At 50.9% G+C, this 243793-nt stretch overlaps 4 protein-coding genes and 3 long non-coding RNA genes across 15 annotated transcripts; 3 read left to right on the forward strand and 4 right to left on the reverse strand.

Moving 5' to 3' along the window:
* Nucleotides 1–31904: 31904 nt before the first annotated feature.
* LOC132243505 (pre-rRNA-processing protein TSR1 homolog) lies at nucleotides 31905–32967 on the reverse strand. Its single transcript, XM_059713298.1, has 3 exons — nucleotides 32793–32967; nucleotides 32343–32417; nucleotides 31905–32214 (listed from the first exon to the last, which is right to left on the reverse strand). The coding sequence occupies exons 1-3, from the start codon at nucleotides 32929–32931 to the stop codon at nucleotides 32036–32038; spliced, it is 393 nt and encodes a 130-aa protein (XP_059569281.1). The 5' UTR covers nucleotides 32932–32967; the 3' UTR covers nucleotides 31905–32035.
* A 15002-nt stretch (nucleotides 32968–47969) lies between these two features.
* On the reverse strand, nucleotides 47970–51892 carry LOC132243506 (uncharacterized). 2 transcript variants are annotated; one of them, XR_009455095.1, is made up of 3 exons: nucleotides 51169–51892; nucleotides 50619–50772; nucleotides 47970–49900 (listed from the first exon to the last, which is right to left on the reverse strand). It is a non-coding gene; the product is annotated as an uncharacterized LOC132243506 (long non-coding RNA). The 2 variants fall into 2 exon arrangements; XR_009455094.1 differs by having other exon boundaries at nucleotides 50619–50898.
* A 91-nt stretch (nucleotides 51893–51983) lies between these two features.
* On the forward strand, nucleotides 51984–83670 carry LOC102576062 (sushi domain-containing protein 2). Of its 3 annotated transcripts, XM_059713304.1 has the most exons (17): nucleotides 51984–52686; nucleotides 52799–52858; nucleotides 55513–55631; nucleotides 56587–56791; nucleotides 58451–58602; nucleotides 59000–59167; nucleotides 59399–59573; nucleotides 61793–61994; nucleotides 64455–64540; nucleotides 65253–65521; nucleotides 66185–66328; nucleotides 67907–68062; nucleotides 69155–69403; nucleotides 71260–71532; nucleotides 72075–72257; nucleotides 80466–80562; nucleotides 83583–83670. In XM_059713304.1, the coding sequence occupies exons 3-17, from the start codon at nucleotides 55565–55567 to the stop codon at nucleotides 83659–83661; spliced, it is 2505 nt and encodes an 834-aa protein (XP_059569287.1). In that variant the 5' UTR covers nucleotides 51984–52686; nucleotides 52799–52858; nucleotides 55513–55564; the 3' UTR covers nucleotides 83662–83670. The 3 variants fall into 3 exon arrangements, with proteins under 3 accessions (XP_059569287.1, XP_059569285.1, XP_059569286.1); XM_059713302.1 differs by having other exon boundaries at nucleotides 51984–52858; XM_059713303.1 differs by lacking the exons at nucleotides 51984–52686; nucleotides 52799–52858 and adding an exon at nucleotides 53769–53866.
* Nucleotides 76011–84949, reverse strand: LOC102574269 (uncharacterized). 5 transcript variants are annotated; one of them, XR_009455091.1, is made up of 7 exons: nucleotides 82999–83589; nucleotides 81424–81567; nucleotides 81140–81302; nucleotides 80637–80774; nucleotides 80416–80539; nucleotides 80154–80328; nucleotides 76011–78507 (listed from the first exon to the last, which is right to left on the reverse strand). It is a non-coding gene; the product is annotated as an uncharacterized LOC102574269 (long non-coding RNA). The 5 variants fall into 5 exon arrangements; XR_009455092.1 differs by lacking the exons at nucleotides 81424–81567; nucleotides 82999–83589 and adding an exon at nucleotides 84506–84949 and having other exon boundaries at nucleotides 76116–78507; XR_009455090.1 differs by lacking the exon at nucleotides 81424–81567 and having other exon boundaries at nucleotides 76116–78507.
* Nucleotides 84142–128721, forward strand: KREMEN1 (kringle containing transmembrane protein 1). The gene is made up of 9 exons (XM_059713305.1): nucleotides 84142–84272; nucleotides 97000–97162; nucleotides 99915–100006; nucleotides 112222–112346; nucleotides 112839–112992; nucleotides 116190–116522; nucleotides 117584–117742; nucleotides 118829–118913; nucleotides 120822–128721. The coding sequence occupies exons 1-9, from the start codon at nucleotides 84176–84178 to the stop codon at nucleotides 120982–120984; spliced, it is 1371 nt and encodes a 456-aa protein (XP_059569288.1). The 5' UTR covers nucleotides 84142–84175; the 3' UTR covers nucleotides 120985–128721.
* A 148-nt stretch (nucleotides 128722–128869) lies between these two features.
* Nucleotides 128870–133575, forward strand: LOC109283483 (uncharacterized). Its single transcript, XR_002090649.2, has 2 exons — nucleotides 128870–131960; nucleotides 132985–133575. It is a non-coding gene; the product is annotated as an uncharacterized LOC109283483 (long non-coding RNA).
* Nucleotides 133297–239746, reverse strand: ZNRF3 (zinc and ring finger 3). 2 transcript variants are annotated; one of them, XM_059713300.1, is made up of 9 exons: nucleotides 239535–239746; nucleotides 175362–175487; nucleotides 144905–144979; nucleotides 143958–144089; nucleotides 142810–142920; nucleotides 141081–141248; nucleotides 139226–139328; nucleotides 136717–138462; nucleotides 133297–136082 (listed from the first exon to the last, which is right to left on the reverse strand). In XM_059713300.1, exons 2-9 carry the CDS (start codon nucleotides 175485–175487, stop codon nucleotides 136039–136041), a joined length of 2505 nt encoding a protein of 834 aa, XP_059569283.1. In that variant the 5' UTR covers nucleotides 239535–239746; the 3' UTR covers nucleotides 133297–136038. The 2 variants fall into 2 exon arrangements, with proteins under 2 accessions (XP_059569283.1, XP_059569284.1); XM_059713301.1 differs by lacking the exons at nucleotides 175362–175487; nucleotides 239535–239746 and adding an exon at nucleotides 146962–147305.
* Nucleotides 239747–243793: the final 4047 nt, after the last annotated feature.

Raw genomic sequence — 243793 nt, forward strand, 5'->3', positions numbered from 1 at the left:
AGAGCGGTAGACATAGAGAGATTGACATATATGAAGCTGGAGACATACACAGCTGGAAATATAGAGATCTAGAAATCTATTGAGCTAGAGATGTTTAGAGCTGGTGTTATACAGAGCTGGAGGGATGCAGACCTGCACATACATGGAGCTGGAAATATAGAGACTTACATCTATTTAGAGCTGGACATATCTGGGGCTGGGGAGATATCTAGATGGACATAGCAGGATATGGAGATATAGCGAGGTAGACCTATTTACAGCTAGAGATAGAGCGAGCTGGAGACCTACAGAGATGGAGATATATGGAGCTGGATATACGTGGAGATGGAGATATACAGAGGGAGACAAATCTGGAGCAGGAGATATATGGAGATGCAGATATACAGAGCTGTGGATAGACAGACGGAGCTGGAGGTTGCAGAGAGGAAAGTGCTCAGCGCCTCAGCCAGGCACAGGGAGGGAGACTACAAAGTCTGTGGCATGTGCGGCCCCAGTACCCTGCCAGCCCACGTGCAGCTCATTGTTTTGGGAGGGTGCTGCCAGCAGGAGAGGCGAGAGCTGGCAAGACTGGATGTGTTAGCGCTAGAGCAGGGCACGTGGTGATGTGCATCCAGGCACAAGCTCAGCGTCCGCTCAGCGTGTCAAAGCAGAAACACGTACTCACCTGTCGCCCCTGGGGCCTTGGCTACTTCCAAGGGACGGCTGCAGGCCCCGCACACCCGTCCGACTGCCCAGAGTGACCCTTGCACACATGACACGACACGACACGTCCCGGGGGCCCTTCTGCCTCAAGTCCCACTCCTGTCACGCTGCGGCCCCTCGCTGAGACGCTGGCTCCAAGGACGGGGGCACGAGGAGGAGCCTGCCAGTAAGGGCACACCCTCCTTAGACACTTTCACGCGAGTGAAAACGCACGCACTGCTTACCGCACCGCACTGGAGGAAATGACGCCCGTGGGCCAGCCCAGCACATTCCCATGAAGAGTGTTGAAAGAAATCCCCACGCAAAATGACCAGTTTCCCACACAAAAGCCATCACGTGCCGTCAAGAAAGGTTTCCAAATGCCCACGCCATTTCCCTCACACACCAGAACTGCATAGGCCGACATTTCCCCAATCCCCACACTCTTTTCCACAGGTCCCACAACACGCCAGTCGCATACAAAAGTTCCTAAATCCCCCTACAATAGATATACAGATATACGGAGCGGTAGATATATAGAGATGTAGACATATGTATCTGGAGTCATATAAAGCTCAACATATGTAGAGATGTAGATATATGAAGCTGCAGCTATACAGGGCTGAAGATATACTGAGCTGCATATAGATATATAGAGGTCTATATATATGAAGCTGGATCTATCCAGAGCTAGAGATCTTCAGAGCTCCAGATATTGACACCTGGAGATTTTCAGGAAGGTAGATATATAGACATGTAGATCTAGGAAGCTGGAGATGTGCAGAGCTGGACATATATAGACAGGTAGATACAGAAAGCTGGAGCTATTCAGACCTGGAGATCTTGATAGCTGGAGATATTTAGACCTTATGATATGCAGAGCTGGAGATATTCAGAGAGGTAGATATAGAAATATGTCGAGGTATGAATCTGGAAATATGTAGAGCTGTAGAAATAGAGAGATGTAGATATATGAAGCTGGAGATATTCAGAGCTGGACATATATAGAGATGTAGGCCTATGAATCAGGAGATACCTAGATCTGGACATCTATAGAGATGTCGACATACAAAGCTGGAGTTATTCAAAGCTGGATATATTCAGCAAGGTACAGATATAGAGATGGAGATCTATGAAGCTGGAGATATGAAGAAGTGGAAATATTTAGACATGTAGATAGAGAAAGCTGGAGATATTGAGCGCTGCAGTTATTCAGAGCTGGACGTATACAGAGTTGGAGACATTCCGAGGTGAAGATATTAATAGCTGGAGATATTCACAGGTGGAACTATTGACAGATGGAAATATTTAGACCTGGAGATATTCAGAGCTGGAGATATTCAGAGAGGTAGATACATAGAGATGTAGATATATGAAGATAGATATATACAGAGCTGAAGATATAGTGACCTGGGCACATATATACAGGTAGATATATGAAGCTGGAGCTCTTCAAAGATGGAGATATGCAGAGAGCTAGATACATAGAGATGTAGATATATGAAGCGGTAGATAAACACAGCTGAAGATATACCGAGCTGGATATAGATAGACAATATATATGTATATACAAACACAATACATACACACACACACACACACACACACTATATACACACACACAATATATATATATATACACACACACACTCTCTATACACTATCTATGTATATATCTATATATCTATCTATATAAAGACACTCTCTCTATATATATACACACACAAACACTCTCTATATATGTACACACACACTATAGACACACACACACTATATATACACACACATATCTAGAAACAAGATAGATAGATAGATAGATAGATAGATAGATATACACACACTATACATACACACAGACACACATACACCGAGAGATTTATGTACCTGGAGATATTCAGAGCTGGACATACTGACAGCTGGAGATATGCAGAGCTGGAGATATTCAGAGAGGTAGATATAGAAATATGTAGAGGTATGAATCTGGAGATATGTAGAGCTGTAGAAATAGAGAGATGTAGATATATGAAGCTGGAGATATTCAGAGCTGGACATATATAGAGATGTAGGCCTATGAATCAGGAGATACCTAGATCTGGACATCTATAGAGATGTCGAATACGAAGCTGGAGTTATTCAAAGCTGCAGATATTCAGCAAGGTACAGATATAGAGATGGAGATCTATGAAGCTGGAGATATGAAGAGGTGGAAATATATAGACAGGTAGACATAGAAAGCTGGAGATATTGAGCGCTGCAGTTATTCAGAGCTGGAGCTATACAGAATTGGAGATATTCCGAGGTGAAGATATTAATAGCTGGAGATATTCAGAGGTGGAAATATTGATAGATGGAGATATTCAGAGCTGGAGATATTCAGAGCTGGAGATATTCAGAGAGGTAGATACAGAGAGATGTAGATATATGAAGATAGATATATACAGAGCTGAAGATATAGTGACCTGGGCACATATATACAGGTAGATATATGAAGCTGGAGCTCTTCAAAGATGGAGATATGCAGAGAGGTAGATACATAGAGATGTAGATATATGAAGCGGTAGATAAACACAGCTGAAGATATACCGAGCTGGATATATATATACAATATATATGTAGATACAAACACAATACACACACACACACACACACACACTATATACACACACACAATATATATATATACACACACTCTCTATACACTATCTATCTATCTATCTATCTATCTATCTATCTATCTATCTAAAGACACTCTCTATACATACACACACACAAAAACACTCTCTCTCTATATATATGTACACACACACACTAAACACACACACACTATATATATATATACACATATCTACACACTATATATATATATATATATATATATATATATACACACACACACACACACACACTATACATACACACAGACACACAGATAGACAGATGTAGCTGGAGATATTCAGAGCTGGAAATACTGACAGCTGGAGAGATTCGGAGCTCGAGATATTGAGGGAGGTAGATATATAGGAATGTAGATATAGGAACCTGCAGTTATACAGAACTTCAGATATTTAGACCTGGAGATAGTAAGAGATACAGAGATTCAGAGCTGCAGATATATGGAGATGCAGCTATATGAAACTGGAGATAGTCACAGCTGGAGATATTCAGAGCTGGATATATGGAGAGCTGGAGATAGGTAGACATAGAGATATTCACAGGGGTAGACATATAGAGATGCAGAGAGATGAAGCTGGAGATCTTGATCTCTGGAGAGATGCAGAGCTCAAGATATTGAGAGCTGGAGATACTGAGAGCTGGAAGGATTTAGAAGAGAAGATAATCAGAGCTGGACATGTTCAGAGAAGTAGATCTATAGAGATGTCGATATTTCAAGCTGGAGATATGCAGAGCTGTAAATATACAGAGCTGGATATATATATATATATACAGGTGGATATATGAAGCTGGAGATATTCAGAGATGTAAATATAGAGAGAGGTAGCTATATGAAACTGGAGATAGTCACAGCTGGAGATATTCAGTGCTGGAGGTACACAGAGCGGTAGACATATAGAGATTGACATAGATGAAGCTGGAGACATACACAGCTGGAAATATAGAGATCTAGAAACATATTGAGCTAGAGATGTTTAGAGCTGGTGTTATACAGAGCTGGAGGTATGAAGACCATATATCTTGACTTCAAAAAAGCCTTTGATCTGGTTTCCCACGAACACCTCTTAGAGAAGCTGGCCAATTGTCGCCTTGGGTCCTCCACGATCCATTGGCTGGAAAATTGGCTCCGGGGTCAGACCCAGAGGGTAGTCATTGATGGAAGTCACTCATCGTGGTGTCCTGTGACCAGTGGGGTCCCCCAGGGCTCTGTCCTTGGACCCATACTGTTCAACATCTTCATTAATGATGTGGACACTGGAGTCAGAAGCGGACTGGCCAAGTTCGCCGATGACACCAAACTTTGGGGCAAAGCATCCACACCAGAAGACAGGTTGATGATCCAGGCTGACCTGGACAGGCTCAGCAAGTGGGCGGGCGAGAATCTGATGTTGTTCAACGCCGATAAATGCAAGGTTCTCCACCTCGGGAAGAAAAACCCGCAGCATCCTTATAGGCTCGGCAGTGCTATGTTGGCTAGCACTATGGAAGAAAGAGACTTGGGGGTCATCATTGACCTCAAGATGAACATGAGCCTGCAATGCGATGCTGCGGCTAGTAAAGCGACCAAAACGCTGGCTTGCATCCATAGATGCTTCTCAAGCAAATCCTGCAACATCATTCTCCCCCTGTACTCGGCCCTAGTGAGGCCGCAGCTGGAGTGCTGCGTCCAGTTTTGGGCTCCACAATTCAAAAAGGATGTGGAGAAGCTTGAGAGAATCCAGAGGAGAGCCACGCGCATGATCAGAGCTCAGGGCAGCAGACCCTACGACGACAGGCTGAGCGCCCTGGGGCTCTTTAGCCTGGAAAAGCGCAGGCTCAGGGGTGATCTGGTGGCCGCCTACAAGTCTATCAGGGGTGACCACCAGTATCTGGGGGAATGTTTGTTCCCCAGAGTGCCCCAAGGGATGACGACTAGGTCGAACGGTCATAAACTACTACAAGACCGTTTCAGGCTGGACATAAGGAAGAATTTCTTTACTGTCCGAGCCCCCAAGGTCTGGAACAGCCTGCCACCGGAGGTGGTTCAAGCACCCACATTGAACGCCTTCAAGATGAAACTGGATGCTCATCTTGCTGGGATCCTATGACCCCAGCCGACTTCCTGCCCTTCCTTTGGGCAGGGGGCTGGACTCGATGATCTTCCGGGGTCCCTTCCAGCCCGAATGTCTATGAAATCTATGACACTCACCCCCCACAACCGCCACGAGCCCGCCCACGTGCCCGCACAGCCCCGCTCGCCGGCCCCGGTGCAGACGACGCCCCCCCCCCCCCCGCGACCCCCGCCGTGGCACGAGACCGGGCTGGGCCTGGCGCCTCGGCGGGCGGGCGGGCGGGGGGGAGGGAGCGGCGACACGGCGCAGGCGCGGGGCGAGCGGCGGGGGAGCGGCCGGGCGGCGGCACCGCGCACAAAGCCGCTCGCGGCACCGCTGCCTCCCTCCGCCGTGTCCGGGCCGGCAACAGCTGCAGTGCGCGGCGTGCCCACAGGAGAGCAGCACTGAGCCGTGCTCAGGAGCCGCCCGCCCCTCCCCGCTGCAGTGCCCGGCCTCAGCCACCGCGGGGCAGCACCGAGCGCGCTCTCCCGTTCTCCGCCTTCAAGCCCCGGCTGCGGCGCCGGGGGAAGCGCAGCACGGCGGCCCCGACAGCAGCGTGTCCTTGTTCACGCCCCCGCCCCCCGCCCCAGTACTGTCCAGGGCCGCACACCGTACCTAGGGGATGTGTTGAAATCCAGCCATTAATATCTAGCAATATGCAGACGTACTGCTGTGTGAACACCTCCATCCATTTCCCTGTTGGGGAGATGGACGGCCACAGACAGACACTAGTAGGATGGCTACGTTGGTTATGGGGTGTATTCTGCACGCACACGCACACATCCCTGTCACAGCCCCGGGCGGGAGGCGTGCTTGCCCCTCGCCGCGCTCACGCTGCGGCCCCCGGCTCCCACCCTGCTCGGGGCACGCGCCGGCCGCAGAGACAAGCGGCCGAACGTCGCCGCCGGGGATCGGAGCTGGACCAATCGGCACACAAAGGAGTGCCGACACCCCCATCCCCGTGAGCCAATCCGAATCCGAGCAAGAAGGGCGAGCTCCTGGACCCGCCTCCTCAGACAGAGGCCAATCAGAGCGAAGCGGGGCGGAGCGGCACGGACCCTACCCCCAAAAGCAGCCAATCGCCGCTCTCCTGACAGGAACCAATGGGAACACGAGCCTCCGATCCCGGCCCCTCTGCGCTCCCCGGCCCTGAAGCCATGTCCGTGACTCGCGTGTCCGTCCCGAGCGGCGCGGCGCGGCGCGGCGCGACGCCGCCTGCCCCGGCCGCCGGCCCTGCCCGAGTGACCCCCGAGCCAGCGAGCGAAACTTGTGTTCTTCTTCTCTGTCTGCCTTGACCTCCCGCCTGCCCGAGCTGGAGGCGCGGCGCCCCGAGCCGCTGTCCCTCTCTCTGCCCTCCTCTCTCCTCTGGAAACCTCGTGTTGAATCGTAGGGCACTAGCACAGGGCAGGGTTTTCTTTTCTCTGCCTTTAAAGCCCGGCTGCTCCGCGCAGGGAGGGCGGCACGGAGCCGGCCTCGTTCCGCGGCTCGCCGCACCGCTTTCCACACAAGTATCACCATGTCGCCACAGGCACTTGCAGGAGAAGTTGGGGGACAAAAGCAACAATCAAGTTGCCCACAGAAATCTCTTTTCCCCCCAAAAGTTCCCAACTGGCCTCCGATAATCAGCACAACTGTCCTCCCAAAACACTCACCACAGTCCCACACAGCATCACACTGTTTTCCAAGTGAGAAGACATTGGTTCTGGGGATTCTTTTCTGGGTCGAGACCGTGTTTATTGAAATGTGTGAGTTTGCATTCTTCCAGCTCTCTCCACGCCAGCACGGGAGTCTCCCCGCGCCCTCCCCGCTGCTCCCCGCCGGTCCCCGCGCCCTGCGCAGGCCTGTGCCAGGGACTCGGGCAGGGAACACAGTGCCTGCCCCCAAGAAGGAGGGCAGTAACCCCGCGTGCCTGGTCCCACGTGACGGAAAGAACAGCCCAGCCCGCCCCCCCCCCGCCAAGAAGGCGGGGGGGGGGGGGGTCTCCCCTCCGCAATGCCCGGTGCGGCCACAGGAGGGCGGCTCTGAGCCGGGTTTGCCTTCATACGCAGGAGGAGACCACTCCCTGCTCAGAGCCGCCCTCCTGTGGCCGCGCCGGGCATTGCGGCGGGGAGACCCGGGCGGGCACCCCAGCCGGCTCGGCGCCGCCCGCCTGGGGCTGGAGCGGGGCTTGGAGCCCGGAGAAAGCGACCCGGAACGAAGCCGGCCCCGTGCCGCCCTCCCTGCGCGGACCGGGTGGGGTTGAAAGGCCGAGAACATCACATGGAGGTGACAGGGAGGCTGCCCAGGCGGCAGGCGGAGAGAAAAGGGGCCCCGGGACAATCAAACAGCTTCACGCTGCAACCCCCACCGCAGACCAGAGCCCGACAGGCCCCGCGCCCTGGGAACGCGGCGTCCCGCACCACCCGCACGTCGCCAGAACATGCCGCCGCAGCTCTCCGGCCCCGCCCGGGTGTGCGGGGCTGCACCGGGACGTGGGCTCCGGGCGCAGCGGGTCCGGAACAGGAGACACAACGAGCCGACCGGGGCCGCTGAGGATCCGAGTTGGACCAATCGGCGCACAGAAGCCTGCACACCCCACCATGGCCGGGCAGCCAATCAGAATGCGACGGGGCGGGGTTCTTTGGACCCGCCCCATTCCTGGCAAAAGCCAATGAGAACCAAGAAGGGCGGGGCGACGCTAACCCCGCCCTTGCGGCCACTCCACCCAATCGCCTCACGCCTCAGGTTGGCCAATGAAAAGGCGGGCCTCCGATCCCGGCCCGAAACGAAAGTCAGAGACTCGTGTGTCTGTCGCGGCCGCGCTCAGTGCTCTAGGGACGCCCCGAGCGAGCGAGCGAGCGAGACCTTTTTTCCTCCGCGCTCTCCGCCTTTCCCGCCCGGCTGCAACGTGCTGTCAGAGCCACAGCTGCTTGCCTCTCTCTCTCGACCCTTGTCGCCTGGCTGCAATGCCGCTCTGCAGGACGCGACGGCAGCCCCGGGCCTGGTTTTATTTGTGCGGCTGAGTTTCTGGCTGCCGTGCCCAGCGCGGAGCTCCGGACTGGGCCCGTTTTGTGACGTGCCAGGGTCCCCGGACCCCGAAGCCCCGGTAGAAACGCGCCGGCGGCCCAGCCCTTTTTCCCCCTTCTCCGCCCTCCTCTCCTGCCTGCAATGCGGAGAGCGACCCACAGGAGGGCAGCACTGAGGCATTCCTTTAATACACGGCACCACAGGAGGGCAGCACCGAGCAGCGCCGCTCCTCGTGGCTGCAGTGCGCGGAGCGCACCACAGGAGGGCAGCACTGAGGCATTCCTTTAATACACGGCACCACAGGAGGGCAGCACCGAGCAGCGCCGCACCTCGTGACTGCCGTGCGCGGAGCGCACCACAGGAGGGCAGCACTGAGGCATTCCTTTAATACAGGGCACCACAGGAGGGCAGCACCGAGCAGCGCCGCTCCTCGTGACTGAAGTGCGCAAAGCGCACTACAGGAGGGCAGCACTGAGGCATTCCTTTAATACACGGCACCACAGGAGGGCAGCACCGAGCAGCGCCGCTCCTCGTGACTGCCGTGCGCGGAGCGCACCACAGGAGGGCAGCACTGAGGCATTCCTTTAATACAGGGCACCACAGGAGGGCAGCACCGAGCAGCGCCGCTCCTCGTGGCTGCAGTGCGCGGAGCGCACCACAGGAGGGCAGCACTGAGGCATTCCTTTAATACACGGCACCACAGGAGGGCAGCACCGAGCAGCGCCGCTCCTCGTGGCTGCAGTGCGCGGAGCGCACCACAGGAGGGCAGCACTGAGGCATTCCTTTAATACACGGCACCACAGGAGGGCAGCACCGAGCAGCGCCGCTCCTCGTGGCTGCAGTGCGCGGAGCGCACCACAGGAGGGCAGCACTGAGGCATTCCTTTAATACACGGCCCCACAGGAGGGCAGCACCGAGCAGCGCCGCTCCTCGTGGCTGCAGTGTGCGGAGCGCACCACAGGAGGGCAGCACCGAGCAGCTCTGGTCCTCGTGGCTGCAGTGCGCGGAGCGCACCACAGGAGGGCAGCACTGACCCGGATATGTCTTAACACTGAGGCAGAGACCAACGCCGGGCTCAGAGCCGCCCTCCTGTGGCCGCGCCGGGCATTGCGGCGGGGAGACCCGGGCGGGCACCCCAGCCGGCTCGGCTCCGCGCCGCCCGCCTGGGGCTGGAGCGGGGCTTTGAGCCCGCAGATACGGACCCGGAGCGAAGCCGGCTCCGTGCCGCCCTCTCTCCCCGGACCGGGTGGGGTTGAAAGGCCGAGAACATCACATGGAGGTGACAGGGAGGCTGCCCAGGCGGCAGGCGGAGAGAAAAGGGGCCCCGGGACAATCAAACAGCTTCACGCTGCAACCCCCACCGCAGACCAGAGCCCGACAGGCCCCGCGCCCTGGGAACGCGGCGTCCCGCACCACCCGCACGTCGCCAGAACATGCCGCCGCAGCTCTCCGGCCCCGCCCGGGTGTGCGGGGCTGCACCGGGACGTGGGCTCCGGGCGCAGCGGGTCCGGAACAGGAGACACAACGAGCCGACCGGGGCCGCTGAGGATCCGACTTGGGCCAATCGGCGCACAGAAGCCTGCGCACCCCACCATGGCCCGGCAGCCAATCAGACTGCGACGGGGGCGGGGTGCCTTGGACCCGCCCCTTCCTGGCAAGAGCCAATGAGAGCGAGGAAGGGCGGGGCGACGCTAACCCCGCCCATGCGGCCACTCCACCCAATCGCCTCACGTCTCAAGTTGGCCAATGAAAAGGCGGGCCTCCGATCCCGGCCCGGAATGAATGTCCGTGACTCGTGTGTCTGTCCCGGCCGCGCTCACTGCTCTGGGGACGCCCCGAGCGAGCGAGCGAGGCCTTTTTTCCTCCTCTCTCTCCGCCTTTCCCGCCCGGCTGCAACGTGCTGCAAGAGCCACAGCTGCTTGCCTCTCTCTCTCGACCCTTGTCGCCTGGCTGCAATGCCGCTTTGCAGGACGCGACGGCAGCACCGGGCCTGGTTTTATTTGTGCGGCTGAGTTTCTGGCTGCCGTGCCCAGCGCGGAGCTCCGGTCTGGGCCCGTTTTGTGACGTGCCAGGGTCCCCGGACCCCGAAGCCCCGGTAGAAACGCGCCGGCGGCCCCGCCCTTTTCCGCCCTTCTCCGCCCTCCTCTCCTGCCTGCAATGCGGAGAGCGACGCACAGGAGGGCAGCACTGAGGCATTCCTTTAATACACGGCACCACAGGAGGGCAGCGCCGCTCCTCGTGGCTGCAGTGCGCGGAGCGCACCACAGGAGGGCAGCACTGAGGCATTCCTTTAATACACGGCCCCACAGGAGGGCAGCACCGAGCAGCGCCGCTCCTCGTGGCTGCAGTGCGCGGAGCGCACCACAGGAGGGCAGCACTGAGGCATTCCTTTAATACACGGCCCCACAGGAGGGCAGCACCGAGCAGCGCCGCTCCTCGTGGCTGCAGTGTGCGGAGCGCACCACAGGAGGGCAGCACCGAGCAGCTCTGGTCCTCGTGGCTGCAGTGCGCGGAGCGCACCACAGGAGGGCAGCACTGACCCGGATATGTCTTAACACTGAGGCAGAGACCAACGCCGGGCTCAGAGCCGCCCTCCTGTGGCCGCGCCGGGCATTGCGGCGGGGAGACCCGGGCGGGCACCCCAGCCGGCTCGGCTCCGCGCCGCCCGCCTGGGGCTGGAGCGGGGCTTGGAGCGCGGAGAAAGCGACCCGGAACGAAGCCGGCTCCGTGCCACCCTCCCTGCGCGGAGCAGGCGGGGTTTCAAAGCCGAGAAAATCACATGGAGGAGACAGGGAGGCTGCCCAGGCGGCAGGCGGAGAGAAAAGGGGCCCCGGGACAATCAAACAGCTTCACGCTGCAACCCCCACCGCAGACCAGAGCCCGACAGGCCCCGCGCCCTGGGAACGCGGCGTCCCGCACCACCCGCACGTCGCCAGAACATGCCGCCGCAGCTCTCCGGCCCCGCCCGGGTGTGCGGGGCTGCACCGGGACGTGGGCTCCGGGCGCAGCGGGTCCGGAACAGGAGACACAACGAGCCGACCGGGGCCGCTGAGGATCCGAGTTGGACCAATCGGCGCACAGAAGCCTGCACACCCCCACCATGGCCGGGCAGCCAATCAGAATGCGACGGGGCGGGGTGCCTTGGACCCGCCCCATTCCTGGCAAAAGCCAATGAGAGCGAGGAAGGGCGGGGCGACGCTAACCCCGCCCATGCGGCCACTCCACCCAATCGCCTCACGTCTCAAGTTGGCCAATGAAAAGGCGGGCCTCCGATCCCGGCCCGGAATGAATGTCCGTGACTCGTGTGTCTGTCCCGGCCGCGCTCACTGCTCTGGGGACGCCCCGAGCGAGCGAGCGAGCGAGCGAGCGAGGGAGGCCTTTTCTCCTCCGCGCTCTCCGCCTTTCCCGCCCGGCTGCAACGTGCTCGAAGACCCGCGGCCCGGCGGCACCGACCTGCTTGCTCCGTTTCGGCCCTTGTCGCCCGGCTGCAATGCCGCTGTGCGGCACGGCACGGCACGGCAGCACCGGGCCTGCTTTGATTTCTCCGGCTGAATTTCCTGGCTGCCGTGCCCAGTGCGAAGCTCCGGCCCGGGGCACTGGGCCCATTTTTTGACGTGCCAGGATCCCCAGCCGCGAAACCCCGAGCGGAACACGCCGCCGGGCCCGACCCTTTCCCGACTTCGCCGCCCTTCTCTCCTGGCTGCAAGGCGGCGCGCGCCACAGGAGGGCGGCACTGAGGCCATTCCTTTCCTACACGGTAGCTATCTATCGCCACAGGACAGCACCGAGCGGCGGCGGGTTCGCCGACGTGCCCACGCCCTCCCTGCGCTTCACCCTGCGCGGAGCAGCCGGCTTCAAAGGCCGAGGAAACAAAACCCTGCCGGCACATCGAGGAGGCAGGGTGGCTTCCCGGGCGGGAGGAGGAGAGAACAGGGGCCCCGGGACAGACAAACAGCTTCAAGCTCAACTCCCCAACGCGGGGGGGCGGGGGGCGCGGCGCGAGCCTCCTTCGGGCAGACAAGGGCTGATCTCGGCGCCTCAGCAAGGTGACACTGTGCTCTGACCCTGCCCTAGATACCGGCCCGGTGGTTAAGAGCTCAGCAGTGATGGCGGGAGCCTAAGCACGGGCTGGGGAAGAGCCCGCTTTCAGGAGAAGTGGAAAACCCTGCACCTGAGAGCTGACTGTCACAGCTCTTCAAGGTGCCGGAGAGCAAGCACTCAAAACAACAGGCCCCTGGGGAAAGCTCTACCCCTGCCCCCAGTGTGACGATGAAGGCATGAACTTCACTATGAGAGCAAAAGCAACAGCCAGGGAGCACAGGGGCGTGTTAACCACGCCGGCTCCGTCCTGCAATGAATGCGGACACAGCACAGATGAACAGACACAGGTTGTTAGATCTGGAGCTACGCAGAGCTGAAGTTATGTGCAGCTGGATATCTAGAGAGAAAAATACACAAATATAGACATATTAAGAGAGAGAGAGAGAGAGAGTTACAGCTGGAGATATATGCACCTCGGGATATACGAACCGGGGGATATATGCATCTATATACAGATATGGACATATTTAGAGACCTACATAATGAGAGCTGAACATATATAGAGCTGGAGATAAAAAGAGATGCAAATATATAGAGAGCTGGAGATATACAGCGATGGACATATTCAGAAATGGAGATATATAGAGACATAGATATATAGACATGTCGATAGATGAAGCTGGAGACATACAGAGCTGGGATTCTTCAGCGCTCGAGATATTCAGAGCTGGATGTATATAATAAGGTCGATATTTAGAGAGGTAGAAGCTGGAGCTATTCACAGCTGCAGATATTCAGACAGATAGCTATATAGAGATAGAGATATATGAATCTGGACATGTAGAGAGCTGGTGATATAGAGAGAAGTACATATATGAAGCTAGAGATATACAGAGCTGAAGGATATACTGAGCTGCAGATAGATATATAGATCTATACACACACACAGGTAGATATATGCAGCTAGAGCTCTTCAGAGTTGGAGGTATTCAGAGGTGCCAGTATTTAGACCTGGAGATATTCACAGCTGCAGATATCTAGACCTGGAGATACCGATAGCTAGACACATTTGACCTAGAGTCAATAATGACTCCAAGATCCCGCTCCGCCTCTGTGCTTTCAAGAGGGGAACTCCCCAGCCCGTATGTGTGCTGTGGAGTCCTTGTCCCCTGGTGCAGCACCCTGCATTTGTCTACTGTGCGGGCCGGGAGCGGTCCGAGGCCCTCGGGGGCGCGCGGCGGGCTGCGGCCAGCAGCCCTGGCACGTGGGTCGGGGAATTCGGCACGACGGACTAGAATTAGGCACGGACTCGTGGCGGTTGATTAAAGAGTATTTTACTTACACCGTAGATGGTCGCGGTGCAGGCAGGAAAAACTTTGCTTAAGTTGCAGTTACAAACGACAAGAAAACTCACCCGAACAAGACCCGTAGAAAACTTGAGCCTCTTGAAACAACTCGGCCAGAGCTCTGGATACACACACACACACACACACACGAAGTTTGTTAGGCTCCGTGGACCGAGCGCGCAGGGAAGGGGTTCGTCGAGGGATAGCGTTTCGACGACGGGGAGCGGCTAGAGGTTGATCAGGCCCCCCTTTTCCTTCTTAAGGCACACGCTGGGTTCGTTGCGCTCCACAGCGCGCTGAGAGTTCTTCACGAGATGTGAAGTCCTCCTTCTCCTCCTCCAACTTGGGCAGAAACCGCTCGAGCCTCTTATACGGCTAGCAAGCCAATCCCTAGCCGCCACGTGGGAATAATTTAGAAACAGCCACTAGTGGGACACAAATTTGCATGCGGGTGGCGGGAACTCCTTTGCCCCGGGGTTTTCTCTATGCAACTGAGAATTGCACCCTGCAAAGAAAGCTCCTGTGGCGGGAAATAATTCTGCAGTGCCGAAGCGCGCACAAAATCATACCCTTTGGGTCATGACATCTACGCCGAACCCCATCCTATTGTCATCTGCCCACTTTTGTGGTCTGTCTAAATCTAGTTGCGGCCTCTTTCTCCCGTCAAGTGTGTCCACCTCGCCCCACATCTGAGTGTCATCAGCAAACCTGGACAGCGTGCTTCCCACCCCCTCGTCCAAGTCGCTGATGAAGAAGTCAAAGAGCGTGGGCCCGAGGACCGAGGCCTGGGGGAGCCCGCTGCTCACATCTCGCCAGGCTGAGTACAACCTGGCTCTCTGGGTACGCCCCATCAGCCAATTTTTTACCCATCCAACTGTGTAGGCATCAATGCCACAGTCGCTTAATTTATCGATGAGGATGGGGTGAGAGACAGTGTCAAAGGTCTTCTTAAAGTCTAGAAAGACTACGTCCAAAGCGACACCACGATCCAAGGATTTAGTTACTTGGTCATAAAAGGCAATCAGGTTGGTCAGGCAGGACCTGCCTTTGATGAACCCATGCTGATTGCTCCTGAGCGTGATCTCCCCTGCAGGCCCCCCACTGATGTGCTCCTGGATGATTCTCTCCAAGATCTTCCTGAGCAACGAGGTGAGGCTTGCAGGCCTATACTTACTTGGGTCCTCCTTCCTCCCTTCCTTGAAAATTGGGGAAACGTTAGCCAGTTTCCAATCCCACGGCGCCCGGCCAGATGACCACGAATGCTCAGACAGCCGGGCCAAGGGCTCCGCGATGACCCCTGCCAGCTCCCTCAACACCCTTGGGTGGAGGGCATCCGGACCTGCAGATTTAAATATGTCTAGCCCTTCCAGAAGATCCCTAACTACCTCTCCGCTCACTGAAGGCCTAACAGAGCTAGCCCCGAGATTGTCCCGACCTCTGGTAGGTGGGATATCCCGGTCCCTGTTCAAGAAAACAGAGGCAAAGACATGGTTACAAATATCAGCTTTCTTGTCTGCTGTAGCCACCAGATGACCGTTTGCCTCTTGCAGTGGCCCGACATTGCCTGGTGCCCTCTTCTTGCTCCCAATGGACTTGAAAAAGGACTTGTTGTTGTCCGTAATCCTGGACGCTAGCCTGAGCTCCATCTCTACCTTCCTCATAGCCCTCCTACACTCCCGGGAAGAGGAGTACTCCTCCTTGGTGACAGCTCCTCCCTTCCACTGGTTGTACGCCCCACTTTTAGTCCTCAGGCATTGCTGAGTGCCCTTGCTGAGCCAAGGGGGTTTCTGAGCACTCTTACCCCACTTGCTTCTCTCAGGGACTGTTAACCTTTGGGCCTGGAGGATCGCCCCCCTAAAGTCACAACCATCCCTCATGGACTTCCATCTCCTCTCCCTTCTGGGCCCTCAGTGCCTCCCCGGCTTGTCTCCTAAGCTCACTGATGTTGGCACTTCTGAAGTCAAGGGCTTTAGCCTTGGTGTAAGCCCTTGACACCCAGCATTGGATAGTGAAATCCAGCAGGTGAGGATCACTATTGCCCAGGGGGTCAAGGACCTGCAATCCCCTCACCAGGTCATCCCTAATGGCCAGGACCAGGTCCAGCAAGGCGTTACCCCTAGTGAGGCTGTGCACTTCCTCGATAAGGTGAAGGTCCTCTAATACAGCCAGGAACCAACGCGAGCGGTCAGACCACCCAGCACATGGCTGGGTACTTTCGGTCACCCATGACAATAACATCCCTTGGCCTAAACTACCATATGTAGAGAGATAAATCTGAGATAAGCAGAGCTGGAGATATACAGACAGGTAGCTATATAATGCGGGACCTATTCAGAGCTGGAGCTATTCACAGGTGGAGATATATGAATCTGGAGATATATTGACAGGTAGATATACTGAGCTGCATATACATATATATATATATGTATATACACACACACACACACACACACACACACACACAGGTACATATATGAAGATGGAGCTATTCAGAGTTGGAGATATTCACAGCTGCAGATATATAGAGCGGTAGATATATAGAGATGTAGAGATATGAATCTGGAGGTATACAGAGCTCGACATATGTAGAGATGTAGATATATGAAGCTGGAGATATATTGACAGGTAGATATACTGAGCCGCATATATATACATATATATACACATTAACACACACACACACACACACACACACACACACACAGGTACATATATGAAGATGGAGCTATTCAGATGTAGAGAGCAGTAGATATATAGAGATGTAGAGATATGAATCTGGAGGTATATAGAGCTGGACATATGTAGAGATGTAGATATATGAAGCCGGAGCTATACAGAGCTGAAGATATACTGAGCTGCATATAGATATATACAGGTCTCTGTATATAAAGCTGGATCTCTTCAGAGCTGGAGATCTGCAGAGCTCCAGATATTGAGACCTGGAGATATTCAGGAAGGTAGATATACAGAGATGTAGATCGATGAAGCTGGAGATGTGCAGAGCTGGAGATATATAGACAGGTAGATACAGAAAGCTGGAGCTATTCAGAGCTGGAGATATTGATAGCTGGAGAGATTTAGACCTTGAGATATGCAGAGCTGGAGATATTCAGAGAGGTAGATATAGAAATATGTAGAGGTAAGAATCTGGAGATATGTAGAGCTCTAGAAATAGAGAGATGTAGATATAGGAAGCTGGAGATATTCAGAGCTGGAGATATATAGAGATGTAGGCATATGAATCAGGAGATACCTAGATCTGGACATATGTAGAGATGTCGACATATGAAGCTGGAGTTATTCAAAGCTGGAGATATTCAGCGAGGTACAGATATAGAGATGTAGATCTACGAAGCTGGAGATATGAAGAGGTGGAAATATATAGACAGGTAGACATAGAAAGCTGGAGATATTGAGCGCTGCAGTTATTCAGAGCTGGAGCTATACAGAGTTGGAGATATTCGGAGATGAAGATATTAATAGCTGGAGATATTCAGAGGTGGAAATATTGATAGATGGAAATATTCAGAGCTGGAGATATTCAGAGAGGTAGATACATAGAGATGTAGATATATGAAGCTAGATATATACAGAGCTGAAGATATACTGACCTGGACACATATATACAGGTAGATATATGAAGCTGGAGCTCTTCAAAGATGAAGATATGCAGAGAGGTAGATACATAGAGATGTAGATATATGAAGCTGTAGATAAACACAGCTGAAGATATACCGAGCTGGATATAGATATACAATATACATGTATATACAAACACAATACACACACACTATATACACACACACAATATATATATATATATATATATACACACACACACACTATCTATCTATCTATCTAAAGACACACTCTCTCTCTATATATACACACACACAAACACTCTCTATACATATGTACACACACACACACTATACACACACACGCACACACTATATATATATACACGTATCTACACACTATATATTTATATATATATATATATACACACATACATACACACACACACTATACATACACACAGACACACAGATAGACTTATGTAGCTGGAGATATTCAGAGCTCGAGATATTGAGAGAGGTAGATATATAGGAATGTAGATATAGGAACCTGCACTTATACAGAACTTCAGATATTTAGACCTGGAGATATTAAGAGATACAGAGATTCAGAGCTGGAGATATACGGAGAGATATATGGGGGCGGCGCGGAGGCGATTCCCCGCGCTCTCGGGGTGCGCGGCAGGCCGCTCCCGTCTCCGTTACCTGCACCTCTTCCCGCGCAGAGGGAGCCCCGGCCGCAGCGATGCCGGGCACCGAAAGCGACGGCCCTTATTTCAGAGAGAGACAGACAGTAGCAGGGTTTCTTATGGCCTGTGCTCTCCCCGCACGGCGCACGCACATGGACACGCACCGCGCTACCGGACCCCTCTCCACGCACCGCCCGCACCACGAAGGACACTGCCGCTGCCGCTCCCGCCCGCCCGCCCGCTCGCGGACGTTTCCTGTCGCACGGCGCGGAGCCCAGGGCCGCGGGCAGAGCGCTCCGGGGCGCGGCGGCCCGAGCCCGGCACAGGCCGAGGGGAGCCGTGCCTGTCCCCCTACTTAGTCAAGTGCTTGGTTGGTTCAATGGTTAAAAGATAGCCATGCCCTCCCTCCCTCCAGCCCAAGGGCCTGGGACACGTGCTGACTGTCGCTGACTTAACATTTCCCTAATACTACTTAAAGTAATACACTTAAAAATATAATTTATTTTTTCAACTAAAAAGGGATTTTAAAACTTACATGAAATAGGTTTTGTCATATTGAATGAAACAGTTTGAATGTTTGTAAAGGTTGCCCATTAGCCAGTTTCAGGAAGAAGGTAAGATTTATCTCCTTATCTAGTTCATTGTTTTTGGGACTACGTGCAAAAGGTCCTGACTTCGCTTCAAGTCTTAATTTAAATTTCATCTTTAGAAATCTTTTACAAAGAGAGCAAATATCCTGAATTCCAAGAGATCAAACCCTGGGGCCTTTTGACCAGGTTGGTAAGAAAAGGGCATTTGCAGTGATATGGAAGTTTCCCAAAGGTAATTTAAAACGCTCAACAAAGGTAAAAGAATCTGTTGAGTAAGATCCGAGCCCAAATTTGGGGGTAATGACAGATTGAGTAGGAGGAGCCCGCTGAGGGCAGCTCACTCAGTAAAAACTGTAACTTACTGTCCCAATTTGGAGGTGACTATACTTGCGGAACGACGAAGGAAAAATGGCAAGTACAGCCCGGGTCAGACCGATCACCTGAACTACCCTCTCCGTGAACACGAATCTCTTAGTTCACGCTGAAGCCGCGGAGCACCTGAAAGGGACTGAAGGCAGGGGACTTAGTCCTATCGCTGCTGAGGCCAGCCTACTGAACTGTATTGCTGAGGCGAGCCCGTTTCATTGAACCGTACTACTGAGGCCAACCCATTAAATCGTACTACTGAGGAATGAAACCATATTTTGGTATTCGGCTTCTCGGAATTCTAGGATTGTGAGCATATTATGAAAAATAATAGTATTGATTCAAATTTAACTTTTAGTTGTAGTTGTTTTTGTAACACTAATTCTTATAGTATTGTTTGGGAAGGAAGTGCATTCGGAGCATTGTTTCTGATCTATGTAATTATTGCGTTTTTAATGTTTGTGGTGTTTCTTAAAGCTAAGCAGTCTTATATACGTAGCAAAGAGTTTTAAAATAAAATTGTGTTGTATGAATTAAGTGTGTAATCATTGTGAAATCGTGCAATCAGCTAACTACTCCCCCAGCCAGTGCATCAAAACGAATCAGTAACTTGTGTGGGATTTCCTCTATTCCATAACCCACTAGAGACAGGTTTGGCTCCCCCCAAACTCAGCAGCCCCTCAGGGATGACTTAGGTAGAGATGGCTGAAAGCTTACGGCCATCACGTTAAACAGCCACGGGGGACGGTAGCTGGACTTAACTCACGAAAACCCAGAGACGCCAGGGGATCCACACACTCGGTCTCCTTCTTGCAAGGCAACAAGTGCCTCGTCCCGCTGCCGTGACCCAGCCCGCTAGAGAAAAAGCACCCACACCACGCCATCAGAAATAGCAAGACTTGTACTAAAGGCACAGAGAAGAAGGTCTGAAATACCTCAGCTGGAAACACACGAACAAGCTCACAAGTTTCCTGAGCATTTTATTTTTATTGGGACCACGTTTTTCTTTTGAGAAAAGGGGCAGTTGAACTTCAACAGATTATACCCAAGCACCGCACAGTTACTGTGCCTCATTTTTTAGTCCTTCAAATAAATCGAGACTGATTTTCCCACAGCGCATTGACAATTGTAAAGCGATGACTGGGAACCACGTTAGAGTCTTTTACCATTTGTACATCCGACAGGAAATATTTGCATTGAGCGAGTAAGAACACACATCAGATCGGCAGACAGAACGAAAAAGTTTATTCCTTCAGCCAGATCTCAGTAGGAAAGGAAAAGGACCAAATCTTCTCCGTGTAGAAGAGCACCAGCCACAAGGTAGACAGTTTTTAGACCATTTATTGTTGACTGTGCACATCTTAGGCCCACTTGCTTCCTACTGGTTTGACATGGACCATGCCAACTACCTTGAGGATCATTTGGACAGAGGACAAAATCTTTGTCCCCGTGGAGCTGGAGATTAACACTGTCAGACACCCGCAGAGCCTTAATTTACAGACGCAAACAAATTGCACCATAAACAGCCTCAGATTGGCCCTGCAAGCTACAGCCTAAGCAAGCTACAGCCAAGCCACAAACAGAACCGAGCACAAACCTGTGTTCCTACACTAACACCGAGAACCGCTCAACAACCCAACCAAGAACGCCCTACACGCTGCCTTCAGTCACACCTATTCTGATCCACCGCTTCACTGGCAAAGCCAAACCGCCTGCGAAACCCGTGACAGCTGCATATCAATACACACAACTAGCACAACGCCTCAGCCTCCTTGCACACAACCTGCAAAACCCTTGACTGCTGCATATCGATATGCCCGACTAGCACAAAGCCTCAACCTCCCTGCACACAATCGGGGCCAACCCAAGACTGAATGCACGGTGCAACTTGAAGCGTGTGGCTGCTTGCTCCTCCTGGGTGTGTGAAAGTGTAGATGCACTCAACAGCCTCCATCTGTCCTTCTCTGAGCAGACATTAAACATTCCCCTTCCTCCTGCCCACCCCGACCCACACTTCTTGTTCCCGAGCTTGCTTCTGCTGGTTCCGTTCCTTCTTCTCCAGCTGCCCTTCGGGGACCTGCAAGAGTACACAAAACAGAAGTGGGGTCAGCTAGCAATGAATTGCACACCCCTGTAAAAGACTGTAGCTCTCAGTGCCCATTGTACACTCGAGCTTGATGTCGTTTAAAACCAAGGGGGATGCGACATACTTCCTGTTAAGTAAATGACAAATACCCCCCGTCTTTACAGAAACTCTCTTACTTTTGCCTCCGGGTTGCCTGGCATGGTTTGCTGCCCCGGTTATCAGTTAACTCCTATTAGTTTGCCGTCTTCCCTGCTTCCCCTTATGGGGGCAGAAAGAAGGAGCGAAATGGGATGTAAGTCAGCACGGTGGAAGATGCGTCTGCAGAACCCAACTTCTCCCCCTCTTTTACCCTTACCTGGACCTGCGGCCGCTGTCCTCTGTCCGCGGAGATGGGGGAGGCAGACATCCGGGCCAGCCAGAAGCTGCGTGCGATGGGCCAGGGCTCTGGACAGAACTGCTAGGGCGGCACCACGAGCGGTGACCGCCAACACCGGAAACCCTGCTTACAGGGCGGCGCTCCCGGCACACAGCTGGCTGCTGGGGCATGAAGCCCAGAGAAAACCTGCAAAGACCTGAATGCCAGCTGACAGGTACCTCAGGCGGTCTTGACCAGGGGTCAAAATTGCCCCATTCCTGGAGGACATAAGGGCCACAACTTCAGCCTCGTGTCACTGAAGCCACAGAGCCCAAAGGACTAAACAAAGCCTCCTCCTCCCCCAGGGTCAGAGCGGGTGGGGGGGCGCAGCCCAGTTTACAGGGCGCGGGGAGAGGCCCTCTCAACAGTGCCAGGAGCAGCAGAACAGAGGAGCAGAGACCTGGACCCGAGTTACAGGGAGGTCACGATGCCTCGGGGTGCCAGTGCGCCGCAACCTTCCCTGTGGCCCGTGGGTATCGTCTCTGGCCAACCTCACCCACTGGAACAAGACCCAGAAAATCAAGGGGACCTGGACCCTGCTTACAGGCTGCAGGCCGGGGCCAGGGGCGCAGGAGGACGGCTGCCCAAGTGCCAGGGCACTTGCCTCCAGGGGCTCGGGTACGGGATACAGAGCCTGCCCCCAGGACGGATGGCAGGAAGTCTTCGTGTGAGCTACCAAGTGGGCAAAGGACCGTGCTGGCCACCCAAGAGGGGCCCAAGACCCGTACCCTGAGAGACAGGGAGGTCACTGGGGGGGGGGTGGCCTAATGCTCCCCGAAGCCAGAAGTCACAGAAATCTATGCCGGTGCTTAACCCCCTAGGTGAGGAGGTGGAAGAATAAGGCTATGTGGACACATCTCGCCCCTTTCCAGCACTGGGAAGAAAATAAAGTACGCTGCAGCGATTTTAACAACAAAAAGAAAATAACAAACGCTTTCATTCCCAGGCGCTCCTCTCTCTCGCTCGCCACACTCTGACAAGGAAGAGTGTTCCCAGGCCGGAAAGCAGCTCCGTGCTGCAAACTGCTTGTCCTCGAGCCTTACCCTGCAAAATCCTCCTCCGCTCCCAGGAGGCAAGACGGCTGGGACCGGCACCCTCCTTACAGGGTACGGCCCGCCTGGCCAGCCAGATCGCCCATAGGCGAGGCCTTCCTTACAGGGAGGGCCCTCAGCCTGCCGAAGGACAGAGCTGTCCCCAAAAGGCACGTGGAGACCTGGACCCTGCTTACAGGGTGGTCCACGGCTCTGCAGAACCTAGCCCTCCACCAAGAGACACGGGACTCGCACCCTCCTTACAGGGCCCGGCCCGTCTGGCCAGCCAGACTGCCCCACAAGGTTCAAAAGGGACATGCCCAGAGCCCTGCCTACAGGGCGGGCCAACAGCCAGCCAAAGGACAGAGCTGTTCCCAAAAGCACACTGAGACCGGGACCCTGCTTACAGGGTGGTCCACAGCTCTGCAGACCCTGGCCGTCCTACAGGATGCCTGGGACTCGCCCCCTCGTTACAGGGTGGCCCAGGGGTCTGGATGTGGAGTACCAGGCACAGATGCAGGATGAAGGACAGATGCCTGGACTCAGAGAACGGTGAGGAGACCACAGGTTTCAACCCAGCCACGGGAAGGTCATCAGGCTCTGGGATGCGAAGAGTTTGCTGTCACTCCACGAGACCCGGCTCCTGTCTGCAAGGCCCTCCTGCTGCACAACGCGGCAGACTGCGCCGCGTCTCTCAGCCCAGCGGAAGGCGGCTATGCCCACCCTGCTTACAGGGGCACCTCTCCGGCTGGCTGGCTATGGCAGGGGACTTGGACTCCCAATTACGGGAAGTCCAGCGCTACACATGGTCAAATTGCCTGTTGTTCTCACGTGTTAGGAGGCAGCACGCACCCCGCGTACAGGAGGCTGCACCATTGGCAGCCAGCTGGCCCGGACCCTGATTACAGGGCGGCTGCGATGCGCAAGACCACCAACCAGATCCACGGCCTTGAGAAGAGGCGGCGGTGACACACGCCTTGCTTACAGGGTTGTCCACCTTCCACCCGACTGCTGCAGAAGTGCAACGGCTTCAAGGGCTGAGACCCATTTCTGAGTTACAGAGAGCTCGCCCAAAGGCTCACACATGCAAAAAGTGGCTAATACATGACTGAGACCTGAAGGCAGGGAGATCATTCTGTCCAGAGTCCCTTCCCTTCGCACCCCGTTTTGCTGGCTTTTTGCCCGTCACGGCTTGCCTGCGGCTTCTCCTTCCGACACCTGCAAAAACAAAGAAGACAAATCTAAGCACCCAGCTCCCACAACAATTCAGGGAGACACAGCCCGGGCGTAAGGCATGGAGCGAGAGACTGGGACAGGAAGATGTAACGTCTCCCTGTTTGGTCCTTCCCTGTAACCCCCGTTGATCCATCTTCTGTTTGACAGAGAGAGAAGCAGAAATCTCTTTGTTCAGCTTCCAAACACTGGGTCAGTAGGAAATGGAAAGCCATGGGCCACGAGCCTACAGACCCAACTTGTGCCATGGCACAAGACAGCAGCACAAGGCACCTGGAATCCTACTGACAGGACGGCGCCCCCCCCACCCCAATCGCTGGCTTCTGTGGCACAAAGTCAACCGAACAACGGTTGCTCAGGTGGTGCAGTTCAAGAAAGCAAGCAGCCGCACACCTGGAGGGCAACGGGCACAAACTACAGCTTTCCTGACAGAGAAGTCAGAGCCCTCAAAGGACCCAATAAAGGTTCCAAAGCTCCGTGCTCAGCTGGGCGATGTAACGCAAGCCCAGATAACAGCAGCGAGCGGGCGAGGAAGCATCTGCTCACCTGCAGCTGGAACAGACTTGAACCCGAGTGACAGCACGCTCACAACGTCCGCTGTCCTAAAGAGCTCCCCGTCTTGGAAAGGGAAGGGGGAGAGGACATACCTCTGGTTTACGGGATCCTCGCTACTCCACCGAAAACTTATCCACACATGACCACGTCAGGAGCTAGGACACAAATCCTGCTTAGAAGGAAGTGCCAGCGATCCAGCCGTCTGAGGCCCACTGATCCCAAGGTCTACAGCTTGGTGATGGAACCAAAAAACATTTTAAAAAGTCACCACATCAAAACTCCCTTACCTTTGCTGGGCTGGCATGGTTTTCTTCCCTCCTTGTAAGTGGATTCCTGCTGGTCTGCCATTTTCTCTGCTTGAGCCTGTAATAAACAGAGACAGAGAACGCATTTAACTCGCCACCTCGGAGAATGGGTCTGTGGGCCGCAACTTGTCTCCCTCTCTTACCTGGACCTGCGGCCGCTGTCCTCTGTCCGCGGAGATGGGGGAGGCAGACATCCGGGCCAGCCAGAAGCTGCGTGCGATGGGCCAGGGCTCTGGACAGAACTGCTAGGGCGGCACCACGAGCGGTGACCGCCAACACCGGAAACCCTGCTTACAGGGCGGCGCTCCCGGCACACAGCTGGCTGCTGGGGCATGAAGCCCAGAGAAAACCTGCAAAGACCTGAATGCCAGCTGACAGGTACCTCAGGCGGTCTTGACCAGGGGTCAAAATTGCCCCATTCCTGGAGGACATAAGGGCCACAACTTCAGCCTCGTGTCACTGAAGCCACAGAGCCCAAAGGACTAAACAAAGCCTCCTCCTCCCCCAGGGTCAGAGCGGGTGGGGGGGCGCAGCCCTGTTTACAGGGCGCGGGGAGAGGCCCTCTCAACAGTGCCAGGAGCAGCAGAACAGAGGAGCAGAGACCTGGACCCGAGTTACAGGGAGGTCACGATGCCTCGGGGTGCCAGCGCGCCGCAACCTTCCCTGTGGCCCGTGGGTATCGTCTCTGGCCAACCTCACCCACTGGAACAAGACCCAGAAAATCAAGGGGACCTGGACCCTGCTTACAGGCTGCAGGCCGGGGCCAGGGGCGCAGGAGGACGGCTGCCCAAGTGCCAGGGCACTTGCCTCCAGGGGCTCGGGTACGGGATACAGAGCCTGCCCCCAGGACGGATGGCAGGAAGTCTTCGTGTGAGCTACCAAGTGGGCAAAGGACCGTGCTGGCCACCCAAGAGGGGCCCAAGACCCGTACCCTGAGAGACAGGGAGGTCACTGGGGGGGGGGGTGGCCTAATGCTCCCCGAAGCCAGAAGTCACAGAAATCTATGCCGGTGCTTAACCCCCTAGGTGAGGAGGTGGAAGAATAAGGCTATGTGGACACATCTCGCCCCTTTCCAGCACTGGGAAGAAAATAAAGTACGCTGCAGCGATTTTAACAACAAAAAGAAAATAACAAACGCTTTCATTCCCAGGCGCTCCTCTCTCTCGCTCGCCACACTCTGACAAGGAAGAGTGTTCCCAGGCCGGAAAGCAGCTCCGTGCTGCAAACTGCTTGTCCTCGAGCCTTACCCTGCAAAATCCTCCTCCGCTCCCAGGAGGCAAGACGGCTGGGACCGGCACCCTCCTTACAGGGTACGGCCCGCCTGGCCAGCCAGATCGCCCATAGGCGAGGCCTTCCTTACAGGGAGGGCCCTCAGCCTGCCGAAGGACAGAGCTGTCCCCAAAAGGCACGTGGGGACCTGGACCCTGCTTACAGGGTGGTCCACGGCTCTGCAGAACCTAGCCCTCCACCAAGAGACACGGGACTCGCACCCTCCTTACAGGGCCCGGCCCGTCTGACCAGCCAGACTGCCCCACAAGGTTCAAAAGGGACATGCCCAGAGCCCTGCTTACAGGGCGGGCCCTCAGGCTAGCCAAAGGAAAGATCTCTCACCAAAGGCACATGGATGCCCAGACCCTGCTTACAGGGTGGTCCACTGCTTTGCATAACCTAGTCCTCCACCAAGAGACGCGGGACTCACACCCTCGTTACAGGGCAGTCCAGGGGTCCGGACATGGAGTACCAGGCACTGATGCAGGACAAGGGACAGATGCCTGGACACAGGGAAAGGTGGAGGAGGCCACAGGCTTCAACCCAGCCACGGGAAGGTCATCAGGCTCCGGGGTCTAAAAAGTTTGCTGTCACCAACGAGACCCGGCTCCTGTCTGCAAGGCTGTCCTGCTGCACAATGCGGCAGGCTGCTCCGTCTCTCTCCAGCCAGCGGTAGGTGGCTACGCCCACCCTGCTTACAGGGGCACCTCTCCCAACTGGCTAGCAATAGCAATGGACTTGGACTCCCAATTACGGGATGTCCAGCGCTACACACGTTCATATCGCCTGTCCTCGCATGTTAGGAGGCAGCACTCACCCCGCTTATAGGAGGCTGCAGCATTGGCAGTCATGTTTGGCAGCTGGCCTGCACCCCGATTACAGGGCGGCTGCTCCGCACAAGACCACCAGCCAGATCCATGGATTTACAAACGAGGTAGCGGTGACACACACCTTGCTTACAGGGTTGTCCACCTTCCACCTGACTGCTACAGAAGTGTAACAGCTTCAAGGGCAGAGATCCATCTCTGAGTTACAGAGAGCTCGCCCAAAGGCTCACGCAGCCAAAATTTGGCTAAGACATGACTGAGACCTAAAGGCAGGGAGGTCACTCTGTCCAGAGTCCCTTTCCTTCTCACCCTGTTTCTCTGCCTGGCTTTTCTCCTACCTCGCCTCTTCCCCGCTGCTTCTCCTTCTGGTTCTCCCGAGGCCTGCAAGAACAGAGACCGAGACCGGCTGTAAGCGAACAGAGCCAGAGTACACATCCAGCAGCTTGAACTTCTAATACACTTACCATCCTCCGGAAACCTGCAACTTTCCCCGTAACCCATGGGCAATGCCTCTGGCCAACCTCACAGCGTAGCCTCAGATGAGCAGTAATAAAGCCAGGAAACCTGGACCCCCCCTCCCAGACCAGGGACACAGGAAATCCCACCATCCCAAGCCCCCGAGGCTCATGAATCCCCGGGGTGTACCACTCAGTGGTGGAGCCCAAGGAGCAGACACTTTCTGTGTCAAAATTCTCTTACCTGTGCCTCCTGTTAGGCTGGCCTCGTTTTCCGCCTTCCCGGTCAGCTCGCTCCGACCCATCTGCCATCTTGTCTGCTTGTCCTTCTGGGGATGACGTGCAGACCCCCAAAGGGGACCTGCTTTGCAGGATTCGGGGCTGCAGCCTCAGGTGGCCAGGCCAGTCTCCAACACTCGACTCCCGGAGAGCCAAGTCAAGCGACATCTGCCACCAATCCCTTTCAGCAAGGGATTCAGCATCCTGGGTGGCCAGCCCGGAGGCCCTCAGCACGCAGTGGTTGCAAGGGAACCACTGCAGAAATGAAAGGGGGCAGCGGGCGGGGAAACTTGGACGTGAAAGAACAGGACAGGAGAGAAGAGAAACAGCGCAGAGGGGGAGCAGGAACTTGGAGGTGAAAGGCACCAGGCACCAAGAAGGTGCCTGGCAGATCAATTTTATTTGTCCATTAAATAGCAGGCCAGCTCACACCTGCTTTTGTGTTGTCTTCTCTGCTGGTTGTCCTTGGCGGCACCCCGTGTGCTCGTGCTTCCCCATGGGATGGCCTTGAGAGGGCACAAGCCCCCTCAAGTGACCACCAGTGCTTGACCGCCCACAGAGCTAGGCAGCACCACACCGTAGCTCGGGCTTGGGGGTGTGAAAAGGCCGTCAGTGCTTGACCCGTTTGCGAGCAGGGCAGCACCACACCGCAGCTCGGCAAGATGACCCCGAGAGCAGACAGCGGCGACCTCCAGGCCTTTGCCCACTGCAGCCCCAAGTGACGCCTTAAGGAGGGGCCGCGGGCCAAGCCCAAGGGACCTGGCCCGCGGCCCCCCCCGAAAGGCCTTAAGTGAGAACTACAGGGGTTCAGACCAGACCCGCTGCCAACCCGAACGGTAACTTAAGGGAGGACAGCGGGGGCCTACGGACCTGGCCGCTGCCCCCCGCAAATGACACCATCAGGGAGGACTGCGGGGGCCCTCCGGCCCTCCCCGCTGCGGACCCCAGTGACGTCTTAAGGGAGGACCGCGGGCAGAGACAAACCGCCCCTGCCCACCGCTCCCCCAAATGATGCCTCAAGGGGGCAGCGGAGCTGGCTACGGACCTGAGCCTCCGCCCCCCGAATGACAGCCTTAAGGGAAAGCTGCGGCCGAGGCCGGGGACCTCGCCCACTGCCCCCCAAATGGCGTCTTAAGGGAAGGAACGGAAACCTGCAAGCCCAGGCGCTGCCCACCCCGCGGGTCACCGGTGCTTGACAAGGACTACGAGCCGCGCAGCACCCACGTGGCTCGGGACGTCGCTCCCCACAGCCTGACACACCCCCGGGCCTGCAGAGGGGCCGTAGGTCCCCAACTGCAGCCCCCCCCACGTCCCCCCGACGCTCCGGCACACAGGGTGCAAGGAGCTCTACGGCTGGGCCTCACCTCCCCGGGGCGCCGCCTCTTCAGGGCTCTTCTGGGGTTACCGCTCCCCCCCGCTGGCCAGCTCTACCAGCTCTTCTCCGCCCTTCTCCTCCTGCCGCGGCGGGGCAGGCGCCGCTGCCTCTTCAGGGCGCTTCCGGGGTTACCGCTCCCCCCCGCTGGCCAGCTCTGCCAGCTCTTCTCAGCCCCGCTCCCCTGCCGCGGCAGGGACCCGCCGCTCCCGCCTCTTCAGGGCGCTTCTGGGGTTACCGCTCCCCCCCGCTGGCCAGCTCTGCCAGCTCTTCTCTGCCCGCCGCCGTCGTCCGCGCGCCCGGCACGCGGCCTTTTATCGCTGCTGGAGGCCCCGCCCCCGATGGCGGACCAATAGGAAAGCTCGGGGGGGTCACTTCCCCCCTCAGCGCCACTTTGCCACCTTGTCTCTAAGGCAGGGCGCGCAAGCCTTCCTCCTGCCGTCTCCTGATTGGCGGGGAGGGAAACGCCTCCGCCAATCGGCGGGCGCCATCCGGCTCAAGCCTCCCAGCGCGCCGCCACGTGCGCCGTTCGGCGGGGACAGGCCTCGTGCCGGGCCCCTCGGGCGTGGGGGCAGGGCGACACCCGCGCGGGGCCTTGTCCCTGCAACAGGGCGGGCGGGAGGAGCAGGCGAGACGAGCCCTCGTGCGGGCGGGATGGGTCGTGTGGAGACAGCAGGGCGTGGACTAGATGACCGCGCGCGAGACCCCTGCCCTTCAGCCCACCCCGGGAATGACGCGGGAGCGGGCTGAGGAAAGGACCGGGCTGTCCCCGAGGCGCTGGGATCTAGTCACGTTCCCGCCAACCGCCCGGCCTGGCCCCGCCCCGCCCCTTCTCCTCAGCGCCGAGGGTGCGCGGGCGGGAAACGCAGCCTGAGCCCCCCCCCCCCCCCGCGGCGCCATGTTACCAGCGCCCGCTCTCCCCGCAGTGCCACACTCCTTCCTCCACACCGCCTCCCCCCGCTCCGGCCAGGGCCGGGCACACCACACCCAGCACCCGACCCTCACACATTTCCACACCCACTTCCTTCAGGAGCCCACAACGGCTCCACTTTCCACAGAAAAAAATCCGCTCAACATGACTGAGTCCCCGCCTCGCACACCCGGCCGCGAAAACACTCCCGACCAGCGCACGGTGCTGCGCGTGGAAAGAAGTCGCCACCTCACCACACGCTTTGTGTCTCACCACACCATTTTCCACATAAGTGTCGCCATATCTCCACAGACTTGCACAAGGGGCGGGGGGAGCCATAATCCAGTTTCTCACAGAAATATCATACGTCCCCCCAAAAGTTGACAAATCACCACAAACAAATCACCACAGCGGTCCTCACAAAACCCTCGCCGCAGCCCCAGTCCCCGAAGCGTCACACCATCTTCCCACTGAGGACAGACTTTTTTGTGGGGATTTTTGTTGGTTAGAAATGGGGCAAGTTGCCAGGCCCCGGGCTTTTGTCTCCCCTCTGCCAGCAAGGGGGCAGGGAACATCTCCAGCCTCCAGCCGCGCGTCGCTGAGGGGCTGCCGTCCCCGAGACTCGTGCGAGGGGCACGCCTGTCCCGGAGCCGCGCGGCCCGCGATGGAGCCGAGGGCTGCGGGGCCAGGGCCGTTGTGAGGGGAGCCGAGCTGAAAGAGGCCTGAGGGCTCTTTTGGGGGAGAGCAGGCAGGCCGCGGGGCACAAGGAGCTGAGGGTTGGGACGGGACGGGACGGGGGGCATCGACAGAAGTGGGGGGTTTGTGCGAGGAGGGCAGGACTGGAGCAGTGCGGGCTGAGGCAGGACTGAGGGGCACCACTGAAAAAATGAGGTCCCGAGGGTTGGGAGCGAGGGACACCGGTGAGACGGGGGGGGCTGTGGGCCGCGAGTGAGGGGCGCCACTGGAAAACACGGGGGCTGAAGCACAGACGGGCACTCCTGGCTTCTCCAGAGCGCAGGCTTTGAGACCAGGCGTGCGAGCGTTTGCTGCCGAGCACTGCAACGCAGACGTCTGCTGCCGGTCAAAGCTGAGCAGGGAACAAACCCCCAACCACCGTCGCAGGCGGCATCCAAACCCGCATTGGAGCCCACGCCAGCAGGGAGCTCGCGGATGACACGCTGACCATCTCGGTGCCCTGCGAGCAGCGTGGAAGGATCTTGCCTGGTGCCCCCAGCCTCACGTTAGCAGAGGTGGTTTGCGCCTGCCCGGGGCAATTCAGAGGAGAGCGAGAGCCAACCCCGACACTGAACCCCTAACTCAAAGTGGGGAGTGGGCACCGGCTGTCGGGGTAATCAGTCATTTGTCTGTCTGCCCTGCAGGAGGCGCCACAGCTGGTGCGGGAGGGGATGAAGCTGCTGACTGAGCCCACGGCCGGCCGGGGTAGGGGTGGCAGCTGTGCTCTCCCCGGCATCCCAGCAGATGCACCGGAGATGAGGGACATCTGCATCGTGCTGCGTGGAGGGAATGTGGACCTGGGCTCCCTGGCCTGGCTCATCGGAGCTTGGGGCAAAGAAGCTGCAGGAAACGAGCGGCCTGTGGAGCCACCTACCCCAGGGAGGGGACACAGGGCCCGGGCATTTCTGCGCTGTTGCTCTTTGTACCAGGGAAGCTCCAGCTACTCGTAAACCAGAGGCCACTCAGCACAAAAGGGCCTGGCTTTTGAGGAAGCAGGGGGAGCTCTTCCCTGCAGGGCGTGCACAACCTGTAATGCCGCAGCCCTGCTCTGCCCTGTCCGTCCAAAGTAGGCCAAAGCCGGGGACGGAGCCAGAGAGCTCTGGCAGCCAGGCCCGTGCACAGCCCATGCCCACAGAGCTTGGAGACCAGCCAGCTCCCCTACAATGAGAGCCTGGGCTCCGGCAGGATAGAGCCAGCTGGGGCTCCTTCCTAACATACCAAGAAAACAGGAGGACGCACAGGTGTCCTGGTGCAATCTGTGGGGTTTCCAACTTCCCAAGGAGAGAGCAAGCACAGCCTGCAAAGTCCAGAAGCTGCCACACCTGAGAACACAACAGCCACCTCCCAAAAATAAGCCAAGCACTAGGACCTCTGTAGGCTGCACCGTATATTTGCCACTGAAATAGATACAACGGAGGCTGCAGCAGCGTGGGAAGGCACTACGCTAACACACGCCTGCACCCAGGAGACTCCTCGGGAATCCTGGACGCGGGTTCCGAAGAGCTACTCCGTGTCCACCTCTGGCACGGGGGCAGGCTCCTCGTTTCTCACCCACGCCACCGGCTCTGGCACATACGGGTCATACGTCCACTTGGGAAAGACGCGTTTGTACAGGTTCATCAGCACCGTGTCCTGGGACTTCAGCTGTCCATCAAAGTGGCACTTCATGTGGCCATGGGTCCCTAGGCAAAGGGAGCAAGCAGGGCTGTGGGCAGCTCTCCCAGGTCAGGGAGGGGTTTGCTGGGCGTGAGCGGGTCCAGCCCACACCATGGAAGGAAAGCAGAGCAACCCACCTCCAAGCTTCCCTTACCTAGTGGCTCCTCGATGTGTCCCCTGCGGCCCCATTTTGTTCTCAGCTCAACGGGCTTAAACCACAGCACATCCTCTGTAGATTGAAGACAAGATGCATGCGAGACAGGCCAGGCCGCGGGTATATGCTGCCCATCTGGCTAGCTCGAGCTGTCGCCCTACAGCAGCTATGGGTACAGAGTGCACGCCAGGCTTCCCGCTGCACACTGACCATGGCTGCAGCAGGGATGGGCATGTTTGAAGTGCAAAAGCCTGCCAGCAGGCAGTGGGGGGAGACTACGGGACTGCCTGGGACATGCCAACATGAGCGGGACAGACCACCCCGACCTCTAGCCCTGCAGCACAGGGTTTCAGAGGCCCAGCTGTCTGCAATCATGAACTGGACTTCCCTGTGGAAGCTGCAGGGCTCCCGGACGCACGGACTGCCCTGCCCCACCTGTGAGAACCGTACCTCTGGTAAAGAACACGTACCGCACGACTGCCGTCTTGCTGAAAATTTTGAAGGGGTGACCGCTAAGCACCAGCCTCTTGATGATGAGCCTGTCTGGGTCCACCGCCAGCAAAGAGCCTGTGGCCAGGAGGTCGTGCATCCCTGCCCCAGGCAGAGGTGTTAGACAATCTGCACATACATGGAGCTGGAAATAGAGAGAGTTACATATATTTAGAGCTGGGGTGGAAATATATAGACAGGTAGACATATAAAGCTGGAGATATTGAGCGCTGCAGTTATTCAAAGCTGGACCTATACAGAGTCCTGGATACAGGACTCCTCTATACAGGAGTTGGAGATATTCCGAGGTGAAGATATTAATAGCTGGAGATATTCGGAGCTGGAAATATAGATAGACGGAAATATTTAGACCTGGAGATATTCAGAGCTGGAGATATTCACAGAGGTAGATACATACAGATGTAGATATAGGAAGATAGAGCTATACAGAGCTGAAGATAAACTGACCTGGACACATATATACAGGTAGATATATGAAGCTGGAGCTCTTCAAAGATGGAGATATGCAGAGAGGTAGATACATAGAGATGTAGATATGTGAAGCTGTAGATAAACACAGCTGAAGATATACCGAGCTGGATATAGATAGACAATATATATATATATATATACAAACACAATACATACACGCACACACACTATATACACACACACAATATATCTATCTATCTATCTATCTATCTATCTATCTATCTATCTATATAAAGACACACTCTCTCTCTATACATACACACACACAAACACTCTCTCTCTATATATATATGTACACACACACACTACACACACACACACACACACACACACTATATATATATTTATACAGATTATACAGACACACAGATAGATTTATGTAGCTGGAGATATTCAGAGCTGGACATACTGACAGCTGGAGAGATTCAGAGCTCGAGAGATTGAGAGAGGTAGATATATAGGAATGTAGATATAGGAACCTGCAGTTATACAGAACTTCAGATATTTGGACCTAGAGATATTAAGAGACACAGAGATTCAGAGCTGGAGATATACAGAGATGCAGCTATATGAAACTGGAGATAGTCACAGCTGGAGATGTTCAGAGCTGGATATATGGAGAGCTGGAGATAGGTAGACATGGAGATATTCACAGGGGTAGACATATAGAGATGCGGATAGATGAAGCTGGAGATATTGATATCTGGAGATATGCAGAGCTCAAGATATTGAGAGCTGGAGATATTGAGAGCTGGAAGGATTTAGAACAGGAGATATTCCGAGCTGGACATATTCAGAGACGTAGATATATAGAGATGTCGATAGTTCAAGCTGGAGATATGCAGAGCTGAAAATATACTGAGCTGCATATATATATATATATATATATATATATATATATATATATATATATATACACACAGGTCTTTATATATGAAGCTGGATCTCTTCAGAGCTGGAGATCTTCAGAGCTCCAGGTATTGACACCTGGAGATATTCAGGAAGGTAGATATAGAGAGATGTAGATCGATGAAGCTGGAGATGTGCAGAGCTGGAGATATATAGACAGGTAGATACAGAAAGCTGGAGCCATTCAGAACTGGAGATCTTGATAGCTGGAGATATTTAGACCTTGAGATATGCAGAGCTGGAGATATTCAGAGAGGTAGATATAGAAATATGTAGAGGTATGAATCTGGAGATATGTAGAGGTGTAGAAATAGAGAGATGTAGATATATGAAGCTGGAGATATTCAGAGCTGGAGATATTCAGAGCTGGAGATATATAGAGATGTAGACATATGAAGCAGGAGATACCTAGATCTGGACATATGTAGAGATGTTGACATATGAAGCTGGAGTTATTCAAAGCTGGAGATATTCAGCGAGGTACAGATATAGAGATGTAGATCTATGAAGCTGGAGATATGAAGAGGGGGAAATATATAGACAGGTAGACTTATAAAGCTGGAGATACTGAGCGCTGCAGTTATTCAGAGCTGGAGCTATACAGAGTTGGAGATATTCCGAGGTGAAGATATTAATAGCTGGAGATATTCAGAGGTGGAAATATTGATAGATGGAAATATTCAGAGCTGGAGATATTCAGAAGTGGAGACATTCAGAGAGGTAGATCCATAGAGATGCAGATATATGAAGCTAGATATCTACAGAGCTGAAGATATACTGACCTGGAGATATATATATATATATATACACACACACACACACACACACACACACACACACACACACACACACACACACAGGTAGATATATGAATCTGGAGCTCTTCAAAGATTCATAGATTCATAGATGTTAGGGTCGGAAGGGACCTTAATGGATCATCGAGTCCAACCCCCTGAATAAGCAGGAAAGAGTGCTGGGTCTAGACGACCCCAGCTAGATACTCATCTAACCTCCTCTTGAAGACCCCCAGGGTAGGGGAGAGCGCCACCTCCCTTGGGCGCCCGTTCCAGACCTTGGCCACTCGAACCGTGAAGAAGTTCTTCCTAATGTCCAGTCTAAATCTGCTCTCTGCTAGTTTGTGGCCGTTGTTTCTTGTAACCCCCGGGGACGGCTTGGTGAATAAATACTCACCAATTCCCTTCTGTGCCCCCGTGATGAACTTATAGGCAGCCACAAGTTCGCCTCTCAACCTTCTCTTGTGGAGGCTGAAAAGGTCCAGTATCTCTAGTCTCTCCTCGTAGGGCTTGGTCTGCAGGCCCTTAACCATAGGAGTGGCCCTTCTCTGGACCCTCTCCAGGTTATCCCCATCCTTCTTGAAGTGCGACGCCCAGAATTGCACGCAGTACTCCAACTGCGGTCTGAGCAGCGCCCGATAGAGGGGAAGTATCACCACCCTGGACCTGTTCGTCATGCATCTGCTGATGCACGATAAAGTGCCACGGGCTTTTCTGATGGCTTCGTCACACTGCCGACTCATGTTCATCTTGGAGTCCACTAGGACTCCAAGATCCCTTTCCACCTCTGTGCCACCCAGCAGGTCATTCCCTAGGCAGTAGGTGTGCTGGACATTTTTCCTCCCTAGGTGCAGCACTTTGCATTTCTCCTTGTTGAACTGCATCCTGTTGTTTTCTGCCCACTTGTCCAACCTATCCAGGTCTGCCTGCAGTTGTTCTCTGCCCTCCGGCGTGTCCACTTCTCCCCATAGCTTTGTGTCATCTGCAAACTTGGACAGAGTACATTTGACTCCCTCGTCCAAGTCACTGATGAAGACATTAAAGAGTATCGGTCCAAGGACCGAGCCCTGCGGGACCCCACTGCCCACACCCTTCCAGGTCGAGACCGACCCATCCACCACGACTCTCTGGGTGCGACCCTCCAGCCAATTCGCCACCCACCGGACTGTGCAGTCATCCCAGTCACAGCCTCTTAACTTGTTCACCAGTATGGGGTGGGATACCGTATCGAAGGCCTTCCTGAAGTCTAAGTATACGACATCCACCCCTCCTCCTGTGTCCAGGCGTTTCGTAACCTGGTCATAAAAAGCAACTAGATTGGTCAGGCACGATCTGCCCGCCACAAACCCGTGCTGGTTTCCCCTCAGCATAATTTGTCCTGCCGGGCTCTCACAAATGTGAGCCTTGATAATTTTTTCAAAGACTTTACCAAGGATGGAGGTGAGACTGACTGGCCTATAGTTGCCCGGGTCCTCCTTCCTCCCCTTTTTGAAAATGGGGACCACGTTAGCCCTTTTCCAGTCCTCCGGGACTTGGCCCGTGCGCCACGAGCGTTCGAATATTCCCGCCAGTGGCTCTGCAGTGACGTCGGCCAGTGCCTTCGGCACCCTCGGATGGAGCTCGTCCGGGCCTGCCGACTTAAAAGCATCCAGTTCTTCCAAGTGACTCTGCACCGTCTCAGGCTCTACGCACGGCAGTCTGGCGCCTTGCTGCTGCCTCTCCACAACCCCAGTGAGAGACTTGTCGTGCCCCTCGCTTAGGAACACTGAGGCAAAGAACTCGTTGAGGAGTTCAGCCTTGTCCCCCCTGTCTGTCACCAATTGCTTCTGCCCATTTAGCAGGGGTCCTATTCCTCCCTGGGCCTTCCTTTTACTCCCTATATATCTAAAAAACAATTCCTTGTTGTCTTTTACTTGGGTTGCCATCCTCAGCTCCATGGTATCTTTGGGCTGTCTAACTGCCTCCCTACAAGCACGAGCAGAGGAGGTATATTCGTCTTTGGTGATCTCTCCCTGTTTCCACTTTTTATGTGCTCCCCTTTTGGCCCTTAGGCTGCCCTGGATTTCTGTGGTCATCCAGGGAAGCCTCCTGGCCCCTTGCCCTCTTTTTCCTCGCTCGGGGATCGTCTTGCTTTGTGCCCGAAGGATCGTTTCCTTAAGGCACAGCCACCCTTCTTGGGCTCCCATCCCTTTAAAACTCAAAAAGATGGAGATATGCAGAGAGGTAGATACATAGAGATGCAGAAATACGAAGCTGTAGATAAGCACAGCTGAAGATATACCGAGCTGGATATATATACACAATATATATATATATACACAACCACACTACACACACACACACACACACACACACACACTCTTTCTCTCTATATATATACACACATACACACAGATAGATTTACGTAGCTGGAGAAATTCAGAGCTGGACATACTGACAGCTGGAGACATTCAGAGCTGGAGATATTCAGAGAGGTAGATACATAGACATGTAGCTATATGAAGCTAGATATATACAGAGCTGAAGATATACTGACCTGGACATATATATACAGGGAGATATATGAAGCTGGAGCTCTTCAAAGATGGAGATATGCAGAGAGGTAGATACATAGAGATGTAGATATATGAAGCTGTAGATAAACTAGGCTGAAGATATACCGAGCTGGATATATATACGCAATATATATATATATATATACACAAACACAATACACACACACACACACACACTCTATACACTATCTATCTATCTATCTATCTATCTATATAAAGTCACACTCTCTCTCTAAATACACACACACACACACACTCTATATATGTACACACACACACACTATACACACACACACACACACTATATATATATATATATATATATATATACATACACACACACACATATACACACACACTGTACATACACACAGACACACATACACACAGATAGATTTATGTAGCTGGAGATATTCAGAGCTGGACATACTGACAGCTGGAGAGATTCAGAGCTCGAGAGATTGAGAGAGGTAGATATATAGGAATGTAGATATAGGAACCTGCAGTTATACAGAACTTCAGATATTTAGACCTGGAGATATTAAGAGATACAGAGATTCAGAGCTGGAGATATATGGAGATGCAGCTATATGAAACTGGAGATAGTCACAGCTGGAGATATTCAGTGCTGGAGGTACACAGAGCGGTAGACATACAGAGATTGACATAGATGAAGCTGGAGACATACACAGCTGGAAATATAGAGATCTAGAAATATATTGAGCTAGAGATGTTTAGAGCTGGTGTTATACAGAGCTGGAGGTATGAAGACCATATATCTTGACTTCAGAAAAGCCTTTGATCTGGTTTCCCACGCTCACCTCTTAGAGAAGCTGGCCAATTGTCGCCTTGGGTCCTCCACGATCCACCGGCTGGAAAATTGGCTCCGGGGTCAGACCCAGAGGGTAGTCATTGATGGAAGTCACTCATCGTGGTGTCCTGTGACCAGTGGGGTCCCCCAGGGCTCTGTCCTTGGACCCATACTGTTCAACATCTTCATTAACGATGTGGACACTGGAGTCAGAAGCGGACTGGCCAAGTTCGCCGATGACACCAAACTTTGGGGCAAAGCATCCACGCCAGAAGAGAGGCGGGCGATCCAGGCTGACCTGGACAGGCTCAGCAAGTGGGCGGACGAGAATCTGATGGTGTTCAACGCCGATAAATGCAAGGTTCTCCACCTTGGGAAGAAAAACCTGCAGCATCCTTATAGGCTCGGCAGTGCTATGTTGGCTAGCACTACGGAAGAAAGAGACTTGGGGGTCATCATTGACCACAAGATGAACATGAGCCTGCAGTGCGATGCTGCGGCTAGTAAAGCGACCAAAACGCTGGCTTGCATCCATAGATGCTTCTCAAGCAAATCCTGCGACGTCATTCTCCCTTTGTACTCGGCCTTGGTGAGGCCGCAGCTGGAGCACTGCGTCGTTTTGGGCTCCACAAATCAAAAAGGATGTGGAGAAGCTTGAGAGAGTCCAGAGGAGAGCCACGCGCATGATCAGAGCTCAGGGAAGCAGACCCTACCATGACAGGCTGAGAGCCCTGGGGCTCTTTAGCCTGGAAAAGCGCAGGCTCAGGGGTGATCTGGTGGCCACCTACAAGTCTATCAGGGGGGACCACCAGTATCTGGGGGAACGCTCGTTCACCAGAGCGCCCCAAGGGATGACGACTAGGTCGAACGGTCATAAGCTACTACAAGACCGTTTCAGGCTGTAAGAAGGAAGAATTTCTTTACTGTCCGAGCCCCCACGGTCTGGAACAGCCTGCCACCGGTGGTGGTTCAAGCGCCTTCGCTGAACACCTTCAAGATGAAACTGGATGCTCATCTTGCTGGGGTCCTATGACCCCAGCTGACTTCCTGCCCTTCCTTTGGGCAGGGGGCTGGACTCGATGATCTTCCGAGGTCCCTTCCAGCCCGAATGTCTATGAAATCTATGACACTCACCCCCCACAACCGCCACGAGCCCGCCCACGTGCCCGCACAGCCCCGCTCGCCGGCCCCGGTGCAGACGACGCCCCTCCCCCCCATCACCCCTCCCCCCGCCCCCGGCACCCCGGAGGGGGCCCCCCCGCGCCCCCCGCCGTGGCACGAGACCGGGCTGGGCCTGGCGCCTCGGCGGGCGGAAGCGGCGACACGGCGCAGGCGCGGGGCGAGCGGCGGAGGGAGCGGCCGGGCGGCGGCACCGCGCACAAAGCCGCTCGCGGCACTGCTGCCTCCCTGCGCTGTGTCCGGGCCGGCAACAGCTGCAATGCGCGCCGTGCCCACAGGAGAGCAGCACTGAGCCGTGCTCAGGAGCCGCCCGCCCCTCCCCGCTGCAGTGCCCGGCCTCAGCCACCGCGGGGCAGCACCGAGCGCGCTCTCGTTCTCCGCCTTCCAGCCCCGGCTGCGGCGCCGGGGGAAGCGCAGCACGGCGGCCCCGACAGCAGCGTGTCCTTGTTCACGCCCCCGCCTCCCCGCCCCAGTACTGTCCAGGGCCGCACACCGTACCTAGGGGATGTGTTGAAATCCAGCCATTAATATCTAGCAATATGCAGACGTACTGCTGTGTGAACACCTCCATCCATTTCCCTGTTGGGGAGATGGACGGCCACAGACGGACACTAGTAGGATGGCTACGTTCGTTATGGGGTGTATTCTGCACGCACACGCACACATCCCTGTCACAGCCCCGGGCGGGAGGCGTGTTTGCCCCTCGCCGCGCTCGCGCTCACGCTCACGCTGCGGCCCCCGGCCCCCACCCTGCTCGGGGCACGCGCCGGCCGCAGAGACAAGCGGGCGAACGTCACCGCCGGGGATCGGAGCTGGACCAATCGGCACACAAAGGAGTGCCGACACCCCCATCCCCGTGAGCCAATCCCAATCCGAGCAAGAAGGGCGAGCTCCTGGACCCGCCTCCTCAGACAGAGGCCAATCAGAGCGAAGCGGGGCGGAGCGGCACGGACCCTACCCCCAAAAGCAGCCAATCGCCGCTCTCCTGACAGGAACCAATGGGAACACGAGCCTCCGATCCCGGCCCCGCTGCGCTCCCCGGCCCTGAAGCCATGTCCGTGACTCGCGTGTCCGTCCCGAGCGGCGCGGCGCGGCGCGACGCCGCCTGCCCCGCCCGCCGGCCCTGCCCGAGTGACCCCCGAGCCAGCGAGCGAAACTTGTGTTCTTCTTCTCTGTCTGCCTTGACCTCCCGCCTGCCCGAGCTGGAGGCGCGGCGCCCCGAGCCGCTGTCCCTCTCTCTGCCCTCCTCTCTCCTCTGGAAACCTCGTGTTGAATCGTAGGGCACTAGCACAGGGCAGGGTTTTCTTTTCTCTGCCTTTAAAGCCCGGCTGCTCCGCGCAGGGTGGCTGCCGCGCAGGGAGGGCGGCACGGAGCCGGCCTCGTTCCGCGGCTCGCCGCACCGCTTTCCACACAAGTATCACCATGTCGCCACAGGCACTTGCAGGAGAAGTTGGGAAACAAAAGCAACAATCAAGTTGCCCACAGAAATCTCTTTTCCCCCCAAAAGTTCCCAACTGGCCTCCGATAATCAGCACAACTGTCCTCCCAAAACACTCACCACAGTCCCACACAGCATCACACTGTTTTCCAAGTGAGAAGACATTGGTTCTGGGGATTCTTTTCTGGGTCGAGACCGTGTTTATTGAAATGTGTGAGTTTGCATTCTTCCAGCTCTCTCCACGCCAGCACGGGAGTCTCCCCGCGCCCTCCCCGCTGCTCCCCGCCGGTCCCCGCGCCCTGCGCAGGCCTGTGCCAGGGACTCGGGCAGGGAACACAGTGCCTGCCCCCAAGAAGGAGGGCAGTAACCCCGCGTGCCTGGTCCCACGTGACGGAAAGAACAGCCCAGCCCAGCCCCCCCACAAGAGGGGGGGGGGGATCTCCCCTCCGCAATGCCCGGCGCGGCCACAGGAGGGCGGCTCTGAGCAGGGTTTGGCCTTCACTTTCACCTGCTGCTGCAATGCCCCGACGCGACCACCGGTGGGCAGCACCGAGCCGGGTTTGCCTTCATACGCAGGAGGAGACCACTCCCTGCTCAGAGCCGCCCTCCTGTGGCCGCGCCGGGCATTGCGGCGGGGAGACCCGGGCGGGCACCCCAGCCGGCTCGGCGCCGCCCGCTTGGGGCTGGAGCGGGGCTTGGTGCGCGGAGAAAGCGACCCGGAACGAAGCCGGCTCCGTGCCGCCCTCCCTGCGCGGAGCAGGCGGGGTTTCAAGGCCGAGAAAATCACATGGAGGAGACAGGGAGGCTGCCCAGGCGGCAGGCGGAGAGAAAAGGGGCCCCGGGACAATCAAACAGCTTCACGCTGCAACCCCACCGCAGACCAGAGCCCGACAGGCCCCGCGCCCTGGGAACGCGGCGTCCCGCACCACCCGCACGTCGCCAGAACATGCCGCCGCAGCTCTCCGGCCCCGCCCGGGTGTGCGGGGCTGCACCGGGACGTGGGCTCCGGGCGCAGCGGGTCCGGAACAGGAGACACAACGAGCCGACCGGGGCCGCTGAGGATCCGAGTTGGACCAATCGGCGCACAGAAGCCTGCACACCCCCACCATGGCCGGGCAGCCAATCAGAATGCGACGGGGGCGGGGTGCCTTGGACCCGCCCCTTCCTGGCAAGAGCCAAGGAGAGCGAAGGGCGGGGCGACGCTAACCCCGCCCATGCGGCCACTCCACCCAATCGCCTCACGTCTCAAGTTGGCCAATGAAAAGGCGGGCCTGCGATCCCGGCCCGGAACGAAAGTCAGTGACTCGTGTGTCTGTCCCGGCCGCGCTCACTGCTCTGGGGACGCCCCGAGCGAGCGATCTGAGGGCGAGGCCTTTTTTCCTCCTCTCTCTTCGCCTTTCCCGGCCGGCTGCAATGTGCTGCAAGACCCACAGCTCGACCGCACCGAGCTGCTTGCATCTCTCTGGGCCCTTGTCTCCCGGCTGCAATGCCGCTGTGCAGCACGGCGCGGCGCGGCGCGGCGCGGCACGACGGCACCGGGCCTGGTTTGATTTCTCCGGCTGAATTTCCTGGCTGCCGTGCCCAGCGCGAAGGTGCGGACCGCGGCACTTGGCCCGTTTTGTGACGTGCCAGGGTCCCCGGGCCGCGAAGCCCCGGTAGAAACGCGCCGGCGGCCCCGCCCCTTTCTCTTCTCCGCCCTCCTCTCCTGCCTGCACTGCGGAGCGCGACCCACAGGAGGGCAGCACCGAGCAGCGGTGTCGTCTTCCCTGCGCGGCGCGGCTCCTCGTGCCTGCAGTGCTGGGAATCAGTATCGCCATGGAGACAGAGAGAGACACCACTGCTAATGATGGAGTGTATTACACACAAATGCACGGTATCTGCATGTCGGTACACACACACAGCCTTACTGGATACATCGCTGTACAATGTACGTTTCCCGAAGTCAGTACGCAATGAACAACACCGTCACTTCAGCTCTCTGTTCTCAATTGTATACTATTGTACACCAAAGATCCCAAACTCTCCCCTAGAATCGGTGTCCAGCGGTGCTTTCTGAACAAGAACTGGTTTTCTTTTCTTTCCTTTTTTCTCTCTCTTTAAACACGGGAAAGTTGGTGCTTTGCAAGGTGCTCTCTACAGCGGTTCCAGCGTCACCCGCCAAGCAAATGGTGCTGCTTGGGGCCCACGTGCGCCCCGTAGATCCCCTCCCATGACGCCGAGGAGACAGGGCGGCTCCCCGGGTGGCAGGCGGAGCAGAGAAAAGGGGCGCTGGGACAGACCAGAGCTTCACGCTGCAACACGCACCTCACAAGAGAGCCCCACAGGCCCCGCGCCCTGGGGACGCAGTGTCTCGCACGACCCGTCGTGGTCGCCAGACCAGCTTGCCGCGGCTCTCCGGGACCGCCCGACGGTCCGGCCCAGCAGGGACGTGGGCTCCGCTCAGCGCCGCGCCGACAGACAAACCGCTGAGCGGGGCCAGTGCGGATCGGAGTCGGACCAATGGGCACACAGAAGCCTGCACACACCCACCATTCCCGGCAGCCAATCAGAATGTGAGCAAGGAAGCCGGGCTCCTAATCCCGCCTCATCCGGCAGAGGCCAATCAGAGGGAAAAAGGGCGGAGTGGCTGTGACCCCGCCCAAGCGGCCACACCACCCAATCGCCTCACGGCTCATGGCGCCCAATAGGAACACGAGTCTCCCATCCCGCCCTGGAGCTCTCCGCAGCCCGGAATCCATGTCCGTGACTCGTGTGTCCGCAGAGCTGCGCGACCCTGCCTGCCCCGGCCCCGGCCGCGGGCCTTGCCCGAGTGACTCCCGAGCGAGCGAGGTCTTTGGTCTTGTCTCCCTGCCTGGATCTCCCGCCTGCCCGAGCTGCAGGCGCGGGGTCCGGCCCCCTCCCTGTCTCGGCTGGAAACCCCGGCTTGACTCGTAGGGAGTAGCACAGGGCAGGGGTTTCTTTTCTCTGCCTTTAAAAACCGGCTGCTCCGCGCAGGGTGACGCGCAGGGAGGGCGGCACGGAGCCGGCTTCGTTCCGGCTCTTTCTCTCCGGGATCCAAGCCCCGCTCCAGCCCCAGGCGGGCGGCGCGGAGCCGGCTTGGGTGTCCGCCCGGGTCTTCCCGCCGCAATGCCCGGCGCGGCCACAGGAGGGCGGCGCTGAGCCCGGCTTTTCCTCCGCCTTCACGGGATGCGGCAATGCGCCGATGGGACCACAGGAGGGCAGCACCGAGCTGCCGGCTTGTCTCCCCTCCGCGGCGCGGCTCGTCGTGACTGCAGTGCTCGGAGCGCACCACCGGAGGGCAGCACTGAGCCGTGTGGATGCCCACTGCACCTGACACCTATTAGTACTACTAACGACAGACGTTCGTAACCGGTTATGTGCAAAGATGCTAGCTGAACAGCACTGCTAGCACTGTCGCCCCGGGTAGAGACAGAGAGAGAACTATATTAAAGACACACACGCTATCTGCATATCGGTATACGCACACAACCGTACTGGATACATCTCTGCACAATGTAAGTTTTCCAAAGTAAGTAGGACATCGAGAACACCGACACCTGAGCTCCCTGTTCTCAATTTTATACCATTTCACACCGAGATGCCTCGACGCGACCACCGGAGGGCAGCACCGAGCAGAGGGTTCGTCTCCCCTCCGCGGCGCCGCTCCTCGCGGCTGCAGTGCTCGGAGCGCACCACGGGAGGGCAGCACGGAGCCGGGTTTTGTTCATACCCCGGCTGGACGCCCCCGACGGCACGGGCTGTCTGCCCACGGCGCGCTGGTGGCGCGGACCCGCGGGCGGACCCGGAGAGCGTCGGCAGCTGCTACGGACCCAGGGCGGGTCGTGCGGGAGACTGCGTCCCCAGGGCGCGGGACTCTGCTGCGGTTGGCGGCAGCCAGTCTGCCCCGGGTTTCTCTTGTAGACAATAGTAACCCGCTGTTGTTCACAAACGCTGCACGGAAGCCTTCACACCCTGGAGACGAGACGGGGCTCCCCGCTGCCAGACACCATTGCGGTGGGGCTGCTGCCGGGATCCTGCGGCTGCTGAAGCAGCGAGCGCAGCGGGTCCAGTGTTAGGGCCGCCAACAGCTCGGGCCTCCTTTGGGCAGACAAGGGCTTCTCTCAGCCCCTCAGCAAAGTGACACCGCGCTGTGCGCCTGCCCGAGGCACCGGCCAGGCTGGGAAAAGTTGACTAGTGATGTCGGGTACCTAAGCGCGGGCTCTGGGAGATCCCCAACTTTCAGGAGCTGTGGAAAACCCTGCACCTACGAGCCGACTGTCACAGCTCTTCGAAGTGCTTCTTGGCAGGTACTCAAAATCAGAGGCCAGTGAGGAAAGCTCTGCCCCTGCCCCCGGTGTGAAGATGAAGACGTGAGCTTCCCGGCCAGAGCACCAGCGACAGGCAGGAGAGGGCAGGCAGCAGAGCGGCAGGCGAAGCACGACTCCTCAGGGCCGCAGCGAACGGGGACACAGCGAGAGCACCCGTCCCTGCCGGGGCTGCGGCCGCGCTGGGGCCATGCCCCTCGGGGCTGTGTTTGCGGGCACGAGGACGAGAGTCATCTGCTGTCGGGCTTGGGCACAAGGTGCTCAACAGCGAGGCTGATGTGAACCAGCCAAAAGCAAGAGATGTGTAGCCTCTATGTTACATCAATCAGAAGCCTCTACTTAATCAAACACATTTTTGTTTCAATGGTTAAAAAATATTCATTCCCTCCTTCCTGTCAAATGCCCTGGAAATCCATATGTTTTCTGCAATATTTGAAATAACAAAAGTTATGTTTCAAAATATAATTTAAACATAAACATATATTAAAACCAATTATATAATGGCAGTGACAAAACGGGGTTGGCTCTCCCCAGTCTCAGCAGCCGCTCAAGGATGACCTAAGTAGAGCTAGCTGAAAGCCTGCAGACATTACATTAAACTGGCAAGCGGGGCAGGCCCACAGCTGGACTTAAGGGACTCACAAAAACCTGAAGGCAGCTGGGGATCCACACAGTCCTTCTTCTTTCAACAGTAATATCGCAGCTTCCCACTGCCAGGACCCAGCCCCTTGAGAAACAGCACCCACCCTGCCATTAGAAGTAGCAAGACTTCTACTAAAGGCATTCGGAGAAGACAGTCTGAAACAAACATTTTATTTTTATTGGGACCCTTATTTCTTTTTAGACAACAAACAGCTGAACTCCCATCAAATTACACTCCACATGCCCACAGACCAAGGACACCACCCATGTGCTCTCCACCTCCGTGCTGGTGAGTGGGCACTGCACCCTGGAGGTCATAGGCCCTGTTTTTCCCCAGGGCAAAGCACAAGCCTGAAAGCGTGTTACCTGGTTGGCAGGTGGAAGTCACTGGAGAGGGCATTTCAGCATCTGTCCTCGGAGTTGGAGCGTGTCTGCCACAACTCAACGGGATGGGCATGCACCGTGGCTCTTGGGCTCATGTGTCACCATACTAGTCACCCCCCACTTCTGCTCCCAAATGCCCATCAACATCTCCAATGCCCCGAGACTCTGGCTCACCGGCTGTGTGTGGACACAGCTGAACTTGCGAATTTCTCTGACCCGATGACTGTCATCCAAATGGCCCAGACGATTAAGAAACTCTTTGGCTAGGCTGACCACACAAAGCAGGCCATGCCTCCTCCCCTGCCCCCTGCCATGGTGCAGTCCTGAGGGGTGAGCATGAGGGGAAGGGGGCCCATCCCACACTCAGATCCTGGGCTGCAGGCTCAGCAGCAATGCCCCTGGTAGTAAATGATTTGTAAATGATGTTACTTACTATTCTGTAATTGCGTGATGCATAGCTAGGGCAAGGGCCCACCTGCCTCAAAGACTGCCAGTGCATTGGACCTCTGTAGAGCTCTGTAGCAAGGGCTGGCTGTTAGGCATGGCTCAGCTTGTCTGGGCTGGAAAGGATCTTCTAACCTGAGGGAACAGCTCTAAGGTCAGGAGTGTTGCTTGAAGCTCCCATGGATGGAAGAGAAGTGTAGATTTACTTAGCGTAAAGCTCACATAGTCTGAGAGGCAACACCAAGTGTGTTGCTGCTGCTGAGATCTTTTTTCTAATACTGGACCTTACCCACCATCCAGATCCGCAGAGGTATTGGGAACCCCAGCATTTGAGCCCCTGCTCTCAACCCCCAGCCCCCAATCCCTTCCCAGAGCTGGGGAGAACCCAGGCATCTGGGCCCAGCCTCTAAGGTCCCCAACCCACAGAGTGGTTTTTCTCAGGGCTGGATGCCAGGTTCCTCTGCGTCTACGTGGTCGAGGCACTGGTCAAACTCATGGCCCTCAGCCTGGACTACTTCTGCGAGCCCTGGAACATTGGACATTGGTGAGCCCCCCCCCCGCCCCGCTCCGGGATGCCAAACTAGTCCCAGTTTCCCTCAGGTCTCTGCCTGGGGGTGGGGATGAGGGGTCACTGCCAGGCTCACTGGGACTTCCTGGGGATGGGGCTGATGCTGCTGGACTTCATGCTGCCACTGGTCATGCTACTGGAAGACACCTGGTTCAAGGACGCTGTGGCCCTCCTGCAGCTGCCGCACATCTTCAAGGGCGTTCACGCCTTCCACACTGTGCACTTGTTACTCAGTCTCTGTTTAGCTCTGACCTCTCCCACCAGTCCCTGGCCCGTCATGCAGGCCCCTCCTCTCCTGGCTAACCTTCCTTGACCCCCTTGGCACTGATTTACACACACACACACACACCCACCCCCCCACACCACTCCTGCTAACCCTTGAACCCTGACTGCCTGGAACTTCACCCAGAGGTTAGTGTGATGTAACGCCCCCCCCGGCTAACCTGTCATGCTGACCCCTGACCTAGAATAGCCCCCTTGTTCCCTGACCTCTTGGCTGACCCTGCACATTGACTGCCCCCCCCATGCAAACTGACCCTTGACCTCCTGCCTGATCCAACCCGTAACACTAACCCCCCCCACCCCTGCTGACACCCTCACACTAACCCTCGACCTCCCAGCTGACCAAAGACCCTGTCTGCTACCCTTCCAATGCTGACCCCACAGCCTCTGGGGTCCCAGGTGGGAGTGGTCCCAGGGGTCTTTGCATCTGTGCCCCCGTCTGTGCAGGGCACTGGAAAGCCTGCAGGAGCTGACCGGCACCTTTGTGCTCGTGGGTCACTCCAGCAGCACCATCCTGTTGCTCACGTTCACCTGCCTCTGTATCCACGCAGCCTTGGAGAGGGTCCGGGGCTGCTCAGGGCAGGGGAACCAAGCCTGCGTGGTTGCTTTAACCTAGCCCCTGGTCATCCTCTCAGTGCTGCTGCATGACCTGTTTATGCACACAGAGCCCGTGTGCTTCGGGAACTTGCTGGACAGCGTCTTCGCCCTCTTCCAGCTCCTTACACTGGACAACTGGGCCTTCGTCTACCATGACAGTACCCGGCAAGGCCCGCCAAGTGTCAGATGCCATGGGTTCTCTCACTTGGCTTCGGTGTCAGAGGTCTGCGACACCACCTCAATCACCAGGTGCGTGTTGTGCTCCTGCTGCGGCAAAACCTGCAGCGTGCTCCTCTAGGCCTCTTCCAGTTGTGCAGCAGCTGGTCCCAGAAGCTCTGTTTCTGATGGGAAGGGGGCATCAGCTTGGTCTGAGGAGGGTCCTCCAGCCTCCACCGACAGCGCTGAAGCTGAATACGTGACATCCTGCCTTATGTGCAAGGCTCGCAGGCCTCTTGAATGACTGGATCAAGACGGGAGTAACTTTTGCTCCCACTGCACTTAACTATTAACCAGAGTCCTCTCGTTTGTGCCCCCCTCACCTCAGGTTGCTCCACGTTTGAATTCTCGATGATGGACTTTCCTACCACGAGAAGGAGCCGTTTGGTTTCACCAGGCAAATGGCAGCTTCTGCTCTTGGCTGGACATGATTCTTTGCAGGCTTTTAATTTTTGTTTTCTTCTTAACCTTTGCCGCTACCAAAGAGCCACAATTAAACAAAAAAGAAAACCAAAACTAAACAACAGCAACATCGCCCACTCCCAGACCCGCACATCTGCTTCTTGCCTCAGCACATCTGCCCCTAGCAAGGAAACGGCCATCTCCTGCCTTTGCCCCCTGCCCGGATCAGTTTGTTTCTGCAGCTGGACTCAGCGGTGCCGTGAACCGAGCTGGGGGGAGGACAGCGTTGCCTTCAGCCGTTTTCTGGTCTGTTAGCATTGCTAGGCAGCCACCAAGGTGATGCCAAACTGTATTCAGAAAGAATGGTTTATGAAGAACTTTGCTCCGAAACCACTTGATGCTTATTAAGAATATTAAACCATGCTGAGTAACGGGGGTGGACCGTAACTGTGTTTTAGATCCGTCTGAACACTGCACTACACAAAGCAGCAGCACTTGTAGGGTTTGGGGGCTTTGGGTGGAGGTCTTTCCATAAGGAAGGAAGGAAGGAAGATGCCACTCAAGCCAGCTGTTTTTTGGGGTTTTTTTCCCTCTGATGATGCCTGCCCACCCCCCTCAGGTTTGCTGCATCTCCCTTTGCGGCACCCCGCCTGGCACTCTGGTTACCCCCATTCTTCTGCCCTCCCCAAATACACAGCACTAATTATCTGCCCCACCAGATTCCACAGTGCCGCCATCGCCACCCCCCCTCCACCCCCCATCCTAGGCCTGGTTGGAGGGGTGGGGGACAGGGAATGAAAGAGCACGTACATGTGAGCACATCCCTTGCTCTAGCTGAAGTATGCGTCCACTTGCCTTAGTTCAAATTGTGATGGTCTGAGACTTGGCTGCTGCTGTATTACACCCCTCACCAGACACCGCGCCATCCTGTTCCTAGGAAGGAGCCAGCAGCACCTTACGTGCCCACTCGAGCTGCCAGCCAGTCCTGACAAGGCCTGGACACTTCCCATTTAGATCTGGACCTGTTGTGGCTAAATCAGAAGAGATTATTTATTTAGAGCCCCCTTGCCAATCCTGCATTCCTACCAGCCCAATCTTGGTCAAGCTTTAAGGAACCTTCTCCTTCGTTAAGTACAGCTAAAGGCCCAGCAACAGCATTATCTTGCCAGCAAACGTATGCCAGCTACACCTTGTAAAATACTCGCACGTTACCTTGGGGGGCACGCAAGAGACGCACAAGCCAACAGTAAGATTTTCTTTTTATACAACAGTATTTAAAAGTGCCTCTTAACATAACCTGTTGTACATGAAATAATGGCATCAAACTGCCACAGATCCAGCTTGCAAAGTGAAAATTGTAGCCCTAATTGTAGACCTCCTGCACTCACTTTTTTTCCCCAAAATGCAAAGCCCTGTATAACTTCACACAAGAGCGTGACAAACACTAAGCCCAAACACACGGCTAGTTACCTGGAACCAACTCAGGCAAATTCCAACTCCCACCTCGCCCGCCAACGAGGTCTCTAGGTATCTAAACACTGCATCAGTCAGGAATCCTGGATACGCTGTAGTGTATACACTATATAATGCTGTGTATACCACATTATCTCAAATATATGCTAAATAAATACTTTTTTTTTCCTAACAAAAATTTGGTCTGTTTTACTAAGTGACAAGCTGCAAGTTTCCGATCCTGTGGTGCTGCACCTTTGAAACCACCTGCAGCGCTTGCGCCTGGCTCCAACTTACTGCACGCAGGGAAACTCTGTCACGCTATTATGGTGATGCCTAAGAGGCAGGCGTGCGTCGCTGTGAAAGATCAAGGTACCGTAAGCCTCCCTTAATTGTGCAGAAGTGCTGTTCGTCTTCAGCAGGCAACGGACAAGCCGAACGGTCTGGAAAACTTCAAGAACAAAAGCCAGTTTTAGCCTTAGGCTTATTATTCCTCGTGTTTCTCTGGGCATATTTGAAAATCCATTCTTCATAAGTGTAAGGAGACAGGTAGTTCAATGAAAATAGAAAAGGATACCTTGAGAAAAGCAGTCAGAATCGTAGGAGAGTAAGTCGAGAGCTCATCTACTCCAGCCCCACCCCGTAACCCATGGGCAATGCCTCTGGCCAACCTCACAACATAGCCTCAGATGAGCAGTAATAAAGCCAGGAAACCTGGACCCCCCTCCCAGACCAGGGACACAGGAAATCCCACCATCCCAAGCCCCCGAAGCTCACGAATCCTCGGATGCACCGCTTAGTGGTGGAGCCCAAGGAACGGGCACTTTCTGTGTCCAAATTCTCTTACCTTTGCCTCCTGTTGTGCGGGCCTGGTTTTCTTCCCTCCCAGTCAGTTCACTCCTACTCGTCTGTCATCTCGTCTGCTTGAGCTTCCGGGGACAACGTGCATAGAGCCCCAAAGGGGACCAGCTTCGTGGGATTTGGGGCTGCAGCCTCAGGTGGCCAGGCCAATCTCCGAGACCTGACTTGCAGAGAGCCAAGTCAAGCAACGTCTGCCACTAATGCCTTTTCGGCAAGGGATTCAACATCCTGGGCGACCAGCTCGTACGCGCTCGGGGCACAGCGGTCAGAAGGGAACCGCTGCAGAAATGAAAGGGGGCCAGCTCTTCTCAGCCCTCCTCCGGCCGCGGCGGGGCAGGGGCAGGCGCCGCCGCCTCTTCAGGGCTCTTCCGGGGTTACCGCTCCCCCCGCTGGCCAGCTCTACCGGCTCTTCTCTGCCCTTTCAAGCTGTTCAAAGTCAGTACGCAAGGATAAATCCGTCGCCTCCAAACCGCGTTCTCAAAATGTTACTTATTTTACACCAAGGATCCCCGGCTGTCTGCTAAAATTGAAGTGATGTCTCGCAGTTCTTGCCGATCAACAACGGGTTTTTCATTTCATTTTTATATTCTCTTTAAAGAAGAGAGATTTCCGTGCACATCTTGCTAGCAACGACACAGCTGAGCAGCAGCCCGGAGGCCGCACGAGACGAGGCGCAGCACGAGGGCTTCCCCCCCCCCGCCGCCGCTCTCCTGGCCTCGCTGACCCCGCCCACACGGGCCTCGCAGCCAATCGCCGCTCTCCGCATAGCGGCCAACGGGAAGACGCGGCTCCGATGCCGGCCCTGCCGCGGGCCGCGACCCCTGTCCCGGAGCCGTGTGTCCGGCCCGAGCAGCGCGAACCCGCCCGGCCCCGGCCGCGGACACCGCTCTAGCCCCGTGCCGAGCGAGGCCTTGTTTCTCCTCTCTCTGCCTCGATCTCGCGGCTGCCGGAGCCGCGTTCTCTCTCTGTGCTCTCATCTCTTGCCCGCAGAGCCCCGTCTGAAGAGCAGGGCAGTAGCACAGGCCAGGTTTTTATTCTCTTTGGCTGTACAGCCAGGCTGCAACGCGCAGGTTGAACGCAGGCGAGCAGCGCGGAGCCGGCTTAGTTCCCTGCCCGCGTCTCCGGCCTCCAAGCGCCGCTCCAGCCCCAGCAGGCAGCGCGGAGCCGGCTCGGGTCTCCCCGCCGCAATGCCCGGCGCGGCCACAGGAGGGCGGCGCGGAGCCCGGCTTTTCTCCGCCTTCACGGGCTGCGACAATGCCTCGACGGGACCACCGGAGGGCAGCGCCGAGCAGCGGGTTCGCCTCCCCTCCGCGGCGCGGCGCGGCTCCTCGTGGCTGCAGTGCTCGGAGCGCACCACGCGAGGGCAGCACTGAGCGCGGATGCACACGACATGAGTGTGCGCTTGGGTGCAAGGCTGGTAGACGAACAGCTGTATCAGTCTCCCCAGGGACAGCGAGGATCACTGCGTCAATTAGGGTGCGTGTTACACACACACTATCTGCAGGTCGGTATGCACACACATCCTTACCGGATACATCTCTGTACAACTGCCGTTTTTCAAAGTACGCAATGAATAACACCGTCACTTCTCGATATTATACTATTTTACACCAAAGGTCCCAAGCCCTCGCCTAGCATTGAACTGATGTCCTGCAGGACTTCCTCAACAGCAACAGGTTTTCATTTTTTTTCTATTTAAAAAGGGGAAATGTGGTGGTTTGCACGGTGCTCTCTAGGGAGGTTTCAGCGTCAGCCCAGAAGCAACCGGTCCTCCTTGGGGGCCCACGTGCCCCGGCGACCACCCCCCGCCCCGTCGAGGACACGGGGTGGCCACGCAGGCGGGAGGAGCAGACAGAAGGGGCACCGCGACAGACAGTTTGAAGCTTCAGCACCCGCCTCAGAAGAGAGCCTGCCGGCCCCGCGCCCTGGGCAGCGGTCTCCCGCATCACCCGCCGAGCTCGCCGGAACAGCGCTCCGGGCCCGGCCGGGTGTGCGGGGCGGCAGCGGGACGTGGGCTCCGGGCACGGCGGACCCGGCAGCGGGCAGAGAACAGCTGAGCGGGGCCGCTGAGGGACAAGAGGGCTCCGAGCTCCTGCCCCGCGGCCACCTCCGCGCTTCCCGCCCTGCCCCGGGCCCGCCTCGGGCTCCGGTCCGTCTCCTCCGCGCCCGCCTGCTCCGGCCGGCCCTTCCCGCCGCACCTCTCGCGCCGGGGCCGGGGCCGGGGCCGGGGCCGGGGCCGGGGCCGGGGCCGCGGCCGCGGCCGCGGGGGGCGATGCCTCGGGTGCCTGGTGCCCGCGGGGCAGACGCCGCCCGAAGGGCCCCGCACAGCAGCGCGCTTCTCGCCGCCCCTCGCCCCGCCGGCCTCCCCGCGACACAGGGCGCTTCTCCCGCCCGCGCAGGCGGAACCCGCGGGCAGCCTGAGCCCCGCTCCCGCTCCCCCAGCGCGGGCTGGCCGGTGCCTCCCGCCGCGCCCCAGGGCCGGGGGCTGGTGCCGGGCGTGCCGCCGGCCCCGCTGCTGCGAGCTGAGGCGCCGCGCGTCCCCGCTCCGCGGCTCGGCCAGGGCAGGGCCGGGCAGGGCGACGCGGGCGGCCCCGGCGCTGACGGGCTCCTGCGGGGCGGGGGCGGGGAGGGTGGCCGGGACCTGCCCCCGGCCCGCGCCGCCTGCTCGCGCCCGGCACCCACAGGTTGGTTACCGCGAGCCCCGGGGGCGGCCCGGGGGCGGCGGGGGTGAGCGGCGCTCGCTGCGGCCGGGGGCGGCCACATCGGTGCTGTCGCGCGGCGTCTGGAGCCGGACCCGCCCCAGCCCCAGCCCCAGCCCCGCGCGGCTCTCTCGGGGAGGCGGCGAGCAGGCCCGGCCCGCGGGCGTCTGTCCTTGGGCGGCCGCTGGACGCGCCGGAGGCAGCAGCGGCTGCGGCCCGGCCCCGAGCAGCCCGCGGGCCCGGCGACCAGGCGCCCCGGACCGGCCGCTTCCCAACGCCCCGGCTGCGAAGAGCGAAGGGCAGAGCGCCTGGGGCGGCGGCAGCCCCGCAGCACCCCGGAGGGCCGCCCGGCCCGGGCCGCCCTTCCACCCGCTGCCTGCCGGCCCGTGCCCTGTCCCCCACACGCCTTGCAGCCCCCTCAGGCACGCAATGTTCACAGGTGCAGCACTGCTCTTTAAACTGGAGCCGGGTGCAAAACAAGGCACGGCCACGCTGGAGGCAGCTCTGAGCAGTACGCTAGAAAATAGGAAAGAAAAGTGTCTGCTCCCGTCACCTCAACCAGCCTTTGCTTCCTGCTTACTAGTGTTTCTGCCTCTGCGCAGGGGAAAAAATGTCTACCTCTGATAGCCAAGTCCTATATATTCAGACTAGGGGAAAAGATAGTGGGGTTTGTAAACACTGCACCATACGCACCTGAGATGGTTTCTCCTCTTAATGTAGGCTTCTCTGTCACGTACCTGTTGCCTGCATGCGGCACAATTCATTTTTCCCCTGAAATGCAGCATTACTTCATGTGAAAGGAGCTCTGACAACAGTAACTCCCAGACGGTCGGAGCTGCTGACGTGATCACTAACACTAACGTGTGGGACACGACTGGCTCTGGATGACTTTTAAAAAGCAAATACCATAAGCAAAGCTTGACAGGCTGCTGAGAACCATGCCCTGTCCTTCATGGGAAGGAGTCAGCCTCAGGGGACCTGGCCTTGGCTAATGAAACACTTTCTCCCTGATCCACTCCTCCAAACAAACCCATTTTAAAGTGTATAAAAGCCACTGTGCAATACTTCTTCATGGGAAGAGCTGTAGAGTTGCTGCCACAAAATGGCTGTGCATTAAAGATTAAACTATGTTCAAAGGTTGTAACTCCATTGTTTCATCCAGACTTCTTTCAGGAACCCTCCCCCCATTCCCCCACCACTCAATGGGCCAATACATGGCAAAGAAAACCCTGGTGTCAGCATCTAATCTTATCAGTGTTTGTGATGATAATCATTCTATTCCCCAATACAGTTCAAGTGCATACTTCATGCACAGCTATAAAAACAGTGTGCACTGTCACCAACCCCTCACCTGAGACCTTTGAAACAGCAAGTATTGCAGGCACAGGGACACATTTACTTGGGACAGAAATTGGTGGCTATGTAGACACAACAAGGAGAGCATCTGCTGCACTTGTCATTGCCATCCATTCCTGCTTATGCTTGCACAGGGGGCTGGGTAGGGAGGGGAGTCCTGGAAGGGAAGACCTGCTGGCTGTTTCATCTTGCTTGTCTGCAAGAAACGTATGAGCAGAGTGTAACAGCAGTATCTCAGAAGACGAGTTTTTTAGTTAGGATATTCTCCCTTCCAGGCAGAAAACAAAAATCAGAGGATCAGGAATTCCTGAGCATCTAGAACAAAGCATGAAACTCACTGGCATTTGTGCCTCTTTCTTCATTCTTTTCTACAATATTGCTCCTCAGCAGGCAGGTAAGTAATCTCGGACACCTTTTCTGTTTTTAAGCAGGGGGAGTTTCTCCTTCCTTTTACATGTTTTATGTCTGCAAACCCAGATGAACAATCATCTTTTTTTATGTGAACAGATTCCCTTAATTTAAACATGGTCATAACCCATATGTCATCTCTCTTTTTTCCCCCACTTATAACCTGAAGCAATATTATGTGCTTTGACAGAGAAATTCAAGCAGCTTATCACAGTCATAGATCCCAGAGGAGAGAGTGACTATGGGCTGTGATACATACTGCTCTTCTGACCCTTTACCATCTCCTTCCCCACATCCTGTGGAATGACCAAGGTCGTCTTCATGAGGCCAAACTGTCCTCATTGTCCTTTATGCAGGGATTCAAAGCAGCATCAAGACAGACCTCCAGGGAAAGGCTTTTTGAGAGATACAGGCTTTCTCTATGTACACAGCAGGCATTTTTGTCCCCATTCACCCCACTGTGGAGGGGCTAAGCCAATTTCTCTCCCTACTGGAAAGTTGGCACAAGACATGCTTCTTCCCATGAAAGTAGCAGGGAAAACTGGAAGCATCTGCTCTTTACCCATGGTGGCTGGAACTGATTTCCCTCCCTCCACTCCTGCCCACACTTCAGTTAAGGGTTTTTTTTTCATAACTGCATTTTAAACAGGCAAAATGAGGCAGAGCTAGATAATCAGCTTTTGAGAAATTGAGACTGGATTTGCACTGGCTTGTTAAAGGTGTCTGGCCTGAGCTATGCTAGGTGCCCACAGGGCATGGACTGAATACTGGCGGAGCAAACTAAATTAGCTGCCAATGTTCTTCGTAGGCAAGAAAGGTGCTGCCTTTCACTTGTCGCTGCTTTTTGGGATTCTTGCTGCCATGGCTTTTCCAGCGACTGATAAAACTAATGCTTGCACAACTCCATTCCTAACAAGATTTGTTTTTCAATTTTTTAATAGAAGCTCAAGATTCGTGCTCCCGCCAGTGTGGGAAGATGCTGGGCAAATGCTCTTGCCAGGTGACCTGCAAGTCCCTGGGGGATTGCTGTCCTGATTACAGGGAATTTTGTCTGCAAATCTCTCCATACTCAGGATCCCTGATGGGAGGCAAAGACTTTGAGATTTTGAATGTTACTTTCAATGCCTCCTCTGATGTGAGATGCAGGTGAGTTGTGATTTAAACTTTTTACTCCAGCATGGTAGGCACCTTTCTTAGGTCAGCAGTTATACAGGGGAACAGAATAGGATGTTTGTAGACAGCAGTACAACCTTACCTCCTGATCTCCTATTATTTCACAGGTGTGTGCTCCAAGTTCCATGCGCTCCTGTACGATAGTGATTCTTAACCACAGTGCCACAGCACCCCAGGATGTCTTGAGATCCTTTCAGGGGTGTCATGCAATGTTGGCACTGTGAGGTGTGATTCACAAGATAAACTCAAAAGATTTCAAATAGGAATCCACAGTGTTAAAAGCATTCTGACCTGCTGTGGTCTTTCTGAGTTCTTTGCAACCAAAGAATTGCTCTATTATTTTTTCTGTAGTTGACAATAAAGTGAAAGCTAAGAGCTGACATTTTCCAAAGAGTCCCTTGAGTCTATCCAGGAGTGCCTTGAGTCTAAAAAGCTTGATAACCATTACTGTAAGAGAACAACTTATTGCTAGGTTATTCCTTTCTCATACACCCGAGAACAGGCCATTCAGTACCTGAGAGCTCTTCCAGGAGTTGCACACACCACACCTTCTAGCATTCCAGTCTGTTATACAAGCACAGAGGAATTTCCCAGAACAGAAACAGAATTAGATCAACATAACTGCGGTCAAGGTGTCCTGCTGCTGGATTTGAGACAGGGTCCGCAGGCCTGCAGCGACTGATGTAGGTGATTTGCTGAACGTCATCCACCTGAGTCAATCCCCATGTGCACTGACAGTGCCTCTAGTAGAGGCTGTGGGGCCATCTCAGCAGATAGAGGTACTACAGGTGGGTACAAGTCCGTCCTCTCCTGCCCAGAAAGCTTGGCGGAGATGGTTCTAGATACACCTCCCACTTTTCCCTGCAGCGCTAGATGTGGCTCCTTCATAGCTTCAAGACCCCAATAATGTCAGCCATTCTGGAACTACATGTGGGGGTGGAAGAGACTGAGCGGCACATCTGCCAACATTTTCAGGGGGAGGAAACCAGCAGATCTGCTTGTTTAAATGCACAGATTTGTATCTATTGAACCAGACAGAGTCCAGACTGGGAGTCTGTCTACCACAACATTTTGTACATGGGGAAATGAACCCTGCATCCATCACCTATGGGAGTGCAGACATGGCTTATAGTGACAGGAACAGAGAGTAGAGCCATGGGTTACTTTTGCAGAGGAGAAATTGGAACGATGTTAAGGGAGTTCTAAGCAGTCTAGCATTTGATAAAGACTACTTTTATAATAACAGAAACATTTTGAATTTCTGTTTGTGACAGCCACTTGTAACCAATTTAGCCCCATGATCTTATCACCGTCACTCTTGTTCTCCTCCTCCCCTTTGCTGGTTTGTTACTCATTTATCATGCCTCTTGTGAGACTGCAAGCTAAAAATCTATGTATCTATGTGTTTGTGCCTTGCACAGCACAATCCACACTTCTGTCATAAATAATACAGCACAAAGTTCACATCTGTGGCCATCACTAAACAAAGTATCAAGCTAAACCTGCCAAATGGAGAAAAGAGGGAGGTAGGAATGAACCCCACAGGCCAGTTGGCACTTAAAATCCAGCTGAGGTGCTCATGACTTTCCTTCTCTCAGCAGCCACAATGAAGACCATTCTTAATATTAACAGGTTCAAGCAGGAGATTCAGATCAGTGGCTATGTTGCTCAGGATGGTCAAGCCCACTGCATCTCACCATTGCTGTATGAGACTGGCTTCATTCCCTTCGAGGTTTCCAGAGACAGTGGCCTCACATTTCCCTATTCAGGAAACTGGTTATCAGGTGTGTGTGGGTGGGGGGGAGGGTTATTTCCATGTTTGTTACAAAGGGAATTGTACAGTATCTCTTGTTTTTATACCCTTCCCAACAGACTCTTCCCTTCTGGCCACCTCTGTACTTCCCTCCAGTGACTCCGCTCTAGGTAGCCTCTGAAAAGTTGTTTTCCCCACTCCATCTGCCTCATCTATAGCAAAAAGGGCTCGATCCTTCTTTCACCTGTTGCTGGAGGGGTGTCACTCCTGTGCAGAACGCAAAGCTGGCCAAAAGACTAATTTTCCCAGGGGGTTACTGTGTTCATTGCGCAAGGTTCCTGTTTTTCCAACCCCCTGCTTACAACTATACTGTTATCTTCAGTGCTGTGTCAAGTAAATATTAACTCATCATCCATTCCCCAATGCAGTACATCACAGCAAGGTGTCAGCTGTGGAAAAATGCACACTTGTGAATGACACAAAATGGCAGTACTATGGCACACCGAACACAGGAGGAACCCTGACTGTCACCTGGATGAACCAGACGCTGCCAACCAGACACATCAATATAGAAGTCTGGGGGTACCAGGAAACAGGTAAACCAGGACTCTCTCCGAACACGTAGCTGCCTTCTTATTCAGGTGTGTACAGTGCCTGGCACGATGGAGCCTCCAAGAGCTAGCAGACTGTAGTTACAGTTGAGAACGTAAATCCTATGGCTATTTGTTATTCACCATCTAAGCACATGTGAACAGGCCTAATTACAAATGGGGAGTTGAGCGCTCCACAGAACTTTTAAAAAGGACGTTCTTTCCTTCACTCAATAGGTCAGACATACTCAGAGACCTGGATGGCTGAATGGAAATACCTTTACACTCTTGGAAGGGAAGAACCTAACAGTGGAACATTTACTTTCACACCTGTACCTGCTCAAGCAAATTACAGTAGTTGGGAGGTTGGGGCTTTGAGAATCAGTCCCAGCAGGTATTCTGATGGACAGAGGCAAGTAACTGGCAGAGAACAGGTCAACATTTGTTTTTTGCAGAAGCACAAAAATCATGGTCAAGGTGGACCTTGGTTTTGCATAAAGACCAGGGACTCGGCTGCTTTAGTTATTTACACTAAATCCAGCATATCCTGATCTTTAGCAAAAAGATGCATTTTCTGAGAATTTAAAATGTAAAAATAGTTGGGTTAAGATTAATTACCAAGTGGGTCTTGAAAAGTATAGCAGCAAGGGTCCTAGGGTGCATAATCTGCTTTAGCTGTATTTTTTTGTTTGACTACTGTTTTCCAAGTTTAGCATTGCTACATGCATGCATTTGTTTTAGCAGGAAGCAGTGGCTGGCAATGTTTGCATTCCCTGGCATTTTAGCCTATTTTCCATGCTGTTCTTCTTGTAATTGACATGATCACTGGTATTATGATCATGCCTTTAAGCAAAGCCGAATTAAAATTGTGACTGGAATTTTGCTTTCTTCTCTGGCATAATGCTGAAGAAGTCTGTTTGTAGGCTTGCATGCTCCTTAATGCCCCACTGTTGATTCAGCAATTTGTTTTCCTGTTTCTGTGTTTCATACTGCCTTGTTTTCACATCTGATCATAATCTGAAGTTTGCAAACCATTTCTTTTTGATGTTTGCACTGTACTGATGTCACATACATGCAAAATTTTATCACCTGAGTTAGTGCTTGCTTGCTAGGAATGGCGTGATCTCATCTTTCACTTGTCTTCTCTGAAAGCTTTAGCGTATTGATTTCTCTCCCAAAATTATTGCAGAAGACTTCCGATGCAGGTTGTTCTCCTGGTAAAGTGTCAAAGAGCTGAAATACTATGATGTAATTGAAGAGGCTTGCATGCAGTGTGAGGATAACGAGACTCCTACAGAAAGGGCAGCCAGTAGTTTTCCCACTCGTGGCGTGATCAGCAGTAACACAAAGATATGTTCACATCTGAAAGACATTTCTTGCTACTGCAACCTCACGTGAAAAGATCCACTCGTGTCCAAGGAGGGTGACTATACATCACCAGAGGGCATTTTTTAAAAGCCTCTGTAGCACATGTGACTGACAGGAAAGTGCTGTAGACCTTCTACAGGGAAAGAGCCAATATATATTGCCAACACCTTATTTTCATGCTACAGTGCTGTTCTGGATATGTCACCTGGGCAAGAATGAGATTTATCTGCTACAAATACAAAAGTCCCAAAAAGGAAATAGGAGGCATCAATCAGCTCAGGTCTGTGCCAGCCTTGAGAACAAACTCAAGACGAGAGATTTATACCAGTTTAATTCTGCCTTTCTATTTGGACAGCAAGATGTCAGGAGAGAATCCCCACCTGCTCCTCAAGAAGGCTGGTGATGGTGAGGTGAGCTGACTAAACAAGACAGTGCCACTAACAAAGGCAATCAGATCCTAATACCCAGATCACTGACTACAGGAGCCCTCTGCAAAACACATTAGCCAATCTAGAGAAGAACCCTGCATCTGGGAAGCCAGAGATGCTGGGCAGTGAGTAAACCAGCCATGCCCAGAAGCATGGGAAATCTCCATGGTAGAACATAAGCATACCTACTATGCCTAGATCCCCCTCAACCAGTGTCTATCCAACCTTTTCTTGAATACCTTTGGTCATGGAGAATCCACAGCTCCCCTAGCCAGTCTAGTCCACTGTCTCATTATTCTAACGGTGAAGTTTTCTCCATATATCCAATCTAACTTACTTTGCTACAACTTCAAGCCATTAGTCCACCTCCTCCTCTCTTCAGTAAGACAGAATAGACACTTTCCCTCTTCTTTATGGCAGCCCTTCAAGTATTTGAGGACTACTGTCATGATACACAGAGGCCAGAGCCTGCTACAGCCAACAAGCTAAAGGTCTGCCACAACTACAGACCAATGAACGTGTGTCCAGACACAGAACAGTTTCAAAACACCATACCAGCAGAACAACCTACCATGAGGCAATCTCCTCCCAGGAAGGGCATTTACTCACTTCAGCATTAGACTACTGCTCTTTAAAATCAGTTTAATCCAGAACTATAAACTCTATAACTCTTTATCTGCTTACTGCATGATGTTGCTACAAGTCTGAGGTAGAAAAGTGGTAGCAAAAACTGGCAGGAAATTAATGAAGCAGCCATTATAATCAAACCAAACTTTTGGCCTGTCAGGGTTTTCATAACGCCTCCCCTACTGTGGTATTTTTCTGTCTTCTTCAGCAACATTCCTGCACTCTGGAGCTCAGAGCATGCCCTGGCCTGGCACCTTGGAGAAGACTTCAGGAAGGATGCAGCTGCCTGGGCAACAGACAAGTGTGTAAAGTGGGACCTGAAAGAGGAGAGACTCCCTAACTTCCTGGAGGAGGTAGCAGATTGTCCCTGCACGCTGGCACAGGCAAGGGCCGACACTGGCAGGTTCCACGTAAGTCAGCAGCAGGGCAACGCATCTAAGTGTTTCTGCCAGGACATGTAGGAGCTTTTACAGACCAAACAGTATTTATAATTAAAATGAAATAAAAGTAAGCTGCATTTGAAATTACATACGAGTCATGGCAAGAGGTCAAAGAAGAGGCTAATTCAGGCCACATGAGTAAAAAATGACAGTTAATAAGGAGTTTTCCTGCTTTCTATGCCAAAGATGTTAATGAAAATACTCAAAAAGGTGGGCCACAAGATAGAACTGCAAGGAATTCATTAGTAAACTCCATCTATCCCAATAGCCCTATTTCTCTTTACAGCAGAGCTTACTGTCTCTCCCCCCACCTCCGTTAGCTAGTTCCTTACTCACAACAATTTTTTTAGCCCAGTCTGGTAACGACAGTCCATATAGAACATAGCTATCACATTTGGCTTGTCTAAAATCAAGGAAATAGCATTTAGTTAAATTAGTATGGTGTGACTTACCTTTGGTAAATCCATGTTGCATTATATCCCATTTTCCATTCACTTCCAGGATCTTTATTTTTTTTTCTTTCAAAATCAGATCTAAAACCTTGTGAATTATTGAGGTTACTTCACTGGGTCCATAATCACATGATCCCACCCCCTCCAAATATAAGGACTACATTTGCCATTTTTTCAATATACCACCACCACCCCTCTCAACTTGATACATTTACTGGAAACCCTTGCTAACTTTGCCCATCTTCAGGTGCACTTTCATGGAGACTGAAATAGGCTAATTGACAACAGCTATTTTGCCACATGTACTGTTTTGCCTGCAAAGGGTGGGGGTAGACTGAGCTGTCAAAGACAAGTTTAACCTGAGCAAAATATTTTTCTGTATCCTTGTTCTTAGAAACAGCTGAATTGAGGCAGACACAGATTCATAGATGTTTGGGTTGGAAGGGACCTTAGCAGATCATCAAGTCTGACCCCCTGCCCTGGGCAGAAACGAGCACTGGGGTCACACAACCTCACCCAGGTGCCTGTTTAGCCTGCTCTTAAAGACCCCCAAGGTAGGATAGAGCACCACCTCCCTAGGAAGCCCATTCCAGATTTTGGCAACCCTTACCGTAAAGAAGTTTGTCCTGATGTCCAGCCTAAATCTGCTCTCTGTCAGTTTGTGGCCATTGTTTCTAGTTACTCCAAGGGGTGCCCTGGTAAACAGAACATCGCCTACTCCTTGCTACCCACCCCAATGAATTTGTAGGCAGCCACAAGATCACCTCTCAGCCTTCTCTTGAGGAGGCTGAAGAGATCCAGGTCTCTCAGTCTCTCCTCGTAGGGTTCTGCCTGCAGGCCCCTAACCACATGGGTGGCCCTCCTCTGAACCCTCTCGAGGTCGTCCACATCCCTCTTGAAGCGCGGCGCCCAAATATAATAAAGAATGTTTAGCCTAACCAGGTAAAGATTTCCCCCCTCTGTGTACTTATAATTTCCTAGGGTTTGATAACAGGAAGGGTTGGGTAACTTTACGAATGAGTGGTGCTAGCAGAACAGTCTGTAGCAGCAACAGAGGTGGGCTGCTATGGGGTTTAAAAAAAGGAGGGTTCTTTATGATGGATGAGGAAGACCTGAAAAATACGATTAGAAACACTGTTTCAATACAGAGAACCATAAATAGGTGCCAACCTGGGTCAGCTGGAAGCTCCCCTAATTGTCTTGGCTATGTTGTGAACTCGCATCCCTAAAATCAGATGGGTATGTTATTAAGTCGAATGCAAAAAACATTTAACAGCCTGACCAAAAGTTCTTTCCCTTCCCAACTGCTCTTACACAACTTCTGAATTTAAACTATGCTTCTATTTCTTTCAGTTTTCCATGGCAGACAAAATTTTAATTTCTAATGTAAGACACAAGCCAAAGCTCTCAATACACATACCTTTTTTGTTTTTTTAAGAAAAAACAACTTATGTCTCTTCTGTAAATCTTAAAGAAGCAAAATGGACTTTTAAGCCTGTGGCTTTGTAGAGTGTTCTACTTATATGGAAAACGTGGTTGAAAATTATGGCATATTGTTTGATGCTCTAAAAACTGTTTATTTTACATAGTTGAAACTCAAGTAGGAATCTCTTCTTGTAGCCTAAATTTATCTCACAAAAAATCTGACCAAAACCCATGTTGATCTTTGTTCCAGTGAAAAACTAGCACAGGAGTCAAATAAGAAGGCAGGGTAGATATGCACCTCCACACACCAACTAAGATATATATATAGAAAGAGTGAAAGCACAAGCTTTTGTGAACCCAAGTTCACTTCATCAGATGGTGTAAAAAAAAATTTATAAAAGGCCTTTGGTAGTTAATCTGAACTACGGAGTTATGACCAGCATCCAGCGTATCTGTGTGCCATTAAACAAAATAAAATAAAGCCAAAAAAGAAAGAAAACAGAAAACACATAAAACAAGATGCTTCAGAAGTACAAACATTTTTCTCTTTCAGACGGACTACGGGTGTGACATTGAAAAGGGAAGCGAATGCACTTACCATCCTGGAGCTGTGCACTGTGTACGGGGAATTCAGGCCAGGTAGAGACCTCATTCTCTCTCAACTAGTATTTGATAGAACAGTGCTCAACTGTTTGAGACCCTAAATGTGAGTTGCCGTTAAGCTGTTACAATCATGTTGGAAAATCCTCAGGCTTCTTTCCTGAACATGCGCTGTGTACTCTTTACTGCTAGCAGCAGTTAAACACCAAGCAGGACAGCTCTTCCCTCCTTGCCATCCCAAACATGAAGTTCTGTGTGTCATTAAGTTACTTACCCAGTGCTTGCTTAAGTGCAATTTAGGTCTTATTTATGTTCCAGGCACACAGAATATTTTTTGCCTGGATCCTGAACTCTTTTGCAGCAGTAGCCTCTGTTCTCCTATTCGTTGGTAGTTCCTCTATGCTGAGAGCAAGTCATTACAGCCTTGTCTACACCAGATAATTGCACCAGTTTAAATACATTTTAAAAATATTAACTACAATTAATCTAGTATAAAACCCTAACGCAGGCACAATTTAATTATTTCAGCCTTGCCTGTATCAATTTAGCTTAATTCTGTAAGCTGCTGTTTTCATCTATTTAATTAGATCAATTTAAAATCAGTTCTTTTTAATCCAGTTCAACTTTTCAGTGCAGATGAGCTCAATAGAAACATCCCTTTCTGTCTCTTCCTGAACTAGAGAGTCCTTCTGAGCTCCAGACTCAAACATTTCTTACAGAGTGAAATGCTGAATCCTGTTTCTTCCTGCAGCCCCCAGTACGCATCTGGGCAGCAGTGCTGCTATGACTCCACGGGTACCCAAGTCCTCACAGGGGACTCCACGGGGGGCAGCACACCTGACCGAGGCCATGACTGGGGTGCTCCACCTTTCAAAAGGCCTCCCAGGATTCCTGGGCTTTCCCATTGGCTTTACGATGTCATCAGCTTCTATTACTGCTGCCTGTGGTCTGGCAACTGCCACCTGTACATGAAGCGCCGGCCCTCCAGCGACTGCAGGACTTACCGCCCCCCTCGAGCTGGTAAGGACCTCTCCGACCCTCTGTCTCAGAGAACGAGCTTCATGAGAGGGGATTTACCCATCTGGTCTCAGCAGCACTGTCAGAGTCTGGAGCCCAACGTGCCGGTCAGAACTGGCCAGCAGGGCCCCAGCACCAGCGCCCACCAACAGATTGCCACAAGGCTTCTTTGGCAATGGCAAGGGCTGCACTTCGACTCTGCTCCCAGGGATCCTGGACTCTGGGTTTCCGCGTGAGCCTTTAGGAACAAGGCAGAGTTTGCCAGACAGTTCCCAGTGCTTTTTGCCACCTGTGAGTGCCCTGAAAGAGTGCTGCCTATGGCAGGGAGGCATCCATGAATGTGGTCCTGGGCATTCCCAGGGCCTGGACAGGCTGGTTTTCCTAAAGGGTCATGAACGGCTTGTGCATAACACCGACTAATTTTTCTCTGGATGGTAGGCTGTAATGGGACTAGACTACTTCTACTTAAATAAGAAACCAAAATGGTCTGCAGCCGGGGTACTGGGTGGAGGGGCAGGGTGAAGGGCACTATACTCTTAGGAACCTGTCCTGGGCCCCAGTCTGTGCAGCCTCACAGCAATGGCTGTGCCTCATAAACCCAGAGCATATCACTATCCCTGATTTCCTGGGGTTTGTTTAACTGCTTAACTCATGTATATGATGCAGCATCTGCCTTTGGGGACCCACACTTCGTCACATTCGATGGGCTGAACTTCACATTCAAGGGCCATGGTGAATACACACTGGTGGAGTCCAATCTGACATCTCTAAGAGTACAAGGGAGGACCCAGCCTACCAGACTTCCCACCAGTAAGTTGGTGAGAGAGACAGCAGTGCTGACAAAGGCAATTCTTGGGTTAGACGGTTTGGTCTGGTTTTGAATGTGGAAGCCAGACCTCTATCTTCTCCTCGTCCTTAACCAATTCCCCCATGCCCCACTTCAACTCTTAAGTTACCAGAAAAAAAAGTCAGGATTCTTGATAAAATGATTAGGATAGTTCACACTTTTGTATGAGATTTAAAAAGTAAAGTATGCGAGTTATAGTTCTGCCCCATCTAACATCAATTCAGAATTAAGGCTATCAAAAAGTGGCATGGTCAGGGCAAAATTCTCACCCTCTAAATGGCTTGCACCAGCCTTTTGTGTGATAAGATATGATGAGCTGATTTAGCTGTCACTGGAAAGAGAGGAGATATAGTAGCAAAGGATGGCTGGATATTTGAAGCAGCAAGGAAAACAGAACATAACAGCAAGAAAGATAATAAAATAAGGCAGTGAAAGCATTTTGGACAAGCCCATCTAGCAGTAAATTACATCAATATAAGCAAATTAGGGTATTAAAAGCTAAGGTCATTAATAGCTCAGGTCATTAATTATTAATGATAATCTGTTAAGGGAATAAAGTAAGGTATAGGGCAGAAATGCTATTTTATCCTTTTATGCAGAGAATTTTTAGCTCCAGACAGCTACAGAAAAAGAACAAGGATCAGATATACCAAAAAAGCCCATTGTAAGACTTACTGCTTTAAATGAATGTGAAACATGGACCCTTAGTACAAAGGAATACGACATAAGTAAATGCCTTTAAAAATAAAGAACTGAGAAGAAATTTTGGGCCAGGAAGGAACAAATCAGGTGTGGAAAAAAGAAAGAGAGAATTGTGGGATGCCTGTGAAGAGCCAGGTAAAGTAAATACAGTGACATATAACAAGCGGGACTTAGAGTTACAATACCACGTCACAGATTGGCCCCCAAAGGAGAGATTTAGCTAGTTCCAATGGTGCTTGATCTCAAAGACAACCAAGGAGAAGATGGAAAGATTATACTGAACAAGACCTAGGATCTCTTAACATTAATAACCAGCAGCGGGGAAAATAGGCCCTTGGGAGAGCCAAGGAAAACCTTTAAGAATAGACGAGAACCTTCACAGACCTACAGAGCCCAGGAGCAGCCCATTCTGGATGGGACTGATGCTGAGGCACTGCCTGGTCCTGGTTCCTCCCCAGCCCTTTCAGCTACATAATTTCCTTAACAAATACATTGCCTTGGCTGCAGCTGTCCGAGGCTCCGCTCAAAGACTGCACACATGTAAGGGGTTGCAGTTACTCTTCTGGCTTAGCTCTATGCCTGCCATTGGAGTCTGAGATCTGGGGAAGAGGGCTGACTTTCCTGATTTTTGAATGCTTAATGGTTCAGCCTGAACATAGATTAATATTAGTAGCAGAAGGAAGGTTTTTGTGTGTTTAAATCTAAGCTTGACAGACCTCAAATCAATGTTGATTATATGTAATAATTTTTACTCATATTTTGCAACTTTGGGGACACTTAGCGTGCTCCGCACAGGACTTGGGGCACTGTTTTTATTTGATCTTGTTGTTGTTTGCAAGGAACGGTGGCACAGGTAACAGGCTTGTCTGCTGTGGCCATGCAGGAGAGTAACTCTGACGTGATCGAGGTACGCTGCTCGGAGTACTCGGCCCTGGAGGTCCTGCTGAACCAGGAGGTGCTCAACTTTTCTGAGCAAAGCTGGATGGATTTGAAAGGTCAGACTGATGGATGGGCATCTGCCCCAGCTCTGCTTTTGTTGAGGTCACCTTTTCAGTCCTACCTGACCCTTGTGCAGTGAAAGGTCGCACTGGATGTACATGCTTTTCAATCCCTGATCAGTGGTGAAGGTGGCACCTGCAACTCACTGTGGAGATGATATGAGGAGCAAGCATGGCTGGCCCGCAGCATCCCAACTAATGTGTTTTCTTGCTTAACCTGTCCCTCTGAGGATGAGGGTGCTGGGAGCTAAAAAGAAAGGCAGGGGCCAAAGCAGGGCATGGGCACCAGCCCAAACAGCTGCAAAAAGTGCTGAGGCCTGGGTCACCACGAAGGCACTCCATCCTAGCTGTACCTTACAGCTGGGACTCCTGATGGTGCCAAGTGGCTGATTCCCCTAGCCGTACCAGCCTGTAGGGCTATGGTGTTTTTTCTGTGCAGCCATGGTCACTCCCTCTGCCCCAGAGTGACACGTGTCTGGACTGGCCCCAAGCATGGCAGTAGTGCCTCAGAGAGCACAGCCCTTCCCTGAGCCTCCTGCAGTGCAGGCAGGGCACGCAGGTACCTGCTGTTCAGCAGGTGACAGCAGAGGAACCGGGACTCAGGCCCCTGCTCCCCCAGTCCTGTTAGGGGTGAGTTGTTGTGTCCCCAGAGACTCATGGAGGAACAGAGACTTGCCTCCACATGAAGGAAAATGGAGCGAGTGAGAGCTCCTTGCTCCTCCATCCACTTTTGTCCCAGAGGGCCAGGATCAGACACATCAATCAAAATATAATGGGTAGCCAACACTCGATTCCCTTCTCCCCTGCCCATGCCCCAAGATCTCCCAGCCTGCCCCATGACCACGCTCATTAATCCTCTGCAAGGAGAGGCTATGAGGCAATATGATGTATTGACGTTACTACTGCAGTGTACTCCGCAGTCAAGACCATCTGGTTACCCATTGCAGCAGGTTAACACACAATCTAGGTGCAACTGGAAGTCTACTGTGGAACTGGTAATTTTCCCTCAGGGGGAACTTTTCTGTGGCCATTATATAATGGGGTGGTTGTTGCAGAGTCATACGTGTGCCATCTCTCTCTCTGTTCCAGGCCTCTTTCTCTATGCTGCAGCTGGTCAGAACGTCACTGTGATGTTCTCCTCAGGGGCGGGGGTAGAAGTGAGAGCCAGAGGAGGTTTCTTAAGCCTGACAGTCCTGCTGCCAGAAAAATTCATGAATCAGACCCGGGGCCTCTTGGGGGTAATGAACGACAACCCAGGGGATGAGTACACCTTCAGAAATGGGACAACCATGCCGCTTGATGCCAGTCCACAGCAGCTGTTTGCATTTGGAGCCGACTGTAAGTGCGGGGTTTTCAGTCCAGTTACTCCATTCTCATTTCTCTGAATAATCACTTCAGAAAAAAATCAAAGCCAATTATTATTTGTAGAGAGTGAACAATGAGCTCTTCTCTGAAGTGCCCGTCAGGCAGAGGCGCGCGCCTCCTCCCATGCTTGGAACGGGCAGTCACACGGGCAGACCTGTAACCAGCACCACAGGGCTTCCTTCATTGCAGTTGTCCCTAGACAGGGCTCATCTCCTACCTCCTGGCATTCTGGGATGCTGAAGCGTTGGACACCCAACAAGAGACAGCAGGAAATAATGAATGGCCACAGAAACGTAACAACTCCAGGGTCAGTCACCCCCTTTCCTCAGGATGCGAGCCATGATTCCATTCAGATACATCATACTTCTGACAGGGTTTTAGCACCTACCAGGTTGTGTTAGCTGAAGACTCACAGGCTGCAAACACACCATTTGCATTAGGTAAAACAGTCAGAGGGCAGCTTCCATTCCATGGAAATGCCCAGCCAAGCATCTCTAATGCACAAAGTCATTCTGGCCTAAATGCCAACAAGAGTAAATGATGCTGGGGGTGGAGGATGTGGGAGGTCAGGGGATAGTGGCCTAAAACCTCCTCACTTTGCCACTTGTTGGGGCCTTTATCAAGCAAAGCTCAGCCACACCCCTTCCTGCTACAACAAGCTTTCCATCTCTCCAGGCATTAAGACAGGTCACCCCAAGAAACTTAGAGCAAAGAGATAGCTCCAAGGAGGTTTTGTTTTTGAATGTTTAATTCAGAGGTTTTCAACCTTTTTGGGTCAGTGTACCCCTGGGGGCCAGACACTGAGCAGGGAGGTGGGGGGAAGGGGGTGGCGCGCAGCCGAAGGCGGAGAGGTGGCAGCTGCTGCGTGCAACCTTCTCCCTGCCCCCCGCATCCAGCCAGGCAGGCAGTGCCAGGATGGTGTGTGGCAGCGCTCCACCCCACCTGCCCACGTGTACCCCATAGGGCCTTCTCTAGTACCCCTGGGGGTACACGTACCCCCAGCTGACAATCCCTGGTTTAATTTGATAAACTCTAAGTTACTTCTTATCACTGTGATGTCAACAGACATCTAATAAACTTTGCATTTATCTCTCTGGAGAATGGTAGAAATGTTATTTGGCCTATTTATAATTAGGCTGAACCAAGCACTGATCTATGGGCTATGGCAACACAAATACTAAATAACAATAAATGTTAAAAAGGGGAATAATCTTGTCAAAGAAGGAGATGAGTTAGATGCAGTCTAATATGTCTCATCATCTCTAGGTATTGGATATGAATGAATAGAAGATGGTGTTGTTCTGGACAGTCTGGGTGAGAAAGACATCTGGGGGGTGGGAGGAGGGAAGGACACATGCTTACGTGACATATCTGATTGGTGCAACTCACAGTCAGACTGTCCAACAGGTAATTACTGAGCATACAGCGCTAGGACCAAGTATTGGGTTTCTCTTTAAAACTACAGGTAAGGAAAAAAAGCCCTCTTCACTGATTTTACCACAGAACTGATTTTTTCCTAACATATATTGTGGATTAGTAGCAAGCCTGGAAAGTTTCAACTCCAAAAATGGAATTTTTACGATGACAAGAATATGCCAAAGGCCTTACAAGAAAGGGTCCCACATAACCTTAACTTCAACTACAGTGCTGGTATTTAAATAGTATAAAATTTATAAAACACTTCCATTAACAGCCTTTCCCGTGTGTATTTTACGGTGCCTCACATTGAAACTTATGCAGAGAATGATTTTGGCTATAAGAGAAAGCACATTCTTAATTGTGCTGTAGATAAATTTACACATATAACACATGCCTTTCTGTCTCCTTAGGGGCTGTTGGCAATGAAACTTCTCTCTTCACTTATGACACCCAGTTCTTACTGAACACCTTCTTCTATGGGCCAAAGCACAACTCTTCCTTCCTACCAGTGTTTGTTCCTCATGAAGACCCTACAGACCCCCTGGTGCCAGAGATGGCCAGGCTTTGCGACTCAGACCCTTTCTGCAGGTTTGATGTGTTGACAACCAGAAGCCTCGAGGTGGGAAACGCTACCAGAATCTCCCATCAGAACCACAAAGCGTTGGTGGAGAGTCTGCAGCCAGGTGAGGTAGCCCTGATCAGGGCAGCACCAGGACAGAGGACACAGCATCCATTATCACTGCAGCTCCCCGCCACCATTCAGGATGTAGGGACCCCTGAAGATCTGGAGCAGCTGCATGTGAATTCCCGAGGATGAGAGGGCGGAAGGAAAGAGTCTCACCAGGAGGAACTATCCTCTATTGCACCAAGGTGCTTTGTGCACTGTGGGACCACAGCTAGAAGTCAAATGCCTACTTTTTAGGAATCTGGCCCTCAGGGTAGAGTCCCAGATCCAGTGCTAGGTGTCTGGACACGTTGGGAGTTACTGCCTCAGAAGGGCAACCCAGAAAAAAGAGACCAAACAGAGAGCTGCTCTACAGGTCCCTCTCCATCCTAGACACTCAGGTGGCTAGGGCCAGTACGCTGCTTCACTCTGGTAGCTCTATTCGACTTAAAATCTCCTGCCCTTTTTCCAGTTATGTTTAAATCACCACACGACTCGCTGTGGGATCAGCTTGTCAGGCAGAGTCTGACAGGCATTCATAACATAGCTCTCTTCCCTTAGTGGTCTCTTGCGGCTGGCTGGATCACCCTGCCAAGGGCAGAAAGGAAGGGACAAACTACCTGATGGGCTCAACTATCCGCTTCAGCTGTGATCAAGGGTACAGCCTGGCTGGGTCAGAAGAAAGATCCTGCCAGCTGACGGGGACCTGGTCGGGGAATGCAGCCAGCTGTTTGCCAAGCACAGGTATGTTTTCTAAAGGGTCCCCAGCTGTGGGTACAAACTGTTCATGCAGGCATGGCCATCTCAGGAAAAAGCAGTGCCAAAAAACCACAGCAAGAGAAGTAGTGGTTGACAGAAGCTAGAAAACTAGAAAGCAGATGTACTGCAAAGACATAATTCAGAAGAGCTGTCAATTATCTCTATTATCAAATGTGTCTAATATTGCCAAGCATATATGCTGTGCATATGATCACCCTTGGGCCTGGTTCTTAACACAGTGGCCTGTCACAAGAACCTATGGCCCAAAGGAATTCAAGCCAAATGCTTCCTGAGTAAATGCTCTAAAATATGGTTTTAAACTCATTCTTACCACATTAATAACCATAGTGGAAAAAGCATTGTGCAATTTAAAAACTTTTACAGAAAATGGAATTAAGATTCTACCCACATTTAATCATCAGCATGGCTTAATTTTTAGTTCCTTATTTCGTTACCTTAATAATCACGTAACAGGTTTTTTTAATTAAATATACCATGTGGATGCCGACACATCAACAGAGTTCTAGGTGCTTTCCAGACACAAAGGAAGTACCTGCCTGTTTTGTTGTTACCCTGCTGCCTTATGCCCAATTTAGATTTCAAGCACAGGAAGTCATCACTCGTTTGGTCTGTAGAGTCATGCTGTATCATACTATCATAGTACTTAGGGCCGGAAGGGACCTAAACAGATCATCAGGTCTGACCCCCTGCCCTGGGCAAGAACAGGTGCTGGGATCACATCACCCCAGCCAAATATCTGTCCAGTCTCCTCTTGAAGGCCCCCAAGGTAGGAGAGAGTACCGCCTGCCTTGGGAGCCCAGTCCAAAGCCTGACAGCCCTAACTGTGAAGTAATGCCTCCTGATGTCCAGCCTGAACAGTCTCTCTAACAATTTGTGGCCGTTACTCCTAGTAACCCCCAGTGGTGCCCAGGGGAGCAGAGCTCCCCCGATTGCCGCTGGTCCCCCCTGGTGAGTTTGTAAACAGCCACCAGGTCCCCTCTCAGCCTTCTCTTGTGGAGGCTGAAAAGGTTCAGGCCCTTTAGCCTCTCTTCGCAGGGCCTGCCCCACTGCCCCTAAACCATGCGAGTGGCCTCCTCTGGACCCTCTCCATGCTAGCCACATCCCTCCTGAAGTGCGGCGCCCAGAACTGGACACAGTACTCCAACTGCAGCCTGACCAGCACCGCATAGAGGGGAAGGATCACCTCCCTGGACCTGCTTGTGATGCATCTGTAGATGCATGACAAGGTGCGGCTAGCCTTACTGACAGCTTCCTTGCATTGGAGGTTCATGTTCATCCTGGAGTCAACAATGACTCCAAGATCCCTTTCTGGCACCGTGTTGACAAGACGGGTGTTCCTCAGCCTATAGGGGTGTTGCTGGTTCCTCCTCCCTAGATGTAGCACCTTGCACTTGTCTGTGTTGAACTCCATCCTATTCTCATCTGCCCACCTCTGCAACCTGTCTAGATCTAGCTGGATTCTGTCCCTCCCCTCCAGTGTGCCCACCTCGCCCCACAGCTGTAGTAACCATGCAACATAAAAATGTGGCAGCTTTGTAGAACAAGCAGTCTGACTAGGCTTTTCTAATGTCACTTCAGCCACGCTACAAATGCTTCAGGATAGGAGCAGCAGGTGAAATCCTGTTGTAAGAATCAGCGGTGGTTCTGCCTCTTTCTCTCTCCACATACCTAGATGCAGCCTCCTCCATCCGTCTGCATGTTTTCAGAATATTCTTAGCCTTAGTCTCTCCTGCCACTTGCAACAGCTTCCCTGCTTCTCTGAATCTCACTTGCTCTCCTTTTTCAAAGCCACCTTAAAATATATTCACCCTCACTTGCTTGTGCCTCTTACAGCATAGCTACACTACTCCCAGACTGATTTGGGAGTGCTGCTATAATCACACACCCCACCTATGGTTCCTGCTCTGCCTAACCACATACTGGAAAAGCTACCAGAGCTACTGGTTGCATGGGCCCAGGCTCATGCTCTCAGGCTTTCCATCTCAGGTTTGCTTGCGGGCCTGTGCCCAGCCACCCTCTAACAGCAGCAGCATCATATTCTTTGTAAATCGGCATGTGCAGAGCATGAGTGTGCGGGTCTCCCTAGTGCAGCTGGAAGCAGTGTAGACATACCCTCAGTGTCCAAGCAGGCCCGTGTAGGCAGCCCCTCTACCCACTCATGAGTGCACTGGGTATCAGCTCATCAAAATCACCAAGTCAATGACTGCCCGGTATTCATGGTGCTTGTGCACCCCGTGTGCAGCTGTCCAGGGATTGTTTGCACATGGTCTCCACTTCTGTTCGTGAGATTCTCTTCCTGTTTTGGGCCTGAGGAGGGAATGCTTTCACTTCTCCAGCCTACACCATCTTAACATCATTTATCTTTGCCACTTGCCCCATACTATCTACGGTCCGGTGCTAAAGCGTCTCGTCCTTGTACTCAAAAAGAAGCTGAAGGGAGTCAGTCACAGCTAGGACACGTGTCAAACTTCCACAGGGTGGCGCCGTTCCAGAGCACCAGCGCCACCCAGCAAAGCATCAGGTGTAAACATGTCACTTGAAAGCCTGAGCACCTTTCTTTGCAAATATTCAGCAATTAAGTGACGGCAGCAAATTCTCGAAACCAAGTCTCCTCCCCTACCCAGAGATGTTGTGGAATCTCCATCCTTGGAGGCTTTTAAGACTCAGCTAGACAAAGCCTTGCCTGGGATAATATAATTGGGGATGGCCCTGCTTTGAGCAGGGGGTTGGACTTGATGTGACCTCCTGAGGTCCCTCCCAACCCTCATTTTCTATAATTTTATGAATTCACAAACATAAAAAGCACAAAAGTTTATCATCGACTAGTTCCTGAACAGTGAATGGACCAGTCCTCATGGTCCTAATACAGCTGTCAATACCGACAAGTCCTGCCGCACACAAACCAGAGTGGCAGCACAGGCCTCTTATGAGCAGAACGAAGTTTAACATCCATGTGGAATGCAAGTACTGGAAAGGCACGAGCACCATCTGACTACCTGGATTTCAGACTCTGCCAGAATGCTTCCTTTGCAGGATTTACCCAGCAATAGTGACGTATCTATCAGCAGACACTTGCGTCTGCAAAACTGATACCAGCAATAACACTACTGTTGCCTGTAGGGAATGAAACTGGAAAGACTGGGCTATTTTAGCTTGTTATTATGGTGGCCTGCCCTCGTCTGCCCAGACCTGCCCAGACCTGAATAAAGGGCAACTTGTGGCCAAAAGCTTGTCTAACATCTCTCAACTATACAGTTTGTTGAATAAATGATATCACCAATAAAACCTTGTTTCTGGGCCATTATAGTACCATGATAAACAGTCTGAAATATAAGCATTTCAGAAACATGAGATGTAACTAGGAATGGTGGCACATTTCTGTGTTCATAGGAGTAAAGGATCTTCCTTCAAAGCCCAGAATGGAATGAAGTCTTTACAAAGAAAAGCAAAAGCTTAAGCAAAGACTCAGCAGTGAAATGTTTTGCGAAATTGCAAAATAAGACAATTGTCTGTTCCTGCCATCAACCACATGCCTGTTGGACAAGAGCCAGTTAGTCTCAAAAAGCAAACTGGATGTTAGCATTTAAGCTAGAGAGAGGCAAAAAGCCAATGCTGGAAGATCAAAGGGAAAGCAAACTGGAAAACATTCAGAAATTAGCTCTGCTCAGTACGGTGGAACAGTGCCATTGTTTCATGGATAAGCAAATACAAAATGAATATCTTTCAGTATATATTTTTTGGGGAAAAGAAGAATAAGGTGCAGAAAGTTTTTGGTTCGTTTGCCTTTCTCTATACAGCAACAACTTTCCTACTAACCAGAGCTCTGAATTTTATTTCATTTTTTATTCAAGTCAAAAATGGTCCTTTTCCATCCTCAGGGAAGTTGAGGCTGACAGCACTGCTTACCCACAGGCAGCAGGATACTGTAGCCAAGGCAGCATAATGTACGAACTACATGCAAGCTTCCTCTCACACTTCTCCAGTGAATGCCCTCTGGTACTAATATTCCTGAGCACCCCTGCATTTTATTCCCGTCTTTACCCCGTGCAGTTCTGCTTTCACCTGTCCGTTCCAACCTGGACACCTTCTTTCTTCCTAGGGGCAGGTCTCTTCAGAGTGATTTGGGAAAATGGACCAACCTCATTCCTGCTGTTTCTAATTGTGCAATGGTTTGTGATATGCACTCCTGTTAAACCAGTTTAACGTCTGACTTAACAGATTTGAACTGCAGGGTTCAAGAACAGCTTTTGACAAACTGTATTTTCCAACAAGGGTAGTTAGTATGATCACCTGATTTTAGAGGGAGAACAGCTCCTTGTCATACCTGATGTCACTGAACTGAGTGATGAGAGCAGGTATTTCCCTCTCCTACATCAAGGAAATAGACTCCTGCCTCATGAGCATCCACTGGATCAAGCAGAGTGATTAAGGGCCTTCGTGCCATAAACATGTGAACGAAATGACTCAGGGGCCACCTCCAAACCACCAAGTGTAGGACCACCCTCTGTACCAGGTCTGGTAACAGATGAGGCATGGCCACCTCCAGTCACGTGGTCAGGAAAGCATGGCCACACCTTCCCTCCCAGATGGCTTGCAGCAGGACCCTGTCTCACCTTAGGGAGGAGTGTTGGACGAGCCAAACTGGCAAGCAAATGCTCCTCCACCACCAGAGCAGTCCTCAGTGCATTCCCACTCCCTCCTTTTTTAAGGTTGGGTGAAACAGTCTGACATGATGATCTCAAACGCGTGTCACAGGCAGACAGGACCCAGCTGTGTGTCACCCTTTATCTTCAACACAACCAGCATTTCTGTCACAATCCCTTGGACTAGCCAAAAATCAGCATCTGGATGAAAGACAGTTGGCTAGAGCTTAGGCCAAGCAAAACAGTGACGGTGGTGATGGTGGAAAGAAGGGAATGCTTTGGAAATCCTGCAACTTTCCTTTCTGCAGTCTGAGGGTTTCCACAGATCGTTTATTGTGGGATAAATGGGTAGTCACAGCAGCAGAAAGGCTTTTTTCTGTTCAGTCACCCCATTTTAAACACTGACCTGAGCACTGCGCTCTGCAAGCGTTTGACCTCCGGCTCTCTATTCCAAGTGATGAGTGCTCCGACATTAAGAAGCTTCTACTCGTTCTGGATACCTTTGATTAATACCAGCCTCCAAAAGTATGTTATCCTAGCACCCTGTTCAGTATATCTGCTCTGGATGCCTGCCAATCATCAGATCAAACCCAAGGTCTGGGTGTGGACAGATGAACAAATTGTACCAGAGTAAAAGGCTAAGGAGGGCAGTTACCAGGCATCAGCTGCTCTGCTCTTCAGTAACTGTTTCGTATGTCCATTCTATCTTGTGGCAAAGGGAAGCTAAACTAGGACAGTTCAATTCTGAATGCAACAACTGCTAAATTATGATTGATCAGCTTCCATTTACCATGGGCTAGGATGAATATGTGAATCAGTTACCACAGAGCAGCTTGTGTGTGGTAAATTCTCTTTAACTTGGTATAACTTACCTGTTCATACCTTCCATAATACAGATTCATTAAGGGGGGGGGGAGGTTGTTTTGTTTTGTTTTGTTTTGTTTTGTTAATAGCCCTCAATGTTACTGTCTCAATAATTGGAGAAATTAAAATGAAGTAATTAAGAAAAAGGTGGAAAAAACCCAGGGAGGAGGGGGGTGTGGGAAGTCACTTAAAGAAAACCACCACTGATTTTGCAAAATCCCAATTTGTATTTGAAATTTCAAACTGTTAGACTTGAACAGTGTTGCTTTCAGAATTGTTTTCTTTAATTAAAGTCCCCATGGAAACACTCTGCTAATAATTATTCTGATATGCTTCTAATTATAATCCAAGTGCAAGGCCTTACCACTGCCACAGCAGCTTCTCTTTACACAGCAGCATGCAGCAAGGGAGCAAGAAACAACTCCCGGAAAAAAAACTTAGCAAGTGGAACAAGAGCAGGCGCAAGCATATAGCCGCTCCAGGAAGTGTAACTTTGGAAGACAGTGTTGTAGAGATTTGTCTTTACCTTGTGTGCATTTGCTCCCCTCATATATACCATACACTTGTCTTTGTATGAATGCAAACTCCTTCTATTAACAGCCATAGGCTCTTGAAGCTTAATTTCCTGACCTGGATCTCTGTAAATGCAATTCTTCTTCTTCTTCTTCTTTGGAAGGTTGAGACAAAATCTCAAAAATGTTTTTAAGCTGCAGGAGAAAAAATAATCATCATCAGGTTTTCTATTTTGAAGAAAAACAATTCTCAGTAGGTAGTCTCCAGGAGAGACCCTCAAGAATGTCTGAAGCCAGGCAAGTACCTGTATTTTGATTTTAACAAGGCTTCACAATGAGTATGAGGAGACTTTGGAACAAACTACCCAGAAAAGCAGCAAATTCTCCATCCCTTTTATCAAGATGGGATTCCTCATTGGAAGATATGTTTTAAGCCAAACACAAGTTATTTCAGGAGTAACTGGATAAAAAAGCTCTTGAAAAAGCAACAGGAAACTTCAGGTGCTTGGTGGGAGACTTGTGTTAATTATTACATTGAATAAGTGCTTCAAAGCTCAGATTCATTGCTTCTCTAACGCAACCAGCAGCCAGGGAAGGGGGAAATGTGCTGCTGCTTGGCCAAGAGGCAAAAACAAGAGAGCAGAAATGGCACCGCTTGCCAAAGGATGCTGCCATGCTTTCAGTAGGCCGCAGAAAAGCACAGATTTTTGTGTTTTAAGTGGAAGTTTTCTGCTTTTTTCCCCACAGAAAACTAGGATCCCTGTTGATTACTACCCTTTGAGCACAACGATCCAGCCAGTTTTCTATCAATCTGTAGAATCCTTTCATCCAACCTGTACTTCCTTAGCTCGCTTGCAAGAATGTTGTGGGAGACCATATCAAAAGCCCTGCTAAAGTCAAATCATATCAAAAGCCTTGCTATATCATGCCTACTGCTGTCCCCACAGCCACAGAGCCAGTCATTTTGTCACAGAAGGCAATCAGGTTGGTCAGGCATGACTCGCCCTTGGTGAATCCGTGCTAACTGTTCCTGATCACTTTCTTCTGCAAGTGCTTGAGGACTGGTTCCATGATGTTTCCAGGGACTGACGTGAGACTGACTAATCTGCAGTTCCCCAGATCGTCCTTCTTCCTTTTCCCCAGATCCTCCTTCTTCCTTCTCTTCTATAGTTGCCCTTTTCCAATCATCCGGGACCTCTCCCAACCACCATGAGTTTTCAAAGAGAATGGCCAGTGGCTCTGCAATTATATCTGTCAGTTCCATGAGCACCCTCAGATGCACTGCATCCAGCCCAGTGGATTTGTACACATCCTGCTCTTCTAAATAGTCTCTAACCTGTTCTTTCACTGCTATCGGCTCTTCACCTCTTCCCCAAACTTTGCTGCCAGGTGCAATAGTCTGGGAGTTGACCTTGCCTGTGACGACTGAAGTAAAAAACGCATTGAGCACTTCAGCCTTTTACGCATCATCTGTCACTAAGTTGCCCCCCCATTCAGTAAGGGATCCACACTTCCCCAGTCTTCCTCTTGTTGCTGAGGAATTGGTCCTTTCATGTCCCTCCAGCAGCTTAGGAACGGTGATATATTTTCAGAATCTCACCTTTTCACACTTTTTAGCACAAGTTTTTGATAACTTTCTTATCATTTATAGCCGAGCAATTTTAACTTTCTTGGATAGCAGAACAAAACATGCGGCATCTATCTTGTCTTCTCTAAAATCATTAACAAGTATTTGTGAATTTAAGCTTTGAAACAAATGTTATTCCTGTGAAGCAAAAGTGAACAGGTACAGTGAGAGCAATCTGTAAGACAACCGAGATATTTAGGAAATGGGCACTCACCTTCTTGTTGAAGCTGTGAGCATTGAAGTTGTAGATCAACTCTGTAGGTTCATATCATTTACACATTATCACTACTTTTTACTGCATTGCACTGGACTTCAGCCAGCTGTTCCGACATTTAGCACAAGGGATTTTGGTGAACTCCTATAGTCTAGTGGTTTCTTTTTTCCCCTCCCTAGATACAAAGATAAGAACATTAGCAGGATATCTATAGCCTTTAGAAATCTCTCTCACCTTCAACAATATTCAGTTACAAATCTACCTGAAGGCAGAATATCACATTCTCATTTGTTTTCCTTTTCCCTTTTTCAGATAACCACCAAGCAATTCTCTTTGGCTCTATATTCGGAGTTCTAGGCTTTCTAATCTTGGCGGTTCTAATTTTCCTGTTGTACAGAAAAAGGAAGAGGTAAGAGTTATTCTAATAAATTATAAGAAGCGACCTTGAAAGGAATTAAATAGGCTGGTGCCATATTTACTTACAAGAGAAAAAGTCTGGAAAGGACTGTTTCTATGCGTGTCCCTCATGAGAAATATCAGGTCTCGTCTATCCAGTTTCTCCTGAAGGACTCTGGATTCCCGATGGAGCATTGGAAGGACGACATCAGAACCAACCAGCACCTGATCAGTGGAAAGGGCAAGGGCATTTAGTCAGAATGTGTATATATATATATATATATATATATATATATATATTTATTCCATACTTAAAAATGTATAATTTCAAAAATTCAATAATTGATGTGGTAGCTAAACCAAGCTGATAAATTGCAGTGTCACCTAAAAATGCATCACGTGGTTTCATAAGTCATCATGTATCTTTACCCATTGTCTCTCCTTGCTAGCCACAAAGAATTTCTGGATGTGGGGATGGCTGCTTATGAAAAATATTCTTTATTATTTTAAAAGCTATTAAACTCTTTGGTGTTTTCAAAGTAATTTAGACAGGATCCCACTGGCTTCCTGTCTCTGAAATCCCACATGACCTTTTCCATGATGCAAACCAGTCTTCTCTGTAGATAGGTCTCTCTTGCGTAACAGCATTCAAGGGTCCTGTCCACCCCGTGTCCCTCCTTCCCTCTCACTGGGTGGGGATGAAGACCTAGCCGCCTCAGCACTCCCAACGTTTTTGCTTAGCCAGGGAAGCTCCTGGGGTGAGACAGAAGGCATGGGATTGCAAAGTGCCATTATCGCAGGTGACTCCATGGTAGCCATCACTGAGCCCTGCGTTTAAAACAGTCTGTAAAATATTCTTCTGAGAGACACTTACTTATACTTTGTATGAAGTATCAGTGTTGGTTTAGGATACTTGTAACACGAAATACATATAGATGTGGCTCGTAAGTGCAAAAGGAGGCCAACAAAACTCATGTCCCACTCTGCAGCAGTCTGATCTGTTAACTGCATAATCTGGCTGCAGAGACACAAATACTTTACCATTTCACAAATACTTTAGAAGAATTTAGAAAGATGTCGCTGAGAGCATGCAAGGCCTATGGGACTCTGCATCTGCCTAGACCTCTGCTCTGTTGGGTTTTGATGGGGGGAGGCAGTATGTTTAGCTGAGAAGCTCTTAACTGGGAAAGATTATTCAATGATCTGCTCCATCCCCAACATCTCACAAACAACTGTCATCTATAGTATACTCCCCAGTATTTTGGTCAGAATATTTTTAAATGTGTTGAGTGCTGTGTCATACTTTATACATGAGAAAGGAAAAGAAGGCACAGTAACTCGGAAAACCCTGCCAGTGGCCAAATCTCTGATGCTGAGGCAATGAAATGAGGCAAAAAGGATCAGATCTCAATGTAAAGTAGGGCCACACAGTTACATGTACATGCCACTACTTGATATGAACATGACAAGAAGCAACTCTTTTAGACATTAATACTGCTAACCTCAAGTGTTTGAAAACCTTGAGTCATGATGTAGGAAATTATAAGGTTAAGAAAAATAATATTTGGGGGTTTTTACTTGCTTTCCTGGTTTTGAACATTTAAGGTATGTATCTGAAAGTTTTTCTCCAGAGGGTTTGCTTTTAACAAAAAAAGACCCCAAAAAACATAAGAGTTGAGAATCTTACTGAACAGAAGACCTCAGGAGCTAGGACTTAAAAAAAAATGTCAGATATCAAAAGATCTGCAATTAAATTGCAAGAGCTGGCTCTCCCACCTGCAAGGCTCTCCACACCACCCAGCCAGACTGTGCCCTGCACCCCTGCATTTCCGGGATGCTCATTATAATTCCCAAGAGCTGGCCAGGACCAGCCTTCAAATTCCAGGACTGTTCTGGCTAAAATAGGATATACAGTCACCCTAATTAAATGTATTCTCACCAAGACATTTTCACATACTGAAAGGTTTGGGGTTTTTTTCCACAAAAAAAGCTAAATATTTTTTAACAGGATCCACTGCTAAGGGCAGAAGTGGTGCCTCCTTGTGGCCACTCTAATCCCGTTCCTTGCACTCTGGTATCTCTAGGTCCCCTCTTCTGCCATGCCTGTGATGTTACTACTGTGCGGTTGCCTACGGGGAACCAGAGGGTGGTCCCGGGCACTCTGTGCTGCCCCTGCCCCTGCTCTGATCCCACCCCTCCGCCCCGTCTTCCAGGGCTTGGACAGCCTGGCCCGCTACTCACCAAGCCTCTACCCTACCTGCCAGCCCTGCAATAAGCCAGGCCTCTCTGTGGGGCATCTTCAGGGCCCTCCTTTCCCCCCCTTCAGCTATTCCCATAGCTTGCAGCCTACACAGCACATATCAAGTCAGCCACATTCAATGAACTGCAGCTGGGGTGCCTTTCTCTCCCGCAGGCTTCTCCCACTTTGGGCCCTCCTGGGCCTACTCACAGTTCCCTCCCGGGTCTTTGGTCCTGCTCCTCAGTTTCATGCACAGAAGGCTCCTTCCATTAGTGCAGTCAGGTTCTGTCTCCGCTTATCCTCAGCACTTGACAGAGCTCCCCGCTCCAGCTCTGCGGTGGTCAGATTGCCCTCCCTGCCTCAGGTGCGCAGAGCTAGGGGCACCTCAGCAGGCCCTGATCTAAGGACTGAGCTGCCAGCTGTCCATTATCTGGGGCTCTGCCGCTTCCTGCCCCTCCTGCCCAGCACTTCTCTCAGTGACAGCGCTTGGCCCACGCACGCAGCAGTCTGCAAATCTCTAAATTCGTACAGGATTCATAGTTTGCCGAAATGGGAAGGAAGTAACAGTTCCTCAATACACTTCTGAAGGATCTGCTCAGCAGGTAACACACGGCCAGGGGAAGGCCGTCTCTCCCAAGAGGAGATGTGTTTTGAAACCATCCAGAGTTGGCTGTCCTACAACTGACACAGAGCCAGCCTTTTGCATCAGCCTCGACCCCCTTAGCACAGTGCTTCCCCATGAGCTTTTGGATGCCTCTTTGTAGCCGTTTCCATCTCTCTCTTTCCGTTTGCAGAGCGAACCGGAGCCCAAATGCCCCCGAATCAGTTCCAGGCGAGAAAGAACTGATGCCCGCCAGAGGGACGAATCTGTGAGCGGCGCAGCCGGGAGTGGGAGGCCGCGAGCCGCCGCCGCCTCCACCTCCACCTCCGCCTCCGCCTGGAACAGGTGTCCCCGGCCGCGTCGGGCCTCTGCCTGCCCCGCCGCGGCCTGCCCCGCGCAGCCAGGCTGAAGCCGACTCCCGGCCCCCGATTCCTTTTTCACAGCTAGTCTTCAGCCAGTGAAAGGCTGCTAGCAATGAAATAGATGTGGGAAGAGCCCGAGGTGCACCCGAACGGCGTTTCCTGACTCGCCTGGAGCAGGGCCTGGCCCGGACCCCGAGCGCGGCCCCAGCGGGCCAGGGGCCGTCGGGCCAGGACGAGCGGGGCCGGCCCAGCCCGGCTCTCACCTGGGCGCCGCCCCTGCCTGCGCCTCCGCCTCCGGCTCCGGCTCCGGCTCCACCCCGGCCGGGTGCGGGGCCGGCGGAGCAGCGGGAGGGGCGGGGCGGGGCGGGGCGGGGCGGCCGGGGCAGGAGGCAGCGGCGGAGCGGCGGCCGCGCTGTCCGCGCCCATGGAGCCGCCGGCCCGGACCCGGACCCGGACCCGGGCGCTGGCGCTGGCGCTGTCGGGGCTGGCGGCCGCCCTGTGCCTGGAGCCCGCGCAGCCCGGTGAGTCCCCGCGCGTCCCGGCCCGTCCCGTCCCGTCCCGGCGGTGCGGTGCGGTGCGGTGCGGTGCGGGCTGTGCGCGGCCCGGGCGGCTCTCGCTGTCACTGCCGCCTCGCTGCGGGCCGGGGCCGCGCTGACAGCGGGCGGGGAGCGGGGAGCGGGGCCGCCCGGCCGCTGCCAGCAGGTGCCTGCTCCCGCCGCCCCGGCCCGGCCGAGCGGAGTGCGCGGGGACTCACCGGGCTGCGCGGGGCGCAGGCGGCCGGGCTCCCGGGCAGCCCCGCAAGCCTGGCGCTGCGCTGCGCTGCGCTGCGCTGCCCCGGGAGGAGGGCGCTGCCCCGCGCCTGCTCCTGCGTCCTGCGCGGCCGGGGACATCCCGGGCTGCAGGCGGGAGGGCCGGCTCGGCTCGCGCCACTGCTCCTCCGCGCTGCTCCGGTTGGGAAGGGGCGGCTCACCGCGCTGTCACAGCTCCGTCTCGCGGGCCCTTCAGCCCTGCAGCTCCCCGTGCTCCGGCCAGCAGCCCCGCCCCAGCGCGCCTGGTCTGCCGCCGGCGCCGCACCGAGCGCTTTCTTCCTCCTCCTCCTCCGTCTTAAGCAAGACACTGAAAGCAGTTGCGTTCAAATTCAAGTCCAGCATGCACGTGTGTCTGACACTGGGGATGGGTGAACACCTACTGCCCAAGGCCCGGGGAAGAACCTGAACCTGATAGAAATCTGGTATCCCACGGGCAGCCAAAGGACCAAGAGCTGCTCCCCTTCCCCCTGGGGACATCTACATGACACTGCTGTGCGGTTGTTACTGTGCATTTATTTAGTACTTGTACTAGCAAGTACTACATACTGCAAATGTGCAGTAACCAGAGTTACTGTGTAGTAGTGCCAGCAAACGTCTTTTAGGTGATGCTACTGCACAGTAGCCTAGTTACACTGTGCAGTAGCATGTTAGCACTGTCCGTGCTGTGACAAGCTACTGCGCAGTATTTTTCAGCTACTGCGTGGTCAGCGTCTCACGTGTTCACGTCCCACGTTCCAGATGGAACCGAATCCCAGTGCCAGATGCCCTGCAACTGCTCCTCCCCGTGGGGTGTGGGGGGGAGGTCTGTGAGATTGCTCAGGTTACTACCAAGCCTGTCCTTCTGGTCCCAGCATGTCCTGGTTTTTCTTCTTTCCTGCCATCCCTCCCCACTGCCGTACAAAATCACCACTGTGTTCTCTTTGCTTGCTTTTTCTGTCGTGCCCCTTTAACTTCTCAGGTTCTTTATTGTGCCTTTCTTCTGCTCTGCACTGTCAGTGCAGTTGGATCTAATGTCATGCCTGCAGTAGCGGATGGGGAAACTCTATATGACATTTCTAACCACCTTGATAAGGGGTGTAAAATAGTCAACCAGGAGCCTTCTGTCCAGCACACCTTTACCTCTGTACTTGTGCTGCAGGACCTGCCCACTGTGCAGTTTCCAAAGGGATTGAATTCCATGGTTTTCCACCTCAGTAAGTGAGACAGGATGTGGAAAAACTACCAGGCAAGCAAACTTCTCTTAGAAAACATCACTGAGATGACTTGGCTTTAGCTACAGCAGCTCTTTCTGCCTAAAGGGTAGCTCCCCTACTTCTTGCCACAAAGGGCCAAAAGCAAGTCCGCCTATTATGTAACCCAGAGCTTGGACATCGGTGCAGAGATGGAGAATGGCCACGCACGCAACATGGGTTTCCCTTGGGGATAAAAGTTACATGTTCACAACATGGTCTCAAATGGAAAAAGTGGAAATATCACCCGAAACACTTGTGCTCATAGCCTAGTTGCCTGTCCTAGTCCATCCCAGAAACAAGTCTAATTAAGCCCTCAGTATAACTGTTCTAGTCTTACGCTATTTTTTAAGTGGCATGCTAAACTTAACTGAGAAAATGAATTAGTGTTTATGGCAAGTAACCAGTCTGTACCAGATTCCTGCAGCATAGGAGGTCCCCACACACCTGTGGGAATGGACAGGAACACTTGCATGCCCTGGCACTCGCACTGATGTATGCAATACGCCCAGGCTTTCCTCCACCCTCTCTGCAGCATGGGAAAATGCCTACATTAACAAAATATTGGGCAACCTTTTACCCAGGACATTTTCTTGTGTGGATCAAGGATGAATGAGGCTCCAGTGCTGAGCTGGGTAAATAACTTGCGTTGGAAAAGCTTCTGGGAGCTGCTTGTAGCAACAAAAAGTCTGTTTTGCAACCACACCCAACGCGCTCCTCTACAGCCAGTGCTAAAGCCTCCAGCCAACCCAACGTGCACACGTCATTAAATGAAACTCTCACCTCCTAGCTGTTTGATTAAAAACTCATCCTTTCTTGGATAGTATATGCAAGATACATGTCACATTACACATGACATACAGCAATTCATGGTGTTTGTTCAGCTTCTGGTAAAGGTTCTTGGTCCTGTCAAATTAGAGAGCGGTACTGCTGTCTACAATCTGACACTTCTTGTATTCGGATTTGTGACTTTCAAATTAGTCGTGTCTTGTTGAAAACCTTTTTTCTGCATCATAACACAGTATGGAATGCAACATCGCCAACCAGTCGGATCACAACATGCAAATAATTTGGTATTCGATCTATAAAACTGCATCTTCAAAGAAAATCATTGAAGTGCTAAAAATATTTTTAATAATGACCACAGAAGCCATATTTGTCTCTTTGATCTTCTGAAGCTTCTTCTGGTTTCAATCAGTATCCCCACATAAAATACAGTGGAAGTCTACAATAATAAAATCCCCATTCCCATGTCCATAGGAAAACAAATAGGTTCTCCTCTCAAGAAGGTAATTTGGTGTTCTGCCTCATCAGTGCCTGGGCCCAGCCTCTTACTGCTGGGTGTCTTGGCATCAGTTAAGTGGTTTCTGTCCTTCCCTCCATGTTTTACTCTTTCATTAAAGTGTTTCTGTTGTCTAATTATATCCTTTCAATCAAATTAGAGACTGCAGCATCTGGTTAGTGCTTGTAACTGTTGCCATCTGCACCTAGATGCAGCACTTTTCAGTTAAGGAGGATTGCTCAAGTTCCAAGAGGCAGAACGAGATTTGGAAAAAGTTTACTTCGAGCATAACTTAAAAGAAATTTCTTCAGAGACATTGGGAGAGCCCCTGCTTGCTGTGATGTTCAGGCGGGGTGACACAAAGCACCTCTCTCATCTTGTTCGGCAGCAGGAAAGGTGCCTTGGCTGCCCTGGGAAAGCAACTAGGAGGCAGCGTAAACATGCAGTCCCAGGAGGCTGGCCCGAGTGTCTGGCCACCGCTTGGCAGGCCCACACCTCTTGAACATAAATTGGTTCCATGGTCTCACTTCCTGCTCTGGGAATTCTGCTATCCCCACGTTACTCCCTTCACCTATTACAAAGAAGAGTATTAATAAGAATAAATTAATAAGGCATTACATTCTCTGCTTCAGCTCTGTAAGGTGCTAATGTCATGGCTATCACATTACTATTGTAGTGAGATCTGCAGTGGAAACATCCATTTTGTTCCTCTTTCCTTTACCCCTAACATATAGGCATTGCTGCAAGATAGATAATCAAACTAGCAATTTAGGTTGGTGCAGAAAATACCTTGGAGAGTGTTTGGGGTAGAGACACTCCTTTTCCTGAAAACAATATTCTGGCACCAATCCATAGTTTCATAGCTGGTAGGGTTGGAAGGGACCTGAGCAGATCGTCAAGTCCGACCCTCTGCCACGGGCAGGAAGGAGTGCTGGGGTCAAATGTCCCCAGCTAGGTGATTATCTAGCCTCCTTTTGAAGACCCCCAAGGCCCCAAGAACACTCCTGAAATTAAAACAAATCCAAAGAAAGTTGTGCATTTTCAGTAAAATAGTTTGAATCAGCAAATTTGTCATTCTGAATTTTCTAATGAATAGACTTTTCCATAAACCCCATAGATGAGCTCCCCAGTTCTGTTAGAAAACTGTAACCCCAGGGGGCTCATCATCACTAAACAAATGCCCCCAAGAAGATGGGCCTTGCAGTATGGTCCGATGATTTCCAAACGCCCGTTGCTTTGACTGGAAGCAGAAAAATTCCATTACAGGAACCTGTCAAAGAAAGCACCCTGCTTCTTCTACCTCTTATTTGTGCATAACCTCTTCCACATATCTGTGGTGTCTCAGGTCTTTCAGGTAATTGAGACTTCCACCATTTAAAGCTCTGGTGATTAAAACAAAACCCTTGGTCTCCATCTGGAAACTCAATGAGCACCAGTGCACCTCTTCAGATATCAGTTTTAGGTGCTCAATGAGTCACAACCGACCCGCTGAGCACACTGCAGCAGGCAGATAGCTATTGGCTGCATTGCATTAAGTTTCCAACCAGTCCTAAAATGCCACTGCATGTGGAGCACAGACAGCCATCTAGTTCCAGAATAACAAAGGCCTGGATAATGGTAGTAAGGTCCCTATGTCAGAGAAGAAAGGTCACACGTGTCTAACCAGAGACAGATGGAAAAAAAAATCTGGCTACAGCTGCTATTTGATCTTCTAAAAGCAGCCCTGGATCCAATAAACCTAATTGTGAACCTGCATCACAGAGGGACATGTGTGGGAGGTAGCGACCCCCTCACCTACCCCTCTGGTTCTCCCTTTCCCCATCTACCACCATCTCTTGCCTCCACCAGCTTCTAATGCATGCTCAGGCTTCATGAGGAAGTGAAGTTAAACTGTCACATGGCACCAGTAGCATCAGATGCAATGGGAACAGAGAGCAGAGTGCTGTCTGAATACTGTATGCTGCAGCCCATGTACTCTCCTACGAATGTCATGTATACATTGAACAGGGCCCTCTGGATTTACCAGCTGAGAGTGACTGGGAACCCTCCAGTGACTCTGGCCCTACCTAATAGTGACTACAGACATCCCAATAAAATACCGCAAGTAACAAAACTTGCAGGCAGCTGACAGATCTAATACAGTCTGCACAGATGCCTCATCCTTATTTATTGATAAAAGATGTTTGAACACCCTACAGTTTTACTTCAGACCCAGGTCTGAAACCCAGCTGATGAGGATCTAGGGAACATGAGGATCCCAGAAATGTACCAAGCTGACCTGCAGCAGTCTTCCAAATAAGTTTTCTAATACACGGAGGACTGGTTGTAATATGGGTTAGCAGGATCATCCTCCCACAGCAATGGGTTTTTACACAGGGGCCACACACATCAACTTCCTTAAATATGCCCAACTCAGCTACAGCCAACAATCCCTGAGTATGCTGGGCACCTGTCCTCCTGCAGGGAAGTAAAACATTGGCAAAATGTTTCTAAACGAGCATTGCGTTTTCCAGCTGATTTCATAGTTGGTAGTTGGTCGGAAGGGACCTGAGCAGATCATCAAGTCCGACCCCCTGCCATGGCAGGAAAGAGCACTGGGGTCACATGAACCCATCCTCCTTTTAAAGACCCCCAGGGTAGGAGCCAGCACCACTTCTCTTGGAAGCTGGTTCCAGCTCCTAGCCGCCCTGACAGTGAAGTAGCGCCTCCTGATGTCTAGTCTGAATCTACCCTCTGCCAGCTTGTGACCATTATTTCTTGTCACTCCTGGTAGTGCTTGAGACAGTTTACAGGTGTAATGACTGGGCAGCTATTTCTGAATATACTAGAAGAATGAATTAGCAGAGGGGAAGAGGGAGGGATGAACAGTGCTGCACAAACTAATTAATTAAAGAGATTGGGAAATGCATTGAAAGGCCATGTTTCCAAGAAAGACCAGATCCTGAAGATGTATGCATGTGGCTGCCTTAACACATTGCATGCAAATTTCTTCACCTTCAGCTGACCATTCAGTTGCTAAATTGGAGCATGTACCTCGATCTTTGAGGGACCATGGCCTTGATTAAATGTATATATTATATATATTTCTCTCCCAAGCTACTGAGGTTTATTTGAAAAACAAAAAACAAAAACCCTTCACCCTATCACTGTGGCAACATGAAAGAGACTTTGCACATCCCTTCTTAGCAATAAAATGTGTGCACCAGTATTAAAATTGCTACATTTCATCACATTTTCAAGAGTTTGCTGGCATAAAAGTTTATTTAACATAAACAGTTCTGCCCTCGTCATCCAGTATCTTGCTCTTAATGGAAACTCAAGGAACTTGACAATGACCTAAACTGCAAATTACCCCAAAACCAGAAAAAGCAATCAAAGAGACGGGTTACATGCTATTTTGGCAAAGATACATTAGCTGGGGGAGATGATGACAGCCCTGACTTCCTCCCCTGGTAATGGGATGGCCTGCAGATACTACTGTAAGGGAGCTCAAAGCCTGAAGAGCACTAGCACAGATGAGATGAAAATATGTTAAGGCGAAAGGCAGCTACTAATACGAGTTAAAACATGTGGCACTCTTCACAATTCCAGGTTGGGCTGATGTTACCATTTGTTTAATCTGTGTGTCAGATTACATTCAGGTAGGGTTATTAGTGTAGCATTCCTCACATTTCTGAACAGTCTTTAGCTGATATATCTTCTGGTTAAAAAAAAAAAAAAGGGGGGGGGGGGACCTAAGTTGCAGCACATATCTTTCCTGGGTGTGCATATCACTCCTGACAGTCAGCTTTATTCAACTTTCTTCTCTGTTATCTTATCCAGCTTAAATTTACTCTGTTTTTGGTCTCTCTTTATTGTGCAAACATATTTCATATCCTTCCACATGTCCTCCCTACCCCGCATCCCTAAAACTACAAGAAAAAAGGGCTTGGATTTAATTGAAAAGCGACAGGAGGATTTGAAAGAAAAGGCAACATTTTGATGGCCTTCAAATCTCTGCTTCATTTGATTATGCAAACCTTTGCGGCTTGTTTGAATGATGGAAAACCAGATTTGCATTTTAGGTAAATGTACATGGTTCACCTGCTTTGTTGAAGTATTCAAGTAGCCTGAAAAAGTGCAGAGCTGATGGGATTTTGTAATGAAAAAATAGCACGTGCCAAGAGGAAGCATTTGTCACACGCTTTCTAGATATCAGTAGGAAATTGTTTTCCTTTGTAGTGGCTTTAGTTGGCACTGTGCAAACCTATCTGGGGAGACAAAACTTTTGCCCATTTCTAAAACTGTACTCCCCCCAAATCAAACCTTTTCAAAGACCCCGAATGTCCAAGTATATTTTTCATTACTTATGTCAGCCATGAAGATTAAAAGTTAAAAAGTTAAGTTTGCCAATCAAACTGCAAATGGTATATGTTTAGAGGTCTACAAACCTTGCTTTAAAACAGAACTAACCCATAAGCTTTGAAGACTTTTAGGACTCCCACACCTACACGGTTAAAAATACCTAAAGTCTGTCAGCAGATTATTGTGCTATTCTGCCCTAAGACTTTGTTTTCAAGAACACAGCGATGCTGGAACTTACAGACCAATGAGTCTCACTTCAGGAAATAGTGTTTTTGATTTACATGCTAAAGACAGAATTATAAAACACTTACTTACCTGGTTACCTGGGCTAATTACTCATTAGAGCCAAATTAGCATAAGTTTTTCCAACTATTTGAGTTGGTCTAATAAAAGATATCAGGTTTACCCAAAGAACCTTGTCTGCCTATAAAGGAAAGTTGTACTTCTCTAGTCTACTAGATTTCTTATGTCACCTTTAATTATCAGGACATCCGCTGGAATGGAAACGCAGCAGCGCACAAGCAGTCCAGCAAATTCTTGAAGCGTGTTAGGGATAACTTTTTGGCACAGGTGGAAATGCCAACTAGGGGGGCAGCGCTTCTTGACTTACTGCTGACAAACAGGGAGGCATTGATCAAGAATGTGCAGGTGGAAAGCAACTTGAGTGACAGTGACCATGAAATGATGGAGTTCAAGCTCCTAAAGGGAGGAAGCAAGGTGAGCACCAGGATAAGGACACCGGACTTCAGAAAAATCAGACGTTAGCAGGCTCAGGGAGCTGGGGGGCAGGAACCCCAGGAGGAAAGTCAGAGGCAAAAAGGAGCCCAGGAGAGCTGGCTGTACTTTAAGGAAATCTGTTTAAGGGTACAAGAGCAAGCTATACCAATGTGATGAAAGAACAAGGACGTGTAACAGGAGACCAGCCTATTTAGACATCAATCTCTTCAATGAGTTGAAACTCAAAAAGGAATCCTGTAAAAAGTAGTAACTTGGTCATGGAACTAGTGAAGAGTATAAGAGCATTACATGGACATGCAGGGAGAAAATTAGGAAGGCCAAGGCACAACTTGAGATGCAGCTGGCAAGGGATATACAAGGCAATACAAAAGGATTCTACAGGCATGTCAAAAGTAAGAGGCGGGTCAGAGAAACCATACACCTCTTATGGAACGGAGAAGGCAATCTAGTTGTGGATGATGCAGAGAAGACCAATGCCTTATGGAGGACACCAAATTGATTGGAGCTGCAGACACTCCAGAGAGTAGAGCTAGGATCCAGAATGGCCTGGACAGACTCGAAAAATGGTCTATAACTCAACCAGCACTGGTGAGGCCTCACCTGGAGAACTGGGTCTAGTTTTGGGGCCCACGCTTCAGGAAGGATGTGGACAGTTTGGATAGAGTCCAGCACACAGCAACAAAAATTACGAGGGGCCTGGGACGCTAGACTTATGAGGCAAGACTGAAAGAACTAGGGTCGTTTAGTCTGGAGAAGAGAAGACTATGGGGAGATTTGATTGCAGCCTTCAAAAAACCTGAAGGGTGATTATAGAGAAGATAGAAAAAGGCTTTGCTCTGTGACTTTAGGGGAGAGGTCTAGGAGCAATGGTCTCGAACTTCAGCAGGAGATATTTCGGTTGGAGAGGAGGAGGAACTTTCCGACTGAGGGTGGTCAAGCATTGGAACAGGCTGCCTAGAGGAACTGTGAAATCTCCATCCTTGGACGTTTGAAAGACTATGTTGGACAGACATTTGTCTGGGCTGGCTTCGTCAGGGATGAGCCTGCCTACGTGACCTTGTGGAGTCCCTTCTAGCCCTACTTTCCCATGATCCTCGTAAAGCATACGCAGGCCGGGCCGGATTCCATTTGTATTGGTAAATGGTGATTTCCCCTCGCACTCACAGACCGAGGAAAACACATTTCCAGCATTAATAAGCAAAATTTATAGAAAGGGGATGTCAGAAAAATGGTGGCTGATGGAGTCTGTGACAATAGGGAGAGCAGGAGTTTGGACTGCAACTCCCAGAAACCCCAGGGGACTGGGACGAAAGGAAGAAGCAGTGACAAACCGAACCAGGGAGCTACAGATGAGTGGAGCTGGGACTCATGGCAGCTCTGCTGCTCAGCTGGCTGTCATCCTACAGTAGTTATGTTTCTCATTAATACATAGTCTGCCCCCCACACCTAATTTTGTGCAATCCTGACATTTAAATTGATAAAAATAAAAATAAATGACTAAAATAAACAATCAATATTATACATGTCAATATTATTAAAAAATAAAAATGGAATTCTGCCAAGCCTAAGCATAAGGGATACCCTATTAGCATATTAATAAAAAGTTCCTCTTAAGAAGGTATTAGATCACTTCACTGAGTGGTTCACTGGCATTTTCTAGAAATCAGCTAAGAAATAGGAAACAACAGTTAAGAAAAAAGGATCCATTTTCAGAATGGACAGAAGTTAATAGTATGGTGCATCAAGACTCAGTTCAGGATGTTCCTGTCTGTTCACTGAAAAGAAACCAAACCCTAAGGCAGCCAAATAAAACGAAGAGAAGCTTTGAGAAGACTGAAGCGTTCGACTCAGATAACATGCAACAGTTGGAAATATGTGAGCTTTTGGTATGCCCGACTGCATTTTAATACACTGTAAGCACTAAAGAAAAGAACTGGGGTGGGTGCAGACCACTCAGTGCGAACCTTTCTGCAAGGTCCAGTGGCAATTTGAAGAGGCATAAACGTTAGCTCACATAAGGAATGGGAAAGAAAAATAATGGCTCAAGTATTGAAAGGGCATTCCTTATTATGGATGTGCTAGGTGTGGTTATTATGTATTTAAAGATGAGCTCAACGTCATGGATTTTTGAAGTATATAACTAGATGGGAAATGTTATGAGTTACTCTATTTATTCATTAGCATTTTGATTTTGGGGGTGCAATACTAATAATGACTGTACCTCGAGAACAACAGATAGAGCTAGAAGAAGAGAATTGCACTACCAGCCTCTGTTACCATTATATCGGCATGTGAGCGCTCATTCAATCCGGATGCTTTGTAATGAAATGGACGCCTTGGGTGTAAGGCCATCACCGATCCCTGCTGTTCATTAACATCTGATTGACTGAATAACGGCAAGGTAAAAACCAAGGCCAAGTGCAAGTACATTGCATGGCTGAGGCAGACAGATGAGTCGGGAGCTTTGGAGGTGGACCAGGGGTTGCCAGGAAGCAGGTAGTGGCCCCTGTGTGAAAGGATTCAGTCTGCCCCAGCACCATGCAAACACCAGCTGGACACAGACATTCTCCCAGCAGAATCTGTTTCTTAATCAGTTGGTAGAAATTTGCCAGACCTGCATTTGAACTACTGTTTAGGCAACAAAGCTGCCTGAAAGGATTCTTGAGATGATACCAGCATTTGATGGGAACCTGGCTCAGCTGCCTTCAGCTGTCCATCCCACACTCTGCTGCTTGTCCCATCTCTCTTCCATTACCCGTCTAGCTGCTAGCACGCTCCTTGATGCTTCTCCTGGCTCCAGAGAATCCTCCATGCTCACGTGTATGAGCAATCAAATGCATGAGCTTAGTCAAGAGGCAGGGACAATCTCAGGGATAGCTCTGACAGGCCCTGGGTCAGCACAGAGGTAGTTAGGGATCATCTGGAGGCGCTAGACTTTTTAAATCTGCAGGTCCAGATGCCCTCTACCCAAGGGTGTTGAGGGGAGCCCTTGGCCCAGCTGCATGAGCATTTGTAGTCATCTGGCCAGGTGCCGGGGCATTGGAAACTAGCTAATGTGGTCCCCATTTTTAAGAAAGGGAGGAAAGAGGACCCAAGTAACTATAGGCCCATAAGCCTCACCTCTGTGCTCAGGAAGATCTTGGAGAGGATCATCCAGGAGCACATCTGTGGGGGCCGGCACGGGAGATCATGCTCAGGGGCAATCAGCATGGGTTCATCAAAGGCAGGTCCTGCCAGACCAACCTGATTGCTTTTTATGACCAAGTAACTAAATCCTTGGATGACGGCGTTGCCGTGGACGTAGTCTTTCTAGACTTTAAGAAGGCCTTTGACACTGTCTCTCAGCCCATCCTCATCAATAAATTAAGTGACTTTGGCATTGATGCCTGCACAGTTGGATGGGTAAAAAGTTGGCTGATGGGGCGCATGCAGAGAGTAGTGGTGGACGGGTTGTACTCAACCTGGCGAGATGTGAGCAGTGGGCTCCCCCAGGGCTCGGTCCCTGGGCCCGCACTGTTTAACATCTTCATCAGCGACTTGGGCGAGGGGGTGGAAAGCACGCTGTCCAAGTTTGCTGACGACACTAAGATGTGAGGCGAGGTGGACACGCTTGAAGGGAGAGAGAGGCTGCAACTAGATTCAGACAGACCACAAAAGTGGGCAGACGAGAATAGGATGGGGTTCAACGTAGACAAATGCAGGGTGCTGCACCTGGGGAGAAGGAGTCCACAGCACACATACAGGCTGGGGAGTTCCCCTCTTGAAAGCACAGAGGTGGAAAGGGATCTCGGAGTCATTATTGACTCCAAGATGAACATGAGCCGCCAATACCAGACCGCAGCCAGCAAGGCCAGCCAGACCTTGTCATGCATCCCAAGGTGCATCTCAAACTGGTCCAGAGAGGTGATGCTCCCCCTCTATGTGACTTTGGTCAGGCCGCAGGTGGAGTACTGCGTCCAGTACTGGGCGCCGCACTTCAGGAGGGATGTGGGCAGTCTGGAGAGGGGTCAGAGGAGGCCACCCGCTTGGTGAGAGGGCAGCAGGACAGGCCCTACGAGGAGAGACGGAGGGACCTGAACCTGTTCAGCCTCAGCAAGAGGAGGCTGAGGGGGACCTGGTGGCTGCCTACAAGCTCATCGGGGAGATCAACTGCACATAGGCAGAGCCCTTTTCTCCCCAGCACCGCCTGGGGTGATGAGGAACAATGGTCATAAGCTGATGGAGAATAGGTTTAGGTTAGAGATCAGGAGGCAATATTTTACAGGTAGTGTGGCCAAAATCTGGAACCAGCTTCCCAGGGAAGTGGTCCTCGCCCCTACCTTGGGCAAATTCAAGAGGAGGTTGGACGATCACCTGTCTGGGGTCTTGTGACCCCAGCATCCATTCCTGCCTGTGGCAGGGGGTCAGGCGAGATAATCTGTTCAGGTCCCTCCTGACCCGAGCTACTAGGAAACTATGAAGATTCAATCAAAATTCCATAGTGTGTACTGATCAATAGGAGATCCCTAATGATTTATTTAATTTTGCCCTTAACACGTTGCAGTGTTAGCAGTAAGGGCTGACACGCACTGAAAATAAATAAATCAATCAATAAATTTGGTGGGTTTAGTCTTACTTCTTATGTCTTACTCTCCAAAACACTCTAATACAAGTTGTATAAAATATTTAATAAAAGTAACTAAGCCAGTAATACAAGAACTAATCAAGAGAAGTTTAACTCAAGACAAAAAATGTACATTTTGGACAGTGTCTTTAACAGCATGAACTGCTGGAAGAAAATGTTTAAATGAAATTAAAGTGGGATCCTGTGCAGAAAAGTGACACACTCTCTCTCTCCATTTTCTAGAATGCTATACAGCCAATGGGGCGGACTATCGGGGCACGCAGAACCAAACCTCCCTACATGCAGGGAAGCCTTGTCTCTTTTGGAATGAGACCTTCCAGCACCCTTACAATACCCTGAAATACCCCAATGGAGAAGGAGGGCTTGGGGAGCACAATTACTGCAGGTAAGAAATATCCCACTGCAAAGATGGCCTCTAAGCCTGAAGTTTCATTAGCCCTTGACCAAAAATAGTAAGCGGATGGGACACGCTGGAGGGTCCCTTGGCTGTCAGAGCTGGGGCAATCAGAAAGACATCTTTACACCAGCAACTACATCTCTTCAACCTCACTCAGGCCACAGGCAGCTTTAGAACTTGGTTCTTCTCAGTTCTTAACAAAGCCCACGTCACCAAACCAATCTACCACCTGACACAACAGATAACGACTGGTGTTCTTCCTAAAAGACATTTGAAGAAGTTAGCAGGAAAGGGACGTAGCGAGGGTACATGGAGGCAAGGAGTTTGGACATTTGCATGGTTTTCATCCTTGCCTATACCTCTGGCTCTCCCATGCCCAGGACCATTGTCCCTAGTGCTTAGGAACACTGAATAGTCACAGAATTGTTTTCAGTGAATGAGAATTGTTACTAGATTGTAGTTTGAAAATGTGCCTTTGCTTGCTTTGGCTTTGTTCCACTGCAGTCACATTCACTGTTGAATAGGGAAGTGTCTGGACAAAGAGTGGGTCATACAGGAAGGGGGTGAGATACTCCGTGGAAAGAAGGATCAGGGGAAGATGGGAACGGAGAAGGGTGGGACAGACCAGCACACAGGCAGGCACTGAAACATGCCCTCGTGACACACAGAGAGGACTGGAACACCTGGCAGGGACACCTGGAAGGGGATCTGCCTGTGGCTGTGCTGGCAGCAGCGCCTTTGAAGTTCTCTGATCTCTTGCCATTGATGTGCAGTGTATTATGGTAATGTTAGATTGTATTATGCAGTTACTCATTTTACATCACCTCAGCCCCTCTCAGGAATAAAAGAAAATACCAAGAGAGAGAGAGACAGACACTCTGTAAAACCTGGATATTCCATCCCGAAAACGTGCTGGAAGCCCATTAACACAGGCATCTCCGAGCTCACAAATCAGAGTGGCATACCGCAGGGAACCACATGGCCTCCCCCCCACAACACCTTTCCTGCAGCCCTCAGCCCAACAAGACCAGTGCGGAGGACCTTGACAGTCTCTGCGACATACACAAAGAGGGAACCTCTTGGGTGACCTCAGAACTACCTGTGAACAGCGAGAGGCCAATGAAAAAGCTGCAGTGACAGGAGAAAAGAAACACCTTGAATGATGATGCCCTCATAGGCCATACTCACTGCGCCCCTACTAACAGCTTTCCCCGGCACCTTTGCCTCAGACATGGCTGTCCTGCAACGCATAGAGCAAAGCACGCAAAACCCTCAGATACCTGATGAGAGAACAGGATGTACGTGGTCAGGTCCTATGCTAACCATTCATTTACACAAGCAGCCACTAAGACAAAGAAAAAGATTTCATTGCACAGTGGCTTCAGGAAAGTGGAAATCTCTCAAACACTCTGCAAAACCTCAGCTCAGCCATAACAGAACTGGGAGACCAGAAGGACTCATTTCTTGTTCGTCTCCATGCAGCCACTACAAGGAGCCAAGTACAAAGTTTCCAAAGCTGCTAGCCACATCTATTATTCCCATGCATTTCAAGATGCTTATGTAGGAAGTCCTATTATCACAATTTATGGAGATGCACTTAAAAGTATTTTACTTCCCTATAACAGGTACACCAGCAGTGTTTCTGTAGCTGCCAAACTGAAGAGAGTAACCATGTTCCCACAGGGTAGGCTGCTCTGCTGGCAGGTCTCCTCCATCCCCCAGAACCGCACTTGCTTTCTTCCACTATATCTTAGCCCCAACCAAATATTAACCTTTGCTTTCCCATAGTCCTGAGCCCTGCTCCTCCAGCACCTCTTCCCAGGTGTCTCCAGTCCTGACCATCAGCAGACCCTGCTCTTCCAGCCATGTGTCCTCAGCCCTGTCCTTGACCAGCAGCACTCTTTCCAGTTCCGACTCTGGACCTCCCCAACCTAGACTTACCTTTTACCTTCACACTGTTTTTGAAGAAAACCCCATGCCTAGGAATTGCATCTGAATTAGCTGCAAGTCATCTAAGCTAACATAGGCATAAGGACCACAATAGTGAGGAACTTTACTTCCCTGCCTGATACCATGTGGGGGTCAGTGGTTTGGCACTGAAAGTGAAAGGGTGTGGACCGTTCCCATTATTTGTGCCCCGGTGCTGAGGCTGGATGAGGAATTTCAGCATCAAAAGCCATGTCTGCACAGTAATTTGACCATGTCCAGCACTGGCACCCTCAGACATACCTCTCTGCTCTTCGTGACCAGCCTCCCAACCTGGATGATGTGTAGCTACCTTCATGGAGCACCAAAGGCAGCCTAAGTATTTCAGGGGCAGACAAAATGGCACTGGCACTTGCTCATTCAGCAGTGTGAATTAGTTCATTTGCAGCACTGCACGTAGCTGCAGGGCTTCCAATCTGGGAGGCAGCTCACGTGGGGCTGTGCAGCATGCTCGATGGCGCCACTGACTGGCACGGTAAGTTTCCCACGCAGACATGCCCTACCTGCAGTCCTCTTCTGATCTGCCAATCTAATTCAAGCGTTTGTCACAGGATACCACTAATGCAGTAGGGTTTACGGTGTGGTAGCCTCACTTCTGCATTCTTCTCAGTCATAAGAGCTGGTGAAACACTCAATGCAAGTTAAAGTAACAGTGGTGATGAAACTTTAGATCTAATGCAACACTTGGGAGTCTTCATGCGGCTCACAAGTACATTAATGTTTGACATCTTTTTGCATCTCCTTCCTTTGACAGGAACCCTGATGGAGATGTCAGCCCATGGTGCTACATTGCAGAGCATGAGGACGGAGTGTACTGGAAATACTGCGAGATTCCATCCTGCAGAAGTAAGCCACCACATAATAACATAGTCCTGCTTGACTCTTGAGCAGAGATTGGCAGTCATACAACAGTGGGTAGTGGTTTTCTAACAGGAACTAGGAGAAAATGAACCATCTTATTTTTAATTGTAAGCTAAGCAAGCTTTGGAGCTCTGGTTTCCAGAGCTCCATGAAAACTCACTGCACCCTCCCACTCATTCTTGGATTATGTTTTCCACATAAAGTACAGTACACAGATGCACCCAGTATTTGTCAAGTGCTGCATGTTTCTACAAATACAGAAGTATTTCTATTATTGATTAAATTTAACAAGCCAATAAGAAAGAAATACGAAACTTTTCATTCAAGTTCAAAACAAAAAGCACACATCTGTTACTGAAGACAGTTTGATCAGTTTGTGAAAGGGATTGTGACAGTCGCCTGCAAAGATAGGATAGTGGACTCAACGCTTCACTGACTAGGTTTCTGCACATAGGGGGGTCTATTGATCTGATCTGGTCTGGGCTCCCCCCTCATAATGCCTGCAGAACAGTCCAAATGTTCAGGTTTGTGCGCCAAAAGCTAGGTTCTCAAGAATCAGCTCTTCAAAACTAGCTGCCTAAGTGCTGAACATAAAACCCATCGATGCCTGTATTCATTGTTTGCAGTCAGTTTGGGTGGAAGGTCCGATCCTGTACACACTTACATTCTTGCTTTAATTCCTGCAGGCAAGTGATCTCACTGGCTTTCAGTGAGATCACTTGCACACATCACAATAAAACACCTGCAGGATCCCCCCATAGTCCTTTACTTGCACACATCAAATGTGAATTGGAGTAAAAACAGAGCGAGCACAATGTGATTCACCAGTACCTATCCTGTGTGTGTGGACCGGCAATCTGTACATGCAAGGCAGGCAGCCAAATTTAACTATTTTCCTTTACATCAAGCCACTTCTTGTCAGGTTCCTTGTTGTGGACTGGGGAGCCTAACCTCCATTAACCAGGATTAAAATGTTTGGCCTTGTTTTTTAAGCAAGGAACAAATAGTTCAGAACCACAAAGCATAGACAGTAGTGAGTTTTATTCTTCACTTCCCCAAAATACCAGGAGTTATCCCAGCTCCAAATCACCCACTGAATTGTAGTATTTCTTTCTTAATTTAGAATGGGGGAATCTGAGTTTTCTTTAAAGTTCCCAGTTGCTAGTGAATTCTCTGGATTTGGCGCCAGTAAAACAAAGTTGGAAACAAATTCTCCCCAGTCCATTTGTTCTGCACAAAGAAATCCTTTCAGTACCAGCCTCTGTCATTTTCTCCGTGGTTGGAAACAGAAGATTTAAATTTGGACACTTATTTGCACAGATAATCCCAGACTTGCATTTACAAAATGTCCTTTTGACCAGTAGCAGCTGCTTCAAGCATCGCATTGAAACCAGATACTAGAAAAAGGAATTGCAGCAATTTAGAACAAACTGTATGTTGCAAGCTCCTCCAAGTCTTAATGCAAACCTGATGGTTGGTGCAGTTCTGTAAAGCAGGGGGGTGGGAACAAACGTCTTTCTTCCCTAGTTTTTCTCTGTTCAGGAGGCCTGATGATAACCCTCAGGAATACTGTGAGCAGGCTGGGAAAGTGTGTGGTAGGGAGCTGGGTGTTGTGGTGGAGAAGTAATGTACTCCAGGAAGTCTCATTGATAGATAGCTTACTTTTTAGCGAGTTAATGGGCCTTTGTTATAAGCAGCCTTCTACATAACTGCACTGAGTGCCTGAAGACACAAACCTCTAATAGGACGACTTAGCATAGTTAAGCACAGGTGCAGTGCAGACAACAGAAAGCTGGAGTAATTGCCTGAAGGACTTATATAGGATACTGATATTTTTAGATCACTATAACGCTAATTTTGAATCTATTGTTATTGCTTTCTTGGACAATGATGCACAATATTATTTCAAATCCACGCTAGCATTAATGGTTAGCACCAAGCGTGTCACACAGAAATATATAACATGCTGTATTCACAAATATAGCATACAGAAGGAGCAATATAATGTAGATGTAAATGCTCATACCAAGTCTGTCTCCCCCTCATCCACCTCCATATGACAGTATGTCCTCTCAGAGGCTTAGACAGGCCTTTCAACACATTCAAAAGGTTTTAAAGGCAGACAAGAACACCACACATGAGCATCAATGAAGTACACGTCCTTCTCATAAAGGGAGGAACACAGACAATAACTGCATCTAAATCAATATGCGTTGGCACGGCAGTAGCTTAAATACATGTTTTTGTCCTCTTTGATGAGTGGATGAATATGAAATTCAGCCAGTCATCAAAGTTAGCTGAGTCAGGTTCACCAAATGCCATCCTGCCCAAAATGTGTGGGTTACATGAAACTTTCTAATCACAATCTCACGACACTCATGGAAACAAACAATTCTTGTTGTGTGTACATCATATATTCAAACTGACACACAATTTGGAGGTGTATTGAAAGTGATGGACACAGGTTAGTCATGTAAATCTATATGGACTGCTGGGTTAAGAAGCCTCATTTGGCCAACAAGCATTTTAAAACAGGTACAGCTAGGAACAAAACTGTAGATCACTCTGAAAATATGGGAGACTGTATTTAGGAACATAAAATTGCGGAGCCTGCATCTGTGCTGGGGGATAGACTAGATGTCCCCCAAAGCCCCTTCCGATCCTACAATTTTATGATTCTTTGAGATTAAAAAGGACTTTGTAACTGCAGTCAAGAGCTGATTGAGCATGGGCATGGCATTGGCCAGGGAGAGTGACCACAAGTCGTAGTAGCAGTATTATGGTAGCACCTACGATCCTCGGTGCTGGCTCTGAAGCCCAGTGTACCAGGTACAAATGCAGAACAAAAGGACTGTCCCTGCTCCAAACTGCAGACAGCCCGAGTACAAGATAAGAGAAAGCAGAGATATACAAACTAACAGGATGGATGCGACGAGACAATACCAACCAGCACAATGGGCCATAGTCATAGCACTCAGAAGATCCAACTGTTGTCAGGGCTTTCTGGGTGCTGAAGCTGGGCAATTTTAGTTTAAACATAAAGATGCAACATTTCAATGGTAACAGTAATTAACCACAGGCACAACCCACCTAGGAACCCCACCCCACAGATTCTCCATCATGTATACTCCTTAAATTCAGACTAGTTACATTTATAATAAGATGTGTTCTTGCTCAACCAGACAATATGAGCTTGATTCGTGTGTTACTCGGTGCATCTCTGTAGCTTGCACTACGCAGGAAGTTCCACCCGGTGACCACAGTGGTCTACTCTGGCTTTAAAATCTACAAATGAATGATGCATCTTTATCTGAATTATATCCAGTCAACAAAAATCTGCTGTCAGTGAGCTTGAACGCAAATCCAAGGATGTCAGGATTGAACTCTCATGCTGTCATCAGTCTGCTGCTGCATGATTTGCATTTGTCTGTTGCAATGTCCCAATTAATACTCATGGGGGGCGGGGAGAAGAGCATAGTTATTATTTACTATCTTCACTAACTGGCAGAAACAGAAGTCTATGCTAAAGAACTAAGGATGACCCTGTTTAACATCTGCTAGATGGATGTTGAATTTTCGGCCATCCAGTCCCTGCCTACACTCAGATACTTGCAAATGTTACCTTCCCAAAAGAAGGGTCTCAGAGTACGGCGGTTATGCTCATTAGGGTGAGAACTAAATAGCATTTCTCAAAAGAAGTGATTTCTTACAGCATGCTTGTGTCCGTTAGATCCTGAGAAAAGCCATCTGCTATTCTGGGCATTTCTATCAAAGGTCAGTTTTATACAGGGTGAACAAGGCATGTATTAAGAGCGCATGGTTATAACGTGTTTAAATAGAGACACTGTACAAAAGAGACAAATTCTGCACTCTCTCACTTTGCCACCATAGCTTTAGAAGAAATCCCAAGTTTATCACATCAAAGTCCCCAGTCTCTCATGTGACCTCACGTACCAAACGCTCTGCGATTATTACCCTGTCATAGCAATTCCATGGTAGCCAGAGGTGGGATGGTCCTATCCATCTCAGATCTGCACACATTGTGCTCAGTCCATGATGCTGAGCCCCTTAGTCCCAGTCCAGGACAGCATCTAATGCACCGAACATGAAGCAAGCAAGGCATCCAAGTGACTCCGTAGGACCAGCCATGCGCTTCCAGTTAAGCACATGACAAAGTGGCTCACTGGATCAGGGCTGGAGCGCTCAGCAGCTCGAAGGGCTGAACTCTACTTGGGACTCGCCTCCTAGTCCTAGGTTAGATTTCACCTCTCCGAGAACTGCTGCTGGTTCCAAATTCAACATACCATTTATGTTTGCCAAAGATGGGAGTGGCGGGGAGCCTCGGGGAGCACTGCAGGGGCACCCGAATTTGACCCAAATGGTGCATTTGGCTCAGAATGGGGATTTAGGAATTTGCCTAATGGCTCGTGCTGGCTCCTTTGCATAGAACAGATAAATGGATTTATTCTCTGGAGACCCTAGACTGAGGTTCCCACCATTAAATCTTACTCTACAGTAAGTTAATATGTTGTCTGAGGAAATCTCATGTCTCCTGGGCAAAGCGAGCTTGGATGGTATATAGGAAGCATTTGTTGGGCAATGTAATAATGCATTGTTTGGAAAAATGATCCGTCTCTGCGGGTATTTTGTTCTGTTCAGCTGGACTCAGCTGGGGAAGAGCTCCAACTGAAAATTACCTCCCAGATACTGATTCAGGCACTATTCTGAAGTCTCAGTCACTAGTTGCTCATTGCTGCAAGACAGTTCATGGCCCAGTTAGCACAATGCTTTGTACACTGATTTGCACATGGGAAACTTCATGCATATTTCAAAGCTTAACTGCTTTCTGAATGGCAACCAAAGCAGCATTAACGACTCAAACCAAAAACCACAAGCGCTAGATTTTTCTTCTTCCTAGCTCCACTGTTTCCTTGACCTCTCCTTTGCAGCAATACTTACTAGACACAATTGTCCTTGTGTAGAATACAACATACAGTTTGGTATATTTGCTGTTTGCCAGGAGAAACTCTAAACCTACCTGCTAGGAGATGTCTGTCCCCAGCCTTCCTTTTTCACTGGTACACACCCACGTCTGCCCTGCTCTTGTTCAGGCTCACTCCCCCTCCGTCAACAGCTAAACTTACAATAGGCCATCTTGTGCCTTGGTGTTTCAGCGGGGCTAAAGACCGTACATTCTGCTCTGCCGGAGCTATTTTCTGTCTCGTCTTCTTTATTTGCATGTCTGTCTCTCAGCATTTATGACATATAGACATTGCAGTGGCCATTTTACAACCCCATACTGACATTTTTTACCATTAAATATGATAGTGCCAGTAGATCAAGGCCTTGTGCCAGGAATGTGAGACTCCTGGCATTAAGGGGTCAAGGAGACCCATGGAGTTCATAGTTCTAAAGAAAAAGACATTGAAGTGGCTCATCCCTCTCCCACTCCAGCTTGTTCTTTTTCATCTTTGCTGTATTTACTTTCACATCAGTGGCTCTAGCTGTAAGGGAAACCCTCAAGTTAACATGACCCCAAGGCCTGGTATTCCCAAAGGATGCTCCACTATTGCACTGCTCTTCCATTACAGTGCACTGTCCAGAGGAATTGCTTACATGATGGATGCTTCATCCCAGCCCAGCGTGAGCTGTCTGAAAGAAGCTGCACTGCTCCTGCAAGCTGCTCTGTGCCTGTGCTAGCACTTTGGGGTCCACAGGGCTACAGACTGCTCGCAACATGGCATGTCACCTGCCAGAACAAGGGACCATCCTGATGTCATGGCCTGGCCTCAGGCCTGACCAGTTGGTCAGGGTACAGGAGAAAGCTGAGTGCTGCAGGAGGAGGTGGGAGTTTGACTGTTCCCATCTCCCCCATGATCCCATTGCAGCAGGGGGCTGTGCTAAGTGTACGTGTCCACAGGATCGAATGGACAACTGCCAGCTTCTGGATAGTCGACAGCATTGCTGCCAGGGCATGACTGGACGAGGAAGTTATGGGATAAGTTTCTAAAGCAGAACTTCCTCCTGTCACCCCATAGCCATTGTGTGAGTGACCCCTCACCCAGCAAGTATGAACAAAGGGATGAAGGGCAGTGGCTGAAACCAACTATGGGAAAGATCACTGATGCTGGAAGCAAAGGGGAAAAAAGAACCAGGCAATTGCTAGTGCACTGACTTCTCTCTTGACTGAAGACATGACCACCAACCATCAAGACAATACTGAGCCCCAGAGTCTTGCACTGCTTGCTGCTCCAAGACCCATGCATCGGTGAACGCAAGTGCTGTCTGCCACTGTCAGGAGCATTGCTTTTTCCTCTACTCCAAGATAATTATTCACAGTATCTTTTACCCACAGACCAGACTAACCCTCTCATTTCCTGCTCTCTTGAGCATGCAGTTGGTGTTAAGGAAGCACACTGCCTATTGTGTTTGCTAGTGCAACATTAATAATGATAGTAGACACTAGACAAAGGTTGTTGTTCAGATGAAACAAAAGCAGAAAACGCAGCAACATGATCGGCTCAGTGAATGGGAGTATGGCTTGACAGGAAGCTGGGTGACTGCAGCTGGCCACCAATCCCTCTGCCCAACTGTTTAATAGCTGAACGTGGAACAGCTGATACACATTTAATTATTATTTTTTAAAATAAACGATTCAGGTTTTGTTAAGTTTGTGGAGGATTTCACAGATTTCACAGACATTAGAGTTGGAAGGGACCTCAGACGATCATCAAGTCCAGCCCGCTGCCCCAGGGGCAGGAAGTCAGCTGGGGTCATAGGATCCCAGCAAGATAAGCATCCAGTTTCATCTTGAAGGTGTTCAATGAAGGCGCTTGAACCACCTCCGGCGGCAGGCTGTTCCAGACCTTGGGGGCTCGGACAGTAAAGAAATTCTTCCTTATGTCCAGCCTGAAACGATCTTGTAGTAGTTTGTGACCATTCGTCCTCGTCATCCCTTGGGGCACTCTGGTGAACAGACGTTCCCCCAGATACTGGTGGTCCCCCCCGATAAAGTTATAGGCAGCCACCAGATCACCCCCGAGCCTGCGCTTTTCCAGGCTAAAGAGTCCCAGGGCTCTCAGCCTGTCGTCGTAAGGTCTGTTTTCCTGACCTCTGATCATGCGCGTGGCTCTGCTCTGGACTCTGCATTTGAACGGGTATCCTGGACGTTGGCCACTCAGACAACTCTCGGGATTACACTACTATTTTGCTTCCACTTATGCCCCCAAATTCTTTACAAGTGAGCCAAGGGGCACAGGGAGAAATAAAAAGCAAAACAAGCCGCTTCAGCTGTGAGACCAGTTTGGAGGATACCATTTTACAACAGCAACAGCAGGTAGATAATGCCTCCAAAATGGCAACTCCTGCTCACCTTGGAGCTAAAAAGCATAGAGTGCATCCTCTTCTCCCACCAAAGCCTTTAAAACTGAGGTTCGGATCCTCTGACCCAGCTCAACTGCTCAACTGAGGACCAGAGGAGGCAGGAAAGCTGCTATTACATCTCTCTGATCTTAAGGGTCGCCTCAGGGCTGCTCTAAAATGATGTCTGAAGCCCAAGGAGCTTTTCCAGCAGGTGGAGATAACTGCAGAGTAAAAGTTCTCCCTTTACAGCCTAGAAGAGTGATCCAGAGATGGTGGTGCAAGCTGGAAACACAGGAGACTGATTCAGTTCCCTTCTCCTCTAGGCATCCTTTATGACTGGGAAAACTACTTAAGAATGAGGATCAGTGATACTTAGGCACCTAACTCCTAATGATTTCAATGGGAGATCACAGATGTTAGGGCTGGAAGGGGCCTTGCAAATCATCAGGTCCAGGTCCAGGCCCTGCCCAAGGGGCAGGAAGTCAGCGGGGGTCAGATCACCCCAGCAAGATAAGCATCCAAGCATTTCTTAAAGGTATCCCGAGTAGGTGCTTACACCATTCCAGACTTTGGAGACTTGGACAGTAAAGAAGTTTATCCTTATGTCCAGGCTAAAATGGTCTTCCAGCAGTTTGTGACCATTAGACCTTGTCTTCCCTTGGGGTGCCTTGGGGAACAGACCTTCTCCCAGGTGCTGATGCACACCCTGATGTACTTACAGGCTGCCACCAAGTCCCCCCTGAGCCTTCTCTTCTCCAGGCTGAGGGGTCCCATGGCTCTCAGCCTCTCTTCATAGGGCCTGTTCTCTTGGCCTCTAATCGTGCGCGTGGCTCTCCTCTGGGCTCTCTCAAGCTTCTTCACGTCCTTTCTAAAACGTGAAGCCCAGAACTGGATGCGCTACTCCAGCTGTGGCCTCACCAAGGCCGAGTAAAGTGGGAGGATGACTTTTTGGGTCTTGCTTGAGATGCATTGATAGATACAAGCCAGAATTTTATTTGCTTTGCCAGCCACAGCATCACGTTGGTGGCTCGTGTTCATTTTGTGGTCAGTCGAGACCCCCAAGTCTCTTTCAATCATGGTGCTAATGAGTGTAGCACTGCTGAGCCTGTAAGTACGACGTGGGTGTTTTCTCCTGAGGTTGAGCACCTTGCATTTCTGTGTTGGGCGTCATCAGGTTTTGATCCGCCCACCTTGCAAGTCTGTCCAGGTTGGCCTGAGTTGCCAGCCTATCCTCTAGCGTGACCACACTTCCCCGTAATTTGGTATCATCTGCGAACTTAGCCAGTCTGCTTCTGACACCTGAATCCAGATCATTTATGAATACGTTAAAGAGTACTGGTCCGAATACTGAGTCCTGCCTGGGGGACGCCACTGGTCACCATGCGTCACGTTGACTTGGTTCCAGTGACTATCACTCTCTGGGTCCAACCATGGACTCGGTTCCCCAGCCATCAGACTGTAAGGTTGTCAAGGTCATAGTTCCTTAATTATACCGTGAGGCCATCATGGGAGACCAAATCAAAGGCTTTTTTGAAATCCAGCTAAATGACCTCAACCTCTTCTCCCTTGTGCAGGTGATTTGTCACCTGGTCATGGAAGGAAATGGGGTTGGTCAGGCAACACCTACCCACAGTGAAGCCATGTTGGCAATGGCTCTCTCTCAGAACGTTGCCTTCCATTAACTTGTTGCTGATGGATTCCTTGATATTTTTTTCCAAGATCTTTCCAGGGATTGAGGTCAAACGGATTCACTGGTAGTTCCGTTCCCTGGATCTTCCTTACTTTCTTAAAGATGGGCACCACGTTGGCCCTCTTTCAATCTTCTGGAACCTCAGCCGAGCACCACGAGTTCTCAGATATCCTGGCCACCGAGCGTGCGCTGGTGTCACCCAACTCTTTGAGCACTCTTGAGCGTGTTCCGTCCGGGCCAGCTGACTTGTGGATGTCCAGCCTCTCAAGCCATTCCCTCACAAGAGCTTCGCCAATTATAGGCATATGATCGCCCTTACCCTGGTAGTTCTGCGTCCTGTCAGGCATCGTGATCTACTTGGGCTGGTGGAAAACTGCCGCATTATTGTTGAGGAGATTAGCTTTTTTCTGGGTGTCGGTTGTCAGTTGCCACATTTGGTTCAGCAGGGGTCCAGTGTTGCCCTTGTTTTTTCTCCAACTTCCCGCGTATCTGAAGAAGGACTTTTTATTGTCCTCGATTCCCGTAGTCGGTTTGAGTTCAGTTCAGGCCTTGGCTTTTAGTTCGGCACCAAACCGCATCTGCGTTTCAGTGTCTGTCCCCTCAGTTCCTACTCGGTGAAAGGGAATGCTGTTTCCTTGTCTCACAAGTGTTCGGAGGAGAAACGCTTTCAAGATGTAAGATGCCCCATCAGTCCAGTCATGACTTGAGTTCCCCATAAACACCCATACCTCCAGGGCTGGGGCAGGGAGGGTGTGTCCAAGGCAGTGCCATGATGAGCACATTTAACTGCAACACCCAGATTTAGTTTTAGGCAAGAATGGGCATCTGCACTGCATCACTGGGTTACAGCAGTCCTGGAAGTGCCCCTCTGCCAGACTGGGTTTCCCGCCAGTCCAAGGGATTCACATCCCACGCCAAGCTGTCTATTTACATTTGCTGTTTGCATCTGCCGTTAGAGATATCAAGCAAGTCTCTGAAAGAAGATTTTTGCATTTATGTGGTGCACCACATTCATTCCTCCTGAGCAGTCTGGCTTAGAAGTGATTCAGGGAAGGAGAGGTCTGGAAGACAACAGAGAAGGAGGCGCTCTGTGTTCATGAGGGGAATGCAGGGATAGCAATTAGGGTTAGCAAAGGGCTTCTTGCCAACATACTTACAACAACAAGTTGCTAGTTCTGTAGCTTAAGTAATCCTTCTTGTGGCACTCATAGCTCAGTGCAAATCATGCTGCTGCTCTGCTAATTCATGGCACCACGCACGCAGAGCAGCCATGACTGTAGGCTGAAACTGCATGTAGAGCCGCTGTTTTATCTTCAGGACTGAGGCCTGGCTGGGCTTGGTTTTCCTCAACCCCACCGACTGCAGTAGGAGCACACTGATAATCAGGCCTTCAATATTTTAAGTTGGACACTGAAAATTAGTGGGTACATCTGAGAACTGGGGCAGGACACTCCTAGGAAGGAAACAATGAAGATATGGACTCCGCTAGCACCAGAAGACACAAACAGCCTGAACTATGTGGCCTAGCACTGTGGTTTACAAGCTCTGCAAATACTGGAGGGGAAACAATTTTTCCTAATATGTCAATGTGCCTTAGGTGCTCTTGCAGTATCTGGTGCTGCAGATTTGCAGTGACGAGCACTGCATCGATTGTGTTGCTTTGGAAACGCCAGCCCTCGGTGTTCTCTACGCGGCCTTGAAACATCCCACAAAGTATCCTATATACCACCAGAAACCCCAGCGGGAGGAAGTCCTCTCCTCTGTGGGCCTCAGGCTAGACTCTGGGCAAATGCTGCTCGCCTGAAATAGGCAGGAAGAAGCAAAAGGCAAATAGGAGCACAGTGTTGGACCCGGGTCCAGCCCAGCACATGCACATGCAGTTGAACCAGCCCTTCCTGTTAAAGGACTGAGGGTGAATTTGGCGGGTGTGAGTTTGCTCTGGTGACGCATGGGTCAGGCCTGGTGCTGGCAGAGGCTGTTTAAGTTTGTCGCGTGCAAGACAGCCAGGTTCTGGCCCGAGACCCCAGACAGACCCTGCTGGGATTCCCGCCCTGGGCAGCCTGGTTCAGGAGAGCCGCGTGCCAGCACTCGGGAGCTGGCTGACGTCTGTCCACAGTCACCGCAGGTTTAGCGCGGTGCTGTATCCGTTCTCTATTTCAGAGCTTCCACTTCCGACAGTCGCCTCGTAACAAGCCGAAACCCTAAAGAGATGCAGACATCTTATTTGCCAACGGATTCTCACATGCTCTATGGGGAATATAAGTTTTTTCCCAAAAATTGGAAACATATCCACTAACCTGATATCTCTGCCGATAAGGACTGTACCGTTTCTGACAGCAAATTCAGGACTGGGAGTTCTACTCCTTCAAGGGTCCCTGAAGTGCATAATAATGGTATCGGTTTTAATTCCTTGCATCTGTTTAAATGGCAGAGAAAGATCCTGGCAGGTAACACTAAACCCACAGCACATGTGGGCTCCACCCTGGAAGGGTGATCATTTCTATCCATAGACAAGTCAGTCTAACAGACGCCGCATTGCTTAAGCCTCCCTAATTACAAAATGCACTTATTCCTCATCCAAATTTACTTTCATCTCACTCAGCCCCTTTTGATTAGTGTTGACATCAGCAATTCTAAATCATTGCATTGTCTTTCCTGGGTACTTGCATCCAAAACCATTATATAATTCTCTGCGTGAGAGTCCAAGCAAATGAACTAGTTACCTGGAGGTGAGAGATAGCAGGGCCTTACTTGACTTCAGCTTCCAATGTGCATAAGCTTACGCCAGAGAAGGCAAAAGTTAAACTGCAATAATTGAGCAAAGAGCGCACAGATTAGCTTTCATCTACCATAAAAGAAGAGCATGCACACAGATAATCACTGTGAAGCAGCTGCTGCCTGCTAAGCCCCTATATCCCCTTTTACCTTGGGTAAGTCGTTCTGCCCATCCCCTGGGTTAATAAATGGTATCACCTGATTTCCTGCCATCCTACCTCTGCTGGGCTACATTTTTCGGTGGCAGTGTTGCACATAATAGGAGACCCAGGCTAGAAGCTGTGCAGTCATCTAGTTAGTAAGGAAACAAATGAAGCGGTAAAATGTGTCCACAAGCACATGTCTTTATGAATCACTCTCTGGTTCTCTCCAGTGCCCGGAAATCTTGGCTGTTACAAGGACCATGGCAACCCACCTCCTCTGACTGGCACCAGCGAGACCTCCAATAAGCTCACCATCCAAACCTGCATCAGCTTCTGCCGGAGTCAGCAGTTCAAGGTGATTTCTCTGACCTCCACATATCAGACAGGTCTTTAAAACAGGACAGGCTGGCACGCAGGGAGACTTCTGCCGTGCTCGTGTTGTTTTCTCACGTTCTTCTCCCTGGGAGCCCAGGGTCCTGCTACCCTGCACGCCGAGAGCCCAGCCTCACTCCCCCGCTCATCCAAGATAACCAGGCCAGAAGCCCCCAGACGAGTGCACGGGCTGCCCAAAAGAAGCATGTCGGAGTTGCAAACGCGCCTGCATCTGCATTTCCCATGGGGGTGGCCGCAGGAAGCAGGGGTGGGCCATGCCGCCCGTGTCCCCCACCCCTCCTCCCAGGCCCCACAGCTCGCTCCTCTCTGCACAGCATCTTGTCCCACTTGTCCTGGGCCCCACATAATCGCACCCCTCCAAACGGTACACTCCTGCAGGCCCTACAGCCTCTGGAGAGCACCTGTTAGCCTCCAGATAGCATCCTCCCTGCCTGATGTCTCTCTGCTCTCTCAGTTCGCAGGCATGGAGTCCGGCTATGCCTGCTTCTGCGGGAGTAATCCCGACTACTGGCGCTACGGGGAGGCTGTCAGCACAGAGTGCAACAGCGTCTGCTTTGGGGACCACACGCAGCCCTGTGGCGGCGACGGCAGAGTCATCCTCTTTGACAGTGAGTACTGAAATGGGCTGGCCCTCGAACGGGTAGGGAGTCGCATGCTCAGCAAGTCAGGGGAAGAGCATCCCAAGGACTCTGAACAATACCGCGCACAAAACCATGAAGACCAACAGCGGGGATCAGCTCAGGACAGCTGGGTCCAGACCTGCTCAGGACACCGAGAACACACATGCAGAGTGAAATACGTGAACTTCACCCTAGTTTCACACCCCCATCGAGTCTAGAAGTGGGGTGGAGTAGCCCTTCTAGTTAACAGTGCTTGCCCAGGCATGGTCCAGACACTATCGGGCATTTTCCCACACCGTGATTGAAAGCAGGGTTTGCTCTGCATGGTCCTGAAGGGCACTTTCACAACTGCCCCTAATTAAATCAGTGAATGTATACTTAAATTGAAGTGATGAGCCTCACCTAGAGATGAGACCCCCCTCAGATATGCAGGTATGAGTCTGCTCCCCCTCTGCTCTTCATAAAACGAAATTTCCTAAAGGCAGCAGTCGGGAAAAAGGATCCACTCTGTGTCTCCATCTGTAAAACAGAAAACAAATAGCACACCTGCCTCATAAAAGGGATGGCAAGGAATAACTAATGTGCATTAAGGGTTCTGAACTTGTGGAGCACTATATACATTTGAGTCACTGCTAAAAGAAGTGGGGAGTCCAGCTGCAATGTGAATAGTGAGGATGCGGTAATAGTGCACTAGTTTGTAAACCTCCTTTCTCTCTCTCTCTGTCTCTAAAGTGCTTTGACATTTTAGTTTTAGCCTGAAACTTCTGGTGTTTGCGAAGAATTAGAGAGAGCCTACGATAGTCTTTGGGAGCACTCACCATCAACACCACCCCTATTACCTGCATTTTAATATCTTTGCTAGGCTTCATGCTGTCAGGGGTTAAACCTAGATAAAAATCCAACTGAGATAAAATCTAGATAAAAATGCAAAACTGAGCATGAACTGGTCATTTCCACACAACAGCTTCTGGCCCAGTTATGCACAAGTAAAGTACTTTTGAAATAATGTAAGTCAGAGGCAGAGATGACGGGTAGTCACCGACTTCAGCATCATATGAGAGGTGATGCGCGGATGTCTTTGTGGATCAGCAGTACGCTTCCCCTGGACTCCCTTCTTTGCGGAGTCGGATGCGTACAGCAGGCTACGTCACTTGACAAAAGCTACAGCAGAGATCACTAGAGCAGCCTTTACAAAGAATAAAGGAGCTGAAACATTTCAAGCATTACTTCACGCAACACATTTGTCAGCATGTTTGGAACATCTCCGCTTCATGTTTGAGGTGTCTGCAAATGATTCTGCAATAAGAAGTTATTCTTAACCATGCGACTCCAGTTCACCATGTGCCACAAAGAATTCCAGGCAGATGGCTCCCAAATCAGCTTCTCCAATTATGTCTGCATTTCACAGCAGTCTTTAATGATACCTTATGAAAAAGAACAATGTCGAACAATGGAAGGGCTTGATGAGGCACAGAATCTGCTCCAGAAGAAGGAACACCATTTTGCCCATTTCTTTAAAACATCTCCTTCCCAGCCTTGTCTCCCTGGTTGTACACACAGGGGTGTTACGGCACATGTTGTCACATGACCAAGAAGAAAATGCTAAATTTCAAGAGAAGCAGAACGGGTACAACTGACAGCAGAAGGTCTCGCACCTACCTCCTATCTGCGCTCATTGCGCTAGAGCGACAGACTCGAATCAAAGTACTTACCTGCTCTGGCTCAGCCACCAGTGTTTTTAAATGGGAATAATTGTTGCTGGTCACCTTTGCTTCTGAAGGCAAAATGAGAGAGGTCTTTTTAGGCCTTAACCCTCTTTTTGCATGAAACCGAAGCACTTAAAATTGTGATTGTTTTGAATTACTTAAGATTTTTTCATAAAGCTCTGGAAACGTCCCCAAAGAGCAGAATGCTACCTAGTCTTCTGTCTTTCAGCCCATTGCACGGGGAAGCAATCATTCTGAGCAAGTCAGGTCCCTCCTGAAAAGAAATGTTGCCTGTAATCTAGCAGAAGATGTATTCTTCACATCTGGAAAGCAAAGACCTTGTCTAGAAATGATTATTACATGGCTAATAGGATCCAGTACTGGACTGGTGAATGTGCTGTGCTATGAGGAAGATGCAGACTGGACAGACTTGGAGAAGCCTCTCTCCGCAGGTGCAAAATCCTGGGAAAGTGAAAAGACCACTTGGCTTCGTGCCGCCTGCTTTTGTCTCCGTCTGTTCAGAGTGATCTAAGCCACAGCACAGCTCCCCCACAGGATTCAGGATCTTGAATACACTGCTCTACTTTCATTTTTCTTAGCAAATTATCCTGAATTACAAGTGAAATGCTACCGAGTCATTCATCCTGCCTTAGAGCCCATCAGGAATAAAGACCTGCCTCTGTCTTCATTCCTGGGGTGGGTCCGCTGTCAGGGAGGCACAGCAGGAACTCAGTCCCTCGGGAGGCATGCTGGTTTCACATATGGAACGTTTTCTGTGGCGTCTGATCTGGCCTTAGCTCTGGCTGCAGAACAGTTTTCTTTAGAGTTTGTTACAGCCGCTGGTTTACACCGCTGAGAACAGCGATGCCAGGGTCAGCCAGTTCGGAAACTCTAGACAGTAAAAAGAACGCAAGCAAAGTTTAAAAAAATACGACGATCTATTTAGAAGGCTTTACTGACAGGGAAGTTGTGAAATACCGTAGCCATCAGCAAGAGGCATTACTTCTCACTGCAATACACATCTCTCTAACAGGGAGAGGGAGGAATTACTGAACATGAATGGGGTGGCTCGTTGTGATCAGAGCACTGCAGGCTGTGCCACAACGGGGGAAGCGAGAGCACAAAGTGCTGGGCACAGCTGCACAACAAGCCAGGGACAGTCCTAGCCCAGACTAAAACAAGACAGGTTGATGGGTTTAGTCTCCCGTGAGCGGAGCATGCATTGCACGCTGGAAAAGAGTAACACGAGGGCCCTGTTAGGAGGGGCTGACAGGAAACGTGTCCCCCGTGGTGGCACAGCATCTCCAGAGGCTCCCACTGAACTGATGCAGCTCCTGTGCCCAGTGCAGGTCTGCACAATTGGGCCGCTAACATCAGCGGAGCAGAGCTTGGGCATCGCCCAACATGGAACATGCTACAGAAGCACAGTCTGTGTACACTGATTTTTCATTTCTCCATTTTCTTCTCTCCTTTTTACAGCACTTATTGGTGCCTGTGGAGGGAACTACACTGCTCCGACATCAGTGATCTATTCCCCAGATTTCCCCGACGTGTACGGCACAGGCAGGGTCTGCTACTGGACCATACAAGTTCCAGGGGCATCTCAGATCCATTTCAGCTTCGCTCTCTTTGACATCAAGGACTCAGCAGACATGGTGGAGGTGCTGGATGGCTACACGTACCATGTGCTGGCCCGCTTTGACAGCAGGAACCAGCCTCCCCTTTCTTTCAACGTCTCTTTGGACTCTGTCATTCTGTATTTCTTCTCAGACCAGATAAATCAGGCCCAGGGATTTGCTGTCAGGTACACAGGTAAGAACCAGCTACTTGATCCCTTGCTCTCGAGACGCTTAGTCTACACAGCATACTTGTGCAGGCACAGCAAGAGCATGCATCTGAGCTCCTCCTGCAAATCCTTCGTCCCATCTGTCCGATTCCAGAGACCGAGGCCTTCCGCCTGGGCGTCTGTCCTGGTGTACAGAAATGCTTTCAACTCCTTCCGACACAGGTGACGGCTGAGGCTTAACAGTACCAAGCCCCCATCCCCTGCCCTGCTAGACAGGTTGGAAGGAAAGCAAAATTTGAAGCGTAGTGACCCCACGTAGTCCATTGGCACTTTCTGCTTCTCCTTCACCCTCCCGAGCTGTCCATTCCCCTCAGCCAGACAGCACCCTCCAGTTCTGCAACCGTGCTGGTTACATTCGAAGCCTAGCTGATGCACCTGTGCCAGCAAGACTGTGCAGACCAGGCCCCAGCTTCTGCTGCTCTGTCCCGTCCCTCCAGCATCAACATTTCTACCAGCACATCTTGCAGGTAGAGGCCTGCCCATCATCACTGACCACCAGTCACCAGCTGGCTACACATGAGTGTTACCAGCCAGCATTGCCTGGTGTGGGGTTAGCTCTTAGAAAGCTCCCAACTTCCAGTGGCAATTAGCTAGTCACCACTTCTGGTTCCACTACACCGCTTCATTTTCTTAGTAAGTAGGTAATAAAAGAGGAACATCCTGTTTCTTGGACACAGTTCATATGCCAGCAGTAGAGTCTCCGCTTCAGCATCTCACAGAGTATGGTCCCATGTCGACTCCGTAATTATATGGTTCTTTCTCTACACTCCGTCTCCGGGAGGAAACTCTTCAGTTCTTGAATAAGCCCGCTGGGAGTTCTTACGAACAATTCATTAACTTTCAGGAAGCAGCTGAGTAAGTGACAAGGCTGTGCCCGTTTCAGCCATGAGCGGCCTATAGGAATTCTTAGCGTGAGCCAGGAAAAAACTACAATTCCTGTTTAACAAAATACATATCCAAGAAGTGTACCTCCAGATAAATCAGTTCAGACCTTATCTAGATAACCTCTCTCTTATTGCATTTTCAGCGACCAAGGAGACGGTACAGCAGGACAAAGCCCCTGTCAACCTGACCCTCACCGAGGTGATAACTGAACAAGCAAATCTAAGTATCAGTGCAGTGCGGTCTTCAAAAATACTTTATGTCATCACGACCAGCCCAAGTCACGCCCCTGGCACCATGCCTGGTAATGTCCAAAGAAGAACAGCAAGCATAAGCAGCAGGCAGGGCTTACATTGCCTGGCTGGGCTTGTAGATCACAGGACCTGTAGCACATCAAACCCCCCTTGTGCGCTGCAGCCCCTGTGAGCCACAACCAGCACACCTGTTTGCATTTGGGGGACACATCTGCTGCACAAGCTGCTAACTGAGGCACACACAAACCACCAAGTGCTGTGAAGCTGGTCTCTACCTGGGTGCAGGGAGCATGAGGCAGGGGTAGCTTTTGTCCAGTTCTCTCTGCACCCTTGGTATCCATGGGTGTCGGTAGCCTCAGGGCCTCATTAACTTGCAGCAGCAAATAAAGGACCCGACATGGTTGCTCTACCAGCCCAGACGATCAGAAGATCGTGCCAGTCCGATGCTCTGCCCATCTGTGACAGGCTACAGCCTGCCCCGCAGCACATCCGCCCACCCCGCAACGGCCCCAGACCACTGCAGAGGAGAGGTCAGAAGGGGCTAGGGCTCTGCTAGGTCACGACTCCTTTGTACAAGGAGAATCTTCAGCTGCTGCTTTGTGGCATCGTTAAGTCCCCTGTGAGCTGCTGGAGTCCCAAAGGCAATTAAAGACGAGTCAGGGCTCCGCTGCACTGCCCGAGGGAAGAATAATACACCACAGACCATTCACTGGTTAGGGGCTGGAATGGGAACAGTAACAGCAGGAAAACTACTGCGCTGAGCTCTGCCCAGCTGCCTGTAAATGCAAAATTGTTGCTTGGAGTGCATTTCCCAGTGCACCAAGCACTTTATTTTTAAAGTACCTTAGAAAGTCTTTCATCCATTTCCTAGGCAGAGAATTAGGCAGCTTCATAATCTCTCAGCAGGGAAGTATTTCCTGAGATTTACTTTGGACTGCCAAAGTCTGATGTTTCAGAGCGAACAATCCAGAGGGTCCAGAGGGTATGGACTGCCTGGACTCAGAGTGCTGGGATTTTGCTGCTGTCCTAAAGCCGGGATGTCAAGTGTCAGAGGCAGAGTGCAACAGGAAACTCACCCTTAGTTATAAAAGCAAAGTGAATGAACGTGCTAGGAGCTGTGTATCTTTCTTTTCCAGAGTGGACAGTCTATGGCCTTACAGCACTGCTCATCTTGAGCGTCACTGCCATACTGGCCAAGATACTTCTGCACATCACAATGAAGTAAGTATGGCCAGAACCGCCTGCCTCTAAGTGCACCAGGGGCCCAGGCATAATGGCGAAGGCCCAGTCCTGCAATTGCTCTCATCCTTGAGGGATCCCCTTTCTTCTTTTGGCCGTGCCCCGATGTATTATGGAAGATAACCTGAGTTACATGTTGCTTTCAGTGCTCCCTCAGAGCAGCTGCCAGATAAGCACAGCACTAACTTTCCTGTCTGAAACCCCAGAATCCCTTTTGTTGTGCTTTATTTTATAGAGCTTCCCGGTGCTGGGGGTGGGAAAAGACTGGTCATCCAGACCAAAATTATACAGAACAGAAAACAAGGATTTCCACCACTTCTGGGAGGAGAACTATTTTTTTAAATTTTTAATGCACAAAGTATTAAAAGCATATCAAAGAGTAGCCCACGATGGGCATGTGTGAAACAAAATTCTGTCAGCAATGAACCAGCTGGCTTATATTCATACTCTTTCTTTTGTTGCAAAACTGGAAAGGGCTCTGAGAAGAGCCACTAAAATAATTTAAGGTTGTGAAAACTTGCGTAGCAAAAGGTTTAAGAAACTAAATCTGGGAAAGAAAAGGTTAGCAGGGGACTTGATCACTGTGTGCAGGCACCTAAAAGGGAAGAGATCTCCGATAGCAGACCATTCTTTAACAGAAAAAGTAACATGAAACCCAGTGGCTGGAAGGTGAAGATAGACAAATTCAGCCTAGCAGCAAGGTGCAGTTGTTAACAGTGAGAGTATTGAACTTTGATACAGCATAACACGGCATAAGCGGAGATCTGAGTTATTTCTAAAAAATACTTGTGGATTATAAAGCCAGAAGGGACCACTGTAGCCATCTAGTCTGATCTCTTGTACAGTACACCGTAAGACTCCTCTGAATCAATTCCCGTTTGACCCAGGGTCTCTCTCTTGTGGGGGAGGGAGAAGGATCTAATGCACAGCTTCAGATGTCCAGTGATGGAGAATCCGTGGCAAATTTTGCTGCCTTGTTTCACTGTTAAAAATGTGCACCTTTTTCTTGTTGGATTTTGTCTAGCTTCAACTTTCAACTACTGGATCTCATTATAATTTTGTCTACTAGACTGAGGCATCCTCTGTTGTCAATTTGAGATCCTCACGTGGGTCTTTATTGGCAGGAACATTTGCAAACAAAAAGGGTCTTTGTTCCATCAAAATCTCTCTGCTCCGCCCTCTACTTCCCTGCAAACTTGATATTATAATAATAATTATTATTTTGTTCATGAAGTCTCAAATGGCTGCTCTGTTTATGGTATCACAGATACAGCATCCTCACTCTAGATAGGGCATTATACATGTGCTGATTTCTAGATCAACCAGGGGTAAAAAAAATTCAGGCTAACTCTGGTTTTGTAAATCAAACCTGGCACCATTCCCCAGCACTATTCTTTCCCCACTCCTCCTTTCCATTTCCTGCACTCAAAACATAGCTTCCCCTCATTCTTCCGTGTCTCCAGACATAAAACAGAGGTGGTCTTTACTCATTTACCAGTACATCAGGCAAGTTGTAGCCACTAAATGGTGACATTTCCCCCCCACCCCGCTGAAACGTGCCGTTGGTGCAGGGAGTGCAACGTGAACAGCAATCTGATCCTGTTGACCAACAGCATTGCAGCGTGGTCAGTGGGTTGGGACTCTGAAGCCCTGCTGCGTGACCTCAGGCAGGTCACTTCTCTCTGGGCCTCTCCGTCCCTTTTTCCGTTTTGCTTATTTAGACTGTAAGCCATACAGGGGACAGGCCCCCCTCTCCCGACATAGCTGTACAGTGCCTAACACAATAGTATCCCAATCTCAGTTGGAGTCAGCAGGCACTACTGGAATATCAATAGCATCACAATCAATACCTCTTAGCACAGTTTGTACAATAAAACTGCTGTTTCCTAGGTCTCACCAAGTGCCCTCTGCAGCTGGGAGAGAAGATTCCTACCGGGCAACCCGTGCAAGCGAGATCTGGAGTATTTTTTATGAGCCGTCCACATCAATCTCCATCTTCAAGAAAAAACTTAAGTATCAGCAAGATGATTGCAACCCCCTTGTGGAAGACTAAGTGCCAGTCGCTTCACGGGGCACGACGTTCTGCAACTCAAGGGACCTGGCGCTAATTCTTTCCTCCCAGTCTGAGTCTTGTCTCCCAAGATCTGCTCCTCCATGGGCTTCGACTGGCCTTCCTTTCCTGTAGTTCTCCAATGCACACCAGACACAGCAGAGCCAGCGGCTGTAACCATTTGGAAGAATCTGGTGCTTGCCAGATCTCTCATCCTGCTTAGTACTGCCATTAAACTGGCGCACTTGAAACAGAAATGATCTCTCTAAAATGGCAATTCCCTGCACACCTGCAAAACAAGGGAAACGTGGAACCCGTGGAGATCAACGCTCTGGGTCTGCTGGCACTGCCTTAGGCCCTCTGAGACTCCAAGCTGAGCCCAGGCAGAGATGCCACTATCAGTTCAGCTCCTGCCGCAACAGGTGGTGAACTGGCTCTTGCTGTAAATATTTCTAGCTGGCAGTGGACAGAGGTGAGCGAGTCAAAGACTTTGGAAAGGTATCTGCCTGGTAGCCAGGGCTGTGCTATTTATGGCTGGCCTCTTTTCAGAAGCACAAATATAGCAAACCAATCACACCTCAAAGGTGAAGTTAAGAAGAAAACACTCGAAGGCTCAGCTGCAAGCAGTAATTTCCTGGGGTGGTGCCATTGGACCAGACTCTGCAAGAGACAGAAAGAGCTTAAAATGTGCGTGCCTGAGCGACTGCGCCCAGTGACTGCCTTTGAAAGGGGCACTGAGAGCAGCAAGGACACTGCCACAGCAGCCTTCTGCCACCCTGATGCCCCGTCCCTTCCCGATGTGACCACTGCGCTGCCTACCAAGGACTGAAAATCAAGCTGGCAATCCAGTAAACCTCAGATGGTGAAGACAGCAATCAAGAATCCTCACAGCAAACGTTGGAGATCTAATCTACCCCATTAGCAAAGGGTCAGGGCACTACAAGGGATCCATGGTAGCTGGCAAATTACTGCTGGGTATGTCATTGTTCCTTCTCTTCACCAGTAAAGACAATGATAGAAGCAAAGCAATAGCTCTGTGCCCAAGTCTGCCAGTTAGAAGCAGTCAAACATGCCATGTCTCTGAAGCACTCAGCAAGACCCATTTAATCCTTTTTTAAAGGGGAGGCAATTGCCAAAAACCTCATGCAGTCTAGAAGTAGAGTAGAGCGCGAGTAGGATTATGTTTTCTGATGTGTAATCCACAAGCGTGCGTGTGTGTGTGTGTGTAAGTGTCCTGTAACCACTGGATCGTTTGCACATCTGCACAGCCCCTGAACCCAAGTGCCTTAAGCAAACGCATACATATTGGGGCAAGAGATCTGTAACAAATGGATATCTGTTCCAGCAAGCTGGAGTGTGAGAGTAAACACGGATGCATACATATGGGTTTGACAGAGAAACCTGCGGTGCTTTAGGGGACCAAAAAGGGACGTGTGCATCAGCAGAAAAGAAAAAAGCCAAAACACAGAAACACAAACATTGTCCTCAAGGCACCTGGAAAGATGTGACATGCATATGTAATCCCCGTAGACCCCAAACTGGGATGTGAGAAAGATGAGAAAGGGCAAGATCAACCTGGAGCATAGCAGATTTGTTTAAGCACACCAGCAAAATCTGTAAACGATTATGTATGCTTTAGAAACTGTTTGTTGTTTAAAAATGGAGTCTCTGCAGTGAGAGCAGCTGAAAAAAGAAGCAATAGTTTCCATACCTCGGGACTTCAGCCTCCCCAGCATTCCTGTGCTCGTGTCTAGACAGCAGGCTCAATGTCTCTGTACAGGAGACTCCTTGATGCATCTAGCCCTCGCACCTGTTTCTATTATGACCTTATCAACACCATATTTTAAGTGCATTACATACTTCCGCAAAACTGTGGGGCCAGGCACAGAATCGTGGCAGACAATCCAGAGCCCAGCGCTAAGTCAGGCTGCCCGGGCCGCGCATTCCAGTCTGCAGAAGAAAGGGAAGTGGCAGAACAGCTGGGCTGTGTCTTCAGCGCGAGGTGGAAGTATGTAATGTGAGTAATCAAAGCAAAGCCAAGACCCACTTGTACAATAATGGGGAAGAGAAATGGAGAAGACCAGCAACAACCAACTCAGGAAATCTAACCAAACAAAGCACAATCGAGGCCAAGAAAAGTGACAGCTGCTGCTGTAGGATTTGGGGCTGAAAGTGGTTTGGGATATTATTCCTAACAATATCAAGGCCAAGAGTGCTTTCTCTTCAGTCCCTTTGATGCAGAGGATGGGATTATACCAGCACAGCTGTCTTCATACTCTGCAGTATTGGAGAGACAGCTTTGTTCCAGGAGGCTTTGGAAACATTAGCACCAGTCTCACTCTCAACATCCGACTGTTCTGAGCTATCACAAAAGGTATTCTCCAACACGGAAATCAGGGGTGGTGGTGTGGTGTGGCGACACAGAGTGGGGCTGGAGTGCCCTTCAGGAGAGTTACAAAAGGGTTGCTGCATTTGCAGCTGGAAAACCCAGGAGGCTTTTTGCATGAGCTAGCTGGTGTCTGCAAGACCACTCTGTGTGCCATTGCAAAGAGGCTCTTCTATGGGATCCAACCTCCAGGCTTGCCAGAGAAGCCCCCCTTGGAGAAGCGAGCATCCAGGCCAACACCCTCAGCGGTCGGAAATGGCCGTGGCTCCACTCAAGTCGACGGAGCGGCAGCAAGTCACGTCAGCTGAGGACACGTCCATTCTCCATGACTTCCATGCTGGCCCGCTCTGCCTTGGGGAACCGTTTCAGTCTCCGGCTTGCTCATGGAGCCGTGCTCACCACAGGGCTCCAGCGTCCAGGAGAAACAGGACTTTCTCCATGTGCGTGTTTCTGAAGTCGTGCTCACGCTGCTGACTCCTAACCCATTACCAGGGTCCAACAACAACGCAAAGTCGGGGTAAAACAGTCCCTGCTCTGTGACCGTCTCTTTACAAAACAAATCATTTAGGACACGTTTTCTAGCAACTTCAGGTCCCAGTCAAACTGCAAAGCTTCACCCGTCTGCCAGGTACTCTCAGCAGCCCAAATAAGGGCCACATGCAGCCCTTTAATTCTTTCCAACAGCCACCGACCTCAAAGCCGCCTCCACACCTTTGCTCTGGCTGCTGCCCACATCCAATTAACCACACCATGGCATAAGGCCATCCCAGAGAAGCTTCACCACCCCGTGGGCCCTGGGCTTGCCCAGGGACCATTACCCAACCACAGTGTAGCAGGCTCCAGTCAGGGTGACCCCAGGCTCTGGGCATGTTCGATGCAGGCATCTTGTCCAGTCGTAACCTGCCAGGAATCGTAGTGCTTCGTTACTCCAAACCTCCACGCTTAACCTCCTGTTCGCCAAAGTGCCCTATTACTCTCACAGGGCCGAGATGCAAACGGGCCCTGGCCCGCACAGCCGTTTCCCTACCGGGTGGAGAGCTCTCCCTGACGGCGCCTCTGCCCAGGCAGCTCTTCTCCCTGCTCACCGCGGGCACGAGCAGGAAGGGCCCTGCACTCTGGAGGGTCAGGCCGCCGTACTTACACGAAAGAGGACCTCCACAAACCAGAGCGAGCTGCAGGACAGCGAGCTCGCCCTGCACGGGATCGCGAGCAACAAGTTGCTCAAACAAAACAGTGAAGTTCAGCAAGGCCCTTCTAAATGAATCCCCGTTTTAAAGGATAAGAATAAATGCTCGTGTCAGGTATCCTGTGCCATAAAAATCCTGTGATAAAATTGACAGGGTCCCAGATGGTTCCTTAAAAAGAAGGAATAATTTCTCTTCCATCACAAGCCTCCTGCAAGAAGGGGGAAGAGGCAGGCTGCAGGAAACTGCTGTGGTGAACAGAGGGATGAAGCAAGAGGAACGGGGAGACAGACGAGTAACAAAAATGCTGGTGCTCTCAGGCTTATATATTAGTCACGGGGAAAGAAAAAAGATCAGCTGTGCTACTCCATGCTCCTCAGCAAACTTTTCTTTTTTTGAATCAGACCACGAGGAAGCTACATTTTGCTTCCCAAGAGCGTGAGAGTGAAGGGACTGGAAACAGAATGACAGACGCTTGGAAAAATGGGGAGCTTTTATGTCTGAAGTCCGAGCTCCAATGCTCTCTGGCTGCTAGCAACGCTGATAGGAGAGGCCAGCACCTCTCTCAGCACGCTTCACGCCCTGGATGTCATCAGCTGGGGCATGGAGCCAAGAAGCTGGGGACCCCTGTAATAGGAAGCCAAAAAAAGGCTTAGAAATATGCAATTTTTGCTAGTCTGACATATCTCATGCCAGCTAGAAAAGCAAAAAAAACTGTTTCAGCATCTAATTGAAAGCTGTTGGGACTGTTCATTTTGTATCTTGGAAAACAGCGATATGATCTCAGATGGGAAAGCACACTAGGACTGCAGCTTTACAGAGCACAGCCGCTCGGGAACAAGAGGTGGAGTTTTGATTCAGACCTGCCGAGTCTGTCGGCTGTGAAACGAGATGCCGCTTGGCCCTTTCTCAGTTTGTTCAAGAACCTATGGCAGACTTCCATTCGTACTCCCAGATCCCTGGTGTGGTACCGAGCGGCCCAATCCTTTGGGCAAGATTCCTGAAGGAAGCAGGGGTGTAGGTTTTAGCCGTGTTGGTGTAAGGAAGCAGGGCACTTCTGTGCCACTTGCGTCCACAACTCAGGTCCTCAGCATCCGTGCTGCCACCGCCGCGTCTCCCAGGGACCCGCACTGGGCCAGAGAGCATGACGTTGCAGCCTGAGGGTTGGGGCACTCCCCTGGGAACTAGCTCCTGCTCCAGTGAATATTCAGGATTTGAGACCAAGCTGAAGAGTTTCAAGAGGGGAGAGTGGGGCCACACCCAGCCGACCCCTCAGCCCAGAGGCGTGGACGCTCCCTGGGATGCAGTGCTGCATTAAATCCCTGTGCAAATCAGATCAGCACTGGGTGGTGGCGCACGATGGCACAGGCAGCTGCAGCAGCACCTCCTCCGCTGTGCGAGGAAGGCGTGGTGGGGCTTAGTGCTGGTCCCAAAGCACTGAACCCTCTCTGGACTGGGGATGGAGGTCAGGGCTGCCCTCCTGCCCAGAGGAAGACACCTACCTACCTACCTACCTACGGACCAGGGGGAGCAGAGCACCAACCGCACCCCTCCGCAGCAGTGCCGCTGGCTAGCCTAGGCAGCTGGCTGGCTAACTGCCACCTGTGCAGTGTGGGGAGCCTGGGGCCTGCCGTCTAATGCGGGCAGCGAGTTGCGCTCAGCAGCCCAGAGCCTCGGACTTGAGCATCGCAGCGCTGAGTCCAAGCCCGTTGTGGATCCCGACCGAGTCCACGCGCAGCCGTGTTTGCTTGGCAGACAGGCGCCAGAGGCAGTGGAACCGCTCTGCAAGAGCCGCGCGGAGCAGAAAGACTTCACTCAGCCAGTAATTACCACATAGTTTCTAGCGAGAGGTGAATACATGGGAACATCTAGTGCCTTCTTGCTTGAACCTGTTAGAAGAGTTGCTTGGAAAGGTAATTAAAGCACTGATAAAATTCAGGGGAGGGAATATTTTGGTGAAAAGCACATTAACCCTTCGGTCTCCTAGGGCCCAGTGCAGCTGTGGCAGCACGCAGCTCAGTCTGGGCAGTCTGCCTATGTGCAGGTGAGTTTTGCAGCCCTCCGAACTGCCACGCTGCCAGCGCCCGAACTGTGAGGCACCGGTGACAGCAGTGTGTACGTACCTTCAGTAAAGTCTGTTCTTGGTGGTAAATAGTGTAAAAACGCTCATGTATTTATTCATTATTAATGGTCTCTGGGTGCAGCCCTGGCAGGATTTTTGTACCTGTTTATTATTTAATAAAATTCTGTTTCTAGGGCCATATCAGTTCCAAATTAAGTTCCAAATTTCGACTGAGCAGAGCTCAATCATTCAAGTTGGTGTGGCACTACCACCAGCAGGTCTCCTATGTCCCGCACTCAGTCTGGGGCTTCAGATCCTCCCAGAGCCATGGCAGGATCCTACGGACAAGCCCAAGCCTGGAAGCCTTGGGGTTCAGATGCCTCCTATTCTCACTTGCCCCGAGCCAAAAGATTGAAGGGCAAGCGAGGGGGAAAGCCCACACACAATCCCGCATCTACCATAGACTCTGCCTGCATTACCGGTCTATGCTCATGCTTGGTGACGCAGACATGCCCCTGCATCCTTGGTAGATGGCATCTCGGCTCCTGCTAGCCACACTGATGGAAATCTTGTAGCCCCACCTCTGCCACTGTGTAGGGAAGGTTAGCTTTCCAGGGGACTTTGCATTTAGCCAGAAGTCATACAAAGCAGAGGAATGACAAAATGCATCACCTGCCTTTCTTCTCAAGCATGCAGTTGGACATTACTGTAGTGCCAGATAGGGAGAGGAAATGCGGTTCAGTAACTCCGCGCTGGCATTCACTCGGTAGTAATCACTGACTGTGCACCCCCAGCACGGGTCCGCTCCCTTACGCCTTGTTCTGGTGCAAAGCCAGGCCCAGCGGTGCTCTGGGCTCTGTCCCACCCCTTCGCTGCTCTCCGCAGAGCTTTTTTTTAATCCGGGCAGTGCCTCTGATCTCTTTCTAACCTCACGAGATCAGTTTGGCTCCTCGGAGTTCACGAAACAAGCAGCTCTCAGTTCTGGATGGGTGCCTATCGGGGTGTCCTGGGCCACTTCCCTGGCAGGGGAGGGAGCAGGACACTTTCCTGCTTATCTTTTCTGTCTTAAGTTGTAGGAATTTCATTTTTCTAAAATGCTTAGCACCATCAACATGAAATCAAGCCAGTTTCCAAAACGGGGTTAACATAGACCTTTGCCATGTTGCACCTGTTCTTGAGAGCCTCTGCTTATTTTATCTTTTGAAAATGTCTTCTGAGGTTTTCAATTTGTTTGAATGTCCTTCTGCTGCATGAAGCAACCATACAAGCACCAGATCAACTGAAAAGATCATGTGGGGCAAGAAGGGAACATGACTACAACTGGGACCCGCGCACGGTACACATGCTGAAGGGAAGGGACAAAAAACACGCATTTCTCTTATTCTTCCAGACACACTGATCCCAGACCTGGCCTCCAAAAGCAGTAGTTAAGAATGATATGATACCGAAGTGCAGTTGATCGTTTTTCTTGTTAACCACCCTCCTTACAACCTGAGGCTACTTCTTTTCCCAGAATTATGCCAGGACTTTCAGCCTGGTCACCTTCCACAGAAACATGGACATGCCTATAGTAGAGCTAGCCATCCCTCCAACGTGCAGGACACCCGGAGCGGTGGGGTCCTTCCTCTCTTCTGTGGCTTCAGCAGTAAGTCGATGTCTGACACCAAATCCCTCCCCATGCGGCCTCCTAGGAACTCCCTCTGCCATGCTGGCAATTTAGCATCTGAGAGCAGTTCAACCTGAGGGCATCCCTCCAGGTGCGACACTCCTGTCTCTCCAGTACTTGTGTAGACAAATCAAAACTAATCGTCGAGCAGGAATTTGTGTGGAATCTCACCCCCATGGCCTTTGGCCCACCCTCCCTAACATCTGCTTCAAAGGAGGCAGCAGCCCTTCAGGGCTTTAACCAGGGTTGACGCTGGAAAGTAGCATGTTCATTTAAGTACTCTAGATCACTTAAGTCAATGCATCTCGTGTTCTGGGGATAGCAATGCGGGTATTCTTCTGCTTCCAAGGCTGGTTTTCCATGTACCTTTGTCTTACTATCCCACTGTTGGGGAAAAACAGAGATTGTATTATTTAAGGAGATATTAAAATATAAGAAAGTGTGATGTGTTATCTATAGTAATATATATATATATTTAGGAAATGTTTTATTTAAAAATGATGTAATGTGCTTGTATCTTGGTCACATTTCGAAGCAGGAAGATATATTAGTTTACATTCTGGAAGGAATAAATGTTCTATACACTGTAACAAAATAAGCAGCGATGTTAATTTTTGGCAGATACTGCAAATGACCACTGATAAGAGGGTCAGGCTGACACGGCTGAACACACGCTGATGAAACAGCTGTTCCCGTCACTGCACATTCCTCTCGTGGCGCTCCTGCCAGCGCGGCTCTACAAGTTGCCCCCCCTCTCCCCCGCCTGTGATCTTGTCCCTCAGACTCAGCAAGCCCCTGACGTGTATTTACTCCCAGGACCATTAGGACACCCTGGTCTCTCTCAGGTTCATCAAAACAATTACTTCCACCACACTTACTGGCAATTATAGGCTAGTCAGTCTTACCTTGGTCCTTGGGAAGACCTTTGAGAAAATTATCAAAGAGCACATCTGCAAGGGCCCAGCATGGGAGCTATTGCTCAGGGGCAACCAACATGGGTTCATTGCGGGCAGGTCCTGCCTGACTAACCTGGTTTCTTTTTATGATCGGGTCACAAAGTCCCCGGAAGAGGGTGTCAGGGTGGATGTCATCTTCCTGGGCTTTAAGGCCTTTGACACTGTTTCCCACCACATTCTCCTAAAAAAAAACAAACTTGGTGACGGTGGCATTGATGCCTACGTAGTCAGATGGTCACACCCAGAGAGTGGTGGTGGACGGGTCATCTTCCACCTGGAGAGATGTGGGCAGTGGGGTCCCCCAGGGCTCGGTCCTGGGGCCTGCACTGTTCAACATCCTCATCAGTGATCTGGATGTGGGGGTAGAAAGCACGCGGTCCAAATTCACTGACGACACCAAGATGTGGGGCGAGGTGGGCACGCTGGAGGTGGGGGGACAGAATCCAGCTAGATCTAGACAGGTTGCAGAGGTGGGCGGATGAGAATAGGATGGAGTTCAATGCAGACAGGTGCAAGGTGCTGCATCTAGGGAGGAGGAACCAGCAACACTCCTATAGGCTGAGGAACACCCGTCTTGTCAACACGGTGCCAGAAAGGGATCTTGGAGTCATTGTTGACTCCAGGATGGACATGAACCTCCAATGCAAGGAAGCCGTCATTAAGGCTAGCTGCACCTTGTCATGCATCCACAGATGCATCTCGAGCAGGGCCAAGGAGGTGATCCTCCCCCTCTATGCGACACTGGTCAGGCCACAGCTGGAGTACTGCGTCCAGTTCTGGGCGCCGCACTTCAGGAGGGATGTGCCCAGCATCGAGAAGGTCCAGAGGGGGCCACCCCCATGGTGGGGGGCAGCAGGGCAGGCCCTACGAGGAGAGGCTACAGGACCTGAACCTGTTCAGCCTCCACAAGAGAAGGCTGAGGGGGGACCTGGTGGCCATTTACAAACTCATGAGGGGAGACCAGCGAGAACTGGGGGAGCTCTGCGGCACCACCAGGGTTACAAGGAATAATGGCCACAAATTGTTAGGAGAAGGTTCAGGCTGGACATCAGGAGATATTACTTCACAGCGAGGGCTGCCAGGCTCTGGCCTGGGCTCCCAAGGGAGGTGGTGCTCTCCCCTACCTTGGGGGAGGCTGGACAGATATTTGGCTGGGGTGATATGATCCTGGCACCCATTCCTGCCCAGGGCAGGGGGTCGGACCTGATGATCCATTTCGGTCCCTTCTGGCCCTAAGTACTAAGATCCTAGGAAGACCAACACACCATCTCACCGGTTCTCAGGGCCAGATTCTTCCTGGCTTTTCAGTGCCTGGGGGCGAAGTAAACTGCTCTCCTCCCCCTAGCGCAGTGTAATGGCCACACAACACGGCAGCCCTGGGTTTCTGAGGAGCGCAGGGCTGCTCTTGCCCGCGCGCTTGCTGCGCTAGGGGCAGCGAGGGCAGTCCTAGCACAGACAAGGCCACGCAGCGCGGGGAGAGCGCCGGCAGGGACCGCCCCGGCAGGTCACAGCCGCGTCCATCGGCCGAGGGGTTTCCGAGGGAGGAGGCGGCGCGCGGCAGATGCTGGGAGGACCAGGGCTGAACAGGGCTTTGCAGCAGAGGGACCGCAGCGGGTCGGAGCTGGCGAACGACACGTTGTTGGCACAGGGTCCCGTCCGCTTGGAGAGCTTTCAGAACAAGGCACGCCTGAGCCAAGTGAAGCGCTCGTACCAAGCGTCTGTGCAGATGGGTACACAGGCACTTGAGGAAGCTATTAAGTAATAGTCTTGGGTAACGCGTGGCCTCCAGATACTGAGTGACTGAAAGTTTTTTGCATTGGGACACAAGGTAACCGAGGGACATTAGCTGAGCTCCCCAGTTACCCAAAGAGACACTTGCACCTTGACCTGCCGCTAGGACAGTGGCTACGCCGTACCGTGGAGCCATCACTCTCCTGCGCAGGCCTGGGGCCGGGGAGACCAGGGCTGGAGGCTCCCACTCGCCTTTCCCTTGGGAGCCTCCTTCTGGTCACAGGCCCACGACCGCCCTTGAGGGCCTCGCGGGGGCCGCTGCTCCTTGCCCCACCACACTGGGGGGCTCCTCCCTCCCGGCACAGGCGTCCCAGCCCCTGCCCCAGGCGCAGACACAGGCAGCAGGAGGGGCTGCGCGTGCAGCCTCCTGCGGGATTCAGGCGGGGAGTCCCACGCCACAGCGTGCACCAACCTGCAAGCCCCGAAGCCAGGCAAGAGAGAAAGGGGCTGGGAAAAACCATCCTCCTTTACGTTTCAACTTGAGCAAAATTATGCATCTGATCTAATCCTAAGGAATGATCAAATGGTTTTGGCTGAAGCTTTCCAAACACACAGAAGGTAGGCATTTAGCACCAACAACTTCAGCTGCACACTTAACATTTAGCAACATTATAATAAGCAACTAGACAGGTCTTAACAGATTGCAGGAGAATTTTAAATAGACAGCATTAGGCCTAATCCGAGTCTTCGCCTTAACCATCACTCCTCCAACCGAGAACTAATAGTCAGAAAACACGAACCCCTCCTCCCCCACACACACACACGCTCCATCCCTTACCATCTTTTGGTTATGCTTCAGCATCTTTAATTTTTCTAAGACTGCTTTAATCTCCTGCTTTTCTATGTCTACACTGCCACAAGACCAGACAAAATACCCGTAAGGAAGATCATTCAGCTAAAGAGCTGCCGAAGCGAAGGGAAGACTCCAGGACAGGTACATTAAAGATGCATCTTAGCTATTCATTTCTGGACTCCACGGGGGGAGAGCTTTTTTTCCCAGCATATTAGTTTGCAGAGCCTTGTATGATGGTGTTGTGAGGCCAGCACCATGGAATAAGTCAGGTGATCCCTCAGATACAAACTGCAGCCAAGGAGGATAAAGAGTAATTAAGCACATTACCTTTAATCTCCCAACACGAGAGACAGAGCTTTGTACCTCTCTGTCCTACCCACCTTTGCGAAACTACCATCAAGCCCAACTTTGCCCCAAACCCCTGACAAAGCATTTTGCCTGGGTGCATCCCGTGCATTTAACTCAACTCCTAACTTCATTATTTTAGTGCCATTCCCTTCCCCAGGACCGGTAACATTGCATACCTGTTCTGCGGCGGCATCGCCGGCTGTTCCAGTCCTGGGCAGCCTCCTCCTAAGTGAGAAAGCTAACATTTGTCAAAGCAGATGCTGGATTTACGAAGGGGTATGTGTGCGCCAGAACCAAGCACCCACTATTTTATGCTGCCCCAAATGTGTTTGGTGTGCTAATTGTAAAGGTGGAAAGATGCTCCTTGCCCCAAAAAGCTGAGTGTAACGAGACAGCGATTTTCAACCTTTTTTGTCCCAGGACCCATTTATAAAGCATCCATGGCCAGTCCTGACCCAGTGCTCCTCACTCCTGACCCGCTGCTCCCGGGCCCCAGCCCCACAGTGTGTGGGGCAGGGGGGCCCTAAGCAACCCCTTGCAGGCTGGAGCTACGACAGCCTGCAAGGGACAAGCCCTGGTTGCCCACATCTTTCTCCCTTGAAGGAGAATCCATTTTTAAAGTTTGTTTGCAACCCTTTCACATATTCTTGTGAGCCACTTCTGGGTCCTGACCCACGGGTTGAGAAACAGCATGTTGATAGGGGTTACGGAAGAGCAGAGAGCAGAGGGTTGAAAAGAAAAAAAAAAATAAAAAATATATATATATATATATATTGCACATTGAGTTACGTGCATATTGGTGTGGTTCTGTTAATAGGGTTTTCCGATTGCTGGTGGTTTCTGTGAACAGCAGCTCACTCGCCGCGATTAGTTGCTGAGGATTGCAAAAAGAAGAGTTTAGTGGCAGGACCGTCACTACAAGCAGAGGGAGTGGCTGAGAAAAAGGCACACCTATACCTGGGCCCATCACCAATGCAACTTTCACCGAGACCAAACCAAATCAGCTTCCACGGGTCTTCCTTACAAGTCTGTTTGAAAACATGTCACCTGCAGGCATGCAGGATTTCCTTCAGAGGGGCAGGATGGAGTCAGCTCCTCTCTCCCCAGAAAGAAGGACAACTTTCAAATGTATATTTGATAAAACTGTATTTTTGTGGGGTTTTTGTTTGTTTGTTTGCTTGTTTTTACAGACATTTGTACACTTGGTTACAAAACTGTAAAGAACTACAACTTGTTTTTAATCATTTTTTGGTCGGCAAATATTGTAAAATCTGTGTGTGCAATTATCATGTATTTACAGGGCCTCATGTTAGTGATTTTCAATGATTATTCCAATAATGTCACACACTCTCAACATAAGACATGGCTTAAGATAAATATATTAGTAAATAAATATTCTGAGAACATATTTCCATAAATGAAATGTGCTGCTATACATTTACAGAATATATACAAGTTGTTTTCTAGCCTTTGAAACATTAAAAAATGGTAATGAAGGAGAGAGAGCCCTTTTGACCGTATTACAAATCTTTACAGCAATTTTTATACAAAACCTTTTTAAGTGCTACAAGATCATTTTAATTAAAAAACATTTTAAATAGTGCCTCATGAGCCCAACACTGGCAACAGTTCATTTAATAGAAAGGCATTTTGTTTAAAAGTAGTATCTATTGTGGCTAATTGGCCTGTGTGTCCTTTCAAGAGGCATCGGGAGCAGGGAGCAGCAGTAAATGCCAACGGAGGAGGCAAGAGCAGGATGGGAACGGAAGACCTTACCGCATGGCTCGTGGGGAAGGAGTGGCCCGACTGGCTGCGGCTTCCTTGTCACCCGGGCGAGATGGTTCCCGGGTGCCCGGGACCGTGAGTCCTAACGTGCAACTAGCCAGTTCACACCATAACCACATTTCACCACAGCTCTCCTGTGGCTAAAGGCTCCCTGCTTTACAGCGCGCACAAGCTGTGCGGCTTTGCCACACCTACAGTCCGCTTCTTTTGTTGTCGCAGGAGCTGGGTGTGAGCATATTCAAAGAGGGAAAAAAAGTGACAAACCTCCATAGCTCCGTTTCCACAAAACACATCCTCTACCACCTTCCGTCTGAGGATATTGCTCAGCCTCTGCACCTTTACACCTAGAAAATGCATTCGCCATTTCCCCCCACCCTTTTTATAGCTGGCTCCTTCTGTGCTGTACGATGCACCATTTCTCTGAACAGCTGGACTCAGGCGGTTACTCACCAAGAGCCTTGCTTAGGGTTCCTGCAAATGCTAAGGATCCTTCCTGGTGTTATTGGTCAGAACTGAAAAGCAGATCTCCTTTTCACCTTTCAGCTGCTCCTTGGTTCATTTACCTTCCCTGGGACGTTAAAGGAAGTCAGCTGGTTTCCCTGACAAGCCCAAGGCAGTCTCGCACAGGGCAGCACTTCAGTGAAAGAACACGTCACACCGAACTGTCATGGTTCAGGCCATGGAAATGTGTCCCCATCATGTTTACTTCTATTAAATCCTTCTTACCAGACCTACCTTGTGGGCATAAACTAGTACGCCCCCCCATAAATGCATCCCTGCCCTGTGTATGCACCAGACAGAAGGGTGCTAACTGTTTCAAGCACACGCAGCATGACAGGCAGTTTAAAAAACATGCTATGATGGCCTCTTACCTAGAAGCCATTGTTTCCACAGGAAACAAGAGAAACACAGACAGACGTATGTGCGTAGACTAATGGGGTATGCAATGCTTTCCATACGCAGTCAAACACGGGCAAAGCTGGCTGGGCCAGAGAAAGCTGCAAGACGGACTGAGCTAAGGAAGCAACCTCAACCGCCTCTCTTCCAGCAAAGAAAGAAAACAAATGAAGCCGGTTTACCCAGTCCTCACTGCCCCTGGCGTGTACACACACGCAGCCTGTACCAGCTGGCAAAATGCACTAGTACCCTTAGAAAGCAAAACACTGACCCCATCCAAGCTTTCCTAAACTGACCCAGGCAAGCCACAGAGACCTTATGAGCCCCCTTTTGCTGCCTGCAGCAGTATTTCTTGCTACGGAGCTGCCACCTGGGGCTGCAGGCTCCTGAAGAGCCGTCCTCAGAACACCAGGACGGCAGGCCCTGCCGAGGCAGCGGTTTGACATGTACCTGCAGCAGTGGGCAGCAAGGGGCAAGGGGGTCCTGGCCGGCAGCAGTAAAGGTCCCTCTGAGCTCTCGTCTCCTCTGTTAGGAGCGCTGAGCACACAGGCTGGGGATTTCTCCTCGCCAAGTCCTTAGAGAAGTGTGAAGCAGGGGAACCGACAACTCTATACCGTACCCCCTGGCTCGTAAGGAAACCTGCTTGCTACTGGAAGCGGCCACTAGAAGGCAGGGGCAGTGTCTCGAGTGCTCAGTCAGCGCTGGTATCCATATCCGGACCAGTCTGCTTCAAGGTGCTGGTTTGTTTGTAAGGCAGGTGTAGCCCTGAGCTCAAAGGCTAGACTCCTTCAGCAGGAGGCAGCAGCATCTACGCATGGCGTGGCTTGTTTAGCACAGCCGTGGCACCTGCTCAGCAAGAGCCGGCACGGCCATTCTAGAGGAAAGTATAAATAACACTTTTTGTCCCTAGTACAGGAATGGCAACAGCGCTCGGACAGAGCGGCTCCAGCCCATACCCCGGGCGGCTCTGTACCCCGACCCAGGCCAGAGCTGCACAAGGCTGCAGGCTGGAGAGGGGAGCGGGGAGATGTAAGGAGGGGCTCAGTCAGGCAGGGCGGGTGCACAGGGGCTTCTCCACATTACCACTTTTGTGTGTTTGTCAAAGCTAAAAAAAAAAGTCTGAAAGTCCGACAGAATCTGGTGTCTCCGTGGCAGCTCCCGTGCTCGGTCTGTGGCAGCCAGGCCGGGCCTAGTCACCCATTTGGCTCCTCTCCAGAGGGTGCGATCCAGAGCCTGAAGGGAAAGAGGAGTTATTAGACAAAAGGAACATTTTGGGGTCAGAGGCCTAGAGGGGGCCGGGGAGAGGCTTCGCAGCTCGCTGCAGGTGAACCAGATGCTTCAATGGTTCTTTCCTGTCTAGCCCTCACCACTTCCTGCGAGACCCCCCAAACAGCTCCTCCCTCGCAGGCTGGAGGGCAACCCCTTCCCCCCCCCACGCTCCGAGTCTGTCCATCCCGGGGCTTTCCGCACTCCTCTCCGACCCCTCGCAGCACTGGTCTGGTCTGGTCTGGCCTGGCAGCTGCTTTTCCTTAGCACCGGCCGTGGCCGCCAACACTGGCTGCAGCAACAGTGAAAGCCCCCAGCAAGGACCTGCTGTGCTCTCACCACTGGTGTCCAGAGCTGTCCTGAGTAGGGCTAGGCAGCACCCATGAAACAGCACTGGGGACCAGGGGTGGGATATTTGAGGGAAAAAGGCAAAGGCGCAGCATTTTTGAAGAACAGTGGCTATTGGACAGCACTAGGCCAAACTCCCGCATCCCCAGCCTGGGGTAACTTCCATGGCCGTGTGCGCCATGGCAGCCAACACGTGCTCCTGTGGGACAAAGGAGCTGAAAACTGCTGGGGAATGGCCAGGCCTGACTCTTACCTGCAGCCTTTGTGGCTGGTGCCAGGTCCTGGGGGCTCAGGGCAGGGGCAGAGAAGAGCCTCCTGGCTTCCTCCTCCCGCACGCAGCTGCTCCGCAGGAAGGATGCTGCCCGATAGCACCTCTCCCTCTCCTCCGGGACCTCTCCCAGACCCTGGTGGTGCAGACGAGCATCCATTTCAGGTGCCGCATCCCAGGAGCTGCAGCCCCCTGCTCGGGGGCCTTGGCAGTCCGGGGGCACGGCCAGCTCACAGTCTCTGTCCTCAGGAATGATTGGGATGCGCTGGCCTAGGTCGCACGCACCCTTGTAGCAGCTGGGCAAGGGGTCGTCCGGGAGTGTGTACTGCACGCTCACTGCATAGTCGTCTGTGTAGCAGCCACCACCCCCACTGCCACCACCACCACAGGTGACTTGCTTCTCTTCATAGAAGCAGCAGGGCAAGCCCTCGTATTTCACCCCGTCTGTCCTATGCAAGTGGTCTGAGTTAATACTGTACAGGCCCTGGGCGCTACCCACCTGCTGCTCCAGCCCTGGGCCACAACCCCCCCATAGCGGGGAGCCAAGGAAGAGCGCGCTGCAGTCTGCTGTCCCGCTAGTGGGCTCCAAGGCAGAGGAGTGCTGGAGCTCAAAGCAGCACGCGCAGGCCTGCTCCATCAGTGGCCCAGCTACCTCTTGGGTTTTCCAGGTCCTTTTAACATCCAAGGCAGCACCGGGAGCAGCCTCGAGGCCTCCCTCTGAGGTAGTGCCATTTGGAGCCCTGTGCTCTAGTGAGGAATCGCTGCTATAGTTCATCTCCATGCTGCAATTAGAGAGCTGGTCCCCTGAGGAAGAAGCTGGCACAGGCCGACAGTCCACACCCCCCAAACTGTGGCCAGGTGCTAGGAGCTCATCCTGATGGGGACCCTCCAGGAGAACAATTGTTCCTCGGCTCGCACCTCCCACCTCACCTGCACGGCAGGGGCTCTTGCTACGGTAAATGTAGGGGTCATAGTCGCTGCTCAGGGAGCTACGGAAGGTGGAGCAGCTCCCATAAACCCCCTGGTTGCTGACCTCCGTGCAGTCGATCATGGAATCGCTGGACGAGCAGTGGCACTGGCCAGAGCTGCTGCTGCTGCTGTCACTGCCTGGGCAGTCAGCCAGGTAGCCACTGCACACAGAGCGGTGACCATGATAGCAGCTGAAGCTGGAGGTGCTGCCGCTCTCCAAGCGGGAGGACGGCACAACATGTACCACAGGAGGGAAAAGCATGCTGTTGCCGGCCTGGAAGGCACGGGAAGGGCCCTTTGAGGCAAGGCCAGCTGCAGGCTGTCCATCTTGCTCAGGGTAGCTAAGGCCTTGGAAGTAGTAGTGCTGATACATGGTCTCATACTGGGAAAAACATGCTGCTTTGGAGAAGCTCCGTCCGTTGAACTTGGGCCTTCGGAAAGCGTGAGCTGGAGAATAAGCCCTGTGCTCCAGGCCACAGTGATGGGTGTTCAGAGCGTGGTCCAAGTGAATAGGCTGGTAACTTCGGATGTAGGCTGGGGACTGTGCTGGATACAGGCTCTGCTCGCCATGCCGGTCGACCGTCAGTACCGTGATAGGGTTCCCGTGAGGGTCCATGCTCGTCCGGGTGGGGTAGGCCGTTATCTGGTTGGTCCTGTGCACTCGGCCAGGGTAGTGAACTGGTAGAATCACTCTCTGCTGCCGGCTGCGCACAGGGTTAGCAGACTCCAGACACACTGGGCCTGGGTTCCCCTTCTTTTGCTCTGGATGGGAGGAGATAAGGAACAGAGCATGTGGGAAACGCAGTTACTCTGCTGAAGGTTTATTGCTCTGACAGGGAAAGACGGTAAGTGAAAGGTGCCAGGCTGCTCTGGAGAAGCAACCCTGCCAATACTATCACACTTGCCCGGCAGCCTTTGAAATACCTGGGTTTTATGGACAGGGGAGGAAAAGAAATGACTTCTTCCCCACACAGGCAGTGGTGCTCACTCCAAGTTCGGAGCAAACAATGATGCCTGCCCAGCTTTCGCCACCTCGCAAACAACCTCCCTAATTTCTGTTACACAGAACAGTTTTCAAGCTGGGGGGTGGGGGAGTCCATTTATGCCACACTGCAGCACACAGGAGAATCCCTTCCCATACACTCCCTGCTTGTCCTTCCGTTCCAGTCACCTGCTTTTCCCGGTGTTTATCCAGATACAAACAGTAAGTCAGGTGCCTTTTACCAGTGGTGCTTCCCTGCGCAGGCTGAGAGGTGCTGCCCTCTGCCGAACATTTGTTCAGGGCAAGGCAGCTTGTAGGAACGTGACCCAGCTCTTTTGGAACATGGGTCATTCTCAAAGAACCTCTCTGGGCACTAATGCCTGCTGGCATCCTTGACAGCGGCCCCAGGCTTGCAGGATGCAGGCTACAGGCAGGATAGAGATGTGCAGGGCAGCATGCAGGAGCACAGCTTCCCCTGTGGCTGAGTGGATAGGTCTGGGAAGAACCACGCTGGAGCACATGCATCTGCAGGGCAGCACTCACCTATGATGTTATGGCGACAGTGAGGGCAGGTGTGATGCTGCAGCAGCCAGGGGTCCACACACTTCTTGTGGAACCGGTGAGTGCATGGAATGACTCGCAGCTCCTGTTGGGGCAGAGAGTGATGTTAAGTGACCCTTCCCAAGACAGCAAACGTCCAGTCCACACCCCACCCCATCCTTTCAATATGGCAACGCAACAGGTCAGCTCTAAGCCTCTGACTGAGGTCAGACCAGAGTTAAACACCAGCCAATCAGGAGCTGCAGAAGAGCGCAGCATCTCTGCACTGTGCAGCCCTGGCACCTGCCATCAGTGTGCTCTGCCCATCTCCTCTCAAGACACACTTCCTGGTGAAGCCTAAAACTGTCCCCTCTCTGGAGGACCCCGGTTTTTCCAGCTGGGTTCATAGTGTCATAGTAGCTAGGGTCAGGAGGGACCTGAACAGATCATCTCGCCTGACTTCCTGCCACGGGCAGGAACGAATGCTGGTTCACAAGACCCCAGACAGGTGATCGTCCAACCTCCTCTTCAATTTGCCCAAGGTAGGGGCGAGGACCACTTCCCTGGGAAGCTGGTTCCAGATTTTGGCCACCCTGACTGTAAAATACTGCCCTCTGATCTCCAACCTAAACCTATTCTCCATCAGCTTATGACCATTGTTCCTCGTCACCCCAGGCGGTGCTGGGGAGAAAAGGGCTCTGCCTATTTGCTGTTGATCCCCCCGATGAGCTTGTAGGCAGCCCCCAGGCCCCCCTCAGCCTCCTCTTGCTGAGGCTGAACAGGTTCAGGTCCCTCCGTCTCTCCTCTTAGGGCCTGTCCTGCTGCCCTCTCCCCAAGCGGGTGGCCTCCTCTGACCCCTCTCCATGCTGGCCACATCCCTCCTGAAGTGCGGCGCCCGGTACTGGACGCAGTACTCCAACTGCAGCCTGACCAGTGTCGCATAGAGGGGGAGTATCACCTCTCTGGACTGGCTTGAGATGCACCTTTGGGTGCATGACAAGCCTTGCTGGCTGCGGTCTGGCATTGGCGGCTTATGTTCATCTTGGAGTCAATAATGACTCCGAGATCCCTTTCCACCTCTGTGCTTTCAAGAAGGGATCTCCCCAGCCTGTATGTGTGCTGTGGATTCCTTCTCCCAAGGTGCAACACCTTGCATTTGTCTACGTTGAACCCCAGCCTATTCTCATCTGCCCACTTCTGTAGTCTGTCTAAACCTAATTGCAGCCTCTCTCCCCCTTCAAGTGTGTCCACCTTGCCCCATGCTCTGCCTGGCCACGTGCACTTGCAGTGCTGAGTTACTGCACCTGGTATTTTGTTTTGTTGCCTGAAAATGGTCAGTCAATAATTTTTTCTATTCTCCCCAAAAAACATGTCACCTCATCACTTTACACCTGGTGTCTTCAGCTTCCAGCTGGGATTTCAGATTGTTCCCACTCTTGGAGGCCCTTGCAGTTGCTCCCCAATTCATCCCTTTCCTTACCTCTTCTAAGCGCTATAGGAAAGGCAGAAGCCAGGAGCCCTCCAGGACAGCGCTGGCATTAGCATAGTGACAGAGGCTGAGGCATCAGAGTCATTCTCTGAAACTTCTGGTTTCTTCTGCCCTTGGTCTGTACTGTACTCTTTAAAGCCACCCACCTATCAAAGGAGGGAGAAGGGGACCAGGTGTGCAGCCCCACTAAGGTGGGCAGGTGTTATCATACGCTACTTGATCCAATTCTGGAGAAGAAGATCCAGCTTTTGTCTCAATTAAATCAGCAAGGCAATCCCTACCCAGGTACCCTATCACTAGCTGCTAATGACTGCACATGTGGGCCCAGTTCTACTATTCAGCCAGGTCAGAGAAGCTATTTTCTCTTACCTCCCCATCAATGTATTTCTCCAAGCAGATGGCACAGTCAGAAGTTGAGCTGCTACTGAGCGTGTCCAGAGCCCCACAGCTTCCTTCACGGTGACCCTTGCTTTTGGATTTGAACTTCCTGGTTTCCATTTTTTCCAGTGCCTGCACTGCAAGTCTGTTCATTGAATTCTGCAACATAAAATTCAGTTTTAGGGACTGTGAGGGACTGAAGCAGCTGGAGTAGCAGAAAAACAGCACTGTCTCTACTCCTAATCACCAGCATCTCTGACCACACTGCCTCTGGTTGTCAACACCTACACACTAAGCAGAGAGACTAGTTTGTCTTTAGATGGGAGGCACTTTCAAATGGATGTGTGATGCAGGAAGCAGCATGGGTCACAAACTGACTGTTGGACTAAGCGCCTAATATACACTCAGTACAGTAAAAAAACCTCGGTTACTTTGAGGTTAATTTCTGAAACTTGGGGAAAAAAAAAGGCAAAACTGATTGAGAAGGAAAAAATGGAGCAATTATTGGAGTTGCTTTAGACTCCGCAATCATGAAAGATGCAATTGATTACAGAACATCCTGGCTAGGGTGCCTAATGAAGGCAGAAATACAGAAGAAAAAGCAGCATATAGTGAATGGTTAAAAAAAAAGAAAAGCAGCTGGCAACAACGACTATGAATGAGAAACTGATGAAGGGGTGACTGAAAAGCAAATCTATGGTCAGCAGGGTTAAAAAACTTTTAAATGCACCAGAGGAAAAAAGAAAATCTTAGCAATTTCTAGGTCAACTGCTAGACAGGAGTGGTAAAATTGTTAGCATGATTCAGAGAAGCAAAAACAAAAAATAAAATCAAGAAATATTTTTGTTCTGCGTTTGGAAAAAGGATAACAACAAAAATACTTCCTATTCTAGCAGCAGCTAAGAAGTTAGCTAGCATCTATGAAAACAAAATGATTTTAAGTTTGCAAGACAAATAACTTGCACAAAGAATTAGAGAAATGACTGACGTGCTCTGTGAACTGATACCGGTTTTCAAGAAATCTTGGAATACTGGGGAAATTCATGAAGACTAGATGGGAATTAATAAACCAATACTTAAAACCAGGACAAATAAAATGCCATCCCTAGATACCTGCAGGGAAATTACAGGTGGGCTGTCAAGGACAAAAATAAAAGTCTTATTGTGGCCCCTTTCTACTATGCAGCTCTCATGCCAGATTGCTTTGATTCACGGACTCTCTGTCCCAGGGATGACTCCTACCAGATTATTTTCTGTGCAAATGTCTCCCCCTAGGAATCAAGAGAAGTTAGTTCTTTAAAAGAAAGTTGAAACTCTTCTCCTCCCATGCAAATGGAAATCCTGACACTGTCCGTGCTAAATACCCAATCAGCCTAGAAATCACTTTGAAAACCCCTCCACACGGTTCTCTGATCTGCTGCTGCTGCTGAGTGACACCAGATGCCTCCTCCTCCACAATGATTAGCCACACTGGCACAGTTACCTCTTCTGGCCAAAGGACCAGCTGAGGGCAACACAGATCCCTTAGAGAAATCTGCAGCCTTTTCAAAGTGTCCTGTATTTCCAGAGGGAACCCTTTCAACAAAGGTTTTTATTTCATAAGATTCCCTTTTTCCCCCCCCGACAGTGCCAGGTCAGCTTTCTAAACGCAGGTAGAGCCAGCACCAGCCAGAGCTCGAGGAGCACACCGTCATCGCTCCCAGACCCAGGCACCTCTTACCTGACTACGTCGCTGCTTCAGTTTGATCTTGACAAGAAGGATAAGGCAAACAAGCGAGACCACCACAAAAAAGGCCAGGAAAATCCCCATATCAAAATACTCTGTAGGTTGCTGGGAAGTGAAGACAAAGAGTTTAGTTCCCTCTCCAGAGAGATCGCGTCCAGATCCACTGCCCCCTTTTGTCACTTCGTGGGAACCATCATCCCCATACAAGCATTGTGGGTAAGCACAGGCTCCAAGTGCAGCAGCCAAAACCCCGAGTTTGCCCTCCCAGGCACTGGATTAACATGACAAGGTATCTATCATTCTGTCTTGCTGCTCAACACAGCAGAGTCAGGGGTGCAGCCTACCTACAGGGATATGGTAAACAATGCAACATCAGCACAGCAAGGGGGAAAGCTGCATTTATTAGAGGCCCAGAGAGTGCGAAGGACGGCACGATCACCAGCCACCAGAAGCAAGGTTTACAGCAACTCTGCACTCTGGGCTGGCTCCACAAACAGCAGCTTTCACCACAGCCAGTCACAGTTCCTGCGGGGTTTTGGTTTGCTTTTATCTTTGAGAGTAAAATCACGGCACGTGACTCCTCTGCAAGCTGTCTACTGCTCATGTGAGTCATACTTCCTAACACATAGTATTTGCATAGCATACAGGATTTTAGAAATATAGGAGACTGGAAATCTTGTGGCTGATTTCTGTATTTGTCTCTGTCAAGTGTTCAAGAGATCCAAGGGGAATCTAGTCTGGATTAGAAAGAACTTGAAATCTCAAGGTATCTGTTAATCCACGCTGGGAAAGTGCAACAAAAGGGTGGACAGTGCCTGCAGGGATTAAAAGCCCATGAGAGTGCCCGAACAAACTTTAATATGTAAAGAAAGTTTTACTTAAAGGATGATCACAATCCAAAACCCAAGAAGAATCCTTGTGCTATCAACACAGGTTCAGACTACAAATCCCCTACTCCCACCAGAGCGTAGCTACTCGTTTGCAAAATCCCACAGAGGTCTACAGGACTTCTTAACTAACCACTCTCACACCAGGGCTCGTGGGAGCATCGCCACGCTGCACTCCCCAAGCCAATGCAGTTACCAGGGGCTGCACAAAGCAACAGCAACAGGACGCCCTCTCAACACCTGCTTGAAGCTCACCCGTGGGGGCCGGTGCTGAATCCTTGCTCGTGCCACTTTCTGCTTGTTAACAATGTTCATCAGTTTAACTGCATCAGCACCTTTGACATACACCACTGGCCTTTTCAGAGGGTCTTCAGAGCCCTGGTTAAGCTGGAAGAAAACAGAGCACAGGCACTCAACAGATTTGCTGCAGATTAGTTGGCTCTTTCTAGACAAGGGAGAGACAGTTACAAAAGGATGAAGACAGCAATGGTTCCAAAACCATTTGTCCTTTTCTGCAGCATCCTCTCATCACAACGTGAGAAATAATCTTTACAATTACAAGTTATGCTTAAAATATTAAGTTAATTCAATTTGCCTGTTACATGGTTAAAATTACAAACCGAGGAAATGCAAAAGTTAAATCAACTTGAACTCAACTGCACTGTGCGTTGGTGCAACATTTTAGCACAGTCATGTCTCAAACTTCTTACTTCTGAATATAAAACACTATATATTCCAAAAGCAACATTAACTTGACCACATCAAGCCGCCTATCATTTTACTTCCATAGCATTTACATCCAATTCCTGAGGCCTTCTAAACAAACTGTTCAGAGCTTTCTGGTTTACATAGCGTATAGGAAATGCATGTTTCCGAGCATGCGTCTAGCCGGTGAGGTTTAGCATGGAAACAGTTCTGTAGCCTGAACTGCAGTGACTGCCCCTGGGCACCCAACGACCCCATCTGTCCTGTGCTCCAAACACAGGTGGCTTTGGGCAGCAGGGCACCCTGGACAGAACAGCGGACTAGGACAACTCGCTTCAGGTGACTGTCTTGGGGCCTGTGCCACCCCCTTCAGATGGTACCGCCATGTATATGCCCCCCAGCCAGGTGCGTCTGCCTTCAGTCTGGCACTCAGCAGCCCTAAGTACATGGGCCAAGGCTGCATAGCATGGCACAAGCCTGGGCTCCTGCCTTCATACCTGGTCAATGGCATCTGGGTTTTCCGACACATCGAAGATGACGGCGGTGGCTCCCCGCTGCACTGCTCGCTTTGCCTGCAACAAACAGATCGTGCCCATGAACCACCTTTCAGGAGGCCGTGCTGTCCCAGCCCAAGCCTCCCCCTCCTAGCACCAACCCACCCACCCCCACCTCCAGGGGCCCAACAGGTAGCAGACGTGGTTCAACTGCCTTTTGCGTTCACCTGATGAATTCAGAGGGCTAGCGCTACAGCTGCACCTCTCCTGCAGGCAGCAGCTAACTTGCCTGCACCCTCCATGGTGCTCCCTCCAGCCCCAGCAGGTACCTTTTCACCAGGTCTCACTCAGGCAAGATTTTAAATAGTGCTTGGAGCTACAAGAACTGAACGATATGGAGAGAAGTCAGAGGCTGCTGCAGAGACCAGACAGCTGCAGAGCTTCACAGGACACTTTCTGTCCTAGGCAACTGGGTGAAGAGGAAGGAGAGGGGGTAGCGATGGCCAAGATCTCCCGACTGCAGCCGTGCGGATGGGCAGGTTGCGTGGCACCAGGAAGCCTGTGCTGCTCGGACCCTCGGAGAGGACTGTGCCACGTCCAGCCACAGGAGGTCAGCCTTGCAGCACGCCGCATCTCTGCCTGGAGCCGTTTCGTCCGCTGCATTTACATGCGGCTTGTCTCGTGGGATCACAACCCCAAACTCGAGTGACCGAGAAGCCAGGGGACGTGGGTATCTACATGAACGCCCTTGGACAGCGGCAGGGGAAGTGGATTTGCTTGGGCCCAGAGGCTGCTGCTGCTGCTTTTGCTGCAGCTTCAAGCAGAGTTTGTGTCCTCTGATGAAAAGCTGACCTGTAACTTTACACAGCAAAGCCCCCCTCGCTGAATGGCCGCAGGCACTGCTACACCCGAGTGCAGACACCCATCAAGGAACCGCCTTCCCCCCCTTCCCCCAGAAAGCAACAGCTCTCACGGGGTCCTGGCCCTCTGCAGAGACCCCTGGGTCCCGTCTTTCAAGGGAAACAGCTTGGAAAGGGTGGTACAAAGATGCTCTTTAGGGAATAACACTCGTTTTACCAGGGGAAGGTTAGTCAAAACTATGGCTGCAAGTATGACAAAACTGGTCACGATCTTTCCTCCATCCTTCCTGTATTTTCATGTTAGACTTTACAGCACGTCAGACAGCACCCGAGGGAAACCATCTCGCAAATAGGGTCTGTGGCTCAGCCTAGCAAATATTTGTCCCCTTTGAAGTCAACACACCTGGCTAATCCCTAATAGCTGCTGGGGATGAAAGGCTGATCTAATCCGGCAGCTCACGCGGTGCTCCTCTACAGCAGAGGGGGACCCCGAGAAGAGCTTGCCCAGGGCTGCCTGGAAGGTCTCTCAAAAGTGCCCTGCGCTTGCCGAACGGTCTTGGGCACTCGGGCAGTACCAGAGAGAACAGGACCGTCTCGCTCCCAGGAGTCCAGCTAAACACTGGGACTTACACTTGAGATTTGGTCACAGACAAGCCAAGAGTGGAAACTAGGATTGGAGAAGTGCCATTTCCCCTGCCTCCAGCGAGCGTACGGCATCGGTGCTGGGGCTCTGCTGGGCCCCGAAGGCAGGAGAGTCCGTGCGACTCAACGTTCGCTTGTCGCTTTCTCCCCTTCCTCCGCCCTGGCCGTGCCCGCTTCCATGCTGCGGCCACCCAGGCACAACGCTAAGAAGCCTACAGGGCAGCTGCTCCCTGCAGCCTCAGTCCCAGGCACGACAAGCCAGCCCCCATCAGTCAGAAACCTGGCAAGGGGAAGCCCCGACTCAAAAAATGCCCTGTTTTCAAACAGAAACCTTTCATTGCAGAGGAAATGACATCTCCCTCTCCCACACACATGTAGGTATGCAGCCACCCACACACGAGCATGCCAAGGCTGGAGAGGCGGTGGTGACAACCGAGGGGCAGAGGCTGGACTCGGATTCTGATCCCAAGCGTAAAACCAGCCCGAGCATGCGAATGGAGCTGTGCTGGAGCCTGGCCCCTTGCAGCCCTGCAGACACGAACACCAAAAGGCTCTGACCTAGTTCAGAGCAGCTCAGCACTGGTACGAGCAGGGGATTACGAGAGGGGCTCTCCGGCGAGCAGGTACGGAGCAGGCTTTCCGACGCAAGGCAGAGGCACGGAAGCCCCCGACAAGGGAGACGCAAGCAGTGGTGAAGCAGGCGCGTGTGGGGGCGCAGCGCCTCGCCCACACTGTGCAGGCATGCTCGCCGGCCCCGTCCAGCATTCCTCCCAGCTCCGCTCTCCACAACTTCGCTGCAGCTTGGCCTGACCTTCCAGGTTTCCCTGGCAAGAGATCAAAGAGTGGAAGCCACAAACACACCACAGAATGCAGTCTCTCCCTCTCCTCTGCCCCCCTTCTGTTCCTTTTCCTCCTCCTCCCCTCCCTCCTCAAACTCGTTTTTAAAACCACAGCACTTTGTTGAGAAGCGAGCGAGTGCGAGCAGGCTGGGGCCTGAGCACAGGCATCCTCTTCATCTTCCTTCAGCTCTCTGCCCCATCCCTCCGCAGAGGGAGCTCGGCAGGAGAGCCCTCCCCAGCTGGTCCACACCTGCACTGCAGGACAGGGCGGAGCAGGCAGCTGCCTGCCTTCCACACCACAATAATAGGGAGGATTCTCTAAAGACAGAGCGCAAAGCCTCCCTGCTTCCACACAGCCCTCGCTCCCCTCCTCAGAAAATAGCTCCTAGGTAATTAAAGTCATTAAGCCTTTGAAAGTATCCTCTCTGCCGCTTGCTCTGAGCCTTCCTGCTTACTAAAGATGCAATTTAAGTCCCACTTAAGATTATCTTAGACCATAAAAGAGACACACAGTATAAAAGAAGAAAAGATCAGTTAATGTTTAAAGAGCATTCACTGCTTAAAAAAAGGCACAGGAGCCAACCCATAAACTGGGAGGGAAGGTCCATGCAGGGAAGGCAGGAGGGCGGGAGAGTAGGCTGCAGGTATGGCTTCACCTTTGCAATGGCAAAGGCATCTTTGCAGGGGCTGCAAACACAGACACGTCACTGCATAAGAGTCTATTCTTCTTTCAAGGATGTTAGCGTTAAAAACAAGAAAAAAAAAAACAACCTCCCCGTTTCTTCTTTGAGAAGATAGGAAACAACATTATGGCTGCACTTCTCATACAAGGCATTGGGCTACCCTCATCATGCCCGAAAAAGGGCAGCCATACATCGTCCCCTGTAGTATAACAAACACCCGTGGCGCAGCAGCTGGACAAGGATCCGTCTGTTCGAATGTCCCCTATAGGAAGCGGGGCGATCCGTCACCATGCCACCACTTACTCTTTACATACAGTGCTCTAATTTCATGACTTGAGCACAGGGAAGGTTGTACACTGAGCTAAGCTAGCTCTGTGTGCAGTGACACTGGAATAATAGGTTTTGAAGTGGAAATGCTGGGCTCCAAGCTGCAAAGAGCTAAGCACCTGAAGCCCAGACTGCTCTCTACTCCCGGCTGAGGTGGCCCTGAACGAGGGATAGGAACGACTGCCGTTGTCGCTGGGGTGCGTGTCTGATCAGGAATTTAGAAATTCTTCTAAATTCTTCTGCTTCTCTCTGTAAATAATACCATATGAACAAGACACAGGGAAGCAGGTCATTTGGCCTCTTGCCTAAGTGGAACCTTCATTTCCTATTTCCTGGGATTGTAAAACACAGGGAGACTGGGTGTTTTATTTGGGCTTTTAATATTTTAAGTTAACATCCTTGCAAGATAATCCACATTCACACGCCCAGGTCATGCGTGCAGCCCAACCCTCCACAACAAGACTGTTGCCAGGAACTGTCTCGTCACTAAGAAATCACCCAAGGCTGCTGGACAGGAGCCAGTCCTTGCAGACCCCAGGAGAGGCAGAGGGAAGAAAAGAAGCCTCACTCACTACTCTCCACAACCAGAACCAAGTGCAGTACTGGTAAACTTTAGGATCTGCAAAAATGAAACCATCTTAGGTGTTCCTCTAGGCCTTGTAAAAGAGAGATGGCAGACACTGGAATCAGCAGAGAGGCCTGGCCTAACCCCTGCGCTGACTTGACTTCCTTCATCACCCTGAGCACTAACACCAGCCACCCTTGGGTCCTCTGCTCTGCCGCAGAAAAGAAAACGCAGCCTGGGTCTGCCATTACTTTCATGGGAACCACCACAAAGCTGGAAGAGCAGCCATGTGCATCCTACCCATACCTCTACCTCTTCTCATTGCAGACTCCAGTCCACATTTGGAAGCCTCTACAAGGACCAGGCTGCAACTCTGTTGTGAAAGCAGCTGTGCTTCCCTTACATAGCTAGATGAAGAGAGGACTGGCACAGTGCAGGACAGATTTCCTTGTTAGTCTCACACAGTGCATTTTCCAGCACTATCTTGGTTCAGTAGGGCACAGTCAGATTTCAGGAGTGCCAAAATCTAAGGAACACTTACACAGTTGGCCCTGTGTGCACGCGCTATACTTGTGAGACTCAGCTGACTGTAGTTGCTGGTCCTTAATTTTCTGCCTCATTGTCCTCTCACAATTATACAAGTATGTTCCCTGTGACAAAGAAGTAAAGATTGGGTCTGCTCCTTTCAAGAGCTGCTTGGTGCCACCGAACTCAGATAAGACCACTCCTCACATATTATATTCCACCTACTATTGCAGCTTGCACCATCATCTGTTGACTTCCACATGTCACAATGCAAAAAAACCCCTCTGGACACGGTCACAAACTGCTTAATGCCAATCTAATCATGAGCCCCCCCGATAGACTCCCGTCATCATCTCTACTCAGTGTCACAAGCTTTTGCTGGTCCACAAGCATGACATCATCATCACAGCTACTATGGTCTTCCTGCAGAATCGGTTTCCAAAACGTCCCATTGTCCCAGCATGCTTATTGCCCATGAATGCACATGAGCAGAAGAGGCCAAAGCAACAGATCGCCCTTCTGCTAACCACAGATGACACCAGGGTGCTTGTAAAGTATGGGCATTTGGAGCTTTTAAACGCACAGAAGGCAGGCCATGAGTGTTGCCAGCACTGTTGCATGATGGAGTGACGCGGGCACTGCAAACTGCCTGATGAGGAAGGGAAATCTGTATGTAAAAAAAAAAAAAAAAAAAAAAAAAAAATCTATCCAGACAGTTAGCAACAATGACAAATGACACCCAGACTTGCCAGAGGCTGAAGATGATTTTGCAGCAATGCATCACATGGCAGCTCCTGCCAGTGGCACATGCTACAGGCTGCATTTGTTCCAACTCTTTTTTCAGTTGCTTATTGAACACATTCAAATTCCACTTGGAATTGCTTTTAAACCATGAGCAAAATCCAGGCGGCTGCTTTGCACTGGAGCAGGATGTAAACCCTTCTGCCTTGCCTCCCAAACGCTGCTTCTTCTTTTTTTTTTTTAAGGATATTTGTTTTACTTTTCATTAATAAAAGTAAAAATTAAATAAATAAAATAGTTCAGTTTTTTAACATTAGGATCATTTAGAGTTGTCCTTTGCAAGTCTGCTATTAAATTATGGATTTTTTTTTGCCTGTGTTGAAAGGCAAAACAGACTAATGACACCAGTGGTTAAAGATGCCTTGAACAGGGTCACTTCAAGTTTAGCATGAAGTATGGATAACGACCGATCTGAGATTTAACCGAAGTGCTAAACTCCAAGCTGTCTACTCGCAAAGGAGACAGCAGGTCAGTGACAGGAGGTGGTAAATGGAGGCCATTAAAGCAGAGGAGCAAGACCGCCGTTACATCCACGCCATGCTTCCCCTTCAACGTGTTGCTGCTTAGACTATTTAAACTGCACTGTAGCGCACACACAACAGGCAGCATGACAGCCGACACGGGCTGAACCCCCTACTTCGAACTTTCCGATTGGAGCTTGAGGTCTCTCCCAATTTGCACTCGCGCGAGGCTTTACCCACCCTATGCAGTTTACTCAGTCACAGGGCAGATATGCACACACACCTTTTCTGGCTGACAGCTGCATGTGTGGCCTGTGAAACAATAAACAGGATCCTATCAACCACAAACAGCTAGCTCTAACCATGCCCTCCCTCGTTTTCTGAAATACTGCAAAACTTCCTGCCACTCCAGCCCCGTGCTTGAAAACACAGGCTCATCCCTCCTTTCCCAGGCCTGAGACGTTCTGAACAGTTCTTCCCCATCCGCTTTGGGGCTAAGGATGAAAGAAGTGAGAGACACGCTCCCCCAAGGAGCTGGTAACGAACTGGTCACTTGTACATAGCTGCTTCAAATCCAGGCCTGTTTGGCAGCCAATAGCATGCCATGTACAAGGGGTTGTTTAATGGATCTCAGCCCAGTTCCCAGTCACTGGAGATCTAATAACTTGGTTTCATGGTTGTCGTGCTGAACCAAGACCAAGAAGAGTTCATGCTTACCTCGAAAGATGTTGGCAACTAGGAGGGCAGCAGTCCAAGGCAGCTGGACACGAAGGCCATGCCTAGACCACAAACTTACTGAGGCCGGCAACAGTGTCCTCAAGCACGCTGCACAGCTCCAAGTGCTGTAGTCCAGACAGAAGCCAGCATCGCTGCAGGAACATGGCTACGCTATACCTGGTCCAGATGCACGCCGCTGCGTGTCCTGGCATCACGTGCGAGGAAGCCACCACCCGGCACAGTGGCTGTCTGGTTTATATATTGCCTAGAGGTAACTGGTCTTTCAGAGGCAAGGCTTGTCTAGTTCTGAACAGATGAAGGATGTCCAAAGAGAGATGAGGGGAAGGTGCCATAAGCCAATGGAAACAGAGGAATTACAAGGTATCTAACTAAAACAGCCTATATTTTGCCAAAGCCATGGAAGCGTGCAGGCAGAGGGAGCTGCACAAACAGTCTCAGCTAAGAATGAACTGTGCTCACCCCAGCTTAATCTTGGCAATGTTTTCACTACTACTGAGGATCTTTTGTCATAGTCCCAGCAGGGGACTGAAGCAAAGATGCCCAAGAGCTGCGGGTGATGGACCTATTTGCTCTGCACCCTCTGTTGATGATCAAAATGGAGAGATGCAAGGGAACTGTCAGTGGAAGGAGGCATTTACCAAAGAGTTCAACCAAGAGAATGGGGTCACTTGTACATAGCTGCCCTGCAATGTTCCTCTCATCTAGGGCAAGTCCCAGGCATATGGGGCACCTTCAGTAGTGTGAGGTCTGCTTGCTCTCTCTGAGGCTCAGGCAGCTTCCAGAATTGTTTTAAGGATGCAAGAGGGGCAGAAAATGTGCTGCACACCCTGCAGATGGACCACACTGGAAGCTTTATACAGCAAGATGTGAAGTTTTCCAGTGTGAGGACAAGCTCTCAGGCTAACCAGCAAGAGGCCTGAGCCCCACACTGCTCTGGGGTGCATGGGCCAATTTCTTTTCCAGGGCTAATCAGAGGTCACTAGCTTCCATCAGACAGGATGCACAACAACAACAGTGACAATGTGTGCAATGATGGATGTTTGCACTGCACCTCCTACAAGGACCCTAAAAGCTTGCCAGATATAAAGAGAGTTATTGATCAGAGACGGTCACCTTTTCTGCCCCACTTTCTAGTAGGCCTCACTTCTCCAAATACATTTATTAAATTACTCAACACAGGTAAGACCAAGTAAAGAAAAGGTGCTCAGTGAAGTCTCCATCAAAACTCCTACTCACTTCATTAATCAGATTTCCTTCCTCAGCCAGACAGACTGAGAACCCCTTTGCATTATATAGCTACATCTGTAACACACCCTGATTTGCTCTGCTACCGATAGGAAAAGGACTAAGCCCAGAAACTCCCAAGTCAGACAGGCAAAGCAGATCGGCAACAGCTCTGTTAGCTTCAATTAGAGACTTCCACCGTCTTCCTGATCGTTTGAAATCTATGACTCGTTCTAATATAGAACAACCTGGGCATGAAGGAGAACAAGCAGCGGGAAGCAAACTGGCACAGCCCTTTGCATAGGATCCAATAGGACTTCATAAAAAACGTACTCTGTGTGCCTTCGAACCTGACAAAGATTAATCATCATCACCACCTAGTTTACGAAGGAGACTCATCCTGACCCTTCAGTCTAACTCCAGGGACAGTTCTGTTGCACTTGGTGTGGAGGCTCCCCATTTACTATTTGCAAAAACTCCCAGCGAGCCAAAAAACTGCTACCATGAGGCCTGGCAAGACTGCTTGAGGTATGTGTTTTTCACTTCAGCTTCCATTCCAGCTCACGAGACAAGACAACAAGTTGAATGTGATGCTCTTGAATGCATTTCATCTACAATACGGTCCATCCCACCAGGCAGACTGCAGCGTGTTAGCAGCAGCACGTGGTGGTACAAACCTGGAGGGTCTCACCCAACAGTTCAGTTATCTGAACAACGGCGAAGGGAGTGCAGCCCGTACTTAACCCAGTTCCATCTTCCAAACCATGGAGCCATGCAGGGCAGGCGCGGGTGTACGCGTGTTGTGGGGGCATGTAGAAGGGGAAGGAATTCAATAAAACAGTACAGAAAGTGGGAATGAAGAGAAGTGAAGTGTCTTTCAAAGACTACCAGCTTACAGGCAGTAAATGCACAGGTATCTACTTTATCACCACCACAGAGGCAGAGATCTTTCTTCTTCATATGAAACCCACCCTAGGAGAATGGCAAACAGTAGATTCCAGTGATGCGAGTACTGGATGGACACTGGTCTACATAGAAACTGTACTTCTAAACTGGACGTTACCTCTAGAGACTGTCACTGGAGACAAATGCCTGGTAAAGGCAAGTACCAAACAGCCAGGAGCAGGTTTCACATATCAGGATGCCTCTCACAGAAAGAGAAGTTTCAGGCTCCAACAGAAAGTGCCTTATTGTAAAGATGGAGGAGTTGCTGTTTTCTAGTCACATGAAATTTTCTTCGTCTGACACCAGTTTTGAGAACCTGGGTTGGAAGAGGTGGACTTGCTTTGGAGTGCCTGACAGATGGAGCCATGACACTACGCCCAGCACCTGCAAAAGCTATGTCAGAGGTATCCAGCACAACTCAGAGAACTATTGGCAGGGAGACTCCAGTTCATCTCAAGAATACTGCGGATGTTTTATCATGAATTGAAAGAAAGACTTTATCCTTCTGAAGGAGTAACATTCAGTGAGCAAAACCTGGTAGGTAAGGAACAGACCTTCCTCCTGAACAGGGCAGCTTCTTCAGGCCCCTGTATTCAGGTGCAGGTTTAGACATGTCACACTACTTAGGATGTTTGTGGACACACGCTATAACAAAGCCCTGCACTGGCTGAGCATCTGAATACGCCAAGTTCTTCAGTGGTACTTGGTACCAGCCACCTGCTCTTTTAGAGATCACTAAGATGGTGAAGAGGGTCTTCTAAAATTCCTCGGCCAGCTCAAGAATATCTTCATTTCTAAGCACTGCTCAATGCCCACAAAAAGCAAGGGTCAATGCAGCAGAGCAATTCGTGCAACCTTTCTTTCAGTAGGTCCAAGGGGCTTCCAAGATGTCGTTCTTCTCCTTCAGATAATCTTGAATGGTACTGAAGTACTTCTACTCCTCAACAGAAGACAGAGAAGGGAAAGAACAGCTTCTTCTGGAAAGGAGGAAATAGCTGGTGGGCATGGCAGAGTTGCTGTGGTCCATATCATCATCCTCTTTGCTCAAGGGTCTAGAGCCTCAGCATGGTAGAGATGCTTGTGACAGCCAAGCAGGATCAGCCATAGGGTGAAAGCTTTCCCCTGAACAAGGCAATGCAAGTTGAGGCTATGGGTTCCAGCAGGCCAGGACTGCCTCTTGCATGGACAGGGAATACGAGACAAAGGTGGAGAAATCCAAGGAGCCCAAAGGGTTGCAGGCCAGCATTGTTCATGATGAGAGGAGGAAGGTGGCACACTGCAATAGCAGGTATCGTACTACGGAAAAATCAAACTAAACAATATCCATGAGCAGAAACACTCAAAGAAATAAGGAGTCTTGGAACAGGAGTCTTTCAAGCTTCTAAGCAGGGGGCAGTCCCTTCCCAGGCCGACGCACGCAGCTTCAGGAACGTCTTTCCACATGTTCAGGCCCCCCTTGCTCCCCACTCTGATTCTGTCATGACAAGTCGGTCCTAGTGCACTGGGCTTCCAGGGGGAGCATGGTCTCTGGTGCGACAGCTAGCAGCATCGTTCCATTCCTAGACGACTGGATATGTAACGGGTACTTCTACATGGAAAGAAATAGCCCAGATACATTAAGGTGATATTGTTGGACTAATCAATCCTGCTTTTTGTTTGGAGCAAACCAGGCTTATTTCACTACCAAGTCTGTCTGCAACAAATTCTGCAAACTAGAAGTTTAAAGTAGGTAAGAACGTTTTGTCTCTCTCTCTTGATCTCTCTCACTACTCACAATATATTAAGTTAGCAGCAGCTACTGTTGAGGAAAAGACTACAAAGGCTTGTCTAATTAACAGAAGAAATCCCCTTTCCAGTTCCAGATTCACAGCTACGCCTACAGAAGCCTGGTGTGTCAGCCACAGGCACAGACATTCCAGCATAATGGCCTGCTGCGCTCTGTTTACCGCTGAGAATCCGGCATGAAACCCACAGTGTTGTGTCAGAGACGCTGCTTCATCGCCGTGGACAAGCCCCACGGCTTTTCTTTGTCCCTCAGAACCACAAAGGGTACAGAGTGCTCGAGATAGCTGAGCAACAGTCATTATAGGTATCTGTCCTATGTTGAAATCTGCCTTGGCCACTGATATTTCTCTGTCCCTCAGTCCAGCAGGATTGGAAAGCTAGGCCAACAGCCAATTCTACAGGAGAGCCTGGGGAAGGGAAGGGAAGGGACAGTATCTAAATTGCTAATGGCAGAGATTAAAAATTAACTAGCGATGCCTCTGATCTGTTAATGTACAATTTCCAAGTGATTTCAGTAACATTGATTTAAGCAAAACAGGCAGAACTGCAAGGCAAGCCATGCTCGGCAGCAACGATTTCACTTGCTGGCGTCACACGAGGATATCCACGTTCTGCAGTCGCAGGCCAGCCTGCGATTCTTCCTTGGCCTGAGCCCTCAGCTTTGCCCTTTGGGCACAAGAGTTTGTCTTGTGCACGCATTATATTTACTGAACACGCAGCAGCAGTGACCATTCAGTTAGCGCAGTACTGTGGAAAAGCAGAGTCCCGAGCAGTTTTCTCTCAGTCTGAAGGTACAAACCATTTCTCAGACTCAGTTTCCAGCTCTGAAAAAGAGACCACCTAAGTATAGTCCAAGAAAGGATCATCTTTGTTTCTAGCTCTGTTTAGATGCATAATCACATTAACCATTTATTACAGTACAAACTAATGTGATTCCACACCACTGAGTATCTGAGTAGCTCCCAAACGCATAAAACCAGAAAGACCGTCTTCTCTTTACCTTCCCAGGTTATAAGAGAATCAGTCTAAGTAAGTACAGTCACAGGCAAGACAAAGAGGCAGATGTACTGACATGCAGCAAGACTGAAGATAAATAAACTGTTCTGGTTTTAAATTCTGCACCTGGCAAGGCCAGGTCACTTCTCCTTTGTGGCCACAGGTTCCAGTCACTGGACCCAGGTCCTACGAATGCTGCTGTCCAGGCTCCAGCACCAGACAACCTTGTTGCTCCAGTTGGATGTGGCTGTTGCGAGAGGCCACGGTTACAAGGGTCGACCGTCTCAGGAAGGCCACAAAAGGGTCAGAGGCCCTGAGCTAGCCCCGGTGGTAGTGAAAAGCTAGAGCCAAAAGCAGGGGTCTGAGGCTGCGTGCCAAGGTAACCTGTGCTGTTGGGCAGACAGGCTGCAGCACCGTGCCCATTCAGAGCTGTTTTAAGCATGTGCCGTCGTGCAGAGATACGACCAACTGCAATACAGGCAGTCCTCGGACTTACGACACGATTGGTTCCCGAAAACCACGTCTTAAGTCAAAATGTAACTTGGAACCAATTTTCTCATAAGAAACAATGTTACAAATGGATGATTGGATCCTGAACCAAGGCCCAATACCCTGTTTTCACCAAAAATACTCCAGAATTTTGTACTCGATCAATTTATAGATGAGTAATATAGCTACATTAATGTATTATATTGTAAATAGCAATCATATTGATTTGGAAGGACTTTTTTGAGGCAACTTTGCTGGACTTTTTGAAGGGTTCTTGGCTGGAGTCTTCGCAGGAGTCTTGGCTGCTTTCTTAAAGAAAGCGTCCAAAGAAGTTTGGACAGATGTTCTCCAGGGCAATGAGTGACGCAGCGAACTTGTTTGCTAGCATGGCATTGCATCGGATCAAGCGTTGTAAGTCGAAACCGGTGTTGTAAAGTTGAACCGGGGTGTCAATTTATAAACGTTGCAAGTCGAGGACTGCCTGTACTCAAATGCTCACAAGGTCGTTGGTATAATTTCTAACACGTGCTCTAGAGTCCCCTGCCCTGGAGTACCAGAGCAGCCAGCCAAAATGATCCTCGTCTCCTGTGCCGGAATACAGGGCACCTCGGAAGCAGAAGATGTAGAAATGACAAACTAGAGCCAGGAGCGGGAAAGGAAGTGCACGCACGTGCTCGGGTTTTGAAAGAAGGAAGCAGAGGCCCAGGCAACAGGAAGGTAACCTAAATCTGTTGACAGTCTTCCTTCCATTGCTGCTGCTTCCACGGCAGCTAATCCACAAGTACGGTTAGGAAGGACCAAGGGCTCCTTCTGTCTCAGTGACTAAGGACTCTGAGTAAAGCCAACATCTCTTCTCCTGAAGGACTTCAACGTTTGCTAGATCTCTTCATTGCTTACATCACCAATGAACTAGGTTTCCACCAATGCACTATGTTCCCTGGGTTTTGAGGGCAGTCCGTTTCTCTATAATCCTTCGACTAAAAGCTGGGCTCGCTGCCCTGGATTTGATCTTCAGTGTAGATGGCAAGACGGAGAACAGTCACAACCCAACCATGCTCTCAGACACACCATTGCTTCAATGTACGATTAAGAGACTTTCTGGCTCCCAGTCAACACAGAACAGAAACCCTGAATCAACTACGAGGACTCATGCACCCCAACAAATCTCTACACATGCAAAAGGTAGCAGAGCTGCTGTATATGAGGCCTCGCTTATCAGTACGCTGGCCCCCAAACAGCTCCTTGGTCCTTGTCACCCACAAAAAGCTCCTTGGTTTGTTATTGGGGATTCTTCTCTTGCCACCATCTGTTTGAGATGTCAGCAAAGGCCGATACAGAGAGGCACGTTACTCAAGGCCTTCGTAGAGGAGCTACTACAGGAAGGTTCTGCTGGTCCAAACCTGCAAGAGGCAGCCCAGTCCCAACCTCCGCTCTGGCACGTCCCACGACCTCAGTGTCTGCCTCAGATGCATCTACTACTGGAACACTATGTCCAGGGAGGATGTCCCCAATTCAAGACAGATGCTGACAGATTGGAGGGAATTTGGAGAAGAAACAAGAATATTAAAGGATTTGGAAACCTGCCTTATAGCAGGAGACTTGGGGAACAATCTACCTAACTTACCAACGACGGAGCCAAGAGGCATGTGGTTACAATGTGCAAACACCTACACAGAAGTAGACTCTGACCATCAGCTTGTTGGCCTAGCAGACCAGGGCATAACATGATCCAAGACCTGGAAGCTGAGGTGAGGCAAATTTAGACTCAAAATAAATAAAGAACACATCTTTAAACTATGATGATAATTAAACTATTGGCACAAAACACCAAGAGACATGGCAGATTCTCCATCGTTGACAATTTTAAAAATCAAGATTAGATCTTTTCTTTTCTTACCCTTAAAAAAACTGCTCTATTTCAACTAATCCAGGGGATTCCAATGGCCTGGATCGCAGGATGAAAGGTCAGAGAACTCCGACTAGAGGATTATGTTAGGTGCTTCTGGACAAATCCTTGAACAACTAACATTATTTTGGACCAAAATAGTCAATAAGTCAAAGGAATCCTTCCTCCTTTCCTCAGACATGCAACAGTCCCATCTACTCACAAACACCTATACAGGTACACTTATTCTGGCCTAGGCCAATGCAAAACCTCATTCCTGCCTTGTAGAGAAACCAGCTGGAAGCCAGCAACAAGCTCATCCAGCTGATGCTAATACTCTAGACTCAGCACAACCGGATTGCAGGCAGTCATGGAACCGCACCATTTTAGTGGCACAAATGAAAGACCGAAGGACACACGCACTCTTATCCTTCTGGACCTCTCCACGGCATAAGACTGTTGACCCAGAGATACTATTCTTATCCAAAGGAGGTAACAGGGGTCCAGGAAAATACATGAATGTCATCTGAGCCCTTCCCAGAGGGGCTTACCCCAAGACCAGCAATAAAAACTGCACTGTCACCACTTTACCCCTCAGACAGGGAATCCCACCAAGATCTGTTCCCTCTCTGATAGCTTGCTGCATGTAGCTGATAAGAAGCAACTACATGGGCCTGATTACATGGACTTCTTTCCCAGAAACATGAAGGTGACACAGCTCGTTTGCCACAAAGGCCCACACCACTACCAGCAAGGTGACCTGGAGCAGGGACACTATCTTTCTGTAGATGAACAAGTAGCTAAAGCTGAACCCAAGCAAGACACAGGCGATACTGAATGCAGCAAGGGCATCCTGGAGAGCTTGGAGTCTCGATGCATCCCCGCTCAGCCGGCTAGCTCAGTCCACAGCCGAGCAGTGCTCTTGGATTCTTGGACACGAAGCTCCCAACCTCGTGTCCACGTCCATGTGGAAGACCCCATCCAGTCCTTGTAGAGGATGACTCTGCTCCAGTTACGTGCGCACACACGGACGTCACATCTCAGCTGGACTGCAGCACCAGGGTGTACCTGGGTGGCAGCTCCAATGCTCATTTAACTCCAGTGGGGACAGGATGGTGCAGAGTGCCTCTTCAGCAACACAGGCCGCAGCAGACGCATCAAACCCGTCTTCTGCTCCACGATCTCTCTCCACAGAACGCAGAGGCAAGTTCAAGGTCTCCGTCCTTAACTTCACAACAGACAAAGGCTCTTAAAGTCCCCATGGAGTGCAATGGCATACCACTGGAGCCTCCGTTCAGACTTGTGCAGTGTTCCCAACTAAGCCGGGCCCCCCTTTTTTGGGGGCGGGGGGGAATGTGGCAACCTCTCCAGTGGGAAGCATCTTTTGGGTGAGAAGTTCCACGGATGTGCTAGACGGGGGTGCCCAGCCCATCTCGGCTCAAGGAGCTTGATCTGGCTAGCAACTTTGCACGGACTGGGTCATGAAAGATGACAAGGTCACCCTTTCAAACACAGTGGTCCTTGGTTTTGGATTAGATTAGTTTCAGGGTCTCAAACTATGGTGGGCCATGTTGTTAGTTTGTTGCTTCTTTCCAAAAAGGGTTCTTGTTACAAAGAGAAACTGGAAACTTCTTTCCACACAAGCAGAGACATGGCTGTATTGCAAAGGCCTCAGGGTAAGGATTAAAGAAAAACAAAATAGAAACCCTTCCATCTCTAATTAGGGTCTTCATTTGCCAAAGAGCCATTCCACAGCGGGAGGAATTACATTCAGGCCGTTGCTTGGATAACGTCTCCCAGCAGGTTGGCTCCTCCGAGCAGGCTCCTCCGAGCCAACAATTTCTGGTTACTTGGAGGCAAGCTGCCTGCATATTGTTTTAACTGGCCTGGCTTTTGCAGCCAGCTTTGCTGAGGAACAATCTTCTATTCAGAATGAAGAGATAAAAGCTTGGTTTGGTTTGAATTTCTCCCCAGTTTTTTTCTCCCTTTCTTTTTTTAAACATGGGAATTATAGGTTCTGGAGCTTGTGTTATTTCTCTTGTAGACATCAGTGTTTCCCCCAGCCACTTGATTCTCTGCCAACGAAGGCTGCTGTCTGGAGTCCAGCCATTCATCCGCCCCTACCTCATCATTAACACTGTGGTGCTGGCGGTCGCAGCCTGTTGCTGGCGACAGGAAATCCTAACTTGCAAGAGGTTAACCACAGCCCATAAACAGCCAGGCTGGCTCATTAGTCCCTTACCGTCGGCCCAAAGGACCCTTGGGGAGTTTCAACACCATTTGTGGGCTCAAGAGTCTACATGTTTTGTACTTTAAGGAAAACAGATGCTCTCCCAGGAGCAGTCAGAAGGTGAGATACCAACAGTCCCATCAGCACATCCTCCTGAAACCATGCAGGGCTGGACAACTACAAGTCTCTGGAGTCAGTCTACGTGCTGCGAGCTATACTTCCTACTGCAAACCAGCTCATCTGGACACCCACGTGCCCAGGTTCGGATCGCCCGGAGCACGCCGGGCAGTCTTTCATTCCTTTCCGCTGTTCCAGCGCGAGTTCCACGCTGGTCACAAGCACAACTCAATCGTGACGGTGCAAGCTTGTTCACAGCTCATCCCCCACAAAGGTGCCTCAGCCCCGAGCTACAGGGGCCACCCTACAGAGCCGCGGGCAGTTCAGTCCGTGCTGCCTGCCGACACAGGCCCCGTTCAGTGCTGCTTTTGCTGGGAAGTTTGTGCTTCTGGCACCTGACTCGCTTGGAATCACTCCCTTGAAGAAGCTGTTTCCTCAGCACAAACATGCAGCTTTCACAGGTCGCAGATGCAGGCACTCTTAAACAGCAATGTCACCACTGCGAAGACGCTTAGAGACAGAGTGCAAAGTGCGGGGGTGGCTTGAGGCAATTCATCTCTTTGGGACCAGCGCGACAGTCCAACCCCAGAAGCTCCGAGCAGGTTTCGACTCCCCTTCCACTTGCTGTTCAGTCCCACGGAAGATCGTCCAAAATGTCCCTGTCCCTCCCCCGCTGCAACTTCTCCAAAGTCCTTCATCTCCTTCCCATCTCACCATTGGTCCAGCCCCTCCAATACAGACCCTATCATTATACCTCTCTCTCCTCTTACTGCCTTGAATTCAGGCTGCTCCCTCTTGCCTGCAAAGCTGCAAATATCCCCTTCCATGCTTCCATATCTGCTCCTTGCTCTCTCTACCTTGCCGCTACATCCACCTCTCTGTACCGGCCAGATGTCCTTTGTCTGTCTTCCTGGGCTTCAGGCAGCCTCATTTCTGGCCCAGGCATTTCTCTCCTTCAAATCCCTTCTTTCCTGTCATCTCCTAACTTCTCCTCTTCACCATCATGCATTTCGGTTGTTATCCCATGCACTAGTTACATCTGCAAGCTCCTTGGGACAGAAATTCCCGTCAGGAATTGTGACCGATTCACAGATCATGCACAGCTACCAGGGTCTCAACTGCGACAGAAGCTAAAAAAGGACAGTATAGGACGAGCTGTGAACCCCCTTCCGAGTCCGGGCTTGGCCAGGGCACCTGGTGACTTCAGCGAGGGCTCTGACGGAGGAACGGCCCAATGACAAGTGCTGTGCAACAGCAGTTGCTTGTGCTTAGATTAATGGGGAAGCAGCTGGGCTCCACATTTGTTCGTGGGAACTGCTGAAGAGTCCTCGCCCTAAAGCCAACGGTGGTACAAAGGTGACAGCGAGCCGAGGAGAGCCCGACGGAGAAGTCCAACATACAGTCCCTGTATAGAGGCTGCTGCTGCTCTTTCCACACCCGTCCCTTGCCTGTGACCAGGAGGATGCCAAGGCAATAACAAAAGCCCAGCAACCAACTCCTAATACTACCTTTTGTTCTTTAAGCACCATCCTCCTCCACGCACACAGCTGCCATGTCTACACTAACAACTCACAGGTCTCAGAGATCAAACTACCTTTTCTCCTAAACCTCCCTCCTCCTCTGGGCCTGTCCCCACACTGCCGTCCTCTATTGGGGTAACCTGTCAATTGAAGACTTCCACCCCGCCTCAAAATCTTCTGCTCACTCCTAATTAAAGAGGCTGCTGAAATCACGTGTGGGATGGGATCATAAAGCCAGAGGCACGGATTTAAGACAGACCAGAGGCACCGAGTATATAAAACGTAAACGCCTTGTCTTCACCTACAGCCATCCTCACAGTTCTCATCTGACCGACACGCTTAGCGTCTATGCCTCAGACCTTACGTCGTAAGCCTTCCCACGTGCACTTATGCTCGGCAATAATGCTTAGCTGGTAGCTCTCACCTCTCCTCCTGCACCCCCACCTCTCTTTTGGACTAGTTTGCCAGGCCACTCCTCTCCCCCTTTGCATATCCGTTACACAGGCCTGCATTTGGCAGGCAGCTCAGGTCCAGGACTACATGGGGCTTGGGGGCAGGAGGCCAAGCTCTGATCCTGATCATGCTGGCAGTTCCCTCTGGCCCTCAACAAGTCACCTCACCCCTTTGCTTCCATTTCTAGTCAAACCAGAAGACCCCCTGCCCGCAGGGAGACTGTGACAAGTTCATGCCTAGAGCACTACTGAATGCTGCTATGGGAATCACACGTCTTCCTACATGCCAGCACTACTTAAAGCCACATGAAAATACTAGTCTACCGCTACATCTCTGAGACTGGTCTTCTGTGCATCTCCAGTAGGATCTCAGAGCAGTGATTTACTTCTGTGCTTTGTACCAGGCATGTTGTAGGCACCGAGGAAACAACAATTTGGGCACCGGAGGCCTCTGCTACACGTTACATATATTACGCAATTAACTGGTGAATGGCACAATCAATTTAGACCAGCCATGTGTGTTAAAGAAAGATTGGTCACAAGTGCCAAGTAAGTATTACACAATTAACTGACAAATCATACAATAAATTTAGACCAGCCACAGATGCAAAATAATTATCACACGATTAAAGAGACTCTCCAGCTATAAAAAGAGCAAACCAGCTATAAAGTTAGTGCTTGAAAACATGTAACAACTGTACAGCTGGTTTTTACCTACCTTTAATTTGAACGTGTAGCAGGGCCCAGAGACAGCCACAGAAATACTCGTACGATTACCAGTACTGCTTTGGAGCCGAGTCGTAAGGGTAGCTGCTCCTGTCACGCTCCACAGTGGACAGGTCTACAGCCAGATGTGCTCCTCCTCCAGTTTAGCCTACCCCAAGCACAGGTGTGTGCAAGGAAGAAAAGCTAAGTTTCACTCATGTTTTCACCTTTGTGCTGCACCGTTTTTCTTTTGCAGGCACACGCTTTTGTGACCACTCTTGTTGAAAAGTGACACCCTTGCACATCCTCCGCTGTATATTTTTTGAGTGGTTTATTGGAATAAAATTGGTTGTTTCCTTGGCATTCCCTATAAGGTATTACAGGGCCCTTACTCTTCCTCAGGGATTTCATAGATTTCATAGACATTCGGGCTGGAAGGGACCTCGGAAGATCATCGAGTCCAGCCCCCCGCCCAAAGGGCAGGACGTCAGCTGGGGTCATAGGATCCCAGCAAGATAAGCATCCAGTTTCATCTTGAAGGTGTTCAATGAAGGCGCTTGAACAACCTCCGGTGGCAGGCTGTTCCAGACCTTGGGGGCTCGGACAGTAAAGAAATTCTTCCTTATGTCCAGCCTGAAACGGTCTTGTACCATTCGTCCTCGTCATCCCTTGGGGTGCTCTGGTGAACAAACGTTCCCCTAGATATGGTGGTCACCCCTGATAAACTTGTAGGTGGCCATCAGATCACCCCTGAGCCTGCGCTTTTCCAGGCTAAAGAGCCCCAGGGCTGTCAGCCTGTCGTCGTAGGGTCTGCTTCCCTGAGCTCTGATCATGCGCGTGGCTCTCCTCTGGACTCTCTCAAGCTTCTCCACATCCTTTTTGAATTGTGGAGCCCAAAACTGGACGCAGTACTCCAGCTGTGGCCTCACTAAGGCCGAGTACAGGGGGAGAATGACGTCCCGGGATTTGCTTGAAAAGCATCTATGGATGCAAGCCAGCGTTTTGGTCGCTTTACTAGCCGCAGCATCGCACTGCAGGCTCATGTTCATCTTGTGGTCAATGATGACCCCCAAGTCTCTTTCTTCCATAGTGCTAACCAACATAGCACTGCCGAGCCTATAAGGATGCTGCAGGTTTTTTTTCCCCCCCAAGGTGGAGAACCTTGCATTTATCGGCGTTGAACACCATCAGATTCTCATCCGCCCACTTGCTGAGCCTGTCCAGGTCAGCCTGGATCACCCGCCTGTCTTCTGGTGTGGATGCTTTGCCCCAAAGTTTGGTGTCATCGGCGAACTTGGCCAGTCCGCTTCTGACTCCAGTGAAGATGTTGAACAGTATGGGTCCAAGGACAGAGCCCTGGGGGACCCCACTGGTCACAGGACACCATGATGAGTGACTTCCATCAATTACTACCCTCTGGGTCCGACCCCGGAGCCAATTTTCCAGCCAGTGGATCGTGGGGGACCCAAGGCGACAATTGGCCAGTTTCTCCAAGAGACGATCATGGGACACCAGATCGAAGGCTTTTTTGAAGTCAAGATATATGACATCAATCTCTTCTCCCTTGTCCAGGTGATAGGTCACCTGGTCGTAGAAGGAAATGAGATTGGTCAAGCAAGACCTACCCGCAACAAACCCGTGCTGGCTATCCCTTAAGATGTTGGCGTCGGCCAGTCCATTAAGGATGGCCTCCTTAATAAACTTTTCTAAGATCTTCCCCGAGATAGAAGTCAGGCTGATGGGCCTATAGTTAGCCGGATCCACTTTCCTCCCTTTCTTGAAGATAGGCACCACGTTGGCCTTCTTCCAGTCTTCGGGCACTACACCAGAGCGCCAAGAGTTTTCAAAGATCCGCGCTAGAGGCTGGGCTATGATGCTCGCCAGCTCCTCGAGTACCCTGGGGTGAAGATTGTCAGGGCCGGCTGACTTGAAGGTATCCAGCTTCTCAAGATGTTCCTTCACAAAGTCAGCATTAATGGAGGGCAGGGGATCACCCTCACCCGGACTTCCCGGCCCTGTAGCGGGCACGGGCGTCCCATGGGGCTGATGAAAGACCGACGCAAAATACCTATTTAATAGGTTGGCTTTTTCCTGGGCGTCAGTTGTCAGTTGCCCCATCTGGTTCAGCAGGGGTCCAACGTTGCCCCTGCTTTTTCAGATATGTGGGGAGCCGGAGGAAAAGGACTTTTTATTGTCCTTGATGCTCAAAGCTAGCTGGAGTTCAGTTGCAGCCTTGGCTTTCCTGGTCTGCTCCCTACAGGACCGGACCAGTGCAGAATAATCCTCCTTGGAGGTGACTCCCATCCTCCATCCTTTGTAGGCCTTTCTTTCTAGCCTCAGGAGGTCTGCTAGGTTCCTGGAGAGTCAGGGGGGCTGCTGTCCCCTCTTGCTGCCTTTCCTCCGAGATGGAATAGATTTGTGGTATAGCTTAGAGACAACTGGAGCTGCTGTCCCTCTTTTCCTTCAATATATCCTTTGAAAAGTATATATAGGCAAAAAGCATGCACACTACAGGGTTGGGAAAGAAGCATAAAACTGTTTTGTGCCAAATCAATTTTAGATGATGCTCAAAGGTATCAGAACAATGCATAATACAACCCAATGACAAGAAATTTAAATTAAATTAGAAAACAGCAGTAAGGATAACCAGAGCTGGAGTAGCTCACCACAGGACAGGATGGATTCATCCCTTGGAGTCTTTGACTCAAGACAATATTTGTTTTCCCAAATCTATTTTCTACCTTGCCCCCCCAGGCATCAGGAAGGGGAGCAACACACTCCTTGGCTTCTGCTACGCAGGTTAGGCCTAATGCCCACAATGCTGGCTCTTGCCCTTCAGTCCATGAACCAGCACTAGAGACACAGGCCAGGTGGCCTCCTTTCATTCAAAGTGTGCTTTCATTTTAGGATTAGATTGTCCTCCTTTTCACAAACTGTTCCAGGGCTCAAAATAGCTAACACACTTTGAACTGCCATAGAGACTTTCTCTAAGGAAATTCTAAATATTCACGTGACGCACTGCTACAAAACACAACCCACCTCCCTGATTTTTAAACAGCCAAAGGGCCTGAGGTTGTGTCTAAGCCCCCACCTGATTTCTGAACAAGCTGGATATGCAACTGTGAACTTAGCTTTCACATGCAATTCCTGCAACATGGACCTGCCCAACTTGTGTCCATAATTACAGCCACTACACATGAGGTTGGACAGTAACTACAGCTCTTCTCAAGGTATCCCAAGGCATGCTTAATGTGAACATTCAGAGCCTAGGTACAAATCAGCTTACAAACTGCTTTATCATTCAGTAGTTCTCAACCTGGCAGGATCAAACACACCATTTTTTCACAAGATGGCCATGAGTGCTTATTATTTGAGCTATCTGTAATTCAAAACCACTTTCACTTCCAAACTCTTTCCCACCTGGAAAGAAATGTGTCTTTGAAATTCGGGATGTTCCTCCATTGAGTTCAGTGAGGACAGATTTGTAGGAAATCACAGGGGTACACTTAAAACTCTACCTGCAAACTAACCTTGGCATGCCGAGAGCACTGTAACTGTACAGTGTCCTAGGACCATCATTCTCTGCCTAAAAAGGGATCCATCTCCCCCATGCTACAAGTCTGCCGAAGTGTGGCCCCTACCCGAGATTACTGGCATTAACACTGGAAATGATGCTCTCACATGAGCTTCTCTCTGGCGCACATCTGACTTTTGCAAACAGGAGCGGATACTGCAGCTCTCTCTCACCTGTTTGCAGAACTTATTTTCTGGGAAGTTCATCTACAGGTAGTAGCTTGGAAAGTGCAGCTGATTTCCTGGTCATCCTCCGTACAAGTTAATTCACACACTGGATTTTAAATCAGCTTCTTCAAGGCATAAACTATTCCACAGTCTGTTTGCTGTACAGTCACAGCCACTCGCATGAGCACAAGAGCCTAACAATCTTGGTTCTTCCCAAACAGCCACCAGAGCTCCATTAAGGAACCAAACTGTTCTCAGGTCAGCCCTGCTCACAGAAGCTTTAGGGTACAGCTTGAGCAGACACCAGAAGGAACAAAAGACACTAAGACCTGCAGCTGGATAAGAAAAGCAGCCAGCTCACAAAGTTAATAGTGAAGGGGCTTAAGTCAGGGGCATGGCATTCTAGCTTACAGATGTCCAACACAAGAATGACCAAGCTTAAAACTAAAAAAAAAAAAAAATCTCAAGAAGCCAGCACGGTAGGAGTTATATCTAGACTGTCGGATGAGATACAGGATCTTAGGGCAGACAGCAACCACAACTATAACTTCGTCCCTACATTTATGATCATAACGATGTGGAAATGACGAGGGTTTTTCTAACCAGTGTCAAACGTGGATGCGGTCCAACCACGTCTATGGGAATACAGTGACGGAAAGGTGTGGGGAAAAATGGACAAGGCTTCTTTCACTTTTTAAGGACCTACCAGGGGCCCGAGGAAAGCAGACGGTAACAGAGGCACTCCTCCCCTGTGGAGCTTCCCACAGCTCTCCTCCGAGGAAGGGGAGCCCTTCCCTGGGACCTCTCTGGGAATACAAGGAAAGAAATCGCTTCCTGCAGACTCGGGGGCCTGAGCAGGAGGGCAGGGCAGGGCTGGTTGTCCTTCACTATCCATCCTGATGGGCCCTGCCCTGGGAAGGAGGGCGCTGGCAGGCTAGGTTTCACCAGTTTAACTTCTTGAAAAGAAGACAGCAAGTCAACGTTGACAATTGCCTAGTGAAAGGAAGAGCCCTGCACAGGCCTGCAGTGGAGGCAGCAGTCCCTGGCTGCAGCCAGTGTGCGCAGGCGCCCAGCTGCAACTTCAGAAAACTTTACCCTGGAGAAGGGAAAAAAAAAAAAGAAAAGGCACTGCTGGGCCGTGGCGCCGTGTCGGGCGGTGAGAGGCTGGCCTGTGAAGGAGAACGAGCCTCATTGTGCCGTCTGCATTGAGAAGGCAGGAATTCTAGGAGGGGAAAGGTTCCCTTTGAAGCACATGGCACTAAGAGCTTCCCAGTGACCATGGCAACAGGCTCAGTGGGTTCCCAGCCTGAGAACCAAGGAGCAACAGCCATGGCTCAAAACAAAAAAAGTCTGAAAGAAGAGGAGAGAGGGGGCGCCGGGCAGGGGGGAGGGAAGCTGGAGCAGAATTAGCCTGGCAGAAACTGAGCGGCTCCCTGGTAGGCAAATCCAGCCAATAATACTGGTCGGGTTCATGGGGTTTCCTTTTCATTTTCAACGCTTTCTTCTTCCTCTGTCATTCCCCCTCCAGCCCTATTCAGGACCTCATGAGATCAGTAAAGCCCAGGCCTTTGCTTCGCCTGCCTGCAGCAGTGCCTCAAACAGGGCTGCACTGTGATCAAAGGAGATGCTAAATCAAGGCTGCCACACCCCCCCCCCCCTTCCAACCAGGATCCCAGTTTTCACTGGGGCTCTGATGGGAGCTATTTAAGCACTCCTGTGCCTTCACATCCATGGCACCACACAATGCTCAGCCTCGCCGGACAAACTCTTCGAGATGCAGAAGCCACAAGAATTAAATGCTCTTGTTAAAGGCGACGCGTCTATGGGAAAGAAACTGCGGTGCGGATCTACGCAGACTCCTTGGACCAACCAAGCAGATGGCTGCATTATGCATGGGCAGCCTTGCTCTTAAGCCTTCTCCCCTTCCCTCCCAGCTCTCTCAAACGTCAAACTTTCTCCCTGTGCTTAAGTTGACTGCCAGTTTTCTCCCTCCTTCTCCCCCACTCCCAAGACACTCCTGACCGCCTTCCCCACTGCTGTTCCTACTGACAGCTCCTATTTACCTTGATCCAGAGTCCTTCTGAGGCCCAGCAAACACCGAGTTGCACCAGTTTAACTCGAGATGTTACTTTAAACTGCATGAACAGGGAAACTGTCACAGATGGGCATTTCATACCAATTTAAAATTAGGCTTATATCAGTCCAATTTTGCAATCTACAGTTTACCGACACACTGGAGCAGCTGTCGGCCTGGCACGTGCCGATGAAGATGCCCACATGTTAAAGGTACGTTCACACGATCTCTTCACCACAAGGTAAAGAGGACTGGGATCCATCACGTGCCAACTGCTCTGTGTAGCAGCCTGCATGTGTGCTCTGTCCCCGCAGGGATGAAAGCTCCCCCCTGGCAGCTTCTCTCTTTCCCTGAGGACTAACTACTGCAGAGGTCAGCCTTCCCCAAGGACGAGGTAAGAGCACACACACGGGCAGTCATCAGGGAGCCACTGTTGTGCCAGAAAGCCCTTTTCCCTTTGCCTGGCAGTACTTAGCTGGTGCGCCAATGCCCGGCCTCACCCACCTAACCAAAGTGGTTTGGAAACCAACTTCAATCTCCATGTACGGACAAGTCCAAAATCTTCTTTCTGCCCAGAGCACCAGCTTCCTTCCTTCAGTCCAGCATGCCAGTTCACACTGAAGGCTGGACTCTTACAGTTCATAACATGGCATCGCAGGGAGACTGACAGATACTGGCGGATCCCAACCCCAGCAAGTGTTAGGAAACGCAAGGGATCTGAGAAAAAGAGTACAGACTCCATCTGCAGACAGGCTCTCCACTTAAGCCAGACAGCAGAACCTGTGGTTCATGGCTCATTCAAGACAAAAATCTTTGCATCTTAGGTTTTATACACATTAGCCATTTTTCCCACAATGCCTCTTGAAAGAAGATATATCTACATAGGCAAGTAATGTGAAATACATTACATAGCTCTTGGTAGCATTACAGTAATATTATAGCCATGACTATCCAAGAATTATGTAAGTAAGGGGGGGGGGGCGCAGCACAATATATTTTAATTAAAGGTATTGCCCAAAAACCCCTTGCTTCTTATACAGATCTTCTCTTTCATAGTTTGTTGAACTGCCAAAAACATTCACATGACTTCATTACTCAAACTATTTCAATTACCATCCTTTCTTACATACAACACACTCCAGAATATAAATCCACACCTTACTTATGAAAGGCAAACATTTTCTGGAGCTATGGCTGCGTAGATAGGGACAGAGTCTAATTTTCAGCTGACTCACCTTCCCTCTCCTCCTAAATTAAAGATGAAATCCTACCTGATGCTACAGACTGGTCTCCATAGATGGAACTTGAAAAGAGCTAAGGAGTTTCCAGTGCTGGAAAACAGAAGGAGAGAGAGACAAGGAACAGCCAGCAGACACTGGAGCGAAGAACAATGAGCCATTAAATTAACTGACTCCCTTAGTTGCCTGAATAGTAATACTACAGCTGCTGCACTATGGATCAGGATCAAAGCAGGGTGCTTCTACAGAAAATCAGCTTCCCCACTTGATACATGCACCCCAATTTTGGGGGGCAGGTCTCTGTTGCATGAAAGAAAGCATGGCATATCTGGGTTTGAGAATTAAGTTTGTGATACTCTTCCATTCTATGGAAACATGACCCAGATAAGGAAAAAAATCCCAAAAAGGACATGTGTACTCTCACCCATAAAAGCAAAACTAGTTGAGATTTTCATAAATTATGCATGGTTTTTTCCCCAGATTGAGACGAATACAATGACAGCATTGCCCTGTTAAGTTCTGTATGGCAGCCCGTCTGAAGGCAAAGACTTAAATCCAAAGAGGCTGCGAAAGGTCTAAAACCCAAGCAAAGGAGATAGAACTAGATACGACAGCCTCAGGCAGACAGATTCCAGGGAGTTAAGCTAGCAGAGGAAGGGCCATCCATTGGTAGAGAAAGCTGTCTAGCTAGCTCCATCCCGGTTAGGACAGGGTACTCTTCCTGGAACTAAAAGGAGAAGTAAAACCTCAAAGAGCCTAAAGAAAGCAGAGGGGGCTGGAGGAGCCAGGAGAGGCGACCAAGTGCACGTAAGTGCAAAGCAATCAGCTGCCAGCCCCACAGAAAGCAAGGACAGCCACAGCACACGCCAGGTCAGGGCCAGACATTCCCTTCTCCTCCAGAAGGTCAATCCATCTTCCGGGCTCCATCTACGTTGGAAATGTTCTTATGGGACACGGAAGAGGATCCACCAGCTGCATCTGGTTTGCGGGCAGCACTGATTGCCCATCTGCACCAAGCCCATTCTCTTTCACCCTCATCACCAGGGAAGCCTGTCCCTAATTTTCTAGAAAGGCTTCTAACAGCAGCATCTGGAAGCCAAATTCCTTCTATTCTCTCCAATTGTGTCACATTCATTTCCTTCAACCCTGACCTACTAGTTTCTACAGTTAAGCTGATTATTTCATAGCTTTTAAAGAGGCCAAGGTCTGCTGTATTGTCTAGCCAGACCCTCTGCATATTAAACATCAGTGTCCTCAGATACCGCTCCTTCAGGTCCAAAAAAAAAATTGGACTATAGCATTAGGTCTTGAGGAGACGAAACCGTGTGCTGGCAGGGAATGGAAGAGGCCGAGGCACCCGCTGATGGCACACCTGCTGCAGGTCACAGTCCCTGTCCCATCACCGGCTGTCAGTAACAGGCAGGCAGAGGTGCACTTGGAGCCCCTTTTGCTCCTTTGGAAACTTCTGTATTGGACTTGTTCAGTGTCCAACACCTCATCAAGCCTTATGCTTCTGTCCTGGACCTTCCTGCTTACTCTGCCTCCTCAGTGAAGAGAAGCATCTGGCCAGGAGGTAAGACTCCCAAGGGAAGGCAAGGTCATACAGTCACAAATTGCTGGAAGACCGTTTTACATTGGACTTAAGGAAAAACTTCTTTACTCTCCAAGTCTCCAAAGTCTTGAATAGACTCCCCCCAGTAGTGGTACAAGCATCTACTCTGGATACCTTTACAAAATGCCTGGATGCTCACCTTGCTGGTGTGATCTGACCCCCGCTGACTTCCTGCCCCTGGGGCAAGGGCCAGACCCGATGATCTTGCCAGGTCCCTTCCAGCCCTAATATCTATGAAATCCATGAAAACTTCAAACACCCAGACTTGGAGTTCAGAGTGCCCCTTGTCTGTACAACCCCTAAACACGTTATCTGGGCCTGGTTTTGAAAACATTTAGTTTTCAGCAGATATCCTCCTTTCTTTCAGCTAAACTGCTTCTTTTACATCACTATCCTGCCCTTCTGCCACTTCTACATTGTTACTTGCATAATTATTTCCCATTTTACCATTAGATGCTTAAGATACCTTTCCCCCACAGATCTCTCCCAACTGCATGCCTTCATTAATCCACTTCCATTCCCTTGTGTGCAGAGCTTGTGGAAATTATCCGCGTGAACTCCACAGATACAATGTTTTTAGGTCTACATTTACATGAAGGTGATATAAGCTTCCTCCACACAGTGATTTCTTCTTGACAGAGAAATCAGCTCTAAGAGCAGAAAAAAAAAAAATACTTTCTACATCTTCAACTCTCTTTTGAGCTTGCCAACAAGAGGGGCCAATTAATGGCAATTATGGTGGTGCATTTGCGATGGCAGCATTATTCAGCTAGAAACTGGACCGAGCCCAACACCATTCCACACAGACTAAAGAGCTACCAGGTGATAAATCATCTGTTACTACCACCCAGCTCAGGAAACACACTGGTTACCTCCAGGGCAAATGCCCTCTCCCAATCTTGGCCACCAGCTGTGTACGAACAGTTTGCCAGCTACATTTAACATCGAGTCTAGCACCCGTGCCTCAAGTCCTACAGTTGCTCAGACAGCATTTCTTCATGTAAATTCACACGGACCGTTTGATCTTGGTGTGGAGTGCTCCATACTCTTCTCTTCTTAAGCTACTGCTTTTTCCCCCATGATGAGTTAACTGTCATGAATCTGCTTGCAGAGATGTAGAGACAGGTTCTTCCTGGTTTGTCCTCAGGACCCATCTCTCAAATCTCATGCTTTTTGCTGCAGTGCTCTCAAATCCTTAAAACACAACACAAGTAACAGTAGGAGGTACTTTTCTTTCTCCCCTCCTTGGTAAAGGCCTCCAAGAAGATTTTTTTCTCTTTTCATTTTGTTTCTATTTGCTCCCAGCCCAGCACTGACAGGGCACCCAGCAACACCGACCACAGGTGCAAGCACCCTCTGCTTTTTCCACCCCACTCTAATCCCTGCTCCTCAGCACATTTCCCAGGACACTGAGGGAAGAATCTGCTGAAGCGCAGCAAATGATGTTCAACAAGACTCGGTGCTCATTTCTGCCATTCCTTTTGGCTAACAAGGCTTCTGGGAGGGGCCCCAATCTTCCCCCTCCAGCCTCTCTCAGACCTTGTTTCACTAAGATCAAAGGCAAAGCAATCAGTATTCCTGGTAGCAGGAGAAGTCAGTGCCCAACTCCAGGTCTCCCATAAAGGAGAAACTAGTTTGGAGAACTGCCCTTTGCTCATTGGCAGCCAACAGAAAGAGATGTACTTTCTTTTTAGACAGGAGTTAGCCACCATATGACCCCCACCAAACCTGGAGCAAACATCAGTGAAGTAGAGTGCGTCTCTGCCTGCCCTGAAGATCTACCAGTTTGTCAGTGAGGAAACTCTCTCTGAATCAGAGGATTCCTCCAAAAAGCCATGCAATTCTCCTAGAAGGCTACTTCCTGACTTGCTAATGGAAACACATAGGATGGCCCCATCGTGGAAACAGACTCTGAAGAAGAGCAGCTTGCTTCCTCCAGTACACAGCACTGTGCACAGCTGGAATAGAGGTGCAGGCTAAGCTGGCTTACCACTGTGCCTGCCCAATTCCAGGCTGCTCGATCAGCTTTTCAGCATGAAAACTGAAAAGCAAGTCTGCAAATGCAAGCGGTTTAGAATAAAAAAAAAAATAACTGACTTGGCCAGCCCCTATCATTCTCCAGGTTAGTTCCATACAATGCAGATGAAAGGCAGTTAAAAGGTGCAAACATCAGTATCCAAAAATCAGAAAAACACCTAACAGAAGGTCTATGATATTTATGAGACTACAGCTCCTCATTTTGATGCCCTGAAACAGACTTCAATCACATGATTATGCAATACTGTTTCCCTGCCTTGTACAGCACGCAGGATGGATGGTGCCCACCAAATGCATCATTTATTTTCATCGTCACCACTCATTTTGTGGAATGAGGTTCACGCTTCCAACTGCAAAGATTAACTGCAAGAACTACTGCGATATGCTGAGAACTCATCAGCTGGAAAGAACCGAGGTGCTGAGAACCACAGGATGAATACGAGCCACCAACGGCATCGCAAGATGCATCGAGAAGAGGTGTCACAGGCAGAAATAGGATGCATTAGTAATACCACTGTACACAAGCATGGGTAAGGCTTCGTCTGAAAATCATGCTGTTCCAGTCACTGATTAACTGGAACGAGATGCAGAGAAGAGTTACTGGGATAACCACCACCTGGACAGTGGTGGCCGAGGGTCTGCAGAGAAGGATGAGCTCCATTTTACCCAGTTATTGGCAACACCTCTGGGAGCAGGCATGGGAGGGAAGGGGGGCCAGGATTAGGTTCACTTCAGCACAGCACACACAGGAGGAACAGCCTCCTTCACCCAAGTTCTCCATGGCTTTCTACAGCTATCCTAGACCCAACGTGTTGTCTGAAACCTGGAGCAAGTGGAATTTCTCACAGGAGGCCTTAGAAAGGGTCTCTGCCCATCTTTTGCTCCTCTCACAAAGGGAAATAATGCTTTTTGGAAGAGCCTGACAAGCTCCATTTACCAAAACCCAATAGGTGGTGTTTATTTTCTTACCTTCCCTAGAACCGTAAGGCAAGGCTTAGGCTCCAACGCCGGCTGTTCCAGCTTCACCACTCCTACCCAGCCATATTCATACAAGTCCTCCTCATCATTGCTGTTGCACAGTCCCAGCGGGTGCATCTGAAACACAACCAGAAGAGAAAGGAAGAAATTGGTAAAACCTTTGGCAAAGCAGGTGCATGAACAACTGTTAAGTTCTCTTTACTTGTTCGTAAGAGATCGAGCGATATCAAACCCATGTTCTTTGTGAAGGTGTGGTGTGGCACGTTTCACAAAAAAGCACTTGCTCTTTGTGCCAACAATGGCACGTCCGAGTACAAGAGGCGCTGCAGTACATGGATGTCCCGTCCCTCAAGAACATTATACACCCATACAAGGAGCAGGCTCTTCCTTAAAAAAGCACAAGGTAAAGAGACTAAGCAGCTTTAAAGCTATCTTGCATTAAAGGTCCTGAGCCCGAGAAAGGAGCAGACTCCACGGAAGTGACGGAGATAAGCAGGCACTCCCTCCGAGCGTCACGATGCACCCGCGCGATGTTCTCTGTTCAGATGCAGCGCCCCTGCCCGAGAACACCCGGACAGCCTAGCGCATGATCCCGAGACACCACAGGCTGCAGACCTGGACAGTGGGATTTAATCTCTGGTCCCCAGAGACTTGGCCCAGATGGGGATACCCAAGTGATATGGTGCAAGTGCAAATCTAAGCTCTGGCTTGGTGACCCCAGGCTCTCTGCCTCTGAACGACTGGCGAGTGATCCTACTCCCTAGCCCCTGGCATGGCGCAGCAGTCGGGTAAGGATTCAGTCTGTGAAATGTGGCGCTTCCACCTACAAAACAAGTGCTAATCATGGACCAGTCTTCACACTTCTGCCCCCAGCAGTGATTTGCCAAAGCTCAAGTCTGCCAGTAGCTGACAGAGAGATAGGCAGTGGTACCAAACCCTTAGACCCAGAAGCAGCAAACGCTTCAGGAAGAAGACAGCGTCAGGCAAAGCGACGCACTACTTTCATCAGAGACGGCGTTCCAGCTTAGAGCCGTCGGCATGCAGGGAGCCGCCCAGCCCGGGCTCCCTTCTTCAAGGGAAGTGAGCAGGAATGGGCTGTGATGCAAGCCATTCCCAGAGGGCAGCAGTGGCCACATTAGGGGCACTGGCACTGGGTATTCCCAGACGAGACTTAAAGCAATCGTAGCCAGGCCTCAGGCAGGATCAGAGCCCCTTGTACGAGGGGGTGTGCACAGACAGCTCCCTACATGTGTAGGGACCAAGTTCCTGGAGACCAGACGAGCCCAGCGCCCGACCTGAGGGAGCACCGCAGAACTCTCCTCTCTAAACAAAGCTTTTCACCACGAGAACAAAACCCCTTCCTCCCACGGTCCTCAATGAACACCCACCCCCTAACAGCCTGCCCCTGCCTCACACAGCAGCGTGCTCCAGTAGAGAAGCTCTAGACACTACGGAGATGGGCAGCAACACTAAACCCCAAGATGGGCGACTACCAAGAGTGAAGCAGAAGTCGCTCCACTTTACGATTCAGACAATGCAAGCAATGGACTTCCATCACGTACCAGTATCTCCTAGGGTGTTCAGGGCAGATCCAGGAACAGCCGCCAGGTCTCCCACATCTCCATCCCACTCCAGTACCTTACTCACAGGACCATCACGTGAATACAAGGCAGAGAGAGTTGCCCTGTTTTCAACATCATTTCAAAATCCCCTGCTTTGCCAGCTTCTGTCTCCCTCAGAATATTAAGAGATGTCAAATAGGATGCTCAGAGCCTCAATTTGATGTGCCACTGCTCATCATTATCTAGTTACATCCGTTAGCAAGTTTTCAGTCTACACAGATATGTTCCCAGCCATCTCCAAAGTTGTTGGGTTTTTTCCCCTTTCAAAAAAAATGAGTTAATATTTTATCTGTCTTCCGTTTTTCCCTTCCATCTTTATTTAGGTCTCACGGGACAGTTCCTGCCAAAACCACTCTAACAATCATTTCTCTACTATTTGAGTACCTTTCCGGACAGACGACTGCAATCATGTTGTACAGTCCATGCTACAGTAAACCGATGCCCATTACATGGTAGGATTCAAGTCAGACTCGCTGACCTATAAATGTCTGTATTTTCCAATGGTTTCCTTCTCTGCGTTACCAGGAGTCATTTAAAAAGACTTGTACACGTGCTCGATTGTGCTGATATTTCTGAAATCGGCGTGCGATAGTTCTGCCTCTTTTGTCACACAACCAGATCTTTCACTTGATTACTGAACCTGCTTTTCCTTTAAGTCTTTATTCCTGTCCCCTTCCCCTACGCTCCAATTCAATGTTACTCCCACTTTGGCAATGTTATGTCAGTCTGCTCTGATCTGGCCCCTGCAAGTCTTCCAAGACACAAAGGGGTTAAATAGAGCTCTACGTTTCAAATCCTTTTCTTGTGAAGTAGCAAAATAATACAATACAACCATCCCTCCAGGTCAGCACTCAACACATCAAACAGTACAGGCCAAGAGCTCATCCTCAGAGGCCCCCTGTGGAGATGCTGTCTTGATGGTTCCCTGCTTCTGGTTACATTGAGAGCTTATCCCAAGTGCTTGCAACACGTGTTCTTCTGGAACTGTTTGTGGGGTCCAATAAGCCCAGCGCGGACCCACAAGAAGTTCACACGGTAAATCTGCCGGCACAGACGGGATTACGTGGTGGAGGGGCAGGGCTTGCTGCAGAGACAGGTGCACCTGGGCAGGCTCTGGTCAAGTGCCGCTGCCTGGTGATGCTGGAAAGCTCCTTGTGAACAAGACGTGTAAAAGGGGCCCATGAGACACCAAGGATAGTCCACACCTTCCTAGAGCGCAACTGGGCAAGTTAGACCAGTCTGGCAGCCTCTTGTGTCACATCTTTGAGACCAAAAGGTTGCTCTGAACTGAACATCACCGTCAAGCTGCTGTGTCTGACCATAAACTGAACTTTGTGGGAGTAGGAAGAATTTTGCTTCTAGAGATTGACACATTCAAGGAGCATCTCTACAATAAGCTAACGTTTGCAAGAGAAGGCAAAGGAAGAGAAGCAAATAAATCCCGTTTAGGATCCCAAGGATCAGCTAGATTGTTACACCACCACGCACCAATCCTAGACAGCGTCTCACGCCCAGCACAAACCATAACACCATTGCATGCGTTGGCATTGTGCATTTTTAAGAACACCACCACATTACATTCACTCTGAACAGGGCACAGAGTTGTGGACATCTGTGCTTTAAAATAGGTTTAAACTGCACTTTACACTAGGAGGGCTTTAAACTAAGTTCCCTGGGGATGGAGATCAAAGCCCTGAGGTAAGTGGGGAAGCAGGAGATCTGGAAGAAGCACAAGGAGGGGGCAACCGGGAGGCTTCCCCTACAGCCCTCCTGCTTGTCCATTTGTTTCATCCATGTCTCTTGATTCACCTTGTCATTTATTCCACCAGTGCTCTGCAAAGAAGAGGGGGTGCAAGCCCTGCACTACTGCAATCTAGATGGAAGAGAACAGCAATAACCAACTTTAACACTACAGTTCTTCCACCACTAAATTTTACTTGGCTTCAAACTACCGCATGTTTTTGCAAAATCTTTTTAGGCGCTGGGTAAACAGAGCAAAATACGATCCCATTTTTTAGTTTGGGGGGGGGGGGGGCAAACCATTTTGGCAGGCATGCCACAAATTAGCCCCATGCCCTCCTTGAGGGTCACTGAGCAAAGGAAAGGGATCCATCTGCTGCTCTGCTTCCTGCCCCGTGCTCCCTGCCTGATCCGAAACTCTGCTCTGTCCTGTCCTTGTCACCGCGGTGCTGCCTGTCCCCCCCCGCCCCAATCTGCCGCCCGCATGCCACACACAGGCTGCTCGTGCCACTTGTGGCATCCATGCTGCAGGTTGGCCATCCTGGTTTAGTTTCTGGCGTACCACTGCACACTGCCAGACGTGTTTGCCGAGCTTCCCACAATGAGGACCGTCATGTGGATGAGAGGTTCAAGTTACTCCATCGGGTGGCTTAGAAATAAACTTCTGCAGGGGAAACCAAGCTCCGAGCTCGGCATCTGACCAACAAGCTTCTCAATATAGACAGAAAAACAAGGCAAGGGAGTTAGGGGAGAAAAACAGAGGAAGTACCCCAACGTACAGCCATTGTACATATTCAAACTTCACCAACCCCAAAAGGGGTCAATTTACAATGAGCTTTATCTTTGCAGTATGAATAAAACTGGAGTTTGCAAACTGCTCTAAATCCACCAAGTTTGGCTATAATAGCTGCTTTGTCTGATGAGTGGAAAAGAATCTATGGGAACTGCTAAGCCAATAGAAAGTTTTAGACAATGTTAAATATCTAGAGAAACAGAGAACCATTCCCCTGGCGTACATTATATCAATTGAGCTTTGAAATCATAGCCCATCTCTAAGAAGTTTCCAGTACAAAATCCTTGAAGTGTACTGGGGCACTTTCCACATGTCTGAAAGGGCAAAACTGAAACCGCGGCTGGGAGGTGCTTTTATCCAAGGTTACAATATCTGTGTATACTGCTGAAGGTTTAAAATAACTTCAAAAGAGCCGCGCAATTTTAAGTGGGTTACTGTTACAGAGCAGACAAACAGTGAACCAAAAGGGAGGGAGGGACATTTTGCTCTGTAACTTTATCTCCTCAAAAAAGTCCCGGTGATTAAAAGGGAAAACTTCCACCCTTTTGTCCTTTTCCTCTGTCTGCCAGAATAGGATGTCATAGTGTTACAGACCTCCACATGGAGCAGCCCTGGACCTTCTTAGGCGCTGTTACTAGATTAAAGGCTTGTATTTTCTTTCCATCCATACAAAACATTGTCTCCACCCAAACTGTCTCCACCCATTTTTCTTAGGCCAGAAAAAGACTCTTGGAGCGGGGCCGAGGCGAACAGGGCGTTCTTCCCATTTGTGCCTCCAGTCGCTTTGTTCTCGAACCTCCCCGCTCCAGAACAGGCACTTCAGGGGGACACGGGCCTCGTCAGAGGGACAGCCAACGCAGACTCCCCGGCACAGCGGCAGAGAGGACCTCCTCTCCCCCGCTGACTTGCACCTGCTTCCCCAGAGCTGGGGATCGGGCGGTATCCAGAACATCACCTAGCCTGGCACTGGCAGCTCTCTCCGACGGCCATCTCCGAGGACAGCAACAATGGAAATGGTATTTCGTAGAGTCGTCAGGCTGGAAGGGGCCTCCCGGGTGACCTAGTCCGATCCCCTGGCACGCAGCAAGATGCACCGTTCCCAAGCAGTCCAGGCACATGTCCCTCCTTCCTCTTCTTGAAGACCTGCAATGCCACTTCCCCAGGCCAGGCGGCTGCTTCCACTGCCCCACGGCTCTTACAGTCGAGATCTTTTTCCCCCGAGTTTCAAACAGAGCTCTTCCTCCTTACAGCAGCCTTCCAAACTTTTGAAAGTGCCGCACGTGTCCAAGGCCAAGGAGGAGGAAAACGTGCGCAACTCGCAAAGGGCCATCTGCAAAACTCTGCTCAGCTTCCCCCAAGAGCTGTGGAGCACATGGGGACGTGCAGCTCACCGGAGAGGAGCGTGCCACGCAGTGCTGAGCTAGCTCCACCGTGGAGTGACGAGCTAGGATGGGCCTTTCCACCTGAACCGTCCCGACTACACCCCGGCTTGCAAGCCACGCGATTTAGGGACAGCTGCTGCACACAGATTACCACGCAGAACCCTGCCGCGCGGCTGTGACAAATTCCACACTTCCAGGAGGCCTCTCCACGTTCCTGTCAGTGTAAAGGCTTGAGAAAGTCCTTTGGCAGTGGCAGTGATGCTCCCCTGTGCTAGTGGAGAGACCTTACCCTCAACTCCTTCAGGATTTAAGGCTTAAAAAAATACAAATGTTATGCAAACCCCATCCAAAAGGGATGCAAGCATAAAGCGAGGCAGCACCATCAGCACTACTGAGAGGAGCTCAGCTCAGTTCTCCCAAGCTGTCCTAAGAGCATCATGCAGTTAACCAGGCTGGTCAGTGGAAAGGCTCCGGCTTGGAGCCCCAGGCAGCCGAATCGAGCCAGTTCCAGGCCAGCAGAGATGAGCATGGGAGCAGCTATTCAAAGAGGACTGCTAGCGACAGCCAGAAGGCCTGGGGAGAGAGAGCACGCAGGCCCTTCCCTTATCCCTCCTGACCAAAACCAGGAGCCTTGGGAAAGCAAGGAAGTGAAGAGAGAAAGCCCCTTGCCCTGCTCAGCAGGAGGCAGCCACGGTGACACTGAAGATGGGGTGCTCTTTCTTTAAAAAGAAAGCGAGCCTCACCCAAAGCAGCTCCCATCAAGCCAGGTAAACGACGACGCCAAGAACAGGCACCTTGTGGAGCAGGACTGGGAAAACTCTGTGCACTCAGACACCCGGAAGCATTTGTGTGCCAAAACCCTTGCTCATACTGGCTGAAAGTTGGATGCCCTGAAGTACGGGTCAAGCAGCTACAGAAGAAACCCTGAGGCCGAGAAGTGGCTCCACCAGCAAAACTAGGACTACCGAGTAAAGACAACTCATCTTGAGGCAGGACGGGAAGTGGATGCAGAAGAGGAGAGAATGGCATCTGGGAAACGCCAGACCTATTCTAGCCGCTTAGCACTTAGGAAGCATTATGTCACGTTTAAAGCTGTTTGTCTAGAGAAAGCACCCATTGCTGCTAGGAACAACAGCCAAGGGCATTAGCAGCTGACGATGTGCATACGTACTGTGGCACGAGGCTGCCTATGAGGTTTCAAAGGAATCCCTGAAGATGCCGCAGTACAAGCAGAGCAGTTTCGCAAAGAAACAGGACAAGCAGAGCTTACCGCGACCGCCCAGCCTTGCTGGCCAGCATCACCTCGGTGCCAAACTCAGGCCGCCTTCACTGGGACACGGATCTTCATGTACCAGATCAGACCCATGCGCTCTCTCTCAAGACAACGCCCAGATCATACTGTCCACAGCACGCTGACCTAGGGCCAAGCTACAGTTGGGCAACTGAAAAAACTAGAAAGCTGAAAGAAAGGAATATTCTTCTTAATGTAGCATCTCTCCCTGCTGACCAGCAAAGCTGTGGGCACAAGTGAAAATTTTGCCTTGCAGGCCAAGAAAGCAGAAGCCTTGCACTCGTATGGAAGCACGACAGGCAGGAAAAGGAACCAGATTTGTTGACACATTCTTACACAGCCACATACTGGCAAAATAATGCCGTAGGCAGGAAACCTTAACACAAACACAGGAGCCAGTGTGAGGAGCAAGCACGCCATTACAAAAATGCTGCAGGCTCTGTGCTGGCGGATGTGGGGAACTCCAAGCTAGCTTTGCAGGCTACCAACTCACAAGGATGCGGGTGCCCTGGTGAGATCCCAGTGTGATGCAATTAAGCAAACCATCAATATAAAATTCTGGGGATTTTCACCCAACGTCCACGTGTTTCAGGGAAGGACAACTGATCAAAGCATCCACATTGTGTTCACTGTGAAAGCAAACTACCGGAATAAAGAAACCCAGCCACGGGCACGGATGACAAGAGACAGGAGAAGCTACAAAGCTCACCAAGAAGACCGCTCACCTATGCCCATCACGCTGCTCACCTACTGCACTGCGCTGCACTGCACAGGATCAGTAATGGGCTCTAGGGGGAACATAACCCAAGTTTGCTCCTAGCTGGCAGCAGTTTTAACAACCATTAGTCATAAACGGTGACAGCACTTACTACATCTGCTTGCTCTACCAACTTCCTGACAACCTTTCCCTGGCCAAAATGTGATGACGCTCCTTCCTCCTCTTGGGCTTTCATGATTTGTTGAACACCTTCTCTCTGCATGATCTCATCTGCTCAGAGATTCAGCTGCTGTGTACGTGGGGTGACTCATGGGTCCAACCTGAACCAGCTCCCTCATCCGCTCCGCGCCACGGCGTGCGAGAGCTACAATATAAAACATCTTTTCACAAGGGAGCCAGCCTTGTTTTAAAGACTTGGAGGGACCAGCCATCCAGCAGGCCTGTCGGTAAGATGTTCAGTGATCTCGCTCACTGCTGAAAACACAAACCTTATTTCTAGTATGAGTTGTTCAAGCTTCATCTTCCAAATATGATTTTTTACATTGGATTACAGAGCCATCATCTACCAGGTATCTTTCACCTGCATACATTTTTGATCGAGTTATCTGATCTTCAAGTCTCCCACCAGAAGGCATATTTTCCAGACCTCAAAAACAGCAAAACGACTCCCGCCCCCAGCCCCTCCCACTGCCACGCAGTACTACATGCACCCGAGACAAGTCCAACATGCGGTGCCAGTACATTCCCCTTCTCTCACCAAAGTCACGCTCTTAAAAAAAGTCGAGTTTGACAAGACCTAATGCCCATAAAGCAATGCAGACCGACATCAATCGTGTTGCCATCCTTTCATTCTTTCCATAACAGCTTCCATGTCAGCCTTTCCACAGTTTGTTTGTAGGAGACAAATGTCAAACCTAAAAGTCAGCCACATCATCCAGCCTCTCCTTTTAAGTAGTAATGCATTTTAACTTTCCTTCAGCCCTACAGATTTAGACAGGTTTAACATCTTTCCTAGCAAAAAATATTTATTTGTCACTTTGAGATGTGACTATGTCACTGTGCATCTTTCCAAAGAGAACCATAATATTTCTTGAATATTTCTGCATTGTGATTGAACAAAATCCTATGTAGGTCCAGTGAATGATAAAAAGGGTCAGTCTCAATTTAAAGAATCTGTTATGGTCTTTATCAATGGAAAAACTTGGGCCAGGAATGTTAGTTAGGCTCCCTTACAGCTTCCCCAGTGCCTGTTTTTAAAATCTATAGTACTTCATCTCCCTTCTCAATTAGGATGATTATAAAGTAAGGCTGCTGCCTTTCAGGACAGAGTTGTTTTGGTGCCAATCTCTGAATGTATTTCCACAACTGGTTTATCGCATCACTGCCCTAATTCAAGGAGACTTGGCTAATTAAGTAGATTTTGGAATCTATGATGAAGGGTCCCAAGTTCACAAGCATAAAATCTCAGTTTGTCATGTAGCATGCTTCTCACTGCCACACACCCACCTCCGCAGCATTTTAATACACCAGTCACACACATCTCACGCTCAACGTCATCTCTGCTGTGCCCAGGCAGCCACCACTCCAGGGCACGCATCACCTGCTAAACTGACTCTACTCAATACCAGTGCCCTTAAAGTAGACAAAGCTACAGCATCCACACCCCTGCCGAGTCTTGGTCTCCCCAAGCATCCTCCCTATTCCAGACACAAGCACACAAAGCCCGTCTGCTTTGCAGCATCCCCTTCTCTTGGCCAAGGTGCAGCAGTGGTCATCGCCAACGCCTTGTCCTTTCTCTCTCCACTCCCTTGTCCTTGGCTGCCCAGTGCAATCCTGACTTCTCCCTAATCACTCAGCATGCCCTTGTCCAGCTTCATGCAGCTGGGAATTGCAGTATGCACATTCACAAACTCATGACCCTTTCTTCCATCCTCCACAGCTGGTACTTCTTTCTGAGCTCTGCCTCTAGGCCTGGCTATCCTATGCCAGATCTTTATACAACTGTTGCACGCACATGTCTAAATAGGAAGAAACCAAATCTTTACCATTTGTCTGAAAAGTAGGTGTATTAAGTCACGATACTGAACTGGTGACATCATACCCACTTAAATGGGACTAGCATCACCAAGTCAATGTTACGGCTTGGATGCAGAATGCGGGGGGGGGGAGGAGGAGATACTTTTCTGTTTAAAGCACAATCCTTTTCACTTGCTTCTCTCTCTCTGCCCCCACCATACAAGTATGAAGTGACAGACATATTTCAAGGTTCCCACCAGCAAACATGACTTTCTACAAGCAGCTTCACCCCCTGTACGTCTCTGCTCTTTCACATGCAACATGAGAGGAAGTTCGATTGTCTGAGGCAAGACTTGGCTACTTTAAAGTAGGTTCAGCGTGTTCACAGATATTAGTTTACATTTTTTTTCCCCCACTCATTTTGAAAGATGCAGATTAATTTTAAAGTATAGACCAGAGAATTCAAAAACTGAGACTCATAGAGGAGTCAGGCCAGAAAGGACCTCAAGAGGTCACATCTAGTCCAACCCCCTGCCTGAGGCAGGATTATCCGTATTCAAACCATCCCAGGCAAATCCACTGCCTCACCTATCAGCAAACCTACACGGGCACCCCTGACGAGACAGCACAACACCTCCAGCCTGCGCGTGCACGACCACCTCCCGAGTCTGTCTACCTGCTGCTCACGCCACTGGACAATGCTATTCACTGAAAAGAAAAAGGGACAAAGACTTGCACAGCTCTCACACCCACAGTAATGGCACTGCCACACTGCAAAAGCACCATGTGCGTGCTAAGCAAGGCTGTTGAAATAAATCCAGTCAAAGGGGTAAAAAGGCGAGTACAGGTCTGGCGAAGGAGAACATGGCTCTAATTCTAGGCACCTGTACACAGCATCCCACTGCACAGGTTTAGCTCTGCTCTCTCCCTGCAGTAGGTGCTGCAGACTAAGGGAAAGTTTTCCTCCAAATGTTTTACTAAGAGTCATGCCAAGCACTTACTGTGAAAGGCAGTGGGGACGTCAGTCCTACATGGAGATAGGGGAAAGCCATGCTACTCATGCCAGACTTTTATTTTAAATATCTGAGCAAAAACTGCTCACAAGAGAAAGATGCTAAATTAAATCTGCACTTTAAAACCAAACAACATTTCAATTGGGAAAGCAAGAGAGCAGAGTCAGAGCCAGCCTGACCACTACACTACAAATTTTTACATTAGCAGACTAGATGTGTAGCTTCAGACTACCACCCAGCCTGGCCTTGCATGCCCAGCCAATTCTGTAATGCAAGGGACCGACTCAAATGAGAAAGGGGCTTGAGACTCCAGGGATCGACACTTCACCACTCAACATTTAGAACAGGAGCAGGCAATTACTTCAGGCGGAGGGCTGCTTACTGACTTTTGGCAAGCTATCGAGGGCTACATGACAGGCAGCCAGGGGCAGATAAATATTCATTTTCTACATTTTTTAGGGGGCCTGCTGGCCAGATAGAACAGCCTGGCAGGCGCGTCCAGCCCGTGGGCTGCATTTTGCCCGCCTCCGGTTTAGAAGCTGAAAAGTGAAATGTTAGATCCCACTTGATGCACCGAACAAACCCAGCACTGTGGAGAGAACAGAAGGATGCCGTAAAAGAGAAAACTGGCTGATGCTAGTTCTCTGCAACTTCACAGGATGAGTAAGGTAAAGGCTCGATTACTGCAGGAGAAGAGAGTGCTGCCATAATTTGGGTAGTGTGCTCTGCTTCACCCCATTCCATAACAGCAATGAATATAACCCAAAAAGAGTCTACTTAAACCTAACCTGAAAAAAAAAAAAAAAAAAAAAAAATGTAAAACTGACTACCCCAGATCAATACCCAATAGACTGGACAGGTAGTTCTCCGCCTTTTTTAGATTCAAGGCACCCCTCAGGAAGTGCTGGCTCTTAGTTGTCTTTTTTTGGTTTTTTGGGACAACAGAAAAAAACTAGAGCAATTCTTCTGTTGCAAAGAACTCAAAGGTCACAATAGGTTAGAATGGTTTAACACTATGGGCTCCTATTTGAAGTCTCCGGGTTTATCTTGCGACTCACATTTGCACCTCTAGCAATGCTGACACAGCACCCTGGCTGAGAATTACTGCGCTAGACACTCGCTCCAAAAGCACAATGGGTTCGTAGAGATAGAATATTTGAGCCAGGACCACAGGGCTCTGCTGCTTCTCCTTCACCCGGACATACAACCCCGCAACACCGTTCACTGCCTACCAACGCAAACAGGGTAAGTTATGGACAGTCTAGCGCAACAAGCAAGACATCCAAAGCGGTGTCCAGGAACACCCATGTGTACACAGTATCAAGCTCCTAACATCAGCCCAAGGAGAATTCTGTAGGGCAACCGAATGCTGCTGCAGGTGGATGCACAGAGATGTCCACTAAGGATTCCCTTTAACATAAAATGGGCGTTTTTCTGCTCAAACACATCAGAAAGTATTTCAAGGGTTTCAGCTGCCCAGTACATCACGCTTGCTCCTTAACAGAGGATAAAAAGTGCCTGGTCCTCTCCCACTCACCTGCAACTCTGTCAGCAAAACCAGTCAAAAAAAACTGAAGGCCCAAAGGCCCTCTACATACTCATTCAACCTCCTCAGAAAAGTTTCACAATTCTGACAATACAGAGAAAAGTTCCAAGTAATGAAATGCATTATTTGCATTATGTTCACTACCAACACAGCCAAAACTTAATGCCAAAGCTGTTCAACTGCAGCCCGCAGGCTCCACCCAGTGCACAAGGGGTTAACACAGGATGCCAGCTGCTACCCCCTCCCTCCCCATTGCTCCTGCTGCTGCAAGGGGGGGGCAGGAGCTGGGGGAAAGCAGCACAGCGGGAGGGGACCCCGCAAGTCCATGCGAAGTGGAGCCTGGGGCAGGGTATACGCATCCCAGTGGCAGGCTCAGGGACACGGGGAAAACATAGCCCAAGGCTATTGAGCACGCTGCACACCATGCATGCACCCTGCTGGACACGCTTCACCAGTTGAGGGGACTGAATCTGCAGGTTCCACGTGGGGCAGAGCAGGACCCAGCTGGGCTCTAGCAGCTGCCTGCGCTCCCGTTTCCAAGGGTCAGCCAACGCCAGCTCAGCCATTCTGACCCCCTGCCAGACCACACGTCACCCCGGACCCACTGCTTTCCCCTGCTGCAGAGTTTAATCTCTGAGCTTTCACACCCTTGTTTCAGAGGCAATCCAGCTCTGAAGGACACTGATTGATTGCAGATCTGGCCTGGACAGGAAGGCCTAGCCCTGTGATCCTACTCATTTGTTTTTGAACAGTAAAGTCTCTCTTAGATTCAATCCAGCCCATAAACACCCAGTTACTGCCCTGAGAGCATCGCAAAGTCATAACTGCCGGGCAAGGGCAGTGGCTGTAGCCGACTCCAAGTAACTCAGCAAAAAAATATCCCTGTGAAACCAGCTAAGGAAATGCACAAGCAGCAAAGGATTAAGTGATGCACTGGAGGGATCTGCGTACTTGCACAAAACATGACATCAAGGACTTTCTTCCTTGCCTGTAGACCAAATTAATGTGTAGGAAGCATTATCCCATCCTTCATCTCTTCAGTGCAGAACCTAGGGAATGGACACATCTTCCCTTTCTGCACTTAGTCAAATCCTCCTGTGAAAAACACGTGCTCAGCATAATGCAGCTTTTTCACAGCCACAGGAAGCATTTATTGTACGAGTCTACGCATATTCTAGCAGGCACCTGCTACATATTTGGGAAGGCCAGCCTAAACCATGATTTCATCTCCATCCTAATAGCATTCCTTTGGAATAGGAGGGTTCCTGGAGATTTGAAAAGGAAACCAGGACTGGCAGTGCATCTGCAGCACCAGGATCCTAGCTCTCCAGCCTCCTCAGTGACCAGCTCCCACACCGGTTTGCTTCAGCACGCACTACATGGGGCTAGCATCAGATCAAGATGCACTGCTCTGACTCCACACCACCGACCAGGGGTCATCTCCCCCATGGGGAGGACAAGCCCCTGTTATGCCAGGAGCCAGCTGCTGTTCCATTCTGCCCCCCTGCCAAACTTTACCTTCCTCAAGCCATGGCAGGAATTTCCTGCAGGAACAACTGTGCTTGGACTGCTCCAGGGTAGGACATGTTCTTTTAAGGGATTTGATGTTAAGCTCTAGGTTGAGACGACTGATTTTTTTTATTTATTTATTGGGGGGGGGGGGGGGGGGCACACAGGCTGACACACACAGGGAAGAGCTGGAGTTCAGCCTTGGCTTTGGTTTAATATTAGTTTAACGGTAGCCTCCATGGCCCTCCCAAGCATCTCTGTCCCTTTCTGCTCCAGTCAGCTTGACTGCCAGTATACGGTCACCTCTCAGCTGTCCACACTGAAGGGAGTGTGTGGACCTAGAGACCTGCACGCAACTTAGGGACTGTGGTCAATTTTGTGCAGCCATTGCCATGAAAATGAGGGCATCATGATACACCTCCGCACACGTGTCACTTCCAACATGGCTTCAGCCGTTTCACAGGTCGGAGTCAGCTTCCTTCCACTTGTCTGACCGGGATGGAAGTAGTTTGGTACGAAGAGGCAGCTCCTAAGCAGACCTGGCTGAGCAGGGAAGTGAGAACTCGCCAGGCAGGAGGAAAGGGCAGAGGGGATGAAGGCGAGGTGGAAAGGGGATGGGGCGGGGGTACAAGAAGTACTGGCCAGAAGGGGAGAGCTGAACAGGCTTCTGCAGTAGGGGCACTGGCTAGCCACAGGGGAGCCCTGGATCTCGTCCTCAGCCCCACCTCTGACAAGGACTGCTTCAGCACGTTGGGAAGACAAAGGGAAGCGCAGACAGTGGTGGCTGTTTTACTCAATAGGACATAAGAAGAGGAAAAGAGCCATGGCGTGCTCAGAAGCTGCAGAAAGCCTACCAAATCTCCCGAGGAGGTGACCTGTAAGCAGAGGCCTCACGTTCAGCAGCAGGTGCCAGGAAGGCACGTTTATACCTGGGAGAAGCTGAGGGATGTGCAGAGAGCCCATGCTGGGGCATGGGCTCCAGGTCACAGGGGCGGGTGCTAGACCATGCATCTGGGCCCCAAGTATGGACCCAAGCCAGGGGCCACCTGAACTCCCTTCAGACCGCACAGCAACTTGCAGCGTGTCAGGCTCAATAAACTGGAGCACAAAAATTTAATTTTGGATCAATCCAAAAGAATTCCATATCACCTAAACGGGACACTTATTCGATGCAAGGGGGGATATTTTCAACCCTTTTAAAATTAGGTCAGTTGGTACAGGGCAAAAACTATTTCAATTACAAATCTGCTTCATTTTAGAAGTCAAAAAGCCAAGCGTTTTGACTTCTTCCAAGGAGTCTCCTTTTTCTCAGCTCAAGGTGTTTGGGTTGAGTTTGGCAAATTTGCATATTGTTTCAGGTGCCCCAAAGCTCAATTTTGGGAACAAGTTTATTGTTCATCAATAAAAGAAAAAAATTCTGCTTCACTCCAGTATTCACCACCAAGGCTTGGAAGGGGCCCATGCGACCAGCTCACACAACAGCCCTGGCCCTGCCCGTCACTGCATCGGGGGCTAGGAAAGGGGCAGTCCAGGGTGCCCTCCAAGCGCCTCGTTTTCTGAAAGGACAAGCCTTGAGCTCTGGCTCTGGAGCTGGAAGGCCCTGGACGTTTCCCTTGCACCCGCCACCTCCCCCGGCAGCATCTGCACGCAGCAATAGGGGACGAGGCGTTTCACACTCCTTGGCGCCCATGCCAGGGGCGCGCTCTCCCTCCCATCTCCGCAGCCCTCCCCATCGTTTCAATATCAAAGCTCACTTCAGGCCTTGCCAACCTGCACACACAGCCACTTGTTTGTTCATTCTGTCTTAAAGCCAGGACTGTTGTACGGAGAGCAACACGCTGCTGGGAGACGAGACCAGGACGGAGGTACGTGCAGCAAGGGGAGTTGTCCCAAAAGGCCGCTCCCAGCCCCAGGGAAAGCTGCAAAAAGATTAGGAGGATCCCAGCACTGCGGCAACATGCCTGCAAACCACCCTCCCCTGCCCCCCCAGCTTGCTGTAGGCAGTTGGATAGTGGAGTCCTGCCAATGCCAAGGCTGGTGCCAGCTCTGTGACAAGAGATTAACTGAAACACCTCCCTTCCCCCACACAAACAAAGGATCAGAGGACCCCTTCCCTCCAACAGCCCTGCCCCAGCAGCACAGCCAAATGCTCCCCCAGCCACAGGCAAGGGCAGACACTGCTTGGGGTCACCTGCAAGAGGACAGACGCTTGAAAGACATCAGCAAATCTGCTCGCTGAGGACCAGCACAGGCACACAGCAGCCCCCTGCACAGCATCCGTCCTGCTGCCCTGGATGTGCCCACCAGCGCTATCCTGCGGTGCCTTTGCCTCCGGAGGGCAGGCAGCGGTCCCCAGAGCTGTGCTGCAAGTCCCGTGATGCTGCCTTGAGTTGTTCACAGCTGTAGCACCCATCAGGGAGACAGAGACCGACAGGCTGGGCTCCATGAAGAGAGACCCAGCAACTCGAGAGGCTCACGGGCCTCCTCTGAAGGCTGGCCCTGGCCCAACATGCAGCAAGGGCTGCTGCTGGGACACTTGCTGTAGCTGCTGCACTCCCTTGGCAGAGCTCTCGTGGACCCTCAGCCTTTTCCAGAGGAAAAAGCCCAGGACATGCCACAGCTCAGACAAAGCACAGGAGCAACAGAATAGAAAACTTTTCACAGGAGAGTGCAACAGGATATACCCACCTGACTAGGGGAAGCTTCTTGTGCAGTGATATAGCTCAACAGAAAAGGGAGCCGCTTCACTGTCTTCCACCAGTAGCCCCTTTCCTCCCTCAGTTGGTGGTGGATTCAGGATCACTCCGACGTAGTTCAGAGCTGGCAGAGGCTGCTGCGGGAGGCGCTAGGAGTGACCTGCAGCCACCAGCTTAGGGCCCAGAAGAGTTCTTCCAAACCCCCAGCCGCCTGGTATCAACACGTCTTGCATTGCATTGTTTCAAATCCTTATTAGCCTTAGGACTACATCCTGTCTGTCTGCTGGTCTCTATGTCTAGATCAGAATATTTCCACATGGATTTGGGTCAATCACCAAACTGCCACGGTTGAAAGGAGAAGAGAAAGCGCAAACAGAAAGCTAAGAAACCTTGGATCCTGTGCCACAGCTTCTCTCCTCCTCATTAAATAAGAAGCAAGCAAATGATGCACAGAAGTGTGTGTGTGTGGGGGGGGGGGGGGGGAGAATAAGGATTTTGATTCTTAGGAGTAGAATGGGCAGAGCTGACACTCCCTCCGTATAAAAAAAGGCGTTAGGTACTACTGGCTTGGTTCCCACCTTCTATCAAAGGATGCTTCTGAAGAGAAAATAGCAATTTACTTTGAAAGCTTCCTTAGATGAGGCTTAGATACTATCCCTGCTCCCCCCATGTCCTTAGAGATTGCTATGAATAGTTTCCCAGATGCTTAGCATGCCAGCTGGTGCAGGACTTCAGTATCTTGCTACAAGCAATTAAGGCCTTAAGACCTTGGCATTCTGGCTAGAATGAGCTGAGCAGGATGCAACTGTTATTTGTAACGTTCATGCCGGGAGGATCTTCAGAGCACCACAAGCTTCCAAAGAAGTGACAAGGATTAGAACAAGAACAAGAGTGTCCAGAGAACAATTTTCTGGCAATTGTAAAAATAGGAATTCCCTTTCCACAGATAGATTTCTGGAGCTACAAATAACCTTTTCCTCCCGAGAACAGCCGTCTCATGCACGGGTAGGACAAATCATTCCAAAACCTCCACTCGAAGCAGTAACAGCTTAAAGTATTCTGGTCCATCTCACGGACCGTCACAGCCACAGCAGCATTCCAGACCCCCGATTAATCTTGCCATCCAAGTATCCGCCGAGTCCAGTGGACCTACACACATGCCACGCGGCCATGGCGTTTCCTCGGAGGATTCCAGACAAGCGTTCTGTAGAGCATTTGGACATGATGCGGATGACAGATTGGTGTCCTCTGCATCAGGTGCATGGTTTCATGGCCTCTGAAGAGATTTCAGTAGGCACACTTGGAAAATCTAATTCAGGGAATAAACCAACTGTATGGCACCAGCACTCCTAGCCGCTAGACAGAACCGCCTATGGATTATCACTACCAAAGAACCGATGCAACTACACTTTGGATCTTTGCATAGGGTCAACATGGCAATATTGGGAAGTGGCCACAATTTTACCATCATGGTAAAGATATTAGGAGCACTATACATTTGGTCATAAAGCTCTTCTGGATTTTGACCTGATGAATACAAGTTGTTCCAAGGAGGCAGGTAGCACTGAACAGATCTGTTTTCCCTGGCCAAGGCACCAACTGGCATGTCATTTAGATGGTTAACATGCAGCCTGGCTGTGACCGCTGCCGGCCACATCTTAAGGCTGGCTGCAGACAGAAAGTTGTGCACAGGCAATGTAAGCTCATAGGCAAGTACTCTTTTTGACTTCACCATGTTGAGGATCTAGTTGGTTTGGAGCAGGGGTGGGCAAAATGCGGCCCAGGGGCCGGATGCGGTCCTCCAGGCCATTCTATCCAGCCTGCGGGGTCCCTAAAAAAAAAAATTTAGAAAATAAATATTTATCTGCCCCTGGTTGCCATCATTCGACCCTCAATAGCTTGCCAACACTCAGTAAGCAGCCCTCCACCCAAAATAATTGCCCGCTCCTGGTTTGGAAGAAGTTGTGTCAGGGATTCCTTGAAAGTTTCTGTTCCAGATCATTGTGTCTGCCCAGATAATACATCCAAGGCCAGCCTTTCTTTAAAAGTTTCACCAAACAGCTTCTTGCCTATAAATACGAGTAACACAAAATCTGTTTGGGATGACATACTGCACTTCATGGATAAAAAAAAAGTTTTCCTGTAGCCACCAAGCAGCTTCCAGTCATAGATCAATTGAGGATCCGACTAGGACAGAACCAGAGGCATATCAATTTGAGCAAGGTCAGCACCCCTCTTGCTATGAGTTATATGCTTTCCTTATGTAATGTATGAAAAAAAACCCCCAAAAACCCCACCCTTGGTCTTGAATGGCTGTGGTTTTGCAGGGAGGACATGGGGGGGGGGGGGGGGGGGTAGAGAAATATGGATTTTCATAGTTGGTAGGGTTGGAAGGGACCTGAGCAGATCATCAAGTCCGACCCCCTGCCATGGCAGGAAAGAGTACTGGGCTCAAACAACCCTGGCAAGATGTTCGTCTAACCTCTTCTTAAAGACCCCCAAGTTTGGAGCCAGCACCACATCCCTTGGAAGTTGGTTCCAGCTCCTAGCCGCCCTGACAGTGAAGTAGCGCCTCCTGATGTCTAGTCTGAATCTACTCTCAGGCAACTTGTGACTTTTATTTCTAGTCACTCCTGGGAGTGCTCGGGGGAACAGGGACTCCCCCAATAACTGCTGGTCCCCTCTGACTAGTTTGTATCAGGCCACCAGATCCCCCTCAGCCTTCTCTTGTAGAGGCTAAGCAGGTTCAGGTCCTGTAGCCTCTCCTCGTAGGGCCTGCCCTGCTGCCCCCTGATCATGCGAGTGGCCTCCTCTGGACCCTCTCCATGCTGGCCACATCCCTCCTGAAGTGCGGCGCCCAGAACTGGACGCAGTACTCCAGCTGTGGCCTGACCAGTGCCGCATAGAGGGGGAGGATCACCTCCTTGGACCTGCTCATGAAGCATCTGTGGATGTGTGACAAGGTGCAGTTGGCCTTCCTGACCGCGTCCCCACACTGTCGGCCCATGTTCACTAAGGCATCAATAGCGACTCCAAGATCCCTTTCTGCCTCTGCACTGATGAGAAGGGAGTTCCCCAGCCTGTAGGTCTGCTGCTGGCTCTTCCTCCCCAGGTGCAGCACCTTGCACGTGTCAGTGTTGAACCCATCCTGTTCTCATCCGTCCACCCCTGGAACCTTACTAGGTTTTAATAAGAGAAGAAAAAAAAATTGCTGTGTGCAACATGTCCTTCACTTATGGTCTCTTTTAAAAGAGAAGTCTTCTTCTGCCCAGTCCTGAAGGCAATGCTGCTACACACCTCCCTAGGCTTCCAAAGCTCAAAGAAATGGCTTTGTTTTGATTTAACATTTGTTTCGCTGAGACGTTGTCATTTGGCTCTCATGCTGTCATTAGTGCTGATGACAGATGTAGGGAAATAACTCAATCAATTACTTAATTAAAAAGTGCTTTACCAGAAGAGGAAGCATGTCACAGTTTGACCCGACTCCCCAGTGTCTGTATAGCTTGAGTGCTTCAGTGGGGCTTTTTGGCACTTTTATCTAATAGCTGATTCAATCAGCTACTGGGCCCAGGTAGGCCACCTGGCTCTGGCTGATTCAACCAGCTACTGGATAAAAGTGCCAAAAAGCCCTGCTGAAGAGCGTGAGCTACACGGATGCTGGGGAGCCAGGTCAAACTGACAGGCTTCCTCTTCTGGGTATATGCTGCGCTCGGCGTGGGGTGCACCAGCCTGAAAGTAAGGCTCTTCTTTGGTTTTTATTCCGATGTCTGCAAGCACCCTAGGAGTTTGTCACAACCAGGGGCCTAACAATGCTTGCAAAAGGAAACGTCTTAGCAGTACGAATGAGTTCCTTGCCTTCCTGCTCGGAGAAGAGTCCATGCAGAGTCTGGTGGAGCGTTTTTTTTTTTAAAAACAACTTTGGCATGTACAGAATTGCTCTCCTCACTATTCCCGCTGCAGCACAGTTAAAGTCATAGGACTGGCAGGCACCCCAAAGGCCACCTGGCCCAAGCCCCTACATGAATGCAAAGTGCTGCTCCTAAACCTTCCCTGTCCAACGCTTATCCAATCTCTTCTTGAAACTGAGCTCCCAGTCCTGGTAGTGAGGATCAGTTGGCTGCGAATCAACAAGGCGTAATTCACTCTGTAGAGCCTGTCAGTGCCTGGAGAGTAAGTGGTGGCCTGGGGAACACTGCTTGGATGTAGCTGGGGTGTTGGAAGGGCAGCTCTTTTAAACATCTGCCCTTACTCTGACATGGCAAGGTGCTGCTGCAGAGGCAGACCTGGGTAAATGAATGCCATTCCTCCCCCTCACACCCCAAAATAATGGCAAAAAAAAAAAAAGTTATTGGGAAACAGTCAGCATCCAACTAGCTCAACCTCAGAGCTGGAAGATCTAGTGACCTCAGCCAGGGTCCCAGAGCTGGGCATTCATCCCTTAGTGATAAGCAAGAACAGAAAGGTCCTATTTCTTACTCCTTAACAAGTGCCAAGCCAGGAAACAGGTTCAAAAAGTCCCGATAGCTTACTGGAATACAAGCAGCACAAATAAGAGATGTCGTCTCACAAGATAGCAAAATTACATCAATTTGTTGCAAAAATCCAAGCCACCTTGAGAAAAATAAAGAATTCAAGTCAATGGCTGCAGTTTGAGGTGTGGTAGGGACACAGCCGAGCCTTTTTGGGGGAGGCAAGCTTTGGGAGGAGGTTTGGAGAACTAAAATGGGAGGAAGCTAAAAGAAAAGGCAGATGTCCCAGCCTGCTCCACTTGCGCAAGATGCTTCATAGCTGATCCCAGCGAGGCATCGCCCCCGTCATGGCACCGCTCGGGGCCTTCTCCTGGCCTGGACCGCTTGGCCCGGCAGCTGCTACTGCAAGTTTGCTGTGAGACCTTGTAAACACTGCATTGCAACACAGCAAAGCTGTCAGTGAAGAAGCAGCTAGTCTTACCATTTGGCAAAGGAAAGCATCTTGGGCATGAGTTCTCTGCATTTCAACAGGGGAAAAAGTGACAGATCAGACAACTGTACAATCTCCAACATTTCTGCCCTGTTCTAGAATACTGTTACTTAAAAAATAATTTAAAAAGGGGGTTGACAGACAGAGTTAAATGTCTCCCTTTCCACTGTGGTGACTGACTTCGGGCACTGCTCCTCTTCCAGCTAAGACTTGTATTACTTTGGAGCAGCAGACAGAAGAGGTTCCTCTCTCCACATTTGCCATCATTTTAGATGTCAATAGCTTAACCAGAGCTACAATTCATCATTTGAACCGTGCCTACCCTACAGCTTCCACCTCCAGCAAGTCTGGCTGCTACAGTCGTTAGCGCACACACAGCCAGTGGTCACAATTACACTGCACGTGCTACCAAAAAACCCTCTCCTGGTCAGCTGGCCGTACTGGCACAGTGCGAGCTGCAGCGGATACAGTTCACCACTGAGGAGCAAGTTGAATCAAAAGACTAACATAAACAATCCTGCTAAGCACCCGAATCCCGTCTACGTTCCACCTCGCGCCAACGACGGTCTCTTGAATAGGTGGAAATCCTTTGGTGGTTCGCCAAGTGCCGCCACGGTAGTTTACCAAGCGTAGCCCCTTCTTACGGCAGGGATCGTTCCTGCGAGGGGGGCAGGAAGAGCTGAACAGCAGCAGTGAAAGTGCTTTTCCCCAGGCCATGATTTCAGCGAGGCGACTGGCTAGTGCCCCAGCTGCAAGCTGCCCTCAGTATACAATTCCTCCCTGCTAGCGAATGAAACATAAGCAGACCTAGCCCCAAACTTTACAAGTTGCCTGAAGAGCCATGAAACAGGAGCGGTAAATGTTTCATTGACATCATCTCTGCTGCGCTACAACGGACATGCAGAGTGCTATCCAGTCTTGATTTCCCAGTAAATAGTATAATACATTTCATCGCGCTCTGGGTCTTAAAATATTTGGCATCCGCTGCGTGGCTTGTCTGATGCCTAAATTACTGTTGTCAGCACCTTATTTCTTGCAATTTTAAACTGCTAGTTCACTTTTACATTCTCAGTCACCAAGACAGTCACTTTTTACAGGGTCTACAACAACAACACGTCGTTTTTGGTTCATATTAATTCTTCAGGACAGGCAGAAAACAGACTTCCCGATTACTATCAAGTTCCATTCCCAAATCTGCGGCTGGGACTGCAGCGCTACCAGTAACAGTCGGTCTGTGGACTCATCTGGCCCCATTGCAACAGCAGGAACACCTCCCCCATCCGTTTACAATGAACCCCCTCTCACCAGCAAAGAGTTGCAGGAGCCCAGGGTACGCACATCTGTGCGACAGCACTGCTGGCAACCACCCCAGCCCTGCCCCCGGGAAGAAGGGGCACAAAAGACGCTGGAGCACAAAGTAGTAAATAAAACAGAGGCAATAATAGTAAGTCCCATTAAAAATAGGAAAACCAGCATTGTACACATGGGAGGGGAAAGAGTCTTTTCAGATCTGCGAGGTAGGTTAGCAGAAGCATTTTTAAGAGAGTGCCAGTGTCCCTCCAGCCCAGTGAAACAGATGAACTTTCCATCCTGGCAGCAGCCAGAACACAGCAGCTCTTCTAGGGGCAAAAGCCAGAAGCGTTTCCTCAACTTCCTGCACTCCTCAGGGACGAGAGCTTAGCAAGGTTAAGAGCAACATTTACCATCCACTGCAAGTACAACAGCAGTTTAAGGGCGCTGCATTTTTAGACTAGGATATCCTGCCAGGAACCAAACCACCGTGAAATGTAACATTACGGGACCGGGATATTCCAGCAGCTCGCTTTTCTTGGCGATCAGTGCTTGCTGTGTGGTTCGACCCAGTGGCCAGCAGGGAACCCACGAGGGTCCCGCACAACTTTCCCTTAAGAGCAAAAGCATCAAGCTCTCCTGAAGTGCTCCCCTGGCTCTCGTTCCCCAAGAAGGGGCATGGCCCGAGGGGTGTTTACAGAACAGCCTGGATTTCGAAGCCGTGCGTCACGCCAGAGCAGAAGAGCCAAGCGTGCCTGCAACGCACGGACGGAGTGGATCTACCCTCCCTCCATAAACATGATGGAGAACCGCCAATTCCGTTCAATTCATCTCTCCCCCAACCCAGTAAGCCCAGTGGGCATCTCCAACATCACCACCTGCACCACACAGACACCCAGCAATCCCACAGGAGGAGGCAGGAGTTATCCTGAACCCAGATACCCCTTTTAGGAACTCCGCATGCAACAGGAGAAGGAGCAAGTCAGCACACCAAGGCCTCTGCCCTTTTCATTCCCGCAAAGGACCTCATAAAAACACAGACCCGACTACGATGTACACATCCAAAATTACTTTTTCTTGGGCAGGTTTTTCCCCTCCAGAATTTAAGTGCTAGGCCTTTAATTACACCGGCAAAGTCCGAACGCTCTGTTCGCAACATTAAGAGAACAAAGCAGGAACAAAGTCACAGGGATTTTTCTTCCCCCAGTATTTTTTTAATGGGTGGAAAGATGCTGGCAAGAGATGTAGGCATAATGCCACCAACCAAGGGGGAAGGGGAGGGAAAATTAGGTGTAAAATGATACATTCATAGACTATTTTGGCAGGAGACTGCTGCCAGTAGCTATACAGTAAAATCTAAGAATTCTGGCACTCTATGAAAGGAGAATGGCCCAAAATACACTAATGGCCTGGCTAGGATTACCTTGTACTTCATGAACTACCAAGTTTGTCCCATGCCACGCAGCAGACTTGCAGTACACATTGCGCGTCAGTACTGCACAACAGCCTGGGCTCAAGGGAGAGGCACCAGGGAGCTTTGCACACGCTTTGAGCGAGGGCCTTTCCACTGGAAGCTGGAGGCAAGAGTTTGAGCAGGGTTTGGGGGAGCTTCCCACAAGGGAGCAGGGCCTGCTCAACCCACTCCAGGGAACGTCTGGGGCTGGGAAGAGGCGTCCCCACACCACTCACTCAACAGGAAGACCAACTGGCCGAGGCAAGGCGCTAACCCACTCAGCTCTCCAGAGGAGCTTCTTGCACGAGTACTTGGTGGCGGAGAGCAGGGGCAGGGCACCCGATTCCAGGGGAGGACGTGCACACACTGTGCCAGGCCAGGCGCTTGCTGTGCGCGACTAGCACGAACCTCTCCTTCAGCACAGACCTGACCGGCAGCAGGAGACAGTTTCTCTAGAAGGACACCCGTTTCCCCACGGTCCGAAGCGGCCGTTTGCAGCCTGCGATTTGAAGGAAGATGCTCCAGTTCACAGTGCTGGGGGCAGCAACTCACTGGACCAGTCTCTATGCTTCGGTGGGTCAACCATCATTGCCCCAGTTCCTGAACAAAGAGCACTAGGCTCCACCAAACTCTCAAAAGGTTCGTCAAGAAATCTGGTGCTTGCGACTCAGCCGCTAGCCCTCAGGAACAATGCACACCTGGGCATAAAGGACACTGTGCAAAGAACACCACGGGTTGATGACACTGGCTGCCAAAGAGGTCTGACCTCCGATCCCCCGGACCAAGTGCAAAAGATGCAGCGTCCTTACCCTCAGGACAAACTATGACCTGGGCAGAGTAACAAGGGTCACCCCAGAACGGGGACATGGCCCATAAGACAATGGACCTACCTACAATAAGGGTAAAGATTCCCCATCTGAGAAACAGCTCCCAGAGCTGGCTCAACATGATGGGGGGGGGGGGGGGGTGAGGTGACGACAAATCTCACTAATCGGAATAAAAGGGCCAGGCTCGGACTCCTTGCGTTTCACTCCGGGTGCAGCGTGAACTCTGTCAACCCCACCATCTCTCACATCAATGCATGCATGGAGCTACAACTTGCACGACTGGACTAGTGCACACACTTCTCTGCAGGGACTGGGCGAGAGAACACACCCTCATGACAGACGTTAGCCATCGTAGCCAGGTTAGATGGGCTTTTCCAGTAAGCCGACAGGGCAGGGGTTCCCAAACTGTGGTATGCGTACCCCTGAGGTACACGCAAAACATCTCTGGGGGATATGCAGGAGAAATTGTGAGATGGCAGATTTATTTTTCATTGTAATAATAATTATATTTTAACCCCTTAAATCCAAAGTGTGTGCTGGTAGCAGTATGCGGGCAGCTGGTAAGTCAGGGAGGAGGTATGCAATAAGAAAGAATTTGGGAACCTCTGCCACAGCGGATGCCTGCATGTGCACGTACACGTCTGTATATTCTATAAGAACTCAAAGCTAACTCTTCACCAAACACACTTCTCCCTTAGGAGGAGGAGACAACAGGTGACGGACGCTAGTCCCTTTGCTTTGTTTCATACGCTACTGGACGACACTGGCACCAAGGTAGCGAGCCTGGCAATGAGAACACGTCAAAGGGATTTAGAGCTGTGCAAGACCCAAATCAGGCCAACCGCGTGGACTGCCTAGCTCCACATCACACAGGAGTAGGACAGCCCTTGGACACTTGTTGTGGTCATCGTCAGAGCCAATGGGAGTCAAGCAGCAGAGTTACTGATCACTTCTGACAGAGGCCCCGGGACAGGATTACTCACTCTGAAGTCCTGCGCACAAGGCAGCCTTAGCAGAAGGAATAATTCCTATCTCTGTCAAACAACTCTAATTTGTTGCACCTTTTCTTTTTTGGTGGAGACTAGGGACCAGAGTTGCTTTGGACAAGGACATTCCAGCTCTGAGAAGTGGCAGAAGGTCCTGGAGCAGCGTCTCGTGTATCCTAGTGGCCTGGCTTTGGCCACTGCTGCGTGGTTCAGTGAAATCCCACCATTCAGTGAGGCCCAGCCCGCTTCCTTTGACCGTCAGTCACTGCCATTGCACCACCCGCTCACGCCCGTCAGCGCCTCCAACATCTCCTACTCGTCTCATCCCGGCTCCCCCAAGCAGCGACTTGAGAGCTGCCCTCTCCCCACGCTTTTGAGGCCACCGACTGACAACAGTCATCACACCACTGACGTTAGCATCCCGCCACTGGCCTTTTGCTAGGTTGGCAACTAGCAATTTATTCCCTCTGTTTTCTTGTCCTTCGTGGTAACTTTACCTCTCACCTCTTAGCTACTCAGTTTCCTTAACAGCCTCTTGCGAGGGATTTTGTCCAAGACTCTCTGAAAGTCCAAATGGGCAAGCTTCAATAGGAAGGTGGTATTTCAAACAGCCACGCACTCTGGGAATCCCACTCTTCTTCCCTCTTCACATCAGCACCTTGGCTAAGTCTAGACTAGCTGCCCTGTGCCAGGAAGGTGCCAACGCCCGTGCTAGGGGAGGTACAGGTACACGGAAGGAGGGACACAGCGGTCACCTTCAGGACAGCCAAGACCAACACACTTAGAGAGAAAAGAAGGGGAGCAGAGACGGGGGCAACACCTCGCTGCAAACCAAAACAAGCTCGTTCTCAGCACAGCGGAGCAAGTGCCAGGGAGAGGGAGCCGAGGTTCTTGGGTTAATCTGGTATCATGTCTTTCATTAGACCAAATTAAATAGCAGGGCATTTTTTTCTTAGCAAGCTTTCAGGTTTAAAAAACCTTTCGTCAGGCCGAGGAAGCATCTGCAGTTGAGCAGCTTTATACACACCATCCAGGCTTACACCCTCTGTGCAATAACCATTTAGCCACGACAAGGGAGCCAGAGCCGCAGACGAGGGGGCATCCCAGAGGAAGCGAGCTAAAAATCGACACCCCGTCCCATCCCCCTCACCACGCCAACCGCTCATCTATAATCCAACACAAGAGAGACAGCAGGCAAACAGCAAGAGGTCATCTTCAAAGGGCTGGTTGCCAAGGGAAGCAAGTGCAGAGGCAAAAGGCATGTCCCCATCAAAGTCCAGCAGCTGCCGAAGAACCACAAAGGTACAGCTTCCCCCGGGGCGCTGAGGGAAATGCAGAGACGAAAGACGATGCTGGGGAGCAGCTGGCTACTGGAACATAGATTGAGGTTTTATGCTTCCCCGCGGGGGGGCACAAAAAACAAAAGCACCACACTAAACTATCATCTCTCCCCACCCCCCACCTAACTTCACTTTCGCCTAGCGCGCTCTTGAAACAATGCCGAGATACACCCGGTGCCACACTGAGCCACTCCAGCCACAGCCCGTCCCTAGGCTTTGGTTCTTCATTCGAGCAAGGGGCCTTCAAAATTCAACCTCAGGCCTGGTGGGAGCAGGCAGAGAAGAGAGGAATGATGGATAATTAGGTGTTTATAGCTGCAAAACTCCCAAGCTAAATTGTACCCCTCCATAACCAGAGCCTGAGGCGATTAGCTATACAATAGACAGGTCTATGCGATTTTACTGATAAGCTTTGGACAGATCCAGCAGAACTCCTTTATCATCCCAATCCCTGGAAAGCTGCTTGCATCATATGTAGCCAGGAGTCCAAGCCTCCATAAAACCAGAGTAAAATCACATCTGCTTTTAATTTCAAACCGTCTGATGACTGGTTTCACCAAATGCTGCTATCTCCCAGCCAACAGAACAATATTCAAAGTTACCCAAGAGGTCAGCTCCGCAAGTGCAGCTCACAACATAACCATTCGCTGCTGCATGCCTCCGACACCGTCGTCCAGCTCAGTCCTCTCCTGCCACACTGGAGCGCACAGCCCTACTCATGCTTAAGAGCTTCTTAGAAATCCTGACCCGGGAAGGGCCAGCACCTCTGCATCTTCTTCCTACCGCTCGGGAGGTCAGGACGCTTCCCCCAGTTCTGAAAGGGATCGTCGCCGAGCCAGCACCGATGGGACTTTGTTAGCAACTCCTGTCAACCGACAGCGAGACTCTCAGGCTACAATTCTCAGAAGCCTTTTGGTATCCTCACAGGAAGAGCCAGCTTTCAACGTGGCCAATCTTGGGGTACCTCGAGAGCCCCAAGACCTTCAAGCCCACTTTCACACCACACAAGCATGGCACAGAAACAACTTCCCTCCGTTTCCAAGAGTGCAAAGTGAGCCACATGCAGAGGAAGACAACAGCAACAAGAAAAAAGGAAGAATCGCACGGGAACATCACTGAAGGAAGATAAGCAACCAGTGGACAAAGCGAAGAAGGCCGACATACTCAGCGAGGGGTTTGCCTTGGTCTTTACCAAAGCAAAGTTATTTGTGACAGGAAGTTTAATACAACTCAGCTCAAGGGCTTGGAGCACAGGCAAGAGTACAGACCAAAAACAAAAAGGTAAAGGATATTTTGGATACAAGTGACATGTATTCAAGTCAACAGACTCCGCTGAAGTTTGCTCTCGTATACTACAACTAGCCGAGGGAGTCCAAAATCATTAGCGATCATCTTTGAGAATACATGAAGGACAGGAGGCCAGAAGAATTTAAAAGCAGGGAAATCCTGGTAGTTATGGACAAGCAGCCTAACTCGCCTTCCCAGAAGCATGCTGGACTAGATGGAAAAATCAAATGCAAAAGTACAAAATGAATAACAACTGATGAGGTGGCAGCACTGTAGAAGGGAACCTGAGGGCTGCAGTGTATCGCAGTGAAAGCCAGCATGATACTGTAGCAAAAAAGAAAGATTTAATGGATATTAAGCAGGAATGGGACAGACACTGAAGATAATTATTCCCAGGTACTTGGCAAGAGCGGGGCTTCAGCTGGTGTATACTGTCCAGTTCTGGGCACCATACTTTAAGAAAGATGCAGACAAATTGCTCTCCTCTGGACTCTATCCAACTTGAACAACAAGAAGTTTGGAAAAATGCGAATTTGATATAGTTTTGTAAGTGACAGTAACATCTGGGGATAAGGACGATCAGAAATAGGAGCAAATTGTACTTAGAATTTCCAACTTCACATCCTGCTGATGACCTACCAGCAAAAAGTTTAGCCAATTAAAGTCTACAGAATTATAATAGTGTTAAAGCTTGCAACTTTGTCAAGTATTCTAGACTTAAGAAGTACCAGAAACAACCTTAAGTCAGGATCCTTGTGAGATACACATTTGGTAAGAGTATTTAATAATATAAAAATCACAGCACTTTTCCACAGGATCACCTTTCACTGCACGGGATGCACTGTGCCCCGCAAACAGCGCGAGGCGTGCTGTTGTCCATTGAAGCCCTGCCTTATCTGCTGCAGAAACACAGGGGGTGGGGGTCAGGATAATGAAGTGAGGATCCACAGTAGAAAATGTGGTCCCCAAAATAAACTCGCGTTTCCCAGCAGCACGAGCCAGTGAGCAGGCTTGGGTGCTTCGCCCGAGACAACTAACAAGTCTGTACCGAGTGCTTTGCCAAAGCTGCAAATAAGGTTGACGGAAGGTGCACTTTGAACAGATTAAAGGCTAAAACAGTGTTAATTGTTCTGGGGGGAGGGGGAATCGAACCCTGTGCCTCAGGCAGGACACCCAAATTAGTTAACGCTTGTCAGTGCTGTTCCCAATCTGTGCCTTGGGTGTCCAGTGCAACTCGGGGAGAGGAGCTCTCCCTCCCTAGGGCTAGAGGGCGTGCTGAGAAGAAGGGTCAATGCATGTCACGGCCCCAAGACGTTGGGAGCACCGCAGAACAGCCCACGAGGAAACAGCTTGTATCTGGTGCAGGCCTTTGGGTGCTTCAGGTTCACGTGTGGGTCCCTTCAGTTTACAAGTAGTGGATGGGGCTATTTAAAGTCAAACTGTGGGCGGATGTAAAGCTTTCCTAAGAAACGACAGTTCAAACATCCCGTAAGACATGTCAGCGGCTTCCTAGCAGGGCTTAAATCATAAGGGAGTTTCCCCTCAGAAAAATCTTCCGGCCTAAACACCAAGGACTGCATAGCAATACTGATGTCATGTGATCCGAGTCTAAAATTCTCCCTACACCAGACAGCTGATAGTGACCCCCCTCCCTTCGCATGCATGTCTTGCTTTCCCAGGAATCACGCTTCTTCTCTTTTGCTAATCGTTTGTCAGCTACCATTAGGAATTTCCCCCCCCTCCAATTTCACAGCTCTACCTACTGCATCCACACACACACCCCCGTGCTTGCTTTCTTCCTCTGACCGGAAGAAGAATGCTTTACATTCAAAAGCTTGCTTAACTTTATTTCAGCTATGCAGATATCACCCCTAAAAAAATCCTTGCCTCTAACAATTTCTGGACCAACACAGCTACAACATAATTTAACACTCCCAGTCTAAAGGTAACTTAAGAGTTTTTACAGTTACTGTCATCATGCAATAAAGTGTCATTGACCTCCAACCCACCTCTTTCTTTCAAGGCAGGAGTTATAGGTCAGGCCCAGGTGCCTTGCATAACATGCTCATGTGACGTCCGCTGCGGCTGTACTGGACCGACGGCCCAGGCAAGAGCTCTGCCATCATTCCCACAGCATGCACAGTGCAGGCAGTGAGCGCTCTTCACACATCGAGATGCATCCATTCCCCTCTAAACATGGGCTTTGCAAACACATGCAGATCATCTTTGCAAGAAAAAGATTTCAGGTGTCCATGTAGAAGCAGAAGGGGCCCGTGCAGCACATACCTATGCTATCTTTCACCACAGCCCTCCATCATTAGTTTCAGTATGCAAATTAAGTGTCCACATCATACAAAGTTTACCCAAGATTGAGGATCAGCATCAGCTGCTTCACAGACATCTAAAAACAGAGGTGAACAGGCAACACAAAAGGCAGAATAGCTCAGAATTGATGCACGCGAGGCATAACTTGAACTCAGATACTGTGGCATCTAACGACTAAGTTCCTAGCAGAAAGATCAGTGTGGACCATGTAAGGCCTCAGGCTAAACAGAACAACAGCAAAGACCCTGGGTCCGCTTTCAGAAATGCGAGATGCAGGAGCAATGGAAAAAGGTAACGACCAACCAGCTGGAGAATCATGTCCAACTGCAGGTACCGTGTACTCGGAGCAGGCACTTCTGCGCACCTGCTCAGTGGCGAGGGCTTTCCCTGCTGTAAAGGGAGCACAGCCGAAATATGCTAAGCTTCTGCAAGCTTTGCCTATGAGCGTCAAGCTGCCCTAGGGCTGCTTCCACTTGTGTGATGAGCCAAAACAGCCCCAGGGGTCTCTTGGATCACGAGGAACAAAGCAATGACCATGCATGCAACTCCCTTTTCCAGGTGTGCCACAAGGCGAGCCCCACTACAACTCCCAGTCCCACTCCGACCCCTTCCCCTGCAGGACACACACACTTCCTGTACCACTTGTGGCACACATGCCACAGGGAGACCACCTGAGCTCTAGAGCACCAAGCTCTGGTCCAGACAGTAAAGACAAAACAGCATGTAAAATGTGCTGCTGTGCAAGGAAGCGGCCTGTGGCCCTCACCTGGAATGGCTCGCGCAGCTCTTGCCGTCTCAAGAGAAAGATCTAGAAAACTAGGAGAAGTCCCACGCACAACATAAGCAGTGCAGAGGACTGGACGACTGGCACATGAACAGAGACTGCAGATACCGGAGCTGTATTAAATAGAAGACAGACAAATAAGCAGGGCAGTAGCAATAATCTGAAGCCTGAGCGGCACGAAGCAGCACCGGGTTTACCTCTTATTTACCTTTCCATATGAGAAGCAGAAGGGATTATTTGCAATATAAAAGGACAAGCCATTTTCAACCGGCCAAGAAACTTCTCACAGCCCCCGATCGATCAGCACAACTCAAACCCGTGAGACCGACAGAGGCCAAGTGCTCAACAGGACTTGGAGGAAGGCATCCACATGGACACCCCCCTGCCATGCACCTCCATTTCAGCAGGGTATGAGCTCATGCCGTGGGGCACAAACCAAATAGTGGGAGCATTTTCCCCACCACTGAGCTGCCCTTAGTGCAGCTTCTTGAACTTTCCCTTCAAGCATTTGGTTCTGGCCCATGCCAAACAGGATACTGAACGAGACCGACAGCAGTCCTTGGAAACAGGAAGCCAGGTATGGGGTCCACTTGTAATACCACAAATAAAACAGACACCAGCATCTCTTCCCATGCGAGAGTCATTCCATAAAGGTAGTTAACTGAACCACTGTACTGTGGCACACATATCTGCTTTTCTTCTCGCTGGAAGTCTACAGGCACTAGAAAGCCTCATATCTCAGTGACTAAACCCCTGTGAAGAGCACAGACCCCCTCATTCACAAGCACCCAGAGCCACCATGGGAGAGAGGAAAGCACCGTCACAAGGCATGGACAGCTCCTCACCGAGAACAGTCTGCTGTTGATGTGCTAGGATCTGGTGGCCAGCACGTCCCATTCTGCAGTCCCATCAGCCCCAAGAAGCTTGGACAGCATCCTGCACTGCAGTGCCGGCAGCAGCTGCCTCTTTCCATGCCGCAGCACTAAGCCAGATATCCTCCTGGCTCACTTAGGGGCCTTGCACTGTGCACAGCGAATTCCTGCATTTACCTTCATGGGCTAATGTCCACCTCAATACTCAGGAGCCGACTGCTGATCATCCCAACATACCAAGCCACTCCAAAACAGTGGAGCTTCATCACCTTCCCACTAGAGACCTGCAGCCAATGCTGTCCAAATGGACTGCCTTGCCTTCTCCATGATAGAGGTTCACCATGCCCTCTTACAGCCAGCGCAAGGCTTTACAACAGGGGTGGCCACTGCGGTACATGCACTACAACCAGCGTGGGTAGCCTGTGTGCAGCCCACACCAAACTCAGAAGGGGGCCGGCAGCACAATGGCAGAGAGGGCAGGAAGCAGAAAACAGAGCAGCAGAATGGGCAGGGGAAGGGGAAAAATCAGCATAACACTCAAGGAGGGTATGGGGCTAATTTGGGCCACACCTGTCAAAAGAGTTTGGCTTCCAGTTGTTTAGAACAAGGCAAGCACCTTCTGGTGTCCTTTCAGATCCACACCACATGCTTACAAACTGATAGGAGAAGCGATTCACCTGGGTTTCCTCTGCCATGTGCCAGAAAAAGGAAATGTAGCACACGCAGAAACCCTGCTACAACGGCTTCCCCTCTACAATGATCTCCATAGACAGCCACACTGTGCCCCTACCAGGCAACAGCAAGCGGGAGCATGGGGCTGGCTTTGCTCCGCTCCACGCTGCCACAGCAAGCCCCCCGTTTTCCCTCTGCTGCAGCAGTTCACAGAGCTCCAGGGGAGATGGACAATACTCCACGCTTACCTCAAAGCCTACCAGAAACAGCCCGGCACTGGAGATACTACTGAAAAAAAGGCTACTTGCTACATCAAAAAAAAAGTGACTTTTGGGTACCTCTGCAGCCCAAATGAAAATCCAAGTGCTATGCCACTCTCCCTTCCCTCCCGGCACCCACGGGCAAGTGCTGAAGCTTATGGGAGGCCGATTCTAGCAGGCTGGGACACCCAGCTCTACAGAGCACCGAGGCACTTCGCAGAAGGAAGTGTTTGGAAGGAAACATGCCGATTCCAAGAAACTCTGGAGTGCTTCCCCTCCTGCCTTGCAGCCCCTCTCCAGGCTTCACCTGTCAGAAATCCAGTCTGTTTACTTCATGGCAGTTTACAGAACGGGGGGAAATGCCTGCAGCAGGAGCAAAATGCATGTCACAGCCCATCTTGGAGCTTTGTAAAATGTGCAAATTCCCCCACTGCCTGCAGGTTTGGTAACTAGAAACCACGTGAGTATATTCTAATTGTACTGGGATCAGGATTGGAGCCCATTCCACTGATGTCAAAGATCAACTTAGATAGGCTTGTGGGAGAGGAAAGGAAAGAAGACATTCAAGGGAAAAGGGGGAGGAAAAGGTGTGTGCACGCATGCGCACACACACCCCTATCTACTGGGAGAGGATGTCCAAAAAACACATACAATGTGAGAAATCCCTTCAAAGCTTCTGTGTACTCTGATAAAATGGACCTCAAATGTGGGCCAAGACCTCCTATTGTGGTACAACTTTGCTGCAGCAAGCTAGAAATGATAATTCAGCAGTGTTTTGTTTTGTTTTTACTGAATTTAACAGTGAAAAAAAAGAGGCATCAGTGCAGCCGTCCATGTGGTGTTTGACAGTTTCTGTTGTCCCTACTGTTTCAGTTTTCAGAGTGCCACAATTTTTTGTACTAACAACTGCACTGTAAAGAGATGTCAATGAGATGGGGGGGAAGAGAAGACAGAGGTTCTGCCAGCTGGAAAGAACAGCTGTGGTTTTTGGCACCCTGAGAGAGAGTTTGGGACTGTGGGATAATCCCATTAGATCTTCCTTTTAAAACAATCAGCATGAAGCTATGCCGATGTGCAAATTGCCATCTCTAGGATTTAGAATTAACAGCCTGCTGGATATCATAGATGAATGAGAAGAGTGCACCTTTTCCAGAGCAACTGCCTCACGCCGTCTTCAAACTTGGGTAGACAACACTGCATTGTGCTCTGTCCATTTGGGAAGGTTGTATGAAAGGAGAGGGCCAACAATGCTTTCCAATTCTTCCGTAAGAAAAGAGCATAACTCTGAAAGGCTCTGCAGCTGTGGAGAGGCTGGATGCAGCCAACTGAAGTGCCCCATACCCTGCACCAGAACAGTTGCTTCTCCTTCCCGTGGACAGACGAGGAAAGCCAATGGCAACTGTCCCACTGCTTGCAAGGGGCAAAACCACAAATGCCACAGCACGGGCTCTGCTAGGAGCAGAGGTGGGCACTACCCCAAAGGAAGGGGCCAACTCATTCTCCTCCTCAACATCTCGTGCACCGTCCAAGCCCCGCACTCCCAGGTGTTTACTCTTTGCCAGGGAGGGGGACACAGTGAGAAGAGGGTGGAGGTGCCACATGCTCCTTGCTTCCCCATCCAGTCTGTCCCACCCCCGACAGGAATGGAGATCTTCCTCTCTCTCCTCAGCAGCTTTGCAGCCCAAGTCGAAGCAGCAGCAGGTCTGCACCTTTTCAAATGCTTGGGCTCAGCCCTGGCACATCTGCAGAAGCCCTCCAAACATCCAGGTGCCCCCTCCCCTGCCTCCGTGGCACACACTTCACCTCTCTAAACAAACAAGGGACGTCTTTGTGTCTTTGTTTGAATTAAAAAAAACCCGTCTCACAGGCTAGGATTACATCAGCAAGAGCCTTCTCGTCTTCTCTATCAATCCTGTCTTGCACTGGCTTTGAAGAGCCTCTGTGTGCTGCTGCCGTGTGCTTTGATCTTTCCATTTCATGCCCCAGGGCCAGAGCTGATAATATCTGCTTTGCCTGCACAGTTTGGGCAATGCAGCAGCATTCATTCCTGCCCAAGTAAAGCCTTGCTAAACACTGGAACGGCATGCGAATCCCCCATGCCAGGAGGCTCACAAGCACACACGTGCTGTGTGCACTCTGTCATGCCAGCCTTTGGCCCGTCACATTTACCCTCCCTGTCGGGCAGAAGAGAGTGGCGACACACAGGTTACCCAAGCCACAAGAGCACACGCAGTGTGCACCAGCACACAGCACCCTCTGGGCTCCACTCACCACTCCACATCCCATTTAGTGGAGGAGGGCTTTAAAAAGAGTCCGTGCTTACCAAGATTTGAGGGGGATTTTGGTTTTTTTACAAAGCCCAAGGGAAGGAAAAAGTCATTTACATGAGGTGTGGACGGGTCAGGCCTCGCACCACTCCAAGGGCTTCTCACAACTTGCACCAAGACCAGCTCCGGAGTCCACAGCTGCCCACGAGACCAGGAGCCAAGCAACTCCTCTTTCCGGCCGGAGGTCTAAAACAGGTGGCAGCTCCCGACATTGGGTGCCTCCAAAACCCATCACGTCCAGGCCTTTTATGCCCTCTTCTGCCTGTCCCCTTTCCCTTTCCCAGACACACCAATGCAAAATGAGCGCGCCCCGTGCAGGTTATGAACAGGGCATTTCTCACGGGAGCTCAGTGGTGCTGGGGGGGAGCTCAGAACTGTGGCACTACACACGCTCGCTTGTGCTGCGCGTGTGAACTGGAAAAGGAGGGAGAGTCACACGTCACCAGGTGGCCCTTTCAAGCACAACACTCCACCCATGCAAGAGGCTGGGGGAAGAGAGAGGCCATGTCCCTCTCTGTATGCCTTGTGCCACTTCAGCACGAGAGCGGGACGATGGTAAATTCAGAGAAGTTGAGAGGCTGGAGCATAGACAACTAGAAGGGGGTGCACGTGTCCCCCCTGACGAGGCCGGTGCTCCCCCGACAGCCAACACTGATGCTATCAGTAGGGCTGGTGCCCCCCTGACAGGGTTGCTGCCATCGGCAGCTTTTGGAGGTGCCCCCCCAGATTCAGGAGGCACCAGTCACTCACGGGCTGGAGAGTGGTTTGGAAAAGTCCAGGCGAAGCAGACCCTGGACGCCCAGCCACTGCAGGCTGCCCCAGCTGTCTCCACAGGCACGACGGGAGACTTGGGGGTGCTCAAGGGCAGAACTTGCAATGCTGCAGGTGCAGACAGACTTGCGATGCCTTGCTCACCACACCCCTGCTGCTGCTGACAAGACTTCCTTGTGCCCGGTGCCACATCCCAGACAAAAAGGCCTCCTCCCCTGAACCGCACGCAACCCTGGATGCTTCCCATGGCAACAGAGGCCCTTGGGAACAGCCCCAGATCTGGCAGCGAGGTGCTGGGACAGAGCATCACCAAAGGGGCCTCCGCTCTGGAAAGAGCCTCCCTGTGGCACTGACCCCAGCACCAGGCCTGGGGACTCTGCTCCTGCCCTCAGGCTCCCCAGCTGTACCCCCTGCACGAGGACCCTGGGAACGGCTGCAGCCTCGGGTCCAGCCATCTCTCCACCCGGCAGTGCTGAAGCTTTTCCCGTCACAGAGAAGCAAACACCTGCACGGGCGCCTGTGCACAACACAGCAAGCCACACGGACCCTCCCGGGCGACAGCCCGAGAACGTAAGCAGTGCCATGTCCTGCGTCAGGCCGTAGGTCCACCCTGCCCAGTTTCCTGCATCGCGTGGACACAGACCCTTTACCAGGGGAATTACCCATACCGAGTTTTCTAGAACAATAAACACCCCTAAAATTGTAGCACCCCAAACGGCCTGGCCCTCACCGCTCAGCAAGATGGCTCCTGCGGGGCTTTCGCTCTCTCACCAGCCCCCACCAGCACCTTTTCCACCTGGCTTACGAACGTGAACCATGAAGATTAAGGACAACCTCCCCAGTAAGGATCAGGACTTGCAGCTGGTTGTTCAATTAGGGCTCTCAGTATTAAGACCAGGAGGAGCTTGATGGACTGGCTGTCTTTCTAGGAAGCAAGGGAGAGCAGGAGGAAGAGCAAAGAACTTGTGCTCTGACGTTACGTCTGAGGGGGAAGGAAGACAGAGGAGAACAAGTGACAGCGAGTTCATCGTGGCAGCACCCACAGCCCCAGCCAGAGCAGAGCCAGGGCTGTGCTTCCCTGCAAGGAGTCTCGGTCCCAAAGGGCTTCGCTTCACTCCACAGCTGGGGGAGGCAGGAGGGCGCAGCGCTCGTCTGTGATCAGATCTCAATCTGGTGCCCCAAGGTCCAGACGGACTTGAGCTGGGGATGAGGAGTGGGCCCTTGCTCTGGAAACCGCCCTGCATGGCTGGTCCCAGAACGAGACTCCTTCCACCTGCGCTGCTTCCTTCAGCTTCGTCTCTCCCGCCAGGGAGCGGGATCACAGACCAAGCACAGGGAGAAGGGGCTATTTCTGAACGTCAGGCCATCTGCACTGCACCCCAAGACATGCCTACTGGGTTTATAAACCCTGGCCAGCCCCACACCAAGGGCTGGCCAGGAACGAGCAGGTCTTTTCGAGGCTCCAAACCAGAGGGCACGTCCTGCTCTGGCCAGGTCCCAGGCAGGCTCTCCCAGCCCTACCGCAGCTGCAGGCACAGCCGTTCCCTCCTGCAGCCCAGTCCAGGTTTTACCCGTCGCCGCTCCTCCCAGCACTTCAAAGGGAAAGTATTTTTGTACAGCCCAGCAAGGAGTGTAAACTGGCCAGCTGCTTCCAAAGCAAGAGGATTTAACCCTTGCACCACCAGCACGCTCCACCCGCAGCAGGGGAAGCGACGAGAAGGAGAAGAGTCAGCGGGAACCCGGAGGCGGAACGACAGGCCGTGGCGGGGGCACGAGGCACCTGCAGCAAAGGTTCCTTCAGGTGGGTTTTTAGAAAACGTGAAGCACTAAAGAAAGTGTCTGAGAATTCATTCAAATGATCAAGGGGCAGGTCCTCAGTTCCTCCAACAATGCAAACAGCCGGCTATAAATATCCTCTCAGGCTGGAGGTTCAAAGGCTCCCAGCAATCCAGCACTTCAATGGAAACTCCAGCTAACAGCATGCCCCTCTGCCCCCCCCTCACTCCTGCACGCAGGAGCAGGACAGCAGCCCCCTCGCAGCAGTCCAACCGCACCCAGCCTCCTGCCAGAGAGCAGCACCGACCTGGCCCCACTACCTCCTGCCCCAAGCCACTAGGAAGCTGCAGTTGCCAGCCTTACAGCCCTTTGCCCCACGTAGACTGGGTGCGCACGTCCCAGCCAGGCCACCCGGCCGTGCACACAGTCCCGAGGCTGAGGCGGACGTTGCGCCAGCTCAAACGTACCAGGCCCCGAAGCGCCTGCATCCCCTCCCCACGGGGAGCAGCAGAGGCCAGTGTCGCCCCCTTCCTCTCCCTGCCTCTGAGCTCCTGCCCAAGCCTCTCACACACTCCAGGGGGACTGGCGCTCTCCACTTTGGGGGGAGACCAGCACTGCAACCAAATGGGGAGCGCTCTGCCGAGAGCTGGGAAAGCTCTGGACTGTGCAGCTGAGTCCCGACCACACTGCAGAGCAGCTGAATCCCGACCACACTGCAGAGCAGCTGAATCCCTCTCCCCACAGATACAGAGCGCTTCCCCAAAGCCCCCACCCACGCACCCAACCAGAGGGTGTGGAGGTACGTGGTGGCACCACTAGTTCCCGCTTTCGCTGCAGACAGATGCCACGGAGCTGGCTGCACACAGCCACGGCTGGCTGGTTCTGCAAGGGCAGCGGTAACAACACTGCTGCGGACAACCAACAGCCATAGTGCAATCCCGGTCCTTCTTCCTGTTCTGGCACCAGGCATAGTTCTTGGAGGCCACTTTACCTGCCAGGGTGTTATGGCGTTGGAAGACAGACAGACAGCACCATGGTCCGGTGGCATGACCTATTCTAGCAGGAAGCAGATCAGAAATGCCAGAGGATGCTGCACCCACGGGCACTTCCCCGGTAGCTGCCAGTTCCAGAGACGAACCTACTTTCACATCAAGGTAGAGGGGGCCATGAGCCAAGGGCCTGGCTCATGACATTTCCGCCAGCATCCGCCTAATGGACCACCCGCCCCAGCAATCCAGTCTGTCCAAGCCAGTCTCTGCGAGAGAAGCACGTGAATCCACGCCAGTACAGCCGTCTGAACACAAGGCCCAGCCTCCTTAGCACAGGTACAGCAAAACTAGAACCTCTGGATAGATGTAGCGAAACAGTTAACAGTAAAACTCCTAGATCAGTTCAATACGACAAAAATACAGCCCTGTGTAAGTGCAGCCACATGCAATTCCGGCACAATTACAGCTTCCAGCTTGTCACCACTCCGTCTGTCTGCAGAGGGCTGTTAACACAGCCGGACGTGTTTACGCATTCAAAAAGCCCAAGCCCCCGGTAGCATTTTGCTCTTAGAGCATTTACACACACACGTACATAAGAGCTATATCCTGGCTGGGAAGTTATAGCTCACAACAGACAGGGGAATCTAACCTCCCAACAGCAGGATGCAAGCAGTTTCAGTTGTCCTCTGCCCAACAGCCTGTTTGGAAAAAAAGTATCACACGGTCACGTGAGCTCGCCTAGTAGCTTCTGGCACCAGGGTCTATTGGCCAACCAGAGCTAAAATTATGTGTGTGGTTCAAGCCCAGCCATAGCCAACTGGATTGCATTCGATACAGTGGAAAAAGAGGTGCATTTTAGCCGAGGAGGGTTTGCAAGCCATTTAATTTACAACCAGTGAGCACATGTCTGGACCATAAAAACCTTTGCAGAGGGGAAAGATGCCACTGGCATGAACCCCCACAATCCCACCGGGCTTGGGGAGGGAACAGCTCGCAGCTCCACTCGTGGCAGAGCCTGTGCTGCCATCAAGGGGGCCGGTGACATGGAGACGAGCTGAACCTAGCCTACAGCTTTTTATCAGAGGCGGCTGGCCTTGAGGATGCTGCCCAAGCCAAGGGGCAGAGGAGATAATGGACGCATCCCAGTGCTGAAGCCAGAGGAGCCACCGTCAGCCCACATGGCCTGCCCTCCAACCTCCACACCATGCCCTCAGCCCCAGTGGGAAGGCAGCCCCACTCGAGTTGCCCAGAGCCTGTTCACCTGCAGCAGCTTAATATCACTGGACCGAGCTAGGCCCTCTAAGCCCTGCCTGTACTGCATCACCTTTGCTGCTGCTGACAGGCTGCTGTGTGCAATTTCTGCCGAGATGCATTTAGGGATCAGGGGTCCCCCGTCCACCAGGACCCCGGGATACGGGAGGGAGAGGATGACAAGCAAGGATGAGGATTTAGGATGAAAGCCTGCAGGCTCAATGGCATGCATGCACAGGCACGCACACACCAGCCTCACAGCGACAGAGGAGCTTGCTGCGGGAAGTCCAACAGAGAGGGTTATCTGGGAATCTCCCACAACTCCCTACGCAGCATAGACCACGACCCGAGTGCAGTCACCAGAATCCTCATGGTTAACCCGTCAGTCAACAGACAAGTGTCTCGTGTCTCCTGTCCCTTGTTCTTTGGCACACTCAGGGGGCATGCACTTAACACCTTCCCCTCCCAGAAGGGTTCTGCAGCTTATTCTTTGCACACACACTCATGGCTTCTATCGTCACCCAATTCACAGCACCTTAGGGACTTAAATACCAGCTGACTGGGGCCAGCAAAGTAATGTCACGCCTCCAGCTAAAGTGGGTCACACACTGCAAGGTCCCTCATGATGATTACGAGTGGCAGAACACGTGACCTTGATATTAAGAGTCTTCTTCATAGATTTCATAGACGTTAGGGCTGGAAGGGACCTCGAAGATCATCCAGTCCAGCCCCCAGCCCCAGGGGCAAGAAGTCAGCTATGCTCAAAGGACCCCAGCAAGATAAGCATCCAAGCATTTCTCGAATGAGTCCAGAGTAGGTGCCCACACCACATCTGGAGGGAGTCTGTTCCAGGTCCTGGGGGCTCAGACAGTAAAGAAATGTTTTCTTATGTCCAGCCTAAAACGGTCTTGGAGGAGTTTATGCCTCTTTCTTATGTCTAGATAGTGTCTCTCGCACCCACTCTATGCTTGTGTCTTCCATGGGCTGGTGACACCAGGAGAGCGCAGTAACGAATAACGCTTCCCCCATCACATTCAAACTTGAGGCAGAAGCAAGAGAGTTTTAAAAGCTAAGGCCCCATTGTGGTTTCCACATGCAGATGACATTTGACTGGCCTTAATGTTTGCAGGAAAAGGGCGACAAACACCACGTACAAAGCTCCAGAACTGACAGCTCCGTTTTCCACTACAGCATCGTTACTTCTCCTTTTGCTCCGAAGGACCGCTCACTCTGGGTGTACCCGGCCAGCCACCTTGGAGCTGCACGAGCCCCCCGACGGCTCATTGTGCCTGGAACACCTCCACCGCAGGTGCCGAGTGTTCACTCCTTCCTCCAGGTATAAACGTTTTAGGACAGAGATTATTTGGTGGTGTACCTCAACTACCATGCACCCCAGCAGCAACACTCACCATTATAACGTGTTCCCCACGATGCAGGTGTTTGAACATACACACAGCTGCACTCTGGTTTTCCCTGGGTTAACCTTGCTGAATCTTTTGCTTTTCTTCCCAGGTACGATCTGGAGGTCATGAACATTCCTATCAGATCTGCTGCTACATTTCAGTTTAGTACAAGTTTAGCAAACTAATCCTGTAATCTGTATTTGTCCTTGTCTCTGCAGTTTCTGGCAAATACAATCTCAAAGGTGTATACAGTAAGAGACAGACATTCCCCTTTGTGTAAAAATGCCTATAAATTTACTTTGGACGAGAGCTGTAAGCCAATGCAGTTCACTGCTACTTTTCAAGAACCATTTGTGTCTATAAAACAAAAGTTGGGGCCTGGAAGAAGTTACTTTTATTGAGTCTTGTTTTAAAGTCGGTTTAGAGAAATGACTTAAGACAAAAGTCAGATATTTAGTTCAACAGGCAAAAATGATTGGCAAATGTACTGGGAGGGGGGAAATAAATAAATAAATAAATCGATAGCATCCTTCAGACAAGATTAAGGATTTGCAATTAGAGCTATGCAGAAATGGATACGTTTTTGGAAAGTTTTCAGCCAGCGCAAGGAACGAGAGCAAGAGACAGCATTAGGAAAAAGTTAGCTTTTCCACTGAACACCAGATTTAAGACGGGAAAGATGCAAGCTGCAATTTAGCATATGCAATCTATTGGGTGACAGAGTCTCCAAGACTGCACTTTAACAATCGATTTAATATGCAAGAGATCCACAGTATCTATCAAACCTATCAAGTCAAGCATTCAAATGTTACACAATGCCAGAATCAAGGCAGCCCCTGCAACCTTTATTCTGCTCCCTTGGACACGTGCATTATGTTACAAGCCTTAAGGCACATGATTGCACAGCATTTTCTACAAGACCCCCACCTCACTGGGTCCATGGGACAGAGGGAACAGGAAATAAGCTGGGCTTCAGTGGTTAGGCAGGTGTCTGCCTGAAGAAGCTGCCACATCCGTACCAGAAGTTAGAAGGTATGTACACAGGGCAGAGAGAGTAGTACACAGATGGTAAATCCCTGCCCTAAGCAGTTAGTCTCTCCTGCCCTGCCACAAACCTCCTGCAAGTGACAGGATGAGCAATGTAAACCAACATTTACCAAGTGGCCGTGAAGTCTGTGCTCCTTGTCTTCTGGGTCCCAAGCCCGACACAAATGAGCCCAAACCGTGGAAGGTCGGCTCATTCATGACTAGGAGCTGTACTTGCCTGCATCTTTCACACCACCACTTCCTGGGGCTCGCACGCACCAAGCATGCAGATATCCCAGCCCCTATCAAATCTTTACAAAGGACAGGTGCCACGAGCCAGCAAAGAAAGGTTCGGCGAGTAGCAACCCCGAAACACAAAGGGATGGGCTGGGAGTGCCAAGCACTCACTCGGCCCTGGGGCCAGTCCCTCCACGACCGTCCGAACTGCATATGGTCCATTACCTCCAGCCCTTCACCATGTCACCACTGGCAGGCCGTCGCATACAGGACTGCTGCACCGAGTGGGCCCATGGAGGGGGAGTGCGAGGGAGCAGAAACAAGGAGAACCAAGTCATGAGAGGCTCTGCCACAGCAGGAACACAAGACCAAACTGTCCTCTTTCAGAACAGAAGTGGATATTCCTTCCTCTGATAGCAAAGAAAACTCAGCTATGCAGAGAGAAATTCAGAACCTGACAGAAATCCACCTTCCACATTTCTCAGCTTCGTACTCTGCCCCCAAGAGAAGCCATTGCTGCCATCTTGCCCACCCCCGCCCCCTCCCCAGCCCAATACAGAACTGTTCGACATCGTGTTTTGTCCGGTCCTGCATTCCTCGGGAAACTATTCCCCACACAAGTACCTCCCCACATCAAGGAATTCTTACTGGCAGTCAGCTTAGTTTCTCTTTACTCCCTCCCATTACATCCCTCCAACAGTGTCCAAAAATTCCTCTCTGCAACTGTCTACAAATGCCTGCAGACATTTCGGTCATGTGCCAGCATCTCTCAGCCAACCTATGCATATGTAATGCTTTGATCTCTCCCGATCAGGCAATCTCACTCCAGCAAATCCTATGTAAACCTGGCATACAATGTTCAGGGCTGCATTTCTCAGAGGAGAGCAAAGCAGGCATCCTTTTACAAAGAAGCACAAATCCTGTGAATGGGGCTCTCGTTTCAGGCTCACTTTTGCCTGTCCCATCAGACTCTTCTTTTCTCTCTGCTCACAACAGGACCCACAAACCGGTGCCTATCCCTGCCTGACAGGTATCAGAGATGGAAGATCCTGCTTGTATGAGGCTGGCAGGTCTGCCCGAGAGTCCCGTGGCATCCGTCTGCCTCTCTGGTATGGTCCCATTCGGCACATTTCCAGAAGGTACTGGTGGTGCTCTCCCGGCCTCCCATCTGCTCCCATTTCCACAGGGGCAGAAAGGAAGGAACCACCTCTCCGGAAGGGCTTGGTTGCCCCTTGTCCATAAGCCTGTGCTGGACTTCAGAGTACCTGGACTCCAGATCACAGGAGGTGGATTATGAGAGCTCTTGGACGCACGCAGAACCAGTCCTAAAAAAACCACACCGCATCCATCACTTTGCCACAGCAGCACCCCTTGGCAAACCTGCGCAGGAAGTGGAGCTTCATACAAATCCATACCTCTGCCCAGCACAAAATGCACCGACTAACAGTCCAGGGCCGGCTGGAGGCATCTGCTGCCCTTCCAGGACATCCGTTTACCAGAGCACCCCAGGGAATAACCAGAAACAACAGCCACAAACTGACAGAGACTAGGTTCACGTGGGACATCATGAAAAACTTTTTCACAGTAAGGGTTGCCAAAATCTGGAAAAGGCTTCTACGGGAGGTGGTGCTCTCCTCTACCTTGGGGGTCTTCAAGAGGAGAGTGAACAAGCACCTGGCCAGGGTCATAGTTTCATAGTAAGCCGGGTCGGAAGGGACCTGAGCAGATCATCAAGTCCGACCCCCTGCCATGGCAGGAAGAAGTACTGTGGGGGGGGTCAAACGACCCCAGCAAGGCGTTCGTCTAACCTCCTCACATGAGCCCAGCACTCTTTCCCGCCGCTGGCTGGGGGTCGGACTCGATAATCTTTTGAGGTCCCTTCCAACCCTTGCATCTATGAATCCAAGTTCAGCAAAATTCAAACATCTCAAAACTGGGAAGTGACAAATTAAAGGTGCAGACTCAGTCTTCACTCCATCCCCAGGAGCTGGCAATAGGTAAAGGACCAAGTTGCAGGTGCTGCCATGGTTTGTTGGATGTAGCCATATCAGTCTAAGGACATAGGCAGACAAGGTCGTTGGGTAAGTGCGATATCTTTTATTAGACCAACTAAATAGTTGGAAAAAACAGGTGCTCCCATGGCATTTGCTGTATTGAATGGAGGGGGGGGTTAGATGCAGCACCCTGACAGAGCCATGAGAGTGGCACGAGGATACCCAAAGCCTCCTTCCTTTCACCAAAGGAACCGCAGAGTACCCTTGCTTCTCTGATCAGAAGGCAGCTACATCAAGGCTCTTACCCCTTTGCCTCCTCCCCCAAGGAAACTGCAGCCATTTCCAGCTTTGGGAGAAACTAGGTCTGGAAACGGAGTCCAGGTCTCCAGAGGGCAGCGGGAAGCACTGATGCTGCACCGGTCAAGATTTCAGAGAAACCGATTCATCCACAACTCCACCCTATTAATGGAGTTACAGTCCAGGAGCCTGGGCTCAGAGGCTGCCCCAGCAGCCAGGCACAAGCCCACCTGAATGCAAACACAACTGCGAGCACTTTCCTAAAGCACAAGTTATTTAAGAGCCATCGTCCCTCACTCTGAGGGCAGAGACCCACAACAGCAAGAAAGCACGCGGCCTGTTTGAGACCTCATCTTCTACCTTCCAGGCCACCTCTGTTCCCCTGGCTGTCACCACTCAACAAGTAAAACTCTGGAGTTGCATCCTTTTCAAACACGAGTGAAAACCAAACCATACAGTTCCTGGCTTTTGAAGAGCATGCCCAGAAGTGTGTTAGGGGCTGGGCTGAGCTTGCCCTTTCCACAACCTGAATTACGATTCTCTTGATGACATTGGAAGGGATCATCAGAAAGGGGAAACTGGCGAGACACAAAAGTGACTATACTGAAGAGCTGCAGAATGCACCGAGCAAACACCTGGGAAAATAATCGCACATACATTCATATTATTTATTCTTTATATAATAGGATGACATTCAAAAGAAACCCAAGTGTTTCAGGGAGGGAAATGAAGTTAAGACACCCAAAGCAAATCTTAACTCAACCCTGTTCCAAGGCCAGGAACATGGAGAAATATGAACAAAAAGTCTCTTAAAATCTAATCTTAAAACCCATCCTGGGACAAGTCAGAAGTCAGCTTTCCAGGGTGAAGGGACACCAGTCTGATAGGGTCTAGAGCCCAAGGACCAGGCACCTACCTACAACTAGGTCAGATGAGGTGGCCAAGCCCCAGCTGAGAGCAGAGCTCAGAGTTGTGCCTTCGGATCCACACCCACTATGCAGACATCAGACAAATATTTGGAATCATCCCAGTTACCAAGTGGCGTAACTTATTGCATGCCCCAATTATGTGCTGCACCAGGCTTCGACGTCAAGGCTTCAGTGCAGTTTATTCACCCACTCCCTGCCTCCTCCCCACCAATAATACTACAGCCCCATCAACTATAAAGGGTGGCTGTCCACTGAGTGTCACAATGGTCCATGTAAGAGGTACCCGCTTTGGACCTGAGCCTGCCTGCCTGCCTATGAGCAAGCAAGATGCACATCAACAGCTAAATCACTTGGGTTAACTACAACCCAGTTTATTCAAATATAGCCACTGCGTGAGATGTCAATTGATTTTCAAGCATCTGCTATTTCACTCTTTAAGACGACTGTAATAATCACCTGATATAAAGCAGAAGGCTGACACGGACTCTACGTTTCTTTACAAATCCAGTTTAAAACTCAAACTAATGTTGTCACCTTCAAGTTGTCAGGAAGCTATTTATTTGTGCAGAGACAAAGTACTGGCTCTGGGGAGGACAGCCCACATGTCTCACACCCAGGAAGGAGATGGGACCCCAAGAGGGAACTCAACCTGGATGAGGGACCCGCAGCCAGCACCTCTGCAGAAGGGCGGGGTGCCCAAGAGCTCTTCCAGCTCAGCAGATCTCCAGCCTCCGCTTTCTGCCCCACAGCCTCCGCTTCCGAGAGCTCCACCTTCTACCGCAGCCACTCCGCTTTCTTCGCGCCTCTGCCCAACGCTTTCTCTCAAAGGAGCCCCAAGGGGAGATGACCAGTCACTCCTTCCACTTCCAGACATGCCTGGACTCCCAAGACCTACAACCTGTTCAACTGGATTTAGTCTGGCACCCCTAAGTCTGGGTCAGGACATTGTCTTTTAGGCTAGGTTTGGCATTAGTCTTCAGACTGTGCAACTGCAGTGTCCGTTTCTAGCTGGAGCCCATTTACAGAGATCAGGTTTCAAGATGCAACATAACAGAGGTAATCAAACTCTACTAGAAAGGATGCTTCAGCTCTCCAGGCAGTGCAACTCAATCTAGCATGGATTTTGTTGGAGGGATTCATTTACTAGCAACATGCCCATCAGCAGCCATAAGTCACTTGCAGCCATTTATGAGAGGAGCAAATGTTTTCTTAGCATCACAAACCCCAGAGACAAATTCAGTCAAACATACTGATCAGAAAAATCAGCAGACTGGAAAATTCCTAGATGGCTTTTCAACAGTAAGAGTAACTTTGCCTTGGAGTTTAGGTGCACAGCGTCAGTGAATAGCAAAAAGAGATTTAAAATACCTCTCTTTTTTGGCATATAAACACTGCATTTTTCTGGCCAGATTCTTCTGTCTCCAGATACAGAAGATACTGAATTTCCCAAACATCTTTAGGTAAGAAGTCTCCAGTTCACAGACCCCTGAAAAGACCGTCACTGCTGCCAGAAACAGCCTCGCAGACGCGCAGAGCAGTCAGGAGCTCGGCTCAGGGGCTGCTCTGCAACACGCCTCGCTCTGCCCGCACCGGGGTGGGGAGAAGAACAGTTCCCATGTTCCTCCCAGAGCTGCCAGTCAGAGACGGACTCCCTCGGTCCTCCAGGAAGGCAGCGCAGCATTGGCGTCGCTACAGAACGACACCGCTGAGCACGAGCCACCTTACCCGAGGCTTCTTGTACGTGAAAAAGGAGCGGTTCACTGCGAAGCACAAGTAGGCCAGGCTATCAAAGACTTGTCATATCTCTCAACAGAACAAATTCTCTTTGCAAAACAGCCAGTGCCCTGGTGTGTGCGTGTGGGTTTCACGGTCTTGAAACTAGGGAAGATCCTTAACAGTGATCCAGGAACAGCCAGGCAAGGGGTTCTTAAGACAGGGATCTTTCCTTCCAGAGTGGGGCTATGACTATCAACAATTAAACCCTAGATACAAGTCCACAAGTGGCCCTCAGACCCCCTCTGTTTTCAAACACCCTCCCAGTCTCATCTCAGACATGGGAAGAGGTTTTCTATGCTACAACGGCTCAAGGCTGCGAGCATGGTGAACCCCACAAGGCACCTGCTTCAGCAAGACCTGGGATAAACCGACTACCCTTGATTAAATATAGGTCCAACAGTTCACGAGGCCTAACACTTGTTCTTCGGCAGCTACTCTCAGAAATCACCCCGAAGCAACCTGCAGGAGAGGAGTGGAAATATGGGACCCCTCCAGAAGGCTTCACAGCTCCCAAATGAGCTGAAATTGGCCTGAGCCCTGAATGAAAATGATGAGTGGTCCTCACAAGCCTTCCTCCACTCATGCTCAGCAGATGCCTTGCAAGCCTCTAAGGTAGGAAGCACTGCTCAGGCTCCAAGGGCTGCTTGCCTGGTACCAAGATGCACTCCGACTGGCTGCAAGCCTTTGGTACGTGGCAACGTGACTGCACACGTGGGTCGACATATAAATCAATCCTCTCTTTCAGTAGCTGCTTTATTTACTGACTTTACAGAGGTTAGTCCCATGCAGTGATTTGCTAGGGAAGTTGACAGATAACTGAGATGTGTGGATGTGCAGCTGCAGGAAGAGACGTGCGATGTAGAGAGTATCACCAAGCATATTGGATAAGGGATGTGTGAACAAATTACCAACAGGCAAGGCAAGGTGGGGAGCGTACTGTGGAGTAGCTGACATGTTATAACTGCCTGTGAAGACACTCCTATGCCATGTTAAATGCAAGGTAGCTCATGCACAGGTGAAACTACTCTGCATTTACCCCAGGGTAAGAGCATGCACACACAGTTGCTACAGGCAAGCTGTGAAGTTCACATCCTACCTCTCTTCAGAGACTCATTCCTGTGCCAATCCTTCCAAAACAGTCAGCACAGTTAAGCACATGAGAACTGGGTTTACTAGAAGAAAAATGGATTGTATTGCTTGCTTTGTGAAGGTTGTCAGGCCTATGCTTAGATTTTCAGATGGAATCGGACGCTTGATAGATCTGAGAGGATTCATAACTTGGCTTCAGGCACAAGTTAACTGCAAATCTGAACGGACAGAACTGAAGTGTTATCAAATGGGCCAGCAGCAGGGTTTGAACCAGTGACCTTCAATTCACATCGTATCTCTCCACCACTTGAGCCAATACATTTTGTGAAACAGTCACGCAATGCTGGCAGGCAGGATTCTTGAGTTCTAGGAGAGGAGAGTGATCTCATAAGCAGAGCAGTAGATACCAAAAGCATGGCCAAATGAATGGATTTGGCAAAGTCACTGAGTGAAATGGCTGAGACTCAAGTGTGCTATGTTAGAGATGCAGACTATTCCCAGTTCTGTCTGAAGTGGGGTTGTGCAATGTCCCAGTTATCCGACCTGAGAAATAAAGGGAACAGCTGCCTGCCCCTAAGCAAATTGAGCTCAGTAATGATTGTACAGTGCACAGAAGATATCCACTGCAAATCTGGGGAAAAGACAAATTCAACACAGCCTCCTGCTGCAGATCCTGTGCTCCCTCCCCACTACTGAAGGTATTCTGTGGCACAGCATCCTCCTCTTCCTCCAGGACCAGACTACATAAAGCTCTTGCAGCAGTTGGAAAGCTGGCTCTGCAGAGCCAAAACACATATCACTTCCTTTGGAGCTTAAGCCCACACTGGACACAGATGCTATTAGAACAGCAATGTCGAGAAGCAGTGGTCCAGTTCTTCCCTCTGCCCCTTTTGGCCCACATCTCTGCTTGGACACATTTGCTCTGACATTTCAGAAGGCAGATAGTCGGTGGAAAGGTTGGCAGCTCTGGATCACTTGCTCACAAGTCTCTAAAGTTCTCGCTAGAAGCTCCAGCTGAGACCCTGAGCTGGCACATTGGTTGCCAAATGTATTTATTAAGTTTAGAGATGCATGAAAGTTAGCTTTAAGAGGTTTTGTAGTTTAAATTGGAATTACTCAGGCTCCTTCATAATCCCTACAGAGTTTCGGAGCTGGTGCAGGTATCGTTTGATCCTAGTAACCATCTTTGATTATAATTATGCTTTCTATTCCTTCAGTTCAGATGCAAACTGTTTTAAGAGTGGTGCAGCAGAAGAGTTTGGAAGCATCTTAATAAGTCCTCAAAAGCAGAGCCAAAAAACTTTACCCACCCAAGGTGACACAAGAAGCTGCAGCAGAAGGGGTAACACAGCCAGGCAGCCCGACTGCCAGCCCTAGAGCTTATTCAAAAAAATCTTCAGTCACATTTTAAACTTTCATTTCTATTGTATGTATAGCTTACGGCTCCTGTTTTTATGACTGAATTCCTCTGCAGGTGTGAAATGTCACAACCACTTGGTTTCCCTGCTTGCCAACTAGTGAACTACACCAGGTACACTCCACAGTACATCCCTGCGTGAGGCCAAGACCTCAGTGGTATCAGGTGTTCACAAAACACCACGACACAGAAATAATTAGTCTAGTAGCATTGCTGGTATCCTTGTAAGGTCACCCTCTGCTAAGTATTTCCCGTTGGCTATGTCTAAAAAAGACAGCCCAGAGCCCAAACCTATGGTGCTGACAGTTATCCACTTGTTAGGAGTCGGGTCTAGCAGGTAGTTACAGCAGTTCTGGTCACCAGCAACAATCAGAGTACTTTGGGACAGGAAAAGTTGTAAGATGTACCACAAGGCTGATGTATCTGAAGGATCGTGCACACGGCTAGAAACAAGTCACATAGCTTAGAAAAAGCATGCAAAGCTCCTTCTGCAGAAGTTCACTGCAGTTATGGCCATTATTTTGAACAAACAATCAAGATGACACAAAACCCCCCAAACAAGCAAGCATTAGATGACCCAGCAACAAGCCAGCCACTGCTCCACACCGCAGGTTAGACTAGTCGAAGGGCAAAGTAACTGGAGACTCGTGTTCACAAAAGTGTGGCTCTTAGCTCAAGGTAGTGCCCTAATGAGAACAAGGCCGCCTGCCACTTTCACACAGGATAGCAGGCTACTGCTCCATTTGCACTCATTGTACCTGGAGTCAGCAAACTGGATTTGAGAAAGTCTTTAAATCAGAGACCTGGTGTGAGGACACAGTCTAAAACCTCAGTACGGACAAGGCAGCAGCAGCTTCCATTGGAGCCAGCTGGCCACTTGCAACCCAGCGCAGAGCGAAGGCCTGGACGTGACCAGCGAGAGCGTGCAAACTGCGGTTCCATGACATCCAGAAGCTTTCGCTCGTACAGTCGAGTAGGGCCTGTCATTTAGCACATGGGCTGTACTGAGGCAGGCTCCATCCGAGAAGCGTCACACTGGCAGGAGAGTGCTTTGCCAGTATAAGTCACACAGCTGGGCAGCACAGCTGTATCCTCTCCGGCCCCTCCTGCATGGCACAAGGCACAGAGCATCCCTACAACAACACAGCAATGCCTGGGACCAGCAAGGCATAAAAAGAGTGCATGATAGGCGATGCTCCTTTGTCTCTCGCATCTTCCTAGGCCTTGGGCACCTGCAGAGGCAGGGAACAAGTTAGGTACAATACTCCCAGATGGCAGTAACCTTCCTCACAGCCACACCTGCAATAACCTAGCCCTCCTCAGTGCTGGCAATGCTATCTGCAAGTCTGGTGCCAACCACCTGGTTTGTGCATCAAGGTAACTGATGAGTACATTAAGATGGATAAGTCGAGCCGGATTTTAGGGGAACGCCCCCAGCTCTCCAAGGTAACTGCTTCCCTTTCAATACAGCCTTAGTCTGTAGCCAGCTCCACATCCACGTTACAGTTCCAGAAGCAGCAAGCACCTTCGCTGCCTCAGACAACAGCTTCCCATGAGGCACTGGCATTCAAAACTATGCTTGAATCCGACAGATTAGATCAACTGCCTTGCCTTTATCTTGGAAGTCACACTAACCCAGGGGTTGCCAACGTGCTTGGGCAGAGTGCCAAAAACATCCACCACCTCAACTTGTAAGATGTTGGTGTGCAAGGAGCGGATGGCAGCAGAGCCACGAGGGGCCCAATCCTTGTTGTGGCAGTGCAGCCCCGACCCCTTCCCCAAGGGGCAAGTGCCAAGCAAAAATGCCTTCGTGTGCCACGCTCTGGCATGCGTGCCGGGGGTTGCCTACCCCTGCACTAGCCCCAGATCTTCCTCTGCTAGAATACCTGACACGATCTCCCTTTGCTGAACTGTTCTGCCTTTTTCCCCATGCCCCACTGGTCCTCATTATTCTTTCCTTCAGAGTCTATTCCAAGACCTTGTATCATTTTCGATAAAACTAGGAGGCCTGCAGTTACCTTGCCCCCCTCCTCCCCCAACTTCAAAACACTTGGGAGAAGGACCCTGCCTTTGCTCTCTCATGTAAGGTACCATGCAAACTGGCAGGTTCATAAGAAGTCTGCCAGTTCATGTATCGGAGTGTTTACCAACCAGTATACATCTACTCTGATATCTTCCTTAGCGTAAACTCTGCTTTAAAAAAGTGAACAAGCGACATTGCTCAGACTTTGGATCTTCACTTGAGACAGACCACTGCTTCAAGATCTGGATCCAAAAGGCAGAGAGACTTTTTTTTAAGCACATCACCATAACAGATGCAAGGTTAGAAAGGCTAATCATTTTCAATGGCGAATGCATGAAAAACCTTCTCTTTAGATACCAAATGCCTTAAATGCATTTTAGTAGGCATCTAGCTTGTAGTCTTGCCTGACACGGGTTCGTACTATGCAAGAAAGGGATATACTAAAAAGGGCAAGCAAAACAATCAAAGAAACAAAGCAGAGGAAACAGGAAAAGCAAACAGCACCACAGAATGAGAGAGAGAAACCACAGTTTATTACAAAAAAGCAGGAGGAAACACTTTTACACTGTGTAACTCCCCACTATAGGAATTAAGTATAAGAACCCATGATTCAAACCAGAATTGAACATCTGTATAATACCAAGAATAGTCAGTTATCCTAAGTGATGAAAGTTGTAGATGGGAGGCATTTCATCTCAAAGCCCTCCCCCCAAAATAGCTGCATTTCTCCTTCTCGGGGAACGAAGCCACAGTTCGGTCCGTCTCGTAGGCCCCCCAAGCCAGGGGCAACGCACATGGGGGCTGTGGAGGACGCAGGCAGGTATACCAGCTGGTAGTCCGGCTCCTGCCTGGACCTCATCAAACCGCCTCACCAGAACGCTCAATTTCTACAAGTGGGCAAGTTTTTCCTGGTTTCTGTCCAGCTCCCCCAAAACTTGAGCTTTGGGGTTTAACTTAGTGCTAACTGCAAGAGACTGACACAAGGGACGTGTCATCCCACAGCTCCCAGCTGGCAGGTCCTTCTGCTTTCCTCCACGGCCTCTGGTACCATGATCACGGACTGGCTCAGACCCCAGCTCCCCATGGCCCAGCCAGAATCACACACACTAAAACTGAGGCAATAACCAGAGCATTTGCTCAAAACCAAATCCCACGAGACTGCTGAGCTGCAGACTAGTTCATGGCGATACATGTGGTTAACAAGGAGCTGCACCAAAATGCTCAAATCCCTAGTAAGACCTGTATTTTCTTCCTAGTATTTTCTGTTCTGCATTTTCTATCATCACACTCATAACTGAAAAATCCACAAAGGAAACCAGAATAAACTGACAGGATGAAAGGAAGTTTGTTGCGTGAGGAGGAACTTGTGCTCCAGTTAAAGAGTGCACACACTGGAGTGATCTGAAGCTGCCTATAAATATTTGAGAACATCAAAGCCGGTCCTGTTAAATTAAAAATGCTGTCACACAGATAGGAACTAGCCTCTAGCACTGCCAGCTTCGACATGTGAGCCTCTGATCTGAGGCAAAGGCTCAGCTCCTCCAGAAATTTTATTCACCATAAGGAAAAAAAAGTGAACAGCGGTTGAGTTTTAATAAGGATATTAAATACCTTATGAATGAGCTAATTAGAGCTTAACTCTTTCAAGATACTGTCAAGGTCCTTCAGACCTTTTACTGACAAGGACACCCAAAGACGTTCCCCCATATTATTTTCAGAGTTGTAATTTCCCTCGGTTCCAGCACCAGTGGTATCCAAGCCGCCCCCAAAACAAATGTTGGCAGTCTGCAAAAACAGATACGTTCCTGTTGGTTTAGCCTTGGTGCAAGTTATTTTAATCAGATCGTGCTACGCAGACGCATTCGAAAAGCAGCAAGCCACTGACAAATGTCAATCTGTGACAGGGAACCAAACAGTAAGACTATTTGATAGAGTCTGCGATGCAAACTGGTCTTTTGGACTTTCCCTTTGCTGGCAGGCTAAAGGTAATGAAGAGGAAAACAAACACACAGTAAAATAAAAGGAAGCACTTTGTATCGCCAATATTCAACCCGTGAACTAATGGGGAATCCCGGCAGGTCAATGTGCTCCTCTGCAGGTGGCAGCAGCCAAGATTCCCGGCTGTTAAGGACAAACTGAAAGCACTACGGGAAGGGAGAAGTGGGGGTGCAGTGGGCACCGGGTGCAGGGGTGGGGGGCCAGGGTCACGAAGGATCTAACAGAGGTTAGTCAGGGAAGGTGAAGCACAAGTTTCACAACAATGGTCACCACCACAGTTCAGCATTATGAAATGCTTCTTGTATGCTGGCCAACTCTGGTTGCAACTCCTACCTTAATGCAAGTTTCTGGGTTACAACAAAGTCCATGCTTTTACACAGCATGCCTTAAGCACTGTGGATTCAGGCAGTTCTTCACCATGTAGCAAGCCATCAAACACAATACAGAGCTGCACAATTAGTTCTGCAGCCTCCCAGGCAACCCTTGGGTGCATCTACACGTGCACTTTTATGTGCAGTAGCCTATTTTACATCACAAAAAAATGCAAGCATGCTACTGTGCAGTAAAATAGGCTACTACTGTGCATTGAGCGTCACTTAAAAACCGTGCACATTCATTACTGCACATTAAGACAGTCTACTGCGCATTTGTTTAGTACCTCACATTGGACATACTAAATTTGATGGACATACTGAATTGGATGCTCACTAGGAAAAGCACCCTAATGCACATGTACACATGCCCCAGCTCTATCAATAAGGTTAGATTAATATGAAGGGACCCTACACGGGCCCAGGTCCCGTAGTACACAGTAGAACAGCACTGACCGCACAGAACTTGTGAAATCGAGGGATGCCTGGGAGAGGACACTGGGTCGGAGGGACGGCAGCCGCACTACACGCCAGCACCGTGGTCTCAGGGAGCAGGGTGCAGAATGCAAAACTTCCAGGGGAGCAAAGCAAACAGGAGGCAGCCCAGTCCACTGGAGGAGGAGAGCGCAAGGGCAGCTGAAGGATGGCAGTGAAGAGGGAGAGGGGGGGACCAAGGCATGACAGGGAGTAGAAACAGGAGCTTAGAAAGGAGAAGCCACTGAAGAAGCCAGCCTCCACCCTCACCTCATGCTCCGAGCCCAGCAGGCAGCAGAGCAGTCACCGCTAGCTTGGGCAATGGCTGTTTGGGCTTCTCAAATCCCAGCTGTAAGGGGTTGCTATTTTTGTAATGGTTGTAAAATGTATATTGTATATGCATCAGGATCTAGCCATTCATGCCACTGCATTTGAACGGACCCAGGCAGAAGACAGACTAGGCAGCCTTCAGTGGCTTTTCTCACGGCAAGTTCAGGCGGGAGTCTCTGTTCCCTCCGAACACTGTGGCCGTGTCCAGAGGAGCATGGCCATGCGGCATGTGGCGCTGCAGACACGTCTGAGGCACCACATACCACACGTGCCATTGACCTCCGTGCTGCGAGGGAGCAGCGTGGAGGGGTTCTCGACCTCTGGATATCCGGGGGTCAAGAAAACCCATAGAGAAAAGAAAGCAGAGTGGTGCACGTGGTGGCAGCATGCGCCATGCAAAGCCGCAGCCTGGCCAGCTGGAGCTACACCCCGCTGTCAGCCAGGCTCCACGTGGCAGGGTCGCTGCTGGTGCAAGCCCAGGAGGCCCTCAGGACCCCAGGTACGGTAAGGCTGCTGGGGCCAGCCAAGGTAACTTGCCACGCCAATGCGTGTGGAACACAGGCCTTCCCCAGGGACAACCAGCGGCTGTGCAAGGTGTGCCACCGCTACTCGTCTCCAGGGAACCAAACATCCACACGCATCTGGACATGGCCAGAGAGATTCTTCTGCAGGGACCATCCACTGCAAAAAAGTCTCCAACCTTAGCCTTTCTCCACAGGTGAATTTATGGGAAAGTTTGAGAAGAGCCTGCTCCAGCACTGGCGCCTTGTGAGAATGAGAAAATGCTTTTCCCCACTTTGTTTTAAGCACAATTTGATCAGGCCCCCATCAAAGGGTGGGGGAAGGGAGAGGGGGAGGGGCATCTCAAAGCTGGATCCTGGCATAGAGCACAATCAGCAAGCACTGCTGTCTTTGCTGGATTAGACGCAAATGTTCAAAACATTCAAATCAGAAGCATCTGAGAGTTGCTTACTAAGCCCATGCAATAAATTCACAGTAGGAGGTGTGTACCTGCAATGCGCATGCTTGTACAGTTAATTAAATAGCTGTACTCAAAGCATGACTTACCCCTGGGACATACTCCTAGCATCCACTGCCAAGCCTTCCAGCCTCCTTACTGACCCTGCAGCTGGTTTTGCTACTCACTGATGCAAGGCTATCCAATGATTTACATGCTGTACACTGTCCTACTGCCTCCAGTCACTTTAAGCTTTTTTTTTTTTTTTTTTTTTTAAGCCTTAAATTGGTTTAATGCACAGAACAGCTGGTGGGGCAGGAGATGGGGAGGGAAAGAGGAAAATGTGCCCACATGAAAAACGTACACACTCAGAGGCATGCTGCTTGTGCAGGTACAGCTGCAAACTTGCTCACAAGTGTATCAAGCACCTCCTCACATGTCAAACCAGGACTTCATCCTGAACCTAGTGGCAACAGAAATCTTAAAAAGACAAGGTGCACGAGGGGATGACAGACTGAGCGGGAGCAGGTCTAGCTAGTGCAAGGGTCAGGGCACCGCAAGCACCAGGTCCTGTGTCCTCTAGCACTCTCGCCCCGTGAAAACACAAGAGGCAGCACTGGAGTGGGGCAATCTTTTGCTAAAAACCCAAGGGCCAAAACAAGCGTGCAATTCTAATGATAACACCACCATAATCATTATAAAAAAAAAAAATGGAGACAACCTTTGGACCTCTACACATGGAAGCAGCAGGATGGGGAAGGGAGGTATGGGAAATTACTTTTTTCTTGAGCAGTTCTCCTTCCTAGCCTGACTATAGTTAAACACTATAGTGCAGAGACATCAAGGAAGAGTCCATGTCACATTTAAACTTCTACATGTCCTCAATTGAGTGATTAATTACACAGCATTAAAAACTCTTGCTTGATTTAAGGTACATTAAAAGCAGAACTGCATAGCTTTTATACAACTAGATATCAAAGAACATATATGGGTCACAGCCTCCAAACTTCTACTTTTCTTACCTAGAAGATGCAAGAGACAACTGCATTCTCACTTTAAATAGCATGCATTTATAAAAAGCTATTTTGATCCAGAGAGACTCACTTTGAAATCTCAAAAAAGTCTTGAAGACGACTGTAATAAAAGAGCCCATTTTTAAATATATGCTACACAACAAAACGGTCTAAACTGAAGGAAAATTACTATGTAGGCTAATCAATGGTTTTATACGGCTACTCTAAGCTTTTCTAAAATTCTCTTACAGTGGAGTTGCCGTGTTTCTTTTCTAGCACGTTGTGCCACACCAAATTATGACGTCTTCATGCTTCACCTGGTGCCATTTTAGAAGCTCTAAACTAGACACAGCAATGAAAGCAGTCACCATACCCCATACCACATCCGCCAGCACCGGGCACAGGCAGGAAGCGCGCCAATTCTGTCTTCAGGGCACAGCTGGCCACAACGGCTGGCGACACTACAGAGCAGGCTGCAATTATATCTAAACCATCCTACTCGTATAGATTCGGTCTCAACGTAAGAAATGGGGGGTGGAGGAGTTAGACGTGAACATTTGGAGCACCTTGTTTTTTTAGATTCCCTGCCTTTCATCCCACCTCTGAGAGCCAGTCCTGCCCTGAACCCCAGCACATCTAACAGGAAGTGGTCAAGACTCCAACGTCTTGACAGATCACGGGCTGGAGTATGCAGAGTGAAGCACTGAGCCTAAGCCTACAAGCCGTGATGAAAGCTACCCGAACCCCACACCCCAAGCCATTTTCTCCTTTCCTTCATGCCCACTTGTGAAATAAATATGGGCTCCACAGTAAATTAAGCTACTATAGCCTTCTGCAATGTTTGCCTTGATTTGCTTTCACAGTTTACTGGATCTTTTTTTTTTTTTACAACAGGCCACCACCACACTTGCTCTTCAGTACACTCTCGCATCCTATCTTTCTACCCCCTCATTTTCTGTATTGTGTCCTCTGCTTTCTCCATGGTGTTTTATATGACATCCAGGAAAAACAGCAAGACAGCAGAAACAGTACATTACTACCGACTGACAATGGAGCAAGCAGCATTAAAAGGCACCGGTACCATCTGCAGACCCACCACAGCATCACTGGATTCACGACACTGTTAGCATTTGCAAGTCCCTCTTCAAGCACAATGGCTAGGATCTTTAAATTAAAGTGGATTCCACTCGTCTCTATGTCCTCCTGGGAACTCTCAGCATTTTGGCCTCAGGCTGAAAGGGACACTTTTCTTTAAAACAGTAAAAACAAAACGAAAAAGAACCTCAGAGTCCTGACCTGCAAAACCCACCCTTGCATCTTTCTGGGCAATTTAAGGGGGAAAAAAGATAGAGCAGGACAGCAGCAGGACACAGATGTTTGTGTGTGGAAGACCTCAAAGCAGGGGACCGAGTACACAGCAAAGCAGCGACAGCAGCAAGCCTGCAGAACCAAGGGCCTGCACGCCCAGACGTTCTTTCTACTATTACCCTCAACCTCTCTCCAACTTTCTCCCCTAACATCAGTCTAGCCAGGTCTCGCAGATAGTGCAAGCTCCTCAGGACAGGAAGCGATCCCTTTCTAAGCAAGTATGGAGCACCTGCTAGTGGGGGCCAGATGCCAGTTCCGTATTCCAGATGCTATTCCTTTGGGTGCCACCATTATACAAGTTACCTTGGCTACTGCTTAAACAAAACAATTTTAAAAAGTTAAACAGGCTTGTGACCTAGGTGGAGTGCCTCATCTAGATGCCACTGCTAGACACAAGCTCCCCCGCAAGATAGAGCAATGCAGCTGGCATAACCCTTGGCACCAAGTTCTTCCTACTGAAGGAACATGATTTTTTACAGCCAAGAAAATAAAGCTCCCATATCATTTATTATCAAATTATTTTCAAATTGGAAGAAGTTAAAATGGCTTGCAACACAACATTAAAGCAATGCCAGGCTCCTGTGGGAGCAGAGTTCATACACCTATCGCATCCAGGATGTACTTGCTTTGCACACGTTGCCCGTTTCAAGCACCGTTGATGGTACCCAAGAGCCATTTCAGTTGCAAAACAAAGGAGCAGAGACACTGGCTAGGCTGCAGCTCGAGCCATCCAGCTTGAAAAGAAGTGCTGAGAGAAGACTGAACATTTCAGCACATGGTTCAAAGGCTTTCACATCACCAAGATGGGCTGGCACCTGCTCTGCAGCAGGGTTGTTAGCAATGGTTCAAGTGAAATGCCACAAAAGGAAACATGCTTTTCAAAGTCAATCTGGTTTGATATGGAACCGCAAACACTGCTACGCCTTAATCCTAACTGCACGGTAATGGCACGCTGTCACTTCAGGGCAGAGTGAAGGCTGTGCAAGTCCCTTACCATGTTTGAATATCTGTCAAGTTTACCCAAGTTTCCTTGTTTGCAATGATTGGTTTTAGGAGAGTTATAACATTCCTGTACTTAAAAGATAACATACCACCACACACAACACAAATGAAAAACAAGATGTGCATGAGTGCACCTCCCCCCCCAATCACTACTTGGCACCTTCTACCTTAAAAAGTACTTTTTGATCGTGAAATTTAGGTGTGGGGATTTTTCATCTTTAAAAGCTTCCCTGCAACATGCACCACTGCCGTGGCTGGGCGCTCTCGTTTCGAACGACTGCAGAATAAGTGAAACCAGTCACGACACCGGTGTCCGAGGCGGAGGGCTTGGTCTTCTATCCCCACCCCGCAGAACTACACGAACAGGACTCGGGTCAGCTCCCCCAGCCCTGGGCAGCACTGACACTCAGGAATGGGCGCAACCTCAAGCTTCTGGTTGGGAAGGCTGAGCAGAGACACGACACACAAGGAAGACTCCCTTCCTTCTCAGAGAACTCAGAAGTCTCTCGTGTCAGGTCCCTACAGTCTAAGCGGTCAGGAGGTTGAGCAGAAGGGCAGAACTGGAGAAAAAAGGCCGAGCCCAATCAAGATCTGGTTGAACACATCACTTCAGTGGGAATCCACAGCCAGGACTGATAACCTAAGACTATCATGTCCAGCCCCATCCACACCAAAGAGCACTAACTGCTTCTTCCAGCTCAACAGATTTTAACATCTCAGCCCTTGCCATTGTATTTTAAATAAAAACTCTCTTTTCTTTTCAGGAAGCCTTTAGTTGGAAAACTTTAAAACTAGGAGTTTAAAATGTGATGCTGGTGGGAAAGTGCATGCACACACAGTACAGCAGTAAGTGGCTCTGTTTGTTTTTAAGCCATATTCTGAAAACTCTCACACAAATCCAGGTACCACAATCTACAAAGGCAACAGAAACATGGAGAAATTTTAATTCAAGATCTAAAAAGATTACAGAGCTTCATTCACCAGAGCAAGGATAAGGGTGAAAACCCCTGAGCAACCACATTGCAGCGGCACAAATGGCTTCCTCTAGCGATGAACAAATGCATCCGCCTGCTTGTCACAGCCCTGGCAGACTGCCTTCAGAGCGCTGCCCTCCAGTCCTCCCTCGCCCAGCTCGCTGAGGGGACACTTCACGAGCCCAGGGAGCATTTGGAAGTCAGTCTAGAGGCTGAAGGGGAAAACTGGCAGCCAATATTCACGTGGCACTATCACGACAGACCCCGCATTCAGCACAAAGGTCTGGATACCGGACAGTACCAACACCACGTTGTCAGACACATGTAGAAGCGAGTCTATAAAGCTCCTTCAAACTCCAGAAGCCTCTGGTCAGATCAGCAATGCTTATCATCAGAGTAGAGTTAAGTGAGCTCACTTCCTTTCATGAAGACACTAGTTTGACATCCAAACGCATTAGAATTATTGTTCTGTGCATTGGAGGAGTCCCCGATAGCTCACAGCGGTGCGATTTGCATCTCCCTCCATTCACAGGGAGAACAGAACAGAGCTCGTTACCTACACAATGCATTTGCTGCCTTCTTTTAAGCCAGAGACCATCTCAATTCTCAGCATATCTACACTCGTGCGAGTCCATCACTCGAGTACCTGTTCTTCATTTCCCAGTCTAACCAAAGAAAAGGAGGACGCTCTGAGGCACATAAAGTATCCTCCTACATCTTGCTGCCAGTGTGCAGCTGTTGTTATGTCAGCCAGTCAGCCACACAGGTTAAGGACAACAAAGCAGAGAGAGACCCCACAGATGTGCGGTACTGCACTGCAACTTCTCAGAGAGAGGACTCTTTCCGCCTCACTGGGGCTGAAGTTCGTTTTGGAAGATACCTGGCCCAGACAGACTGCTCCGATAACAGAAGAAACACCAGATTAGTATCTCACTGCTGCACGGGAATCTGATCAGCGTGCTTGACAGGTCACGCGTTGGCTTTTTGCAAGCTCCAAGCAGGCTCCTTCTGAAATGGTTACTCAGCTTTTGGAGTTTAGGTTCCGACACTATCAAAACCATGTTTGTTTGTTTAAAGTTGCATAACGCCTCCATGTTTCCTTGGATTCACTCTCTTCCTGAATTACCCAACTGTTTCTAAAATGTTTTGAATGAGAACTAAGAGTTCACTTGATTTTGGCAGGAAAGGGCTTTTTAGTTTAAGACCGCGGGGCTCAACCTCGCTAGACTCAAGGCACCTTTCGAAAAGTGCCAGCTCTTCATCTTCATTCATTTTTTGAAGGGGAATAAAAAAATAAAGCAATTCTTCTGCTACAAAGAACTCAGAGCCCACACCAGGTCAGAATGTTTTTAGCACTATTTTGATTCCTGTTTGCAATCCCTGGGTTTATTTTGTAAATGTGCAAATGTGATTTAACACTGCTAACGCTGTGTGGCTCCCTGGTTTATGAAACTGATAAGCCTCTAGCTGCAGCGAGCCAGGCTTCATGGCCCCAGCCATTTGATCTGCATTTACAAGTCCTGAGCGCTGTCTGATAACCATACGGCTGGTACGGACCTGGGCAGTACTTGTAAGAGAAGGTCTGACAACGAAGAGTTTATGAAGTTGTGCATGTGTAATGCAAGACTCGCCCACCCCTAGGACGGTCAGGAGGAAAGCAGGAGATTCACATGACAGGCATGACACGATCCAAAATTTGGACACACTGAAGAAGTGTCTCTGATAACACGACATGTTCATTTTACCCGCTTTCATGCAACACCTAGTCACACTTCCTCCTTTGGCAGCTGAAATACCCTGATAAATTAGAGATGTTTAAGTTTATGCTCGCCCATACGCCAACACATATCACGGCTTGAGCAGCATCCAAGCACATGATGTAGCACATGTACGAGTCTACTAGCAACACAGTGCAAGTAGCGGGGGCAGGGGCTGGGCTGTGTTTGCCTTACGAACGCTCTCCGATTATAAGCGAGAAGTGTTAGGAAAAGCAGCCAGCCCTAGACATTGCACTTAACACATTTGCTTTGTGCTATTTACATAGCAGTCTTCAACATGCTTTTCATTTTACATTTATTTTAAAAATAAATACAGTGTCTAAAGGCTTCTTAAAATTGTGGTTCTGGAACGCCAGATCCTTCAAGCAGCGTTACCGTCCGTTTGACAAGCTACGGCTATCGGACTCGCCTTGCCCACTACAATGGCAAGTGGGCTGCCAGGCCTTCGAGGCACGTTTCAGCCCCTACAAGCAATGCTTCCTAACAAGGTAAGTGTACCAAAGCGCTTCGCTCTCTTCTCACCAAGCATTTTTGCTTTTCCTTCTGCAAACTGACCCTCCCTGCAGCTCCTGATCTGTCAAGGGGGGTTTGCTCCACAATTTACCTGTTAAAAGCAGACGAAGCAAGCCTCCACGAGGACATGCCTACGGTACTCTGGTACTTCGGACACCCGTGCTTGTAAAGCCTAGCTGTATCATCAGAGCTCAAGCTAAAGCCACGCTTAAAGCTTGAGAGTCATTGCAAGTGGAATAAGGACAGTTATTAGCAATTGCTTCACAGGTAAACTTATTAAAATACCACTTCAGCCCTCTCTCTTTATGCAGCCCAGCGGGAAGAAAATCGAGTCAACACTTGGTAGGGAGAGGAGAGGAAGGGGGCGCGGGGCAGGGGCCGAGTCACGCCCGCGCCCGAGGGCAGCGGGGCTACGGAGAGGCGAGAGGGCCCCGCTCGCAGCCGAGCTCGGAGCTGCGGGAGGGGAGGGGAGGGGAGGGGAGGGATGCTCGGGCGGGAGGCCCGGCCCGGCCCTGCCCCGCACCTGCCGCCGTCACGGCCCCGAGCCCCGCTCCTGCGCCCGGCCCGGCCCGGCCCGGCCCCGCGCACGCACGTGGGCAGCGCCCCCGCGCTGGCCGGCCCCGGCGGAGCGGAGCGGAGCGGAGCGGAGCCATCTTGGGCAGGTCCCGGCCCGGCGGCGGCGGCGGCGGCGTGGCTCACCTGCACGATCTCGCCCTCGGCGCTGAGCGTGGCGCCGGCGCGGGAGAAGCGGCCCTGCAGCCCGGTGCTGTACGTGGTGTAGTCGCCGCCGGGGCTGGACTCGAAGAGCACCACCTCCACGAACGCCGTCTCCTTGGCGCCCGCGCCCGCCGCCAGCGCCAGCGCCAGCAGCACGGCCAGCCGCGGCGGCGGCGGCGGCACGGCCAGCCCGGCCCCGGCCCCGGCCCCGGCCCCGGCCCCGCGCGCCCTCATCGCGCCGCGCCCGGCCGCCGCGCCCGCGCCCGCGCCCCAGCGCCAGCGCCAGCCCCAGCCCCAGCCCCAGCGCCGCCCCGCCGCAGCGCCATCGCCATCGCCCCCCGGCGGCGCCAGCTCCGGCGCGGGCGGGTCCCGGCGGGGTCAGCGCCCCATGGCGGCGCGGCCCGACTCGGCCCGGCCCGGCGCTGCTACAGCGACGCGCTGCGCTCCCCCGCTCGCGCTCCGCTCCTCCGCCCGCCGCGCCGCGCCGCGCCGCGCCGCTTTCATGTGCGCCACGTGACCGGCCCGCGGGGTTAGCCCCGCCCCGCCCTGCGCCCGGCCCCGCCCCGCCCCGCCCCGCCCCCGCTCGCTCGCTCGCCCCGCGGGCCGCGCCGGCGCTCGGGGAGTTGAGCGGAGCAGAGCGGGGCGGTCGCTCGCCCGCCCGCCCACGTGGGAGCCCGCCGGCCGGCCGGCCGCCCGCCCAGCGCTGGGGAGCCCCGCTGTGGACCGCGGCCTTGCCGCCCTGGCCGGGGGGCTGCGCTGCCTGCGGCCGGCACGACTCGCCCGGGCCCGGCGTGCGAGGCGCGCGTCCAGGAGCCGGCCCGGAGAGCAGCCCCTGGGCCGCCCCGGATCCGCAGCGGATGCAGCTCTGCACGCGGCCGCCCCGCCCCGCCCGGGCCTCTCGTGGGACACTGGGAGCCGGGGCAGGAGCCTTCCCTTAAGCCCGCTGCTCGCCCGCCCGCCCGCCCGCGGCCGGACAAGCGCTGGCCGGCCCTGCCGGCTGCGTCCCCTGCCCTGCGGGAAGTCCGCAGCCCCCGGTGCCGCTCGGCCCCCTTCGCTACCAAGCGGCGGCCTGCGAAGGCAGGGCCAGGGTGGTCTGAAGGGAGCAGACTCCGCGGCACCGACGGCCGCTCTGCTCCCTTCTCCGCGCCGAGGTCCCCGCCGCTGTCTGCCGTCCGCGACCCCCAAGCAGCCAGGACTCCCTGCTCCAGGCCTCTGCTTGCCCCAGGGGAGAGCAAGGGGCACCGGGCATAGCTGCCCCCTTCCTGCAGAAGGAAAGGAGGGGTGGCTGTGCGGAGCATCCCTCCCCTGCAAAGAGCGTTCCCTCCCGCCTCACTGGTTTGCAGTCACAGCCTTGTTGAGCTGCAGCTTTGTTTCTAATTAAAGTGCTTGGGAGCAGTTTGCTTCGTTAAATCCACCCTCCGTCATGTCCGGAGACGCAGGCCACACTCGGTACCACTGCACTTTTATACCCAGCTCGGGACGCTAGTCTGACCCGCTTGCAACGTGCCCATACATCCCTGGGGCAGGGCTGTCGCTGCCCCGTCCCGTGTCGTGGGGGCAGGCAAGCAAGGCACAAGCCATGTTGCCCGGCCGAGCTTCCAGCACTTGGCAAAACTGCGTAGCCATCCCGCGGGGTCTTAGCGCGGAGACAAAAGGCGCGGTGAGCATCCATGCCGCTTGGGAATGCTCTCCCACCGGCGGACGGGCAGCCCAGGCACACCACCTGGACAGCACGTGCGAAATCTTAGGCATCGGTGCCTAGAAATGGGAAGGCTGTTTACGCGGCAGCCTAGACCAGAGCCCGGCCACCATCCTTACCTGTGCATTGCACACAAGGGCCAAGTCCTGCACGCGGGAGCGGAAGAACTGCACGTGCAAATGCGGACGGGCCAGGCTGCAGTGCTGCAGAGGGGGACCGAGGGGCTGCAGGGTGCTCCCGCCACAGACAACCTAGCAGGATCCTGGGGTGCATCAACAGGAGATGGAGGGCAGCGATTCTTGCCCGCGATCCAGCACTGGCGAGACCTCACCTGCAGCGCTGCGCCCGGCTCGGGGCCCCGCACTCAGAGGGACGCGGACAGTTTGGAAAGAGCCCGGCTCCGAGCAGGAAAACGAGGGGCCTGGGAAGCACGGTGGAACCAGCGGCCCGCTCCGATACTGCCCTACGCCAGAGCCCACGCCTCGCAATGCTCCCGGCCTGCAGCTGCACCAAGCTGAGCCCTCGTGGTCAGGCCTCCTTCCTCCACGCGCTCCTACCGCCTTCCTCTCTCTGGGCCTCGCGCATCAAGAGCCTGCGCGGCTGGGCTTCCTCGGGGCAGCCCCCTTCGGCCACAGGCTTTACCTAGGCAGCCCTCGGGGGGCTCTCCCGCCACCCTCCTCGCCGCAGCGGTGGCCAGCCAGCTTCCTGACCGGGCCCTCCTGGGGCAGCTCTGCACAGACAGACGGCTCCCAGCCCTCTGCTTGCTCCTCCCCGCTGCAGGCTCGGGTGCCGCAGCCATGTCCGCCCAGTGCTGTGGGGCTGGGGGCTACTGAGGTGTCTTCCACCGGGGACCTGGTAACTGGCCTGGTATTTCCCGGGGGCTGCACCAGACCCCCCACCCCGGCAGGTGCCCCCGGCCTGCAACGCTGCGTGGATCCGGGGGCCGGGCTCCAAGATGGCCACTGCGACCAAGCACCGCTGGCGGCCGGCCTCGCCCCGACAGTGCCCACGTGTGACTTGGGACGAAAGGCTGAAAAACACGGGTTACTTAGTCCTGAAAGGAGATGGCTCTGGAGGGGGGTGATAACAACCTTCAGATACTGACGGGCAATTCTTATAGAGAGGATGGAGGTGGGCTTTCTATGGTGGCCACAGGGGACAGGCCTAGCAGCAATGGCCTCAAGCTGCAACGAGGGAAGCGCGGGGTGGAGACTAGGAGGACGTTTCTGGCCGTGAGGGCGGTCAACCATTGGACCGGGCTGCCAGAATATCTGTGGAACCTGCATCCTTTCCAGAGCGGGGTCGACAGACCCGTGGCTGGGTGGTTGGGTCACGGATAATCCTACCTTGGGCTGGACTAGATGTGACCTCTTGCAAGGTCCCTTCCTGCCCTACTTCCCCATGCTCCTGTGATCCTCCGACAGGTTATGTGGGCTCCCAGCCCAGGCATTGCACAGGCTGGGCAGCAATTAAGGGAGAGGGGGCGATAGTCACCATTTTAAAATACCTTACTAGCGTGGAGCAGGTGGAAGGGGCACTGCACGGTACCATTTGTTGCTCACAAAATTAAAATGGCTTGGGCCAGGCCTCGATGCTGCCCTGCTAAGTCATACTATGGATTCCTTTTGGCACATGAGGCTTCCCACGTTAATCTTTATGTTCAAGTCCCTCTTGAAATATCCAGAGAGCACCCCGGTCTGGTGTGGCTTCCCAGGAGCTTACTGTCCGCCTGTTCTGCTGGTTGCAATGTGCGTGTCAGGAGGAGCAACAGCATGACCCATCCTGCTCCCCGAGGACAACTGCCATTCCCCTAGACACCCAGCTTTCCCGGGTGGGAAATCTGACCTGTTTTTGCAGGATGGTTTTGATTTAGCAGCCTAGATGTGGATGTTCTCAGTGTTTGTGCACACTCCTTGCAGCTATTTCAACTTTTACCTCATGGTATTGTTAAGAATGACAGTCTTCCACTAATATCACTTCATGAACGTTCTTGTTTTTCTCACAGTGGTCTTCCATTTCACTTATACTGATAAAGAGTCACTTTCCTGTTTTATACCCTGTTTTATACCTATTCCTGTTTTATACACAGGGTCGGAAGCAGACCCTACGACGACAGGCTGAGAGCCCTGGGGCTCTTTAGCCCGGAAAAGCGCAGGCTCAGGGGTGACCTGATGGCCACCTACAAGTTTATCAGGGGTGACCACCAGTATCTGGGGGAACGTCTGTTCACCAGAGTGCCCCAAGGGATGACGAGGTCGAACGGTCATAAACTACTACAAGACCGTTTCAGGCTGGACATAAGGAAGAATTTCTTTACTGTCCGAGCCCCCAAGGTCTGGAACAGCCTGCCGCCGGAGGTGGTTCAAGCACCCACATTGAACGCCTTCAAGATGAAACTGGATGCTCATCTTGCTGGGATCCTATGACCCCAGCTGACTTCCTGCCCTTTGGGAGGGGGGCTGGACTCGATGATCTTCCGAGGTCCCTTCCAGCCCGAATGTCTATGAAAACCTCTTTGGTTTTCTAACATTCTTTTATCATT

Source organism: Alligator mississippiensis, chromosome 10, assembly GCF_030867095.1.
Source record: "Alligator mississippiensis isolate rAllMis1 chromosome 10, rAllMis1, whole genome shotgun sequence".
In the NCBI taxonomy this organism is placed as follows: Eukaryota; Metazoa; Chordata; order Crocodylia; family Alligatoridae; genus Alligator; species Alligator mississippiensis.

What these genes read in the sequence shown, in the direction of transcription:
- LOC102576062 (XM_059713302.1), top strand. Translation starts at nt 55,565, where the DNA reads ATGAAACTCACTGGCATTTGTGCCTCTTTCTTCATTCTTTTCTACAAT. An exon ending in TATTGCTCCTCAGCAGGCAG is followed by an intron (nt 55,632 to 56,586) that starts GTAAGTAATCTC and finishes ATTTTTTAATAG; the next exon opens with AAGCTCAAGATTCGTGCTCC. An exon ending in TCCTCTGATGTGAGATGCAG is followed by an intron (nt 56,792 to 58,450) that starts GTGAGTTGTGAT and finishes TAATATTAACAG; the next exon opens with GTTCAAGCAGGAGATTCAGA.
- KREMEN1 (XM_059713305.1), top strand. Translation starts at nt 84,176, where the DNA reads ATGGAGCCGCCGGCCCGGACCCGGACCCGGACCCGGGCGCTGGCGCTG. An exon ending in CCTGGAGCCCGCGCAGCCCG is followed by an intron (nt 84,273 to 96,999) that starts GTGAGTCCCCGC and finishes TCCATTTTCTAG; the next exon opens with AATGCTATACAGCCAATGGG. An exon ending in CAGAGTCATCCTCTTTGACA is followed by an intron (nt 112,993 to 116,189) that starts GTGAGTACTGAA and finishes TCCTTTTTACAG; the next exon opens with CACTTATTGGTGCCTGTGGA.
- LOC132243505 (XM_059713298.1), bottom strand. Translation starts at nt 32,931, where the DNA reads ATGCACGACCTCCTGGCCACAGGCTCTTTGCTGGCGGTGGACCCAGAC. An exon ending in GTACGTGTTCTTTACCAGAG is followed by an intron (nt 32,418 to 32,792) that starts GTACGGTTCTCA and finishes TTCAATCTACAG; the next exon opens with AGGATGTGCTGTGGTTTAAG. An exon ending in ACACATCGAGGAGCCACTAG is followed by an intron (nt 32,215 to 32,342) that starts GTAAGGGAAGCT and finishes CCCTTTGCCTAG; the next exon opens with GGACCCATGGCCACATGAAG.
- ZNRF3 (XM_059713300.1), bottom strand. Translation starts at nt 175,487, where the DNA reads ATGCACCCGCTGGGACTGTGCAACAGCAATGATGAGGAGGACTTGTAT. An exon ending in GCCTTACGGTTCTAGGGAAG is followed by an intron (nt 144,980 to 175,361) that starts GTAAGAAAATAA and finishes TGTTTGTTGCAG; the next exon opens with GCAAAGCGAGCAGTGCAGCG. An exon ending in CTGTCGCCATAACATCATAG is followed by an intron (nt 138,463 to 139,225) that starts GTGAGTGCTGCC and finishes CCTCCCATCCAG; the next exon opens with AGCAAAAGAAGGGGAACCCA.